Here is a 271,798-nt window from a genome sequence, read left to right as displayed (position 1 = left end):
GATAAACTCAGGAGCAATGTCTGGAAATATTTCTTCACAAAAGAGTGGTGAATGCAAGGACTGCTTTCCTGGAAGAGGTAGTGAAGACAAGAACAGTAATGGAATTCAAAAGGGCATGGAATAAACTTGAGTATCCCTTGTGACAAAAGGATGAAAATGAAGAAAAGAGGTAACCTGCATGGAGTAGCAGTTGTATCCAAAACAAAATAAATAAAAACTTGCAGAGCAGACTAAATGGAGTATTTGGGTCTTTTTTGCTAACATTTACTGTGTTACAATGTTACCTAGTTAATAATTATTTATGGATCTTTCCTCCAGGAAACTATCCAAGCACCTTTTAAACCCAGCTGTGCTAGATGCCTTGACCACATCTTCTGGCAACAAATTCCAAAGCTTAATGGTACACTGAGTGAAATACCTCTGATTTATTTTAAATATGTTAACTCTTACTTTCAGGACTGGAGGTGTAGCCTTGTGGTAAGAACAGTGCACTGTGAACCCAGGAAGCCAGCGTTCAAATCCTGCTGCTTCTCCTTGTGACCTTGGGCAAGTCACTTCACTGTCCATTACCTAAGGTCCAAACTTAAGGGTCATTCACAAAGCCTTGGCTTTGTGACTCCCAATCAATGTGCGATGGTGGCCCTGGGACAGTGGGGCTCTCATCCCTTAAAGGGGCCAACAGCCCTAAGTAAGCCCTATCAGACGTAGTGCCAAACCCTGGGGTCTGCAAAGACTGCCTGTCCCACTCTCCACCCCTGCCTGGAGCAACGTAGGAGGTGGCCGTTGTGTACATTAAAAAAAAAAGTATGCCAAAATGGTGCTGCCCGACCTTTGTCCCTATCACCCCTTGTAGGCTCCCATTCTGACCTCAGCCTGCCAGTATTCTCTGTCTCCAATAGATGGCAGGAGAGCATATCTTGTGCTGTGAACTTAGGCCTGCTGAAGAAGAAAAATCTGTGATTTCTGGATGGGCAGTTCCTGAGGTGGAAATTATGTACTCTCTTCCTTTATTGAGTAGGGCATGGTACATTCATACTGCTCCTGGAAGCTTACTCAGATAATTTTAAAATTAACCAGATATAGTCAGAATGTAGCCTGTCACCAATGTGAGCCCTTGACCTGTGGCATGGTTGACACATCCTAGAAGGTACACCCCCTAGGTCCATGCCGACAGCTGATGGACTCGCTCTTACTGGTTCTGGAGCTGGAGCTTCACCTATACCAGCCCTGTTCCCTGCAGATTAAGCCCATGGGTTCCATGGGCTGGCAGGGATTAGGTGAAGTCAAAATTCAGGCAGTGGTCAGGGCTGGCAGCAAGCAGATAGGAACTAGAGATGTGAATCGGGTGCCAGAATCTGTTCCGGTTTCAGGATCGTGGACCCGCGGGAAATTCCGTTTCCCGCAGATCCGGACGGTTTTTGTTTTCGGCTGTCCCGAGCTGGAAAAAAAACCACCACCCCGACCCTTTAAATCTAATTATTTAGAATCCCCTACCCTTCCGACCCCTCCCCCCAAAAAAAACTTTCCTAAAGTACCTGGTGGTCCAGCGGGGGTCCCAGGAGCGATCTCCCACTCTCGGGACATCTGCTGCCAATAAACAAAATAGTGTGGGCCATCCCTTGCTCCTACCATGTGATAGGGGCCAGCCAATGGCACCGATAGCCCCTGTCACATGGTAAGGGCAAAGGGCCATCGGCGCCATTTTGATTAGTGGCAAAAAAATGATGCACATCCCTAATGGGAACCAGGTCCAGACCAAGGTTGGGGCAGGCAGCAAGCAGACAGTATCTGGGTCAGGGCAGGTGGCAATCCAGAAGAATAGTCAGTGTCTGTAGCAGAGGTCAGAACAGAGAATCAGGCCAAGACAGACAAAAGAAGGCAAGACAGGACACTGGGGAACAAGACAAGGCAGGAATAAAGCAAGGAGGCAAAGCACAAGGAGACAGCAACACGCACTGCAAGGCAGGAGCCAGAAGGGCCTGTTGGCTGAGTTTGCGGCAGGGATTTAAATACCCCACCACACTGATGTCATTGGCAATCGCCCATTCCAGGGCCTCTATAGTTGGTGAGGATGTGTGTGCATGCACCTAAGGGAGAAATCGTTGCCGCCAGCAGAAGCCGAGGCGTTTTGGGGTGAGAGAGGCTGGTCGCGGGGCCATCCCACAGCCAGCCAAACATTACAGTAGCCAGTTAGATTTAAAGTTATCTGGATAACTTTATCCAGGTATATTCAGTAGGAGACCTGGCCTGCTGAATATAACCTTATTATTCTGAAGCATTAGAGCAGGAATAAGGATCATTTTTTAATTGTAGTTTAATGAGCTCAATTGTCAGTGAGCACACGCACAGAGTGAGGTTTACAGTATACTAGGGACAAATAGCGGAAGATTAGTGCTTCTTTATTTATTATCCATACTTGATTTTTCATCTCTTCATTCTTGGTGAATTACAAGGTTAAAAAACAAAAGATAATACAGGCAACAAAGTTACAATCCTTATAATAATACAAGTGAACATTAACAGGGAGGCGGAGAGGTGAGAGCTTTTGCCTTACTAAGATCGCGGGGGTCAGTGGATACCGGCCACGAGGGCGTTTCAGCTGCATATTACCTTCCTTAATGAAGTGACGTCATTGCCTGGAGACAGGAAGGCTTTAAAAACTGCCTTCCGTGCGATGCGCAGCCTTTGGCGCTCCCAGCCTTCTCTCACCCGGCTTCGTCTCATCTGGTTTTGGCTTATATGGAACTAGCCGTTAAGCCCGTTAAAACGGGCGAGATTCCATCGTTCAGACCGGCACGGTTAGAGCCGCTCTGTTCTCCACAACTTCCCTTTTCCTTCCTTCCCCTCCCACCACCTCCACAACCCCTTCCCTCTCCCAGCCCTCCTCCACTCCCTTTTTCTCTTCTCCAGAACTTCTTACCCTTCTCACTTGTTCAGTCAAATCCTCTTCCCTTTTCCTTCCCCACTTACCTTCCCTTTCCTTCCCCTTCTCCCCTCTCCCTCAGCCCTCCTCCACTCCCTCTTTTTCTCTACTCCACTTTACCCTTCTCACTTACATCCTCTTCCTTCCATCCCTTCTCATCTTCCCTATCCCTCCCACCTCCTCCACAACCCATTCCCTCTCCCTCAGCCCTCCTCCACTCCCTTTTTCTGTATTCCACATCTTTACCCTCCCCACTTACATCCTCTTCCTTCCCTTCCCCCTTCCTCCACCACCCTGTCCCTCTCAGCCCTCCTCCACTCCCTCTTCTTCTCTCTGGCCCGCCTGACACTTAACCGCCACCGCTGCTCCTCCATTGGAGGTCTCGGGGGGGTCCCTCTCTCTCGCACGGGAAGAAGCAGTGGCGGCGGCACAGACACAGAAATGGGAGGTCTCCGGGGATCTCTCTCTCGCGCGCATGCCACTCCACCGGGTTCGGTGATGAGGCGCGCAAGAGAGAGAGACTCCCAGCGACCTCCCATTTCTGTGTCTGTGCCACCGCCACTGCTTCTCCCCACGCGCGAGAGAGAGAGACACACCCCCCCCCCCCCCCGGAGGCCTTCTGTGCTGCTGCTGCCGCCGCCGCTCCTCCTCGCCGCTTCCAAGACAGCCGTCCGCTGGGCTCCCCTCTGACCGACATGCTCTCACGCATGCGCAGTAGAGCTGCTCTCTACTGCGCATTTGCTGCACGTCGGTCAAGCTTCATTTATCTAGTTAGATAAGTTATAAGTTATTTAATTCATTATAATTGTAAGTTTTGAAGTTGAATCTCCCATTTTTGCCTCCATTAGTGTTTCAAATAAAATCTGCAAATCGTGGATAGGGAAGAACCTAAATATCCTCTGATAACATTATAATGTCACATACTAAGCGCAAGGGGAGGATACGAGCAGATGCCTCGGCTGCTCCAAATCTAACTCCCTTGCAGCCTACGATATCAGGTTTCCCCCCAGCGAACATAAATACTCCGAGTGGGCATTCCGGCCTATTACTAGAGCACACGTCAATAATTTCAGAGCTACAAACATCGTTAAGCTCCAGAAATTCCTTCTCATCCAATCAGTGAACAACTTCAGCCATCAGGTGTACTCAGCATCTGAAGTTGATGACTGAGATAGAAGTTATCGAGGCGATTACTGAAGTTAAGAACGCTGAAATTAAGTCTGATGGTGGCGCCAGAGAATCACCTCAGCTGCCACGACAGATGTTAGAGACAACTGGTGAGGAGCACACGGAGAGGAACCTAACGACTTCTACACATTTAAAGCGAGAAGGTTTGACCATGAAAGATCCTGGTCAAGAACCTACGTTGAAGATACAAACCCTAAGATTGGACTTGGTTAATAAACAAGAAATAACATTAGGAAATGTTTGGAAAGCCCCAATCTCTTTAGAAACTACGGTCGCTGCGTTAGCGAATATAATGTCAGAAACTAAAACCCATATTCAACACATAGATCCAGTAGTAAATGTTCATACGAGTAAAATTAGCGATATGGAAAAACGGATTTCTCTTGTAGGGGAAGTTCAGAATACCGTAATTCAAGGGGAAACATAACTCAAGGAAAACTGAAAATCTTGAAAATGAATTACGGTATAAACATTTACGAATTGTGACTTTCCCCTGTGTAAAATTACATCTACCATTAGACATATCTAAGAAGCATGTCTTGGAGGTTTTATTATTGCCGCAGGACATTATTCCCCCTATAGCAAAGATATATTTCTTAAACGAGGGAAGGAAAGAAAAAGGGAAACCGCAAAATTAATATTAGAGTACAGCAAGGAGAATTTGGTAATATTTCTGAATTATTAGAACAATCTCTAGAAGATCAGGTTCAATTTAGAGGAACCCTGTTCGTTTCATTTATATTCCCTTCAGATTGGGATTTAATTTTGAAACATTTTTTTTAGAAATAGAATAAAAACCTTTTTGGGACACAAATTGTGGATTTACCCTGATACAGCTAGAGAAACGCAGCTTCGTAGAAAGAAATTTCTTTCAATGCCTCAAGAAGTTAGAGATATGGGGGCTAAACTTGTTGTAAGATATCCAGGTAAATGCATTGTCTAATGGAATAATAACAGACATATGTTTTTTGACCCAGTCCAGTTAAGATCCTTTCTAAATGCTAAGGTACCTAGAGATTCTATAGTCTTAACATAGCAAAAGGAGAGTAATAGATAAGGATAATTCGCTGATATTTTCAAATTATAATATTCTTCCTTTTTAGTGCTCTAGAAATTATTTGAATCACTTAAATTTCTTTTTATGGTCATGATAAAATGTTTTCATATTTCCTATATTGTTTAAAAATATAAAAGTTTCTGTTTAAATATATATGATTTGAAGTATAAGTGAATGTGAAGTAATCTGACCTTTTCATGGACAAATGTTTGTTTTGTCTAAATATTATAAAACATAAATAAATAAGAAGAAAAAAGAAAAAAAAACATGACACTTCAGTACAATCATGCACATTAGCATCCTCCTCCTACAAGATCAGTATAGTCAAGGTTATTTTTATTTATTTGTATTAAAGGGTAAGTAGCCCATGATGCAGCGAGAGTCAAGACAGACTGGGTGGCCCATGCTTCGGAGCCATTCTACTAAGCAGACTGGATGATGAGCATCTGGATCAGCACCGGAAGCAAAACAGTGACACCTGAGCTCACCTACATAGCTTGTTTTAAACCAAACATCTGATCATAGAGGGTTTAATTACATTTTTTAAATGTTTGCACTTGGACAATAATTTGTAAACTAATTTTTAGGACTTCTAATTTTCCGCACAGAAATGGTGAGCGCATTTGCTGTAGATGTATGACGACTACCTCGGCCTTCCCTGTAAACAGTAAAGGAAAGGATGAGGTATACAGCAGGCACCTTCCCCTCCCTCTTAAGCAGCCTTGGCAGCCTTCGTGCAGCAGTGTCATTCTCGGGCCACTAGTGAATTGCAAAGAAAGTGCACACGTTTTCTTTATTCTGCCAAAAAAAGAATCTAACTCCCAGTGCGGTAAACTAATGCATCAGAGGTCTTAAAAAATCGGCACATGAAAACGCTTAGGAGTTACTTTTCAAAGGAGTTGTGCGTGTAAAGGTAACATACTGTCGTAGCAATTCTCAAAAGCCCGTTTACCTGCTTAAAGGTGGATTTTCAAAAGTTGCATGCGTAAATTAGCAGATATGTGAATACACTCCAGGAGAGAGGGGGTGCCAGCACGGCCATTTGGCTGGGGCCTACAATGTCCAAGGGGCCTACTTTTGTTGGGCAAAATTTAAAAAAAAGCTAAATCTATCTATTTCTAACATGTATAAATAAATATTTCAATTGTAATTGAAGAATTTGCTAACAAAAAACCTCGTAAAGCCTTCTTAAATAAATAAAAATTATTGGGGAAATTTAGAAGACGATTTCTCACATCAGAACCTTACATAGGGGGCCTACTTTTCTTAGCTGGCACAGGCCTAATTCCTGCTCTCCCCAGCCCCAGGTGAATATGCGCTATTTTAAAAACTGCAACATACTCGCAAAAATCAGGGTCTCCACGTGAATTTACACGCAAGAAAGGAGCGGGCCAGGACATTCTGGAAAGCGGCTAACATTTATGCAAGTAAGTTGCTATTTTATAAGCAATTTACAGATGTAAATGTGGCACCTTACTTGCGTATATTTACTCCCGCTCAGTATCAGGAGTAAGCGATCGTAAACATCTTTAAAAATAGGAAAAATGACGGGAATTCAGGCTGACGAGCCAGGAGGGGCTTCGCAAGCTGCTGATGGACTGGGTGAACTGGTAGACTAATTGGTAAAACTGGTTATTTCATTGTCATGTTAGAAAATGTCCTGACTTACACATGTAAAAGCCAACTTATGGAGGGCAAATGCATCTAAATAACGTGCAAAAAACCTGCTCCCATATCCCTTTAAAATTTGAAGTCCAAATACGAGGTTATATTGTTTGCACACACTTATCCGGCTAAGTAGTGCCTGTGCCTCTGCTGAGACAAATTTGCAAGCTTGTTGCAAGCTTCCAAGTTCTCTCCCCTTGTTGATTGTAATTTTTGACTTATTCCTACTTATTGTTATCTTTCGTTTACGTGGATTTGTTACTCTTGTTGTTTTTCCCTTTTGTTAATCTGTAAACCGATCCGATATGGTAATTTACTATGAAGGTCGGTATAAAAAAAAAACTGTTAAATAAATAAATAAATAAATAAAATTTGAACTTATCTGGATAAGTAGCACTTTTTTTAGACTTATCTGGCTATCTTACATTCTCGAATAAGTCCAAAAAATGCTACTTAGATAGACAAGAAGGCTTTTCAGACTTATCCAGCTAAGTGCCATTACTTAGCCAGATAAATCAGAACTTACCCTTTCCTGCTGGGCACAAGCACCTGGAGACACATGCTCAGTGCAAGAGGGTCTTTAGAATATTGACCTCAGAAGGGATACTCCTGCTGTAGTAGACAAAATGAAGCACTATCTAAGAAAGTTTAATGAGTGGTCAATTCTTTGGCAGCTAAGTTTCAGTACCTGCAAAACAAGTGTAGTGTCATGCATTTTGCCCTGGCCCTGAGTCCAGAAATTATGGACAGGTGTTGAAGTGGATTCTTGGGTACCGCGGAGATGGCCACTCCCACAGGGAAGAGCCCCGTGAGGAACCGCAGTACTAGGCTAGACTCAAGACACGCAGACACAGAGAAGTTGTATTTATTGTACAGCTCGATGGTTCTGCCCTGGGTGGACAGTAGTAAGGCAACCCAGTAGAAGCAGTCCAGGGGTCCTCGGCAGAGGAGACCAGTCCCACTCTTGAGTAGATGAAAGGCAGTGCAGGGTAGCAGAGGCAGGACCTGGATGTAGACTCCAAGCGCTGAAGCTGAAGGTGGAACAGACTGAGAGAATTAGCACTCACTGAGTAGTTAGCTGCATTGATGGAGATCCTGGCAGGCAGAAGCAAAGCAGTTGCAGGCACCAGAATAGGGAGCGCAGGCCCTCGAGGAGCGAGTACCCGGTTTCCCAGATAGGTACCTGAAAGAGAGAAGAAGGGCCCCTGAGGAGTGGGTACCCAGGTTAGAGAGAATACCCCGAAGGGAAGAGAGAGAGAGAGAGCTTCCAGCGGCTGCTGGGAAGCGGCAGAGCAGCTTAGACCAGAGCAAATCCAATCCTTGCTAACTCAGGGGGTCATTTATCAAAATGCGCTAAGGCGTTTTCGCATGCGTTAAGGGCTTATCACATGCGAAAAGCCCCGTTAAGGCATGTGAAAATGCCTTATCGTATGGTGCAATGCAAATCCGAAAAAGAGGAGGAGTTAGGGGCGGGAGTGGGCTTACCAGTTTGCGAAGTCCTATCGCATGGACTTAATGCCGATTTTAGCTACACCTTTTTCAGTAGCGTTAAGCCATGCGATAGCTTGTGTTACAGGGCGGCAAGGTGTTAGCGCATTTTGCGATGTCTCCTGACAGGCCTGTTTTAGGAGGGAGAGAGACCCTCGACAGGTATTTGTATCCCTATGGGAGGCCCACCTAGTAACTCGAGGTGAGGTTTAGGTGTTAGTGTAGGGGGTTAGGGGCCACTTTGACATTCAACGTGAGACGTACGAACAGAAGTCTCTTGTGAAGATTTGATGACCTACGGAGAGAGGAAGCTCACCCAAAGATGAGATTGGTGCAATGTTCTCTCCACCTAGCTTGATGTTACCCAGGTAGAGAGTCCATCAAGTTAGGTGGAGAGAACATTGCACCAATCCCATCTTTGGGTGAGTTTCCTCTCTCCGTAGGTCATCAAATCTTCACAAGAGACCACTGTTCTGTTCATACGTCTCATGTTGAATGTCAAAGTGGCCCCTAACACCTAAACCTCACCTTGAGTTACTAGGTGGGCCTCCCATAGGGAGGGCATTATGGCTAGTCTCTCTCTCTCTCTCTCTCTCTCTCTCTCTCTCTCTCCTCCTCTCCTCTCCTCTCCTCTCCTCTCCTCTCCTCTCTGGGACCATTAAAAATGGTCCCCCAGTGGTTGTATGCAGGAAATACAACAAGTCTGGCACGTATCACAAAGTGTGAAAACATCGCAATTTACGCTTAGTTCTTCGCATAGGTATTAGCGCAAATTGCAATAAACTATCTATTTACATAAAACACGCCCCTTTTGCTATCGCATGCGATACTTATCGCATTTTGATAAATCCAGGCCTCAGTTTGTTAGCAAACGAAGGGCATGCTAAATACCAGGATGTGCTGACGTCATTTGGAGGTGACGCCCCCAAGGTTCCTGCCATGACATGAATAAAGAAGAGGGTGGCGTGGGTGTGCACACCCTAGGAGGACCTTAGGAGAAACATGATGACCACTGTTGCCGATCCGGGGACGCTGGGGAGAGCAGCATGAAGACGCGGTGGCAGCCAACCTCCCAAGGCTTGAGGAGAGAGAAGGAAGAAAGGTGAGGCACAAAGGTCGAAGCCGTCTGAGACCGACAGACGCAACATTTAGGATGCAGAATTCCAGTTTGGGAACTGAGATACTGATAATGCACTAAACAAGAAAGTGATATTGGGGTGATCATGTCTGATGACCTAAGTTTGAAAAACAAGGCAGAACCCAGGGCCAGAGGGATGCTATGGTGCATGGAGAAATATGTTATTATGAAAGGCATAATCTAGGAAAATGCTCAGAAGGGGCATACAAGTGTGACTGACTAACATTTTCAGTGTTATTCCCATATAGAGAGTACTGCTGTCAATTACAACTGAAGGGAAGTCACTTGATTTTGTAAGAAAAAGTATACAATTATTTTTGATTTGCATAAAAAAGTGTTAAGTTGCTCACAATAAAACATTTGGGACTAGGGTGTGGTTTCCTCCATAGGCAGAGTCCATGGAGTTTTTTTCCACATATGACTGTCCTGCAGATAGAGAGCCATGTCATTTAAAATTGCTTAACTAGTTTTTGTGGTAGCGTTATGAAAGGCATAACCAGTAAAAAAAAAAAAAAAAAAAAGGGGGGGGAGATAATAATATTTCTGTACTGTATAAGGGGTCACCTTCTAAAAAACATAAACTGAATGGGATCAGTCCACAGGATGGCGACTATAAGAGTCCGGAGTGTTCATTATAAAGCATATGGGGGAGGGACTGAGTGTTGGAAGGAGTAAGGAGTCCTGACCTGTTAAAGAGCCGTTGCCCTGCTACCTGAACATTTACCATCAGTTTCGGAGACCCAAGTACCCAATTGGACTATCGTTGAGGTCACTTCTGGTTGACGCCGGGGAGGAGCCATAAATATTGGCCTGCAGTACCGCACAGCCGCCGCTGGCGCGCGGCTTTGCCCGAGATATTTTGCACTCTAACAACAATTTCTTCAAGTTTCTGTTATGACCGTCACTGCCTGACGTCTCCACTCCGCCCTCCTTACCTCTCTGGCGACTCCTCCTGCGGTTGACGGACATTTGGCTGCTGCAGCATCTGCCTGCCGTCCTCTCCGGCATCCCCGGACCGGCTTGGGCGCTGCCTCTTGCCATGCTGTTCAGCTGCCTTAGGGTGCGTGCGCCGCATGGCCCTGCTTCAAGTACCTTCAGTGGGGTGAACCTCAGGGGCGTCCCCCTGTGATGACATCATGCATCCAGGATATAAAAGGCCTACGCGATTGCCAGCTAATCAAATTAGCAAAGGTTAGATTGGATTCCAATGGATGGGATTCGCTCTCCGTACCTTGCAACTCTGCCTCCTTCGGACCTACTCTATTTGGGGTACCCGCTCATCGGGGGCCTCTTTCTCTTTTTATCTTTCAGGTCGCAGTCCGGAACCGGTACTCGCTCCTCGAGGGCCCATGTTCCTGGGCTCGCTACTTGGACTCCACTTCTGCCAGGAAGACACTGCTGCCTATAACATCTGTGAGTTACCATCTCTACCTCTCAGAGCTATTCCCTGGAACCAGGTACTCGCTCCTCGAGGGCCTGCCTTTACTCCAGCTCCTGTGCTCCATACTGTGAAACCGCTGTGTGAGTACATTACCAACGAGGCTCTATTCCTGAACCCTGCATATCCTGCTACTACTCACAATCTCAGTTTCTCTCTATTACAGCACAGCCATTGGGATCGCTGTTCCAGAGCCTGAGGGACTACAAGCCCAACCGGGCTACTTCCAGCTCACTACTGCCACCTCTGGTGGTTCACCAATCCTGTTTAATAAAAAAACTAGTGTGTGTGTGTCTCCTACGCTGAGCCTGACCTGTGGCCCCTCACGGGACTTCCCCCCATGGATGTGGTCATCTGCCACCGGTCCAGAGATCCACCCAAAACCCTTACAAATAATAACAGTTTCTCCTACCTCCATCAGCCTTGGTGCTCAACAAGGGATAAGAATTATATTGGTTATATAAACGACAACTCCATTGGTCTACCTCCGAGACTGTACTGCTTAATTAAATTGTATAATAAATAAATGTCTCATAAAAGGAAGGGCAGGATGAGGGTTTTTCCTTTGGGAACCCCCCCCCCCCCCCCCCCCGTCGCCAGACCAAAGAGTCATCATGGAATTTGCCGTTTCTACTCCCGATCCATTGCGGGTAAGCCTCATTGGTGATAAAAGTGAAGGAGGAGTATCTTTTTCACCAGGAGATATATCACTTACACCGCCAGATCCTAAGACACTGATGCTAACATCCCCTAGTATTGACTCAACTGCCTCGAGGGAGCAATCAATTCTGCTAACCCCCCCCCCCCCCCCCCCCCCCCCAGTGGAAGGAGGTGGAGAGATAATCCAGGAGGATGAGACTGATGCTGCAGAAAATATACATCCATCAGTCACACCTAGAGAAGAAGTAGTTCATCACATGGGAAGGGTCTTCCCTGAATCTGCAGTCTATTTACCTTCTCCTCAGATATTGGAAAGACCAGCTACAGTGACGTTAGACTCTCTCTGGGAAATGTCTGCTGGGCTAATGAAGCTTTTCAAGGAGCAATCTCAGCAGTTTATTTATTTATTTATTTATTTTAAGTTTTTTTATACCGATTTTCCTGCATAAAATGCATATCAAACCGGTTTACAATGAAACAGAATGAGCAGGAAGTAAAATTCCTTAGTCTAATATATTTAAACATCAATAATGAAATAATTAGTTAGAGGGTTTATCATCCAAAATAGATTTAGTTGCTAGAGATCATCAGAAAATTTTGGTTGAACATTCCATCACTATGGAAGCATTACAGTCTAATATAAAAAGTGCAAAATGTAAATTCCTTGATTATTCGAGAGCTTATGAGTATTACTAGGAGAATGTACTTCCTGTTAGGAGAATGCCTCACCTCAGTCACACATGCAGAACATAAAACAGACCCTCATCAAATACAGAATAGAGCAACCATAAAGTAGAAATAAAACATGCAGATAAAAACTGAACTAGAAACCGCACGAAGCCAGACACTTTATGCAGTGCAACAATGAAAAAACAGAACCATCATCATTTCTCAAACAGCAACAAAAAAATAAATCAAGAAATAAAATATATAATCATAATACTAAAAACATACTAATAATATTTTTTTAAAAAGCTGATGAATAAAAGATCAAATAATTAAAAACACATACAAGTTTTTTTTTTTAAATGTTCCAAACACCAATAAAATATTTCAAAATAGTAGACACAGCAAATAATACCTGAAAAATAAAACTAAAAAGGATTTTAAAAATTCATGCTGGGAACTTTTGATTTCCAGTCACCCTGGGATTATTGTGGAGTAGTGGGAGTGGGATGCACAAACTTTCTCCTCTCTTTCTTTTATATATATATATATATATATATACATACACACATATATATATATATATATATATATACATACACACATATATATATATATATATATATATATATATATACATACACACATATATATATATTCACATATACACACACACACAAACTTATACACACATACATTCCCTCTCAGACAAACCTGTATGTATCTACAGCTCTTCTTTGGTTGGGATCTTCCAGCATCCCCAGGCCATCTTCATTTCAGCTGCTGACAGATTGGAATCCACCTGCAGCCCCCATTTTCTCTGTCTCTCTCTCACACACACACACCAGACAAACTCCCATTCACATCCACCCAAATCCCAGGCAGGCTCCCATTCTCACATACACCCTGCTTATCCTGGGAAGACTCCCATGCATGAATGTACACACACACACACACACATCCCAGGCAGCTCCTCCCCCCCCCATCCCAGGCCGCCTCCCATACATGCACACGCACACACACCCATCCATCCCAGGTAGCCTCCCATACATGCACACCCACACACGCCCATCCATCCCAGGTAGCCTCCCATACACTCACCCACTCATTCCAGGCAGCCTCCCATTCTCACACACTGTTACGGTTTTGGGCTGTAGCCTGGTGAGGTGAACACCACCTGCAGGAGTGACACAGGACAGGAGGATGGGAGGAATAGCAGGTGATCTGGTGAGGCTGGGTAGACTCTCCGGAGCTGGGTGCAGCATAATAAGGATTCCTGGAGCTGGGTCTCAGCTGAGAAGGCCCTCTGGAACTGGATGCTGGCCGAGAAGAGTCTCTGGAGCTAAGAGCATGGTGGTAAGGGTGAACTTCAGGAAACACTGGAACAGCATGTAGGAACGTGTGAATGCAGGTAAGCGTGAACTGTTACACTGGAACTGAGTGCAGGTATGGGTGAAATCAGAATAGCATACAGGTAAGCATGAGACTGCAGGCAGGTAAGCAGGGCAAGTTAGACTAGACAAACCTTCGGTGTTTACTGAAGAGGATGTTGGGGAGGTACCCGTAATGGAGAAGGTTTTCATGGGTAATGATTCAGATGGACTGAATCAAATCACGGTGAACCTAGAAGATGTGGTAGGCCTGATTGACAAACTGAAGAGTAGTAAATCACCTGGACCGGATGGTATACACCCCAGAGTTCTGAAGGAACTAAAAAATGAAATTTCAGACCTATTAGTAAAAATTTGTAACTTATCATTGAAATCATCCATTGTACCTGAAGACTGGAGGATAGCAAATGTAACCCCAATATTTAAAAAGGGCTCCAGGGGCGATCCGGGAAACTACAGACCGGTTAGCCTGACTTCAGTGCCAGGAAAAATAGTGGAAAGTGTTCTAAACATCAAAATCACAGAACATATAGAAAGACATGGTTTAATGGAACAAAGTCAGCATGGCTTTACCCAGGGCAAGTCTTGCCTCACAAATCTGCTTCACTTTTTTGAAGGAGTTAATAAACATGTGGATAAAGGTGAACCGGTAGATATAGTATACTTGGATTTTCAGAAGGCGTTTGACAAAGTTCCTCATGAGAGGCTTCTAGGAAAAGTAAAAAGTCATGGGATAGGTGGCGATGTCCTTTCTTGGATTGCAAACTGGCTAAAAGACAGGAAACAGAGAGTAGGATTAAATGGGCAATTTTCTCAGTGGAAGGGAGTGGACAGTGGAGTGCCTCAGGGATCTGTATTGGGACCCTTACTGTTCAATATATTTATAAATGATCTGGAAAGAAATACGACGAGTGAGATAATCAAATTTGCAGATGACACAAAATTGTTCAGAGTAGTTAAATCACAAGCAGATTGTGATAAATTGCAGGAAGACCTTGTGAGACTGGAAAATTGGGCATCCAAATGGCAGATGAAATTTAATGTGGATAAGTGCAAGGTGATGCATATAGGGAAAAATAACCCATGCTATAATTATACAATGTTGGGTTCCATATTAGGTGCTACAACCCAAGAAAGAAATCTAGGTGTCATAGTGGATAACACATTGAAATCGTCGGTGCAGTGTGCTGCGGCAGTCAAAAAAGCAAACAGAATGTTGGGAATTATTAGAAAAGGAATGGTGAATAAAACGGAAAATGTCATAATGCCTCTGTATCGCTCCATGGTGAGACCGCACCTTGAATACTGTGTACAATTCTGGTCGCCGCATCTCAAAAAAGATATAATTGCGATGGAGAAGGTACAGAGAAGGGCTACCAAAATGATAAAGGGAATGGAACAACTCCCCTATGAGGAAAGACTAAAGAGGTTCGGACTTTTCAGCTTGGAGAAGAGACGACTGAGGGGGGATATGATAGAGGTGTTTAAAATCATGAGAGGTCTAGAACGGGTAGATGTGAATCGGTTATTTACTCTTTCGGATAGTAGAAAGACTAGGGGGCACTCCATGAAGTTAGCATGGGGCACATTTAAAACTAATCGGAGAAAGTTCTTTTTTACTCAACGCACAATTAAACTCTGGAATTTGTTGCCAGAGAATGTGGTTCGTGCAGTTAGTATAGCTGTGTTTAAAAAAGGATTGGATAAGTTCTTGGAGGAGAAGTCCATTACCTGCTATTAAGTTCACTTAGAGAATAGCCACTGCCATTAGCAATGGTTACATGGAATAGACTTAGTTTTTGGGTACTTGCCAGGTTCTTATGGCCTGGATTGGCCACTGTTGGAAACAGGATGCTGGGCTTGATGGACCCTTGGTCTGACCCAGTATGGCATTTTCTTATGTTCTTAACCAGGACAAGGACTACACTGATCATGAAACCACAAAATGCCCGAAAGCAGCAAGGCAAGGAAGTCCAAGGGAGCAGGAGAGTAATAGGGCAGAAACAGAAAGGGATTCAGGGGGGAGCCCAGGAGAGAAGGAGAGCGTGGGGCACCAAGCTCCTACCTGCATTCGGAAAAGAATCCCCCCGGAACAACTTAGACGCCCGAGTAACATCTTGGAGGCGTGGACTGACCATTTGGGAGTGTGAGAAGGAGGGCCAGATGACGTCAGAGGAGAGCGTCTGCCCATAAATCGAAGGGCAGACGATATTTCTTGGGAGCCCGGGAGAGGAGGAGAGCGTGGGGCACCAAGCTCCTACCTGCATTTGGAAAAGAATCCCCCCAGAACAACTTAGACGCCCGAGTAACATCTTGGAGGCGTGGACTGACCATTTTGGGAGTGTGAGAAGGAGGACTGGATGACGTCAGAGGAGAGCTTCTGCCCATAAAATTGAAGGGCAGAGGGCGCACCGCCGCCGTCGGCGTGCTGCCTAAGCCGCGTACTCCATATGGGGTGCATGGCTTGGCCCAGCTTAGGCCGGCAAAGGCCGAAAAGGCCAACCCTCCTCTTGGTTGTGGAACTGGTCCACCAACTGGATCTCTCTCCTCACTATAATTACGAAATTTCTACAGAACTGTGAGTAAAGGTTACAACTTGTTTATTGATTAGTCAATTTCTTATTATATTTTCTAAGTGACGCACACCAAGCAGAAGGGCAAGGTGCAACAGGAAGCCTCGACCCCTGTCAGACCCACCAGCAGATTGTTCAACCCCGGAGAGTCCCATTACTCTGGTTGAAGGGGAGCAAGCTTCATCACTGTTGGGAGAAGTTAGTCTAAGTCCAACTATACCTGCACCACCTAAGAGTCCAACTATACCTGCTCCACCTAAGAGCAACACATTCATAACTGTTCCTGACTCTAATGTGAGACGGTCTCCATTATCACATTCAAGTCCGAGCGAGGAGGACTGAGATGTAAGAGTGCTGCATAAAGGGGAAAGGGATCAGGAGTTACCCCCCTCAGATGGTGCCCTTGGTCGGCGAAGGTATGAGTTCAGCCGATGGAAGATCGATTTTACCATCAGGAACGGTACTAACTCCTTCAATAGGATTCAATGCTATACAAGAACAAATAAAATTTGAACCTCTTCCTTCAATGCCTGAAGTTTTATTAGGAAATCCAAGTAATGTAACAATGGAAATGTTATGGCAAGCTTTAATTATGTTACAAAATAATATAGTGAAACTGAATGTCAATATAAAAGAAATGAAAATGTGTTACTGAATTTGAATCCGATGGTAACTAATTGTGGTACAGTATTGACAAAAGTACAAGATGATATAAGTTCTATTAAAAATGTTCAAGCCTCAATAATACAGGGAGAGTTATCTCTCTCTAAAAAGGTTGAGACTTTGGAAAATACTGTTAGGTATACAAATTTAAGAATTGTTAACTTTCCGAAGTGCTAGATGGTTTCTCCCAAGGAACAACTAAAAAATTATTTCCTTGAAATATTACTATAATTTTCCAGTGATTGTAAATGCGTATTTCATAAATGAAAGAAAACAAAGTGAAAGAACAGACATCATTAAATGTTACTGAGTTAATTGAATCTTCTTTTAGTTCCCAGGTAGAGAAGAGAGGTACCCTTATGGTCAAATTTGCTCTGCCTTTTGACAGAGATAAAGTTTTAAAAGCATTTATGTTTAAACGGACCTTCCTCTACCTGGGACAACAAATTTGGATTTATCCAGATGTGTCTAAAGAAACACAAGAAAGAAGGAAAAGATTTATAGCTTTAGCTAAATTGGCAAGAACATTTGGAATTCAAATATTGATCAGATTCCCTTGTAAATGTGTAATGCGAATTGAAGGAGCGAGGTATGTGTACTATGATCCAGATCACTTAGAAAAATTCTTGGAAGAGCGGAGGAACCAAAGGGAAGTGAGTGCTACCTAATCCATGTATATAATTGGAATTAAATAATATCTGCATTTCTGTAGTATATGTTTTCTATTTTTTATTTCTTATAATAACTTGCTTAAGTGAGCTCCCACTTTAGTTTGGTAACTGGAAATCAGGTGAATTATTAATGTTAATTTTAACTAATTGTTTTAGTTAACTATTGTGTTAGGTTCTGTTATAAAACCTGTTTCCTTTAAAAATATTCAATGGAAATTGGATAATGTAATTAAGAATTTGATTGTAATTAAAAATTCATAAAGAAAGAATTTAAAAAAAAAAAAAAGAAAGGGATTCAGGGACAGAGGGGACAAGAAGGCAGGCAAGGCTAGAATGCCCACAGAGCAAAGCGGGAAGCCCGAAGGTGAGCAAAGCAAGGATCAGGGAGCCCAAAGGAACTCGATGCCAAAGCACAGGCGAGGTTAGAGAGTCCTGGATATGGGGCGGGTAGGGAAGGACGGCCGGGCCAGCCAAGGGAGCGTGCTCATGGGGGGCCTCTGGTGGTGAGGAGGCTGCACAGCAACCAGTTGTATCAGTACCCCCCCCCCCCCCTTGGATCCCATCTCCGCAGGGGGTACTGACTGAAGGAGGATGCTATGGGCTGGCATGGAGGGATTTCTTTCATTAAATAGACTTGTTGGAAACGGGTGCCTCTTGCAGGGTAAAGTTGTCTAGACTTGCTCTGGGATGGTGCGACTGGTTTAAGCCCATGCTGGAACTGCTGGAGCCGCTGAGAGGCCAGCCCAGACCTGTCCTGGGAAGGTGCACCAAGCTCAGACCCCTCCTGCGGTGGCCATGCAAGCTCAGACCATTCTTGGGGTGGTGCGGAAAATTCAGACCCCTCCTGGGGAGGCAATACCAGTTCAGACCCCTCCTGGGGTGGCAATGCAAAGTCAGACCCCTCTTGGGGTAACACTGCAAGCTCAAACCGCTCCTGAGGTAATGCAGCAATGCAAAGTCAGACCCCCTCCTGGGGTGGTGCAGCAGGGCAAGCTCAGATCCCTCCTGGGGTAGTGAGGCAAATTCAAACCCCTGCTGGGGTGGTGCAGCAGGCTCAGACCCCTCCTGGGGAGGTGAGGCACAACTGGAGCAGATGTCCCTTTCAGGACTGGCTGGCTGCGAATAAATACACCCTGTAGGCTGGACTGGCTGGCAGTGAATGCTGTCTGCTGGAAGAATTTGCTGAATGCAGGTGCCTCCTGCTGGTCGTGGTGCTGGTTTGCAGGCATCTCGTGCAAGCTCAACTGGCTGGATGTAGGAGCCTGCTGCTAACTGGCCGCAAGGTGCAGGATTTTCCATGACTGAACTGTCCATGTTAGACTGAGAAGAGTGTATAGACCTGGCTACAGAGCACTTGATGGATAGAGACAGGCTGCCAGTCCTCTGATCACTGGTCCCTGGTTCTGATGTGTGGGGTTGCAGATTAGTAAAAGCACAGGCAGTTCTTGAACGTTTCGGGAAGCAGCTCGTCAGCCGTGACTGACCTGCAGCTGTGGGAGGCAGAGCTCTGCTTGGCTTAATTAGTGTTCTGTGCTTTAGAGAATCGTGTTTCTGAGGACAGAGCATGGAAGTCACAGGAACATTATTTATTTTATTTATTTATTTATAACTTTTCTATACCAAAGTTCAAATAACAGAGTTAATTATCACTCCGGTTTACATTGCAACCATAAAAAACAGTGACAAAGTTGTCTTGCATAGAACATTACTGACCAGATGAGTGTCAGGCCTTTCTGGTAGAGATTTTAATTTTTTCTGAGAGCTTTTCTCCAAGGTGCAATGAGAAGGTGTGCTGAGATTTTCTATCAATGTAGTGCCGGTTGTAACTACATAGTTTGCCTGGCTAGGAGCAGAACACAGGCTAATTAAACAGGCTGATGTTTCTTGTGTTCAGCTGGTCTGGTAGCTGTGCAGGGGGGGCAAGCTTTGTCTGGGAGTAGTAAGCTAGGGATACAAGAACATTTCCACCATCCTGGCTTAGGAGTGTTATAGTTCAAGCATTCTTGGTAGACTGAAACATTTTCTGACAGCTACGGCATGCCCAGAATGAAAATACAAACAAAAAACTAACGATGATGCCCAGTATGATGGTCATTTAAAATCTCTGAATAAAAGATATAATTGAAGTGTGATAGTTATTTATTTTTGTGGATTTCTGAGTGACTACCACCCACTTTTCAATAAATAGAGCCACTTTTTTTTTTTAGTATTAGCACAGATATTCAGTGGCATTACCGTGTTGCTGAATATCCCTTCTAAGTTAGGGCCTCATTTTCCAAGCACTTTACCGCGTGCGATAAATTCGCAAATCGCGTTAACAGCTGTTAACGCGATTTGCGAATGCAAATTAGTCATTTGGTAGTCAGGGGGCGGAGCATATGTAAAGTGGGAACCTGTGTATCGTGTGCGGCGAAACAGCCGCAGTGTTAGCGGGGCTGCTATCGCGGCTAATAACTACAACTCCAACCTCGCGTTATGGACTGCGTTACGGGCCTGAAAAGGATTACCGCCATCCACAATAGTCCCAGACAGCCTGTTGGGGGGGGGGAGAGAGAGGGAGGGAGGGAGAGAGAGAGAGAGAGAGAGAGACTTACTATAGTGCCTATGCCCTACATAGGTATTTTAACCCCTATGGGAGGGCCACCTACTAACTCGGGGTGGGGATTAGGTATGAGCGTCGGGGGTTGGGGGCCACTTTCGCATTCCACATGAGACCTACGGACAGAACAGTGGTCTCTAGTGCAGATTTGCTGGCCGTCGGAGTGAGGACGCTCACTCCAAGCGGAGATTTGGCCAACATTCTCTCCACCTAGCATGTTGTTGCCCAGGTAGAGTGTCCATCAAGCTAGGTAGAGAGAACGTTGCCCAAACCACTTCTTGGAGTGAGCGTCCTCACTCCGACAGCCAGCAAATCTGCACTAGAGACCACTGTTCTGTCCGTAGGTCTCATGTGGAATGCGAAAGTGGCCCCCAACCCCCGACGCTCATACCTAATCCCCACCCCGAGTTAGTAGGTGGCCCTCCTATAGGGGTTAAAATACCTATGTAGGGCATAGGCCTCTCTCTCTCTCTCTCTTTCTCCCCCCCCCCCCCCCCCCAGGAGCCTGAAACAGGCTGTCTGGGACTATCGAAATATCGTGCACCGCGATAAGAGAAACCGGCAATTATCGTGCACCGCGATAAAAGACTGAAAGAATCATTGTGCAGTGGGAAAACATCGCGTGCGGCGCTAATGTTTTCGCGAATGGCGAAAACATCGCCGCACACGATGTTTCCCCACTGCACGAAAGAAGCCTCATTTGCATTGGTAACGCCCCCTAATGCGTTACCAATGCGATATTGGAAAATAAGGCCCTTAGCCAGTTAAGTGATATCCGGATAATTTTGATAACCATATATCTTTAAATATTGAGCCCTACATGACTTGTTGCATCAGTTTGGTGGTTATAGCTTTATAACAAGTTGGAATAGAATCATAATTCAAAGGGAAAAAAAAGCACAATTATTTTTCAACAAAACACCCAGCTCTAAACACTTCCAAGTTTGAATGGTTTTATGACTGAATGATTCTTACCAGACTTGAGTTAAAGATTCTTTTGTGATGTCAACTTCAAAGAATCCTGAAGTGATAATGTCATAGAAGCCTTCTATAGCCCAGGTAACGGAAGTATTCAGAATCTGCTACGAAAGCTCACAAACCAAGAAGTTTGATCACGCCAAGAAAAACATGTCCTCGATTTCTCGGGATCAGAATCCACCATGTTTTACAACTCTGGAGCACAATCAAGGTACAGAACTGAGGAGTCTGGTAATATAGTGCAAAATGTCTTATGATTTTAAAAGTAAAAATAACAGAACTTGCTATTTTTCATATAAAAACAAGTATTTTATTCTGTTTCAAATAGTTTGGCTGCCATATTAGTTTATTGTTCCAAGCAGCAATACTAGAGATAAATACCAGGATGCGTTCAGCCAAATTACTTAATCTGTGTACAGCATTAATTGGTGGGTAAACTTTTTTCAAAATAAATTTTGGGGTAAGCATTGCTAGATTCCTTTCATTTTTCTCCCCCATACTGCTCTCACCCTCCTCCTCACTGTAAATTTCAGTTTTGCAGTGAGTAGAAGGCACTGCTTTTTTTTAAGATAAAAGATGTACTGTATTATATCAAGAAAAGGCAAACAGTAACTATTTAAAAAATCAATGGACATAAAGAATGATTACTATAAAAAAAAAGGTCCAGAGATCATTTTTCTGTCTCAGCTGAAATATTCTAATCTAGATGGACTTTTCTATTCCTCACTCTACTACACCCCTTAAAAATGTCATATGAAAGCAAGTGGAACACAAGTGAAAAAGTACATTCATAAACCCATCAACCCTTAACATAAAAGTCTGAAGACTTCTGGAGAGGTGGAATTCCTGCTGGCTCCCCGTCAGCTCCTGGGCTTGGCTTAACCTGCACTGAGATCACCAGTGTGGAGGGTCAGGAGCCAGCGGAGGACACTGCTCTGGAACCTCAGTTCCCCTGTTTGCCTCCGCTCCCTCGGTCAGCGGGGCTCTCTTCCACTCTCGCCCCCAGTGAGCGAGGATCAGCTCTGGCTTTGCCTGCCTGTCTAATCCTGCTGGCTTGGCCCCCGCACCCACCTCTGTCACCGGTGCCACCGGAGGTGCTGCGTGCCAGAGGGGCACACATTCTGTCATATACATGATGGGGCGTAACAAAGGAGCTTCTTTGTGCGCTCCCTTATGTGCGACGAGGGCCAACAAGGCCCACGTCTTCAGCTTGGATCCCCTTCTGGCTGAGACTCAAAGACCTGCATCGATTTTAGTGATTATGGGAGTTATTTCATATGCACCGAAGGAGTCTAAAATCAAGGACCTCCTGTATTCAGTCTGCGTCACATGATGTTATGTCTGGTGTTTCTTTTTTAATTATCAATGCACAGGCCATGAAGCAGAAAGTTCCTGTTTTGTCAGATTTAATTATTAAGGAACAACTGGATTTTATCTGTCTAACTGAAAGTTGGTATTGAGCTCAGATCAGGTCCTGCTGAATCAGCTTTGCCCTCCTGACTACACAGTAGTTTCTCACACTTACAGGAAAGGATGAGGGAGGGGCTGGTCTCCCACTGATGTTTAAAAATCACTGGAGGATGAATGTTGACAATCTCAGGGGTGATTCCCCATGTGAGATGTTAATGCTTTATTCTGAAATCAGATCCCCCTTTTATGTTGTCATCAAACTGATTTCTTCAAAGGCAAATTTAAACAACACACTAATTCTTGGGGATTTGATCTCCATAATGTCCCCTACCCCCTGTCGGCCCCATGCAGTTTATTTTTGGACACTATGGCGTCCTTAGGATGGGCCCAGATTCTACAGAAGTCCACTTTATAAACCAGGGCATGCACTTGACTTAGTGTTTGTTACTTCCTCCATTGATTTGGTGCATTAAACAGAAGTGGCAGCATTCGTGATCCTATGGTGTGATCATGGTTTTTGCTCTCTGTCACATACCCGTGTGTTAGGAATCGTGACCTGGCGATTTCTTCGCCTGAAATGGGCCTAAGGAAAGGCCATACTGACAGTGGTAAGTCCAGTGAATGTTTACATTCAGATTTAATGTCATTCACCCCTAATGGTGTTCTATCAGCAGGCACAATGTGGGATACTACTTTTCCCAAAATTGTTGATGAATGTGCACCTCTTAGACCTGTTTGTAAGCATGCTAACACGCGACTGGGCTGGATGACTCTGGGTGAATTTTGATTTTTGTTGTGAAAGAGTTGGATGTGCCTGGCACCGCCTACATACAGCAAGTTTATCAGCTGATGGCTGAGTTCAGGACTAAAGTTAATGAAGCTAAGAGCAAATTCATGCTGTTGCTGGGAACTCAGGGGAATTATTTAGCACAGTAAAAAGATTAACTGCGGCTCCAGATACCTTTGCTGAGACTTCTCATGGCCCAAGCTGTGCCAGTTTTTGGGATTTTTTTTTTTGCTGTTTGCACCTGTGCCTGCTTGCTGCCTTGACTCTCTGTAGCTTTGTGAGCCACGATGGTCATCATTCAAGGTTGTTACATCATTTGAGATGTCTAAAGCTATTGTTTTTTTAAAATTCGTCTTTTTATCCCATTAAATGTTTACCACATTGCACTGCTGAAGACTTATTTATATACAATTATTTTTATACCCACCACTCCAAAGATTAAAACCTACATCTCAAATAAAAACAACAAACACACATTCAGGTATTATCAAAAGCTGCCTTAAAAAGCCTGGTTTTTAGGGCTTTTTTGAATGCTTTAGTGTCAGTCTAGGTCGCGCTCTATAGTCTTGGGCCAGCTTTGCAAATTGCCCTCTCTCTGACTCTGAAGGAGCTTCCAATAGACCCTACTTATTGATCTCAGGGACATTCATCGAAAAATGTTGCTCCTAGCCAGACCGTGTCATGATTAGTAATTATTTTGATACTTAAGGTTAATATTTTGTATTGAATCTGAAACTGGATTAGGAGCCAGTATAATGAGGATAAGATTGGAGTCATGAGATTGATGGTATTTTTCCTGACCAGTTAATACTCATCCTGTCGAGCTCTGTAGCATCTGTAATGATCTTAAGGCACTGGCTGGGATCCTTAAAAACAGGAGTTACAGAGGTCGATATTTGTAAAAATACAGTTCTAAAGTCATCCTGATCAAGGAGGGGTTTATTATAACCAGATTTAATTACTGCTTGGAAATGTGCCAAGTTCCAGGGCGACTGCAGCACCTGCATCTCTCTATGAGCTCTGTACGTGTTACAAAGAGAGCTTCAGTCAGGCCTCTTCTTTAAAAAAAAAGTGTAGCTCTCTCTTGTTTTGCTTCTGTAGAACAAATGTTTTGAAAACCAAATTGAAAAGGGTCTAGGATCTGGTGCTCATCAAAATAAACTATTTTTTTTTTAGAGCACCAGATCCTAGACCCGTTTCAATTTGGTTTTCGAAAATTGTTGAGTACAGAAATTCTCAGTTTCTTTACTTGACACCTTTTGAAAGGGTTTGGACACCGGTAAGAGTTTTATTCTCATGTTACTTGACGCATCATCTACAAACGACACTCTGGATCACCACATTTTTTTATATCACCTAAAGGAATGTGGTATCTAGGTGTTATGTTGAGTTAATTTAATTCATATTTCTCAGAAACTCGCAACAGATGAGATCTACTTAGTGTTTGGGTAATTGCCAGGTTCTTATGGCCTGGATTGGCCACTGTTGGAAACAGGATGCTGGGCTTGATGGACCCTTGGTCTGACCCAGGTTGGCATGTTCTTATGAGATTTGGCAACAAATATTCATGATGGTCATCTATGTCAACAAGTTTCCTCCAAGGCTGTGCCTTGCCAGTACCAGTCTGCAAGCTGTTTGCAGGGCGGTGTGAGGGATATAGGATCTATGCTTATGACATATAGTTTTTGTGTCTATTCAACCTAATTGGTCTGACACTGTGAAACTGTTTGACATTTGTTTATCCACCATTAAAAGATGATTCCTGCACAACAAAATTGCACTCAGCATCATAAAATCAGAGATTGTTATCATTCAGCATCCCTATGCTAAACCTCTACCATCTTCAATTAACATTAATAACGTGACACTACCAATTCTCTTCTGTGTTAAGAGTTTAGGGATTTTGCTGGATTCACACTTGATATTAGTTCTGCATATTAAATCAGTGGTACAATCAAGATTTTTTAAGCATAGAATCCTTCATGGACTGCGTCATCTGTTTGATCATGCCGACTTTCAGCTGGTTTTGCAAACCCTGATCCCACCGCTGAGTGATTACTATAATGCTATTTATGTTGGCCTCTCTGCATCTTCTTTAAAGGCCATTCAACTGGTATGAAATTCAGCTGCCTGGTTAATTGCCAGGAAGACAACTAGAGAGCTTTTTACTCCGGTTCTGATGGACTTTCATAGGTTACCAGTACAAACTTATTCTGATAATCCATCATTTGCTGAAACAATTATTTTCCTTGGGCAAATGCTTTATTAAAAATATGTAATCCTACATGTGCTTTCCTATCCAGTCAGAGAGGTTTGCTGGATGTTCCTTTGTCCATGGGGACCTCTAGTGGCAGGGAGGCTGCATAGCAGGCTGGATCCCAACATTTACAGAACCTATTCCTCCTTATTTTGAGTTAAAAGGGGACCTACTTTACCGAGTCACAAAGGGAAGTGTAGAGGAGAATTATTAGACCAACTCCTAGTTCCCAAACCATATCACCAGAAGGTCATGTAACTAGCCCATAGCCACCTTCTAGAAGGTCACCCTGGGGAGTTAAAAACCCAGGAGAAATTATTGGCACAGTTCTATTGGCCAGGCCTACATAAACAGGTCCAACTGAATTGCCAGTTTTTCCTATCTGCCAACTTACAAAGTCTGCCAGTGTATGGGCGGCACCTCTCATCCCCATGCCCATAATCGAAACACCTTTTGAAAGGGTGGGAATGGACCTTGTGAGACCACTTGTGAGATCTATTCAAGGACTTAATATCATGTCAATGTTGGGTCAGAGATCCCATAAGTAAAAAATAATTAAAAAAAAAAATTTAAATCAGCCTGCGCCTCGCGGGTTGAAAACCGGATGCTCAATTTTGCCGGCGTCCGGTTTCTGAACCCGTGGCTGTCGGCAGGTTTGAGAACCGACACCAGCAAAATTGAGCGTCGGCTGTCAAACCCACTGACAGCTGCCGCTCCTGTCAAAAGAGAGGTGCTGGGGACGCGCTAGTGTCCCTAACACCTCTTTTTACCGCGGGCCCTCATTTGAATACTAAATCGCTCGCACAGGAGAGTGTCCTGTGCGCTCGCCTGCTCTCCCGCGACTTTTACTGTATCGGCCTATTTGTGCACAATTTTCTAGTAATAAGGCAAGTAATACCAGGTTTTTTTTTTTAATAAATAGTTGTATAGAAGGACAAAGATGAAAATTTTACTCTGTGTATCCAAGTATTCAGAATTTTCACAGTTGGAAGTTAGCAACCCTAGTGGAGGAGTACATGAGCCACTCAGTAAAGATACTCTGTTGCTAAGATCATCTGAAATGGCGAGGATCCTGTGGCGGATGCTGGGTGCGAATTCAAGGCGAATTCAGCCCAGGGTAGTAACTCTGCTCAATCATTTTGCCTAGAGTTGACATAGACGCAGCTGAATTGCTTAAGAGTCCTGTTCATTCTCTCAGTTTGTCCATTGGATTGAGGGTGGTATGCAGATGTCAAATCCAGAGAAATATTGAACTTTCGACACAGTGCCCTCCAGAACTTGGTAGTGAACTGGACTCCTCTGTCCGATACAATATGTTTCAGCATCCCATGTAAGCAAAACTTATGCTGCACAAAGAACTTGGCTAACTCTGGAGCAGATGGCAGTCCCGGTAGAGCAACAAAGTGCATCATTTTCGAGAACCGGTTCACGGTAACCCATATCGTATTGTTGCCACTAGAAAGAGGCAGATTGACCACGAAGTTGGTTGCAAAATGCATCCAGGGCTCATCAGAAATGGGCAAAGGTTGGAGCAGACCCCAAGGGTGACCGGCAGGAGGCTTTTGCCTGGTGCAGGAGGTGCAGGATTGTACGTACACTTGTACGTCTTTTCTCATAGACGGCCACCAATAGTATCACTGTAGGGTAGCAAGGATACATCCTGGGTGGCCTGCTAACTTAGTCATGAGCCCAATTCAACAGCTTCTTCATTAGAGACAGGGGAACCACCGTTTTACTTGCAGGAACTGAATGGGTAGCGGCCAGCATTAACTTCTCATGGTCAATGATGTGACATGGTTCGTCTGGGGCATCATCAGGAGTGAAGGACTGGGAGAGAGCACCTGCTCAAACATTCTTCTCAGCAGGATGATATTTGAACAGGAAGTTGAACCTGTTAAAAACAGTGACCATCTAGCTTGGCGATGATTGAGCCTCTGAGCATGTCTAAGATATTCCAGGTTCTTGTGGTCAGTGAACACAGTTATCTGATGTTGGGCACCTTCTAACCAGGAACGCCACTCTTCAAATGCTAGCTTGATGGCAAGCAGTTCCTTATCGCCGATGCCGTAGTTCCTCTCTGCTGGTGTGTCTCGAGAAGAATGAGCAGGGATGTAGAACGAGTGTATCGCTGTGCTGGCTAGGTACGGCCCCAACGCCGATGTCTGAGGCATCCACCTTGACAATGAATGGCTTGTGAGAATCAGGGTGGCGTAAACATGGTTTCTGGAGAAAGGCCCTTTTGAGCAGTTGGAATGTGGAGATGGCCTCTGGAGACCAGTTAGTAGGGTTAGCTCCTTTTTTTGTCATAGCGGTGAGGGGAGCAGTCAAGGTAGAGTAGTCCATGAAAAAGGAGCGATAATTTGTAAAGCCAAGAAAGCGGCATAGAGCCTTGATACCGGTAGGTTGAGGTCAGTCTTGTATGCTTCTCATCTTCTGGGGATCCATCTGAAATCCCTTACTGGACACGATATACCCAAGGAATGGAACAGACTATTGATGAAAGGCACACTTTTCGAGCTTGGCGTACAGGCGGTTATCATGAAGCCGCTGTAAAACAGTAATGACATCCGCTTTGTGGGTTTGCACATCACAGGAAAAAATGAGGATGTCATCTAGGTAAACGACCACACATTGATTCAGTAGATCACGCAAAATGTCGTTCATCATATTTTGAAATATGGCCGGGATATTACAGAGGCCAAAAGGCATTACTAAATATTCAAAGTGGCCATCGTAAGTATTAAAGGCCGTTTTCCACTCATCACCATGGCGGTTATGAATGAGATTGTCGGTGCCTTTTAGATCCAATTTTGTGAAAATATTTGCCCCCTGGAGCTGATCAAATAATTCTGAAATTAACAGTAAGGGATACCGGTCTTTGATGGTGAGCTTGTTCAGATCTCTGTAGTCAGTGCAAGGGCGAAGGGATCCATCCTTCTTGCTGACAAAAAAGAATCATCTCCTGCCAGAGATTTGGAGGGTCTAATAAACCTTTTCTGCAGATTTTCTTGGATATAAACTGACATGGCCTCAGTTTCAACTAGGGAGAGTGGATACACTCTTCCTCTAGGTGGCTTGGAATTTGGCTTTAAATTGATTGCACAGTCAAAGGGTCTGTGTGGTGGAAGCACATCTGCAGCTTGCTTTGAGAATATATCTTGAAAGGAAGTGTACTGTGGTGGTAAACAAGGAGGAGTGGACGTAGTAGCCATACATGGCAGTGGAGTTATTTTTTTTAGACATCTGTTATGGCAGTCAGGGCCCCATTGAGATGGGGCCCTGGCTACAAGAAGAGAGTGCTCTTGTAGCCAGGGTATGCCAAGCACCACAGGGTGGATGGCTTTTTCGAGAACCAGGAACGTGATGGTTTCTGTATGCAAGGATCCCGTGCGGAAGCACATAGGCTGTGTGGTGATCGTAACTTCTCCAGGCAAGGGTTCACCATGAATGGACGAAAGGCGAAGCGGTGTGGGTACTCGCTCAGTAGGAAGTCGTAGATGTTCAACTAACCTTTTGAGAATAAAGTTCCCACCTGCACCTGAGTCGACCAAGGCTTGAGTGACGAATTCGAGAGGCCCAGAGATGATGGAAACAGGAAGAGTCAGTAGAGGAGAAGGAGCAGTTAGACCTAGGAAGAGTCCTCCAGCGGATCCTAGATCTGTGTGTTTCCCGGACAGATAGGGCTGGTTTGAACTGCATGGCCGGTCTTCCCACAAAAGACAGCAAGGCAGGCGATCTAACAAAGCTGTGAGGAAACACCAAAGAAATAGATGCCCAAAAAAATCTTTGCCAAATCTTTATTGGGTGGAAATGTATTAATTAAAATTGCCCAATTGATATTGATATTGAAGTTGTTATAAAAGAGTATGGTGAAAGAAGATAAATACTGTTAGATAGAGAGCTAGAAAATAGAATTTCTAGGGTTGTAAGTGGTATTATAAGCCACAGGGATGATAAACACGTGCTCTGTAGTGTTATGAAAATTCACTTTGGGGTAGATTTTAAAAGAAGCGCGATCAGCCTACTTTTGCTTGCGCATCAGACTCAAGCAAAAGTACGCTGGATTTTAGTAGATACGCGCGGAGCCGCGCGTATCCACTAAAATCCCTGGATCGGCGCGCACAAGGCTATTGATTTTGTATAGCCGGCGCGCGCCGAGCCGCGCTGCCTAACCCGTTCCCTCCAAGGCCGCTCCGAAATCGGAGCGGCCTCGGAGGGAACTTTCCTTTGCCCTCCCCTCACCTTCCCCTCCCTTCCCCTACCTAACCCACCCGCCCGGCCCTGTCTAAACCATCCCCTTACCTTTGTCGGGGGATTTACGCCTCCCGGAGGGAGACGTAAATCCCCGCGCGCCAGCGGGCCTCCTGCGCGCCGGGCCGCGACCTGGGGGCGGGTACGGAGGGCGCGGCCACGCCCCCGGACCGCCCCGGGCCGTAGCCACGCCCCCCGCGCCCGCCCCCAAAACGCTCCCGACACGCCCCCGAAACGCCGCGACGACCGGGCCCGCCCCCCGACACGCCCCCCTCCGAAAACCCCGGGACGTACGCGAGTCCCGGGGTCTGCGCGCGCCGGTAGGCCTATGTAAAATAGGCTTACCGGCGCGCAGGGCCCTGCTCGCGTAAATCCGGGCGGATTTACGCGAGCAGGGCTCTTAAAATCCGCCCCTTTGAGCCTGTCTATCACTGTTGTGTTTAAGTTTTAAATGTATTAATGTGTGAATGAGTGAGTGTTTAGTTTTTGACACACTTTTAATGTGATTCAGTGAGAATTTTTGCTAATAAAAATTTGTGACCTCTCTTACATTTGTGTGTAGATTACGCTATGGTTGAGAGGGTGGTGAAATATCACCCGATGTGTGTACCTTATACGGTTTCCCATTTCTTAAAGACTGTATTGTAAGTTGTGTTATTTTGACCAATATAAAGTTTGCAGAATTTTGCAGAATTTTAAGTTTTTGTGCGCAGAATTCCCCCAGGAGTATGGTATATACATTGTGACCAATGTCCATTCCAACTGATAATGTGTAAAGTATCTAAATGGTTTATCAAATCTGCAGAGACACGAATGCATGAAGGAATCTTAGGCATCACTTGTGTTCCACTTGCTTCCAGATGAAATTTTCTAGGGTTTTTTTTCATTCTTGTGTGGTAGAGTGAGGGAATAGAAAAGTCCATCAAGATCAGGATATTTCAACTGAGATATAAAAATGGTCTCTGGACTTTTATGTATAATAGTAAAGATACAAGTAGCAAGGGAGGAAAGGTGTAGCCTTGGACAGAGGGGGCGTGACCTGATGGTGAAGGAGAACAGGTAAATAACAGGAAGGTCTGATATTAAGGGCTGCTTTCTGGCATTCGTACCCTGTAGATTACCTTTGACAAGTCATGTTACAGACAGGTTTCAAAGCCATATGCCACGGGGTCTGTAGCAATTTACCTCGATAAATTGGCCTGTCTGAAAATTGCTTTATTCAGTTCAGAAAAAAGCACATGCAGGCTTCCACAGCATATTATTATGTACTTTAAACTGGACTGAAGAGAGGCGTTCCCTGGGGCAGCGGAACAATATGTGCAGATCTGCTTTTCAAACATACACACATTGTTTTCCAGCAAAGATTTGCCCACAGAAGAAGCTGTGGGTGTTTTTGTATTTGGAAGCAACTTTCAAAGAAAAAGTACCCATATGGCTTCCATTTGAGAATTAGCTGCAAGATGTGGACCTATGTGGGCTTTGTGAAAATGGCCCCTTTATCTACCGGTACCGCAGTTCTAATGCCCAGACCTGCCAGTAACTCTGAGTGACCTTGACCTTGTGTCTCTGTACACCAGGGGTGGCCAATTCTAGTCCTCAAAAAACATCAACAGACCTGGTTTTCAGGATATCCACAATAAATATGCATGAGATAGATTTATATGCACTGAATCCATTGTATGCAAATGTATCTCATGTTTATTCAATTTGGATATCCTGAGAACCAGGCCTGTTTGTGGATCTTGAGGACCGGAGTTGGCCATGCCCGCTATACACAGTTTTGGACAGAAATTAATTAGACTGTTAAACTAAAATAAATACAATTGTAAGAAAACAGAGATAAGACAAGCTTTGGAAGGAATAAGACCAAATCTATGATTTGGGCACGATTTTGATGGCTGGGTTTTCCTTACTGGGCTGTTTTATTGACTCTTGACTCTCAGGTGATGGAGGAAGCCTACACCCTGGTCATCTCACAGCTTCTACGCCACCCCCACCACCACAGCAGCCGCCTGCAAACCGCGCATTCCCCTCCACATCCTTCCCCACTCTCGTGCAGAGCCAGCCAGCCCCCTCCAATGTGGGAAGCACCCCAGCTTACATCTACAGCTTAGTGGAGGGGCCCTCCGTGCAGGGCGTGGCTCCGCCGCCCTCCCCCGTGCTCTTCCAGAACTTCGGCGGCTCTGCCTCCTTTCCAGACATCTACGAAGGGGACATCAAGAAATGGGAGGAGCACTTCCGCACCATACAACGCGCCTACAAGGAGTTTGGAAAAGATGCTGACTTCGCCATCCGCGTGCTAACAGAGGACTTCACTCTACCTTTCCCATACGCCTGGCCACCAGAAGATGAACAATCAGACAGAACATCCTTCTACAATGCATCTGACAAGGAGAACTTTGATTTCTTCCTGCACCCAGGCAGACCAGTTCCCAAGCTCCTCCAGCCGCTGCACGCTACCACACAGGCATATTTCAAGAAGCGACGGCTGGAGCAGCTAGCACTGAGCTATGCCTCCAGAACTGCCTCCCTTGCCAGCGCCCTGAAGATGGCGCCAAGCTCTGCTTCCCAGGAGGCAGTGGGAGGGCACAAAGCCCCACCGCCTGGGTTTGTCCTAATTGCCGGGGCACCTCCTGTGCCTGTCTCCACTCCTGTTGCTTCGTTTCTTCTGCAGGAGGGGAAGGAGATCAGAACTGTCCAGTTGCCATCTAGCCCCACACCTCCACAGCCGCAGGGGGGGAATCTGAGCGACATGAGCTCTGGGCACACGTGTTAAGTGTTTTATAATGCGCAGGGTCTACAGATTTATTCTAGGCTCGTCTGTCCCATCAATACTGCCCATGCTAGGATAACATATTTGATGAGGCACGTGTTCAAAACCAGGGGTGCCGAAACTTGGTCCTCAAGGCAACCCAGTTTTGATTTTCAGGATTTCCACAATGAATATGCATGAGATCCATTTGCATACAATAGAAGCAGTGCATGCAAATAGATCTCATGCATATTTATTATGGAAATCCTGAAAACCCGACAAGATTGCAACCCTCAAGGAGTGAGTTTGGGCACCCCTGCTCTATACCCACTGTGCATTCTCAGGTTCAACAGACATTTTTGGGTCACATAGTTTCTAAAGATCTATTTACACTATTGTCACAAGAGAGTTTAGTAACACAAGGGTATTACAGGCTTCAGCCAGACATGAGCTTCCAGCAGCAGAATCCCTAATTCGGCTTTGCCTTTTAGCATAACTTGACCATGTGTTGGACTCCTTCCATCGAGGTCACATAGAAGGATGTTAATGGAAGGGAATAGTGGAGTAAAACATGTCCCAAGTTCTTTGTAAGTTCCATGTCTCAATATTGTTGTGCTGAAGGTAGAACATTTGTAAAAAGTGTATTCTTAAAAAAAAAAACAAAAACGTTTGATAACCAGCTTTGCTTTATACATTTTTAATTGGATGCACTTGCTACATTGCTCTATAAATGCATTCTGTTGGCAAATTAAAATCATAATTATCCCATTCTAGTAAGATACCAATATGATTCAAGTTATCAAGAATCAGATGAATCAGCATGGTTTAATATGCTACATTGACAGTTTAGCTTTAGTATGGTGAATTCTGGATTTGCAGCTCTGAAACAAACAAAAAAAACCAACAAAAAAACAGTTCTGCCTATACTCCAGCATGCAACTTAATAAAAAGAATCAAAATCAAAACTGACCTGGAATCATCTCATTGGAATAGAGATTCTATCAGCCAAAGACTTGGGAATCCTGAGGTTTCTCCCACCCCAAAACAGGTGAGATTTCCTCAGAAAATTAAAGGTCATGGGATAGGAGGTGCTGTCTTTGTCAGGATTAGTAACTGGTTAAAAGATGTGAAGCAAACAGTAGGACTATATGGTCAATTTTCCCAATGAGGAAAAGTGAATGGTGAAGTGCCCCAGGGATCTGTCCTTGGACTGATATTAACTTACCATTAATGATCTAGAAAAGGGAGCGACAAGTGAAGTGGTCAAATTTACAGATGACACGACAATATTCAAAATAGTTAAACCACAAACATACAGGGCCCAATGCAATAAGCTGCTCCCAGCTTAGCACATGGATTTACTCATGATTGGGCACACAAGAATAGCGTCCAATGCAGTATGGAGAGTAGCACGTCCAAAACACGTGTCCTAACACACGGTTACCCAATAGCACCCAACACATGTAAATTCTATGTAGATGAAGACATTAACTATTACCCTCTGATTCAGCAAAGCACACCAAATGGCTGGGCATCCAACGCACATTTTTTAACACAGGGAATTTAACTCCAGCTCCGGAGGTGGAGTAAATTTAACTCGCAGTCTAGGGCTCATGAAAACATTAAAAATAAGGTCCTCTCTCTTGTGATAAATGTGTCCTCCTCCTTAGTATCATTCTGACTCTTAAATTTACTGTTATGCTGGAGAAACATATAGCTCTCTGCTTCAACGGCAGGGGAGAAAGTCTGATACTTTACTTTCAATGCATATCCAGCATAACTCTCTGCTTCAATGGCAGGGGGAATGAAGAAAAGTGGATCTATATACAGGCAACAACCAACAAGGACTGAATTACATAGACTGGGAAAACAAATAAGCATGGGTGTAGTTTGCTTAAGCTTTGCTTAAGCTAGATATTTCACTTAGATGCAGTTCCAACACTGCTCTCTACATTAATGGTGGGGGTGGAAGGGAAATAGAACCAAAAGGTTACTAAGAGCCAAGAGTAACAGATAAGTATGAGAAAAAAAAAAAGTGCGAAGCTTGCTGGGCAGACTGGATGGGCTGTTTGGTCTTCTTCTGCCGTCATTTCTATGTTTCTATACTGATTTGATCAAAAGGAAGCGCACCTTTCTTCTTACTGCACAATTTAGACACCTGTAGCAAAGGGCACCTCATATAATAAAACTTCAGCATTGAAATCAGCTCCTCAGCAATATAATAAAAAAGAAGCCCGATCAAAATGGTTGCTCGTACTGAATGCCCATTGCAGTTATGGGCACCCGATGCAATAAACATTTGAGCACCAAAGACGCACAATTCTGCCTTTGTGTGCTCTTTTTAACACTGTACAGATTTCCCTCTCATTTAAATACTGCATCGGGTGCACAGGGGATGAGGCTGCACACACATTAGGACAACAGGCGCTCAATGCAAGTGCTCGTTTTGAACGCACGTCTCATTGCATCAGCTGGACAGTGAAGACCTGCAGAAACACCTCCCAAGACTGGGGAACTGGGTACCTAAATGGCAGATGAAATTTAACGTGGGCAAGTTCAAAGTGATGCGCATAGGGAAAAATAATCCCAACCACATGCTCATAATGCAGTAAGAGTAACCACCAAGGAAAAGGATCTTGGTGTCATAAATGATCCTCAGCTCAGCGAGTGATGACAGTCAAACAGCAAACAGAATGCTAAGAATTATTCAGAAAGGCATGGAGAGTATCTCTGAGGCATACACACCACCCGTTTTGTGTGCAGTTCTTGTCTGCCATCTCAAAAAAAAAAAAAATAGTTGAATTAAAAAAGTTACAGAGAAGGGCAACAAAAATGGTAAGAAAAGCTAAACAGGTTAAGGATCTCCAGCTTGGAGAAGAGAAGACTGAGAGGGTTTATGAAATCATGAATAAGAGGAACAGGTAGAGTAGGAATGGTTATTTAACATTTCAAATAAGACTAGGGGACACTCCATGAAACTAACAGGTAGCAGATTTACAGCAAACCAGAGAGAGAGGATTTTCTTCACTCGGTGCACAGTCCAGCTGTGGAATTTGCTGCTGGAAGATGCAGTCATGGAAACTTGCATAGCTGGGTTTTAAAAAGAGAGTTTAGACAAGTTCGTGGAGGGAAAGTTATTCACCAGGTGGCTCCAGGAAATCCACCGCTTATGTCTGGGAGTGAGCAAAAAGGAATTGAACCTACGTGAATCTGGGGGAAAGGCCACAATAGGAGACAAGATGCTGGGCTTGATGGACTTTTGGTCTTACCCAGCAAGGTGCTTCTTATTTCTTTTTCTAAAGATTGTTGTATCTGTTGTTCCTATGGTAAAATGGTCAACTGGGAAGTTGCGAAGTCCCTGTAAGAGGCAATGATATATTTGTATGATGTCATTAAATTCTCACGTGTTTAATTCTAAGAAAAACTGAACCAGCATACCCTGCAAAGTCTGGTTATCCTTGGTGGCTCAGAAGTCAGCTAGGGCGGAGATCATTACAGTACAGGACGCACCTCGCTGCATGTTTATCACACACCTACGGCTTCAGGGGTGGAGATGCGTCACACATGGCACTGACTGCTGCTTGCAGTCCTCTGTATTTGCTGAAAAAATAAATACCATCAGTAATTACCTTGCTGATCAAAGAAACCAAGGTCTTGCATGCTGAATGCACAAAGTAGTTTCAGCGTGGCTATTTGTATAGAGAGAATTCACATTTTAAACCAGGGGTGGCCAACTCCAGTCCTCAAACAGACCAGGTTTTCCGGATGTCCACAATGAACATGCATGAGATAGATTTGCATGCACTGCCTCCATTGTATGCAGATCTACCTCATGCCCTGTGTAACCCTTACCTGTTTGTGGCTCTCGAGGACCAGTGAGTTAGCCACCCTTGCTTTAAACAGAAAATAGAACCCCAAGCTGGTCATTAAAATTAGGCCTTAGGACAGAAGCAAAATAGAAACTTAAAAAGTTATTACAAAGCTGGTTTTCGGCAGCCTGCACTGACACACACGCTCGTTAAACTGCCAAAGCAACATTTACTTTGGGGACCTTGTCTTCTATCAGAACTTTAGGGGAAGGACAGGTTCATGCGTTCAGTAATACAACAGCACTTGTTTTCCCTTATTATTGTTTTGCTACTCTCCCAAAGAGGGCTCAAAGTGGAATCTTTACAGGCATTGTGTCAAAGCATTACCTAACATCACCTTATCATGTTCTGTTGAGTTCTGCATCCTGTTCCTGTCTCTGGTGATCATGCTGTGCTCTAAACTAGTCATGTTTGAGCAAGCATGTCATGTTGTGCCTCGCAACTCAGCTCACCTCAACTGCCATTGCATTATTAACTTACAACACTAGTTTAAATCTTTTCAATACTGTATTTTAATCTTCTTCTTGCTATTCTTCTGAACTTCTTTGGCTATAATAAAATGAGGAAATTTGATAGAAAAAAAAAAATGAAAGGAGCAATCCACATTCCATTATTAACCTAGAACAGGAAGAAAAATTATTGAAATGAAAAACCTACCTGCTCTCGGTAGCATTTATAGATACCCTGTTTAAATCTGTTCAGTTCTGTATTTTAAACTTCTTGTTGCAATTTCTCTAAACTGGGTGGAATAAACGACTGCTTCATGGAACAATTGGTTCATGAACCAACAAGAGAGGAGACTATTTTAGATTTAATTCTTAGTGGAACAAAGAATTTGGTGAGAGAGGTAACGGTGGTGGGACCACTTGGCAATACTGATCATAAAATAATCAAATTTGAACTAATAACTGGAAGGGGGACAATATGTAAATCTACAGCTCTAACACTAAATTTTCAAAAGGGAAACTGATAAAATGAGGAAAATACTTAGGAAAAACTGAAAGGTGCAGCTGCAAAGGTTAAAAGTGTTCAACAGGCATGGACTTTGTTTAAAAATACAATCCTAGAGGTGCAGTCCATATGTATTCCACGCATTAAGAAAGGTGGAAGGAAGGCAAAATGATTATCAGCATGGTTAAAAGGTAAGGTGAAAGAGGCTATTTTAGCCTAAAAAAACATCCTTCAAAAATTGGAAGAAGGATCCACCTGAAGAAAATAGGAAAAAGCATAAGAATTGTCAAGTTAAGTGTTAAACATTGATAAGGCAGGGTAAGAGAGAATTTGAAATGAAGTTGGCTGCAGAGGCAAAAACTCATAATAAAAACTTAAAAAAATATATCCGAAGCAAGAAACCTGTGAAGGAGTCGGTTGGACTGTTAGATGAACAAGGGGTTAAAGGGACTCTTAGGGAAGATAAGGCAATTGCAGAAAGACTAAATTAATTCTTTGCTTCTGTGTTTACTAATGAGGATGTTGGGGAGATACCAGTTCCATAGATGGTTTTCAAGGGTGATGATTCAGATGACTGAACCAAATCACTGTGAAACCTGGAAGATGTAGTAGGCCAGATTGACAAACTAAAGAGTAGCAAATCACCTGGACCAGATGGTATGCATCCTAGGGTACTGAAGGAACTCAAAAATAAAATTTCTGATCTATTAGTTAAAATTTGTAACCTATCATTAAAATCATCCAATATACCTGAAGACTGGAGGGTGGCCAACGTAACCCCAATATTTAAAAAGGGCTCCAGGGGCGATCCAAGAAACTATAGACCAATGAGTCTGACTGCAGTGCCAGGAAAAATAGTGGAAACTATTCTACAGATCAAAATCACAGAACATAGAGAAAGACATGGTTTAATGGAACACAGTCAGCATGGATTTACCCAAGGCAAGTCTTGCCTCACAAATCTTCATTTTTTTGAAGGGGTTAATAAACATGTGGTTAAAGGTGAGCCAGTAGATGTAGTGTATTTGGATTTTTAGAAGGCGTTTGACAAAGTCCTTCATGAGAGGCTTCTAAGGAAACTAAAAAGGGTTAGAAGGTGATGTCCTTTCGTGGATTACAAACTGGTTAAAAGACAGGAAACAGAGAGTAGGATTAAATGGTTAATTTTCTCAGTGGAAAAGGGTAAACAGTGGAGTGCCTCAGGGATCTGTACTTGGTCTGGTACTTTTCAATATATTTATAAATGATCTGGAAAGGAATAAGATGAATGAGGTAATCAAATTTGCAGATGATACAACATTATTCAAAGCTGTTAAATCACAAGCAGATTGTGATAAATTGTAGGAAGATCTTGCAAGACTGGAAGATTGGGCATCCAAATGGCAGATGAAATTTAATGTGGATAAGTGCAAGGTGATGCATATAGGGAAAAATAATCCATGCTATAGTTACACAATGTTAGGTTCCATATTAGGAGCTACCACCCAAGAAAGAGATCTAGGTGTCATAGTGGATAACACATTGAAATAGTCGGTTCAGTGTGCTGCAGCAGTCAAAAAAGCAAACAGAATGTTGGGAATTATTAGAAAGGGAATGGTGAATAAAATGGAAAATGTCATAATGCCTCTGTATCGCTCAATAGTGAGAATGCACCTTGAGTACTTTGTAAAATTCTGGTCACAGCATCTCAAAAAAGATATAATTGCGATGGAGAAGGTACAAAGAAGGGCAACCAAAATGATAAAGGGGATGGAACAGCTCCCCTATGAGGAAAGGTTAAAGAGGTTAGGGCTGTTCAGCTTCGAGAAGAGATGGCTGAGGGGGAATATGATAGAGGTCTTTAAAATCATGAGAGGTCTAGAATAGGTAAATATGAATCGGTTATTTACTCTTTTGGATAATAGATGGACTAGGGGGCACTCCATGAAGTTAACAAGTAACACATTTAAAACTAATCGGAGAATTTTTTTTTCACTCAATGCACAGTTAAGCTCTGGAATTTGTTGCCAGAGGATGTGGTTAGTGCAGTTAGTGTAGCTGGGTTCAAAAAAAGGTTTGGATAAGTTCTTGAAGGAGAAGTCCATTAACTGCTATTAATACAGTTATCTTAGAGAATAGCCACTGCTATTACTGGCATGGGATCTACTTAAGTCTTTTGGTACTTGCTGCCTGGATTGACCACTGTTGGAAACAGGATGGCAATTTCTTATGTATTTAGATTTTTTTATATTCTGCTTTTTCAGCACTTTAAGTTTAAGTTGGATTACATTCAGGTACTGTAGGTATTTCCCTATCCCAATAGGGCTTACAATCTAAGTTTGTACCTGCAGGAATGAAGGATAAAGTAACTTGCCCAAGGTCACAAGGAGAGACAGTGGGACTTCAACACTGGTCTCCTGGTTCATAGCCACTGCTCTAACCACTAGGCTACTCCTCCACTCCACTTATGTTCTTAAGTAGTGTTAGGAATGCTCTTTTTTTGACCTCCACCTGCATTTTTGCGCCGTTGTGATTTGTCACTCATTTGAATACTGTATCGCGCGCCCAGGAGAGGTGGCTGTGCATGCGTTGAAACAGCGGGCACCCAAAATGGACGCACATTTTTAGCACATTTAGTCCTGCTCTAAAGCAATCCTAAATTTATCCAGCTAACCTAGCTGCTTATACCCGATATTTGGCTAAGTTAGCCAGCTATTTCAGCTCCTCTTCAGAATGCCTCTTTTTTATCCAGCTAAATTATAGCCAGATAAGCAGTTATCCGACTAACATTTTGCCAGATAAGTGGCTGAATATGCCACATTTGCTATTTGGACGGATAACGTTTGAATTATCCACCTAAAATAAATAAATAAATAAATAAATAAATAAATAAATAAATAAATAAATACATGGTTTTTTAATATGGACCTCTATATTGACAGATTTTTAAATTTGTTTTTACCTTCACAATAATGTTACTAGAACATCAGGAGTCTTTTGTATTACTGTAAATATCACCGATAATCAAGTTTCTCGCCAAACAAATCATTTTAACAACCAGCATCATAAGTAAAAAAGAAAAAGCACCCATCATTCTAAGGCGCAAACATAAAACACCTCTACCCCTCCTGAATAAAGGGCCCAGCTATCCAGCTGCATTGGGGAACTGTAACATTTCACAGGAAACAGTACTTACCTTTGCACTCACAGAGTTTAGACCAGATGGAAGGTATTTGGGATTTGAATGGTAATTTTTTAAGGCACTCTACAGAGAATGTGTAATGTATTTACTCAGAGCAATCAATAACCTCTCACAGCACCCAGTACTCAAAGACAAACAAAAGATCCACTTGAAATACCGTTTCTCTATATACTAACCTGACACGGTCTACAATCCAAATGTCACTGGTGGGCTGTACAGAGATCAGCAAACAATGGAAGCTAACAACAAATGCCATTCAATTTATTCACATATAAAGTTATGTGCACAAGGAAACAATTATTGCTTTTATTTTGTCTTTCACATTTCAGGTGAAAACGTGGATTATGGACAGCCATATGAACACTTTACACAAGGTTGACTGGAATTTTTGGTCTGAAATCAGTAGGCTATATTAAAAAACTAAAGTGAGCTATTTTACAACAGATTAAACAGTATCCAGAAAGGAATGATTAATTTAACAATAGATTCAGAGGTTCCAGGAATTAAGGAATCTTCTTCCAACAGAAAAAAACAGTCTTCATGTACAGAAAATTAATCTCCCGGGGAGGGAGTTACGTCACGGACAAGGATGAAAGCCTAACCCGCGAGCTCCCGCCGCCACCTCGATAATCCATCCAAATCTGAGCCTTGTTTACCTCCTTTTATATCAAGCTATCCCTGTTCACGTGATTCAACATTCAGATATGGCATCTAAGAAGAAAACCGTGAACTTTATGCACTTTTCCTACAGCAAAGAGGGGAGAGGCCCATCCGAGGATCGGGAAGACGATGAGGGGACAGCTGACTCAAACACACAGAGCACCGGAGCAGACCTACCAATCCTGGAACATCTGAACCAGCCCAATACTGACCACCCAACGCGAGCAGAATTCCATGAGTGGTTCTCTGGCTTAAGAGCCGATATAAAATCTTGTCGGCAGGAGATGTTAAACCAAATGGAGGAGATGAGGGAAGTATTGACCACGATGAGCCACAGAATCGATGAGCTCGATAAGAGACTCGAGTGCCAAGCTGAAGTAACAAAAAATAACAAATCCATGTGCGAAGAACTACAAACCGACAACCTTACAATTAAAAATAAAACTCGCAGATTTAGAAAACAGATTGAGATGGAGCAATCTTCGCTTCTGCAGCTTCTCCAAGGGCCAAGGTAAAGAAAACTGCCATGATCTGGTTGCTCGATTTTGCCAGAAACGTATTAACAACGGCCCACGCAGCAGAGGAATTCGTCCCCCGCAATGTAAAATTGGACAGAGCCCATAGAGCATTCCGGGCACCCACGCCTAATTGGAGCCGGGACATAGTGGCCTGTTTCCATGATTTACACCATCAAAGAACAGACTGCACAGGCGGCAAAAGCACAGAACATACGGAGGTGGGAAGAGCAAGATATTTCTATCTATGCAGACTTATCTCAAGCAACGCTACAAAATAGGTACACCCTGAGAGAAATAACAGCTTTTCTCAGGAAAGATAATATAAAATATCGCTGGCTTCATCCCTTTGGTCTTTCATTTCATCTGGAGGGAACAATGCATAAAATCAATTATCCAGCTGAAGCGCTCCCCATATTAACACCACGGGGATTTACCAGTGCTCTGAGCCACACCAAACTGTCAAAACCTTCCTCCACAAATCAAGCTTAGCCAGCATGGCAAAGAGTTGGAAAGAGGACCAGCAGGCTGCGTAGGCATTCAGAAGGATCGCGACATAGCCAAGGATCGACGTGATTACTGTGCATAGAGGACAGAAGTGAATAACCATACTGGGACCACAAAAAATGCTAGCTGATGTTTAGGAGCGCCATAAGAGTCACCCTATTTTATTGGCTCCAGACTTCTTGTCCATTACCCAAGGAGTTTTAATTTTAAACTTTACTGATTATATTGTATTAATACAAGGTTTTTCTTCCCTTTTATAAGGGGCAGTGGAGGGACCTCTTCCACTTCATCTCTGATGGGACCCCCCCCAGGAAGGGAGAGGTCTCTGCCTGCATGGAGGATAATGCAGACATTCAATCAGTAAGGGGGGAAGAGGGAAGCTTTTGGGGATATCGTGCTGCATATTGGTTAAATAACATATTGTTCTTGTATTACATTGCATTTCGGTCTAGGCGTCATCAAGAAGTGTTTTTTTCCTCAGGCATTTTGCAGTATACTATTTGCTCTTGAGTACCTCTATCTCCAGTGCTATGGCTTCCCATGAGAATTATTCTTATTATAATATGATAGCCCAGGCAGAATTTGATGCCCAGTCTCATTATTTTATCACTTTTTGGGACCTGACCCCACAATGACTAAACTACGGATTTTGTCGCTGAATGTTAAGGGCTTAAATTCCCCACATAACAGGAGCCTTTTATTTAGAGAATTGGACCATGACAACCCGGAGATAGTGTTTATTCAAGAGACACATCTTTCAAGGAGATATGAATATCTTATGCGTTCACCTAAATTTAGCTGACAATACTATGCTCCCAATAACAAATCAGCAAAATACACTGGGGTTGGTATTTTGTTCTCAAATACTTTTTTATTTGAATGCCCTTTTAGCCTTACTGACCCCATGGGAAGGTACCTTTGCTACATATCAAAGTGAATGGGATCCCTTATACATTGGTTAATATCTATGCTCCTAATAGGGACCAAGCCACCTTTAAAAAAAATCTTTGTTCTATCATACAACAGAAATGCATAGGGTCACTAATCATGGGGGGGTGATTTCATTATTGCTTTATCCCAGTTGCTAGATACCTCAAGAGGTCATTCACACATGGCAGGCTCGCATGGCCATGCCCTTAAAGACCTCATGAATGATTTATTACTAGCTGACCCATGGCGACTAACCTATCCACACTCCCGATCCTACACTTTATATTTCAAGGCCCTCGACTCATACTTAAGAATAGACTATCTCTTGGTGGATAAATCACTATACCATCGTACCCAGAAACCTGAAGCGGGAATTATATCCTGGTCGGACCATGCACCTATACAAGGTGCTGAAGGGGGTAAACAATTTTGGAGCCTTAATGATTCCATATTACAGGACCCTTCCTACATTAAGGACACCTCTCAGATTATTCAAGATTTCTTTTACACCAACTGATTCTGATAGACTCCCCTGTCGTGATTTGGGATTGCTTTAAGGCTTTTATTAGAGGCTTATTTATCTCCTGGTCTGCATTTCTTAAGAAGAGGGAGAAAAGAGCCAGCTCTCAATTAAGACAAGAAATACTTTCTTTATCTAGACAACATCTCCACAGTCGGTCCCCACTTATCCTCACTCATCTTATTAAAGCCAGGGAGGAGCTGCTTAGGTTGGAAGCAGAGCACATAGCTCACTTGATGGACTTAACCCACCAAGAATACTTTGAGGGAGGTGATAAAGCAGGGAAACTACTGGCCAATAAGCTAAAGAAAGTTACTCACCAAAATCATATCTTAAAAATAAAAAATGAGCTAGGTCAGTTTTTGACCACTAATTCGGCAATTGGGCAGCAATTCCTTAAATTCTATCAAGCTTTATACAAAGCGGAATCACAAATTACTTCAGAGGAGATTCACACTTACTTAGGACCTGTTCCCCTTCCTCAGTTATCTAACAGCATGCGAGAATTACTCAACACTGAAATATCTATCCCAGAGCTACTATTGGCCATTAAAAATCTAAAGATGTGCAAGGCCCCTGGTCTGGATGGGCTCACAGCAAAATTTTATGTCATTTGCCACCCAATTGGTAATACACCTACAAAAGCTATTTAACTATTTATGGCAGGTGGATTATTTACTCCAAGATTTCAATCTGGTGGGTATAACAATTATTGCCAAACCAGGTAGAGACCCCCACCTATTGTGGATCATACAGACCCATCTCTTTGATTAATCTAGATTTGATATTATTGGCCAAAGTTCTTTCCGACCGATTAAATTGTTTTATTGCTCAAATTATAAACCAGGACCAGGCTGGCTTTAACCCGGGCAGAATGGCCAGCGACAATGTTTGCAGAATTTTAAATATAAGTTGGGGGACACACAAAGAGCAGATATCAGCTCGCCTTCTGGCCATAGATGCCAAAAAGGCTTTTGATATGGTTCATTGGCGATTTCTATTTGCAGTTTTGAAGGCTATGAACTTTGGCCACTTTTTTCAAAATTGGATACATGCCCTATATTGCAATCCCAAAGCATGCTTGAAAATTAATGGAGGATACACCGACACCTTTGAGGTACAACTGGGCACCAGGCAGGGGTCCTTTATCGTCTATTCTATTTGAAATATTTCTAGAACCCTTAGCCATTATTATATGTAACAAACAACATATTAATGGCTTTAACCTTGAGTCTGAGACCTATAATGTTTTGAAGGCGGCCTCGAAAGGCCTTGCATACTGTCGAGATCGGGGGCGCTAAGGAGCGACCCCCGCCGGGGTTTTAGTGTGCCCTTGGGCCTCAGCCCGACCGCAGATGGATCCAGGACCGGACCGAAGGTTGACGGCGTGTTCCACCATGGCTGACGGTCTTACCCTCTGCCAGGCAGGCAAGCTCCCATGGCCAACAATAGATGATGTTGGAATGTGAATGGTGCTCCGACCATTCTGAGCCCTTTTGGACCTGCTGCATGGAACAGCATGGAGCAGCAGGCCTGGCTTGAGGTCGAGGGCAGATGGGCCTTGACACGAAGACATGACAGCAGGATCAATGCAACGGCATCGCGGATGAAGACATGACAGCAGGATCGAAGCAACGGCATCGCAGAAGAAGACTTGACACCACAGCTGATGCGAAGACATCATGGAACAGTGGTCGATGCGACGGTATCCCGGACCTGACTTTCCTGACGACATCAGGAACGTCTTGTTCCTGATGTCGTCATGTCTTGTTCCTGATGACATCAGGAACATCCTGACGACATCAGGAGCAAGACATGATACCAAGAATGATGCAACGGCATCCATGACGAGACAAGGAACTTGACAAAGTCCAGACAAGACGAGAAGCTGGGCGGAAGGACATTGGCACTGTCTCTCAGGGCGCCCTACTCAGCCCACCCGCGGGACTGAGTTGCGGACCAGGGATGTGAATCGTTTTAGGACGATTAAAATTATCGTCCGATAATTTTAATATCGTCTTAAACCGTTATGGAACACAATACAATACAGATTCTAACGATTTATCGTTATAAATCGTTAGAATCGTGAGCCGGCACACTAAAACCCCCTAAAACCCACCCCCGACCCTTTAAATTAAATCCCCCACCCTCCCGAACCCCCCCCCAATAACTTAAATAACCTGCGGGTCCAGCGGCGGTCCGGAACGGCAGCGGTCCGGAACGGGCTCCTGCTCCTGAATCTTGTCGTCTTCAGCCGGCGCCATTTTCCAAAATGGCGCCGAAAAATGGCGGCGGCCATAGACGAAAAAGATTGGACGGCAGGAGGTCCTTCCGGACCCCCGCTGGACTTTTGGCAAGTCTCGTGGGGGTCAGGAGGCCCCCCACAAGCTGGCCAAAAGTTCCTGGAGGTCCAGCGGGGGTCAGGGAGCGATTTCCCGCCGCGAATCGTTTTCGTACGGAAAATGGCGCCGGCAGGAGATCGACTGCAGGAGGTCGTTCAGCGAGGCGCCGGAACCCTCGCTGAACGACCTCCTGCAGTCGATCTCCTGCCGGCGCCATTTTCCGTACGAAAACGATTCGCGGCAGGAAATCGCTCCCTGACCCCCGCTGGACCTCCAGGAACTTTTGGCCAGCTTGTGGGGGGCCTCCTGACCCCCACGAGACTTGCCAAAAGTCCAGCGGGGGTCCGGAAGGACCTCCTGCCGTCCAATCTTTTTCGTCTATGGCCGCCGCCATTTTTCGGCGCCATTTTGGAAAATGGCGCCGGCTGAAGACGACAAGATTCAGGAGCAGGAGCCCGTTCCGGACCGCTGCCGTTCCGGACCGCCGCTGGACCCGCAGGTTATTTAAGTTATTTGGGGGGGGGTTCGGGAGGGTGGGGGATTTAATTTAAAGGGTCGGGGGTGGGTTTTAGGGGGTTTTAATGTGCCGGTTTTTCGATTTTTCGATTTTTCGATTTTTAACGATTTTTAACGATTTTTCACGATATTTTACCCCCCCAAACGGCAACAATACGATTCCCTCCCCCTCCCAGCCGAAATCGATCGTTAAGACGATCGAGGACACGATTCACATCCCTATTGCGGACCACCCTGTCCCACTGCGCGCCCTACACAGCCCGAGGAGGCTGGTCATGGACCACACTGGGAGTGGGACAAGCGCAGGGAAGGATCCAGTTGAAGCAGAACTCCAAAGACGGAGCCAATGTCGTCCGAAGCTCCACCTACGGCTGGTAGGACATGACGGCTCAGGAGCACAGGACACCAGTCCACCTGGTAGGCTAGTCCACGCTCGGGCACACATCATCCGAGGGACCCCCGGCCTAACAGGTACCAGAAGGCTCAAGAGCGCTGAAGACGAAGACACAGGAGCAGGACATCAAGGAACCTGGAACATCAGGAAACAGAAGACCAAGACGAGACACCAGGACACCTGGACGGGGACCTCAGGCAAGAACATGACTTGGCATGACGAGACGAAGCAACAAGAACTCCATGGAGAAGACAAGAAGACCTGACGGAGCTCTGGCAGGCAGAAGCCTCCAGAGTGAAGCAACTCCGATGCAAGGCGAAGACTGAATGACGGAGCAGCCCTTTTATAGGGCTGGGCAGGAAGTCCACTCTCTAGGTGGGGTCAGCCACACTTCCTGTGGCTGGCCCTTTAAATCCTGAAGAGAGGCACGCGCCGGCGCCTAAGGAGCGAGAAGCAGGGCTGTGCAGGACCATGTACAGCGGCCTGCACAGTGCCTGTGCGAAGAGACGCAGGGCTGGGCCTGAGGAGCAGGCCCAATGACGGCAGTGGCTCCAGCCACTGCAGGATGCTCCGGGGGCGGCTCCAGCCGCCACTCCAGCCCAGGGATGCGGCCCTCACGCCGCGAAGATGTGCAAGACATTGGCGGCGTTTCCGTGCCGCAGAAAGATGCTAAGAAGTCCGGGGCGGCCTCTGGGCCACGAGAGAAGACACAGTCCGCGGCTCCGGCTGCATGGTGAAGGCCCGACGGCGGCGTCCTGCCGCGTCGGTGAAGGAAGCAGCAAATGGTGAGTGAGCCTGCTCGCGGGGAGACCTGCGGGCAGCGTTCATAACATATAAGTTGTCCCTATTTGCGGACAATATCCTTTTCACTGTCAGCAACCCCCATGCATCTTTGTAAGCCATTAAGTCCGATTTGGCCTCCTTCAGCGCATTCTCTGGCTTCAAAATTAATTGGGAAAAGTCAGAGATTTTAAATATCTCTTGTGACTCTAGACTTGAATTATCTTTGAAAATCCAACATCCCTTTAAATGGGCGTCGACCAAGATCAAATATCTCGGGTGAATATAGGTAAACACCTATCCGACCTCTTTCAACTGAATTATGTCCCTCTCTTTCAAAAAATTGAACAAGATTTAGATAAATGGGATCGCCTTTCTTTTACATGGCTTGGCAGGGTTGCCATTATAAAAATGAATATACTCCCTTGGCTACACTATCTTTTCCAAACACTCACAATCCCACTGAATAATTCCATTCTCAAAAGATGGCAGAGAAAACTGCTTCATTTTATTTGGAGACATAGGCCCCCAAGAGTGGCCAGGCATGTCCTATATCAGTCTAAAATAGATAGGGGATTGGGGCTTCCGAATCTCATTTGGTATTATACATCAGCTGAGATACGCCCAATTATAGATTGGCACCACACCTCATCAGCAAAACCATGGGTGCAAATCGAGCAGGCCTGGATAAGTGATATGCCTACGAGCGATGGCATGGCAACCTCGTCGCTCCTGGCGGTCTTGTCCAAACATACCCCCCCACTACTAGGCACACTCTAAATGTGTGGTCCCTCTGGAAACATAAGCTGGCAGGACCTGCGTCCTGTTTTTATTCAACTCTTCTTTTTCATAATGTAACTTTTTTTCCATGCATATCTGCACATTCTTTTTCAGAATGGAAAACTAGGGGAATATCTCAGGTAGATCAAGTTTTCATAAATGGTAAAATGATACCATTTGATATACTCCATGTTAAATACAGACTCTCTTGTACTGAATCCTTTTCATACCTTCAGATCGAACACTTTTTGGCAACTATAAGGAAGCCTCTTATCTCCTGAGAGATTCCTCTTTGAGGGCTACTGTTCTCATCCCCATGCTACAAAAGGCTGGATCTCAAAAATCTATAAACTATTAAATATTCGTGTAAAGAATAAGCCATCACATGTAATTGCCTGAGAACAGGATCTTGGGTTACAGTTATCCGATGAACAATGGTCCTTGATATTTTTGAGAATCAAGACTGCCTCAATTTCATCTTCCTTAATCGAGAACAGCTATAAACTATTGCTCTGGTGGCATCTCACACCCATTCGCTTAAACAAGTACTATCCCAGGGTCAGCAGGTTATGTTGGCGCAAGTGCTCTTTACCAGGATCCTACATCCACATGTGGTGGGACTGTATCTACATCCAGACCATTTGGCAGAATTTGGCTGATCTGCTTTCACGAATACTGAAAACGTCGGTTTACTTGACTAAGGAACGGGCTCTCCTTAACTTATATGATGATGGGCATTCCCTCAGTGCTCAAATCTTAATTCAGCAATCCTGTATTCCTATGAGGATGGAGATTGCCACTGCATGGAAAAAACCTAGCTCTCCAACTATACATGAGGTGATGAGGTGTATCGACAAAACTTGTACTATGTGTAAAATCACTGCGGCAAAGTACCACAACCTGGACGTTCAACTCTATTTGGTCACCGTATCTGCTTTGGAGGCAAGCCCATCATGCTTAATATACTCCGTAACTGTTACACCAGGACTTTTAATTATGGCCTCCATTGATTGCCAAGCTCAGTTTTGATATCACTAACCTGATTTAACCTATTATGCGTGAACGCCTTTGTCCATAAATGTTGAACATGGTAGCTATACCAAGATGTTGAATCTGCAGCACGATGGGGGGAGGGGAGAGGGGGATTTGTTTGTAATATTGAAATACTGTCCTTGGACTTCCTTTGTTCATATTGTGAGGTGCACTGTTGCACCATTTGTTTGTATTTTGATTTTGGACTGCAATAGAGATTTAGGTATAACCCTTGACAGTGAATTAAGTTTAAAAAAACATATAGCCTTAAAACTTAAAGATGGATATTTCAAATTCCTTACCCTTAGAAGACTGAAACCCCTTTTGGAACCAAAAGACTTTAGGACTGTCTTACAATCCCTTATTTTTTCGAATCTCGATTACTGTAATGCCTTCTTGCTTGGCCTCCCTCAAAGTACACTAAGGCCACTCCAAGTATTACAGAACTCGGCAGCGAGGATTTTTTTTAACAGGAGTAAGAAGATGTGACCACATCACTCCTATTTTGATCTCCTTATGTTGGCTTCCCCTATCATCTCGGGTACTCTACAAAACTGCCTGTATACTCCACAATCTTATATATGGACGCAATACAGAATGGGGCGGATTTTCAGAGCCCTGCTCGCCTAAATCCGCCCAAAACCGGGCGGATTTAGGCGAGCAGGGCCCTGCGCGCCGGTGAGCCTATTTTACATAGGCCTACCGGCGCGCGCAGAGCCCCGGGACTCGCGTAAGTCCCGGGGTTCTCCGAGGGGGGCGTGTCGGGGGTGTGTCAGGGGCGGGCCCGGTCGTTGCGGCGTTTAGGGGGCGTGTCGGCAGCGTTTTGGGGGCGTGGCTATGACCCGGGGCGGTCCGGGGGCGTGGCTGCGCCCTCCGTACCCGCCCCCAGGTTGCGTCCCGGCGCGCAACAGGCCCGCTGGCGCGCGGGGATTTACTTCTCCCTCCGGGAGGCATAAATCCCCGGAGAAAGGTAAGGGGGGGTGTAGACAGGGCCGGGCGGGTGGGTTAGGTAGAGGAAGGGAGGGGAAGGTGAGGGGAGGGCGTTAGAGGATTCCCTCCAAGGCCGCTCCGATTTCGGAGCGGCCTTGGAGGGAACGGGGGTAGGCTGCGCGGCTCGGCGCACGCCGGCTATACAGAATTCATAGCCTTGCGCGCGCCCATCCAGGATTTTAGTGGATACGCGCGGCTCCGCGCGTATCTACTAAAATCCAGCGTACTTTTGTTTGCGCCTGATGCGCCAGCAAAAGTACGCCTATTCGCGTTTTTTGAAAATCTACCCCAATGGCTTAATGCAGCAATCAGGCTTCATGTCCCCCAAAGAAATCTGAGATCAGCCAACAAAGGTTTATTATCAATACCCACAATAAAAACAGCAAGGCTATGTGAAGTAAGAGAAAGGGTAATCTCCATCGCAGGACCCAAATTTTGGAATACCATTCCCCCTCAATTACGGCTACAATCCGACATGAAGAAATTTAAAGCAGATTTAAAAACATGGCTTTTCACCTGCGCCTATGTTGACAATGAGTAACAAATAGCAGAATTTTATCTTATGTTTTAACTTATTTATGCATCCTGTGCTTCCACTCTCTTTTAGTAGATTGTTTATTGGTGTTTTATTGTTATATTTTATGACTTTTATGCTTTTAAACTATTTTAACAGCTATACAATTATTTTGCTTTGTAATTTTAGCTGTTATGTACTTTTATTGCTATCAATTTTATTTTCTCTATTTTTAAATTTTGTGCACTGTTGTGATGGTTTTACTGATACGACGGTTTAAAAAACCTTAATAAACCATAAACAAACAAAAAAAAAGAAAAGAAAATTAATCTCCCACATAATGAATCTACTGAAATAGTAATAAACACATTAACATAATCAATGATGCAGAAAAAGACCCCACTGGCCCGTCTAGTCTGCACAGTTATTCTTGTCTACACAGCAAAGACATATCCCAGTTGCCAGCCATAAAGTTGACCACTTATAGGATATCGTTCTTTATCCAAGTCAGTTTTTGTTTGTTTCCTCATGGGTTCTGTACTATCCTAGACCAAACAAGATTGCATACTTAATTCAATAGCCATTCCTAATCCTCCCCACCACATGTGCCATTATCTTACCACCATGTTCTGTAATAATCTAGGCAGCTACCAAACTAGTGAGGCTGTTGCCCAAACATCTGGCCTCCTAGGTCCCCATTGCCTTCCTGGAAATGCCTGGCCACAACGAACCTACTGGCACCGTTTCAGCAGGTCTCTGGGGAGATGCAGCCTGCCAGAACCAACCCAACTATCCCATGGCCTACAGTATCACTAGGTCATCCTTTCTTTCTCTGCCTTTTATTTTGTCTCCTTGCTTCTGCTTGCAAAAGAGCAATGGGTGGTTTATTTGCAATATTGCAACCACATAACCCTTAAAGGCGATGCTACGACGGTGCATCCAGGGCAATGGGGGTACTGGGACCAGATAGTTCCTCTCATACTTTTCACAGTGCGGGAGGTACCTCAGATCTCTACAGGGTTCTCAACCTTTGAATTAATGTATAGAAGACAACCAAGATGGGTATTGGATATGGTTAAAGAGATGTGGGCAGGGAAAGGGTTGCAGGAAGTAAACGTAATCAGTTATGCTAATGAATTAAGCGCCATTTGCAGAAGATAGCACAGACGGCTCAAGCTAATTTACTGCAAGTGCAGGAAAAAGAGAGACTGTATTATGATAAGGGGGCCAGGGAAAGGGACTTCCAACCTGGGGAGAAAGTGCTAGTCTTAGTGCCCACCTCACCAAATAAGCTATTGGCTAAATGGAAAGGGCCGTTTGTAATAAGGCGACGGCTTGGGAAGGTGGATTATGAGGTCTGGCAGGGACGAGGGTGGACCCAAGTTTATCATGTCAGCATTTTAAACCCTGGGAAAGAAAGGGATTCTTTATTAGTCACGCAGGGGGAGGAACTAGGATCCGAGTTGGGGAACCTGCAGAACTCAGAGCAGATTAGGATGGGAGAAAACCTGTCCAAAAAAATAAAAAGAAGAATTGGAGGATCTGGTGAACAGGGCTGATGATGTGTTTTCCTCCATACCCCGCTACTACTACTGTCATAGAAAATAACAGCAGAAAAGGTCCATTAGGCCTACAGACTCCAGCTGTTCTCTGACTCTCCCTTCATTTCTTCACCACTAGGGATCCTTTGTGCATATCTTATGCTTTTTAAAAATTTCATTTCCATGTTTTTCTCCACTGTCTCTACTACCTTCCATGCATCCATCAACCTTTCAATAAAAAAATATTTCCTGACGTTGTTCTGGAGTCTATCCCCTTTTAAGCCTCATACCATAACCTCTTGTTCAAGTGCACTCGTTTTTCAAAAAAAATTGTACCTTGTGTCTACTTTATATCTCTGAGGTACTTAAATGTCTCTAGTATATCTCCCTTATCTTTCCTCTCCTCTACTGTATACATACTTAAGGTCCTTATGTCTCTTTTCATATTGAGCCGGATTTTAAAAGCTCTGCGCACGTAAATCAGGCTGGATTTACGCGCGCAGGGCACTCGCGTGCCGGCGCGCCTATTTTGCATAGGCTGCCAGTGCGCGCACAGCCCCGGGAAGTGCGTAAGTCCCAGGGCTTCGTAAAAGGGGCGGGACCGGGGGCGTGGTCGATTTACACCTGCTTTCGGCTTTCAGCAGGCGTAAATCTGCCAACAAAGGTAAGGGGGGGTTTAGATAGGGCCAGGGGGGTGGGTTAGGTTGGGGAAGGGAGGGGAAGGTGCGGGGGGGTGGAAAGAAAGTTCCCTCCGAGGCCGCTCCGATTTCGGAGCAGCCTCGGAGGGAACAGGCAGCGCGCGCCGGGCTCGGCGCACGCAAGTTACACAAATGTGCACCCCCTTGCGCGCGCCGACCCCGGATTTTATAAGATACGCACGGCTACGCGCGTATCTTATAAAATCCAGCGTACTTTTGTTCGCGCCTGGTGTGCGAACAAAAGTACGCCCTCGCGCAAATTTATAAAATCTACCCCATTGCTTTTAGTGCACACCCTGCACCATTTTGATTGTCTTTTTCTAGAATGCCTCCAGCCTGCCTATATCCTTTCAGAGGTACAACCTCCAGAATTAGACACAATATTTTAGCTGTGGTCTCACCAAGGCATTACCACCTTGTTTCTTCTACTGGTTTTACCTCTCCCTTTGCACCTAGCATCCCTCTAACTCTAACCATTGTCTTACACTGTTTTGTTACGTTGAGATTAGCAGCCATTATCACCCACAGGCCTTTCTCCTGGTTGGTATACATCAGTGTTTCTCCCTGTTTAAAAATACAATCCTAGAGGCACAGTCCATATGTATTCCATGCATTAAGAAAGGTGGAAGGAAGGCAAAACGATTACCGTCATGCTTAAAAGGTGAGGTGAAAGAGGCTATTTTAGCCAAAAAAAATCCTTCAAAAATTGGAAGAAGGATCCATCTGAAGAAAATAGGATAAAACATAAGCATTGTCAAGTTAAGTGTAAAACATTGATAAGACAGATGAAGAGAGAATTTGAAATGAAGTTGGCCATAGAGGCAAAAACGCATAATAAAAACTTTTAAAAATATATCCAAAGCAAGAAACCTGTGAGGGAGTCGATTGGACCATTAGATGACCGAGGGGTTAAAGGGGCTCTTAGGGAAGATAAGGCCATTGCAGAAAGACTTAATTCTTTGCTTCCATGTTTACTAATAAAGATGTTGGGGAGATACCAGTTCCGGAGATGGTTTTCAGCGGTGATGAATCAGACTAACTGAACGAAATCACTGTGAACCTGGAAGATGTAGTAGGCCAGATTGACAAACTAAAGAGTAGCAAATCACCTGGACTGGATGGTATGCATCCTAGGGTACTGAAAGAACTAAAAAATGAAATTTCTGATCTATTAGTTAAAATTTGTAACCTATCATTAAAATCATCCATTGTACCTGAAGACTGGAGGGTGGCCAATGTAACCCCAATATTTAAAAAGGGCTCCAGGGGCGATCCGGGTAACTATAGACCAGTGAGCCTGACTTCAGTGCCTGGAAAAATAGTGGAAACTATTCTCAAGAACAAAATCGTAGAGCATATAGAAAGACATGATTTAATGGAACACAGTCAACATGGATTTACCCAAGGGAAGTCTTGCCTAACAAATCTGCTTCATTTTTTTGAAGGGGTTAATAAACATGTGATAAAGGTGAACCGGTAGATGTAGTGTATTTGGATTTTCAGAAGGCGTTTGACAAAGTCCCTCATGAGAAGCTTCTAAGAAAACTAAAAAGTCATGGGATAGGAGGCGGTGCCCTTTCATGGATTACAAACTGGTTAAAAGACAGGAAACAGAGAGTAGGATTAAATGGACAATTTTCTCAGTGGAAAAGGGTAAACAGTGGAGTGCCTCAGGATCTGTACTTGGACTGGTACTTTTCAATATATATATAAATGATCTGGAAAGGAATACGACGAGTAAGTTATCAAATTTGTGGATGATACAAAATTATTCAGAGAAGTTAAATCACAAGCAGACTGTGATACATTACAGGATGACCTTGCAAGACTGGAAGATTGGGCATCCAAATGGCAGTTGAAATTTAATGTGGACAAGTGCAAGGTGTTGCATATAGGGAAAAATAACCCTTGCTGTAGTTACACGATGTTAGTTTCCATATTAGGAGCTACCACCTAGGAAAAAGATCTAGGCGTCATAGTGGATAATACTTTAAAATTGTCGGCTCAGTGTGCTGCAGCAGTCAAAAAAGCAAACAGAATGTTAAGAATTATTAGGAAGGGAATGGTTAATAGAATGGATAATGCTTCTATATCGCTCCATGGTGAGACTGCACCTTGAATACTGTGTACAATTCTGGTTGCCGCATTTAAAAAAATATATAGTTGCGATGGAGAAGGTACAGAGAAGGGCAACCAAAATGATAAAGGGGATGGAACAGCTGAGGAAAGGCTGAAGAGATTAGGACAGTCAGCTTGGAGAAGAGACAGCTGAGGGTGGATATGATAGAGGTCTTTAAGATCATGAGAGGTCTTGAACGAGTAGATGTAAATCAGTTATTTACACTTTCAAATAATAGAAGGACTAGGGGGCATTCCATGAAGTTAGCAAGTAGCACATTTAAGACTAATCGGAGAAAATTCTTTTTCACTCAACGTACAATAAAGCTCTGGAATTTGTTGCCAGAGGATGTGGTTAGTGTAGCTTGGTTTAAAAAAGGTTTTGATAAGTTCTTGGAGGAGTAGTCCATTACCTGCTATTAATCTAGTTGACTTAGGGAATAGCCACTGCTATTAATTGAATCAGTAGCCTGGGATCTTCTTAGTGTTTGGGTAATTGCCAGGTTCTTGTGGCCTGGTTTGGCCTCTGTTGGAAACAGGATGCTGGGCTTGGTCTGACCCAGCATGGCAATTTCTTATGTTCTTATGTATTTTAGCTGCCAAGCATGTGACCACATTTCAGCCTTTTCTAAATCACGTCTCCGCGTCTGTTATTCCATTAGGCATGTCCATTCTGTTGTGGATCTTAGTGTCATCCACAAAAAGGTAAACATTTCCTTGTAACCTCTCTGCATTAACGCTCACAAAGACATTAAACAGAACCAGCCCCAGGACTGATCCTTCAAGCACTATGCTAATCACCTTTCTTTCCTCAGAATGAACGGTTTTCATCTGTTATTATGTGCTGCTTATCACTCCAAATCAAAATACACTATTTAATTATAAACTTGATAGCTCTTACCCTAATCTACACGGCTCGCTAACCTTCTTCCTGTTTTCTCCAGCTTTCATTCTCTCACATGACTCTTCCCTTCCATAGTGCTCTCCCTTCCTGCCTCACTTTTTGCCCTCATTCCTACTGTCCTTTTTTTCCAGTCACCACTGAAAATGCTGAAATCTACATCATAGTATTCAGTTATTTTTATTTTGACAGCAGAACTATGCAGACATTTTTTTCCCTCTGGGAAGCAGCAGTTGTCCATAAACAGAGCAATCAATAATTAAAAAAACAAAAACAAGTAGGGAAAGCATGCAGAGTCATGACTGGGGATGTTTTCCAATATAGATTTGTAGAAGGGTGTGTGTGGTGAGTGAGGGATATGTGTGTGTATGCATGGATAGATCTGTAGAAGGGTGTGTGTGGTGAGTGAGCGTGGGTGTGTGTGGGAGGGATGTGTGTGTGCATGGATAGATTTGTAGAAGGGTGTGTGTGGAGAGTGAGGGATATGTGTGTGCATGGATAGATTTGTAGAAGGGTGTGTGTGTGGTGAGTGAGTGTGGGTGTGTGTGGTGAGTGAGCGTGGGTGTGTGTGGGAGGGATGTGTGTGTGCATGGATAGATTTGTAGAAGGGTGTGTGTGGTGAGTGAGCGTGGGTGTGTGTGGGAGGGATGTGTGTGTGCATGGATAGATTTGTAGAAGGGTGTGTGTGGTGAGTGAGGGATATGTGTGTGAATGGATAGATTTGTAGAAGGGTGTGTGTGGTGAGTGAGCGTGGGTATGTGTGGGAGGGATGTGTGTGTGCATGGATAGATTTGTAGAAGGGTGTGTGTGGTGAGTGAGGGATATGTGTGTGAATGGATAGATTTGTAGAAGGGTGTGTGTGGTGACTGAGCGTGGGTGTGTGTGGGAGGGATATGTGTGTGCATGGGTGTCACTGTCTGCATTTCTGGATGAGGTATGTGTATGGGGGTATAGGGTAATGTGTAGAGTGGGTATATGGGGATGGATATGTCTAAGGTGTGTGAATGTTTGGGAAGAAAGGGAGTTGTGGAATTGTGGAGGAGTTGTGGGGGACTTTTGAGAGTATGGCTGTGCTTTTAGGTTGTGAAAAAGTGTGTGTATAGGGTGTGCTTGAATGGTTGTATGTGCGTGGGTATGTATGGAAAAGGTTGTATGTATGTGGAGGCATTATCTGGCATATCTGCATGAGTGTGTATATACGTGGAGAATTTTAAGTGGGGGTATGCAGGTGTGGGGGAAAGAAATACAAGCATTTTGGTGAGTTTAATTGTGTATGGGGGGAGTAAAGCATGGCAGGGTTGTGAATGTAAGGGGGCTGTGGAGTTTTTGGAATAGGACTGTGAGGATATGAGGTTGGGGACAGGTGTGTGTTTTTGTGTGTGTATGCAGCAGTGTGAATGGAGAAGCTGCATCAGTTATTTTGCCCATCTCTGTGGGGAGGACAGATACGAGTGAATGTGGATGTGTGTTGAGGGTCAGTTTTGGGGGTGGAGTATATAGGAGTTGCATCCATTACCAGCTGTTTCAGTTATTTTTCTATGTCTGTCTGCCTGTGTTGCTCTGTGGCAAAGTGCTGGAGGGGGGGGGGGGGCATTGGGAATGGAGCGCTGGTCAGATTTCTAACAGTTCAAACCACATGTATCTCTTTCCCATAAAAAGCAATGGGACTTTTTTTTTTTTTTGAATGCTCGGTTCTCAGAAAATACTGACCCGACGTTTCTGATTTATGAAGTCATGCATGATATTTTCCTCCTGCATCCCAATTTCTGTCCCTTTTGTGATTCGTTGGTATGCCTATGGACAAAAGGACATCGATTCCTTTTATATAATTCATTCCAACACTCCTTATGTTGGATATCATAAAAAAGGAATCAACAAATGTAATAGAAATGTGTTTAGATAGTTTAACTTCCATGAAAAATCTGCTAATAGGAAGATTAAAAGCCATATAGGACACACTTGGTTTGGTTTTGCAGCAAAGCATGTCAGAAAGATCCCCAGCCAAGTACTAACTTAAAAATATTTACCTCCCTGTGCTGGAAAACATCCAGTCCTAGGGCTCTGCTGCAGAAACTTGTGTTTTAACAGTACTGTTTATACAACAAAGGCACGGTGTTACGAAATGAAGTGTCTGGTTTTCTTTTCATGCTTTACAACATTCAGGATGTTGGAAAGAATTACATAAAAGGAATCAATGTCTGTCCATCTGTAGACACAAATGGGCCAGATTTTCGAATCTACGCCTGATTTTATAAAATGCGCCCACATGTTGTAAAATCCAGGGTCGGCGAAAGCAAGGGGGTGCACACTTGTGCACCTTGCGTGCACCGAGCCCTAGGGGAGCCCCGAAGGCTTTCCCCGTTCCCTCCTCCCCTCCCCCCATCTAACCCACCCCCCAGCCCTACCTAAATCCCCCCTACCTTTATTATTTAAGTTGCACCTGATCCCCCGGCCTAGCGGGCCTTTGGAGGCCTCTGGCCACGCCCCCCTCCCTGCCCCTTTTTTCAAGCCCCAGGACCTACGCACGTCCCCGGGCTTGCGCACGTCACCGAGCCCATGCAAAATAGACTCGGCGGGCACAGGAGGGGTTTTAAAGGGTTACGCGCATAACCCTTTTAAAATTCGCCCCAATAACTGTAAAAAAAAAAATGCATTTTAAAGGAGATAGAAATTCACCAAATCTGGAATGCAGGAAACAATATGAATTATCTCATGTGTGTTTGAAAATCAGAAACATCAGATTAATATTTTCAGAGAATCAAGCATTCAAAACAAAAATCCCCATTGCTTTCTATGGGTAACTGTTAGGATTTGTTAGAGCTGTTACAATGTTCTCGGGTGGATCACTTTATTTCCCTGTACCTCAGCCAGAGCTGTTTGGGTGCCAATGGCCCATATGGCCACAGCCTGATCACCAACTCTAGTACTGACTCTATGTTGTTTTTTTAAGCTAACAGACTTGAAATATTCAGGTGATTTTCAGCAAGAAAGAAAGAAACAACAAATATTTATTTATTTATTTATTTAGAATTTTTTTTTATATGCCGACAACCGTTTGCACATCGTATCGGTTTACAAATAACTTGGAACTTTTCGGCAATGCCTTTACAGGGAACAATAATTATGTAACATGGAACTAAAAACTAATAAAGAAACGGAGTAACAATTTACAAGGTTCAATGGCATATAGTCGATAAACTGATTGGAGAGCTGGGTAGGCAAAGGAAATTTACAGGATTTTCTATTTAAATACATAAATAATGCCTCTTTTATTAAGAATTCTATATTATTGCACAAGTCTGGGTTGGGAAAAATCCTTGAGATCGTATTGTATCCTTGGCGAAGCCTTACTAAGACAATGGAAACACTTATGTCTTTTGGGTATTTAGTGCATTTTATGAAACAAAACAGCGCTTATGGTTTCCCTTTTTCCATCTGTTTGTGACACTAACAACGCAGGCCAACAAACCAAAACCATAAGTGTTGGTGAGGGAGCTGCCAGTGATGGAAGCAGCTGGCACAATGGGGCTGACTGGGATCCTCAGGCCTCGCCAGCCGAAGATAAGGCAGAGCTTGTGGCTGAGGAGGGAGGAGAGGTGTGTGGTGGAGAGTTTGAATGCAGGGTGTGTATGAATGGGGAGATGTTTGGCTCGGTGGGGTGAATGTGCCCCTCACCCAGTCACATGTCCAACACCCCATGCCCCTGGAGGAACTGCAAGGCTCACATCCTCTTCCATCCATAAACAAGGGGGAGATGTGTCGGCAAAAGGAAGGCAGCTCTGCTGGGAAATGCACTTCTGGAGAGACACGAGACCGGCTGCAAGGGTAAGAGGAAAGGACACGTGTAAAGCAACACCATTCCATCTACTGTGTGTGCCCCAAGGGAATACTCCTTTTATCCTTATTATTCTGTCCTTCACACTATTTGTTTTCTTTGTTTGGCCAGGTAGTACCGCCTTTCTTTTTCCTTCCAACTCAACTACCTGGGAACTTTTTTCTCCTAATTTAATAGACCAACCCTCCTGCATTTCCTAATCTGATCACTGCGGCAACAGACATGAGGCTGAGAACTTAGCCAAGGTTCCTTTCAAAACCAAGGGCCAGCCTCCAGCTCAGCCCCACAGCCCTCTGGTGGTGACGACCTCTGCCCCCTCATGACAGGGAGTGGGGATTTACTGGTTACAAGGCCCTGCATGAGCCCCTGGGAGGTTTATTCCTTGGATCAAGCAGGATTTTATTTATGGAAGAATGATGTGGAACATTTCTCTACGATAAAGATATTGAGTGGCCAGGGAAGAAATGGAGTGGGTAATAATAGACAGTTAAATACATTAAAAATAAGAATACTTGTAACCTGTGGTATAAATTCAGGGAGGGTGGATAAATGGTCAGAACCCTCATTATTTAATCTAAGGCTGGGTTTATTAAATGTAAATTCTGTTAATGGTAAAACTGGGTTGAGTTATACTCTGTGTGAAACTTGAGTTTACAATGAACGATAAGAACATAAGAACATAAGAAATTGCCATGCTGGGTCAGACCAAGGGTCCATCAAGCCCAGCATCCTGTTTCCAACAGAGGCCAAACCCAGGCCACAAGAACCTGGCAATTATCCAAACACTAAGAAGATCCCATGCTACTGATGCAATTAATAGCAGTGGCTATTCCCTAAGTCAACTTGATTAATAGCCGTTAATGGACTTCTTCTCCAAGAACTTATCCAAACCTTTCTTGAACCCAGGTACACTAACTGCACTAACCACATCCTCTGTGACGTTACTGTATTTGTACTATCCTGATCTATATCCAGTATCAACCATGATTGTCAGGTCGTGGTGGAAGAATGTCTGTCATCCACCATGGGTGTATTTCTTTGAAAATGATACCAATACAACATGGGGAGAACACAGAATGTTTATTCCTTAAAGAGGCTAATAGGCTAGATTTAGACTTGACTCTATGGAGCCCCTCAGTGCTAGGTTATATCTATTAATGAGATATTAGAAATCATTGGGAATCCCTTCATTTAGAGATATTGGGTGATTTTAATCTGCACATTGATTCTACAATTCCAGGGGTGGTATTTGGTCTGCAACTGAGGCGTTTGGCTTGGTTCAAGTTGTTAAGCGACCCCACACATTCAGCAACCTTTTTTTTTCACTCTGAAGCAGGATTGAATCTATTCAAGATGTTAAAACTGACCTGTATTGTGGACAGGCCATTTCGTAATCAGTTTAAAAAGTTTGGAGGGCAGGGAAATCAAATCTGTTCTTTTCAGGAATAGTATTGATCCCATGCAATTTGGTGAGAAGTTGGGAAATGTATGTAAAAAATTGGCTACTGAGCCATTTTATGAATAGGTGAGCTGCTGGAACTAATTTGAGCATAGCGGCTAATCTATTGGCTCCTAGAAAACCACAAGACAAAAAAATAGCAAAAAAAAAAATCCCTTGTTCAAATTGAAGTGAATTACATTGCAGGGGGAAACATTAAATTAAAATTACTCATTTAAATAAATATATACAACATTTTATCCGCAATTTAATTTACTTCAATTTGAATGAGAAGTTATTATGGTTTTTTTGATATTTTTTTTGGTTTATTTGCGTAACACACCCTTTTTAGGTTTCCATTTGCAAATTCCTATAAAATCACCTGTTACCTTTAATAAAAGCTTTCCTTGGTTTATGGAAGAGCTAAGGTCTCTTAACTGTAAGCTCAGACAATGTGAAAGGAAATGGTGAAAGGGCCATGTCTTGAAGAATAAGGACGATTGTAAAGTTATGATTGAACAATAACCCTCAGCTAATATGGATGTAAAAAGGTATTTTACAGGAGTAAGACTGATACCTCATGGAATAGGTCTAGAGCAGGGGTAGGCAACCTCAGTCCTGGAGTACCACAAACAAGTTTGGTTTTCAGGACATCCATAATGAATATGCCTATTTGCATACAATGTAAATATCTCATACATAATCATTAAGACCTGTTTGTGGCACTCTGGGACCAGAGTTGAATACCCCAGGTTTAGAGAATTATTTCAGACTCTAGGGCTGCTTACAGGTGGACTTTAACCAAGGAAATGGGACTGAAGAGATTGATCCGAAAAATGTATGTAAAGTATTTAGAGATAAAATTATTACTATTAGGGAGTCATTGAATCCCTGTGTACTGTAATCCTGATCGTGGTAAAAGCAAGGGCTCTGATATTAACAGTTTGATTGAATTTAAAGAGCTAGGCCTAGAAGACACAAAAGTTCTTCTACAAGGTATCAGATCAACAACTTGCATCTCTGATCCCTCCTCCTCCTCCTTCCTAAGGCATTATTTCCCAACCCTCTCCTGGAGGCACAAATAGCCAGTCAGGTTTTCAGGATATCCTTAATGAATATGCAGGAAATGATTTCCATACACATATAAATCTCTCTCATGCACATTCCCTGTTGTAATCCTGAAAACCTGACTGGACAGGTGTGCTTCCAGGAGAGGGATTGCCATAGTAAAACATTTAGATATTCAGAGGGATAACCGTGTTAGTCTAGTGTAGCAAAAATGGCATGAAGCGGGTGGCACTTTATAGACTAATCAATTTATTGAGGCATAAGCTTTCGAGGACAGAGTCCACGTCATCTGATAAAGTGGACTAATAAATTATTTAGTCTATAAGGGACGACCCTCCTCGTGTCATTTTTGCTACACTAGACTAACACTTCTATGTAATCTCATTAATTTAATACAAAACTAATGAGTCTTTACTAAAATAACCATCTAAAAGAACCTACATGATAATATACTAAAAAATTATAATGCAATAAATACATACAAGAAAAATGACCTCATCAAGCTCCCTCCATGCCACCACATACAACTACAAAACAGGGTCACTTAAAAAGTAACAAATGTCCCCACATCTTGCACACTAAAGGCTATATTATACAGCAGTAAGAATAACTGATAACTAAAAGGAAAACTGAAAAGAAAGTAAGAAAGAAAGAAACTGAGAAACACCCCTCATGCCATAGAATGATGTAAACGTGAGCAAGATGTGGGGACATCTGTTACTTTTTAAGTGTCCCCGTTTTGTAGTTATGTGATGAATCTCTTAAAATTCTGATACTTACTTTGTTTTTGTATTTACACCTCCAACTGGTTTATTTAGCCTTGCGACAATTTAAACTTCGTTATACTTTCAGCTCCCCCTGTGGTGGCATGGAGGGAGCTTGATGAGGTCATTTTTCTTGTATTTATTTCATCATAATCTTTTAGTATATCATCATGTAGGTTCTTTTAGATGGTTATTTTAGGAAAGACTAGTTAGTTTTGTATTAAATATTGCTTTTCTGAATTTCCTCTGACTAAACATTGTCACGATATTAAGTCGGAAGAACAAAAAGGACAAGAATGGTTTTTTTTTTTTTAAAAAGTGTGCCGGCGGTCAGGTTAGGAAAAGGGACGCTCGTAAAATTGAGCGTCCCTTTTCCTAACCCGCTGACAGCCACCGCTGCCAAGGAGGTGCTAGGGGTGCACATTTGTCCCTAGCGCCTCCTTTTTAACGCGACCCCTCATTTAAATATTCCATCACGTGCCCAGGAGAGGTGGCTGGGTCGGCGTTAGGAGAGTGGGCGCCGTTTTCCACACAGATTTATTGACTTGGCCTGCTTGCGAATGTCTCCCACATCATTATGCGTGAGACATTATTAATTTTGCTTGCTGCCAGCCCTTCCCCAGCCTGCAAAATCCCTTTCCCTTTTGTACCCCGTGTCTGCACCCTGTCTCTCCAGGAGAGCAAGCCCAGAGCTTAGCCGAGCCACCTGAGACTGAATTCTCACTAACAATGCAAGGCATTTCCTTCTGGCTCACCTCTTCCCTTTCTGTGACTGTAGCTTGCCTCCACTTTCCTGGTCCCCTCACCAGTGCATTCATATTAACCGTGTGCTACAGAGTCTTCTGCTTTTACAGTTATGATTTTCCAGGCTCTGCTCCACCTACCTATTTTAGGGGAAGGAGGACCAGAAGTGATCCATGCCGCTGGCTTCTGAGCTTAAAAAACGAAAATTTGGCCATGACGGAGACTGCACACATCACTGCTGCAGCTAAGACTGGGGGACATCCACTGACCCAAAGCAGCACAGTTTGAGATGGAATCCTGCTTTTCCACATGAAGCCAGTGCAGCCAGGGCCAGTGCATGAGTTTAAGGCACCCTTGGTGAACCTTACAGCCTTACACCCTCCCCACACACAATTATGTTTATTACATTTACATGCACTGCAGTGGTGCCAACTAGAAAACCCTGCCAAAAAAAAAAGAAGACACTTAGATCCCATATGGTATTAGGCCTATTGTTATGCATGTTGGGTGGGGTCTTGGCCTTTGGAAAGCCTTGAGTATACTGAATTACAATTACAATATAATGAACTTCCCATACCAAAATAGCACTAACTGCCAGCACTCAAACAGAAACAACCTTACCTATGAATTGAAAATATTTCACCAGGCACTAAACCACCAATATACCTCCAATTAGGAAAACAGAACATAAGAATCTATAGCTATCTACACAGAAACTACATGCTAGCAGAATACCTCATATCGGGCACATGTGCAGAACACAGACAGACCATCAGCAAACACAGAATAAAGACACCATAAAGTATAAATAGAAATGTATAGACCTAAACTGAACTGGAAATTGCAACAAGCCATACTCTGTATGCAATGCAACAGTGCAACAGATTAGCCACCATTCCTCATACATCAAACATTAAAATCAAGAAATATAAATCAATCATAATAGTAAAACCATACTAATAAAAAGAATACATATCCCAAAACAGAATAAAATATTTCAAAACAGCAGACACATCCAACACCCAATAATTACAACTAATAAGGACAAAAAAAATCCCCAGTTCTCCCCTGGAAACTTTTGATTCCAAACACTTTGAGATTGTTAGGGGTTGCATAGACTCTCTTTTTGCTTTCCTATACATGTACTATCTAACCCACACACTCACATGCTCACTGACACACAGTCACACATAGGGGTATAGGGAAGTTCCCTCCCAGTCCACTCCTTATTTAGATCGAACTGGGAGGGAACACACACGATCACACATATACTCCCAGATGCTGACACACATATGATCAGTCACACATACACTCTCACATGCTCATTCACACACACACACACACACACACACAAATAATCAGTCACACATACAAAACTTAAACAGAGTAACTGCTCACACAAATGTCCAGTCATTCACACACGCTCTCTTCTCCCTCCTCCAGAGTTTAAAAGCTGCAGCAGCTCCTGTGAACAATCAAAAACTTTATACTTACTTATGGGTGGCTAGGGAGTCCAGGCAAAGCGCTGGGATAAAGGGGTCTCTCTACAGGCTGCCTGTTGCTACAGGTGACTGTGCCCCTTGCCATGGGAATCGTGACCCGCAAGACCCTAGGACTCTATTTTTTTTATTTTGCCAAGGCCCGCAGCAGAAGTTGAGCCAGCAGAGACATGAAGCACAGTTCCCTATCCTCTCGCGGGTCTCCTGGATCCTCTCTCCCACCTTCAGCCACCTCTTCTCCCCGGCTCTGCCTCCTGGCCATCTCCTGCTGAAAGACAGAACTGGGGAGGAGAGGTGGCTGAAGGTGGGGGAGAGGATCCACGAGACCCGCGAGAGGATAGGGAACTATGTGAAAAATGCACAGGCAGCGGAGGGGGACCAAGTGCCGCTGTAATCAAGTTTCTGGCTGTCAAGTTTCCTGCTGGCTCTGGGAGGCCACAGCACCCGCTGAAAATGAAGTGGAACAGGCCTTGATTACCAGCCAGATCCAGGCTCTCATCGACGCAAACTGCATGATAATTTTCAGCAAAATCTCGTGCGTCTCGTAGTATAAGAAAGTGAAAGACCTTTTTGATAGCCTAAATATAAATATATAGGGGGTCAATTTTAAAAGGAACACATGCGTGTCTATGTGCGCGCAGTTCCTGGCGCACCGATGTTATGAAATCTGATGGTCGCACGCATGTGTGGGTGGCCCCCGACTCTCACAAGTAGGGGTGGTGAATTTTAAAAGGCCACAGGCGGTGACAGGAGTAGCGCTTCCCCAGTTCCCTCCCAGTCTAAGGAGCAGACTGGGAGGGAATTTCCCTATACTCCTACCTAAACTTCCTACCCTTTCCCCTCTCCTCTCCGACCACTAACCCTTTCCTAGCTACTTACTTTATTTTTGTGCGATTATTTACTGCTCCTTGGGAGCAGTAGTAATCTCTGTGCGCCGGCCGGCTGCCAGTGGGCGCTTCAGTGGGACAGCATTGAATGGCACTGTCCTGGCTCACCCCCGCCCTGCCCAGACCATGCCCACCCAGCCCACCCCTTTGGAGAGGCCGGCACTTCGGCGCGTAACGGGGTTTATGTGCGTGGCCGGGCCTTTCTGAAAATGCGTGCGGCATGCGCAAGGTCCGACCACTCGCGTACCCCCCATTTTTACACGCGTGGCCCTTTTGAAATCGGGCCGATAGTGAGCAAGAGGCTCCTACTGTGCAATAAGTGCTGGGGACCTGGTGTTGGTTGCAGAGGCTACGCAGCGTTGGGGCCGCTATGACCAAGACCAACCACGTGATTGGGTGGCCCAGCCCACTGGGACATGCCCGAAGCCCCGAAAGGCCAATCCGCCCCTGTTCCCATCCCTTCAAGGAGTTCAAGAAAGTGAATTCCTGAGTGTGTTGTAGAAGCTGAGAAATGTCAAAGACAAGAGGTCTAAGCCACTATTGGAGGAAAAAGAGGAATGTCTTTGGTGGGAATTCAGAAAGTAAACTGCCCAGCTAAGGAAGGTCCAAGAGCGTTGCTGGTTGAAGAAAGGAATACGTGCAGAGTTGCTGACTGACAAAAGAAATCAGCCAGAGGCTCATCTGAGAACAAAATTACATAGAGGGAGAAGAAAAGCTGCATCCATAGAAACATAGAAATGACGGCAGAAGAAGACCAAATGGCCCATCCAGTCTGCCCAGCAAGCTTTCGCACTTTTTTTTTTCCTCTCTCTCTCTCATACTTATCTGTTACTCTTGGCCTTTAGTAACCTTTTAGTTTTATTTCCCTTCCACCCCCGCTATTGGTGTAACCTTTTGGTTCTATTTCCCTTCCACCCCTGCCATTAATATAGAGAGCAGTGCTGGAACTGCTTCTAAGTGAAGTATCTAGCTTAATTGGTTCGGGGTAGTAACCGCTGCAATAAGCAAACTACACCCACGCTTATTTGTTTACCCAGCCTTTGCAATTCAGTCCTTGTTGGTTGTTATCTGAATATAAATCCACTTTTCTTCATTTCCCCCTGCTGTTGAAGCAGAGAGCTTCTCTGGATATGTATTGAAAGTGAAGTATCAGGCTTAATTGATTCGGGGTAGTAACCGCCGTAGCAAGCAAGCTACACCCATGTTTATTTGTTTACCCAGACTGTGGAATTCAGTCCTTGTTGGTTGTTGTCGGAATATAAAAATCATCTTTTCTTCATTCCCCCTGCCGTTGAAGCAACACTGGATATGCATTGAAAGTGAAGTATCAGGCTTGTTTGGTTTGGGGTAGTAACTACCGTAACAAGCAAGCTACTCCCCATTTTATGTGAATGCAAATCCTTTTTTTCACATTTCCCCTTGCCGTTGAAGCATAGAGCACTGTCTGAGTCGCATTTACCATGTGTATGTCTATTGAATAAGGATATTATCTCCAGGTAGTAGCAGTCTTTCTCGCAAGCCTCCCTTCTCTTCCTTCACATCCTCTAGACTTTATGGATTCACAGTGTTTATCCATGTGTATGTCTATTGAATAAAGATATTATATCCAGACCCAAGTGCTTGGGGAGAGTCGAGAGGAGGGTACCTTCCCGAGAGTTTACCTGCTAAGGTTGTGCAGCATTGGAATACTGGGAGAAACAGATATTTTTTCTTGTGATTTGGATGTTATTTGCTGAACTGTTTGGTGCACTGGACAATAGTGTGCTATTTTGTCTACCACCAGAGGCCAGTAAAATGATTGTATTTTTGAACAGCCTTTATGTGCAGGTGGTTTTTGGCTGACTGGTGGACGGTGTGCAGAAAAACACCAAAGAAAAGAGAAAACCCTAAGAGCCTTGAAAAAGTGATATTTTTGCCACTGTGTGGGAAGGACCTAGAGGCATGGATGATGCCATGACCCTCTCAGTGAGCCCTTGTTCCTGTAGCCAGATCAGGGCAAGGGCTACATACAGAAATAATGAAAAAGAAAGATTAGGACTCTGAAGTCCTGCAGACAGAAAGCCCAAATTTCTATCTACTAGAACCACTTCCTGGGTTAGTGAAAGGGACAGTCCGGGGGCAGGGCAGGGCGGGGCTAGAGGCGCCCAGCACGGCGGCCATTTGCCGCCGTGATGGCAGGATGCTGGCGCGCGCAACTTTCTCCTCAGAAGCAGGCGCAAAAGGCAAGTTAATGTTTTGGGGGGGATTAGGCTAGGGATAGGGGGAGGGCAGGATAGGGGAAGGGGAAGGGAGGTAAGGCTAGGGGGATGGGAAGTTCCCTCCCAGTCCACTCCTTAATTGGAGTGGACTGGGAGGAAACTGGGGAAGGCCCTGATGCGTTGCTGTGCATAAATGCAAAAATCTCCCCCTTGTGCGTGCCGACCCAGTATTTTATAACATGTGCGCGTTATAAAATCACGCGTCCATGTGTGCACGCCGGGTAGCGTGTGCACATGGACGCGCATGCGCTATGTTTTAAAATCTACCCCTTATTGGACTGGGGGATGTGCCTGGAGGCAGAACAACTCTGTGTAAGAACATCAAGGAACTCCATACCTGCAAAGATGCATCAAGGAACATCAAGGAGCTCCATACCTGCAAAGATACATCAAGGAGCTCCATACCTGCAAAGATGCATCAAGGAACTCCATACCTGCAAAGATGCATCAAGGAACATCAAGGAACTCCATACCTGCAAAGATACATCAAGGAACTCCATACCTGCAAAGATGCATCAAGGAACTCCATACCTGCAAAGATGCATCAAGGAACTCCATACCTGCAAAGATGCATCAGGGAACATCAAGGAACTCCATACCTGCAAAGATACATCAAGGAACTCCATACCTGCAAAGATGCATCAAGGAACTCCATACCTGCAAAGATGCATCAAGGAGCTCCATACCTGCAAAGATGCATCAAGGAACATCAAGGAGCTCCATACCTGCAAAGATGCATCAAGGAACATCAAGGAGCTCCATACCTGCAAAGATGCATCAAGGAACTCCATACCTGCAAAGATGCATCAAGGAACATCAAGGAACTCCATACCTGCAAAGATGCATCAAGGAACATCAAGGAACTCCATACCTGCAAAGATGCATCAAGGAACTCCATACCTGCAAAGATGCATCAAGGAACATCCATACCTGCAAAGATGCATCAAGGAACATCCATACCTGCAAAGATGCATCAAGGAACATCAAGGAACTCCATACCAGCAAAGATGCATCAAGGAACATCAAGGAACTCCATACCTGCAAAGATGCATCAAGGAACATCCATACCTGCAAAGATGCATCAAGGAACTCCATACCTGCAAAGATGGTCTTCAGCCATTTTTCTGTAACAGCTCTATGTCTGCTTCTTCCACTGCTGAAAGGCATATATTATTTCTTAACTGAGTCTAGGTCATCAGTTTTTGCACTTCTGCTTCTCTTAGTTCTTGTACTTTATACAGCTTTTTTCAAGCATTTCCAGTTTATCTTCCAGCTTACCTCCTCCATATTTTTTCATATCATGTTTCATAAATATTTCCACAGCCAACCCATTCAATCACCCCTAGAGCCGTCACTCTTTTATTGCTTTTAAAATTGGATCAGGCTCACTGTTTTCATTTTCAGTGTTTTCAGCAGCCATCCCTTCATTTTCCTGTGACTGTTCAGCTTGCTTTAACAATAGCTTCTGCACAAAGTCTTTTGGCCTATTTTTCCATCTTTTGCTATGACTCAGGATGTGATATCTACAGCATTTTTCTTCTCATATTGTTGCCAACCAACAGAGCTCTTAACAGGAGTAGCAGGAATTGTAGAAACAAGTGGACTAGATAGGCCATATGTTTCTTTTCTGCTGTCATGTTTGGGTTTTTTTTTTTTTTTAGCAATTTGAGCCACTCAATCTTACAGCCCCAAGACACTGTATCTGTTCACTCAAATAATTATTATAATTTGATTGACCACTAATCAATGCAATATAATCAAGGCAGTTTACAATGTTAAAAAAAAATATGACAAAATCAAAATTTAAAAAACAAACGTAAAGCAAATATTAAAAAAAATTAAGGAACCAAAACAACTTAAAAACTTAAGATGTGTTTGTTTGAGACTTCAAGGTAATTAGGCATAGAGATACTTATTATTCTAGGTTTTCTGGCTGTAAAGAGAAGCACTTGCTGAGAGGTCAACTGACATTGCAACAAGTGTATTATTCAATACTACTAAGAGATTCCATAATAAGAATTACAACCCAAGAAAAGGATCTGGGCATCATCATGGACAACACTTTGAATACTTTGCTCAGTGCATGGCGGCAGGAAAAAAAAAGCAAAGTTAGGAATTCATTGTATCGCCCATGAGCGAATTTTGCGTTACATTGTAAACCGATGTGATTTGTATCTGTTAAAGGAACGTCGGTATAGAAAAGTTAAAAATAAATAAATCAATAAATAAATCATTACGCAAGGAATGGAATGGAAAATGGAGAATGTCATAATACCGCTGTATCACTCCATGGTGAGAATGCCCCTAGAGCATTGTATGTAATTTTGGTCAACATAACTCAAGAAAAGATATAGTTGAACTGGAAAAGGTACAGAGGACGACAAACAAAATGCTTTATTTATTTATAAATACTTATATTCCACATATAGCGGACTCTTTAAAGGAAATGGAACAGCTTCCCTATGAAGAAAGGCTAAAGAGGTTGGGGCTGTTCAGTTTGGAGAGGAGACGGCTGAAGGAGGATATAATAGAAGTCCCTAAACAGTTATTAACTAGATAGACGTGGGGAAAGCCACTACTTATCCCTGAACGTTAGCATTGGATCTGTCTACTGTTTGGGATCCTGCTGGGGTATCTGTGAGTTGGATTGGCCACTTTGGAAACAGGATACTGGGATTGAAGGATCCTTAGTCTAACCCAATATGACAATTCTTATGTTCTTATGGATGAATTTTTTTCCAGACCTCAATAATCTGTTCTCATTAATACAGCATCAGTTCTGGAGTATGATTAATAATTACCACAGCAAAATATGTAATATCTAACCCCCTGGTTCTGAAGCCACAATACATCTGCTATGCTGAATTCTATTAGACTCAATTTCATTTCTTTGTTGTGCATTTGGGATGCTTGGGTCCTCATTACTCTTCTGTCTATGGCATTGGTGGTACAGTTAAGGCCACGTCTTCAAATTAGGAGACCCACTGCTGTAATTCTGATGTTTAGTATATGGACTTTCAAGGGCATTATTTATGTACTTTTTTAAAAAAGTACATAAGTACTTTTTAAAAAAAGTACATATGTACTTTTTTTAAGTACATATGTACTTTTTTTAATGTACTTTAATGTACTTTAATGTACATATGTACTTTAATGTACTTTAATGTACATTAAAGTACATTTAAAGTACTTTAATGTACATATGTACTTTTTTTTTTTAAGTACATATGTACTTTTTTTAAAAGTACATATTTATATTGTACTTTTGTATATAATTAACCTCCTCTATCTCTTTCTATTTCTTACATTCCCAGTTCATTAGCCCTTGTTAATTGTAACTGCTTCTCTTCATCACGTTATTTATGTTTGGTTGTATTATTCGCACCCCTGTTATCTGTAAACCGACATGATGTGAACGAGTTCATGAATGCCGGTATAAAAAAACCTTAAATAAATAAATAAATTAAGAGTGTAAAGATTCCTTAGAGAGATCACGCTATGTTCTATTCAACTATCGCTAGATATCATGGGACCTGTCTTATCTTTCCCTGTATCACTGTTGCGTCCATTGCTGCTCGACGCCCTCACTCCGCCCTTTTTACCACTGTGGAGACTCCCTCCGGGTCTGATGGATGGTTAGCTGCCGCGGCCTCTTCTTGCCATCTCTCTCCGGCGTTCCCGGACCGGCACGATGCTGTGGATCCGCCATGTTCCTGATGATGTAGGGTGTGCACGCACGCTCCGATTGATGTACCAGCAAGGGCTCGAACCTCGGGGGTGTTCCCCTGTGATGACGTCATCCGCTTCCAATATAAAAGGTCTCAGTATTTGCTAACACATCTAGTTAGCAAGGGTTTCGCTACCTAAGCTACTCTGCCTCCTCGGACTTACCAGGGGTACCCGCTCCTCAGGGGCCTCACTCTCTTATCTTTATTTCAGATTGCCAATAGGAACCGGTACTCGCTCCTCGAGGGCCCATGTTCCTGAACACTCTGAAGATTCTCTATTGCCTGGAAGCTATCACATATACAGACACTGTGAGTTACCATTGCTCTCTCAGAGCTTTCCCTGGAATCAGGTACTCGCTCCTCGAGGGCCTAACCCTTTCCAGCTACTGAGCTTTCTAAAGACCTTATGTGAGTTGTCATCTAGTTCTGGCTATGAACACTGCATACCCTGTCTACTCACTATCTATAGTTTCTCTACAGCTCAGCAACCCTGGGATCGTTGTTCCAGTACCTGAGGGACTTCAGCCCTGCTGGGCATAGCAGCTCCCTACTGCCACCTCTGGTGGTTCTACTAACCTGTCTAATAAAAGAACTATCTGTGTCTGTCTCCATACTCTAGCCTAGCCGGTGGTCCCTCTCGGGATATTCTCCTGGGGGCGCAGTCATCTGCCATCGGCCCAAGGACCCACCTATCTACATTCCTCTACAGTTGAGTGTCCTCTCCAAGCGCACCGCTGATAACAGATTGCTACTCTCTCCATCAGGAGTCTTCAGCAACAGTTTCATACAGATTGCTACTTCGCAGTCTTAACCCTAACAGATTGTTTACTACTCCCTCTACAGGAGCTGAGCATATCAGATTATCTCCTAGTTCATAACTAGATAGCAATCTAGTTATGAACTAGCTCCTTCCACAGGAGCTAGTTCATAACTAGATTGCTAACTCCTCACGGAGTTTCTAACAGACTGCAATTACTCCTCCCTTCAACAGGAGTCACTCTACTACAGATTGCTAACTCCCTAGCAAGTCTACAACAGATTGCTACTCCTTCCCTCTGGAGGGGAATCGCTAACAGACTGCTATGTCCTTAGCAGATCCATAACAGATTGCTCCGCCCACCAGGCATCAGATATACGACAGATTGCTAACTCCTCCCTCCTAACAATCACATAGCATAAGAGTTTTATTTATTTATTAGGATTGCTATGCTCGTCTGTAGTTTTTCATGTGCTTTTGAAATTGTATTTCCTGAATTGGAACTTTGTTTCTTGAGGTAATTCAGGATGTTCTCCCCTTTGATTGGATTTACAAGACCCCCAGCGTGAAGTGTGACATCTTTGCTTAAAATTTCCCATCGGTGGGCAATGAGGTGCAGGCCAGACTGTGCCAAACGTCGTCTTTAGTGAGTGTGTGGAAGCTCTTTTGTGAGGGCAGCTCTGGAAACTATCAGGGCTACCAATAAAAAACTATCACCTGCACTGCCTTTCTTGTACAGAGAAAATGTCCTTTTTAAAGGGAATATAATTCATCATTGTGGTGCTAGGTATTCTCAGTCTTCTTACGGCTGTTTAATAAACCAGAAAATAAATCTCCACAGGGGGCATGAGATCACTACTAATAAAAAAAAAGTCATTCCCGTAAATATGAATCTGCCCAAAACAAATGCGAGCGAAATCTGCTGCAAGACAAATTATTATAATTTCCTACAGATATAGGGGTCCTTACCTTCCCGATGTGGTTCAAGCACCTGAGAGGAGAGGATCATCTTGCTGGTGGCTGAAGACGATCGGTAAGTATTGCTTTGCGAAATTTTAGAATTTAAAGTTTTGGGGAGTGGTAAACTATTGGGGTATATTCTTTAGTGTGTGTCTGTGTTTGTTAAAAAAAAAACAAAACAAAGCTAGCCAAAAGTTAGGGAAAAGCTTACAGGTAGATTTTAAAAGCGTTTCTCGCACAAAAACAGACCCATACACGTGTGCGTGGGCCGTGCGTGAGCCATGCAAATTTTAAGAAGCTGGGACGTACATACCTGTGCAGGCGACAAGAATAAGGAGGCAGAAAAAGGGCATTCTGTGGTGGGGCCAAGACTTACGAAGGTAATCCCTGAATTCTGCAAGGCTGGACATGGCAGTGCGTAACTTTTCTACTGGTCCTGATGAGACACAAGGCTGGAGATTTTGGGGCCAGAGGGATCCTGAACATGAGAGAGAGAATCTGATACTATATATCTCCCATATAAGAGGGGCACTTTCAACTCAGGGGGAGTTCTGGGGGGGGAGGGGGGGGCAGTGTTACATTGCTCTGCCTAGGGTGCAAGGATCTTTAAGAGGCTCTCTCTCTCTCTCTCTCTCCCTTCCCCATCACTTGTGAGTACGCGCGTAAAAGCTCCAACACATGCACGCGGTAGGGATATTTTAAATGGTACAAGTGTACTTGCACGTGCAATATAAAATTGAGCGTATTCTTGCTCACGTGCCCAAGGCACAAAGGTGCATGTGCACTCCTTTTAAAATGTACTTGTTAGTTTGTGTATGAATGGTTTTCTCTCCCACCCATCCCTAACTCATCCTTTCATTTATTGGCAGGAGAAAGTTTCACATTTAAAATCAAGCAGCCTTTTATCTAAAACACAGGATTGCCCCTGGCCTTACCAAGAGTTTAATTATCCCATTGCAGGTCGTTACCAGATTAATACATGTAAAGGACTCTTATTTACGCAAATTGGATTTAAACAGCAACCATTGAGGCACCCGACTTTTACAGTATCTGGAACTGATGAGCTGATGGGGGTAACCAGCACAGAGCAGAACTGATGGGGGTAACCAGCACAGAACTGATGGGGGTAACCAGCACAGAGCAGCAGTTACTACACTTAATAGAAGCATGGAATTACTACCCTTAATAAACAAACCTTGCTGCTTTTGAATCAACAAACAATATTAATCTCTGCTTCGAAGGAGGAGGGTGAGGACTAAAAGGAAAGAGAAATTTGGAATCAGGGACAAGCAACACAAGCCATGACTGGGGTACTGGAGTTAAAAAAAACCACAGGACTGCTTCTACAGCCAAATCCACAAGCAAACCATATCAAGCAAAACTGACTGATATGTGGGGTAAACCTGCACGGCATGGCAGACACTACCATGGGAAGCTTGCTGGGCAGACTGGATGGTACAACAGGCATGGACATTGTTAAAAAATATCATCTTAGAAGTGCAGTCCAGATGTATTCCACGCATTAAGAAAGGTAGAAGGAAGGCCAAATGATTGTTGATATGGTTAAAAAGTAAGGTGAAAGAAGCTATTTTAGCCAAAAGATCTTCCTTCAAAAATTGGAAGAAGGATCCAAGTGAAGAAAATAGGAAACAGCTTGAGCATTGGCAAGTTAAATGTAAAACACTGATAAGATAGGCTAAAGGAGAATTTGAAAAGAAAATCAGAAAAACGTTTCTAAATATATCCGAAGCAGGAAGCCTGTGAGGGATTCAGTTTGACTGTTAGAAGATCGAGCGGTTAAAGGGGCACTTAGGGAAGATAAGGCCATCGCGGACAGACTAAATTAATTCTTTGCTTTGGTGTTTACCGAGGAGGTGTTGGGGAGATACCTGTTCCTGAGACAGGTTAGGGTACTGATCCAGATGAACTGACCCAAATCATGGTAAACCTGGAAATTGCAGTAGGCCAGATTGACAAACTGAAGAGTAACAAATCACTTGGACCGGATGGTATACATCCCAGGATTCTGAAAGAACGCAAAAATGAAATTTCAGACCTATAGTAAGAGAGTAGCTCATCTCCTCCACTCATGTTTCCAGCTCATCCATGTCTGACTTTGTCTCACTTACCATGGAAACGAGCTATGCTACCTTGGTCCACCACTATCCTCATTCTAGTATCAAGGCAGGTGTGAATGTATCTCTTTCATCACTGCTATTTTAGTTGGTAAGGGATAAGAAATATCAATTTCCTCCATCACTATCTTGCTTTCTAGAACAGCTTTACTCTGGTTTTATTAATCTTCTCAGACCACAAAGATGGTATGGAGTTGCTTGCAAGATTTTTAGCAGATGCTTTAGCCACATTGTAAATATTATGGTGCAAAAAATTAAGAATATTTTGAAAAGATCCACAGGAGACCAGCCTGCTCATATTTCTCCTACAAAGGCATCACATGACTCCCCTTTTTCTGATATATCTGAAAAATGTTTTGTCATATCACTTTACCTTATTGGTGATACTCTCTTCCAGTTGATTTTGCTATCCTGATCGGTGTTGCCAGGTTATGCTATTTCATGCCAAATTGGGCTAGTTTTTTGCTGTTGTGTGGGAAAAAATTATTTCTGCAGGTTGGGCTACTTTTCGATTGGGCAACTAGATGGCTGACTTGCTATAGCAAATAATAATAATAGGTGATGGTTGGACTATCAAAGATGAATCACCGATAAGAGGAGGAGGGACATCAAATACTCTATAATGTCCATAAAATTCCAAGAATAGTTTTTATTATATATAAGGAAGCAGAAAAGTTCAAACTGTCAGCGTCAAGCCAATAGTTTACATTAACAAATCAATGGTCCCCTGTCACAAGCCATGTTTCAAAAAGACTGCGTCGGGAGGGAGCCCCCAAAAAGCCCAAAGGGGTCAGGATAATCAATAAATTTATAGATAACTACTTGGGTCAGAAATCTTTGTAAAGTGATTACTTAAAGGACCCGACGCAGTCTTTTTGGAACATGGCTTGTGTCAGGGGACCATTGATTTGTTCAATAAACTATTGGCTTGACGCTGACAGTTTGAACTTTTCTGCTTGCTTCTATATAATAAAACCCGTTCTTGGAACTTTATGGACATTGTAGAGTATTTGATGCCCCTCCTCCTCTTTCGGTAAATTGGTATACCAACCACACCAGTTTTCTTTGTCTGAGCAGGATGCCCCTCCAGCATGCTACCTGACTCATCAGGTAGCAGCCAGAGATGACACAACAAGGTCGGCCGCATCAGAATGTGGCTGTTGCTGGTCTCTACCTACTTGCCTTCAGGCACTCAGCCCAGCACACACAGATCTGCAATTTATGGTGGGAAGATGGCACCAGGCATCTTGTCACATAGAGAAAACTGTGGAACTGTGTCTGTGTGTTTCTTCTTGCTGCATCATGCTCGTAAAGCAATTATTTTTTTAAACAAAACTCAAACCTGGAAAGTATTTCTTTTTTTTACAGCTTATTCTTGTATTATTATTATTTAATTTTTCAAATATATTAAATCGCAGTCTTGCCCGGAGCAACAAACTGGGCACATATAAAGAAAACATAATATAGTAAGAAAAAGAATCAAAGTGTAACCATTACAAGTCCACATATGGGGGATGGGGGGAGATAGCATAGAACGAGAACATTTGTGTTTAACTCATACCAATAATATGGCTTTTAATCACTGAACCTGAGATTTCCGGAAATTTCTGTAAACTGTAATTTTACTTTATTGTTATTTTGTAACTTTATTCCTTTCTTTTCATATCCTTTTAATTATTCTGTATATTACTTTTGCAAACTCATGTAAAATTGCCATGCCAACAAAGTGATCTGAATCTGTTTGCTGCCTGATTGGTGGCTGCTTGTGAAAAAACAGAGCAGCCAGCTTGCACAGCTCAGCTTGTCTGCCCATCCCTCTAAATTCATTGTCCCTGCTGAATTCTTCCATCATCTTGGCCTTAAACCGGAAGCTGCTGAAAACTCCACTTCACCCTGCTGACGCTCAGCTGGAGAGTTCTGCGCACCACCACAGGAGGTGAGGCAAGATTAGGGAAAAAGACTTTCTTTGGCCTGCTGGTAACTGAGGATTAGGCTTCTGGGGGGGCGAGGGGGGGGGGGGGGCAGAATGGTACTGTGAGATAGGTAGGGGAAGAAAGGGGGTTGGGGAAAAGATGTTGAGCATCATGGGAAAGGGCAAAGACAGAAGGGGTTGGATGGAGGGATACTGGTGCTGAACAGAGGGATAGAGAGGAGATTGAGTGGAGAAGAGAAGGGGAGTATGGGGGCAAGAGTGAAAGGAGTGGGGGTCAGGGGAGACAGAATTGGAGGGGTGGGAAGGGACACTGGTGGTGGTGGTCTTGTAGAGGGAGGGAGGTGTTTATATTGAGGCCATCAAGCCCCCGTTGTGTTTTTTTTTTGGGTTACTTTCTCTCACCTTCTCTCTCGCTTCTTCGCCTCTCTCAAAAGAATGGTAAAGAATTGAGGTGTGGTTGGAGTTGTCTAGCTCCTGGGCAGGAAGCATCAACCTGCTCAAGGTACATACATTGTCTAGACTTGCATTTATTCTAAACATATGTCATGCAATATTCTGCTTAAAATATTTGCAGAACTGCATGGCACAATGAGCATCTTTATTTGGAATAACTAGTTAAGAGCATAAGATGTGCCATATTGGGTTAGATCAAAGGCCATCAAGCCCACCATCCTGTCTTTGACAGTTGCCAGTCCAGGTCACCAAGCAGATTCCAAAGAGTAGTTCATTTCTTATTGCTTATTCACAGGAATAAGTAGTGGCATTCCCAGGTCTACCTGGCTAATGGTTTATGGACTTTTCCTTCAGAAACTTGTAAACACCATTATGTTAGCTGCCTTGGATACATCCTCTGGCAACAAATTCCACAGCTTGATTGAACACTGAGTGAAAAAATACTCTGATTTGTTTTAATTTCTTTTCAGTTTTGCTTGATGCAGGTTTGTACATCCACCTGTACCCATACTGTTAATACATTACAAATGTATATGTTTTAATACATCAGAAATAATTATTGAAAATACCATTTATATTAGCTTTCATTTCATCTTTTGAAGACTGAACTATTTTTGGATTTGGGACCTAGGATACTTGGGTGAGCTCTGATGTCTCACTTTGGGCTATAAACCTGCTTAAAACCTGGCAACACTGATCCTGATTTCTTTCTTTCTCTTTATAAGGTTCTTCAGATATTCTTCCCTGTGTTCCTCTTTCTAAGCTCTTTTGTACTTTTTGAATGCTGATTTTTTTTGCCTTTATTTTTTCACACAGTCAAAAGAGAAGGCGTGAGCAAATAACATCGATTTTCCACAGAGTTAAATTGAAAAGCTGATTACTTTATTATAAACATGGAAGCAATCCTAGAAATATGTTCAGAAAATGATGCCAGTTGTCAAGCAGGCAACATGTCCCAGCCCTGACACGAGCCGTGTTTCGCAAAATTTCTTATTCAAGCGGAGGGAGACATCTAATGCAATGACAGCAACACTAAAGGGTAAACAGAATCTAAATAGCAAATGGACAAAAAAATGGAATTTGTAAAGTATATACAATAAATTTAAGGAAAACTTAACAACATTGCATAATACTTACATTAGCAGTGAGCAACAAACGGCCAACACAGTGTTCTAAGTCTAATAAAAATCAGACACTATATGACAGGCATTTAAACACTGAAAAAGAGTGCCAAAGAATCACATGACCATGAAAGACCAATCAAAGAACAAGAAGAAATAGCCACTCAGAATTGTCAGATACCATTACAGGCAAACAGTCCATTCAATCTCAGAGTTTAGACTGGAAGGGGACAGAATATTAAGTAAAAAATCCAGCATTGTTCATGATGCAGGAAGAACAAAAAAAAAGTTCCCACCATGAGATCACAGTATACATTGTTCCAAAATAAAAAAAACATCTGATCAGCAAGAGAATGATGAAATTGAAGCCACCTCTTTGGAGAACCACATCAGTTTCCTTTTATTTCCTTTTCTTACATAATGATTTGTTGCTGTTATTATAGCCTACATTGGCTTCCCATTAAACAAAGGATACTCTATAAGGTACTCACAATCATCCACAAAGCGACAAACAAAATAGCTCCCATCACGTTAAGCTTTCAACTCCAACCGCACACATCTTCCAGACCTATCAGAAGCGCTTACAAAGGATCACTGCATGCCCAACAAGTAAAATCATCTCTGAGCAAAAGAGCGCTATCCTTAGCAGGCCCCCACCAGTGGAACATGCTCCCCCCAAATCTAAGACTTGAACCCAATCATCAAGAGTTCAAAAAAAGGCTAAAGACTCTTCTTTTCCAACAAGCCTTCCCAGACTCACAATCCTACCAAGACGGAAAGTCTTCCAAATAAGAAGTATCCCCTAATTATGGTCACCATACCAAGTCCTACCTTCAGGTCTCTGCAACTGGACAACAATCTTTGAGTTCTAAAAATTAATCTTATTTATATTTTCCTCTGCAACTGGACTACAATTTCTAAGTTCAAAATTCATTTTATCTTATTATTTATATTTGGCATGGTTAATATGTCACTATATCCAAGTTAAATATTTAAATTATACAGTTTATATTACATAATTTTATTAATTACAAGTAAAACTATTCTATATTATTTATTATCATTATGTTAAATTGTCATCCAGTTATAATGTTCCATATGTACCACTGTTCTATGTAAAGCCCCCTTATCTCTGTTGGGCAGTTTATCGTTATATGTAAACCGGAGTGATTTATAGTCTCTAAGAACCTCGGTATATAAAAATTAAAAATAAATAAATAAATAAAATAGCCCCTTTCAATTTGGTCCACTGTTTGTCCCATCTTCTTCCAGCCTTCTAGCTCCTTTTCCAGGTACGCTCCCATTCTACCAGACTTTGATCTTCGTGTGACTTCTCTGTGACTTGGCTATTATATCAAACCATACCAATCTTATGATCACTGGTGATCAGGCGTACCAGGTCCAGTATTATTGTTCCTCTCACCATTTGTCTTGAAAGGCATCCACAATTTATTTTTTTACTTCTTGCAGATTCTGCAGAAAGGATACTTCAGGCTATATCCGGCAATGTCTCACCTTTCCTTCCCCCCCCTTCTTGAGGTCTTCAGCCAGATCTCCATCCAGTTCCTCTGAGTCAGAGGCCTAAGAACTAAAACAGTTGGGTGGATGTGCTGCCATCTCTTTTAACGAAAGCTTACTTCACTTTCTCCTTTCTCTACATATTTCAAAAATGCTTGGATATTGTTTTTGACATAGACTTCTCCCCCTTTTCTGTCATCTCTGTTCTTCCTCAATGGGTTGTAGCCAGTAAGATCATAATCTCAATTATGACACACGCTGAACCATGTCTGTAACAGCAACAATATCCAAGTTTGCCTTCAACATTAGAGCCTGCATATCTGGAACTGTATTATCCAAACAAGCATTTGTGATTATAGTTTTCTAGCATTTTTCTTTTGGCTTGCTGCTTTTCCCGGTGTCCTTTTTGGCCCTTTTGCTTAGGAGTGGATTGAGCAGATTAATTTTAATTTCTTCATTCACTTCCTGTATTCGTCAGGGACAATATTCCAAGTCCATTGTCTTCCTTCTGCCACCCCTGTCCTCTAATTTAAACACTTGATGACAAAGGATCCTTTTTCCTGCCACAGACTGTTGCCTTTACCATATTGCCTTCTATTGTTCCATATTTATTTATTTATTTATTTTAAGCATTTTATATACCGAGATACGTTGGGAACATTATCTCAGTTTACAGGTAACTCAACGTAGCAACAAGCTTCACAGAGGAACAGTCAAAGATAAAAAAAGGGTATAAACAAGAAACCGTTCAAATGGGATGACAACGATAAATAGGATAGTGGAAGGGTAGATGAGGGGGAAGTAATTACAGAATCATAAAGTTGGGTGGAGGGAGTGGAAACAGGGTGAAGGGGAGACTTTACAAGTAATTACAGGCAATTTACAATATATTCACTGGGGGAGGGAGAGGCAGTTTACATACATGGCCCCAGCCCCCTATATATCTAAAACTTTTTTCTTTACCCCAAGTTTTGAGCTACATATTAAAGTTGTCTGTATGGCTTAGCCTTTCCCTTTCTATGAACAATAGTCTTCACTATATGACTGCTTCCCCAGAATCTGTAAATCTCTCTGTACTGTATGAATGCTGTTTCTAGCAAGGTCATTTATTCCCGGATGGATAACATCGATTTTACAGTCCTTACTTGCTTCTTTATTTGCACTGATAGTCTAGTTTGCATTTCTGCCAGCTGAGGATCTTGGAAAATATTTAACTATTGTGTATCCCTCAAAAAACAGTACTAATCAACCAAATCAATAACTCTATCTACAGAACTTTTTCAATACCCAGACCTAAAAAGAAAGGCAGAGGCCTTATGCTAATCATAAAAAAAACCTATAGATGAAATTACTCCCAACAAGTAATTGCTCCTCACTGGAAATTGCACTATTTGATTCTCCACATCTACAAATTTATCTGGTATACTGCCCCCCTAATACTCTCAATCAGAACTGCTCACCACTTATTGAATTCTTCCTGACCAGAATATCAATCAACAAACCCATAATTATTCTAGGTGACTTCAACTTACACATAGACACTGCCCCCTACTCTCCCACCTGCACCTCAATCATTGACGCGCTCTCATCACTGGGACTCAGTCAAATCATCAATGGCCCAATGCACAAAGCAGGTCACACACTAGACTTAGTCTTCATCAACACTAACATATGGTCTAACCACCAAACTAAGATAACGAAAATACCATGGTAAGACCACTCTATCATCCCCGCAAACGTATATTCAAATTGTAAACTCACAACAAGAAAAAACACAATTAAATCCTTCTCATACCATCCACCTTTTTGCATTGAAACTCTTCAAGCAAATCTACAAATTGAACTAACAAACATAGACCTATCAAATACAGAAAATGCAACATCATCCTGGATTACCATAACTAGAACTATAAAGACAAGATAAATCCCATGATAAAGAAAACAATAAACGAACCAAAAAATCAGAACCTTTGGTACAACGACAACATCAAAGCAGCCAAACGGAAACTCAGAAAAAAAGAGAAATCATGGAGAAACAACAAAACAACCACACTACTCAACGCATACAAGCACAACTAGCAGAATACAAAAAACTCATCCATAAAACAAAAAAAGACTTTTACACTAAAAAAATAAACAAATACCAACATAATCCTAAAATGCTCTTCAACTTAGTAAAAAGCCTAACCAAATCATTTATGATGATCAGTCACAATCAACACCAAAGATCACTAGTAATGACTTCGCAGATTTCTTTAATGAAAAAATCAAAATCCTCATAAAGAACAACCTAAAAAATGACTCACAAAACCAGAAAATACCGAACATTAAACAAAAAGCTGGCCCAACTTTGAGACAGCATCTTCTTTGGAAGCCAAATGATCATTAAAAAAATGAACCCAGCCAAACACCCCATTGACGCCATACCCATTACAACGATGAAAAATCTTGAACCATCAATAACTAAGACGATAACTGACATCGTAAACCTTTCCCTCATGGAAGGAAACTACCCAGAATGCCCAAAATTGGCAATCATCAAACCCATTATAAAAAAGAATAATCTTGATCCAGAAAACCCCCTGAACTACCGACCCATATCAAACCTACCATTCATTGCCAAAATCATTGAGAAAGTCGTCCACACACGGCTCAGTGACCACCTGGAAGAAAACAACATCCTGCTACCCTAGCAATTTGGCTTCAGAAAGCAAATGAACACGGAGACTCTACTACTAGCAATGAATGGAAACTCCGTCGAGGCATGTAGCCCTGCAGAAAGTTGTTGCGGCTCAGCAATTCAATCTTGGGGCTGGCGAAATACCCACCAGAGTGGCAGGACCGGGGCCTGGAGAGAGCACAGCTGTTTTTCCTTCTCTGCAATTCAAAACTTTGGTAAGACCACAAACTTTCACATTGGGGCTTATCTGGGAAGCAATTAATGATTTAAATAAGAATCTGGAGGTACAAATGGAAGTTTTGTTGAATTCAGTGAAAGATACAAAAATTAGAGTTGATAAAATTGAAGAAGAAAATGCTCAAATTAAAAGTGAACTGTAACAGTTAAAACGGATCTGGGAAAGGTAAACGATCTACAATATTTATTTATTTATTTTTATTTATTTAAATCTTTTCTATACCGTCATTAAGGTGGGTACTGTCACAACGGTTTACAGTAAGGTACAAAAAATGTTGTTAAAATTTATCAATTTACACAGGTGCCATTAGGTTCGGTAACATAGTTTTTTAAACAAAGCTAGATGTTAAATGAGTGTGATCACTATTCTGTCCAGGTCAATTCTATAGCAGTTTGAGTTCAGGACTCATTCTATAAATGTAACTTATCCTTTAGTGATGAATTCCATTAAAAACGAACACCCTTATTGATTCCTGTTTGTGTGGGTGTTTTGTCTCTTGCACTTCCCTGGTATGAACCTTGCAAGTCCTTGGAATCTATTCTCCCTTCTCTTTTTGAAAGGCTTGTTTAAATAGCCAAGTTTTTAGATTTTTTCTGAATGTTTTGTTTTCTCGTTGTAGTCTTAATTCCAAGGGCATGGAGTTCCATAGTATGGGTCTCGCTAAGGATAACGCTCTCTCTCTTAGTTAAGGAAAATCAGACTCTACAACTTAAAACTGAGAATATGGAAAACAGTTCAAGGAGCAAAAATATTCGCCTTATCAATTTTCATAGGCTTCCGATGTCACACCAACTCAATTCTGGCGGAGATATTTAATGAAGGTGCTTAAACTACCAGAGGCCACACTATCTATTATTTCCAAGATATATTACCTCCCACCATTGAAGAAAGCCACCAGGGGAAATAATAATGACAATATCCCAATGCAGGAATTACAACCAGTACAAGCACCAAGTATTGATGTTTCCACGATATTAGATGATTCTGAAAGCAACCTGGCGAGACCATCTACTCTGCTCGTGACTTTTCTGTTAGAGTCTGGTAAAGACTGGGTATTTAAAATGTATTTCCTAAATAGATCAGATGAGTTCCTGGGTTGCAGAGTTCAGATGTTTCCAGATCCCAAAAACGTAGACGACAATTTTTATTGCTAAAACCTCAAGCAGTACAACTAGGGATGTATTTTATATTGAAGTTCCCATGTAAGAGCCTAATAAAGCATAGAGGTAATTCATTTATATTTTTTCAACCATCTCAGTTAACAGAATTCTTAGTAAATAAAGGTAGACCATTGTTTAGCTCTTCACCAGGCCCTGAATAAGGGCACTCTTATGGTGGACTTGGATATAATTGGGGGCTTGTTAGACAGGTATGACAATTAGCAATTTCTTGTAATATGTTTTCTTGAAAATTTTCTTTTGTTCTTGATGATTATGCTTGCAAAAGGTATAAACAGATAATAATAAAAAAAAAAAAAAAGAACTTGGCGAAAAAAACAAAACACAACAGGGAAAAAGGTGATGTATCATTCCGTGCAGGTAGACACTAAGATATACCACAAATGCCCTAGCTATTTTTCCCCTCCCCCCAACATTCTGACGAAGTCAGAAGGAGCGAAGAACACAAGGAGGCATACCGCTGGGCTGCAGGAGTAAGAAAAAGCCACTAAGCTGTATATCTGAACCCCCAACCGAATAACACTGCTGAATCCAGTAGGGAGTTGGCCCCCCCTCCCCAGGTAGATCTCTCAGCCTGATAAGAACAGCTGAAACTGAGAGTGAAGCCCCCAAGGAAGAAATCCCGAAACACTCCACCAAGAGACGGGAAGCAGGGACGCTGCAAATGCAAACCCCTGCAGAACAGGATTTCTTCACCAGCCTGGAAACCCTCAAGATACCAGGGCAGGGTCAGTCTGATCTTGGAACAGGCTGCCCACCAACTTGGCCTAGATATCAATATCTCAGCCATGATTACATATATTTCCCTCAAGGAAGCATGTGGTCCAGTAAATGAAAATCATTGCGTGAGCCAGGACTCTCTTGTCCACAGACAGGGTTATCCCTAAGATGAGGCAGTATAGCTCACAAGCCACTGCAACAAAAAGGTAGCACCTCTGTTGCAGGGTCCCTTGTCTCCCAACTCCTTAAGCCATGGATGTAGCGAGAGGTTGTAAGGCATACCTGCCAATTAAATGGACTAGAACCCTCCTCACTGAGGTAGGGTCCCACAGATGAGAATGACTGGCAAGAGTGGTCATCCAAGAAAAACACACACTGAGCTCAGCAGGTATCAAAAGGTGACTCCTGCATGGGAGAAATCCCAATCTTCACTGGGGAGCTACCCCGAAGAGGAGACAGCGAGTTTGATGTGGAGACTGAGTCTGGATTAACTCCCTCACGAAACAGACCTTCTGTGCCTTAGGATGACCTAAGAAGAGCACAATCACCCAAGCTGCTCTGAGATCCTGTGGGGAACAGAGAGCGACTGACAGTCAGTAGTGAAATCCTCTCTCTGAGAAACGGAGAATGAGGGCCATCCATTGTAGGGGGTGGCGGTAGACCCATAAGGGTCACCTCTGGAAACCCAGTCTTATCTCCCTTTCCTGAAGGCACAAGAAAGCAATGGGAATCGGGGCCGCCCATTCCCAAAAGATCTTCCAACTCTCCAGGTGAGAGTTAGATTACAGTCTGCCACTTGGAGCCACCAGCAGATGGGGAAGGCCACTATGGTAATAAATGGAGGGATCCCAGCAAAAACAGTCTAATGACCACCACTGCCATTCCCCAATGTCCACCAGTCCTGGACTACAAGGAGATGCACCAATTCAAAAGAATCAAGGCTCCAGTTCGGTGATAGACCTGCAAGGGACAAAGCCCCAGGGGCTTCCCCACGAAGGGGATTCAAGAGTGAGCTAGCATGGGAGGGGCTGAAAGATATACTCTTCTTCTGAGGGAGGGGAAGACTCCTGACACGACCCTCCTGGTATCCACTGCCATAGGGGTTTGATCAGGAACGCAGTCTTAGGCTGGTCATGTGGCTGTGGCGTACAATCTATTGTGCTCACCACGAGGAAAGAACACACACACACAAACCCTAGAGGACAACTGGAAGAATAGTGCCATCCACTTTAAAAGTGTGATGACCAGTACTCATACAGTGGTGCCCATCCTGCCGATCGTAGCACACCTACAAAGTCACTCGCCATGCTTATGGGTAGAATCCCACGGCACAGCAAGGACCGAGCACCACCTATTAGAGTTGGTGGTGGCACCCTCCTCACCAGTGGCCCCTAGCACCCTATGGTGCAGAACAGACGAGAAAGCTGATACCTGGACATGACAATGGCAGAACTCTGGCATGGCTGTGTACTGTGCCAACAGAGAGAATGTCCAAGGCATTTGGAATAGACCCTCGCCGTACACGACCGCACATGCTGTGCTTCACTGTCACACTAACTCCTAATGGAGTCAATAGAACAGTGTGACGACAGCCTCCCCAGTACCACTGGGCTCTGATTATGGTGTGGGGGAGGGCAGCATTCTGTGGCATCGCCCATGTGGTGTCCCCAGTAATAATAATGCTTCAAGAGGCTGAATAAAACCCTTTCCATTATGAAACGGCAGCAGCAAAATCCATGATGACCGACAGTGCCCAAGGTGCTCTACAGTAGTGTCCTGTGGCATCCGAACGCGTCCACTGCTACCCACCACGGTGATGGCACACATAGCACTCTCCAACGAAGAATCGCATCAATAGCACCAAACGATGCCGTGCCCAGGGCTTAGACGGCACTTAACTGTGTTGCAGGCTTGAGCAGTGTGAAAATATACAGCACCATCATTGGTGCCCCAGGTGCCTGCAGATGTTGACAGCCCAGCGGTATCCATGGCCTTCGGTGCCCAAAGCCACTGATGACTCTCTAATACCAAAGTCCGAAAAACTTTCTTGGGTCAATGGCACCGATGGAGACTCCTGGCACCTGAAGGCATCGTTAGACTGGCAGTACAGAGGTCACCAATGGTGTCTGAAGGCAGAGGCTCTGCAAACTCAACACACCGCATCGATGCCCAAAGGGCATACACCCGAGGACGTTGATGCTGCAAGCTTGATGGCATCACTCGCTAGCGCCGCCCATGGCTGATGATAGCCTTGCCAGCAACCCTAGTGCTCATCAGCACTGATGGTGGTCAAAGCCCGAAGGGGCCCCTGATGCCTCACGATCCCAGTGACTCAGAGCCCCTGAGATCATCGGCATCAATGTTGCCTGACAGCTGTAGGCAAGTGATGGGACACCACGATGCCCCTTGGTGCCCTGTCTGGACACTGCAAAGGGGCCTTGAGGGCACCGTACCACTGTGCATCCTGGATGCCTTGTGATGATGGCAACCCCAGCGTTTGACAACACCAAGATCATCTAAGGCCCGAAGCACCTGTTGCCAGAGGGCTTCAGTGGCACTCGAGTGCTTTCAGGAGACCCAATGGTCAATGGCGAATCGAGTGCTCAATGACAATCCCAGTGCCTTGTCTATGGTGCTCGACATCATCGAGAGTGGCAACGAATGGCATCGCTGGCAAACACACCCGATAGTCTCCATGGTGGCACTGCACCTAGATGGCATCAAGGGCGATTCGCCTCCTCAATAGCATCAAGGAGACCATGGCGCTCAATGGTAGTCCTGGTCCCTGATGTCCTGACATCATCAGTAAGGAATAGTAGCTTGAAATCTATTTAATGTTTGGGTACTTACCAGGTACATGTGACTCGGATTGGCCACTGTTAAAAATAGGATGCTAGGCTTGATGGACCCTTGGTCTGACCTAGTATGGCATATCTTGTGTTATGCGTCAGACCACTGGTGCACTGGCATGCGTGTGCATGGATAACCGATACTGGGCATGGCACCGAAGGTGCAGCAGCAATGCAGCTTGTCCAGGCTCCTGCTCACACTCTCTCACAAGGAGACTGCACTGTCATCACAAGCAAGCAGGAGGGGAGGCTACATAGTCCAGGGCTCCTGCTCATGGAGACTAGTTCCTTAGAATATGGGGAGGATGAGCTCTCCCCACCTCACAGGAACAGTGTGGTCCTCTCTGCACTGTCCAAACCTCTATCAATGCTGATCGATCGGTGAAACAACATGGAACTCCTGCTTGGGTAGAATTCAGGCTAGTCCACAGGCTGAGTAGCCTACAAGATTCACCCACGGACTGCATTCTGTCAGTCCTGACAGCACACGACAAAGGTACAAAATCAGACAAAGCAATGAGAGGACATAAAAACTAAACTACAGGTGCAGTATTTATTTAATAAAGGATATAAGAAAATAAGAAATGCCATGCTGGGCAGACCAAGGGTCCATCAAGCCCAGTATCCTGTTTCCAAGAGTGGCCAATCCAAGTCATAAGTACCTGGCAAGTACCCAAACATTTGATAGATCATAAGCTACTACTGCTTATTAATTATCATAATAGCAGTTTATGGATTTATTCTCTAGGAACCTACCCAATCCTTTTTTTAAACCCAGTTACACCAACTGCTTTAACCACATCCTCTGGCAATGAATTCCAGAGCTGAGTGAAAAACATTTTCTTCGATTTGTTTTAAATGAGCTACTTGATAACTTCATGGAGTGCCCCCTGGTCCTTCTATTATCTGAGAGAGTAAATAAATGATTTACATTAACTTGTTCCAAGTCCTTTCAAGGTGGACTTCTATCATATCACCCTTCAGTCGTCTCTTCTCCAAACTGAACAGCCCTAACTTCTTTAGCCTTTCCTCATAGGGCAGCCGTTCCATGCCCCTTATCAAGTAAGGGTCATTTTTCTCTATATGCATCACTTTGCACTTGTCCACATTAAATTTCATCTGCCATTTGGAAGCCCAATCTTCCAATCTCACAAGATCTTCCTGCAATTCATCACAATCCGCTTGAGATTTAACTATTCTGCATAATTTTGTATCATCCAAAATTTGATCACCTCATCATCGTACCCCTTTCCAGATCATTTATAAATATATTAAAAAGCACCAGTCCAAGTGCAGATCCCTGAGGCACTCCACTATTTAACTTTTTCCACTGTGAAAATTAACCATTTAATCCTACTCTCTGTTTCCTGTCTTTTAACCAGTTTGTAATCCATAAAAGGACATCGCCTCCTATCCCATGACACTTTAGTTTTCTTAGAAGCCTCTCATGAGGGACTGTTAAAAGCCTTCTGAAAATCCAAATACACCACATCTACTGGTTCACTTTGTCCACGATTATTCATCCCTTCAAAAAAATGTAGGAGATTTGTGAGGCAAGACTTCCCATGGGTAAATCCATGGTGGCTGTGTCCCATCAAACCATGTCTATCTAAATGTTTTGTGATTTTATTCTTTATAACAGTTTCCACAATTTTTCCCAGCACTGAAGTCAGGCTCACCAGTCTATAGTTTCCCGGATCACTCCTGGATCCCTTTTTAAATATAGGGGTTACATTGGCCATCTTCCAATCTTCAGGGTCATCAGATGATTTTAATAATATAGAAACATAGAAACATAGAAATGACGGCAGAAGACGACCAAACGGCCCATCCAGTCTGCCCAGCAAGCTTCACATTTTTTTCTCATACTTATCTGTTTCTCTTAGCTCTTTGGTTCTATTTCCCTTCCACCCCCACCATTAATGTAGAGAGCAGTGATGGAGCTGCAACCAAGTGAAATATCAAGCTTGATTAGTTATGGGTAGTAGGGGAAGTAACCGCCGCAATAAGCAAGCTACACCCATGCTTATTTGTTTTACCCAGACTGTGTTGTTCAGCCCTTATTGGTTGTTTTTCTTCTCCCCTGCTGTTGAAGCAGGGAGCTATGCTGGATATGCTTGTAGTATCAGTTTTTCTTCTCCCCTGCCGTTGAAGCAGAGAGCTATGCTGGATATGCGTGAAGTATCAGTTTTTCTTCTCCCCTGCCGTTGAAGCAGGATATGCATTGAAAGTGAAGTATCAGGCTTATTTGGTTTGGGGTAGTAACCGCCGTAACAAGCCAGCTACTCCCCGCTTTGTGAGTGCGAATCCTTTTTTCTTCTCCCCTGCTGTTGAAGCAGAGAGCTATGCTGGATATGCGTGAAGTATCAGTTTTTCTTCTCCCCTGCCGTTGAAGCAGAGAGCTATGCTGGATATGCGTGAAGTATCAGTTTTTCTTCTCCCCTGCCGTTGAAGCAGAGAGCTATGCTGGATATGCGTGAAGTATCAGTTTTTCTTCTCCCCTGCCGTTGAAGCAGGGAGCTATGCTGGATATGCGTGAAGTATCAGTTTTTCTTCTCCCCTGCCGTTGAAGCAGAGAGCTATGCTGGATATGCGTGAAGTATCAGTTTTTCTTCTCCCCTGCCGTTGAAGCAGAGAGCTATGCTGGATATGCGTGAAGTATCAGTTTTTCTTCTCCCCTGCCGTTGAAGCAGAGAGCTATGCTGGATATGCATTGAAAGTGAAGTATCAGGCTTATTTGGTTTGGGGTAGTAACCGCCGTAACAAGCCAGCTACTCCCCACTTTGTGAGTGCAAATCCTTTTTTCCACATTTCCTCTTGCTGTTGTAGCTTAGAGCGATGTTGGAGTCACAGTAACCATGTGTATGTTTATTGAATAAGGGTATTGTCTCCAGGCAGTAGCCGTCATTCTGGCTAGCCACCCACTCTTTATTGACGGCCTCTTGATTTTATGGATCCACAGTGTTTATCCCACGCCCCTTTGAAGTCCTTCACAGTTCTGGTCTTCACCACTTCCTCCGGAAGGGCATTCCAGGCATCCACCACCCTCTCCGTGAAGAAATACTTCCTGACATTGGTTCTGAATCTTCCTCCCTGGAGCTTCAAATCGTGACCCCTGGTTCTGCTGATTTTTTTCCTATGGAAAAGGTTTGTCGTTGTCTTTGGATCATTAAAACCTTTCAAGTATCTGAAAGTCTGTATCATATCACCTCTGCTCCTCCTTTCCTCCAGGGTGTACATATTTAGATTCTTCAATCTCTCCTCATAAGTCATTTGATGAAGACCTTCCACCTTTTTGGTCACCCTTCTCTGGACCGCCTCCATCTTGTCTCTGTCTCTTCGGAGATACGGTCTCCAGAACTGAACACAATACTCCAGGTGAGGTCTCACCAAGGACCTGTACAAGGGGATAATCACTTCCCTTTTCTTACTCGATATTCCTCTCTCTATGCAGCCCAGCATTCTTCTGGCTTTAGCTATCGCCTTGTCACATTGTTTCGCCGACTTCAGATCATTAGACACCATCACCCCAAGGTCTCTCTCCTGCTCCGTGCACATCAGCCTTTCTCCCCCCATCGAATACAGTTCATTCGGATTTCCATTCCCCATATGCATGACTTTGCACTTCTTGGCATTGAATGTCAGCTGCCATGTCTTCGACCACTCTTCCATCTTCCTTAAATCCCGTCTCATTCTCTCCACTCCTTCCGGTGAGTCCACTCTGTTGCAGATCTTAGTGTCATCCGCAAAAAGACATACCTTACCTTCTATCCCTTCCGCAATGTCGCTCACAAAGATATTGAAAAGGACCGGTCCCAACACCGATCCCTGCGGTACACCGCTTAAAACCGCTCTCTCTTCAGAGAGAGTTCCATTTACCATCACACATTGTCTTCTGTCCCTCAACCAGTTTGCAATCCAGGCCACCACCTCGGCACTCACTCCTAAGCTTTTCATTTTATTCACCAGTCTCCTGTGCGGGACAGTGTCAAAAGCTTTGCTGAAATCCAAGTAGATGACATCGAGTGCTCTTCCTCGATCCAATTCCTTGGTTACCCAGTCAAAAAAGTCAATCAGATTTGTCTGACAGGATCTTCCAGTGGTGAATCCATGCTGCCTCTGGTCCAGCAATTCTCCCGACTGTAGATAGTTCACTATTCTCTCTTTCAACAGTGACTCCATTACTTTTCCCACCACTGAAGTGAGGCTAACCGGTCTGTAGTTACCAGCCTCTTCTCTGTTCCCACTCTTGTGAAGCGGGACCACCACCGCTCTCCTCCAATCATTTGGCACCACTCCCGTTTCTAGGGATCTATTGAATAGGTCACACAGCGGACCCGCCAGCACATCTCTGAGCTCCCTCAGTATTCTGGGATGAACTTCATCAGGCCCCATGGCTTTGTCCACTTTCAGTTTCACCAGCTCTTCCCATACATTTTCTACTGTGAATGGAGTTACATCTACTCCATTCCCCTCCAGTTTCTTGTTAACTAGTGTCGGTCCTTCTCCAGGGTCCTCTTTAGTGAACACAGAACTGAAGTATTCATTTAATATTTCTGCCATTTCTTCGTCTCTCTCCACACATTGATCCTTTCCACCTTTCAATTTCACTATACCACTTTGAACTTTTCTCTTTTCACTGATGTATCTGAAAAATGTTTTGTTACCACTCTTTACCTCTTTGGCAATCCTCTCTTCCGCTTGACTTTTTGCCATCTTGATTAATTTCTTCGTCTCCCTCAGTTCTACCAGATATTCTTCTTTGTGTTCCTCCTTTTGGGATCTTTTATATTTCTTGAACGCTGTTCTTTTAGCCTTTATTTTGTCAGCCACCTCCTTTGAGAACCAGATAGGTTTCATTTTTCTTTTGCTTTTCTTTACTTTTCTAACATATAGATTAGTTGCCTTGGTGATTGCTCCTTTTAGATTGGTCCACTGTTGATCCACATCTCTCTCGTTTTCCCAGCCTTTTAGTTCTTCCTCCAGGTACTTCCCCATTTCATCAAAGTCTGTGTTTTTGAACATCAAAACTTGGGTTTTTGTGCTTCTTTTCCGTGTCCTTTTTGTGATATTAAACCATACCGTTTGATGATCACTGGTGCTGAGGTGGGCACCCACCTGGACGTCTGAGACATTATCTCCATTAGTGAGCACTAAGTCGAGTATAGCTCCTTCTCTCGTTCGTTCCATTACCATTTGTTTGAACAAAGCTAATTGCAGGGCATCTACTATTTCTCTACTATTATTAGATTCTGCAGATGGGATTCTCCAGTCTACATCTGGCATATTAAAGTCTCCAACGATCACCACTTCTCCTTTCTTTGCTATCCTGTGGATGTCTTCAATCAGATCTCTGTCCAGCTCTTCCTTTTGGTTTGGAGGCCTGTAAACCACTCCAATAAAAATGGATGCCCCATCTTTTTTTAAGTCGGCCCATAGTGCTTCTTCTTTGCCCCATGTTCCTTGCAGCTCAGATGCTTGGATATTGTTTCTGACATATAGAGCCACTCCTCCCCCTTTCCTATCCTCTCTGTCCTTCCTTAACAAGTTATAGCCTGGTATTGCCGTATCCCAGTCATGATATTCTGTAAACCATGTTTCCGTGACAGCAACAACGTCCAAGTCTGCCTCCACCATTAGGGCTTGCAGCTCTGGGATTTTATTACCCAAACTACGAGCATTTGTGCTCATAGCTTTCCAGCTTTCTTTGCTCAGGTTACTGCTGTTCCTGGACTCCTTTTGTGACCTATTTAGTTGAGTTTAATAGGTTATAAATTTTTACTAATAGTTCTGAAATTTCATTTTTCAGTTCTTTCAGAACCCTGGGGTGTATACCATCCGGTCCAGGTGATTTACAACTCTTCAGTTTGTCAATCAGGCCTACCACATTTTCCAGCTTCACCATGATTTGCTTCAGTTGATCTGAATCACCACCCATGAAAAACCTTCTCTGGAACGGGTATTTCTCCAATAAGCTCTTCATTATACACTGAAGCAAAGAAATCTTTTAATCTTTCCACGATGGCCTTATCTTTAAGTGTCCTTTTAACCCCTTCATCATCCAACGGTCCACCGACTCCCTTGCAGGCTTTCTGCTTTAGATATATTTTAAAAAGTTTTTATTGTGAGTTTTTGCCCCTATGGTCAACTTCTTTTCAAATGTTCTCTTAGCTTGTCTTATTAATGTCTTACATTTATTTTTTCAATGCTTATGCTGTATCCTATTTTCTTTTGATGGATCCTTCTTCCAATTTTTGAATGAAGATCTTTTGGCTAAAATAGCCTCTTTGACCTCACCTTTAAAGCATGCCGGTAATCGTTTTGTCTTCCTTCCACCTTTCTTAATGCATGGAATATATCTGTTCTATGCTTCTAGGATGGTATTTTTAAACAATGTCTTCGCCTATTGCACACCTTTTACTTTTGTACCTGCACCTCTCAGTTTTTTTCTATTTTTCTCATTTTATCAAAGTTTCCCTTTTGAAAGTTTAGCACTAGAGTCGTGGATTTACATACTGTCCCCCTTCCAGTCATTAATTCAAATTTGATCATATTATGATCACTATTGCCAAGCGGCCCCACCACCGTTAACTTTCTCACTAAATCCTGCACTGAGAATTAGATCTAAAATTGCTCCCTCTCGTCAGTTCCTGAACTGCTCCATAAAACTGTCTTTTAGTCCATCCAGGAACTTTATCTCTCTAGCATGCCCTGATGTTTCACTTACCCAGTCAATATTGGGGTAACTGAAATATCCAATTATTACTGCACTACTAGTTTGGTTAGCTTCCATAATTTATCTTAGCATTTCACTGTCCATCTCACCATTTTGGCCAGGTGGATGGTAGTATAATCCTTCCCCAACACACAAGGGCTTTCTACCCATAAAGATTAGATTGTACATTTAGTCTCATGCAGGATCTTTATCTTGTTGGACTCTATGCCATCCCAGACATAAAGCGCCACCCCGCCACCAAAATGCTCCTCTGTCACTGCAATATAATTTGTACCCCGGTATAGCATTATCCCATTGGTTATCCTCTTTCCACCATGTTTCTGATATGCCAATTAAGTCTATGTCATCATTCACTGTTATACACTCTAATTCTCCCATCTTAGACTTTTGGCATTAGCATACAAACATTTCAAAGTGTGTTTTTTGCTTGTATTTACATTCTGCTTTTCAGTTCACAGGGATAAATTGGAATCTTTTAGCTCAGTGAGTTTTTAATTATAGGCACTTGGACTATTTTTATTATTAGTGGAACTCTCTGTTGGGATGCCCCAACTCTAATGCTTCATTAGTATCCTTTGAAGATACCTCCCACTGAACCAAGCACTGCTGAGTGACTTTCAGCTTCCCCATTGTTCTGTTTTAAAAGCTGCTCTATCTCCTTTTTAAAGGTTAGCGCCAGCAGCCTGGTTCCACCCCGGTTAAGGTGGAGCCCATCCCTTTGGAAAAGCCTCCCTCTTCCCCAAAAGGTTCCCGGTTCCCCAGTTACTTACAAAACTGAATCCCTCTTCCTTGCACCATCGTCTCATCCACGCATTGAGACTCCGGAGCTCTGCCTGCCTCTGGTGACCTGCGCGTGTCACAGGGAGCATTTCAGAGAATGCCACCCTGGAGGTTCTGGATTTAGGATTTCTACCTAAGAGCCTAAATTTGGCTTCCAGAACCTCCCTCCCACATTTTCCTATGTCATTGGTGCCCACATGTACCACGACAGCCGGCTCTTCCCCAGCACTGTCTAAAATCCTATCTAGGTGACGCGTGAGGTCCGCCACCTTCGCACCAGGTAGGCATGTTACCAGGCGATCCTCACGCCCACCAGCTACCCAAGCTGTCTACATTACTAATATTCAAATCACCTACTATGATGGCTGACCTGACCCTTCCCTCCTTGGCAGAAGCCCTGGGAGACACATTCTTGGTGCGAGAGGACAATGTATCACCTGAAGAGCAGGTCCTTGCTACAGGATCATTTCCTGCTGCACAGCGACTAAGGGCCTGCCATGCATCTGGCAGAGAGTGGAAAGAAGAGGAAAAAAGAAAATAAAACTACAGTAAGGTAAAGGAAAAGAAAAACAGCTGCAGCTCTAGAAAACAAAAATCAGATTACAAAAACTGAGGAGAAAGCAAAGCTGAATATTATGATAAACATGACTCCTGACCACACAACTCCGCGGGAAAAAAAGAGCCTGAGGGACTACCTAGAGCGCAGGGTGATAACTACAGCTGCACATGTTCAGTAGGGCATGTTTAAAAGGTTTGGAATATTTGAGATCAAAGTTCCAGGCCGAGCTCCATCCAATGTGTGAGGACCCATGTGTGAGGACTGCCATCCTGCTTGTCCTTGGAGAAAATGCAATATATTTTTTTTTTAGTCTATTGGGACCACACCTACTGCTGGTCCAATAGGGAGCTTCCAGGAACGGTTCTCCCCCATCTTTTCTTCTCTTGAACTTTAGCAAGAGATCTTTGCTGTTTCAGAGTTCCTGTTGCTCTGTTGTCAAATTCCCTAGCTCTGAACACCTGGGGCTATGGGTTTGAATCTGCACCCCCTGACAGGAGGGCACTAATTCAGAATGTATGAGGAAGCAGACCTGCAGCAGTTTCCATGATTATACTCAGGGAATTAGAGGCTTTGAAGGTTCTTATTTTAAATGCATAACTCTTGTAGCATTTCAATTCTCTCTTTGATGCTGCTCGAGTTCAGTTTGGTCCTTTCTGCGCATATCTTCTAGTGCTCCAATTTGTTTTTCGGACACCTCTGTTTTTATTTTATGAAGAGTCTATTTTCCTTTTGACCGGTTCTACTCTTCATGTTATTTATATAGTAGATCCATTTATCTCAAATATAACTGCTAGGATGAGTTGTGCTTCTATTCTTTTTTTTCTTACATGGCCGTGGGGGTGGTGTCAATGTCTGAGCAGGCATCATCCACACTCTGCTGATTGTGGATGATTTTAGGTTTATTATGGGACTGAACAAATAGCATGTCTTACCATTATGCAGCCATCACCAGAAGTCAACACACGTTCATATGCTTTAAGTATGTACAATCCAAATGCAAAAGTCTTCTAAGTCCCTTATGTTTACTCTGAATAATTTTGGAACATAATATCTGACCGGCACAACTGCAACAAAATTTTGGTTTAAGGACATAAGATATGTCGTACTAGGTCAGACCAAGGGACCATCAAGATTAGCATCCTGTTTCCAACAGTGGCCAATCCAATTCACATGTACCTGACAAGTACCCAAACATTAAATAGATTTCAAGCTACTATTCCTTACTGATTAATAGTAGTTTATGGATTTTTTCCTCTAGAAAGTTATCCAAACCTTTTTTTAAACCCAGTTACACTAACTTCCGTAATCACATCCTCTGGCAATGAATTCCAGAGCTTAACTAGGCGCTGAGTGAAAAAGAATTTTCTTCAATTTGTTTTAAATGACCTTCATGGAGTGCCCCCTAGTCCTTCTATTATCTGAGAGAGTAAATAACCGATTTACATTAACCTGTTCAAGTCCTTTCATGATTTTGTAGACCTCTTATCATATCCCCCCTCAGTTGTTACTTCTCAAAACTGAACAGCCCTAATTTCTTTAGCCTTTCCTCATAAAGGAGCCATTCCATGTCCCTTATTTTGATCACCCTTCTCTGTACCTTCTCCATCACAATTATATCTTTTTTGAGATGCGGCGACAAGAATTGTACACAGTATTCAAAGTGCGGATACAGAGACATTATGACATTTTCTGTTTTATTCACCATTCCCTTTCTAATAATTCCAAACATTCTGTTTGCTTTTTTGAGCGTCACAGCAACTGAGCTGACGATTTCAATGTGTTATCCACTGACGCCTAGATCTCTTTCCTGGGTGGCAACTCCTAAGTTAGAAGCTAACATTGTGTAACTATAGCATGGGTTATTTTTCCCTGTATGCATCACCTTGCACTTGTCCATTACTGTCATTATTTTCAAACCAAGCAATGGCAGTTCCTGACCTGAGGAACTGAAGAGGCTAAGATATCAGTTGAAAAATATTTTATTTTCAAAACTAAAATCTGAATTTACAACCATACTGAATCAATTATTTTTTTTGCTCATTCTGTTTCCCAGTCACAAAAATGTATTTAATATGTAATCACTAGAGAGATGATGTATTGGATATTAAACTGATAAAAACAAAATACAAACAAAATACACCTTATTGATTTAAAAAAAATAATTTTATAGTGATTAACAATACATCAGATGAAGATGTAAGATAATTCATAAATGCAAGCCCCTAGAACAAAGAGTTTACACATCAAAAATGATCACAAGGAGATTAAGGGATTAACTGAAAGGTTTCACAGAGACTGAAAACTGGGTCTCCATGTTCAGAGCTCTCCATTCTAAACACTACAGCCACACTGCCAGCCCAATTACAAACAAAACTGAAGCATTTAAAAAGAGAAACAAACAATGAAATATAAAGTTGGGCTTTATCATTTGTTTATTTTATTTACATTAATTTCTATTCCACGTCATTACCAAAAAATTGTTTGAAGCGGATTACAACAATATCAAATACAATAAGTACAAATAATACAATTAAATTAAACACTAAAAAAAAAAAGCATAAAATATCTCAATTAAAAGCAAGCCTAAACAAGTATGTCTTCAATGTTTCCCTAAAGCATCTGTAATCTGTGATTTTACGCAACTCCCGCAGGAGGGCATTCCAGAGCAAAGAGGTGGCAAAAGGGAAAGCACATCTGGTCTATTGCAGCCGTGTTGCTTTGACGGAAGGGGTCACCAACAATAGCTGGTTTTCTGAACGCAATGCTTATGTCAGGCAATATGGGCAGATTTTATAAATCTGCGCACACGCGTACTTTGGTTCGCGCACCAGGCGCGAACAAGAGTACGCGGGATTTCAATGGATATGCATAGCCGCGAGTATCCATTAAAATCCGGGGTCGGCGCGCGCAAGGCTGCCCAAAATCGGCAGCCTGCGCGCGCCGAGCCACGCAGCCTGCCTCTATTCCCTCCGAGGCCGCTCCGAAATCGGAGCGGCCTCGGAGGGAACTTTCCTTCACCCTCCCCCCGCCTTCCCCTCTCTAACCCACCCCCCGGCCCTATCTAAACCTCCCCCTACCTCTATCACGAAAGTTACGCCTGCTCGAAGCAGGTGTAACTTTGTGCGCGCCGGGCCGGCTGCCCCGCTCCATGTTCCGGTCTAGGGGCTGATCCAGGGGCCGCTGTCACGCCCCCAGACCGGAACCACGCCCCCGAAACGCTGCGTCACTCCCGACACGCCTCTGACATGCCCCTCCATGCAAGCCCCGGGACTTACGCGCATCCCGGGGCTTGCGCGCGCCGCCGAGCCTATGCAAAATAGGCTCGGCGCGCGCAGGGGGGGTTTGGGATAGGTTTTCGGGGGGTACGCGCGTACCCCTTTGAAAATCTACCCCTATGGTTTTAATACATTTCTAATATACAATGGGCCTTCTCACCATAGAGCATGATAAATTAGAATAATTTTAAACCTAATTCATGACTCCACAGGCAACCAATGTAGGTAGCTCCTTTAAAATAGGCGTAATCATGATCCACCTACAAACCTGACATTTAAATTTCCCAAGGACCAACTCCTTAAATTTGCAGTCTTAATGCTCAGCCACTTCTGATCCAAACATGAAGTTAAGTATATATATGAAATATACTCGCCACTTTAGGCCAGTTTTTTCTCAACCTAATCCTCGGGACACACCTTGTCAGGTTTTCAAGAAATTCACAATGAATATGCAGGAGGTAGATTTGCATTCTCTGCCTCCATTGTATGCAAATCTATCTCCTGCATATTCATTGTGTGTCCTGAGGACTGGATTGAGAACCCCTATTTTAGACAGATTTTTTTTAAGATAACTGATTCATGAATGTATATGAAAGTCATGCGAATGCCCAGTAGCCTGACAACTGGCACTGCCACTCACAAGTTTCAAACTTGGTTTAATTCAACCCCTTTTTGTGCCTTTGATCATTTTGGAAAACAATGAAAGTAGACCAAGAGTTGGCAACTCTAGTCCTGGAGTGCCACAAACAAGTTTTCAGGACATCTACATGACTATACATAAGACATATTTGCATACAATGAAGGCAGTATATCAAAAATACCTCTTGCATATTTATTGTAGATACCCTGAAAACTAGACCTGTTTGTGGCACTCCAGAACCGAAGTTACCTACCCCTAAAACATAAAAGATGTGGTTAGGTTTTCCCTAATTGAATATTCATGAACAATACTGCACGCATGTGATCCAAAAATTAAATTAATTTGAATACTTTAGATATCCTGATAACCAGACCAGGCCAAGGCTCCTGAAGCAGTAAAGGTTTATAAATCCCATCTCTCTATTTTCTAACAGGAGGTTTAATATTCTTGCTTTGCCAATGAACATAAGAACATAACCATGGAGTCTTTCTCCAGGCCATGATCCAGCATGAACCATGGAATACAAATTTTTGTAAAATAAATAATAAATAAATATATCTGCATGTTCAACAGCGAATAGTTGCAGGTCATTAAAACCCCACCAGCATTCAGTCTCACCCAAAAGACCGAGAAGGGACTGTCCTCAACTCAACATTATCGTTTTTGACCCTACATTTGACCTTTAGCCAAAGGCCGAGAAGAGATTGCCCTCGGCCAGGTACCTCCAAACCAAGACTTCGTCAGTCCTAGTTTTTGCACCATTGCATCGGATGTGTATTTTTTTTTTTTTTAACCACTAAGTTAACCCATCCTCCTAACAGCCTCAAGATCTGGGTCTTTCAGGGCACGCTCGCCAAACCAGACTACTGACAACACAATTTCCTTCTCGGCACCGCATACGGGTACCCTACTGTCACAGGGGGTGCGTGCGCGCGCGCGCGATGACTCGCTGCACGTTCTAAATTCCATCCACCATAGTCTCTATATAGGCTCGAGCCGACACCACCCCTTTCTCGCCTCCTACGCGTAGACGCAGCTCTTCCATCCACTCGCATGCGCAAAAGACCCGTCTAGCTCCCAGCTCGCTACCAGGCCACAGGCTATCTGGTCGCTGCTCGCTCTTGTGCGGCTACACCCGTTCTCCATCTTGGAACCGTAGCTGCAGTCCTGGCACTCAGACTACTCTAAGCAAAAAAACAAATAATAATAATAATAAAAAATATATATAAAAAGAAAATAATAATGTGCGGGGGCGAACAACATGGATGAAAACAGTACCTCCCCCTCCAGTTAAATAAAAATAAACACAATCAATCATGCTCTCCTCTTACTTCGAGTAGCCGCTGGGGGCGCACGCGTGCCCCCGAGAAAGCCTCCGCCATCCCCCACCCAGAGCCAAGGCGGAGGAAAAAGAGAAAAAAAAAAAAAAAGGCCGTTACTGACAACGCGGCTCGCGCTCGGTTCTTTTCCTTGCTAGCTGGCCGATCGCCGCCCCGCTTCCTCCTCCCACTGCCACACACACATACACGAAGACTTTCTCAGTCTGCGGCGCCGCGGGCTTGCCGGTTTCCTTGTTTCCCACAAGTCGGTGACCTCCGCTGCCCAGATACTTACAAAAAACCCCCAAAACCCGAATAAAACTCCGTCTCGCGTTCGCTCGCTCCCACTTGTCTTCCTCCGCCTTGCTCCCAGCCGCCGCCGCCGCCGCCTGTCCCCCCCCCCCCGTCGACTCGCGTGCACCCAGGCTCGGCCGTGTGGCAGTCTCGCGCCCCAGCTCCCGCTCGAGCACCTTGGCCGCCTCGCGCTCCTGCCCCGCGCTCAGGCCTCCCCGTCGCAGGCCGGGGGGAGGGAAGGAAGCGCTTGGCGCCCGTTTGGCCTCGCCGGAGCGCGTCCCTCTCCCGTCTCCTCGCTGCGTCTGTCTGTGTCTCCTCACGTGTCCCGGCTGAGGCGGCGGGAGGTGGGGAAGGAGTCTCCTCACATGACCCGTGTGTTTGTCCCCGTGATCAGCAGCGCTCCCGTGTCTCCCGCGGCCTTCGGCCTCGCAGCGGCGGCGGCTCGCCTGCCCGGGGAGGAGCCGGCTCGGGGGTGACGGAGCCGAAGAGAGAGTCCGGGCCAGGAGCGCCGCCGCCGCCTTCCTCTTTCCCTTCCCCCACCCCCTTCCCTCCGTCCCGTCCCTTCCCTTCCTCCTTCCCCGATGGACATGCTGGATCCCGGCCTGGACGCCGACACCAGGTAAGCGGCCGCTGCATTGGCAGCACCGACCGGGGGGGGAGGCTCCGGCAGGTACTGGACCGGGGGGGGCATCATTCGCGCAGAACCGGGGACTCGGATAGGGAGGCAGCACAAAATGGAGGACGGAGGGAGGGAAACCGAAGGCTGACAGGAAAAGGGCCGGTGAGAGAGAGAGAGAGGGGAAAATAACGGGACCCAATCTGTGGAAGAAGGAGCTGGGGGCACGGGGGCTGGGCTATCTATATGGGAAGCGTGTTAAGGACATAGGCACTGCAAGTGGACAAACGGCTGAGAGGTGATAGAGACAGAAATGACAAGAGGTGCAATTATGGGGATGCAGAGCACAGGAGTACAAAACAAAAAGTTAACATGTCCCCCACATGTTAACTTTTTGTTTTGTAATGCTGCAGAAACGCAGCTCAAAGGTAACGGGGGGCTAGGGTAAGAGAACTTTTTAAACCATTGCCAGAATGCAGGAGAGGAGGCAGCTCCTCTGGGGGAGGAGGGATACAGGATCGCCCAGGGAGGTAGAGATGTTGATTTTCTTTAAAGGAAAAAAAAGGTTGGCCGGGTGGTATAGGAATCTGGATCCACAAGGTTGCGCCTAGCGGTATTATTGTAATTTAAGGTATCCTGTGGCTGTCAGCATAAGCTTAACTCGGGGTTGCCCGACCTATCGGTAAAAAAATAAGTAAACCCCCGCCATGCCTTCCGATGTGATAAAACTGCCATATGTGACAGAGCTCGCTCTGGTGCTGTACTCTCAGACTCTGAACTGTACTATTTTGGAGTTGAGGACTACACATCCTGGTGCTTAAAGGGACACATCTCAGCCTAATAAGGGAAGCTGTAAGTATAACAACTATGATGAAGCGTGCATCTTTAAAAAAAAAAAAAAAGTTAGGTGGTTAGTGAAAACCTGGCAAACTCTCAGTTAAAACAAAAACAATTCATGGCAAACGGCTTAACTTCACTGACAGCAGAAATACACCAAATAGGCCATCCAGTCTGCCCTGCTAGTTTATTATGGTAGTAACTGCTGCTCTATGCAGGTTATCCTCAAAGGGTAGTAATATTTACAATCAAAAGCAAGCAGCCCATAACAGAATTTCTACTAGCAACATTTTTTTTTACAGGGTGAGCAGCCTTCTTGATAAATCATGCAGTGCTGCTTGAATGCACTTTGCTTTTGGACTTGGTCGTCGAAGCAGTCCTGCGCTTTTTCCCCTAATATCTGCGTATCGGTACCCTGCACTGTAAAAGGTCAGGGCCCAACATTGGCTGTAATCTGAACCCAGTTCCCCTTTTTCACTCCCCGCTGTCGAAGTGGAGAGTGATATTACAGTTGCATCAAAGTCATGTAAGCTAATTGGTTAAGGGTACACCTGGGGGAATTCTGTGCTACTGCAGAACGCAGAGTTTCTGCTGAATTTCCAAATTCTCTGCAGAAAATAGCAGAAGAGACCCCGGCATGCCGCGAACAGAGCACGTCCCGTGGCACACGCTCCGTTCGCGGCAAAGATGAAGACCCAGTGCGCCGTCCGTGGCGAAAAGGGAAGGCCCTTGTGTGCCGTGGGACGTGCTCCGTTCGCGGCGAAGATGAAGGCTCGGTGCGCCTTCCCTTTTTGTTGCGAACGGCGTGCCGGGCCTCCATCTTTGCCGCGAACGGAGCGCGTCCCACGGCATGCTGGTGAGAGAGAATGTGTCTCGGGGAGGGGAGGGTGTGAGAGGGAGCATGGTGGGGGGATGCCGGTGAGAGAGAATGTGTGTGTGTGAGAGAGGGGAGGGTGACAGAGAGCATGGTTGGTAAGAGGGGGTGGGGAGGGTGAGAGAGAGCATGGGAGGTAAGAGAGGGTGGGTGGGGGGATTGTGGGTTTCAGAGAGAGGGAGCCTATATGAGGGAAGGGGGATGCTGGTGAGAGAATGTGTGTGTGAAAGAGGAGAGGGGGTGTGGGGGAGGGTGAGAGACAGCTTGGTTGGTAAGAGGAGGAGTGGGGGGATGCTTGTGTGGTTTTCAGAGAGGGAGCCTATATGTGGGGAGGGTGACAAAGCAGGAGGGTGTGAGAGAGAGCATGGGAGGTAAGAGGGGGGCTGGGGGGATGCTTGAGTGTGGGTTTCAGAGAGAGGGAGCCTATATGAGGAGATTGTGAAGGAGTGTGTATGTGTGTGAGAGATTGGGAGCTCGTGTGTATGAAAAAGATTGTGTGTTTGTGAGGGTGCTAGCCTGTGTGAAGGGATTGTGTATGTGTGAGACAGAGCCTGTGTGAAGGGCTGCGTGAGAGAGAGACATAGGTAGCCTGTGTGAGGATGTATGTGTGAAAGAGAAAGGGAGCTTGTGTGGGTGTGTATGCAAGAGCGGGCCCTATATGAGGGGATGTATGTGTGCGAGAGAGTGAGGGAGCCTGTATGAGGGTGTATATATGTGGAAGGGACACTCTTACAGTGAATTTATAGGGAAATTCTGCTCAAAATATTTAAAATTCTGCAACTCTAAGTAATAACTTTTTTCTGTAATAATTTAAAATGTAATTACTTAAAGACTGTCATGTAAATTGTGTTATTTTGACCAATATAAAGTTTGCAGAATTTGCAGAATTTTCAGTTTTTGTTCGCAGAATTTCAAATTTTTTGCGCAGAATTCCCCTAGAGGTAGTTAAGGGTAGTAATCCCTATACCTTCTGTTAGGGATAGAAGCTACTGCTCCATGCTGGTTACCCCCATGCACCTTTTTCTTAATTTCCAACTCTAACTTTTAAAGATTCACAGTGTTTATCCCATTCCTTTTTTAATTTATTTACTGTTTTTATCTTCATCACTTCTTCTGAAAGGGCATTTCAGGCAGCCACCATCCTCTCCGCAGAGAAATATTTCCTGATTGTTCTGAGTCACCCCCCTGAAATTTCATATCATTATTTCCTAGTTCTACTGTTTGCTTTCCAGTGAAAAAGGTTTGAGGAACATGCATCATTAAAACCTTTCAGGTATCTGAAGTTCTATATCATATCTCCCCTGCACCTCTTCTCTTCTAGGTTATACATATTCAGATCCTTCATCCTTTCCTCATAAATCTTCTGACATAGATCCCACACTGTTTTGGTCTCCCTTCTCTGGACCGCCTCCGCCCTGTCTCTATTCTTTTTTTGTTTGAGATATTTATTTATTTGAATGTTTTATATATCGTCATTCCATGTGAGAATCTCTAGATCAAAACAGTGTACAGGTTTAACACTTACAGGCAAAGGATGAGTTACAAAGGCAGGCATATATACAGGTAAACGTTCAAGGTAAACATTCCAGATCTAAGGGTGTACTTCTAAGACAGACATATAAGATGCATTTGTAATTATTTGGGGGGGGGGGGGAGAGTATGGGGTAATGTGCAGGACATAGTTGGTTATCAGAGTGAGGGGGAATTGGTTATCCCAGTTTGAGAGTAGTATTTATTTGAGTGTTTTTATGTACCGTGATGTATAAGGTCTACAGAACTGAAAACTGAACTCCAGGTGAGGACTCACCAAGGACCTGTACAGGGGCATTATTGCCTCCTTTTTCTTACTGGTTATTCCTCTCTCTGTCAGCCCAGCATTATTCTGGATTTAGCTATCGCTTTGTCACATTTCTTTTCCAGCTTCAGATCGCCAGACACTATCACTTCAAGGTCCTTCTCCCAATCCGTGCACTTTAGTCTTTTATCCCCTATCATGTACATCTCTTTTGGAGTACGGCATCCTAGATGCATGCCTCTGCACTTCTTGTCATTGAATTCCAGCTGCCATGTCTTCGACCTCTTTTCAAGCTTTCTTAAATCACTTTTCATTCTCTCTTCTCCTTTACGCATGTCCACTCTGTTGCAGGTCTTAGTATCACCCGCAAATAGACAAATTTTCACAATGTCGCTCATAAAGATATTGAACAGAACCAGTCCTGTGGCACTCCACTTAACATTGTTCTCGCTTCAGAGTAGGTTCCATTTACCATTACATACAGTCTCCTTGGCGCCGAGTCCCAAGCCTCTCATTTTATTGACAGGTTTCCTGTGTGGGACCATATCAAAAGCTTTGCTGAAATCCAAGTAAATATCGAGCGTTTTTCCTTGATCCAATTCTGTAGTTACCCAATCAAAAAAAATCAATTAGATTTGTCTGACAGGACTTTCCCTGGTGAATCCATACTGCCTCGGATCCAGCAATCAACCCCATTGTAGATAGTTCATTATTCTTTCCTTCAGCAGCGTCTATATTAATTTTCACACCACCAAGGTGAGGCTAACCGACCTGTAGTTTGTAGCCTCCTCTCTGCTACCACTTTTGTGAAGTGGGACCACCACAGCTCTTCTCCAGTCACATGGCACCACTCCCGTTTGAAGGAATCTCTTGTGCTGGCAGGTCCACTGAAAGACCTGTTCAACTCTGAGCTGGTATGTACGTCATCCAGTCCCATGACTGTGTCCACTTTGTTTTCCTAGCTTATCCCATAAGAACATAAGACTTGCCATACTGGGTCAGACCATGGGTCCATCAAGCCCAGTATCCTGTTTCCAACAGTGACCAAGCCAGGTCACAAATACCTGGCAGGATCCCAAGGGATAGATAGATTCCAAGTTGCTTATGTCAAGAGTAAGTGGGGGATATCTGCAACTCACCTTTAATATAATATTTTATAGGCTTTTTCTCCAGGTATTTGTCCAAACTGTTTTTAAATGCAGCTACACTTAATAGCTTTCACCACATCCTCTGGCAACGAAGTTCAGAGCTTAATTATGCTTTGACTAAAAAATATTTCCTCATACTAGTTTTAAATATATTTCCTAGTAACTTCATTGTGTCCCTTAGTCTTAGTAATTTTTTTTAATTGTTTTTACAATAATTCCAAGAAAAAATTCTTATACAGAAACAGAAACCAGAATAACTTTCAAGTTATATAGGAAATTTTCCAATCTTTAACCCACAAATAGGGGAGAGTGCTGAAAAACAGAAAATAAATACATTTTAACAATAAAAAAAGGAAAAAAAAATGGCCACTTATAGCAAAGCTCAGCAAAAACATACCCGTTAGCCATCATGCCGAGGAGCTGATATCCTAGGAGAAGACAAATTCAAAGAGGAAATAGAGGACTGTGTCTGAATTATAAAATTAGACAGCTGTTGGGGCTCAAAAAAGATAGATTTTATCCCTCTGCAACTTACACATTTGGAAGGAAAATTTAACTAAAACTGCCCGAAGTTGTAACACTCAAGGGTGCAACAGAAAGGAATTAATCCTGTAACGGAAAAAATATCTCATCACCAAGTCCCGGGCAGTGTCCACTACAAACGTAGCTATCAAAGTTGCACCAATAGTCTCAGTAGCACCAGAATTTTCCAATAAATCAGTAATATTCAGACCATCAAAGAATGGTTGCAGTTCTGAAATCTGATGAAGATTCTTCTTTGCTGATGGTAAATAGTAAGTTTTAGCCAAAGGTGGTAATATATTTTCAGGAGTTTTTAAGATCTCTGTAAAGTGTCTTCTTAACATCTGAGATGGTGAAACAGCTTTCTGTCTGGGGAAATTTATTAATCTGATAATTCTAGATCTAACCAAATTTTCTAAAAATTCCATTTTATATTGCAGAGCCAGATAGCCCTTTGATATAGTCTCAACATTATCCTTAAGAGAGGAGATCTGAGGTTGAAACTCTGAAACCTGAATAGAGAGCTTTTACAAATCTTTTTGAGAAGTTTGTAGTAGATCAGAGAGGGACTGCTGAGAGATTACATAGTGTCCAAATTGGGAAAAAAGACCAGTAATTGCCTCCCAGATAGAATCCAAGGTAATACCGGGTTAGAGTAAAATCTTCTATCCCCTTGGTAATTACCTGAGGTACAGGCAATGTTTTTCCCCCAAATCAGCAGCAAAAGAAGTAGAGGGTAGAGCCATCTTGACCCTTACCTTCTCCTCCAAGTTCTCCAACTCCCTCCACCACAGGCTACAGCGAGCCAGCTGACATGCTCAGTATTGATCCCAAAAGACCTTCTGGTCTTGAATTCACCACAGCACCGGAAATAGCCTTAGCCCCGAGACCTGGCGAAGGCTGTTTGGGGGGAGGACCCCAGTCTGGGGAGACTGACACTGAGCCTTCGTGCACCGTTCTACCCAAGTGAACTCCCACTTCTCCGGATTTTGGGTGCTGAGCCAAATCCCCGCTGCTGACGATGACAAACTTGTCAATCGGGCTGTTTCCCCATCAAAATAAGAAGAGGAAAATAGTTGAGAGGAAAATTCTTTCAAAGTCAACTGGTCTCAGCGGGAGAAAACGCTAGCTGTGGCCATCTTGAATCCACTCCCCGGAATATGGTCTTTGTATTTTTTTTGAAAGGATAAACATCTGATTAACGTTTACTCGTTTCATTCCACTCATTATTTTATAAACCTCTATCATATCTCCCCTCAGCCGTCTCTTCTGTAAGCTTTGAATCCTAACCTCTTTAGCCTTTCCTCATAGGGGACTCGATCCATCCCCTTTATCATGTTGGTCACCCTTCTCTGTACCTTTTGTAGTTCTGCTATAGTGGCTTGCAAAAGTATTTGACTCCCCTAAAAAGTCAGCAGATTCGTCTGTATTACAAATGGCAAATAAACAGATTATACCAGACAGTATGTTTATAGCAAACTAATATGCTCTTAAGGTAAATTTTCATAGTCACAATTCATTATTTCTCTGCATTTTTGGTAAAATAAAATTAAAAACTGAAAAATGCTGCTTGCATAAGTATTCAACCCCTGTTCTGTGCATGCTCCAAGTTTACACAGATTAAATTATTGCTCTAACAATTGGCTTACAATTGGCCTCTACCTGTGAATCATTTAAAAAAATAAAAAAATAAATAAATAAAATCAGCTTTTCTGGATAAAAGACTCCCTAATTCCAGTACCATTGGTCAAACAGTGAATCTGAAAGAAAGCTTTGGAAATTAATTTCCTTATAATGTTCTTTGGTCTTTAAGATAAGTTATAAACATGCACATGCACAAGATAGGAAAAGGCTACAAAAGTGCTTGGATATCCCAGTGTGCACTGTTGGATCAATTGTGAGGAAATGGAAGCTGCATCATACCACCCAGACATAGCCTAGACAAGGTCTTCCCTCAAAACTTAGCAGGAGAGCAAGAAGGAGACTTGTGAGGGAAGTCACAGAGAGGCCAACAATCATTTTGAAGGGGTTAATAAACATGTGGATAAAGGTGAACCGGTAGATATAGTGTATTTGGATTTTCAGAAGGCGTTTGACAAAGTCCCTCATGAGAGGCTTCTAAGAAAACTAAAAAGTCATGGGATAGGAGGCGATGTCCTTTCGTGGATTACAAACTGGCTAAAAGACAGGAAACAGAGAGTAGGATTAAATGGTCAATTTTCTCAGTGGAAAAGGGTAAACAGTGGAGTGCCTCAGGGATCTGTACTTGGACCGGTGCTTTTCAATATATATATAAATGATCTGGAAAGGAATACGATGAGTGAGGTTATCAAATTTGTGGACGATACAAAATTATCCAGAGTAGTTAAATCACAAGCGGATTGTGATACATTACAGGAAGACCTTGCAAGACTGGAAGATTGGGCATACAAATGGCAGATGAAATTTAATGTGGACAAGTGCAAGGTGTTGCATATAGGGAAAAATAACCCTTGCTGTAGTTATACGATGTTAGTTTCCATATTAGGAGCTACCACCCAGGAAAAAGATCTAGGCATCATAGTGGATAATACTTTAAAATCGTCAGCTCAGTGTGCTGCAGCAGTCAAAAAAGAAAATAGAATGTTAGGAATTAATAGGAAGGGAATGGTTAATAAAACGGAAAATGTCATAATGCCTCTATATCGCTCCATGGTGAAACCGCACCTGGAATACTGTGTACAATTCTGGTCGCCACATCTCAAAAAAGATATAGTTGCAATGGAGAAGGTACAAAGAAGAGCAACCAAAATGATAAAAGGGATGGAACAGCTCCCCTATGAGGAAAGGCTGAAGAGGTTAGGGCTGTTCAGCTTGGAGAAGAGACGGCTGAGGGGGGGATATGATGGAGGTCTTTAAGATCATGAGAGGTCTTGAACGAGTAGATGTGACTAGGGGGCATTCCTTGAAGTTAGCAAGTAGCACATTTAAGACTAATTGGAGAAAATTCTTTTTCACTTAACGCACAATAAAGCTCTGGAATTTGTTGGCAGAGGATGTGGTTAGTGCAGTTAGTGTAGCTGGGTTCAAAAAGGTTTGGATAAGTTCTTGGAGGAGAAGTCCATTAATGGCTATTAATCAAATTTACTTAGGGAATAGCCACTGCTATTAATTGCATCAGTAGCATGGAATCTTCTTAGTGTTTGGGTAATTGCCAGGTTCTTGTGGCCTGGTTTGGCCTCTGTTGGAAACAGGATGCTGGGCTTGATGGACCCTTGGTCTGACCCAGCATGGCATTTTCTTATGTAGGAGCTACAGAGTTCAGTGTCTGAGAGGTGCTCCAGTCAATCATATCAAGAGCTCTGTTTACAACTGGCCTGCATGGGAGGGTGGCTACAAAGAAACAATTAATGAAGAAAAACACATCGCAGCATATCTGAAGTTTGCCATAAAACATCAGCAGGACCCATTTAAAATGTAGGATAAGGTTTTGTGGCCAGATGAGACAAAAATTGAGCTTTTTGGCCAAAACTCAAAACGCGATGTGTGGCACAAATCTAACATTGCTCATGTCTGAACAAAGTAAAGTAAGAGAGTGGCAACATCATGTTGTGAGGATGCTTTTCCTCAGCAAGGACTGGGCATCTTGTTGACATTGAAGAATGGATGGATGGTGCAACATACAGGGAGATACTGCAAGACAACCTATTTCATTCTGCTAAAAAACTAAAACTTGGGAGAAAGTTCCCTTTTCATCAGGACAATGATCCCAAGCACAAGGCCAAAGCAACACAGGAGTAGTTAAACAACAGAAAGGTGAATGTTCTACAATGGCCAAGTCAAAGTAAAGATCTCGATCCAATCGAGAACCTGTGGCATTGTTTGGAAATTGCAGTCCATAAGTTTCATCCAACCAACCTGGAGCAAATCTTCCAGGAAGAATGGGCAAAAATCATTCCCAAATAATGTGCAAAGCTGGTAGAAACTTAGCTGAATAGTTTGAAAGTTCTTATTGCATCAAAAGGTGGTTCTGCCAAATACGAGTCTGAAGGGGTTGAATACTTATACAAACAGCATTTTTCAGTTTTTAATTTTATTTTACCAAAAATGCAGAGAAATAATGAATTGTGACTATGAAAATTTACTTTAAGAGCATGCTAGTTTGCTATAAACATACTGTCTGAAACAATCTGCAGAAGTGTCATTTGTAATCCACACACATCTGCTGACCTTTTAGGGAGTTGAATACTTTTGCAAGCCACTGTATATCTTTTTTTTTGAGATATGGTGACCAGAACTGCACATGATTCTCAAGAAGAGGTTGCATCATGGAACGATACAGAAGCATTATGATATTCTCTGCTTTATTCCTTTCCTAATAATCCCTAGCATTCTATTTGCTTTCTTGGCTGCTGCTGCATCACTTTGCACTTGTCCACATTAAATATCATTTGGCATTTGCATGCTCAGTCTCCTAGTTTTGCAAGGTCCCTTTGCAAGTTCTCACAACCCTTTTGTGATTTAACAACTTTGAATAATTTTGTGTCATTGGCAAACTTGATCACCTCACTTGTTGTTCCCATTTCCAGGTTACTTATTAATATATTAAAAAGGATTAGTCCCAGAACAGATCTCTAGAGCACTCCACTATGACCAAAAGGACCAATAGGAAGTGACTGGGAATAGAAAACAGCTAAAATGAGGGAAGATCTTTTGGTCATGTGACATCCATTGCCTTTGATCATTTTTGTGCCCTTTTCAGGCTTTTATTCCCCTTGCATTAGCTGCCCCACTGCCAGCCAGTGCATGCCTGTTACGGTGTCTTTCTTAAGTAAGTTTTTGTCCATGCTCTCACTCTTTCAGGTTTCGTTCTCTCTGATCGCCGAATACTCCTCCCCTTCTTTTTTAGATTAAGGCTTCTTTCTCGCTGTACGGGCTCTTGTTCGGGTTCATGGAACTATTTCATATATACTTTTAAGGTACTCTCTCCTTTTCTATTCGCTGTCACAAAGTGTATGTTTTAGAGAATAATTTTAGTTTATTTCGAGCAACTCGCCCATACTCCTTTTGCCTTCAGATATTTGACTGTACTTATTTATTTAAAATCTTTTCTATACCGTCGTTAAGTATATACCATCACAGTGGTTTACAGATAGGCACGTATAGTAAAGTTAGAATTAAATTAGGTAATACTAATTAACAAAGTGCCAGTAAATTCCGGTTACATAGTTACAAAATAAAGAATATTTGAATGTCATGAATCTTGTCCATTTATACGTGGAAAGATTTACCTTACATGTATATTACTTTTGTACTGTATATTTCTTTAAAATTAGCGGTGAAATAATAAAATAACGTGCACATATTTTAACTACGTGAGCTGATGTTCTGCTGCCGGCTTTATTTATTTTCCTATTCTCCATTTTCTTTGTAAAACGCTTGTTTGAAAAGCCAGGTTTTTAAACTTTTTTTTAAAAAGTTTTAAATTTTTCTGCAATCTAATCTAATCTTCACTGAGCTGGCTGATCCTCTGCGAGTCCACAGACTCCCGACGGACCATTTCTTCATATAGTTCCTTGCCTTTATTGAGATATGTTTAAGTTCTGTTTTCCTGTATGGCTCTTTCCCTCCTGGTTCACATATTAACAAATATTCCCTTTTCAGATTTCTGATTCATGGTCTCTCTCCATTCTTGACAATCAGCGACTACCAGATTTCGGCAGTGAGGTGTTTAAACTGGTTCATGTTCCTGTCCCTCTTATGTGCATGACTCTTGTATGGGTTGGTCTGACCCATTGTGCCTCCCTGATTCAAGGTCCCCTCTCTGACCCACTGTATATCTAGCCTTCCGACTATAGGTTCTCGCCCCAAATTTTCTGCAGGTGAATCCCTCTCTCAATTTCTTCTCAGACCTGCTTGGTCCCGTCCAGAGTACTTGTAGTTAGTACAATTTTAAAAATTATTTACTATTGTTTGAGTTTTGAACCTTGTGTCTGTAATCAACTTTCTATTTAATTTCTTTGTGTAGTTATTGTGTTTTCAGTTTAACCCTGCTGTTTTTGCAACCTTGTGAATCAAGCTTATCTGTTCTTTTGTGTGTTTGTGTATATTTCTTCTTGATCAATTTTTTGCCCTGCAATTATAAACTTTGTCTTCTATTATTGGTTTTTTAGCTATACCTCTACATTCCTGTTTTTTGATTTCAGTTTATATTTTATTTTCAGATAGTGGTTTGGATCCCTCCCAACGCAGCCCCTCTGGCGAAACACAGCCATGTTGTGGGACTATACTGTTTGGTGTTCATTATATCTATGTGGCAATTAAACCTTTTTAAAGGCTTTTGAATTTTGTGAATGACTCACCATTCAAAAAGATAACAGGTTTAACTGATTTTGCATATTCTCCTTTGTCTTAGTCTGGTGACACCTGGGATTTCTACGTTCTCTTCTGTAAATGTTTTGTCTATCCCACCCCCATCTATGATCTTCCCATCAAGCAACGGGTCTATTCCAGGCTCTTCTTTAGTGAAAACCGAACTGAAGTATCTGTTTAATATTTCTGCCATTTTGTTTTATTTTTATTTAGATTTATATTTTGTTTTTTGGCACTTCAAAGCAGATTACATTCAGGTACTTAGGTATTTCTTCGTCTCTACACAATGCTCCTTTGTCACCTTTCAATTTCACTGTACCACTTCGGGCCTCCCTTCTTTCTCTGATATATCTGAAAAAAGGTTTTGTCACCTTGCTTTTTACCTCTTTGGCAGTCCTTTCTTCTGCTTATCTTTTGCATTCCTGATTTTTCTGTCTCCCTCAGTTTCATCAGGTATTCTTCCCTCTTCGTCTTTTTGGGATCCTTTATACTTCTTGAATGTTGTTCATTTGCATTTAGTTTTTCAGCCACCTCCTTTGAGAACCAGATCGGTTTCTTTTTCTCTTACTTTTATTTACTTTTCTAACGTATAGATTTGATGCCTTTGTAATAGCTCCTTTTAATTTGGCTCACTGTTGTTCCATCTCACCCATTTTCTCCCAATCTTCTAGTTCTTTCTCCAGGAATATCCCCATTTTGACTAAGTCCATATTTTTGAAATTCAGAACTTTGGACTTCATGACTTCTCTGTATCTTATTTGCGATATCCAACCATGCTGTCTGATGATCACTGGTGCTCAGGTGGGCACCTCCGTGGACATTTGTGATCATTAGGTCAACTATTATACCCTTTCTTGTAGGTTCCATTACCGTTTGTTAGTGGAGACCCTTCAAGGGGCTCTGCTCAGTCTCTTTTTCTTTCTTGTAGATTCTGCAGAAGGGATACTTACATCTACGTCCAGTAGATTAAAATCTCCAATGAGCAATACATCTCCCTTCTTTCCCACCTTTTGGATGTTTTCAGCTCTTCTGTCTGAATTAGACCACATTGATGTAATGGAAGCTGCATCATCTTTTTTAGGATAGCCCACAATGTTCCTTGCTTGGGTATTGTTTTTGACATAAAGAGCTACTCCTCTCCCTTTCCTGTTCTCTCTGGTAGCCCAGGATGGCCGTATCCTAATCATGAGACTCCGTGAACCATGCCTATATAACAGCAGCGATGGCCAAGTCCATTTTTACCATTAGGACCAGCAGGTCTGGGATTTTTTTGCCCAGACTATGAGCATTTGTGGTCATAGCTTTCCACTTTTCTCCCTTGGTTTGCTGCTCTTCCTGGTCACCTTTTCTGCTTTTTTTGAGCTGGTTGATTTTATTTTCTCCTCCCATTTCCTGAATCTCTTGGGGGTGACACGCCAATTCACTGGCCACCCCTACTCTCTAGTTTAAATGCCTGGTAATGTATGATTGGAATTTCTCACGTAGCATCCTCTTTCCTGCAAAGGATTAATGTAGACCATCCTTACCATATAACCTTCTATTGATCCATACACGATCCCAGTCTGCAATATATCCAAAACCACTTTCTTTATACAACTTTTTGAGCCAGAAATTGAAGTTGTTTATATGGCAGAGACTTTCCTTCCCCTTTCCATAAACAGATAATTACATGTGTCTAATCTTCCCTAGATTGTTAGGATTTGTAAATATGTGGACCCTTTGACCGAGGCCAAGGGGGAGCAGCCCCACTGAGCCTCACCGTCGGGAGGTGGAGTCTCGGTTGCGGGACGGGATACAGCAGCGGGTAGAATAAGAGAGAGAGTGACCCCTGGAGGCAGGCCACGGAGCAGCAGTGCAGCTGCTGACGTCAGACTCAGCTCGGGAACTGGAGTAGACAAATAGTTGCGGCACTGCCCGAAGAGCGGGAGTGCTGGTAGAAGTACAGTCACTAAAGTACACTGGGGTCCGTAGAGATGGTATATGAGAGGGTCCTTTGATGTTAGGTCAAGGTAGTGGTCCGCAGAGCAGGATACACTGGTGAGGGTTCCTCTTCAGGTGTCACGGCAATGGTCCGCAGAGCGGGGTACACCGGAGAGAGTTCCCACGTAGAGAAAGCACAGGAACCGCAGCATAGTACTCACAGCGACTGAAGGCAGTAGAAGGTCCGGAGAAGCCTCGGGGAGCGAGGCAGACAGGAATCCGTGTGAAGGCTCTCCGAGGAGCAGATAGCCAAGAGACGAGATAGGGCCCCCGAGGAGCGGGTACCTGATAGTCTCCAACATGGAAGCTGGAACCGGAACAGCGTTGCAGAGAGAGATAGTTGTAGCAAGTGAACTCATTGCCAAGTCGCTGTCCGTCCGGACTGGTGAGCTTAAGTATCTAGGTTGAGTGACGTCATCTGGTGGGGACGCCCCAAGGTTCCCTCCATGACGTGGTTAAAGCAGATCGGGGAGCACGTGTGCCTAGGGAACCCCGCAGGTAAGATGGCGGTCGGCAGCGTCCATGCCGCTTGAGGAGGCCCGAGAACGGAGGGTGGAAGGCTGGTGGTAGCTGGCAGAGGCCGCGAGTTCCCCTAACAGAGCAGCAAACAGAAGTGAGCAGCAGCGGCCACAAATTTCCAACAGCGGCAAAGATTTCCAAAGATTTTGGAAATCTTTCTGTGCTTGAAGGATACCATTTCTTTTGTCCCCAGATAGATGACTATCACCCACCCTTCTCCTACTTTTTCCTATATACTTACTGTGCTATGGATTTCTCCCCACTGTCAACTTGTATATGCTTGACTACCTGCTGGATATCACGTTTCCTTAGCTGAGAGCCATAGCCAAGTCAGCCTGCGACCCATGCTAAGAAACGTGTCACGTTCTTCCAACTGTGTATCAAAGCCTTGTTGCTGTTTCATGTTGGGTGTCCTTGCCTCCTCTTGGTAGTTTGGTGCAGCCTTACCACTGTTCTGTGTAAATTGACTTCCTTTTATTGGTCCTGTACTGGTTCATGTGATTGAGCACATATTTTTCTAGTTTTCCATAACTGATCAAATCCCAGCCATCTCCCTTTTTTCCTACCCACTGCACCCCATATGCTCTTTCTTCTACCCTCTGTATCTTTCCCAGCTATATTTAAATTTTGTCACAGGTTGGGTTACTGCTACAGTTGCTATTAAACTATTCCAAGCATCTGTAGCCCTCTTAGTAAAGTAGGGAATTTCTCAGAGAGAGGGAGAATTATAACAATTATACAGGTAACAAGGAAGTGTAAAGCTTTAGTAATCCAGGCCTTTTAGAGAGGCAACAGGGAGAAAGAAGGATAATTTGTTAAACATATAAGAACAGTTTGGACTGGAAGCTTCAGAATCTCAACTAATAAACTGAAGAGACTATGTTGAGCAGAGATGAAGAAAAGGTAACAAATATTAACAAAATGTCTAATATAGGGTGCGTATATTCAATTAGCATATATTCATAGATCTAATAAGGGAGAGAGATGGAAAATCCCAAAATGGATAACTTTTTTGTGCATAAAAATATTTCAAGTTGACATGTTTGTTCTAGTTTTATAGTTAGAGGGATATTTTTCAGAATTTATTATGATAAAATATATTTTGGGATATAAGATGTTTCAGCTGTAGGAAAATAACTTGAGAATTCCTATGACTTAAATAGAGCTTGGTGAACAGGTTTATAGAATCTTTGATTATTAGGCTGGGTATTGTTACGATATTAATTACTTGCTGACTGCACGTAGCAATGATATGCTTTTGTCATTCTGTGAAAAGATATGATATGGGTTTAGATTTTGTTTTCCTGGTAGCTCAAATGTATATAATGTAGGTCTCAATTGAAAAATAACTGTCTTCTATCATGAGAAAGACTGTTTGTTTCACATTTATTTGATAATCTGCCGTCCTACCATATGCCTAAATCTGGTTCGAATTGCACACATTATAGCAAGTAAAAGCAGTAGTCAAGTATAGGCTAATCTTGTTGTTTGCAGTGATGCAGTTGCAAATATTCCTTGCTGTGAAAGCCTCAGTATCCACCTTGGCTGGTATTGTATGAGGTGATATGTCAAATATTGCAGTCTTGCAAAATGCAGACTTCTTTAATCACTAGGTCCAAAGCCGTAAAGCTGGTTTTCTTGATAACAGGGAATCTTTGTAGGTCATGCAATACTGGGTAGTATGGCCTCTTGGTTTTACCAACCAATAACTTGGCTGTAGTGTTCTGCAGAACATGAAGATGTCAGACTACAGCTAGGCAGCCCCTCATACATTGCATCGCAATTATCTATCTAGTTCATGTATGATAAATGTTAAATCCTTTTTTCCCCAAGAATGCCCCATATTGCTGTGGATGTTTGGCCTGACATAGATAACTAGATATTATCTATATTGACTGGGTGAATGTTAAATCAGGACATTCTATAGAAGTTCCTAGATGAAATAAATGAGTGCTTCATGGATCATCTGGTACAAGAACCAACACAAGGGGAAACTATTTTAGACTTAGTCCTTGTTGGAACCCAGGATTTGGTGCGAGAGGTGGTCACAACATTATCAAATTTGACTTAATAACTGGAGGGAGTGCAAAATATAAATCTACTGCAATAGCATTTAACTTTAAAAAAAAAAGGTGACTATGATAAAATGAGGAAAATGGTTAGGAAAAATTGAAAGGAGCAACTGCAAAGTTTAGCTCAGGCATGGATGTTTAAAAATACCATCTTGAAAGCCAAGACCAGATGTATTCTATGCATTAGAAAAGGTGGAAGTAAGGCTAAATGATTACCGGCATGGTTAAGAGGTGAGAGGCTATGATATCTAAAAGAGCATCTTTCAAAAAATGGAAAAGGGATATGAATGAAGAAAACAGGAAACAGCATAAACACTGGAAAAGAAGCTTGCCATGGAAGCAAAAACTTATAATAAAAATGTTTTCAGGTACATTCGAGATAAAAAGCCTGCAAGGGCAATTGGTTGGACCATTAGATGATCAAGGGGTAAAAGGGGCACATAGGGCTGACAAAGCCATAGCACAGAGACTAAATTAATTCTTTGCTTCAGTGTTCACTAAGGAAGATGAAAGATATACCAATGCTCGAAATGATATTCAAAGGTGATGATTCAGAAAAACTGAAACAAATCTCAGTGAACCTGGAAGATGGACAAGGGCAAACTGACAAACTAAAGAGTAGCAAATCAGCTGGACCAGATTGTGTACATCCCAGAGTGCTGAAAGAACTGAAAACTGAAATTGCGGCCCTGCTACTGGTTTACAAATTTCTATCAGTAACATCATCTATGGCACCTGAAGACTGGAGGGTTGCCAATGAAATACCAATTTTTAAAAAGGGATCAAAGGGTGATCCAGGAAACTACAGATCAGCGAGTCTGATGTCTGCACCAGGCAAAATGGTAGAAACTATCATAAAGAACAAAATTACTGAACATATAGATAAGCATAATTTAATGGGACAAAGCCAACATGGATTTAGCCAAGGGAAGTCTTGCCTCACAAATTTGCTGTTTTTTTAAGGGTGTAAATAAACATGTGGATAAAGGCGAGCCAGTTGAGAGAGTGCATCTGGATTTACAGAAGGCATTTGACAAAGTCCCTCACAATAGACTTCTTAGTAAACTAAAGGGATAGGGGCAGTGTCCTATTGTGGATTGCCAACTGGTTAAAAGTAAACAGAGAGGAGGGCTAAATGGTAAATTTTCCCAATGGAAAAAGGTGAATAGTGGAATGCTCCAGGGATCTGATCTGAGCCCACCGTCTCTTTTTTAATACATTTATAATCAACCTGGAAATAGGAACAATGAGTGAGGTGATCCAATTTGCCGAGGACACAAAATTATTCAAAGTTGTTAAATCACAAGAGGATTGTGAAAAATTGCAAGAAGACCTTGCAAAACTGGGAGACTGGACATGCAAATGAAAATGAAATTTAATGTGGACAAGTGCAAAGTGATGCATCTAATTAGAGAAGAGTAACCCAAATTATAGCTACAAAATGCAAAGTTCTACATTAGTAGTCACCACTCAGGAAAAGGATCTAGGTGTCATTGTTGAAAGTACATTGAATGTACAGCAGCAGCAGCCAAGAAAATAAATTGAATGCTAGGGATTATTAGGAAAGGAATGGAGAATAAAACAGAGAATACCATAATGCCTCTGTATCACTCCATGATGCAATCTCATCTTGAATATAGTGTGCAGTTCTGATAACCGCATCTCAAAAAAGGTACAGAGAAGGGTGACCAAAACGATAAAGGGGATAGAACATAACATAAAATATGCTCTACTGGGTCAGACCAAGGGTCCATCAAGCCCACTATCTTGTCTCCAACAGTGACCAATCCAAGTCACAAGTACCCAAACAATAAATAAATCCCATGCTACTAACGCCTGCAACAATCATTGGCTATTCCCTATTGATTGATAGCACTTTATGGACTTCTCCAGGAATTTATCCAACTCTTTTTTTAAACCCAGGTACCCTAGCTGCCTTAACCATATCCTTTGGCAACAAATTTGAGTGCTTAATTGTGCATTGAGTGAAAAAGAATTTTCTCCGATTTGTTATAAATTCTCTGATTTCTCCTATGAAGAAAGGCTAAAGAGGTTAGGACTCTTCAGCTTGGAGAAGAGATATGATAGAGGACTGTAAAATGAATGGAATGAGTAAACAATCAGCTTACTCTTTGAAAAAGTACAAAGACCAGAGGAGAGACAATGAAGTTACTAGATAATACATTTAATACTATTAAGAGAGAGTTATTTTTTTTTACTCAACGCATAATTAAGCTCTGGAATTCGTTGCCAGAGGATGTGTTGAAAGCTATTAGTGTAGCTGCATTTAAAAAAGGTTTGGACAAGTTCCATTATTAAGGTAGAGTTGCAGAAATCCACTGCTTATTTTTGGGATAAGCAGCTTAAAATATATGTACCCTACTACTGTTACTACTAAACATTTCTATAGTGCTACATGACATATGCAGTGCTGTACAAACATACAAAAAGGCAGTTTCTGCTCAATAGAGCTTCAAATGTAATAAGACAAACATATAGGACAAGAGATTTGGGGTATTTCATAAAGCAAGACAATGGTTAGAAAGAAAATTAAAGCATAAGATTTAAAAGCGATTTCAAAAAGGTGGGTCTTTAGATGGGATTTAAACATGGCAAGAGAGGGAGCATAATGCACCAATTCAGGAAGACTATTCTAAGCACATGGCGCAGTCAGGTGGGGAAAGCACAGAGTCGGGAATTAGCAGTAGAGGTCAATGATCTACTTATCTCCCATTGCAACAGAGGGGTACCACAGGTATCTGTTTTGTCACTGGTCCTATTAATAGGAATCTAGCACCACCTGCAGCATTTATTCAAAGCCATGGGCTAAACTGTCACATTCCCTCATGTGCTTTTGACTCCCCAGGAATGATCAAAACCTTTGCTGCACTTCCCCTCCAGGCTGATCACCTGTGGACAGTTCATCTTCCCAGACAGGTGACCTGGGGAGATTAAGAACCTGCCCAATATTCTCTGCACGATTTCACCTTCTCTGTAGTTTCCATGATCAAAATTGACCCACATGTTTCCTGAAGTAGCATGTGAATGAAGGCTTATAATACCCAAGAGGGTTGTCTAACTCTAAACAGGATGCTATGGAGCAGTAAATAAAATAAAAATCTATGAAGGTTATCCTGTACTTTGCACTGGGATGGGATGCTAGTGAAGTGGAAGACGATTTGTCTAACTTTTTAAATAGTTGAAGACTATATTTAAGCTTTTTTTTTTCCCTGCCATCAGTGACTGTTGTCCATTTTACATCGGTGTGGTCTTCAGGCATCTGAAACAGACAGAAGAACTGAACAGAGATCTAGCTGAAGACATCCAAGAGGTGGGAAGGAAGGATGAAATGTTGTTTCTTGGAGGTTTTAATCTACCAGATTTTGTCTGGAGTATCTCTGCTGCTAAATCTATAAGAAGAAGAGCGATTGTGGATGCCCTTCAAATTGTTCTGCTTAGACAAATGATGATAGAAACCATGAGGGGAGAAGCAATACTAGATGTGCTCACAAATGAAGTTGGTGAGCACCGGTGTCAGACGGTATCGTTTGATATAGCAGCTAAGACCGAGAGAAGTCACATGAAGATAATAGTCTTAGATTTCCAAAAACACAAACTTTGATGAACTGGGGAAGTACCTTGAGGAGGAACTAGAAGACTGGGTGAACATAAGTGAAGTGAAACAACAGTGGACCAAATTAAAAGGAGCCATAATAAAGGCAGCAAATCTTTATGGAAGAAAACTGAATAGATGTAAGAGGAAAAGAAAACTGATATGGTTCTCCAGAGAGGGGGCTGAAAAAGATAAAGGCAAAAAGATTGGCATTCAAAAATTACAAAGGAACGCGAAAAGAGAAAAAAAGGGGAGAATATCTGATGAAGCTGAAAGAAACAAGGAAAGAAATCAGAATGACAAAAACTTGCGTGGAAGAAAGGATTGGTAAAGAGAAATGGCAAGATATTTTTCAGATATATCAGAGAAAGAAGAAAGACTAAAGGTGGTATTGTAAGATTGAAAGGAGACAAGGATCATTGTCTAGATAAAGAAAAAGCAGAAATATTAAACCAAACCTTCAGCTCTGTGTTCATCAAGAACTTGGAGTAGGATGGTTGATGGTAGGTAAGAGTATGGATGGGAATGAAGTAGCAAAACTGAAAGTGGACAAGGCCATAGCACCTGATGAAATACATCCAAGGATACTAAGGGAGCTCAGAGAGATTCTAGTGGGTCCACTGAAAGACTTGTTCAGTAAATCCTTAAAAATGGGAGTGATGCAGCAAGACCAGATGAGGATGGTGGTGGTGGTAGTCCCGCTTCACAAAAGTGGTAGCAAAGAAGAAGCTGGAAATTACAGGTTGGTAAGCCTTACCTTGGTGGTAGGAAAATTAATGGAAACACTGCTGAAGGAAAGGATAGTCAATGGCTAACAGGATCCGAGGCAATATGTTCACCAGAGGAAGGTCATGTTAAATGAAATTGATTTTTTTTTTTTTAAACCATGTTTTATTGGGTTTTCGTGAAATAAAAAATACAATAACAGTGAAAACACGGAAGGTAAACAATGTACAATTCCGATGGTACAAGATACAGACATATGATGAGATCATCAATACTGTCCCGTTATAGTAAACAGCTATGGTAGGGTTACCATCATGTTACAGAATAAATCATATCAAACAAGTCCCTCCTTGTAGTCCTTGTAGCCTTTACTGCTCTTTACTTAGTTACGTATTCACTTAGGTATGCCCCTCCCCCCTCCCCCCCCCTTTCCTAGTTCCATTTCAGTTAGTTGCAGATAACAATATGCACATGAATGTCTGCTATATCAACATCAAGATCTAAATCAAAATCATAGCATATAGACGATAATGTTAGAATTGGCAAAGTGAATAATAAAGTTAAACATGTCTGCTGTTATTATTACAGTATGGTATGAGTGGCCTGGATTGTAGGTGACAGGTAATCCGTTAACGGAGACCAAGTAAGCGCTATTAGAGCCGAATTCTTTGCAGATGAGGATCTTGCTACTGCCAATTCAATCGCACAGAGATGCACCAGCTGTTTGAACCACATGTCCTTGGTCGGCGCAAGATGGGTGGTCCACGTCTGCAGTATAGATTTTTTTCCCAACAGGCCCGCCTTTTTTAAGAATAGCTGGTTGGGAGCACTCAAGGAGCCGGCCGTATTTGGCAGCGTTCCAAAAAGCCAAAGAATAGGATCCAGGTGTAAAGTTATATGTAGCAATTGCGAGCAGAAACGAGAAAGCTGTGCCCAGAAAGATAGGATTTCCCGGCAGTCCCAGAAACAATGGTAATAATCGCCATCTTCAATCGTGCATTTGGGACATTTGTTGGTGGGAACAAGCCGCATGTGGTAGGCTCGGTTAGGTGGAATGTAAAATTGCCACATAAATTTGTAATGAGTTTCCCGAAGTAGTACATTGACAGATATTTCAGGCGTAGTTACGACACTGCGTTTAAAGTCTTCTATTGTAATTGTACATTTAGCCCACTGCACCCATTTATGATAGAGCTTATCTAGGGATGGCAAGGATGCTGATGCTAGTAAGGACTTCGTAATTTTGGAGACGGACAGTTTTTTTGCTGGTCCCGGTTGTAGTTGGTCCTGTATCCGCTGGGCAGTTTGTAAGACCTGCGTTGAGAAGTTTAAACTACGAATAAAATGTCTTACTTGTTGATAAGCAAAGTGATCTGAGTTTGGGAACTTATAAACCGCCTGCAGTTCTGGAAACGTGAGGAAGTGACCCGTAGTCGCCTCGAAAAGTTGGTAGACGTAGGTGAGCCCCGCGCTTTGCCATTTGTGAAAGGTACCCCTACAATATCCAGGTTCAAAAAGCGGGTTGCCCACTATCTGTATTAAGGGGGTCATGCGTGTGGACAGATGATGCTTGGTGCAAAGCATAATCCAGGCTTTCCGACAAGAGCATAGTAGTATGTAGTTTTTGAGGTGGTGTGGGAGCATTGTAGTTGGCAAATGCAGTAATGGGTTCAAAGACGTAACTCCATACCACTCTAGGAGGTGGGTATAAGGGACAAACCTGGACGTTGAGAATAGCCAATCATTTACATAGCGAAGAGTACACGCTAAGTTGTAGGTTAGTAGGTCTGGGCAACCCATGCCTCCCGCCTCCACCGGAGCAGTCAGAACCGCCATGGGCAAACGCGCTTTTTTGCCCCTCCAAAGAAAAATTCGCAGTGCCTTTGAAAAAATTTTGTAGTCCTTTTTGGTGAGCCACAAAGGGGCCATTTGCAGAAGATAAAGCCACTTGGGGAGCAATATCATTTTGACCAGTTGAATTCGGCCAGAGAGTGAGAGAGGCAAGGACGCCCACTGATGTAGCTTGATGGTGGTTTGATTTAATAGTGGTTGTATGTTCACTTGATATAGCAGATTGATGTGGGTGGGAATGCGAATTCCCAAGTACTTGAGTTCCTTAGAGACCCAGCGCAAAGGGAAGTCGCCAGTCCAAATGTTATGTACCGAACCCGTAACGGCAATGACCTCGGACTTATCCAGGTTTATTTTTAGACCTGCGAATTGACCGTACTGATACTGCAACCGTAGTACTTCAGGCAAAGATTGTGTGGGTTGGGTAATAAAAACCAATACGTCATCTGCGAAGGCCGCTATCTTGAAGTCGTGACGCGGCCCCCCAAACCCGTGAATGGTCGACGTTTGGTCTAATTTGCGTAGCAAGGGGTCGATAGCCAGGATATAAAGTAGTGAGGATAAAGGGCATCCCTGTCGGACTCCACGCCCTAGGTGAACATCGTTGGACAGAGATCCATTGGCCAGAATCCGGGAGAGGGGATGGTGGTACAAAAGTTGGAGGTATTGCAAAAACTCCCCGCAAATTCCAAAACGTTGGAGGGTGGAAAAAAGATATGACCAGGCTACCCTGTCGAACGCCTTTTCAGAGTCAAATCCGATGGCAAGTGCAGGGATTTGTTGAGATTGGCAGATTTCCATGGCAGACACAAGCTTTAAGATGTTGGCATGCGGGGACCGTCCCTTTACAAACCCTACCTGGTGGTGAGAGATTAAGAAGGGCAGTAGAACGTTCAAGCGTTCTGTGAGTACCTTCGCTAGGAGCTTTAAGTCGCAGTTGAGTAGAGATATTGGGCGGTAAGACGAGGGTTGTAGAGGGTCCTTGCCAGGCTTCGGTAAGACCGTGATGTGAGCTGTGTTAAAGGAGGAAGGAAAGTGCCCCACAGCCAGTCCAGCGGTATAAAAACTGGTAAGGGGGACAGCCAAATGAGGTTGAAGTATTTTATAGAAGTCGTATGACAGGCCGTCTGGTCCGGGCGACTTCCCTGCATGAGTGGAAGATATGGCTTGAGAGACCTCATAAGGTTGGATCGGTCTGTTGAGAAAGTCCTGTTGAGGGGCATTGAGCCGTGGCAGCGTCAAAGTTTGAAAAAAGTCCTTTTCCTCTGCTTCCCCCTTCCCATGGTCTGGGGTATATAGGTGTTCATAAAAGGTACGGAATGATTCGCAGATGTCCCGTGGATTTGTGGTGATGGGCCCAGTGATGGAATACATGCTATTTATAAAGGTTTTTCGTCTGGTAGCCCGGACCAAGTTCGCCATTAATTTGCCAGATTTGTTTCCAAATCGGAATAGGTTCTGTTCTCCTTTCTGAATAAAGGCTTGCGCTCTCATATGTAGGAGTGCATTCAGGCTCCCTAGTATGCTATAGTATTCTTTTCTGTGTTGGTGTGAGGGAGACATGTTAAGTTCACGCTTACTTCTAGCAAGCTGTTGTTCATGATGCAAAATGTTCTTATTAAGTTGCTTATTTCGCCGGTGGACATAAGCTATGATGTCTCCTCTTAGGACCGCCTTCCCTGCCTCCCAGAGAAGCTGGGGGTCTGAAGCATGTTGTTGGTTGTTGTCCATATAGTCTTTCCATTTAAGCTGTAAGTAGTCCTTAAATTTATTATCATCTTTAAGATAACTGGGGAATCTCCATATGCGGTCACCTTGCTGAGCATGAAGAGGAGATAAGCAAAGAGATATTGGAGCATGATCCGAAATCACTTGTGTTTCAATGGACGCCTTCTGTATCTGGAAGAAGAGAGCCTGTGAGATGAGAATATAATCGATCCGAGACAAAGACAAATGGGAACGTGACACATGAGTATAGTCTAATTCGCCTGGATGGAGCACACACCATACATCCATGAGTTGCAGTTTGTGACAGAGGAATGCGATGCCTTTCTTAGTCTTGGTGGAATGTCTCAGTTGCGGCGGGCTCTTATCAATGGAGATATCGTGCACACAATTGAAGTCTCCTAATAGGACTATTTGCCCCTGTGCATGAATGTGAATTAAGTTACTGATGGATGTAAAAAATGAGTGTGAGTACTCGTTGGGAGCATAGATGTTACAGAGCGTGACTAATAAGTTGTTCCAATGGCCAATCAGCAAAATGAATCGGCCTTCCGGGTCCGCGATGCTTTTAACCGTGTGGAAGTTCGCCGTTTTGTTGATTAGTATTGCGACCCCCGCCTTTCTGTTGACTGCTGCTGAAAAGACACAGGAGCCAACCCAATCTCTTTGCAGTTTTTGGCTTTCCTCTGTAGTGAGGTGTGTTTCTTGCAATCCGGCAATGTCTGTATGAAGGCGCTTGAGGTGATCAAGCACTTTACGACGTTTGACTGGCGAGCCCAACCCGTTGACGTTCCAGGATATCAGGTTAGGCATGTAACAGGCTAAGCAATTGCTGAGACAGTTGTGAAAATGACCACGTGGAGGCAGAGGTGGGGGCTCCCAGCCTGGCCCCCCCTCCATTCAAAGAGAACTGGATTCCCAACCGGGCCTGTACTGTTTGTCTGTGGTGTTGTTGCATAGCAACTAATTGCAGATGGTGATAAGAGTGCAGATTTGAGAGATAATTGAGTACAGAAATGGAACTAGTGCTAACTAACATATCCCTCCCCTCCCCCCCCATACCGTTCCCCCCCCTGTTGAGTCCAGATAACAGAAAGCCTCAATCCTGGAGGCATAGAGGTCATTTGATTTGTGTACGAGCGCTGTAGCTCTATATCATTGCCAGCAGGACCCCAAGAGGGAATACACCGAGTAAAGCCAGTGTTCATGGAGACATATGATTGAGATTGTTGTGGCAATTAAGTAGAGATCTCTAGATGGTTGGAGAACTGGTAAAAGCAGAAAGGCGTGAACGCAGAGGATGGTCTGATCCCTTCTGAGCTGAACAAGGCGGAATGGGGTGAAGCCTCCCCCAAATCCACCATGATGGTGTCACAGGAAACATAGAGAACGTAGAGAAGCGGCGACGTCCGCAGAGTTGTAATCTCAGCCCTGCTCCACTGACGCTGCAGTGGTCGGGACGGATTTCAAAAAGTCCGCCGCTGATTCAGGTGTTTGGAAAAGGAGTTGTTGATCCTTGTGCCAAATCCGGAGTTTCGCTGGATACTGAAGGGCAAATTTAATTTTTTGCTGGAAAAGCTGGGAACAGATAGGTGAAAATCCCTTACGTAGTTCAGACACCCTTGCGGAGTAGTCCTGGAAAATCCTGATATTATGCTTCCCATAAGAAATGGTTGGTTTGCGCCGGTAAGCTTTCCAAATTTCGTTCTTATGAGTGAAGCTAAGAAACTTTGCTATGACTAGCCGTGGCCTAGTGAGGTTTGTTTTTTTTACTCCCAAGCGGTGCGCTCGTTCCACTTTAAGGGATCCCTTGAACTGCTGTAAATCTAAAACCTCAGGGAGCCATTGCTCTAATAACTCTCCCATAGCTGCGTCCTCCAGTTCTTCAGGAAACCCCAAAAAACGAAGATTGGTTCTCCTTTCCCTATTTTCTAAATCGTCGACCTTGTCGAGGAGCTGGGTTAACAATTTCCCCTGCTTTTCAACTTTAGTCTCAGCACTGCGAGCATCATCCTCCAATACAGAAATTCTGCCTTCGGCATGGTCAATACGAGGGGAGAGCTCAGCTATTGCCACGTGCACCTCTTCTATCTGTGCCTTCAGCCCTGCTAGTTTTTCATCCAGAGCAGCTTTTATAACTTGCTCAATAGCAGGCAGCGTGAGCCCTGCTGAAACGGGATCCCCGGCGGTTTCGCCCGCGGCGGCCATTTTGGCTTCGGAGCCCCGCGATTTTTCTTTGTCTTTTTTAGTCGCTCTGGATGCCATCGGGGGTGGCGTTTTATTCATATATTTGGCGATGGACATATGAACTCACAGTTTCTCCAGTGGGATGAAGTTTGGAGCCTTAATTGCTGTTTGAAATCGCGCTGAGAGAGCTAGGCACTCGGAGCTCAAGGGTTTTCCGTCTTCCCCGGCTCACCACATCACGTGACCTCCTGAAATTGATTTTTTTTTGATTGGGCAACTTGAGAATTGGATCAAGGAAGAGCATTTGATGTAATTTATCTGGATTTCAGGAAAGCTTTTGATACTGTCCCACACAGAAGGCTCATGAACAAAATGAGAAATCTGGGAGTGGGTCACAAAGAAAATAAATGGCGCAAAGCCCCTTCCACCACTACGCTATCGTCATACAAAGGAACCTTACATCTCTACAGGACATCAATTCTAAAATCAAAAAGAGAATACTACGGTAAAAAAATCCATGATCTCCAATTCGATGCAAAGACTCTCTTTACATATGTCTCTCAAATAACAAAGTCACTACCACCGTCGATACCTGACGAACAAGCTCAATCCAAGGCAAATGAACTAGCCTTATTCTTTCAGCAGAAGATTTCAAACACACTTGCACTCCTTCCAACCAAGACTGACCACATCACCTCATTCGCTAACACCCACATGCTTAAGGGAGTCAAATTTGACAAATTCGAATTAACATCTACCAAAGAGATCGAATCCATCCTTAAAAGGCAGAAACCATCCAGCCACCCATCAGACAACATACCTTCCAAACTACTGCTACTTATCCCAAACATAATCTCCGGACCCTTAACCAACATCATATACTGCTGCTTAACACAAGGATTATACCCAGATAGTCTAAAAAATGCATCCCTTAAACCACTCCTCAAGAAACATAATTTAGACCCTGGCGTACTTGCTAATTTCCGCCCCATCTCGAATCTACCATTTTTAGCCAAACTCACAGAGAAATTGGTCAACATCCAGCTTTCGGATTATTTAGAAGATCACAATTTACTTTTCCCTTCCCAATATGGGTTTCACAAATCTCGCAGCACAGAAACCCTGCTCATATCACTAACAGACCATATTATTATGGGTCTAGACAAGGGACACTCCTTTCTCTTAATCCTCCTAGACATCTCGGCGGCCTTCGACACAGTCAACCACTCCATCCTCCTGAATCGTCTTTCAGACATAGGCATCTCTGGAACAGTCCACAATTGGTTCAAGTCTTTCCTCAGTAACAGAAGTTTTAAAGTCAAAATCAACAATAAAGAATCACCATCTACAAATTCCTCTCTTGGCGTACCACAAGGATCATCCCTATCACCCACTCTTTTCAATATCTACCTCCTCCCCCTTTGCCAACTGTTAACAAGTCTTAACCTCATTCACTACATCTATGCTGACGATGTTCAGATTCTGATTCCCATAACAGAATCTATTAACAAATCCCTCTCACTCTGGAACAACAGCCTACAAGCCATCACTAATTTCCTCAACAATCTAAATTTGGTCCTCAATGCTGCTAAGACTGAACTCCTCTTCATTTCCTCCAACCAGTATATAAAAACATTTCCTCCACCGGTATATAAAAATCTAAAATAAATAAATAAATAAATATTGTACATTTTGTAAATAGGCTATATGCCACAACTCTATACTCACATTTATATATACAACTGTTGCAATGTTTCTTATGGTATTTTATTTTATTGTTTAAATTAATTTAATTGTTATCTTGTTACAATGTAAAAATAGGGCAGTTCTCGCCCTATTCAACCTGTTATCTGGAAACCGATGTGATATCTCGATCGAATGTCGGTATACAAAATAAATAAATAAATAAATAAACCAAGATAACCTCCTGTCTCAGACTCATCACAACCACCTTCTCACCCACACTCACGTAAGAGACCTTGGAGTAATTATCGACAACCGCCTTAACCTAAAGAATATGATCAACACCACAACCAAAGATTGCTTCCACAGACTACAGGTGTTAAAAAGACTCAAACCTCTCCTATATTTCCATGACTTTAGGACTGTCCTTCAATCCTTGATATTTGCCAAAATAGACTACTGCAGTGCTCTCCTCACAGGCCTACCCAGCTCAACAGCCAAGCCCTTACAGATGATACAGAACGCCGCAGCTAGAATTCTGACAAGCACCAACCGGAGAGACCATATTACGCCCATCCTCCGAAACCTACACTGGTTACCAGTCAACCACAGGGTCCTACACAAATCTCTAACTTTAATCCACAAATCTATTCATAATCTCCTTCATCTCGACCTCGAATTCCCATTCAAACTCCATACTTCCAACAGACCAATGAGAGAAACCTACAAAGGAGCACTACAAGCCCCGCCAACTAAAGCCACACGACTCATCTCGACCAGGGACCGAGCTTTTTCTACAGCAGGACCAGCCATCTGGAACAACCTCCCCGCAGAACTCAGACTGGAACCTTGCCTACTATCATTTAAAAAAAAACTCAAAACTTGGCTGTTCATACAAGCCTTCCCTGATCCATCAGACTCTCATTAGATGACTAATCCGCTCATGAATACGGAACTTCGCTCCTCCACTAATCACTTCATTTACTGGTTATCTCCCCTAATAATTTAACTGGTACTAGACCAGACTAGGACATGACTCATTGTATTTAATTTAATACCCTCTTAAGGCCTTTCTTCTTCCAGCTGAATCAGCTTCCAAGTTTTACGGTCCTTGTTATATGTAACTTTTTGCTTCCTCTGATTATAAAAAGTTGTTCCTTATGTTATAGTTATCTACCCCCTGTTCGATGTAAACCGACCTGATTTGGTATTCAACCTTGAAGATCGGTATAAAAAAAATGTTAAATAAAAATAAATAAATAAAGTGGTAGAATGGATTACAAACTGACTGACAGACAGTGAATGGTGATAAATGGAACCTTTTCTGAGGAGAGAAGAGTGATAAGTGGAGTGCCTCAAAGATCAGTTCTGGGGCTGGTTTTGTTCAATATCTGTGTGAGCGACATAGCGGAAGGGTTAGAAGGAAAAGTTTGTCTTTTTTTTCTGATGACACTTAGATTTGCAACAGAGTGGATATGCGTGAAGGAGTGGAGAGAATGAAAAATGATCTAAGAAAGCTTGACAAGTGGTCAAATGTTTGACAGCTGGGATTCAATGCCAAGAAATGCAGAGTCATTCAACTGGGGTGCAGAAATCCAAATATATTGTAACAATCCTCACCTTTGGTATGAAGTGCCTTCAGCGTAGCCTCCAGCATCATTCTGCAGCCAAGGAACATGGCTGAATGTTCTGCAGCTCTTGAGCCCTTTTATAGGTCCTGCTGGCAGGACTTCCTGTGATACGCTTTGATAACATCGCATTCTGCCTTTGTGTAAAGGGAGGCTCAAAACTGGTCTGCTTTCTTAGCAGCACTAGTTGCTCAGCTTGTTCTTATGCCTTGCCATTGTTCCTGCTTTCTGCCTTGCTCCCATTGTCGTCCTTGTGCGTCCTGTGATTCCCTGTTCCACCTTCTGTTGTCCTTGTTGGCCTGGTGTTTGTTCCTCTGTTTCTTGTTTTGATCTCGAACTAGTCTCTGATGTTGCTCAGCTTGCCCAGCTGTCTAGCCTCTGTCACCACCTTTGGATCATGAAGGAAAGTCCTGCTGAATGCCACAACCTGAGAGTGCAATCCAAGAAGGGAGGTGGTTGGATAGGCAGAAGACTTACTGCTATGGGTCTGTCAGCCACTCCCTGTTAAGTCCTATTTTGTGCTTGCACAAGATTGGCAGTGCAATCTTATTAGCAGCACAAGGGCTCAATAGCCTTCGGCATGACATACATGATGGATGAAAGATTGATGTGCATGGACCAGGAAAGAGACCTCGGGGTGATAATGTAGGAAGATCTGAAAACAGCAAAGCAATGTGACAAGGTGGTGGCTAAGGCCAGAAGAATGCTGGGCTGCACTGAAAGAGGCATAACCAGCAGGAAAAAGGAGGTGATGATTGGAGACTGTATCTTAAAAAGGATAGAGATAGGATCGAGGTGGTGCAAAGAAAGACAACCAAAATGGAGTGGGGTCTGCATCAAAAGCATATGAGATGAGGCTGAAGGGCCTATGTATACCCTGGATAAGAAATAGAAGGGGTGGGGGGGATATGATGCAGACATTCAAATACTTAAAAGGTATAAATAATGCATAGGAATCGAGCCTCTTCCATTGGAAAGAAAACTGTAGAACTAGGGGTCGTAATATGAAGCTCCAAGGATGTAGACTTGGTCCTTGTTCTGATAGATATTTCTAAGGGGAGAGATGTCAGTAACTGATTACCTGTTAAGTTACTCTCCTGGCATTAGAAAAATCATGTCACATAAGTTAACACATTAGAGCTCCTAAGAGTTAATGCATTTATTGAGCTCAGTTAATTATTATGAAATCAGAACCACCCAGATTTACTCAGACATATTCTCAAAAGAAGAATATATTTTTATTTTACATGAGAAAAGTGTACAATTCACTTGATAAATTTAATTGTCAGATGAATTCAGATAAGTTCAGACTGTTTAAATCACATTAATTCAGATCAAGTCATATGATACAAAAAGATGACATTCAAAGTGATTGCTTACCAAAGAATTAAAATTATTTTTGTGAAAGCCCCGGGCATGCTGTGATCAGAACAGGACAGCAGCAGCCCTGAATATCTTGAACATATGTTATATATATACCTTCTTTGAGTTCTTTTAACAGTTTGCAATTAGCTGTAATTGGCTAACTTAGCAATCCTTTAACCCACTAAACGTACAAGAAAATGATGCTTATAAAATACTGTGTGCTTTGATCTAATACAGTAATTCCATCTAATTGATAAAAGAAACACTTGATTTTACTTCTCTAATTTTATGTATATATATGTATCAAGCTTCTAATGTTTTTATATATATATATATAGTAATAAATGCAATACTAAAATACAGCATATATTCTTCTTAGGTGCAAAAGGTTATAAGGAATTATTTATTTATGTAGGTCCGGTGTTAATCGTAAAGCAATGTCTGAAAACTCTGCCATGCCTGGGACATAAATCACTCCTAAAGCAGCGCTGGCTGGCCTCCCAGACCTAACTGCAGAAAAAAAGCAATGTTCATTTTAAACTATTACATTTAAGAACACCAGTGCTGCCCTGAGCAGTGCTGCACTAGTCGTTTTTAGATAAAAAATGATTCAGAAAAATTTAAAATAATTCTGAATGGGTCTGAGTTTATTGGTTTTAATTTTTAAAGGTAAAGGGGAACTCAAGAACAACATCAGGAAATATTTCTTCATGGAAAGGCTGGTGGATGTATGGAATGCCCTCCTGGAAGAGGTAGTCAAGACAACTGCAATGGAATTCAAAAGAGCTTGGGATAAACAGAGAGGATTCTTGGTGGCTAAAGGATGGAAATGAAGATAAGGGGTGACCTTCGTCTAGTGAAAGTTACTACCATTAACAGGAGGCATGGTGGTAACCTGCCTGGAGCGGCAGTTGCTACCCTTACCAGACTAAAATACATCATTTAAAAGAATAAATAAAGCTTGTTGGGCAGAATGGATGGACCACTTGGTTCTTTTTCTGTCATCATTTACTATGTTACTATAGACATAGGTTATTGATGCCCATAGGAACTGTTGGTTGTGCTGCTGCCTCCCTCTTTCCTAGGACATGGATTGAGGTGGGAGCCTGTGGTAGCATCTTGACAGACTAGGTCTTACGTTGCAACCTCTGCCATGCGATGAGAGCTGCAGAGGTGGTAGGCAAACTGATACTGCCAAGAATCTCCTTTCTGTTTGGGCTGGGAAACCTTGCTCCCTTCAGTGGGACATGTAACACCATTGTCTTACTAGGTCAGGCGATAGAGTACTCTGGTCTGTATCTGAAGTGCTGAATTTGACCCTCAGAACTTTGCTGGTGCCAAACTTTTGCTGCCAGTACTTACATCCAAACCTGCTTACCATCAGAGCTGAACTGCCTCATTTCTGTCAGAGACCTGCAGAATATGCAGAAGGACTGTGTGCAGAGGCTGGAGGATGGACATCTCTTTTTTTAAATTTTCATTCAAAAGTAGTTTTCAATACATTTTTTATTTGGAGAATTGATTTTGTGCTTTTTCTCTTTAAGTTCTTTTCCATTTTTTGCTTTTCTTTCCATTCTTCTTTTTTCTCTCTTATCCAGTTCTCTCACAGTTGTCTGTTTCTTTTTTCAAGAGGTGTTCCTCTCCTTCTCTCCCCTCTTGACTCCTTATCTGCTTATCTTTCTCCCTTTATTCATTGTTTCTTTCTTTTCTCTGAGGATAAGCAGGATGGTAGACTTCTCACATGGGTGACATTATCAGATGGAGCTCCCATGCAGAAAACTTATGTCAGAGTTTCTAGAACTTTGACTAGGCACACTGAGCATGCCCTATACCATGCGTCCACACAGTGTCCCTCTCCAGTCTCTCTCTTTCCACGGAGCTGTAAGCCTCACGACCTAAGTGATCTTATTGTTGGTTATTATTGGCCTTGTGGAAAACTTCCTTTTTCTCGCATTTTTCATGGTTTTTCTCTCGTGGTTCCATTGCTGCGTCCCTTTCGATGCCTCCCTGTAGTGTTACTAGTCAGGGTTTTCGGCAATTCTGGTAAGTTTCCTTTTGCGGTCAATTCCCCGCGGCAGCAATGCCTCAGTGTCCACCGGCCATCAACGGCCGCCACCATCGTTTTCGTTTGCACCCCTTTTGTTTCATCCTGACATGGCCACATCCGGTTTTCGGTTATGCCCTTGTGCCCGATGACATTGTCAATCACTGATCCACATGAGATATGTCCCCTCTGCCTGGGGGCATCGCATGATGTCCAGGGTTGCTGCTGATGCTCCCAGGTGTTGCTTCGACTTGACAAGATGGAGCAGGTCTTCGGCTTGAAGAAGTCTGAGCCAATGGCATTATCAGCATCGATGGACCTGTGAACCGCACCGATGGACACTGTGCCATCGATATCAGCAGGGCCGTCTGTTCCATCTATGCTGTTGGCGGATAGGGGCACCGGAGACTGACCACTGTCAATCTCCTTCAGGCTGAGGACGTCTGGTCATTCGTCACCGACCTCTGGACCAGAGCCGAACATCGCAGGAAGCTGAAGAAGCATAGACACAGGTTCAGGGGTTTGTGACGGTCTCCACTGTTCCTGATGCCTGCCCATGGTGGCGGTGCACCTCCGTAGACTGGGAGTGCATGTTTTCCCCTATCTGGATGATTGGCTCGTCAAAAGTACATCTCAGTCAGGGGCCACCAGGTCCATTCGCTTGAACATCCAGGTGTCTAAGTTGCTAGGGTTTGTCATCAACCACCCGAAGTCCTATGGACTGAAGTATCTTGGCCCATCACTTCAATTGGATGTCAAAGGAGCCCTGCTAGACACGACTCAGGCCAAGGCCTTCCTGCCTTGTCAAAGGGCCGTCACCATGATGATAATCATGGCAGAGATTCAGCAGAGCCGGCAGGTATCAGCCTGGCACATGTTGAGTCTGTTGGGTCACATGGCCGCAACCGTCTGTCACTCCCTTGCCACGTTTACACATGCACAGAGCCCTATGGACACTGAGATTGCAGTGGCGCCCATCCATTCCAAGCCTCTAGGATTGCATCCGAGTCACCCCATTTCTCCGGGATTCATTGGTCCTGGTGGTGGGTACTGTCAAATCTGCAATGGGGGATCTCTTTTGAAAGTCCTCCTACCCAAATTGCCCTAACCACAGAGCTTATGTAGATGGGCTCCGCACCCAGCACTGAGGAATGCTCTTTTCAAATCAATTTCCTGAAGCTTTAGGTGATCAGGTATGCACTATGGGTTTCAGAGATTGACTGTCCAACAAAGTTGTCCTGATCCAACAGACAACTAGGTAGCCATGTGGTGTGTCAACAAGCAGGGAGGCATGGGATCATACCTCCTGTGTCAGGAAGCAGTTCAGATTCGGTCATGGGCCCTGTTCCACGGGATGGTGCTCAGGGCCATGTACTTGGCCGGGACGGAGAACTTGATAGTGGAGAGGCTGAGTCGAGCCTTCAGATCCCACAAGTGGTCCCTGGACCAGGGAATAGCGAATTGGATATTGCGCCTCTGGGGGAGCTGGATGTAGATCTGTTCGCGTCCCCCAGCAACAGGAAGGTTCCTCGGTTCTGCTCCCTGTACAGGTCAGACGGCAAACCAGCCTCAGATGCCCTTTCCTGTCATTGGGGCAAGGGTCTTCTATACGCATATCTTCAGATTCCCTTAGAGGTGAAGACTCTCTTTTGAAGCTTTGCAAGGACAAGGGGATTATGATCCTCATAGCTCCTTACTGGCCGAGACATGTCTGGTTTCCGATCCTACGAGAGTTGTCCATCTGGAGACCGATCAGTCTGGGGACTTCCCCAGATCTCATCACACAAGATTGAGGCAGGTGGTAGCATCCCAACTTCCAGGCCCTGTCGCTCACAGCCTGGATTTTGAGAGGTTAATTCTTCAACCACTCTATTTCTGAGGATGTGTCTCGGGTCCTGGTAGCTTGCAGAAAGCCTACCACTAGGAAGTCCTATGGACTGAAGTGGAGGATGTTTACCATGTGGTGTGAGTAGAAGGCACTAGATACATTTTCCTGCCCCACACAAAAACTGCTTGATTACCTTCTACACCTGTCGGAAGCTGGTTTAATCACGAACTGCGATGGAGTTCATCTCAGTGCAATTGGCGCATTCCACCATGGTGTAGATGGTATACCCATCTCTGTACAGCCTATAGTTGTATGATTCATGCAGGGTCTGCTTCAATTGAAGCCTTCCCTAAGGCCTCCCTCTATGTCTTGAGACCTCAGTGTACTGTTAGCTCAGCTGATGAAAGCTCCTTTTGTGCCACTGCGCTTCTGTGACCTGTAGTACCTGACCTAGAAAGTCATATTTTTTGTAGCGGTCACCTCAGTGCACAGGATTAGCAAGCTCCAGACCTTAGTGACTTATCCACCTTACAGTAAGTCTTATGAAAGTGGTCTTGCATATGCACCCCAAGTTCCCTCCTAAGGTGGTGACAGACTTCCATCTTAACCCTCCATCATCCTGCAAACATTCTTTCCCAGGCCCCATTTCCACCAAGGTGAACAAGCACTGCACAGTTTGGACTGCAAGCGAGTCTTAGCCTTCTGTCTGGAGTGGATAGAAGCCCATAGACAATTCACCCAACTTCTTGTTTCTTTTGATAGGACTAGGTTGGGCATTGCCGTTGCCAAACACGCTGTCCAGTTGGCTAGCAGATTGCATTTCCTTCTGTTATGCCCATGACTGCATCGTGGAGGTCAGGTCAAGGCTTATTCTGTCAGAGCCATGGCAGCGTCAGTGGCCCACTTGTAAGCAGTTCCTGTGGAGGAGATCTGCAAGGCTACGATGTGGAGTTCTCTCCACACATGTACATCGCAGTTTTGTCTGGATGTGGTTGGCCGACGCCACAGTAGGTTCAGCCAGTCTGTCCTTCGGAACCTGTGTGAGGTGTTGAACCTAACTTTACCTGCCTAGGGCCCGATGTTTGGGTTTAGGCTGTCTCCCCTCTGTGTTACCAACAGCATTGTTGTTGTTGGCATCTGTTGGCACCTGGTTGGGTGTCTGGTCCCCTTTTTGTTTCGGGGAACAGCCTGTAGCTAGAGATTCACCCATGTGTTAGGACTATCATACTGCTTGTCCTTTGAGAAAGCAGAGTTGCTTACCTGTAACAGGTGTTCTCCGAGGATAGCAGGATATTAGTTCTCATGAAACCTGCCTGCCACCCAGCTGAGTTGGGTTTCTTCTAATTTTTTTTTTAACTCTTTATTTAGAGACAGAGTCAGAACATACACATAGCATTGTGGATAAGCACAAAGTAAGCAAGAAGGACAGGGCCACAGATAACCTCCCCATAATTCACAGGAAACTTTAAAGCAAATGATAAAATTTCCAATACAGGTCCTACAATAAGGGGATTAGCGCCTGTACAACACACGTCCAACTCGGAGTGAAACTAATAGCGCTCATCACAAGAAGGACAGCCTTCTGAAAGATGATTTGTTCTTTCACTGACATGTGACAGTAAAGGGACCAATCGGCAATAAGTGAAGGAGTGAATAAATTAATATTAAGTGCCCGACACTTTAATATTGATTTATTAACTCTTTCTGGTGCCCATAATCAGGTTCAGAGAATGGATGCTGAATTTATCAATGTCCATTTTCCTAACCCCTGCATGTGTGCTGGTTAGGAAAATGGGACGCTGATAAATTCAGCGTTCGTTTTCTTAACTGGAGAACAGCCACTGACAGCGGACTTCTCTCCGGCTGGCGCTGTCAAGGAGGTGCTAAGGGTGTGCAATCGCCCCTAGCGCCTCCTCGACAGCGCGAGCCTTAATTTAAATATTGCATCGAGCCCCCAGGAGAGTTGCCTGGGGGCGCGTTATGAAAGCTGGCGCTGAACACTCAGCGCCTGCTTTCAGTGCAACTTTTTTGCATCGGCCCTATTGTTTGGCAGTCTGACTAAATGAGTGGATAGTTAGGGCAGATTTCTTCCAGAGAGGGGAGAAAGCACATAGCCCTTTGCTTATGATACCAAACCCTCTACAAAGTGCTCTCCACATCTTGATAATGCATGCGATAAGAGGGCAGTTATGACATGCTTGGCGCCCCCTTGGCGATAAAGGGGACGATAACAGCAGTGACATGAGCTCTATTTCCTCAATTGCAAGACAAGGTGAGGCACGATCCCTATAAAGCCAAGTAAAAACTCCCAAGAGGTGTGCTGCCCAAAAGTATGCCTGAAGGCAAGGAAATGCCATCCTCCCCCTCCTTTGTCCTGAACAACCTGCAAAGACCAAACCTTGCAGGTTTCCCCTCTCATAGGAAATCCAATAGTGTAGAGTTAATGGAAGAGAAAAACCACTAGGTAAGAAGCAGGGGACATGTTGAAACAAATAAGACAGACGAGGTAAAACGTTCATTTTAATTACATTGATCCTCCCTCCCCAGGAAGGATAATGCCCTCGCCACCCCTGAAGATCCCGTTAATAGCTGTGACAACCGGGGCATAGTTTAGCCCAGTGGTTTTCAACCTTTTTTTCTGTCGGAACACACCTGACTGATGGTTCTCATATGCGTGACATACTGAACACTAAATGTAAACATATACTCTGCATCTACAGGAACTGCCTGACTTCCCCCCCCAACAATAGGTACCGAACAAGGACATTCCCCATTCAAATTACCATACAAAAAAAATATTTCTGGTGTCATCTCAGTAACAGGAACATAAACACTCTCTCCTACCAGGCGCAATAGCCCTCCTTATGAAAAGAGTAATTTACCACCAATGCATGTCCTATTGAGAAAACGTAACAAATAAGATTGATACAAATGCCTACATGCTAGTAAAATACTTCATCTCTGTCACACACACAGAATTGATCTTCACCAAGTACAAAAAGACCATAAAGTACAAATATGGAGACAGAAACTGGAATGGAAACCTAAAAAAGTCACTCTGCATTCAGTGCAAATCAGAAATATATCACCTAACAGACTAATGTGCAAAAAGTTACACCTGCATTATGGAACTCACTCAAATAGTAACAACCTTACCTATGAAAAGGCAACACTACAAAAATTTAACCAGGCCCTAAACACCAGTACACCCCCTATTACAGCGGTTCTCAACCTATGGGTCGCGACCCCGGCGGGGGTCGAACGCCCAAAACGCAGGGGTCGCGCACTCCCAGTCTCTCCCGCTGCCGTTGCCGCCGGGCTGTCAGCACGTTCAAGCCCAGCGGGAACGGCAGCGGCGCTAGAAGAAGCCCTGCACCCGCAGCTGGGCCTTTTCTTCTTCCTGCGCCTGCCCCTCCCGTGACCCGGAACAGGAAGTGAATCGTGGTGCGCGGGAAGGAGAGAGAGCCGCGCGAAAAAGTAGCAGCGGCGGCTGCAGCATCGGCCCCCGAGCAGTTGAAGCAGCCGGTAATGGAGAAAGGAGAGAGACGAGCCTCCCGCGGCCGATGGGATTCTTCTTTCTTGGCCAGTGGAGGCTGCTGCAGCTCCCATTTGTGCTCGGGGGAGAAGAGGAAGTGAGTGAGAGAAAGAGAGAGAAGCAGCCAGCCAGCCTGTGTGTGATTGACTGGTCAGAGAGCTGATGTGTGTGTGTATGTGAGAGACAATGAAAGTGATTGCTCAGGGAGATGACTGATGTGTATGTGAGAGTGTGAGACATCAGTCAGGGAGGTGACTGATGTGTGTGTGTGAGAGAGAGAAAAAGCATGGAAGGGAGAAGTCTGGGTATGTGAGAAAGCATGGGCGTAAGAAGCCTGGTGTTGTGGGGGTGAAAGAAAGCATGGGAGTGAGAAACCAGGGTGAGTGTGCATGCATGAGAGAGAGAGACTGCTTGGTAAGGTGATGGTGTGTGTGAGAGAAAAAGACTGGTGTGTGTGTGTGAATGAGAGAAAATGTGATTCAGGGAATGAGAAGCCTGTGCACGTGGAGAGTGAGCATGGAAATGAGAGAGACTGGTGTGTGTGTAACAGAGAGAAAGTGATTATGGGAATGAGAAGCCTGTGCATGTGGAGAGAACAAGCATGGGAGTGAGAGACTGGTGAGTGAGTGTGTGTGAGAGAGAGAGAGAGAGACAGAGAAAGTGATTATGAGAGTGAGAAGCCCATATATGTAAGTAGAACACGGGAGTGGGAAGCCTGTGTGTGTGTGTGTGTATGGCATGAGAGAAACTGTTCAGGAAGGTGACTGGTGTGTGTGTGTGTGTGTGTGTGTGTGAGAAAGTGATTATGAGAGTGAGAAGCCCGTATATGTAAGTAGAACACGGGAGTGGGAAGCCTGTGTGTGTGTGTGTGTGTGTATGGCATGAGAGAAACTGTTCAGGAAGGTGACTGGTGTGTGTGTGCCAAAGACTGTTTGGGAGATGATTGGTGTGTGAGAGACAGAAACTGGTCATGGGGGCATGACTGGTATGGTGTGTGTGTGTGAGAGACATGGGCACTAAGGAAGAGGACCATAAGTATAGAGCTTAGCTTCTACTGCTGCTTCTGGTGAGTGCCACGGCCTGCAGGGAAGGGGAGTAGGAGAGCTGCTGGAGGGGGTAAGTAAAGGTGGCTTTTTAAGTTTATTTTTCTTGACTGCCATTTTAATTGTGTGATGTCTGCTTTTTTGAAATATTTTATTGGTGTTTGGAGAATGTTTAATAGTTTTTATGCGTTTTTAATTGTTGGATGTTCATAGCTGTTTTGAAACATTTATTCTGCTTATTAGTATAGTTTTACAATTATTTCTGTGTGGGGATCTATAGCTGCTTGCTAGTTCTGTTTTCCTAATAAGAGGTGTATTGGTTTTTAGGACCTGATTTAATATTTGTAGTGTTGCCTTTTCATAGATAGGGTTGCTCCTGTTTGAGTGTATTCCATAATACAGGTGTAACTGTGGGTGGATTAGTTTATGTGCATTACTACAGATCCTGGGAGTATGTTAGGTCGGTTCTGTGTCTGTTACCGAGATGAGATATTTTGCTAGCATGTAAGCGTTTGTATCGGTCTTATTTGTTGTGTTTTCTCAAGAGGACATGCATTGGTGGTAAACTGCTGTATTTTCATAAGTAGGGCTATTGAGCCTGGAAATAGAAGGAGTTTGAGTTGCTGTTACTGAGATGTCACTAGAACCAGAATATCTTTTTTGTAGGGTGAGTTGTATGGGGAATGTCATAATTCTGCTTTACATCCATTATTGTGGGTCAGGGGGGTTCCTGTGGATACAAACTGTACTTTTACATCTAGCCCCGTGACGATCATGGGTCAGTGTGCCATGCATGTGAGAACCTATGGTGAGTTGAGTTACATTCACATTATAAATGTCATAATTAAATGATAAGTGTGCACTAAAATCCAACCCCATCCATAACCCCGCCCCCATATGACCAAAGCCCCGCCCTCACCCCACCCTCACGGGGCGAGGGCGGGGCGAGGGGTCACCGCAACATGAGGAACTGTATTGCGGGGTCACGGCATTAGAAAGGTTGAGAACCACTGCCCTATTAGGAAAACAGAACAAGCCAAGCTGCTATAGATCCCTACACAGAAACTACAAGCTTGCAGAATCCCCTTGCCTGGGTCACACAAACAGAACACAGACAGACCCTTACTAAATACTGAATAAAGTGACCATCAAGTTAATGCATACACTGTCTGGCTTCTTGCTGTTTCCAGTTCAGTTTTTATTTCCACATTTCTATTTATACGTTTCTCAAGTAATATAAAATAATTCTAAAAGTAGACTAATAAATATAAATGTTTCAAAACAACTGATAGAATAACATTCAATCATTAAAAACTTACAAAATTATTAAAATTTCTGTAAACACTAATAAAATATTTAAAATAGCAGACACATCACATAATATCCAATAATTAAAATGTCAGTCACTCAAGAAAGATAAACTTAAAAAGCCACCTTTACTTACCCTCTCCAGCAACTCTCCTATTCCTTTCCCTTGTAGGCCAATAGCACACACCCTAAACAGCAATGACTGCTGAACCTCTGTCCTCATGCTCCTCTTCCTTAGGGCTCATGACTAGTCTAACACACACACATGGCAACATTTTTGGTTCTCATGCAGGTCCAACTAAGTAAATTTTAGTATTTACTTATAGTATTTATGATCTTATGTTTATATCTATTTTATTCTTTTATTATACTTTTATAAGGATTGTTTAATTTTTGTACTATTATCTTAATTATGTATTTGATATTTGTGATTTGTAATTGATCTATTTTATTTCCTCGCTTCCATGCTACTTTTAAACCATTGTGAAGGTTCGTCTAAGACAACGGTATATAAAACTTAATAAACATAAACAAACATAATCACACCAGTCGCCTCCCTGACCAATGTCTTTCTCTCTCTCACACACATACACACACACCCACACACACATACCAGTCACCTCCCTGACCAGTCTCTTGCTCTCACACGATTTTCTCTCTTACTTACACACACAGTCTCAATCACACACATTCTCTCATACACTTATACACATGCTGGCTCACTCTCTCTGTCTCACTCACTCACTCCCACCCCCCAGCACACTTGGCAGCTACAGCTGCCCTCAGCGTGCTCTGGAATGCCTATAATACGGAGGCTGTTACGGCGACTCCGATTCTCGAGGTCGTCCTGTTTTTCAACTGCTGATTTGTGTCCTCATTCCAGAACCTCGAGTCTCTGCTGTGTCGTGGTGAAGTATTCACTTAACAACCAAACCTCGTTCCCTTTTCTTCAAGAATCAATAACAACCAACCATTAAAGGAACTTTCCAATGAGTGGTGATGTGCGGTGGTTACATCTAAGACAACCACTGTTGATTGTCTCAATGTGTAGCTCCCGTATTTATTCTTCAAAAACTTTTATTTACAATATCAAATTCCGTGGGACACCTTTTGATGTTAGATCACGGGAGGTGCATAATCAATCAAACATGAGGCACTCTAGGGTGCTCTCAGCCTCTATCTGGTGAGGTTAGGAGAGATTGGCCTAAGGTAGTTTAAAAGCAGATCGAGTACAGAGAGATGCCGGATTACACCATGAAGGCGCCAACTCACGAAAATTATCTTTAATGAGAAGTTGTAAGTAAAACAAAACTCCATTAGTGGTATAACTTATATGATAAATGAGTATAAAAATTGATTTTATGGTATGTCTCTCAAAAGATATGTGCTTTAGTAATTTTGAAACCATCTGGTGAACTGAAAGAAAAATCCTCCCGAGGTCCCTGAAGCAGGCAGACAACTGCCGAAACATGGCCAATGTCGGGCAGGCGGCTCCAACCACACAGAAGTGACGGGACACCGTTTGGGAGCAAAGGAAATGGATAAGTACCAACAGAAAAGCGGAAACGCTTAGGGAGGGTCAGGCTATCCACCAGGGAGAGGATATAAACTAAGCACATGAAAGAAAAAAAATAAATACGGGAGCTACACATTGAGACAATCACACAGTGGTTGTCTTATACGTAGCTACCACACATCACTACACATTGGGGAGTTCCCTTAATGGTTGGTGGTTGTTGTGTCATGGTGAAGGACATCTCCAGTTCTTCCACTCGCTCCGTTCGATTATCTAGACGTACCATGGTTTCCCCCACGGTGGCAGCCACTTGTTATACTTTATCCACGACTGACTCGAGCTTAGCGTCCAGGCTAGAGTGGATTTTATCGCCAAGCTGGCTGATGGCGGCCCTCACCAGACATCGACTCCTCTGTATAGGTTGCCTGATTCGCCGCAGATTTGCTGCAGGATCACTTCACGTGGACAACTTGCTCCCCCCACATCAGCGATAGGGACTTCTTAGCCAACATCTCTGCCTTTCCTAGCGTGTAGCAGATGGACTCAGGACCAATGGGTATAGTGTACTCCTGATAGCAGTTGGAGATTGATCAGATTTCAGACATCAGCCCTAGTACATATACCCCTGCAGGAAGTGCAGCTCTTCAGTATTTTCCGTCTCCATAGCAGTTAGGGACTACCTGCACGCTCTCACAGCGTTAGAGTAAATTTAACGGAGAAAACCCGAAACAAGAAATCTTACCTCTACAGACGAGCCCCGCTTTCCTGCGGTGATACCCTCGGGTCTCTCCCTTAGTTGAGAATTCCCAAGGTGATTTCCGCGATCCCTCTGAGGTGAGCCTCGGTCTGGCGGCCAACCCTCGGCGGGGACCTAGCCCCCGATTTCGGGCGTGGCTGAGAGGCAGCGGGTGCAACCTCGAGCACTGCGGTGAATGTATATCCCCTCTCCTCCCGCAGCTGGAGACGCCCGGAACGAAACCGGGAAGCACCGAAACAAGGTAAGGTAAAAATCTTCATTAAAGACTCCGGTTTCCGAAGCTCGAGGAGTCGCACAGGTCGCCGGCCGGGACCAGTGCCACCGGGTTGATCGGCCCTCAAGATGCTTTTGCCTTGCAGTGGGGTGAGGCTCTTCTTTACACATCCTCTGATTCCGCTGGTAGTGAGGGCTTTGTTAAAACTGAAAGAAGACAAGGGGACCATGATCTTCATAGTCTCTAACTAGAGAGTGGAAATGAAGAAAAGGGGTAACCTGTTGCTAACTTGAGATGTAACATTTCTGATTGGGGGTAATCTGCACAGAGTGGTAGTTACTACCATTAATAGAAGGTTGGAGGGAGGGGACAACTTGTATTGAGCAGCAGTTACCACCCAAGCAACTTGCTGGACAGGCTGGATGGACCATTTTGGTCTTTGCCATCATTTACTGTGTTACTATGTAATACAGCATAATTTAGCTTTTTGTATTTTTTACAATATTTCTTCCAAAGCATTGAGGTAATAAAACAAATATTCCCCGACACATGCTGTAGACAAAGGTTGGTTTTTAAATAGTTTCTGATTTTGAAAACAAAGTTTAAACAGAAGCCTACAGTTCAAGTATTTAAATAAAAATGTGAATGCTAGCAAATAGGGATTTCTACCAATTGTATTAGTTTTGTTTGCCATGCATATGTAAAGTATGATTATATGAGGGTAAAACTGGTTACACGTGTAAACTAATGAAAAAGTAAAAAAAAAATGACAAAAAGGAATGAAATTATCTGAAGATAATTTTGCCTGTGCACTGTTCTTCTACTAGCAAATTTCCTGTTTAAGATAACATTATGCACAGAAACATGCAACAAAATAAAACGTAGGAAAGACAGAGAAATTCCTTGAAGTTTGGGTTTAAATCAGATTAATTCTGGAATTTTGTTTCCTAAATGTGAGTTTCCCCACATGAGATCTGTCTTGATCTAGTAAGTCTGAAAGCTTTTCTAGGTTGATTAATTGAGGTCACAGTGAAAACTTTTTAGCAGGAGTTAGTCTTGTTTGATTTTATTTATTTATTTAACAATTTACAGACTACTTAGATGGAGTTCAAGGCAGTTTACGTTATGAGCATAAAATCTAAGATAATACAACACAAAAATCAAAAGAATAACATCAAATAGCTGTGTACTACGTGTCCAGGTGGAAGGGCTATAGCAGTAAGACTTGGCCTGTGAAAGAAGATGTAGCAAGAAAACTGGCAAAATAGAATCACAAAGGCTAGCTTGACAAGGTTTTTTGCTTTTTTAAAATCTCATATTTTCAGAAGACAAACTTGATATGCATATAGTCAATGATTTCTGAATTTGCTTAAGAAAATATTGGTTTCCTGTATTTTATATACTGGCTGTTGATTTCACTGTCATGAATAACTATACTTGTAAAACTGGAAGAACAGGATGTTTGCAATCCAATTTGTTTACTCATGACTTTGTAGGTATCCTTAATCACCAAGATTTGTGGATTGGTGGAATATAAGTTGTTTTAAATCAATAAGTGCTTCGTGATTCTTGATAGTAAAATCTCAGTCATGGTTTTTATACATAGTACTGAGTATATAAAACACAGGAACCCAGCATTTTCATAAGAAAGAAAATGAATTGTCTTTCTGTAGACAGAAGGCAAAACAGATGGCAGTTCTATGGATGACACCCAAGTAAGCATTAGGTTTTGTTTAAAATTGTAGATGCTTGGTTGTCTTAATGTACGAAAGTGTTCCCAAACAAAGTGAGCCAATTAAAAAATCTTGGAAAGTTTCTGGATAGAATGTGCATGTATTAGTGATTATGCTGTACTATAACAAACTCGTTTTCAAAGATTAAGCGCTAGCCAAGATAATAAAGTTACTGCCATTCAATGCAAATGATTTTGAAAATTAATTGCAGGTACCGGTGACTAAACTATTGTGGCCTTTCCGCTTATTTTAAGGTGCATTTGATGTGTGTGCATTAAAGAGCCCTTCAGCAAAACCAACCAAATGTGAGAGTCTCTTGGTGTGTTTTTAATGTTAACCTTAAGGAAATTTAGAGCATTACATAACCATACTGAGCACTGCACATAGCTGGTTCTTTGGCTGTCTGAAACAATGCCGTATTAGGATCACTGTTTGCCCTGGTACTTCGTCAGTTCTTTTCCTTGTATCTCTACCTCTGTACCACAGAAATCTGTTACATGTAGTTCGTGTAGAGTATTTTTTTTTTATTTAGAAAGTATCTAGCTGCTCAAGACTATGCATACAATCTTTATCTATCTTCCATATTTTATATTCTGTGTATAATAATATGCTTAAGTGCCTGGAAGTGGTGATGTCTGAGGACATGCTATTGTGGCACTGGCTGCGTGGGGGTACCATCTGCTGCCAAACACACATACTTAGCAAAGAGCTAGAGTGTCCTTTGCAAAGCTGTAAGACTAGAAGCAGGTCAAGATCTGGTAGCAGAAAGGAGGTGATGGCAGGGGCCACTCACTTTTATCCAATGGCTGTGTTCCACTTTGCTGGGAGGGCAAAGGAAGCAGCTGTGAGAGCAGAATGCACCCACACTGAAATGGAGGTTAGGGGGTCGGGTTGGGAAGCAGAGTGAAAGCATCCTCTAGTGAATTTTGTCTGGTCACAGCTAGTGGTGAAATATCTGCAGTAACAGAAGATGACGAGTTTATAATGTGGATCGTGTAGTTTTTTATTTATAGTGAGTTTCTAAAAAATCCTGTTTTCTTTTGAGGTGCTGGGCAGATCTGCTTGGCAAGTCCACCTGTTCTGCGAATTAATGAGATTTTGTCCCCAGTGAGGACTATTGGTGAGAAGCAAATTGCATTCATTAATGTAAATAAATTAATAAAATCAATTAAGGGAGCCAGTTGTTGATGGATAAGTGCAGTTGAATCTCCAGTGAGGAAGCCATCCATGTCAAAATATGCTTGGTGCACTGTTGTCTATCAGGCAGGTTAAATGACTTGTTGAATGTCATTATTTTATTTATTTATTTATTTATTTAATTAACACTTTTCTATACCGACCTTCATGAAAAGGATTCATATCAAATCGGTTTACATAGAACATGGGGACTAAATAAATAACCATATAACAAGGATTCAAGAAGCAATAGGCAAAGTTACATATAACAGGGGGAGAGAACTTGGAGGGCTAGAATCCAGGAAGAAAAGAGGACAGCATAACTGGAAGTAGATATATGCTACGACTAGGCTAAGCGTCTAGTCAAGTGAGCGAAGTCTGAGTGGTAAGGTGACGTTTTAGAAATTAAGGGAAGGCTTGAAGGAAAAGCCAAGTCTTAAGTTTTTTTCGAAAGGTTATAAGGCAGGGTTCCAATCTGAGGTCAGTGGGCAAGTTATTCCAAATGGTGGGGGCAGCTGTGGAGAAAGCTCGTTCTTTGGTAGATGACAGATGTGTGACTTTGGGACTTGTTGGGTCCCTTTAAACGCTTCTCTGATGGGTCTTGTGGATGAGTAAAGTTTGAGCGGGATCTGAAGGTCTAGTGGTAGCTGATTGTGGATAGTTTTGTGGATCGTGGTGAGTGCCTTGTACAAGATTCTGTATTTTATAGGCAGCCAGTGCAAGTGTCGGAGTATGGGAGAGATGTGAACGCCCCGGTTAGTGTTGGTTATGATTCTAGCCGCTGCATTCTGGAGAATCTGTAGTGGTCTGGTGGCGGAGATGAGGAGTCCCAGGAGGAGAGCGTTGCAGTAATCAGTCTTAGAGAACAACGTTGACTGGAGGACTGTTCTGAAGTCTTGGCAATGAAGGGGTTTGAGCCTCTTTAGAACCTGAAGCCTATAGAAACATTCCTTAGTGGTGGTGTTGATGGATTTCTTTAGATTCAGATGATTGTCAAGGTTTACTCCTAGGTCTCTTACTTGTGTGATCTGGGAGTTGGGGGGTGTCTGGTTGGTGGAGACCGAGTAGTCAGGGGAGATGAGAAAGAGTTCTGTCTTGGCCGTATTGAGAACCAGGTTCAGGCTGGTGAGGAGGCGGTTAACGGAATTGAGGCAGTTTTCCCATTAGTTGAGTGTTTTTGGAAGTGATTCTGTTATGGGGATCAAGATCTGAACATCATCTGCGTAGAGGTAGTGTATTAAGTTTAGGTTTGTGAGCAACTGACAGAGGGGGAGGAGGTAGATGTTAAAGAGGGTAGGTGATAGGGAGGAGCCTTGGGGTACCCCTAGTGATGATTTGAAGTTTGGGGATTCTTTGTTATTGATTCTGACTTTGAAGCTTCTGTTGTTGAGGAAGGAGTTGAACCATCTGTGGGCTTGTCCTGATGTCTGACAGGAGATTTAGAAGGATGGCATAGTTCACGGTGTCAAACGCAGCAGAGATGTCTAGGAGGACTAGAAGGAAAGAGAGCCCTTTATCTAGGCCCATGAGGATTTGGTCTGATAGGGAGATGAGGAGGGCTTCTGTGCTGGATGATTTACGGAAGCCGTATTGTGAAGGGTATAGGATTTTGTGTTCCTCCAGGTAGTCTGAGAGTTGTGTGTTAACCACTTTCTCTGTGAGTTTAGCGAGGAAAGGGAGGTTGGAGATAGGGCGGAAGTTGGAGAGCTCTTTTGTGTCCAGGTTGGGTTTCTTCAGTAGGGGTTTGAGGGAAGCCATTTTTAGCTCATCAGGGTAGATTCCATGGGCTAGGGAGCAGTTTATGATGTTAGCCAGTGACCTGGAGATAGTGCCCGGTATGAGAAGCAGAAGTTTTGTTGGGATGTGGTCTGACTGATGGCTGGATGGTTTCAACTTCTTGAGTGTGGACTCAATCTCCAGGGGGGTTGTGTGCTCGAAGGAGTCGAGAGTGGCTCCAGGGTGAGATATGGTGTTGGGGTTAGGGGAGGAGGGGATTAGGTTGGTAGGGAGGAGAGCCAGTGTGTTTGCAATTTTTTTCTGAAAGAAGAGTGCTAGCTCATTTGCTTTGGATTGAGCCTGGTTGTCTGGGATAGTGGGGGCAGAGGGTTTTGTGAGTTGGGTTACATAGGAGAATAGGGCCCTAGCATTATATTGTACATCGTGAATTCTGCTGGCGTAAAAGTCTGTTTAGAACATAAGAACATAAGAAATTGCCATGCTGGGTCAGACCAAGGGTCCATCAAGCCCAGCATCCTGTTTCCAACAGAGGCCAAAACCAGGCCACAAGAACCTGGCAATTACCCAAACACTAAGAAGATCCTATGCTACTGATGCAATTAATAGCAGTGGCTATTCCCTAAGTAAAATTGATTAATAGCCATTAATGGACTTCTCTTCCAAGAACTTATCCAAACCTTTTTTGAACCCAGCTACACTAACTGCACTAACCACATCCTCTGGCAACAAATTCCAGAGCTTTATTGTGCGTTGAGTGAAAAAGAATTTTCTCTTTTTGTCTTTAGAATGGAGTTTTTGTAGAAATGGATAGTGCGTTTATAGTTGGATAATGTTTTGGTGTTGGGGTCCTTCCGCCATAAGCCTTCCTTGTGTCTGAGGTCTTGCTTCAGCTGCTTAAGTTCTTGTGAGAACCAGGGTTGTTTTCTTTTTTTGTCGTTTTGGGGCATAGTTTGTTGGCTATTGACTCTGAGATATTGCGCCAGGATAGAAGGGCTGAGTGAGGGGTGAAGTCATGATTGGGATGAGTGATCTAGTGGTATGGATCGGGGGTCATAGTGGAAACTCCGGGTGGCGGAGGTGGCGATGATGGATGATAGGGATGGGAAAGGTTTGCATAGTGCCTTCTCAGGGGGAGTACAAGAGAAAGGTTTGTTGGACAAAATGAGCTGTTATTCATGGACTATGAGTCTTCTGTCTTTGAACTGGTCTTAGAGATGACTGTTGGTAAGTTGGATGAGCGTGTTATTTTATTTTTATTTTATTTAAAGATTTTTATATACCGCGGTTCGTTAGCAAACATCACCTCGGTTTACAGAGAACATTAAATTAGCAACAGGCTTTACAATAAAATTAAATTATAGCAAAATAAGATTATGAACATTAATACTGTAACTAAAAAACATTAGATTAATACACGATAAAACTCAACAATACTTCCAAAGGAGGGGAAGAGGACTGGAGGATCTAGAATATCAAAAACAAAAATAGCAGTGTTGATGAACTGGTCTTAGAGATGACTGCTGGTGAGTTGGAAGAGCGTGCTGGGAACTGCTTGCGTGTGGAGGAGCTGCTTGGGAGAGTTGAGTTAGCGTACGCGTGCATCTGTTGTGGTTGGTTAGAGCGTGAGCGTGGAGGAGCTGGAGCTCTGGGAGTGGGGTGTGTATTGGGAGAGGGGAAGAAGAGTGCTTATTCGAATAAGTTAAAATTTGACTGTCTAAGTCAGTGATGGCTAACCTATGACACGCCGAGCCGTTTTTGCTGACACGCGTAGCATTTTGGGACTATCGAATTTTTTATTTTTTTTTTTATCGGCTGTGCCGAGCCTTTTTTTTATCGGCTGTGCCAACCCTTTAAAATTAGTTTTTCAGTATCTCCCCAATGCCCCCGGGCGCAGCGACAGGCAGATAGGCAGGGCTGTGGTGAGGCTCACGTTACCACAGCCCAAAGAAAAAGATCGTGTTTGAACGCGCTGATGCTCCTCCTCCTTCCTGCCTGTGTGGCCCCGGAAGTAAACGTTGCCGGAGCCGTGTGGGCAGGAAGGAGGAGAAGCATCAGTGAGTGCAGAAGAGGAGCATTGCTTGCGCTTACGGGCCGCCGCGAATCCCAAGTCACAGCGGCCCGAGAAGAGGAAGAGGCCCAATAGCAGAGCCGCAGCGGCCCGAGAAGAGGAAGAGGCCCGGTAGCAGGGCCGCTGCAGAGCCCATCCTGCGGCGACCCGCGAAGAGGAGGCCCAGAGGTGAGAGAGAGGCTGAGGGTCTGTAGAGGGTGTGTGCGTGCGTGTGTGCGTGCGTGTATGAGATGAGTTGAGAGATTGTGTGTGAGGACCTGAATGTTTGCAGAGACTGCATGTGCTTGAGCAAGACAGCATGTGGGAGTGAGAGAGAGCCTGTGTGTGTGAGTCAGACAGCATGTGCCAGTGAGAGCCTGTGTGTATGAATGATTGTATGAGAGAGAGCATGTGCCAGTGAGAGCCTGTGTGTATGAATGATTGTATGAGAGAGAGCATGTGCCAGTGAGAGCCTGTGTGTATGAATGATTGTATGAGAGAGAGCATGTGCCAGTGAGAGCCTGTGTGTATGAATGACTGTATGAGAGAGAGCATGTGCCAGTGAGAGCCTGTGTGCATGAATGATTGTATGAGAGAGAGTATGTAACAGTGAGAGCCTGTGTGCATGAATGATTGTATGAGAGAGAGCATGTGCCAGTGAGAGCCTGTGTGCATGAATGATTGTATGAGAGAGCATGTGCCAGTGAGAGCCTGTGTGTATGAATGATTGTATGAGAGAGAGCATGTGCCAGTGAGAGCCTGTGTGTATGAATGATTGTATGAGAGAGCATGTGCCAGTGAGAGCCTGTGTGTATGAATGATTGTATGAGAGAGAGCATGTGCCAGTGAGAGCCTGTGTGTATGAATGATTGTATGAGAGAGAGCATGTGACAGTGAGAGCCTGTGTGTGTGTGAGAGAGAGAAATGCATGTGAGAATGAGAACCTGACTGTGTGTTTGAGGGAAGAAGATGGAGAGAAAAGAAACAGAAAAAAAGACAATATAAAAGGAATTGGCAAAAAAAAAAAAAGAAAGGGAAGGTGGGGAAAAAAAAGCCTGTGACCAACCAATTAGAAAACTTAAGATCAGACAGCAAAGTAAAAAAAAAAAATTCTTTTTAGTGATTGGCACCTGTAATCTTTGGGAATGTGCAAGAATAGCAACATCCCCAATAGCCACATGGCAGCAGTGACAGTGGCAGCAGAGGAATGAGAGAGGCTCCGAGGTTGCTGGCAAAAGAGAGGGGGGATCTGCCTTTAGTGTGTGCATGTGTATGAATGGGACTCTGCCTGGGGGTTGTATGTGTGTGAATGCATGGGTGTCTGCCTGGGGGTCTGTGTGTGTGAGAATGAATTGGTGCCTGCCTGGAGGATGGAGCGGGAGTGGTGTGAAAATGAATGGGAGCCTGCCTGGGTGTGTGTGTTTGTGTGTATGTGAGGGAGCCAGTGAGTGTGAGAGCATGAGTATGTATGAGAAAATCCAGGGAGTAAGAGTTTTTGTGGGAGGGGGGTGGGTGGAGGGGGAGAGAGTGTTTTAATTGAAGATTTAGCCGATGAAATTCAGCAACAAAAAAGTCACTAAGCAGGTAAGGTAAAGAATTATTTGTTTTTGCTTTATTAGTAAATACAGTACATATATTAAAATTATAACTTTGTTATTAATTAGAGCTGCAAATATCACAAATATGGATTTTTCTAGAAGTGACACACCATCCGAGTTATGCTCGGTTTTTTAATGAATTTTGACACACTGAGCTCAAAAGGTTGGCCATCACTGGTCTAAGTAGTGGCAAAGGTGCTACTTATTCGACTAAGTTGTAATGTAGCTGTAAGCTGCGTAACTGTACTTCCAATTTTAAAGGGATACTCACAATATTTACTCATTTACCCCCATAAGTCAACTTTTACATGCGCAAGTCGGGGAATTTTATGACATGCATGCGCCAATGAAATCAGATTTACCTTTTAGTCTACCAGTTCACCCAGTCCATCTGCAGCTCGTGAAGCAGGCCCCCCCCCCCCCCCCCCATTTCACCCAGTCCCCATCCAGTCATTTGTTCACTTTTAAGATAGTTACAGTCACTCCAGATAGTGACCAGGTATAAATATCCACAAGAAAGATTTCCATGCGTCTCTTTGGCAGGTTGTAAAATAGCAACTTACTCGTGTAAATGTTAGCCCCTCCCCCGTATGCCCCTATCCCGCCCCTTTTTTGCATGTGCAACTTTACTCGTGGACCCTGGTTTTCTGTATATGCTTTTTTCATGAACAAGTACCTTTTTTTAAGCACCCAACTTCTTGAAAATGTACCTTTATGTGAATTACAGGATTTGGTTTCTTATTTACTATACCTGCAGTTCTTTCATAACAGAGAGAGGCGTAACCAGCAGGAAAAAAGAGGTGATAATGTCCCTAGAGAAGAGGAGAGAGAGGGGGAGTTATGATACAGATTTTAAAGTACCTGAAAGGAATTAAAGATGCACAAAAACTTCCTTTTTGATGGAAAGGAATTTGTAGAACTAAGGGTCATGATGAAATTCTAAGAGGGGAGACTCTGGAGCAGTGTCAGGAAATATTTCTTCACAGAAAGGTTGGTAGTTGATAGAATGCTTTCCTGGAAGAGGTGTTGAATACAGAAATGGTAATGGATTTCAAAAGGGAGTGGATTAAATACAGAGGATCTCTAGTAGCTATAGAATGGAATAGTATACAGAGGCTACCCCATTTCTTCATGTGTAAAATTTCTGCTTGGGAGGAATCTATATAGAACAGCAATGTACTAGACAGACTGGATGGTCCATTTGGGTCTTTATCTGCTATTATTAGCTATATTACTGTATTATTCAAACTCACCCTAAATTTTGCGTTCCACGTTAGCTAAGCTATTGTGCTGCCTAAGACCTCATGCACACAAAGGCGAATGGGTTCTTCATTCCTTGGACTGCAAGAGAAACCAAACATATTACGTAGAGCAGCGGTTCTCAACCGGTGAGTCGCGACACACCAGTTTGTCGCCAAGAACACGCAGGTGTGTTGCCACATTCCCGGTCCCCTGCTGACCCAGCTGCTCCCCCTACCCCAGCAAAATAGGTCCTCCGCCCGGGCTTAAAATGCTGGTAGCCTGGGTGGAACGCAGCAGGAGAGCTGGAGTCAGCGGCACCGGCATGCTCTCTTCTTCCTGCCCCCCTGTGGCCTGGAAGAGGAAGTGGTGAGCAGCAGGTGCGAACGCGGGAAGAAGAGACCATGCTAGTGCATGCAGCATCGGCCCAAAGAAAAGAAGAGAGGCACGGCCTGAAGGATAAGCAGCGCAGCTCGGAGTAAATGAGGAACGACGTCAACCCTCGCGGCAGATGGGACTCCTTTCTCCGCGAGGGCTGAAAATGAAGGAGGTTGCTGCTGCCTTTAAGGTTGGGAGGAGACTGCTGCTGCCGCTAGTTTGGGGGAGAGAGAGTGAATGAGCAAGCATATGTGTTTGAGATCCTATGTGTGAGTGAGATAGCATGCATGTGAATGATAGAGAGCCTGTGTGTGAGTGAGCATGAATGTATGATTGAGAACTTGTATGTGTGAAAGAGTATGTGTGTGTGATTGAAGTCCTTTGTGTGTGAGAGAGATCATGTGTATGTATGATTACGAGCCTGTGTGTATAAGTAAGAGAGAGAGCGTGTGTGATTGAGACCCAGTGTTGGTGAGGGAGCATGTGAATATGTGATTGAGAGCCTGTGTGTAAATGAGAGAAAGAGAGAAAGAGAGAGAGAGCATGTTTGTAAGCATGTGAATGAGAGTCTGTGTGTGAGAGAAAAAACAGCATGCATGTGTGTGATTGAAAGCTTGTGTGTGTAAGCGTGAAAAGATAAGACAGCATGTGTGTAAATGCGTAATTAAGAGCCTATATAAGTGAGAGAGAAAAGCATGTGTATAAGTGAGCGATTGAGAGCCAGTGTGAGAGAGAGCACTGGTGTGTGATAGAGAGAGGAGAAAGTTCCAAGCAAACCATCCCTCCTCCTGCTAATTCAAAACAATCTCAGGGCACCTGGATATCAAATGTTCCCAGGAATGCAGGGCAAAACAGTTTTTGTATCCTTATTATTTTTCATTATTGGGCTTTTGTGTCTGCTATTTTGAAATATGTTATTGGTATCTAGAAATTTTTGATATGTCTTTAATTATTGGATATTCCATTCATCTGCTGTTTTGAAATAATCTGTTCTTTTTGTTAGCATGATTTTGTTGCTATTGATTTTATATTTCTTGATTTGTTTTATAAGGACTGGTGGTGTTTCTTTTTTTCCTTTGTTACACTGCATACAGAGATTCTGGCTTGTTGCAGTTTCCAGTTCAGTTTTTTCTGCAAGCTTCTAGTTATGCGTTTTGGTCTCTTTATTCTTTGTTCAGTTAGGGTCAGCACATGTGACTGAGGTGAGATATTCTGCTTGCGTGTAGTTTCTGTGTAGGGCTCTATAGCAGCCTGACTTGGTCCATTTTCCTAATAGGAGGTGTATTGGTGTCTTAAGGCCTGGTGTAATATTTTCAGTGTTGCCTTTTCTTAGGTTTACCTTTTGAGTACTAGAAATTGGTGCTGTTTTGGTGTGGGATGCTTACTATTTATGCAATTTCTGTTCAGACAGAATACGTATCTTTTCCTTGTGTCATTCTTAACAATAAAAATAATACTGGACCTTTATTTTTTTATTTCTGCCGTGAATTGTATTGAGCAGTGTGTGACACATGTGAGCGTGGTCTGTCAAGTGCGTCACGATGGGAAAAAGGTTGAGAACCACTGACTTAGAGGATTCAGCTCAGTCTCACTGTCGCATTCTTTGATCCCAATGATGAGCAGTTGTCAAAAGAATGCTTTCTTATTGGCTAGTGGACAGTATAGCAAACTGTTTAAGGGAGGCGATCCCGGCCGGTCCGGGGTCGCCGACAGTAACAAGGGGGAGAGCACGGGCCGGCAGTGAGCTGGGGCGGGACTAGGGGTGGGGCGGAGTAGAGCAGGGCGGTACACCTATGGGAGGCAGCGAATTTGAACGCTGCTCTCCCATTGGTAGTAAGACAGGGTTAGGGAAGGGAAGCGCAACGACCTGGGCAGTTGAGAACCAGGCAGCGAGGCAAGCAGAGGGAGGAGCGAGTTGGACGGGCCGAATGTCTCGAGTCCCTGTGTTACAGATTACAGACACTGTCAAGGCTCATCAGTAGTCAAGGGCACTCAGTTGGGTGCATTGCAGAGCAATTATTTAACACTGAGCTTGGGACTGCCCACAAATTATGGCTTATTCTGTCCTGCTTGTTGAAAGAGAAAACCAATTTAATTACCTGTAGGTAGTAGGTTATGTCAGCCATACATTTAATACCTGCCTCCCTCTCTGGAGAGTTGACTGTCTTGCTTAAGCTCCAGAAGAGGCTGAGGGGCTCACAAGGCAGTGACTGCGTACTGGAACCATACATGCTCAGAAAGACTTTGTGAACTTTGAAAGCTGGGTCCATGCTAGTGCCATTGCATGACGTCCTCCTATTTTTGCATAAGCAAACATGCTTTCCCTCTTAAATGGGTACATGTTCCACATTAGAATCCTATCTTCATTAGAATCTTAAAAGTTTGGGCAGTATTGAATGAGCATGGAAACTATTTGGAGACATAGCTTCTTCAAAATAGAGTAGTTTCTGTGTAGGGGGATGGGATAAAAAAACAAACAAACAAAAAACCCAAAACTTGCACTGCTTCTGCCAGTGCTGTACTTGTTCTGTTTTGGGTAGGCTGTGCACTAGTGGAGTTGTACCTGTTTTAGAGTGCTACACAGTGCATGGGGAATTTTATGCTGTATGTACTCTAGTTTTGGGCATGAGCTAAGGACATCAGTTTCAATTGTTCATCCAAAATATCTCATTTATTAGCAATAACAAAAGCAAAGGTCTAGTCCTGTTTCTTTTCTTGAATTTAAATAGATTTTTTTTTTTTTCGTCCTGTGCCACAGGACAAAATGTTTATCTGTCATAATCTGTTCAACAACACAATTAATTTATCCTAGTGTATAAGATCTTAATATTTTCAGAGCTGGAAAATACCAAAATTTGTAACATTTATTTTTATTTTTTTTCAGCCACGAGAAAGGACAAGAAACAGAAGAGGGAGTAGAGCTACAGGAAGGTGAGAACACACTGTCATAGTGGACTGTATTGTAACTTTCCATAAGAAAAGTAATTTCTCCTTTCCCCACTGTAAGAAAGCAGACAGGCTGAGATTTTGGAATTTGTAGCATATCTTCTGGCAAGCATAAATTCAACAGCATTCATGTCAAAAAGATGGCAGTAGTTGCAGTTAATTATTTAGGCTTTGTCCATTGATAAACAGGTTGAATTAGCCATGATATATGGGTGAAGTTATCCAGTGGCACCGAACGGACCTATCTTAGCTCTGTAGAGCAAAAGCTCTATTGAGCATGTGTAGGAATTTGTGACTGAACGTTTCTAGTATGTCTCTTTCATCTGAGCTGCAGCACAGATATGTATCTTTTTTTCTCTGGTTTGTGATTAATATCTTGTATTTCTATTAAAATAGCATTTTTCAATGCTGCTCTTCTTTGTCTTTTCTATCTCACTGATTTAGCAGCCCTCTTTTTCACGTTGTGCTTTGGTGGAAAGGCTGTTGGCCTTCATGGACTCCTTCTATGTTAGGACTCTCAAGTCCTCTATCACTTTGGGGTTGAGGAACTTGTAGAATAACAGGCCTCGTTCCCTGCATGGGGCTCCAAGGTTTTTAAGAAGACAAACAGGCTTCCAGTTCCGGTTCTCCCGGAGCTGTTACAGAAACAATGCCGCAATGCTAATACAGCACACAGGCATCATCAAGGCCGATATGATGCTGCTTCGATGTCCTGGATGCTGCACCAAGGCCAGTGGGGTCAGCAATGCAGGCATGGAGTGCACACACCTCATCTGCAAGTCTGCTGTTGATGTAAGTGGGACGCATGTCAGTTGAAGTGCGCACAATGCTGTCAAGTCAATGAGGCACATCGGTGACACCAACGCAAGTATGGCCTAGCACTCTCAAGTACGGTCTGCTACCTGGGCACAGGATAAAATTCTACTTTGCCCAGGCATGGACAAAGTTCAATGCCGCTTGGGCAAGGAAGAGGTCCTGTATGCTACTTTGTAACAAAATTAAAGCAGTTTACTGCAGGCCTACGTCCCCTAGCTCTGTCATCTCAGTATAGCTTTCTGTTCTTGGCATGTACTCTCCCCTAAACTAATCTAGTGGAAGGGTCAGGGACTCTAGGTAAGATCGTCCCTAGGGAAGGAGTTTCCCCTCCAAGACAATCAATATATGATTGGATTCTGCAGTACTTCTATGGTATGTTTGGTAGACTGATAATAACTAAAGAAAAGGAGACCAACTTTTCCTTTTCAGCATACCACAGTTATTTCCACAGAAAGGAATCCCAGTTGCTTACAGGACAAGCAGGATGGTAGTCCTCACATATGGGTGACATCACAGGATGGAGCCCAATCACGGAACACTTTTGTCAAAGTTTCTAGAACTTTGACTGGCCCCTACTGGGCATGCCCAGCATGGCACTAACCCTGTAGCCAGCAGGGGTCCCTCTTCAGTCTTCTTTTTTCCACGCAGCAGTAGCCACGCGGTTAAGGAGCTCTACAAGGATTCCTGACAGAAATTTTCCTCAGAATTATTTAAAGTTAAATTGCCCCACAGGGGTCCCTCCATTAACTTTTTTTTTTCAGTCTGCGGTACTCTGGTAAGTTTTTACCTGTTTTCTGTCAATTACCGTTGAGTTTGGCCCTTGTCGACCGTACTGCGGCTCGAGATTTCTCTGGCCATGGCGTCGGGGTTCCATCGATGCCCGGACTGTACTCGTACCATGTCCATTACAGACCCGCATAAAGTCTGTGTAATGTGTCTTGGATGAGAGCACGATGTCTTGACCTGCACCAAATGTGCCCTAATGACACCAAAAGGTCACAAGGCCAGAATGGAGAAGATGGGACTTCTCTTCCGTGCTCAAACCCCGACTCCGTCCATTGCATCGACGTCATCTGAACCAGCACCATCAACGTCTCGTCAGCATCGACCGATGACCGCCTGGCGTCGATCACTTCCTGGCCTTCGACACCCTCTTCTCCCCCTCAGGACCGAGGGGATCGTAAGGAGAAACATCGCCATTGGGCACCGAAAGTCTTGGACCATCGAGGCATCGAAACCATCGACCTCTCTATCGTCCGAGTTGCCGCCAAAGAAACCCCGTCCAGAAAAGGCACCAACCTTTTCGGTGACCGGATCACTGAGGCAGTCCTCACCCGACAGGGCGTCGGGAGCCACGATTAACGATGGTCCCTCCGGCTATGCCTCTGCCTCCTTCTGTTCCGGAACCAGGGCTGCTTGCTCCAGGTCTCTGAGAAGAATTGGACCGGATGGTTCAGGAGGCCATCGACAAGGCGATGCATCTACTCCAGGTTCCTCTGGCACCGATTTCGGTACCGATAGTGGAACCGAGCACCGACCCGATTCCAGCAGCATTGGCACCGCTGCTATCGAGGATGGAAGCGCTTATTGCCGCTTTTCCACCGGTGGACCCCGGGTCACCGATGGCTCCGGTGCCCTCCCCGCTGACTTTATCATCGGGAGGAGAAACATACCGTTCCGCATCCCTCCTTTGGGAGTTCTGCCTCAGCCAGCAAGATCGATACTGATACCTCCATCGGCGCCATCGAGCCATCCACCGATGCCATCAATGCATGTGCCAGGGCCTTCATTACTTTCATCGGTGCCTCCGGTTATTCCTCCGATGCCTTCAGAGCCTAAACCGGGACATTCAGGTATCCAACTACCCCGTCCCTCTACAGTTTCTAGAGCGACAGGTGCTGATCCTTATGATACCTGGACTGATGATTCTTCACCAGACACCTATGATTTGCCTTCACCACCTTCACCCACTGAAAATAGAAAGCGTTCACCTCCAGAGGACCTTTCTTTCATAAATTTTGTGAAGGACATGTCTGAATTGGTCCCTTTCCAGTTACTGACGAAACAGGATGACAGACATCAAATGATGGAGTTGCTTCAATTCCTGGACGCGCCCAAGGAAATCACCTCCATCTCCATCCATCAAGTTCTTTTTGACCTTCTCAAAAAGAACTGGGAACATCCTGGCTCCATTGCACCAGTCCACAGGAAAACTGACTCTACCTATTTGGTACAGTCAGCTCCAGGCTTTCAAAAGCCTCAGTTGGATCACCAGTCTGTGGTGGTTGAATCTGCGCAAAAGAAAGCAAAAAGATCGAAAACTCATACCTCCTTTCCCCCTGGCAAGGAACAGAAGTTTTTTGATACCATTGGTCGCCGAGTCTTTCAAGGATCAATGCTGATCCTCCGAATTGCTGCTTACCAACTATATATGACCCAATATAATAGGGCCATTTTTAAGCAACTACAAGACTTGACAACCTCCATGCCTCAGTCACCTCCAGAAAACTTCTACACCCTACTTAATAAAGGTTTGGAGGCAGGCAGACATGAGATTAGATCATGTTACAATATCTTTGACACTGCAACCAGAGTGTCTGCAGTTGCTATTTCAGCAAGACGATGTGCTTGGCTCAAGTCTTCAGACCTTCATCCAGAAGTGCAAGAACGTTTTTCTGACCTCCCCTGCATAGGAGACAATCTCTTTGGCGAGCAAATTCAAAAGACAGTGGCTGAACTAAAGGACCATCATGAGACTCTGACAGTTCTCCCTGATTCCTTCGGATTATCCTTCTAAACAGCCTTTCTGGAAGGACTCTAAAAAGTCTTTTTATAGACCAAAGAAATCCATCCATTGTACCTGAAGACTGGAGGATAGCAAATGTAACCCCAATATTTAAAAAGGGCTCCAGGGGCAATCCGGGAAACTACAGACCGGTTAGCCTGACTTCAGTGCCAGGAAAAATAGTGGAAAGTGTTCTAAACATCAAAATCACAGAACATATAGAAAGACATGGTTTAATGGAACAAAGTCAGCATGGCTTTACCCAGGGCAAGTCTTGCCTCACAAATCTGCTTCACTTTTTTGAAGGAGTTAATAAACATGTGGATAAAGGTGAACCGGTAGATATAGTATACTTGGATTTTCAGAAGGCGTTTGACAAAGTTCCTCATGAGAAGCTTCTAGGAAAAGTAAAAAGTCATGGGATAGGTGGCGATGTCCTTTCGTGGATTGCAAACTGGCTAAAAGACAGGAAACAGAGAGTAGGATTAAATGGGCAATTTTCTCAGTGGAAGGGAGTGGACAGTGGAGTGCCTCAGGGATCTGTATTGGGACCCTTACTGTTCAATATATTTATAAATGATCTGGAAAGAAATACGACAAGTGAGATAATCAAATTTGCAGATGACACAAAATTGTGCAGAGTAGTTAAATCACAAGCAGATTGTGATAAATTGCAGGAAGACCTTGTGAGACTGGAAAATTGGGCATCCAAATGGCAGATGAAATTTAATGTGGATAAGTGCAAGGTGATGCATATAGGGAAAAATAACCCATGCTATAATTACACGATGTTGGGTTCCATATTAGGTGCTACAACCCAAGAAAGAGATCTAGGTGTCATAGTGGATAACACATTGAAATCATCGGTTCAGTGTGCTGCGGCAGTCAAAAAAGCAAACAGAATGTTGGGAATTATTAGAAAAGGAATGATGAATAAAACGGAAAATGTCATAATGCCTCTGTATCGCTCCATGGTGAGACCGCACCTTGAATACTGTGTACAATTCTGGTCGCCGCATCTCAAAAAAAATATAATTGCGATGGAGAAGGTACAGAGAAGGGCTACCAAAATGATAAGGGGAATGGAACAACTCCTCTATGAGGAAAGACTAAAGAGGTTAGGACTTTTCAGCTTTGAGAAGAGACGACTGAGAGGGGATATGATAGAGGTGTTTAAAATCATGAGAGGTCTAGAACGGGTAGATGTGAATCGGTTATTTAGTCTTTCGGATAGTAGAAGGACTAGGGGACACTCCATGAAGTTAGCATGGGGCACATTTAAAACTAATCGGAGAAAGTTCTTTTTTACTCAACGCACAATTAAACTCTGGAATTTGTTGCCAGAGGATGTGGTTAGTGCAGTTGGTATAGCTGTGTTTAAAAAAGGATTGGATAAGTTCTTGGAGGAGAAGTCCATTACCTGCTATTATGTTCACTTAGAGAATAGCCACTGCCATTAGCAATGGTTACATGGAATAGACTTAGTTTTTGGGTACTTGCCAGGTTCTTATGGCCTGGATTGGCCACTGTTGGAAACAGGATGCTGGGCTTGATGGACCCTTGGTCTGACCCAGTATGGCATTTTCTTATGTTCTTATGTTCTTACCCGCCAGCAGCCAGATGCCGACCATTCCTCAGATTAGTTTTGTCAAACCCGAAAGCAAAAGCCACAGACAGCCCCCCAACTGGGCCCTGCTTCTGGTTTTTGACTCTCGCATAGAGAGCAGCAGCCAGATTACATTACCAAATGTCCCAGTTGGAGGCCGCTTGTGCCATTTCAACAACATATAGCAATCAATCACCTCGGACCACTGGGTCCTAGCAATAATTGCTCAAGGCTATCATCTCAATTTTCTCTCCATTCCTCCGGATTCCCCACCTCTAATGACGTGGAAAACATCCGACCATTCATTGCTCCTGGAGCAGGAAGCCTCCCTCCTACTCCAGTCCAGAGCAATAGAACCAGTACCATTGCCTCAGCAAGGCCTCGGGTTCTGTTCCCGGTACTTTCTAATCCCCAAAAGATTGGGAGACGTCCATCCAATTTTGGACCTATGAGCCCTCAACAAGTACCTTCAGAGAGAAAAGTTCAAGATGGTAACCTTAAGCTCCTTGCTTCCTCTTCTTCAAAGAGGAGACTGGCTCTGCTCTCTCGACCTCCAGAATGCATACACTCATATTGCGATAACTCCATCTCATCGCAAATTCCTGAGGTTTCTCGTAGGCCCCAAGCACTATCAATACAGAGTGCTTCCATTCGGCCTAGCATCTGCACCACGAGTCTTTACAAAATGCCTTGTCGTGATTGCCGCCTTCCTCAGGACTCAAGGTGTTCACGTCTACTCCTATCTGGACGACTGGTTAATCAGGGCTCCGACTCGGCAATCCGCTCTGTCATCCCTACATCTCACCTTAAACACTCTACTTTCACTAGGATTTCTCGTCAACTATGACAAATCCTCCTTAGTCCCTTCTCAAACCTTATCGTTCATTGGGGCAGACTTGGACACCTTACAGGCAAAGGCTTTCCTGCCTCGACAACGAGCCCTCACTGTCGTGTCTCTGGCGCATCAGCTGCAGTCTCAACGCTCGACGACTGCTCATCATTTTCTCATTCTTCTAGGACACATGGCGTCCTCAGTTCAGGTCACACCGATGGCCCGCCTGGCCATGAGAATCATGCAGTGGACTCTAAGGTCGCAATGGACACAGTCCCTTCAGCCCCTGTTGACCATTGTCCGTGTCACCGACTCACTCCGTCTGTCTCTCGCCTGGTGGACGAATCACATCAATCTTGTACAGGGCTTGCCCTTTCAGGCGCCAAACCTTCTAACCACCGAAGCTTCCAACTTCAGGTAGGGAGCCCATGTGGCCGATCTCCAGACACAAGGTTCCTGGTCTCCAGAGGAAGCCAAACACCAAATAAATTTCCAGGAGTTATGAGCAATTCAATACACTTTCAGAGTATTCCAGGATCGCCTGTCCAATCATGTCATCCTGATCCAGATGGACAACCAGGTGGCCATGTGGTACATCAACAAGCAGGGAGGGACAGGATGCTACCTTCTGTGTCAGGAAGCTGCACAGATATGGGCGGAGGCCCTCTCCCACTCAATGTACCTCAGGGCCACCTACTTGCCGGGAGTGGACAACGTGTTGGCAGACAAGTTGAGTTGTAACTTCCAACCGCACACGTGGTCTCTAAACCCCTCAGTAGCGAACTCCATCTTCCAACAATGGAGTTATCCTCTCTCACTCGCAGCCAACATTATCCACCAAGAGATGCGTTCTCCCTATCATGGTCAACCACTCTCCTGTACGCATTCCCTCCACTTCCACTTCTCTCGAAGACTCTTGTGAAGTTACGTCAGGACAAGGGAACCATGACCCTGATAGCACCCCACTGGCCCCGCCAAGTGTGGTTTCCAATTCTTCAGGATCTTTCCATTCGCAGGCACATTCCTCTGGGAACAGACCTGCTTCTAATCACTTAAAACGACGGGTGCATTCGCCTCCCCAATCTTCAGGCCCTGTCCCTGACAGCATGGATGTTGAAAGGTTAATCCTTCAGCCGCTTAACCTTTCTGATCCAGTTTCTAGTGTCTTGATTGCTTCACGGAAGCCTTCCACGAGAAAATCGTATTCCTACAAATGGAACAGGTTCACGTCATGGTGCTCTTCTCAGGCCCTTGATCCCTTTACCTGTCCAGTCGCGAAGTTTCTAGACTACCTCTGGCACTTGTCAGAGTCAGGTCTTAAAACTTCCTCCATTAGAATGCATGTCAGTGTGGTAGCCGCCTTCCATAAAGGTATCGGGGATGTCCCTATCTCAGTACAACCCCTTGTTACACGATTTCTGAAAGGCTTGCTTCACCTCAAGCCTCCACTGCGTCCTTCGACCCCTTCTTGGGACCTCAACCTGGTTTTGGGTCGGCTCATGAAACCACCATTTGAGCCTCTCCAATCCTGTGAACTTCGCTTTCTCACATGGAAAGTAATTTTCCTTTTGGCAATCACTTTGGCTCGCAGAGTTAGTGAGTTACAGGCCCTAGTTACCTATCCGCCTTACACTAAACTTCTGCAAGAACGGGCGGTACTTCGCACTCACCCTAAATTCTTACCTAAGGTAGTATCAGAGTTTCATCTCAATCAATCCATTATACTACCTACCTTCTTTCCCAGGCCCCATTCCAATCCAGGAGAGCAGGCTCTGCATATCCTTGACTGCAAATGGGCTCTAGCGTTCTACCTAGACAGTACAGCTGCCCAATGTTAATTGACTGATTTTTGGAAATGGAACTATGCATAGAAATGTGTGCGTCGTCATGATCTTATAGATCTGTGTAGACGTTTTACTCTGTTAACCGTCTTGATTTCTTTTTGAGGAAAATATGTAAAATAAATAAAATATTTGTCTCTTTCCATCCTAACAAATTGGGGCAGCCTGTGGGTAAGCAGACTCTCTCCTCCTGGCTAGCGGACTGCATATCCTTTTGCTTATCAGCAAGCGGGCATTCCACTCCAAGACCGTGTTAAAGCACACTCTGTGAGGGCCATGGCGACTTCAGTAGCACACCTACGATCGGTGCCGCTTCCTGACATTTGCAGGGCTGCCACTTGGAGTTCTTGCCATACTTTTACAGCCCACTATTGCTTAGACAAAGCCGGAAGACAAGATTCCATCTTCAGCCAGTCTGTCTTGCATATTTACAACATGACGTACCAACACCCTTCCGCCTGCCTGGTGGGGTTCAGGATGCCCTCTACCAAATTCCGCCCCAGTTGTACCTGTTGCACGCCTTTGGCTACATTTGGTGCATGTTCAGACATCCTCAGCTCGGTACTCGCCCATATGTGAGGACTACCATCCTGCTTGTCCTGTGAGAAAGCAAATGTTGCTTACCTGTAACAGGTGTTCTCACAGGACAGCAGGATGTTAGTCCTCACAAAACCCACCCGCCACCCCGCGGTGTTGGGTTTGTTTTATTATTTTATTTTTCGGCACTACCTGTAGCTGTTAAATAAGACTGAAGAGGGACCTCTGCTCCCTGCAGGGTTAGTGCCATGCTGGGCATGCCCAGTAGGGGCCAGTCAAAGTTCTAGAAACTTTGACAAAAGTGTTCCGTGATTGGGCTCCATCCTGTGATGTCACCCATATGTGAGGACTAACATCCTGCTGTCCTTTGAGAACACCTGTTACAGGTAAGCAACATTTGCTATACCTGGGTTTATATAGATATTCTTTCAGAACCCTAGTAGGTAGTTCAAGTGTAAAGGTGCCCCCAAAACAAGTCCAGGGGGTCCATTTGCAGCAGAGTTTAGCAAGTCATTAGATGTCCACTAGGGATGTATCCCTCCAAGTTGACCAAGGACCCCTCTTCTGTTGCCTTCTGCAATATTGAGATCCTAGATTAGGGTTTCCTCCATCTCCAGATTCTTAAGGCCAGTTAATGGAGACAAACTTAAAAAAAAACAAAACCCCCCAAAAAACCCTATTTTATTGTTGTTGTTCCTATGAGCAAAGATTCTCAAGCAAATGTCTTTGACCTCCTTCATTCATGGGACACACCGGCAGACACTGATTTCCATGTGTGCACGGAACCCGAGGACAGTTTTGAACCATTATTTATTTTATTTATTTATTTAACAGTTTTTCTATACCGACATTAAAATACACATCATATCGGTTTACATTATAACAGCAGGTAGAAAATACATAGAACGGGGAGGTGGGAGTGGATAACCAGCAAAAACAAGAGTTAGAGAGGGCTCTAACAGGGAGCCCGAGGCAATAGTTAAAAAAGGAGGGCGTGATAAGAGGAGCGAAAGTCCTGTCTGTGTCTCAGTTGCATGGAACTTAGACTTCAAATACAAAGTGCTAAATCTTTGGAGGATCAATTAGCGGGGGGGAGACTCCAGGATAAGTTTGGTCACACAGTGATCTGCACCAATTCCACTTGGTCCAGTTCTTCCCACAGCCACCGAAGGCAGAATCGCCTCCTCTCAGCCAGTTTTCATCAATGAGTGTATTTGCCATTTTATTTGATTTGTTTGTTTATTTAAAAACTTTTCTATACCGTCGTTCAGTAAATTAACCATCACAACGGTTCACATAAAGGCACATATAGTAATAGAAATTAATTAGGATAGCTAAAACATTATAGACGTGCCAAAAATATGTGGTAACAGGATTCTTTCAATATAAAACTTAATTATTGATTTTATTAGGCTGAGGTTACTATTGCAGTTCATCTATAAAGAGAATAATCTTAAGTGTATTTAAAAGTGGGAAAGAAAAGGAAATTAAAAAACTACGTAATCGGTGCCGGGTTTTGCTTTTATTTGCTCTCTTCATTCTCTTTGTAAAAAGCCTGTTTAAAGAGCCAGGTTTTAAGGCTTACTCAGAAAAGTTTGAAGTTTTTCTGCAGTCTTATCTCCAGAGACATTGAATTCCATAATGTGGGTCCTGCCAACGATAGTGCTCGCTCCCTTACTTGTGTGAGTCTAGCAGATTTAACCGAGGGGATAGTTAGTAGTGCTTTGTTAGCTGATCTTAGATTTCTGTGTGGAACATGTACATGTAATGCTGTGTTCAGCCATTCCGCTTTTTCGTCATGAATTAATTTATGTATAATGCATAGTGCTTTACATTGTACTCTTTGTTCAATAGGTAGCCAATGAAGTTCTGCAAGTGTTCCTGTAATATGGTCTCTTTCTTTTACCTGTCAATATTCTTGCGGCTGAATTTTGCAAAATTTGAAGAGGTCGTGTTGTCACCTGTGGGAGTCCTAGGAACAGGGCATTGCAATAGTCAGTGCTTGCGAAAATTAGTGCTTGTAAAACTATTCGGAAATTTGATAGTGTAAGTAAAGGTTTTAACTTCCTGAGTACCATTAGTTTAGCGTATCCCTCTTTTATTTTCAGTGATATGTGTTTTTTCAGGTTTAGTTCAGAGTCTATTATGATACCTAGGTTACATACCTTTTCTGCTAATTCTACTCTTTGGTTATTGTTAATCGTTATAGTTGAATGGATTGGGTTTGTTTTTTCATTCTAAGCGCAGGAATTCAGTTTTATCAGTGTTTATCACTAGCTCCATTTGGTTTAATAGCTGTTTGACTATATCTAGATACATAATGGCTAGTTTGATTGTTTTTTCAATTGTGTCTGTGGGTAGGATTAGCTGTATGTCATCAGCATATATATAGTGTCTGATTCCAAGGCCTGCTAGCAGGTGTCATAACGGGAGGAGGTAAATGTTAGTGTTGCGGACAATGCTGATCCTTGTGATACTCCTGTTTGTAAATTTACGTTCTCTGACATTATTTATTTATTGGTTTTTATATACCGCCGCTCATCAGAGATATCACGTCTGTGTACAGAGAAAGAAAAATACGCAATTGTGTTGTACATAAAACAGTATGGTAACAATTAAGGATTGATTTTTACCTGAAAAAATCTGTTATTTTAATATGACTTAAACCAGGCTAGTGTGTTATTTTGCAGCCCTATTTCTTCGAGTCTTTTAATCAATATTTCCCGTATGCGAGGAGCTCCAATCCACAACATGCTCCTCATTAGCGTCAAAACATCAAATATCTTGGTAGAGTCCAGAACCTTATGCCATTTTTGTCAGGGACAAGTTAGCAGAAATCCCGAATTTGTGTTCACCTGTTCAAAGAGCTTAGGGAAGCAATATCTCTAGTAGGGATGTGCATTCATTTCAGAATTAACATAAGAACATGCCATACTGGGTCAGACCAAGGGTCAATCAAGCCCAGCATCCTGTTTCCAACAGTGGCCAATCCAGGCCATAAGAACCTGGCAAGTACCCAAAAACTAAGTCTATCCCATGCTGCTGATGCTAGTAAAAGCAGTGCCTATTTTCTAAGTCAGCTTAATAGCAGGAAATGGACTTCTCCTCCAAGAACTTATCCAATCCTTTTTTAAAACCCAGCTACACTAACTGCACTAACCACATCCCCTGGCAACAAATTCCAGAGTTTAATTGTGCCACTGCCAGGAGCTAACCGCCCAAGGGCAATGGAACGAAGAAGAGGCGGGATGGAACATCAATCGCCTAGAAGCACGGGCAGTCAGACTAGCCTGCCTAAGTTTCGTTCACAGACTCCGAGGCAAAGCGGTCAGAGTAATGTCGGACAACGCCACAACAGTGGCCTACATCAACCGTCTGGGAGGAACCAGAAGCCAACAGGTGTCTCTGGAAATAGACCTCCTAATGTCATGGGCGGAGGTGAATCTTCAAGAGATCTCGGCTGTCCACATTGCTGGGAAGGACAATGTCGCGGCGGACTACCTCAGCAGAGAAAGTCTAGATCCAGGAGAATGGAAACTGTCAACCACAGCATTCCAATTGATAGTAAACCGTTGGGGAACACCAACCATGGACCTCCTGGCAAACTGATCCAACGTCCAGGTACCCAGTTTCTTCAGCCGCAGGCGGGAACCCCAGTCCCAGAGAATCGATTCCCTGGTACAGACCTGGCCACAGGAGACTCTGTTATACGCCTTCCCGCCGTGGCCCCTATTGGTCGCGATCATCCACAAGATAGAACACCACAGGGGACCAGTACTTCTAGTGGCCCCGGATTGGCCAAGAAGACCGTGGTACGCAGACATGCAAAGACTGGCAGGGAACCCCCTGCCACTACCTCCACACAGAGACCTGCTCCAACAGGGACCAATCCTCTACGAGGATCCAGCTCGATTCTCTTACGGTCTGGCCTAAGGAGGAGAGGATACTCGGGGGGCAGTAATTGACACCCTACTCCGAGCACGCAAGTTCTCCACATCTCTAATATACATAAGGATTTGGAGAGTATTCAAAGCCTGGTGCGAGGACCACGACATCATACCACGCTCAGTCAAAATTCCTGCAATTTTGGAATTCCAACAGATCTGCCTACAGAAGGGATTGTCCCTCAACTCCATCAAGGTACAGATGGCCGCATTGTCATGCTACGGAACCAAGAGCGAGAGCGGCAGCATAGCCTCTCACCCAGATGTCTCCTTCTTCCTGAAAGGAGTCAAGCACATCCGACCACCCCTAAAGTGGCCAGTGCCTCTTTGGAATCTCAACCTGGTCCTAGATTTCCTAGCAGGAACCTCCTTCAGACCTTTCCTCAGCCTGTCTCTCCAACTATTAACATTGAAGGCAGCCTTCCTGCTGGCAGTCTGTTCAGCCCGTCGTATATCCGAGCTACAAGCACTGTCCTGCCGGGAGCCGTTCCTCAGACTCACCCCGGGAACCATCCAGTTACGTACAGTTCCGCCGTTCCTCCCCAAAGTGGTGTCTCACTTCCATCTCAACCAAACCATCTCGCTACCATCGCCAGATGAGCATAAGAATTCGGAAGAGGCTCGAAGTCTACGCCATCTCAATGTCGGCAGACTCCTAGTCCGATACCTGGAAAGGTTGGAATCCATACGAAAGACGTCCCATCTATTCGTCCTTCATAGTGGGAGGAAGCAAGGGTAAGCGGCCTCGCGAGCAACCATAGCGCGCTGGATCAAAGAAATCATCAAGGCGGCCTATGTAGAAGCAGGCAAACCACCGCCTTTACAAGCCAAGGCCCATTCTACTAGAGCCCAGGCAGTGTCCTGGATGGAAACAAAGATGCTGTCACCCGCCGAGATCTGCAGAGCGACGACATGGTCCTCCATCCACACCTTCTCCAGATTTTACCGCTTGGATGATCATGCTCGGGAGGACACAGCATTTGCAAGGGCAGTACTAAGTGGGTCATGGGCAGCCTCCCACCCGGTTCGGGAGTAGCTTTTATACATAGAAACATAGAAATGATGGCAGAAGAAGACCAAACGGCCCATCCAGTCTGCTGAGCAAGCTTCGCACTTTTTTTTTTTTTTTTCAACTTATGTTACTCTTGGCTCTTAGTAACCTTTTGGTTCTATTTCCCTTCCACCCCCATCATTAATGTAGAGAGCAGTGTTTGGAACTGCATCTAAGTGAAATATCTAGCTTAATTAGTTAGGGGTAGTAACCGCTGCAATAAGCAAGCTATACCCATGCTTATTTGTTTACCCAGACTATGTAATTCAGTCCTTGTTGGTTGTTGTCTGTATATAGATCCACTTTTCTTCATTCCCCCATCCCATTGGTACTGAGTCTATCTGCTACATGCTAGGAAATGGAGAAATTATTTACCTGATAATTTCATTTTCCTTAGTATAGACAGATGAACTCACCATCCCACCCAAGGCTGCCGTTACTCATGGAATTCTCGGGGGATATCCCCGGGAGCGAGTGATTCACAGGTAAGCCATGCTTTCCTTCATCTAGGACATCCACCCTACCGGGTGTCGATGTTTCTCGGTTTAGAGCGCTGGCGGTCTCCAGCTATAGCCAATTCAACCAGTTCAAATTAATCAAGTTAATCAAGTTATAAAGTTAATCAAGTTATTAAAATTATTCAGTCATACATATATCCACAATTCTTTTTGAGGAGAATACTGAAGAGCTGCACTTCCTGCAGGGGTATATGTACTAGGGCTGACGTCAGATTGAAATCTGATAGCAGTTGGAGATGAATCCAGGAGTACACTATACCCATTGGTCCTGAGTCCATCTGTCTACACTAAGGAAAATGAAATTATCAGGTAAGTAATTTCTCCATTAATCCTACTCTCTGGTTCCTGTCTTTTAGTCAGTTTGTACTTCATGAAAGGACATCGCCACCTATCCCATGACTTTTTACTTTTCTGAGAAGCCTCTCATGAGGAACTTTGTCAAATGCCTTCTGAAAATCCAAATACACTACATCTACCGGTTCACCTTTATCTACATGTTTATTAACCCCTTTCAAAAAAGTGAAGCAGATTTGTGAGGCAAGACTTGCCTTGGGTAAAGCCCTGCTGACTTTGTTCCATTAAACCACGTCTTTCTATATGTTCTGTGATTTTAATCTTTAGAACATTTTCCACTATTTTTCCTGGCACTGAAGTCAGGCTAACTGGTCTGTAGTTTCCAGGATCGCCCCTGGAGCCCTTTTTAAATATTGGAGTTACATTAGCTACCCTCCAGTCTTTCAGGTACAATTGATGATTTTAATGATGGGTTACAAATTTGTACTAATAGATCTGAAATTTCATTTTTTAGTTCCTTCAGAACCCTGGGGTGTACACCATATGGTCCAGATAATTTACTACTGTTCAGTTTGTCAATCAGGCCTACCACATCTTCTAGGTTCACCATGATTTGGTTCAGTCCATCTGAATCATTACCCATGAAAACCTTCTCCGGAACAGGTATCTCCCCAACAATCCTCTTCAGTAAACACCTAAGCAAAGAAATAATTTAATCTTTTCACAATGGCCGTATCTTCTCTAAGTGCCCCTTTAACCCCTTGATCATCCAACGGTCCAACTGACTCCCTCGCAGGCTTTTCTGCTTCGGATATATTTTTTAAAGTTTTTATTGTGAGTTTTTGCCTCTGCGGCCAACTTCTTTTCAAATTCTCTCTTAGCCTGTCTTATCAATGTCTTACATTTAACTTGCCAACGCTTATGTTTTATCCTATTTTCTTCTGTTGGATCCTTCTTCTAATTCTTGAACCAAGATCTTTTGGCTAAAATAGCTTCCTTCACCTCCCCTTTTAACCATGCCTGTAATCGTTTTGCCTTCCTTCCACCTTTCTTAATGTGTGGAATACATCTGGACTGTGCTTCTAGGATGGTATTTTTTAACAATGTCCACGCTTCTTGCACACTTTTTACCTTTGTAGCTTCTCCTTTCAGTTTTTTTCTATTTGTTACGCACGTAAATCCCGGACTTTATAGTACACATATAACTGATAGTATGTGTGTACTTGAAATAGAATTCCACTTGATTTCTCTATCTGCCTTCTGTTGAAATCCCGAGGGCGGCTGTCTCTGTTACTTCCAAGTTCCTTACCTACCTCACACCCAGGGCAGGGACCTCTTAGTTGTTACCTTTCTTACTTAACAAGAGTTCTCAGTTTAGTGTCTGAGGCCTGTAGCACTCAGGGATTTCGCTGCACGGGCTGGCTTGTTATAGAAAAACACTCATAGCTTTTATATTACTCAATAATACTCTTTATTATGGAAAGCAAAGAAAAGCCAGGAGAAGAATACAAGAAAGATACAAGCTTCTTGAGAGTGGCTTGGAGTGTCTAACCGTGACGTACTACCAAAGCCTGCTCAGATTCTAAGCTACACATTACATCCTTATATACCAATATTGCTGACAACGTTTGTTCTTTTTTTTTTTTCATACTCAGAAGCCTCCCTTATTTGGAATAGAGAACTACTGAACCTTTACCTAAACTAATGTCAAAGTACCATTATCTGGTATACTCCCCCCATTCCGTGTTCATTAGCTAGGCCTTGAGCTGGAGACAGTTCTCTACACAAACTGCTGCTGTTCCTCACCCAGGGTTTCCTTGCCTGCTCATAAAGACAAAATGCATTCTTTTCTCTTGTGCAAAACTGTTCCATTAATTTTCATTATTTAATTATTTAATCCAGGTTATTATCACTTCACATAATATCCCTTTATGGGATCTTCATTTCCATTGGGATTTTTAGCAGACAAAGTGGATATTTTGGAAGAAATTATACAGAAATTAAGTTGATGATGAGCCCCCTTCCAGCTTCAGAAATGAGTGTTGCTTCCTATGTCTCCTTGTCAGTTTACTTGGGCAACGGATATCTCCACAACGGTTAGAGAGACTCTCAGTTCCTCGGGGAACTTGTGCATGCAAAAGAATAAAACCCAACAAATTCTTCACTCACCGTTTCCTATTTGAACAGCAGCCAAGTCACAACCTTCTGCGTGAACACACGTGAAAGTGCAGACTTATTAACTCTTCACCAGTGGGTATTAATGATAGAACAGGCATGCAGACATTCAGCTGTATTACAAGTAACTTACCTTTTGGGGATCCTCAAAATGTTACTGATTTACCTTGGTGTGTAATCTTTTGACCACACAAATGATCTCTGCGGCAAGCAAAAACTGTTTAATCTATGAGATCATACAACAGTTGCCTTCTTGCATCTGTTTAAAACAGAAAACTAGATCAGTTTTGTTCCAGTCTTCCCAGCAGATTCAGATTTATTGGGACCTTTCTCTGTTAGACTGGAATGTAGATTGCATATCTGTTTTTCCACCTGCCCCACTAATCGCCTGTGCAGTGTGAAAAATACCCTAAGATCATAACAGTATAATCATCACAGTTCAGGCATAGCCCATACATGTTGTATTTATGTACCTGGTATAGCTGTCCTGCAGTTCTCCATTCCCTCTTGGATTTGTTGATTATCTCAACAAATGGGACATCTGCTTCATCTGAACCATCCCTCCTTCAACCTTGTGGCTTGGAAGTTGACTGCACAGCAGTTGCCTAACTGTTCTTACCCTATAAGGGTGTGAACGTAATCATGTCTACCAGAATGCTGCCAACTGCCAAAGGCTTATTGAGCTGATTAATTTCTGTTTCTGCTTCAAGACTTCTAACCTCCTCAGTCAAGGTACATCTTTATGCTATAGCCACTTACTATCCTTGAATTGAGGGTGAATATGCCTCCATTCATCCATTATTGTTCATATTCACAAGATACTTTTTAAACTTTGGACGTCCACTAGTACTCTCACCTTTTCCATGGCTTCCAAATATGGTTTGGATACATCTGTTAAAACAATTGTTCTAAACATTATAAAGTTTCTCTCAAGTTTCTAATGTGAAAAGAGGTATACTTTCAGCCAAAATAGTTTGTAGTCTTTGGGCTTTAATTCATCAACCTCCTTTTATAACTCCTTCCAGGATAGATGGCACACATCACAAGTTTCTACCAACAGTGCTATTTTTTTTTTTTTTATTTATTTAGTATTTTTTATATACCGAGGTATAGCAGAGTTGCCTTCACTCCGGTTTACATATACAAACAACATGTTACATTGAACGGTGTATAAATATAAAATTAACACTAATGAGAGAAGACTTAGCAATGAGAGTTAATATAACAAAAAACACAGGGTGGATACCCTGAATAGGTAAACAGAGATATCTACTAACATCATAAGAAAGGGGGCATCTGTATCATGAAACAGGGGGATTTACCAAGGTGGATATTGAAAGATAGCAGGCATTGTTAGAGTGCTTTAAAGTCATTGAGTGCTGTCTTTGAAAGATTGGCGGAGTAGCCAGGATTTTAGGTCTTTTTTGAAGGATTTAGCGTTTTCTTGAATGGAGAGGAAATGAGGTAACTCATTCCATAGCTTTGGGCCAATAATGGAAAAGGCTCTGTTTCTGGTGGATGATAATTTGGCCTGTGGAAGTGAGGGAATCTCTAGTTGAATATTACTAGTAGTTCTTGTTGTTCGTTGAGGGCAATGTATGTGAATGATGTCATCAAAGGCAGTGAAGTCGGCTTTATATATTGCTTTGTGGAGTAGAGAGAGAACTTTGTATTCTACTCTTTTTTTCAATAGGGAGCCACTGTAATTGGTTGAGAACAGGCGTAATGTGATCAACTTTTCTTTTACCTGTTAGTACTCTGGCTGCAAGGGTCTCAAAGAAGACTTTGGAAGGCCAATCAATAGGGAATTGCAGTAATCCAAGCCGGAAAATATTTATTTATTTATTTATTTAACAGTTTTTTATACCGACCTTCATAGTAAATAACCATATCGGATCGGTTTACAGTTTAACAAAGGGAAAACTAGAGTAATAATTCAAGTAAACGAAAGATAACAATAGGTAGGAATAAGTCAAAGTTACAATCAACAGGGGGAGAGAACTTGGAAGCTTACAACAAGCTGGAAAGAAGAAAGGCCGGTAAATATGAGGGCTTACAACAAATATGGAAGCTTACAACAAGCTGGAAAGAAGAAAGGCCGGTAAATATGAGGGCTTGTAGGACGATTTTGAAATCCTGGGGGTGAAGCAGTGGTTTTAGGTGTTTTAAAATTTGAAGTTTATGAAAGCCTTCTTTAATTTTTGTAGAGATGTGTTTTTTGTAATTTAGGTCAAAGTCTAACCAAAAACCCAGGTCTTTAACGCTCTCTTTAAGATGGATGAGGGACTTGTCAAATTGGAAGGGTGGAATTGTTGTATGTCCAGGATTTTTTTTGGCGATTAGCATACATTCGGTTTTGCTTGTATTTAGACATAATTTAAGATGAATTAGCATGTTTCTGATTGCGTCCAGGTGTGAGGCTGCTTTTGACATAGCATCTTCTATCGAGGAGGAAATTGGAATGAGGATTTGTATGTCATCGGCATACACGTAATACGTTATGTCAAGTCTTGTTAAGAGATGGCATAGAGGGGTAAGGTATATGTTGAATAAAATGGGTGAAAGTGCAGATCCTTGTGGCACACCTGTTTCAAGAGGGATGGGGTTCGATGAAATCTTGTTGTGAGAAACTTTGAAGTGTCTGTTATTGAGGAAGGATGTGAACCAACTAAGAGTTTTGCCAGCTAGCCCAATGGATTCTAGACAGGAGATAAGAATTTTATGATCCACTGTGTCGAAGGCTGCAGAGAGGTCTAAAAGAATCAAAAGGTATCCTTTTTTGTTGTCAAATCCTCTTAGGATGGTGTTGGAAAGGTTAAGTAGGAGAGTTTCAGTGCTGTGGTTTTTTCTGAAGCCGAATTGAGATATATATATATATATATATATATATATATATATATATATATATATATATACATATAGCATATATATGCTATATGCTTTTATGCAAACTATTGTGTTATCTCTAGTATTCCTGAGGCCACATATGCATGTATGAAGTGAATCTCTTCCTTCTCGCCTTGTGCGTACAGAAGAAAATCATCCCTGCATGCTTTAGGCTCTAAAACAACTTTTCCTTCATGCAAAGGAAAGCATCAGCTGATTTGTCAGTTTTTGTATCTATTTACCTGTTACGTACGTACCTCTGTGAGCATAGTATTTATCTATATAATATTTATCTACATGTACATTGCCCAAATTGCTGCTGTATTTTAGCTGTCCAACGAATACCAGGCACTATGGAAAAATGGAACAAACTCAGCTCAAACTTATCCCATTTACTATCTCAATTATCACTATGTCTCAACCAAGCCAAAACAGAAATCATTCACATCCACGATGACCATCCCTCCTATCCACTCAAGTGCACCCCCTCTGACCACCCAGGAAACTCAATCAACCCGGGAGTGCCACAAATCTCACAAACCTCACTCACGCCGTCCACAAGAAACCTAGGCGTAACAATTGACAGCCAACTCAACTTTAAACGACACATCTCCAATACAATCAAAGATGGATTCTTCAAACTGCAGACATTAAAAAAACTCAAACCCCTTCTCCAAGAGCACGATTTCAGAACAGTCCTCCAATCAATTATCTTGTCAAGACTCGACTACTGCAACTCCCTCCTCCTCGGACTACCAGAAATACACATCAAACCCCTCCAAGTTCTACAGAACGCTGCCGCCAGAATCATCTCTAACAACAAAAAATCCCCTCACATCACACCCACGCTCAAAGAACTCCACTGGCTACCCATTACACAAAGAATCCAGTATAAAACCCTCACCCTCATGCACAAAAAAATAAACAACAACAAAATGGACTGGCTAAACAACGGAATACAACCTTACCCTACTCAAAGAACTCTCAGATCCACCAACACTGGACTCCTAGCCGTCCCCAATCTCAAAGCTGCACACCTCAACGTCACCCGCAAACGAGCCATAACAATAGCGGGCCCCACCTTATGGAACACCCTCCCCACCTGTCTCAGAAACGAACCTTCACTGCAAGTCTTCAAAAAACACCTCAAAACATGGCTATTTTTAAAAGCTTTCCCACCCGACACATAACCCGCCCAATTCGCACCATCCACTCCATGCCCCCTCCACAAGCATCTCGCCCCACACCTTTCCCTCCCTACACAAGCATCTCCCACCACCCTTTCCCTCCCTATCACTACCTTCCTCCCACTCATCCCTTCCTCTCCCCTACCCCCTCTACACTCCCTGCTCTCCTTACCATAATTTATCCTCATCAACAAGCCAGTTATGTATATATGTTATATACTATAGTCTAATGTTCCATGTACTCCTGTTAGTTCTGTTACAACTTGTTATATTTATTACCATGTTATAATGTAAAATATTCTTGTTATATTTATTACCATGTTATAATGTAAAATATTCTTATATCTATTTAATACCATGTTATAATGTAAAATAGGGCTGTTACCACCCTATTCCTTTAGTTATCTGGAAACCGATGTGATATCTCGATCGAATGTCGGTATACAAAAGAAATAAATAAATAAAATAAATAAATGATGGCAGCTCACTAAGGTAGTGCTATGCCTTGGTAAAAGCTCATCTACGAACAGATATATGCTTCTTAATATCTGCAAAGCTGTTTCTTGGTCATTTTCTTCACCTCATTTCCTCCTCTACTGTCTGGTCAACCAGTCAAGAATAGGGACAGATTTTGGACAGGCAGTTTTGCGTTTTCTATTATCCTAGTAGTTTTCTCTTCACAATGGAGTCCGGGTTGCTTTTAAGTAATCACAATGCCTCGGCTTGGGACTCCCCACAAGCTTGTTTTCTGTAAATAGTAGGATGAATTAACCATAGGGTACCTGCCTGCGTCCTTGGAGGGTTGACTGAGATGGCTTACTAGGCGGGAATTCTTGCATATGCTCAGTAGAGCAAAAGCTCTATTGAGCTGAGAGAGAGGTGTGTTTGGTGCCACTGGATGACATCACCCACATGTCCTGGCTAATTCATCCTGCTGTTTACAGAAAACACTGTTTACATTAAGCAAACTTGTTTTGTTTACATCAAGCTTTTTATCCTCCTTTAGAAGCTGAATCATGTAGGGTTGCGCATGTAATAGTATCATTTATCATAGCAGTTTTCAAAAGCCCTTTTATGCATGTAAATCCTTTTGAAAATTACCTTCAGTAATTATCATCTTTCTGTTGCATAATAATGTTAATTATGTTATTACCCCCATATATCTTAATCCAAGTTAATTCGACCTGTTCATTGTAAGACATTTACTTGTCATTGTTGTTATTGTTTAAAATGTAAACCGAATTGATCAATAATTTTGTTATTGGAAAGTCGGTATAGAAAAAAGCTAAATAAATAAATAAATAATAAACACCCATGAATGTAAGAAACCCTTACTGTAATCTTCATTTCTTTAAGGGGCAAGTAGGATATAGTAGCCCAAAGCTTCTAGAAGTTTTTGATATGCTCCACTGAGCATGTGTTTCATGAATGTTGCACTGGGTCCCCCTCGGTTTTAGATTTTTCTGCAGAGTCAAACGGTAGGGATGTGTATTCGTTTGAAATGATTGAGTAGTCCATTTTCATTTCATTTGTGGATCCATGATATGAATGAAGAAGACCCACAAATTTGAATTAAAATTTTTGTTTAATTCATTTGTTTCCCATTCAAGTCTATGGCTATGCACTGCTGATCTAACAAACAACTGGTAACTATTGCCTGTTTGACATCATAACCTCCTGGGATCTGAGGCAGAACAAGGTGGCAAAGAGATCCGATGGAGGATAAATCATGGTGAAGCATCTTTTTATAACTAGCCTATAGTTGCCATCTAGATCAAGTGACACTGATGTCCTCCCACTAAAAGGTCTGAGAATGTGCAAGAAACTATTTCCTCTCTAGTAGTTGATAGAGAAGGATTTGTTTTTCAGAAGCTCTTTGAGAGTTCAAAAAAGATTTTAAAAGTTTGCTTTCCTAGCGTGTAGCCAGATGGATTCAAGACCAATGGGTATAGTATACTCCTGATAGCAGATGGGAAATGGAGTCAGATTTCAAAGCTGACGTCAGCCTACATATACCCGTGCAGGAAGCTTAGCTCTTCAGTATTTCTCCGTCTCCTAAGCAGATAAGGAAACTACACACACTAGAATAGTGTTAGAAATTTTAATCCAAAGAAGAAAGAAAACTTACCTCTAGAAGACGAGCCCCACTCTCCTGCAATTATACCTTATAATCCCTCCCCCAGTTGAGAATTCCTGAGGTGATTTCCGAGATCCCTCAGAGGCAAGCCTCGGTCTGGTAGCCGGCTCCCGGCATGGACTTAGCCCCCAGGGCAGCTGAGAGACAGCGGATGCAGAATAGAGCGCGGCAGTGAAGGGAATTCCCTCTCCCCCCCCTCTCCCCCCCGACCTCATCCATGGCATCGACGAAGTCAGTGTCGGAACACCGACCGAAACATCGACATCCATCGATTCCGGAATCTCTGCTATCCCCGAAGAAGTCGACTGCCAAGCGGCCTTGCCTGCAGGAAACACCGAGGCCTTTGACACCGAGGCGTTCACCTTCTATTGGGGTGCCATCCATCGAACCTCCACAGGGCCCTGTGGTAGGACCGATAACGCCCCCACCGCCACCACGTGCATCAGCTATCACGGAGGAATTGAGCGGATTTATCCGCCAAGCGGTGCTACAAGCGCTACAGGAGCAGCGGGGATAGCAGAGATTCCGGAATCAATGGATGTCGATGTTTCGGTTGGTATTCCGATGCTGACTTCGTCGATGCCATGGATGGGGTCGGGGGGAGAGGGAATTACCTTCACCGCCTCGCTCGATTCTGCACCCGCTGCCTCTCTCAAAAGCATTCCAGAAAATAATAGCCCAGTGGGGACATCTAACGATGGACTTAATGGCAACATGGACAAATGCCAAGACAGGCAGGTTTTTCAGTCATTGGAAGGATCCAGGCTCCAGCGGGATAGATGCCCTGATAAGACCCTGGCTGAAGGCGTGATAATATCTGCCAGGAAGTCCTCAAGCAGAAGGGTAATGGAAACAGTTTTCATCCTGGACCCGTTTGCTTTCGACCTGCAGGAGATACTTCAGTACTTATTCTCTTTTTTTTTGTTGTTGAGCCTCAGTACCTCTCCTGTCAAGATGCATCTCCGTACCATAGTGGCCTACCACATTCAATATCCACTCATCTACCAATATCCACTCACCCTTTAGTATCAAAGTTTGAGAAGTTAATGGCATACCAAACCACCTGTATTGTGGGACTTTAATGTGATTCTCACACAGCTTATGAAGCCTCCCTTCGAACTATTGGAATTGGCTTCTTTGAAGTTGCTCACATGGAAATTGTCTATTCCTTGTTGCAATTGTGTCTCCTAAGAGAGTCGGTGAGCTTCAGCCATTGGTGCATTATTTTCCATATATGAAGTTCTCCCAAAATAGGGTGGTGCCCCGCATCCACTCCAAATTTCTACCAAAAGTGGTGTCAGTTTTTCATATAAATCCAAACCATCATCTTACCCATGTTCTTTCCATGATCACATGCTCATGAAGGGGAAAAGCCCTTCATTCATTGGACTGTGAGAGATCCTTGGCAGACTACTGAAACAGATCTTGGCCACATCATCATGCCTCACAACTAGTCATTTCTTATGATCCTGAGCATAGCAATTGCCAAGTGTACTTTATCCAGCTGGCTAGCAGACTGTATTGTGCAATATTATGCTCTTGCTGTTCTCCAGATTAGACTCCATTATAGCTCATCAAATGAGAGCCATCAGTGCACACCTTCACATGGATAAGCAGTTTTGCGTAGCTCGTTTACCAATAGTCTACTCTCCACAATGAGGTCCGGGTTGCTTTTTCGGTAAGTGCTCTGCTGCAACCCTCAGCTTGGGACTCCCTGCATGTCATGGCTAATTCAGCCCTGCTTATCAACAAAGAAAACTGTGTTCTCCGTAGACAGCAGGATGAAATAGCCATGCTAATACCTTTCTGCCTACTTCCCTGGAGAGTCGACCACGTAGGTTATCTCTAATATTGACTGAGGGGTTCATGAGGCAACTCCTGCACAGGAACTTCTGTGTATGTTGAGTAGAGCAAAGGTTGTGTGTGGTTGTCTTACAGTGAGTTTTTGCTTCTACGGCTACGGTTTGGTGTGTTTGCATGACGTCGCCCACATGTCATGGCTAATTCATCCTGCTGTCTCTGGACAATGCTGTTTATAGTAAGAAAACTTGCATTATCAACATGTTACATGGAAATTGTGTGGGAAAACCCAGCCAGTCCTCTCTTCTTAGCTTTATTTTTCTATCCTCTCCCTTGAACAGATAGTAGGAGGTGTGGTCTGGCCAACCTATCCCTGGTAGTTGATTGTTTAATTTTTGTTTTCAGGAGACGGGCCAAGCACAGAGGAGCAGGCAGCAGTGGCTATTGCCAGTGTCCAGCAAGCTGCTTTTGCTGACCACAACATCCAGTACCAGTTCCGCACAGAAAACAATGGAGGGCAGGTGAGGGGAAGGAAGGACTTTGTATGTAATTCCTCCTCATTCTTTAGAGTCAGCTAGGAGCACATGAGAGATATACAGTAGCTGCCTCTCTTCATAGGTTCTTCATTTTTGTTCTCTGAAATAGAAATATGTGAGTAGTGTGACAGAAGTAACTGTAAGAGATGCTTTGTGTACTTTTCCTTGTGGTACAACTGTCAAGACCTTCCTGTAAAACCACTCAGACACCAGATAACCCAGCAGACATTGTGACATTTAGACTTTTCACAATGCCGGTTTAAAACACAACTATTAAAAAAGATATCTTTTTAAAATCCATTATCTAAAAGCATTAGTACCCCCTGTTTGGCAGACTTAACTACAAAGATAATTGCCTTTGTTTTGACATTGCATATCCTTACTTTAGACCAGTGGTTCCCAAACCTGTCCTGGAGGACTCCCAGACAGTCAGGTTTTCAGGATACCTGCAATGAATATGCATGAGGGAGATTTGCATGCACTGCCTCCATTGCATGCAAATGTTTCTCATACATATTCATTGTAGATATCCTGAAAACCTGACTGGCTGACCGTCTCCAGGACAGGTTTGGGAATCACTTCAGCTCTGGGGATAGAGCCTCCACCTCTCATTTGGTGTGAGTAACCCTTCAAAAAAAAAAAAAAAAAATAAGCATTACTTTGAAGTTGAGTATTGCCAGGACGCCATTTTTCTTTGCTTATTGACTAGGTATTTGCATAGCGTTTTTGTTCTGTTACTTTCGCATGTAACTATTTCCTAATTCCTTTTACTGGTCATTTCAGAAAAATGTGATGAATATTTATTTATTTAAATTCTTTTAATATACCGATGCTCAAGACGAGGTCTTATCGTACCGGTTTACATTGGAACTAGGGGAAAACCAATTAACAACAATATAGAAGGTAAAGTTACATTGAACAGGGAGCATAAACATGGGCATTGGAAGAAAAGACAGATTCAAACTAAAACAACTGGAGAGAACTAAAATAGTAGCCACCAGGCAACCAACAGAGTTATCTCTCTTCTGGAAAGCCTAGGATGGGTAGTAAACTTGAACAAGAGTTCCCTACAGCCTTCTCAGTCGCTGGAATACCTCGCGGTCCGATTCGACACCCAGGAAGACAAGGTCAGTCTGACCTCCAAGAGGAGATCAAAGCTTTGGAATCATCTGCTGACCCTGCTGAGCGCCACCCGGCCCACAGCTTGGGATTACCTACAGGTCCTTGGCCTTATGGCATCCACTCTGGAGGTGATCCCATGGGCGTGGGCTCATATGAGACACCGTACACCTACCTCTACCAGCCAGAGTGTGGAATCAGCTACGGTGGTGGTTGCAGCCCGGCCACATGAGCTGGGGGTCAAGAACGTCCTCCCCAACCTGGACCCTGCTCACTACGGATGCCAGCCTGAACGGATGGGGAGCACACTGCGAGGAACTCACCGCCCAAGGGCGGTGGAACAGAGAAGAGTCGGAGTGGAACATCAACCGACAGTCAGGCTAGCATGCCTGCAATTTGCCCACAGACTTCGAAACAGAGCGGTCAGAGTGATGTCGGACAACGCCACCACGGTGGCATACAACAACCGACAGGGCGGAACCAGAAGCCGACAGGTATCCCTAGAAATAGCCCCCCTGATGACTTGGGCGGAAGCAAATCTCCAGGACATCTCCGCCGTCTACATCACCGGGAAGCACAACACCACGGCAGACTTCCTCAGCAGAGAAAGCCTAAACCCGGGGAAATGGCAGCTGTTGCCCACAGCTTTCAAGATGATTGTGGATCAGTGGGGGACGCTGGGCATGGACCTACTAGCAGACAGGTCCAACGCTCAAGTACCCAGATACTTCAGTCGCAGGCGAGATCCTCTATCCCACGGATCGACGCCCTGGTACAGCCATGGCCTCGGGGGATCCTGCTATATGCCTTTCCGCCATGGCCCCTGCTGGGCGCCATTATACACAAGATTCAGCGGCACAGAGGCCTAGTCCTTCTAGTGGCCCCGGACTGGCCAAAAAGACCCTGGTACGCAGACATGAGAAGACTACTGGCAGGGAGTCCACTACCCCTGCCTCCACACATGGACCTGCTGCGGCAAGGTCCCATCCTCCACGAGGATACAGCTCAATTCTCTCTTACGGTCTGGCCCTTGAAAGGGCTAGACTGAAGAAAAGAGGATATTCGGGGCCGGTAATAGATATACTCCTCCGAGCACGCAAGTTCTCCACATCACTAACTTATATACGGATCTGGAGAGTATTTGAAGCCTGGTGCGAATCTCACGGCACCAATCCACATGCTGCTAAAATCCCTATCATTTTGGATTTCCTGCAAGATGGACTTCAGAAGGGTCTGTCCCTCAATTCAATCAAGGTTCAGGTGGCAGTGCTATCCTGCTACGGCCCCAGGTGTGACGGTAACAGCATTGCCACACACCCAGACGTTTCACGTTTCCTGAAAGGAGTCAAACACATTCGCCCGCCACTGAAGTGGCCGGTGCCCCTGTGGAACCTCAACCTAGTTTTGGAATTTCTAGCGGGACCCGCCTTCAGACCCCTTCGAGGCCTGTCCCTCCGTTTGTTAACCTTGAAGATGGTGTTCCTGCTGGCCGTATGCTCAGCACGCCGCATCTCAGAGCTACAAGCACTGTCCTGCCGTGATCCGTTTCTCAGAATCACTTCAGAGGCTATCCATCTTCGCACGGTTCCTTCCTTCTTACCCAAAGTAGTCTCACACTTCCACCTCAACCAAACCATATCCTTGCCTACCACGGACGGTTTGAAGAAGTCGGAAGAAGGTCGAATACTACGCCATCTCGACATCGGCAGGCTACTGTCCAGATACCTGGAAATGTCAGAAGCAGTACGAAAGACGGACCACCTGTTCGTCCTTCACAGCGGGAAGAAGCAAGGGGAAGCGGCCTCACGGGCAACCATCGCCCGCTGGATCAAAGAAGTTATCAAGGCAGCCTACGTAGAAGCGGGGAAACCACCACCTCTACGGGTCAAGGCCCACTCTACCAGAGCACAAGCGGCCTCTTGGGCAGAAACTAGGATGCTGTCGCCTGCGGAGATATGTAAAGCGGCGACGTGGTCCTCCCTCCATACCTTTTCCAGATTCTATCGTCTGGACGTCCAGGCCAGGAAGGACACAGCATTTGCAAGGGCAATCCTGAACAGACCTCGGGCAGCCTCCCACCCAGTCCGGGAGTAGCTTTTGTACATCCCACTTGTTTTGAGTCCATCTGCTACACGCTAGGAAATGTAGAGATTACTTACCTGATAATCTCGTTTTCCTTAGTGTATGCAGATGGACTCAGCATCCCGCCCGGCTGCCGGCATACATGGGGATTCACCGTCTCACGGTAAGCCATGTTTTCTTATATAGGGCATCCACCCTGCCGGGGGTCGACGCCTTCTGGTTGAGAACACTGGCGGTCTCCAGCTACCATCAATTGGTCAGGGTAATCCTGTTCATTTAATCGCTCGGTCAGTTACACATATATCCATAAAAGCTTTTGCAAGGAAGATTACTGAATTGCTTCACTTCCTGTGGGGGTATATGTACCCGTGCTGACGTCAGATCCGTCTCCAACTGCTAGCACGAGCACGCTATACCCACTTGTTTTGAGTCCATCTGCATACACTAAGGAAAACAAGATTATCAGGTAAGTAATCTCTACATTCTTTTTACAGATTAAGGGAATTCCCATGGTTTCTCCCATGGCTCCCAAAGTCACTTGTTTATATGTGGGACAATTTGAAGAACATTTTATATATCCTTCCATGTTGTTCAAGAACATTGGTTTTTTGGTAGAGATATATTGATTTATTTTGGATTTGGATAGGGCAGGAGGATTCGCTTATTGAATTCATTAAGTGGCTGAATACAGTACATACAAATTTAACATAAGAAATTGCCATGCTGGGTCAGACCGAGTCCATCAAGCCCAGCATCCTGTTTCCAACATAGACCAAACCAGGCCACAAGAACCTGGCAAGTACCCAAACACCAAGAAGATCCCATGCTACTGATGCAATTAATAGCAGTGGCTATTACCTAATTAAACTTGATTAATAGCAGTTAATGCATTTCTCCTCCAAGAACTTACCCAAACCTTTTTTGAACCCAGCTACACTAACTGCACTAACCACATCCTCTGGCAACAAATTCCAGAGCTTAATTGTGCATTGAGTGAAAAAGAATTTTCTCCGACTAGTCTTAAATGTGCTACTTGCTAACTTCATGGAATGCCCCCTAGTCCTTCTATTATCTGAAAGTGTAAATAACCAATTCACATCTACTCATTCAAGACCTCTCATGATCTTAAAGACCTCTATCATATCCCCCCTCAGCCATCTCTTCTCAAAGCTGAACAGCCCTAACCTCTTCAGCCTTTCCTCATAGGGGAGCTGTTCCATCCCCTTTATCATCGCAACTATATCTTATTTGAGATGCAGCGACCAGAATTGTACACAGTATTCAAGGTGTGCGGTCTCACCATGGAGCGATCCAGAGGCATTATAACATTTTCCTTTTTATTAACCATTCCCTTCCTAATAATTCCTAACATTCTGTTTGCTTTTTTGACTGCCGCAGCACACTGAGCTAATGATTTCAAAGTGTTATCCACTATGATGTCTAGATCTTTTTCCTGGGTGGTAGCTCCTAATATGGAACCTAACATCGTGTAACTACAGCAAGGGTTATTTTTCCCTATAAGCAACACTTTGCACTTGTCCACATTAAATTTCATTTGCCATTTGTATGCCCAATCTTCCAGTCTTGCAAGGTTCTTCTGTAATGTATCACAATCCACTTGTGATTTAACTACTCTGAATAATTTTGTATCATCTGCAAATTTGATAACCTCGCTCATCATATTCCTTTCCAGATCATTTATAAATATGTTGAAAAGCACCGGTCCAATTACAGATCCCTGAGGCACTCCACTGCTTACCCTTTTCCACTGAGAAAATTGACCATTTAATCCTACTCTATTTCCTGTCTTAACCAGTTTGTAATCTGCAAAAGGACATCGCCTCCTATCCCATGACTTTTTAGTTTTCTTAGAAGTCTCTATGAGGGAATTTGTCAAACTCCTTCTGAAAATCCAAATATACTACATCTACCAGTTCACCTTTATCCACATGTTTATTAACCCCTTCAAAAAAGTGAAGCAGATATGTTAGGCAAGACTTCCCTTGGGTAAATCCATGTTGATTGTGTTCTATTAAACCAGGTCTTTCTATATGCTCTACGATTTTGATCTTGAAAATAGTTTCCACTATTTTTCCCGGCACTGAAGTTAGGCTCACTGGTCTATAGTTTCCCAGATCGCCCCTGGAGCCCTTTTTAAATATTGGGGTTACATTGGCCACTCTCCAGTCCTCAGGTACAGTGGATGGTTTTAATGATAGGTTTAATGATTTCATTTTCAGTCACATACCATCGGGGATCGGTATCTCTCTTAGATATTGGTATATATAAACAAGAGGGTAAGTTTCTCACTTCTGTTTATCGAAAACCGGCAGGCAAAAATACACTTCTTCATTATTCAAGTTTTCATCCACAGAGTTTGAGAGATTATATTCCGGTAGGACAATTTTTGAGGCTCTGGCCATTATGCTCTTCTGCAGCTGCCAAAATGAAGACCATTTATCATCCATTTTTCTCCATAACATTAATCACTGGGTTGGGATTAGCATTAACTCGAGAGTTAACCTTATTAAGCTTCTCTTCAAAATAGTCTGCAATTTTATCACGTACTCATTTAAGCTGGACTTTTGGTTTCCTGTCAGTTCCATAGGATGTTTTGTGGATACCTCAGTCTTATGGGCAAAATAATCACCTCTAACTTTTTTTTACTATGTATCCTGTATTCCTGTAATTATAATGTATAGTGGGCTGATTTGACCACTTCTCAACTCTAAGAATTTGACATTACATGGAACAAATTACGTATAAACCATGGAGCATCCTTCCTATTCTCCCTTACCAGTACTATACATGGCTTAGATACCTTAATGTACATGTCTGTTAGGCTTTCGTTCAAAGATTAAAAATATTAAACTTTCCCCAGTAACCCATTACACTTTCCCCACATCCCCCTCACAATTTTGCATACTCTGTCAACAGTTCTTTGCTGCATAGCAGCTGAATACAATAAGCCTTGTTCTCCAGGTGAAAAACTAGGAGATGGGATGCGTTAGCTATTGAGAACAAAAAGCAATTTTATGATATAGGGAGATCTTTAAGTTTGCAGCACTGACATCTTGTGGAGGCCTTCCCTTTTTTCTCTGATTAGTTGGGTTTTTTTCTTATCTGACATGTTCACAGTGGAGAATGTCATGAGATGTTGGCAGATTTTAGGTTGGAACATGTTAAGGATCTTGGGCCCATTGCATGTCTTCATAAAAGACATGCACAATGGATATTAATGTCCAGTGAAGTCAAACTACTCAGAAATGCATTAGTGTACCAAGAAAAGTTAGACATACTCTGTCTTGGTGGCTCTCTTGGTCCAATTTGGCCAATGGCATGCTCTTTAAAATTCAACCTTACTTCATTATTCTACCTGCAGATGTGCCCAACCAGGGTTTGGGAGCCCATCTATCTGTTTGTACAGACTTGATTGACTGTCTTTCACTGTTCATTGTAAGGTGGTTAACAAAAATAAAAACATACATTAAAAGCAATATATAATGTAGTGTGAGAACTGCCACCTTTTGCAGTTCAGACTTTAGAGGGAAGTTGGCAAATAAGGAGGCAGCAGCAGATAAGATGCGTTGCTCACGGATTCCTCCTGCTGGCAGGAAGGATAGCACAAGGTACAGGGAGAAGAGAGAGATCAGACTTCACTGCCAGCAGCAGCAACTATGACCCTCTCTGTTTTCTCTCTGTACATAGCAAACGTATTTTGCAGTTCTGCAGCATACTGGTTGGGGAAACTCTGATTTAAAATAGTAATATACATTCCATTCACTGAAGTTTCCTCTGACTGGTGCTTTGCCACCATATGGAAGAGACTATGAAAAAAGAGAATATAGACTCAAGAAGTGCAGTATCCTGAAAATATCTGAATTGAAAATGCAACAAAATACCTGTTTAAGGATGGAAAGCACATGATTGGATCAGACCTTGGCACTGAACTAGAAGATATATATACCTTTTGTCTTTGAAGAATACTGGACTAGTTTGCTTGCATTATATCAGACAGATTGCAATGCAAGTTCCAGTGGTAGCACACTGCACCGCCATATGGGAGATCCATGTTCAATTCCTGGGCCTGTCTTCTGCTGGTCAAGGCTGGGGATGCTGGATTCTAGAGGGAACTATGTCTCTTGCTACTTAGCTGGAGCACTCTGACTGGGAGCATAGAAGATGGATAAATGGGTAAAATCAAAACCACCTAAGTAATTGCGACTGAAAACTTATGATGCCTTAGACCTGTTAAGGCAATTTTTGATTGAATTTGACCAATAAATAAAACTAGAGATAGAATTAATACAAACTCAGCTAGTACATTTTTCAAAACTAGCACTGTAGACTAATTAATTTTAGTTTGTTTGCACAAATTAAATGTATTGCAAGAAAACAAGGTTCTCAGCCTGCAGTGCCTCACACCCAACCAGGCAAGCTACTGGCACTCACAGCTTACATAGCCTCAGGCTTACCCAGCAAGTTAGTGACCCAGCCTGCAATGTGTCAGGCTTAGATCAACAGGTTTATCACTGAATTGAAGTTCTGGACATCAGCTTTTTTCAGTCTTTCCATTTTCAAAATAGGAACAAATGTGCCAATAAATGTTTTTTTTGTGTCTGCAGTGAATGGCTAATATTTCTTTATATTATCTTCTCTGTAGGTGACATACAGAGTGGTCCAGGTGACGGACGGTCAGCTGGATGGGCAGGGGGATGCGGCAGGAGCAGTCAGTGTGGTCTCCACTGCAGCCTTCGGAGGAGCACAGCAGGCTGTCGCTCAGGTGGTAATGAAGAGCTTCATTTGTTTTCTGTTTTAGGAAGGAGCTAAACAATTACTACCCATTCCCTTCTGGCTCCACCATCCTTTTTTAAAATAAGAGTTTAGATTCTCTCACTATTTTTTTTTTCATCCTCCTAGAATAGCTCTCACAGAGATGGCTTCACTGACTCTAGGGATCTGCCCATGGAAAGGAAAAGGCACCCAAAATGTCCTACCCTTTGCCAGTAAATGTATTACAAGTCCAGTTTTGTGATACACTGCTTCGGCACTCCTTACATTTGCTGTTTTATCTCTCTCTGAATTTGTTACCCTCCTGTATGCATTGCTAATTAGCAGCCTGTAATGACTGGGTTTGCTGGCAGGACCAGTGGAGTTGTATCTCTGAAGACGAGCCTGAGCTTTGCATGCCTTGTCATCCTCAGTTTATGACACTTGTGTGATGGCTTAAGTGATAAAAGCTAAGTGGCCCTGTTTTTCCTGCATGTCTTTTCCAGAGCAGAGGCTTGAAGTGATACGTTTTACATATTCACAGCTTCCTACTGTTGCAGAGCTGAAATTTGGTTTTCAGAGCCTGTTGTAATTGCAGAGAGAAATTGCTTTGGAAATGTATCGGGAACTATTCTTTAGGAAACAAAATCTCAAGTGTCCCCAAACTGATAAGAAAACAAATTAAAGTTAAATTTTCAGGTGAGGTAGTATGCTTAGGCCAGAGGGATAAGTTTGCACTGTGTTACAGAACAGCATTAAAAAATATTTTTAAAAAAAGATATGTAAAATAGATGCAGTTTCTGAAGCCATAGTTTCCTGTGATAAGTAATAATGTTCAGATATAATAATTAAAAACAGTGATAATGCATGACTATGTGAGTGAATGATTTGAAGGCCTTTTGTGTCTCTATTGAGAAACTGGGATAGTGCATCAAATCTAATTTGCCTTCTCTTTTCAGGCAGTGATCCAAAATCCTTTCAGCAATGGTGGCAGCCCATCGGCAGATGCGGTTAGTGGGGAAGCCCGGTTTGCATATTTTCCTGCTTCCACTGTTGGGGATGCAACAGCAGTATCGGTACAGACAGCAGATCCATCTCTGGCACAGGCGGGAGGTACGACTCTTATGCGTGATGGGGAAACAAAAAGAAAAACGCTTTTTTTTTTTTTTTAACTTGTTTCCTCTGAATTTATTTCTCTGTTTCCCAGCATATATCCAGAGCCCTAAACATGCAAGCAGCTAACAGCTGTTATGGGGATGTCTAATTCCCTTCTTGGACAGCTTTTCTTACACCTCTTCAGGAAGCCATCATGCACAATCTATCTGCCTTACTTTTTCCCACCTGGCTCTTATCTGAGCACCATCGTGCACAGTCCTCTCTCCTTACTCTTCCAATTGCGGTTTTGCAAGAGATTACTTGTTCCCAGGACTCGGAAGTAAAGTACTTTTCTCTGAAATTTTAAAAAAAATTTTATTTATATTTATAGCACCCTTCCCTCAGGCCCTTCGTTTGTGGTTTCGGAGAGGTTCCTGATTAAGTGCTGCCCACCACCACCACTACCACCTTTTTTCTATTCTGTTGTCTTTACTGAAAGGGAGCATTTTTTTTTTTTTTTTTGCATAATTGATTTTTAACTGATTGTAGAGAAGAAAGACAGCAGCTTCAAAATTTGCTTGGACAACATGGAAACATGACAGCAGAAAAAGACGATATGGCTCAATTTAACTTTATAATTCCCATCACTTCCTTAGAGATTCCCTGTATTTATCCCATGCTTTCTTTAATTCAGATGCGGTTTTTGTCTCTATCACCTCCACTGGGAGGCTGTTCATGCATCTCCCCAGACAGAAGGTGTCAATCAGTTATCAGACCCACTGCAAGTGTCTTTGTGAGGATCACAATGTGTCCCAGTGCTATATCTGCTCTAGGATGTTGCCAAAAGCCATCAAGATCCATAAGATGATGAGACTATTTTTTCATCCTGAAGGAACATCTGGGTCCACCAAACCAGTGCCAAAGATGGCATTGAAGTATAAGAACTGTGGAGCTGTGCTTGACCACAGGAGGCAAGGAGTTGCCAAAGGGAGAATCAACCCTTTCAGCTATGAAGTTCGAAGACTGAAAGGGATCTTAATCTTCTACATCAGGCTTCAAGTGCTGAAGCATGAAGCCAAGGAGAATTAAGACCATCAACAATTCTCCTTCACATAATTATGAGTGCAAAGTGGTATTGAAGCTCTTCCACCCCCAAAGTGTCTGTGCTTGTAGGAAAGCTCTACCTTCTGTCCCGGGCACCATGTTAGTGGTCCAGCTTCAAGATTTCAGTGTGAAGGCATTGGTGCCGGTGGTTGCTAACCCCCAAAGCAGAGCTGGACCCAGGACAAGCATTATCGCTTGAATGCCCTGCTGGTGGCTATGTTTCTTGCACTGCCAAGGATAAAAGCCTGCCTCAGCTTGAGTCTTAACTGTGTTCCTTGTTGTAGACCTCTGTTATTCCACCTTGCTCTAGTCTGTTTAGCCCTAGTGTCAGGGCCTTCTGTTCAGTGGACCCAGGACAGGACAGGATTTGACTGGCCTACATGGACTGGCCATCTACCCCTCAGGTTGAGACCTCAGGTTCTGGTAGCTAGCAGGACTTAGCAGAAGTTGCACACACAAGAACTAAAAGGCACCCATAAGGCAGACAGGGCTGAGCTATGACCGAGGCAGAGTGCGCACTAAACAAGACAGACAAGAATGATACAGAGCAAACAGGTACCAGGAAACCACAGACAAGACTGCCACAAAACCAGAAGGCCACAAACTTGGGCCAATTCCAGGGCCAAACAGGACAGGAGAGTCCAGATAGCCTGCAATAAGGCAGAGTAACAGAAAACCACAAGGAACATGACTAGAACTGAAACTGAGGCATAATAATCCCGTGAGATAGGCTTTTATCCAGTGGCAGTGCAAGGAATATGGCCACCAGCAGGCCCTCTAAGCCATAGGGCTTGCAGGACTGAGCAGCAGGTAATATGGCCCACTGAGGGCCTCTGCTGGCAGTTGCGAAGCACTGTACATAGATCCTCTCATAACACCTTCCTCTAAAAATTGCAAATTCCAGATGCCCCTAGGGGAGTGCCCCTCTCCTCTGGGCCCAGCTGAAATTGGGGTCTGAAGCATCTGGAACAGAGACTAACTGAAGCAAGGGCAAAGATAGAAAAAGTTTGTGAATAGAGCCTGCAGAGTAGAGTCAGAGCTTACAAAGCAGCAACATCTGGAGCAGAGTCAGAACCTGACTGGAGTGGACCTGGCAGAGCAAAGTCTAAAGCAGCTGGCTGGAATGGAGTCTGCAGAGCAAACTGTGGAATAATTGGTGTAGGTACTGGATTCTCTGGAGCGAAGCCTCGAATTGCTGGTGCTGGTACTAGATTTTCCAGGGTGGAGCCTCAAACAGCTGCTGCTTCTGGAAATAGACTGTGCAGCAACATGGACTGGATTCTCATAAGCGGAGCCTGGAGCCGACGTTACCAGAAAGACAGGCCCAGAGGCTGTACAAACAGCAGGGGCTGCCTTTTCTTGTACTAGGCTAGGGCTGGAGTCACTAAAGCAGGGCTTGAAACAGTCACTGAAGCAGGAAGCTGGCAAGCCTCACCGAGGAATTTGTTAGAGAAACATAGGCAACAAATCCAGTCTCCCGATTTTGTACTACTAGGGAAACAGGTTTTTGGGGGTTTTTTTGCACAGAAACAGAATTTTTATGAGGTACATACCTGGCTAGTTGCAGGCCTGGGTCTGAAAAAATGAGCCTGGTTTGAGAGTGGTCCTGGGGGGTTCTGTGAGTTCAGCGTGATGTGATGGCATTGGTGTCAGTGATTGCTAATTCCCAGAGGAGGGCTGGACCCAAGAAGAGCAGACTGTTCTGGCTAGAACTGGCCTGACACCTGGGATCTTCTGACTGGTCCAGCCACTACCACCTTGGGTTGAGCCCTTGGGTTCTGGTGGCTGCTAAGACTTAGCTGAAGGTCCGCACCCACAAGGCAGACAGGAACTAGAGTGCCCACTAAACAAGACAAACACTGGTATAGGACAGACAAACCAGGTACCAGGAGACCACAAACAAGGAAGGAAGGAAGAAAACCAGGCCACCACAAACTTGGGCGAATTACAGGGCCAAACGGAACAAAAACAACCAGGCAGGACAAGACAAATACACTGAACAGAAGGCCCCGACACTAGGGCTAAACAGACAAGAGCAAGGTGGAATAACAGAGGTCTACAACGAGGAACACAGTTAAGACTCAAGCTGAGGCAGGCTTTTATCCTTGGCAGTGCAAGAAACATAGCCACCAGCAGGGCATTTAAGCGATAATGCTTGGAGGACTGAACAGCAGGTAACATGGCCCACAGAGGACCCCTGCTTGCGAGAGGAAAGCCTTATACTCCTGAGGGAATTCTGTGCAAAAAAATTTAAATTCCTTGTACGTATCCAGATCAGTCCAGACTCCTGGGTTTTGCCTCCCTTCCAGCAGATGGAGTCAGAGAAATTTTTACTGACACTTAAGATGAGGTGCCACCTGCAGTCCCTCAATATTTCTCTGACTCCAGCAGATGGTGGAGGTGCAAAGCCTGCAGTCTAACAAAAAAAAAAAAATCAGAAAGGGCATATAGGCTTCTGTCTGCGCATTCCAGGTCTGCGCCTCCCTGGATGACCCCACCAGGGTTGTTGGACCCTGGTGGGGTCATCCCTTCTGGTGTGTGAGGCTTGAGAGCAGGGGGTCAGGGACCCTATGTTGCTTGGATCCCTGGCTGGACAGGGCTGATACCCGGAGGTCCCGGATCACTCTCCCTGTGGGATCTTCACAGCCTGTTGCCACCTTCAGGAGCCTGCTGCTGCTTTTTTTTTTTTTAAAGAAAGTGCCCCTTTTTTCCTTTTATTTGTTAACGTTTGTTAAAGTTTTGAAACAAAAAAAACCCCAAAAAACCCCAGCATCTATAGTGAGAGGTTTGTTTCTTTCCTTTGTGGGCAGTGCGTTTTCGCCTTTCTTCAGTCCCGTCATCTGGCAGCCAATGATTGAACTTTTATTTTCTTCTCTCCCGTGCAGCGCTCAACCAGGGGGGGGGTCCCCCGGTCTCGCTTGCGGATGCTGCGTGGGTTGGCCTGTTCTTCCTGTGGGGACGCACAGTCGCGTCTTTCCCGCACCAGCCTTTGCTCCCGATGCCTCCCTGGGGAGGAGGGGCCGTCGAGCTCCATGGGTGACACAGGCAGTGTCTCCCATGTCTTGGGGAAGCGTCCTTCAGTGCTTCTGGCTGAGGAGACCTGTTCCCCCTTAAGCATGGGAATGGCGGCCATACTGTCTTCATTTCGGTCGGCAGCACAGGCCGCGGAGGGGAGTTCGGATCTCCCTCCCCCGTTGTCTCCGGAGCCCCAGACCTCTGGGGAAGGTTGTCAGCGGTCTGGGCATCCTCCTGGCAGCAGTGAGGACCCGGGGATCCTTCAGATTCGTCATCTTCATTTTCTTCTGAGTTTGCACTCCTGCTCCATAAGGTCTTTAAGGCCAGGAAGGCTGCGCATCGGGGTGTATCCAAGGAGGCCCCTTTTGGCCCACCAAAAAGTCCAGGACCCCTGCAGCTGTCATGGATTCTTCCTCAACCGCCTCTGATACTGAAGGAGCCCAGGGAGCGGATTCCCAGGAGTCCGGGCCTGGGGTCATAAGAACATAAGAAAATGCTATACTGGGTCAGACCAAGGGTCCATCAAGCCCAGCATCCTGTTTCCAACAGTGGCCAATCCAGGCCATAAGAACCTGGCAAGTACCCAAAAACTAAGTCTATCCCATGTTACCATTGCTAATGGCAGTGGCTATTCTCTAAGTCAACTCAATTAATAGCAGGTAATGGACTTCTCCTCCAAGAACTTATCCAATCCTTTTTTAAACGCAGCTATACTAACTGCACTAACCACATCCTCTGGCAACAAATTCCAGAGTTTAATTGTGCGTTGAGTAAAAAAGAACTTTCTCCGATTAGTTTTAAATGTGCCCCATGCTAACTTCATGAAGTGCCCCCTAGTCTTTCTACTATTCGAAAGAGTAAATAACCGATTCACATCTACCCGTTCTAGACCTCTCATGATTTTAAACACCTTTATCATATCCCCCCTCAGTCGTCTCTTCTCCAAGCTGAAAAGTCCTAACCTCTTTAGTCTTTCCTCATAGGGGAGTTGTTCCATTCCCCTTATCATTATGGTAGCCCTTCTCTGTACCTTCTCCATCGCAATTATATCTTTTTTGAGATGCGACGACCAGAATTGTACACAGTATTCAAGGTGCGGTCTCACCATGGAGCGATACAGAGGCATTATGACATTTTCCGTTTTATTCACCATTCCCTTTCTAATAATTTCCAACATTCTGTTTGCTTTTTTGACTGCCGCAGCACACTAAACCGATTTCAGTGTGTTATCCACTATGACACCTAGATCTCTTTCTTGGGTTGTAGCACCTAATATGTCCAGTTAGAGCACCAGAGGTGTTACAGGTAAGAAAATCTCTTAAATTGGGTAAATCTCCAGGCCTCGATGACTTTTCTAGTACATATTATAAGAAGAATGCCCATATTTTAGTGGCTCAGTTATCTGAGTTTTTAAATTATATATGGGATAGGGGATCTATCTCGAGGGCCTCCAATGTGGTGGGCATATTGGTCCTGGTAAAACCTGGCCGGGATCCAACTTTGTGGATCCTATCGGCCAATTTTGCTAATTCATTTGGACCTTAAGATTTTGGTGGGGGTCTTGACAGAATGATTGAACCAGGTTATACCAGAATTGGTTCATACTGAGCCATGACAGCGGTAGCACGAGGTTCAGAATTGATAGCATTGAGTCCAATAGGAGTTAGATTCACAAATTGCATAAATTGATAACAGATGGTTTGAATCCATTTGGCATTTGTAGCAGCTTGGACACCAGTTGTCAGCCAAGAAGCAAAGATCATTTCAGTTTGACTAAACAATTTAAATTCATCAGGTACATCAGTTGGGGTAGAAAGATAAGCAGAGCGATGGGCGCGAGTTGAAAAAACAGAAGGTGAAAATACAGAAAGGGGAGAAATAAACACAGGAGCAGACAAGATCACCATAGCAACGTGCCACGCCATCAAAATGGAAGGAACTGATAAACAGAAATACCACACTGCCAGAAAACATCCAGAAGAGGTTGTGAACCAAACTCTATAGATAGCGTGATAGGTAGTGTTACAAGAAGAAATACCCAAAAAAGGTCCAGTGCCATTTTGTGAAAAACAAAAAGAGAAATGAGTAGGAGCAGTATGAAACAGAGGGCCAGAAAATGGTGGCCAAGAACTAATGTGAGAAGCAAAATGAGGGAAACATAGAAACATAGAAATGACGGCAGAAGAAGACCAAATGGCCCATCCAGTCTGCCCAGCAAGCTTCCCTCATTTTTTCTCTCATACTTATCTGTTTCTCTTAGCTCTTGGTTCTAATTCCCTTCCACCCCCGCCATTAATGTAGAGAGCGGTGATGGAGCTGCATCCAAGTGAAATATCTAGCTTGATTAGTTAGAGGTAGTAGGGGTAGTAACCGCTGCAATAAGCAAGCTACACCCATGCTTATTTGTTTTTACCCAGATTATGTTATACAGCCCTTATTGGTTGTTTATCTTCTCCCCTGCCGTTGAAGCAGGGAGCTATGCTGGATATGCGTGAGGTATCAGTTTTTTTCTTCTCCCCTGCCGTTGAAGCAGGGAGCTATGCTGGATATGCGTGAGGTATCAGTTTTTTTCTTCTCCCCTGCCGTTGAAGCAGAGAGCTATGCTGGATATGCATCGAAAGTGAAGTATCAGGCACATTTGGTTTGGGGTAGTAACCGCCGTAACAAGCCAGCTACTCCCCGCTTTGTGAGTGTGAATCCTTTTTTCTTCTCCCCTGCCGTTGAAGTTATGCTGGATATGCGTGAAGTATCAGTTTTTCTTCTCCCCTGCCGTTTAAGCAGAGAGCTCTGCTGGATGTGTGAAGTAACAGTTTTTCTTCTCCCCTGCTGTTGAAGCAGAGAACTATGCTGGATATGCATTGAAAGTGAAGTATAAGAATGGAGTGATCAAGCTAGTTGAAAGGCATCAGGAATAGAGGAAGGTGGAGGTAGTAATTTGGATATTTGGTTTGGGGTAGTAACCGCCGTAACAAGCCAGCTACTCCCCTCTTTGTGAGTGCAAATCCTTTTTTCCACATTTCCTCTTGCTGTTGAAGCTTAGAGTGATGTTGGAGTCACAGTAAGCATGTGTATGTTTATTGAATAAGGGTATTGTCTCCAGGCAGTAGCCATCATTCTGGCGAGTCACCTACTCTTCATTGGCGGCCTCTTGACTTTATGGATCCACAGTGTTTATCCCACGCCCCTTTGAAGTCCTTCACAGTTCTGGTCTTCACCACTTCCTCCGGAAGGGCATTCCAGGCATCCACCACCCTCTCCGTGAAGAAATACTTCCTGACATTGGTTCTGAATCTTCCTCCCTGGAGCTTCAAATCGTGACCCCTGGTTCTGCTGATTTTTTTCTTATGGTAAAGGTTTGTCGTTGCCTTTGGATCATTAAAACCTTTCAAGTATCTGAAAGTCTGTATCATATCACCTCTGCTCCTCCTTTCCTCCAGGGTGTACATATTTAGATTCTTCAGTCTCTCCTCGTACGTCATGCGATGAAGATCCTCCACCTAAGGAGAAATACAAAGTGTAGGTGAAGAAGCTGAATCACAAATGGTTCATTTTTCTCGCTGACGACAAGAATAAGAAAGATAAGTAATCTGTCGGAGTAAATGCTGAGGACAAGGAGGGGAAGTCTCATTAAGAACAGATGCATTCCATAAAGAAATCAGAAGAGAAGGGGAAGACCCAAATTTGGTATGTTGGTTAGGATTAGAAACAAGGGGAATGGAATATGGAGGGCCAGCAGTGTGATTACCATAAAAACAAGTTGTAGAAGAAGAAATAAGAGAAGAGACTTGTGCTGGAGTACCAGCAATAGGGCAGGCAAGAGTATGATAGAAACAGGAAGCATTTGAAGGGGATAATGGTATAGTAAGAATAAAACCTGCCACCTGAGTAGTATGAAAATGCTGAGAACAAGCAATACAAGGAGTGTTGGGATATGATGCAATAGATTGTTTATACATTAACTGCTACATACCCAGAGGGATCTTTAAAGATTTTCTAGAAAGCTCTGGAAAATGTTTGTCTTGTCACTAATAAGATAACATTGCCTCTATAAGTGACTAGTGAACTGCTGTTTTTCAGAGAACATCTGTCACAAGTAAGCAACTTTGCTGACTTGCCACCCAAGATTTTAACCTCTGTGGTTATGTTGCGCTCAGGGGTGGATCCTTGTCCTGGGACAGTGAAGGAAGGTCTCCTGAAAGGGAACAGGAGGTAACTGCCCCCAGGGGGCAGAGCACTGGAGGAGACAGAGGCTGTGAAGAGCTTCACCACTGGAAGCCCGAGGTCCCCCCGGGAGGAGCCCGTAGGGACCTGGGCCGCTTGGACTTAGGTGGGCCTCGCAGGGTCTCCTGAGAGAATGAAAGTCCGGCGTGCCCACGGACTCAGGGGGAGCGCGATCGGGTTCGAAGTTGGAGGCTGGTTGGAACAAGGAGAACCAGAACAGAGTTGGTGATGACAAGGCAAGGAACAGAGCCAGAATCTGGAGACAAGGTCAGGCAGGCAAAGGTCAAGATCCAGAGGTCAGTCCGAGGAATGGTCAGTAAAGCAGGGGTCAGGTACCGGAGGTCAGACGAGGTCAAAGGCAGGCTGAGGTCTTCAGGCGGCAGGTAGGCAGGTCAGGAGCAAGCTGAGGTCAGTACCAGTAAGACAGTCCGAGGGTACTACCTGGGTAGACAGACAGATGACACAGGAACAAGCAGGACGCAGGACCTAGGATGCAGGAACAAATCAGGAACAGAAGGATCCTGGAACGAGACTAGGAACAGGCAAGAGCAGGAACAAACGCAGAAGCAATCTTAGAACAAACTGACCCAATTGCCAAGACAAGGAAGCATAGGCAGGAACTTCCTTATCGAGGGATCAATCAGGGTGTGCCGCAGAGCTAAGACCCGCCCCTGGCCCTATATGAGTCCAGGCGGTCCACACACGCAGGTGCATGGCCATCATGGCAGAGGACGCTAAGCCTCGGCATGAGGCCTGGCGCACAGTGGAAGGCCCGGCAACCGCCGCTGCGGGATGCCGGGGCCTGGCAGGGCTGGCAACTACTGCGAGGGAGGTCGTCCCGGGACTCGCTGTGGAACCATGAAGGTGAGCATGCCCATGCGCGGGACGGCCGCTGGCGGGGCGCGTAACAGGTTATGATGATGATGAAAGATTTCAGGAACAGGACCATGCTAAATTTCGGAATCTCTCCTAGGTGCATTTTCCCAGCTCCCTTATTAAAAACACGTTTTCCTAAAATCATGATCAGAAAACCATTACAAGCCCTGCTAGTGTATAATAATGCTTCTGAGGCACTAAACCTTGATTGTAAAGCCCCCCCCACCCCCCCCGTCCTCTATTATATTTAGCATTTTAAAGTGTATTTTTTGTCTGATTTATTATGTATATAAATATTTGTGAATTGTTTTGAGCAACGTGTGTTGTAAAGGCGGTATATAAACATGTTTAAATAAATAAAATGTGCTCAATATAAATCACGGTCTGCCTTTTGTAATGAGAGAATTTACTGAAGCCCTTTCCTCATAGGACAGTTCTATGTAATGATGACGCCTCAAGATGTGCTGCCTGCTGGGACACAGAGAACCATCGCTCCTCGGACTCACCCTTACTCTCCGTATGTAGCGACTTACATGCAAAATAACCGAACACCGTATAGTCTATGTAGTTCATTGTATCACTGCCTTGGAATCACTCAAAAGGGAAGCAGTTAGGGACCTTTTATAGTGATTAGCTTAGTGGCAAGTGTATGTCAATGGAGAAGAAACCCCATGACAAGGAGCAGTAATAAGAAACTGGAAGGGATAGATTCAAACTAACCTAAGTAGTTTTTCACAGACAAGGGTGTTGAATGTATGAAAGAGGTTCTGGGGGCAAAAAATGGTATTGGAACTCAAAGTAGCATGGGATAAGCACAGATTTCAGCAACACATAGCTTGCACAGTGCATGCAACAAAATAGTTTGATTGCTGACACCAGTAGCCATGCCGTTAACAAAATACTCATTACCCAAGCTGTGCTGCATCTTTTTAAGATCCTCCTCTGGTGCTGTCACTGTGTAAAACTCACTTTATGCCCAATACATGTGATTTCCAGCTCCTAATTCTTCTTTTACTAAGTAAAACACACATGGAGCTTTGGAACTGGTGTTATTACACAACAGATGGCTGTAGAGAGGGCAGTTTTCATAAGCCATTTACGCAGATAAATTGGCTATCTGAGCATTGATCACCCTTTTTGCAGGTGAAAGTTCATGTATAGATCAATAAGGCATGCAAAAAAGTAGGTAGACTCAGAGGCAGTGAGCATAGTTTGCATTTTCAAAACTACATGTGATGTTTTGCAGGAAAAAAAAATACCTGCAGAAAAAGTAAGTGCAAATTTGTGCAGGTATTTTTTTCCCCTTGGCAGTTTTCAAAAGGAAACTATGCTTGTGTTTTCATTTTTGAGCCCTGGTGCAAAGTCCATGGGTAAAAGAACCCACAGAGTTTGCAACTATGTAGGCTATTTTGAAAATCCCCCCCTATTTAATGACTCCACTTAAAGACATCACCTTAGCTTTCCATTCGATCATCACAGTGCAAACAGAGGGTGTAAAAATTCTGTTGTCTCCATTAAACTGAGGCAGCTGTGAGCAGAGACATAGATCAGGCAAACACAGCTTCATGTATAAGCAGAGGCTCTTACTCGAGGAACACTGGAAGGGAAAGGTTGATTAATGTCTCACTTTTCTTCTTGATTTTCTGAGCATGCGCATGTAACCCCTAAAATAGGGTAGCATTAAATTTTTCATTACTGAGGGTTGTACCACCAGTTAAGTCTCTCATCTTTCTCATATCATAAAATTAGGAAAATGGATGGAAATAGAACTCCACGTGATGAGAGAAGAAGAGCACAACACAATGAAGGTATGTGTATGAAGCTTTCAGTTTTGGAATAGCAGAGGGTGCTGCAAGGCAGCCATGAGGTGCATTGGTAGAGCTCTGTGGGGCAGGGTCTGCGTGCTGCAAAATTCATTGACCGAATGGTAAAGGGAGGTATATCCGTGCTGGAATAACAGGAGGTATGCATGACAGGATCAATGTGGAGAAGCTTATATGGGACATGCTTGAAGATTGGTTGTCTGTAGTAAGTGCTTTTTATTTTACCACTTTAGCCCTAGCGTTTTATAAACTATGACACCAATCATAAAGGCATATAAAGAGGGTGTTTTAAAAATTTCTTTTATTTTCCTTAATTATGTAGTGGAGCGACGAAGACGAGACAAAATCAATAACTGGATAGTCCAACTGTCTAAAATCATTCCAGATTGCAATACAGACAACAGCAAGACAGGAGCGGTAAGGCACTGTGGGCGTGAGGGGCTTGGTTAGCTCTGAGTTTTGTGACTGACCAAACATTGTATTGCAGCTGCTACACAACACTTTAACTGGGGAGGTATCTTCTTTTTAAATCTACTGAAATCGTTTTGTACAATAACATGAAATTTAAAACCACAAGTTCTCTGGAAATGTAAATGAGTGTTATATATCACTAGAGAGCTCAAATTCTACATCGACAAGAAGGCATGAATTAGCCATTATGCGTGGGATGACATCATCCAATGGTGCCAACATAGACCCAGCTGTCAGAGCTCAGTACAGACTTACTGAGCATGTGGAGGAGTTCCTGAACCAGCACGCTACCTTGTGAGTCTCTCAGTCTTTCTTCGTCCCAGTCTCATAATAACTTTTTCCTGTTTTTTGGGGGGTCTAGTGCCCCTATTTGTCTTGTTGTTTTAAAGATATTTTCTGCTGATGCCTTGGCAGTCCCTCAAATAGAAATTGTATTCTGCAGTGAAGATGTCAAAGAATACAGAGAAGCCCAAAGCCAAGAAGCCTAGCTTTAGTGGTTTTAAGACCTGTATCAGTGGAAACCCAATGTTTATCACAGCTATCCACGCCATCTGCTATCACTACTTGAGCCTGGACCACGAATCCTAGGGATGTGCATTCATTTGAAATGAAATAGGAAATGTCAACGACCATTCCCTGTACGTACTCGGATCAGTCCAGATTCCTGGGTTCATTTCCCCCTGCCAGCACATGGAGACAGAGAAAAAGCTTCGCTGACACTGTATTATAACCAACAGTGCCCCCTGAAGTTCCTCGGTATTTCTCTGTCTCCAGCAGATAGCAGAGGGTGTGAATCCTGCAGTTTTGATAACTTTTTTTCAGCTAAGTTTTTTTTTCTTTTGAGCCTTCCTCTCGGGGAGGGGTTTGTAAATGGTATTTTATTGAATCAACTGTCAACATGGTAACATCACCATGTGTATACATGAAAATAAACTCTACACATTCAGAAACAGTCTGATGACCATGATTGCTTCATTTTCAGCAATTAACGTTATGGGCAATACAAAGACTACATAAGATTACATAATGTGTACCTCTATCAGATTCTATCTGCGCTGGGGATCACCTAGTTGATGGCAACATTCGGTCTTGCGTGTCTTATGTTAGGATGTCGCCGTCCATTGTAAATAGGGGTTCCATACCTGTGAAAATCTAGGGAGCGTATTGTTTTTATGGGCTGTCAGTTTGTATAACTTGCACATCTTATCTAGCTTTGAGAGGACCGTAGTAAGTGGGGGCGCTGTGGGCATTTTCCAAGTAGCTGCTATTACACATCTAGTTCCCAGGATAACTTGATTAACCAATATCCCCTCACTTTTGGAGCAGTCAACTGGCACATTCACTAATGCCCTTTCAGGAGTTATGGGGCGGATTTTAAGAGCCCTGCTCGCCGGTGAGCCTATTTTACATAGGCTCACCGGCGCGCGCAGACCCCGGGACTCGCGTAAGTCCCGGGGTTCTCCCAGGGGGGCGTGTCAGGGGCGTGTCGGGGGGCGGGCCCGAACCGCGCGGCGTTTAGGGGGCGAGCCGGGAGCGTTTCGGGGGCGGACCCGGAGGCGTGGTTACGGCCCGGGGCGGCCCGGGGGCGTGGCCGCGCCCTCCGGATCCGCCCCCAGGTCGCGTCCCGGTGCGCAGGAGGCCCGCTGACGCGCGGGGATTTACGCCTCCCTCTGGGAGGCGTAAATCCCCCGACAAAGGTAAGGGGGGGCTTAGACAGGGCTGGGTGGGTGGGTTAGGTAGGGGAAGGGAGGGGAAGGTGAGGGGAGGGCAAAAGGAAGTTCCCTCCAAGGCCGCTCCGATTTCGGAGCGGCCTTGGAGGGAACGGGGGTAGGCTGCGCGGCTCGGCGCGCGCCGGCTATACAGAATTGATAGCCTTGCGCGCGCCGATCCAGGATTTTAGTGGATACGCGCGGCTCCGCGCGTATCTACTAAAATCCAGCGTACTTTTGCTTGCGCCTGATGCGCCAGCAAAAGTAGGCCTATTCACATAGTTTGGAAATCTACCCCTATCTGTATAGTGAGATGGGTGACTTGCTGGATAAGAAGAGCTTCCTCGGTCCATAATCTCCTAATACTGGGGCATTCCCACCACATATGAATATATGACCCCTTTTGGCCACAACCCTTCCAACATAAGTCATCTCTGCTAAGGCGGGCCTTATGGAGCCTAGAGGGGGTGAGGTGCCATCGGAATAATACCTTACAGCTGTTTTCCCATAGTAGGCAGAAATTGAACTTCGTTTAGTATTAACAAATATCTGATCCCATTCCTCCTCCGTCAGTATTCTGCCCAGGTCCCGTTCCCAAGCTGAAATGAAAGCTGATTTCTGACCGGGATCTTTCTGGAGAAGACTCTAAATCTTAGAAAGATCCCCTTTGAACTGGACAGCCCACCCCTCAGTTTATGTCTATACATAACACTGCTCGCTATCAATTTCCTTTCCTTTCTCAGTTACTTGTAAACCGACATGATGTGTCCTACGAATGCCGGTATAAAAAAGTTTTTAAATAAATAAATACCCTAGGTGGCTTCCTTTTCCAAATAAATGCAAAAAGCCGATTCTGCCAGCTTTTCAAAACAGCAGTGGGTATGTGTATCGGCAAAGATTGAAAAAGGTAGTTAAATTTTGGAAGAACATTCATTTTTATGGATGCTGCTATTCCTGTCCATGCTAATGAAAATTTAGCCCAATTGTCCAGGTCCCTGAAGACCTTGGAGACCAAGGGGGTATAGTTCAAGCTGAATAGGTCTTCTAAATGGTTACTGATAAAAAAAAATGCCTACATAACTTTATTTTCTGGGCGGCCCATTTAAAGGGATACCGCTGCTTCAGAGGTGCTAATTGATCTGCTGGGACCGCTATATTGAGGACCTCAGACTTGTCAAGATTAAGGCGGAATCCGGATACAGAACTGAACTCGGTTAGCAGCTCCACAACTCCGGCTAGGGATTTTTGTGGCTGGGACAGGGTAAACAGGATGTCATCTGCGAAAAGTGACATCTTGTAATCAGTTCCCCCTACCTCTATGCCTGTGATTGAGGTCTGGCTTCTAATCTTAATGGCTAATGGCTCTAAAAAAAAAAAAAAAAAAAAGTGCAAATAGTAGCGGGGATAATGGGCATCCTTGTCTAGTCCCTCTCTGAATTGGGGACTCGTATAGCTTATATAGCCAATTCAGAAACAGGGGACTAAAATTCATACGCTCTAGGGTTGTAAATAAGTATGGCCAATGGACCATGACGAATGCTTTCTCCGCGTCCACAGAGAGCAGCACCACAGGAATCTGTTGCTGTTTTGCCCATAAGATGAGATCTAATATCTTTCGTACATTGTCTGCCGCCTTTCTACCTGGAATGAAGCCTGCCTGATCGGGGGTGTATCAATTTTACCATTACTCTGTTCAAACGATTGGCTAAGATTTTGGTCAGAATTTTCAGATCAATGTTGATCAATGATATGGGTCTGTAAGAACCGCACTCCAAGGGGTCTTTGCACGGCTTCGCCAGTATAGTGAACCCGGTTACATAAGAGGGATTCCCTGACAAAGATCATTAAACATCTCAATTAGATGTGGGGCCAAGTGATTAGCAAACTTCTTATAAAAGTGACCTGTAAATCCGTCGAGCCCCCCAGGACTTTATTGATTTTAAGCTCTTTTATCACCTGCATAATTTCCACCTGGGATATTTCTTTTTCAAAGAACTGCCTTTCCTCATCTGATATTTGGGGGAACACCACCTGAGTCAAGTATGACACAATCCTTTCCTTCTGTATGCTGGATTCCACCCTATACAGATCCCCATAAAATTGTTGAAATCTTCGCTGGATTTCATTAGGAGAGGACAGCAGTGAACCATCTGCAGCTCGTATCCTCGTGGGTTATCTGCTGTTTCAGCTTGCGGGCCAAAAGCTGACTGGCCTTATTGCCCCATTCAAAGTGCTCTTGCTTCACCTGCAATAATTGCAATGAGATAGCGTCTAAATGTAATGCACTAAGTGCTTGCCGGGCCCTCTGCAGTTTTAGATATACAGATTGGGACTGGGATCTTTTGTGAAGGGCTTCTAAATGGATAATCTCAGCAGTTATTAGGGTTTTACGAGCTAATTTCTCCTTTTTCTTATAAGAAGCTTGTGCTATAAATTCCCCCCTGAGGACCGCCTTCAAACACTCCCAATACATAGGCCGATACAGTTAGCTGGCATTTGGATGCGCGTTTTGGACCCGCTAACTTTACCCCTTATTCAGTAAGGGGTAATAGCGCGTCCAAAACTCGCGTCCAACCCCCCCGAACCTAATAGCGCCCGCAACATGCAAATGCATGTTGATGGCCCTATTAGGTATTCCCGCGCGATTCAGAAAGCAAAATGTGCAGCCAACCCAAAGGTAGGCGCTAATTTTTCCGGGCACTGGGAAAGTGCACAGAAAAGCAGTAAAAACTGCTTTTCTGTGCACCCTCTGACTTAATATCATGGTGATATTAAGTCAGAGGTCCCGAAAGTTTAAAAAAAGTAAGAAAATTTAAAACATTTAAATGGACCCACAGCTGGTGGGTCGAAAACCGGACACTCAATTTTGCCAGCGTCCGGTTTCTGAACCCATGGCTGTCAGTGGGCTCGAGAACCGACGCCGGCAAAATTTAGCATCGGCTGTCAAACCCGCTGACAACCGCCGCTTCCATCAAAAAAAGAGGCGCTAGGGACGCTGTAGTGTCCCTAGCGCCTCTTTTTACCAACGGGCCTAATTTTAATAAATTAAAATACTGAATCGCGCGCACAGGAGAGGTGGCTTGCCCGCTCTCCCGCGTTTTTACTGTATCGGCCCAATTGTGATTTATTTGGCATCTGATCCCCATTGTGCTGCTTGTAGTCCTCTGTTGTCTCTGGCACTGCTAAACAAAATGGTTCATCGTGTAGCAAGGTATCATTTAGCTTCCAATATCGCTTCCAGGGGGTCAATTCCCTTAGGTTGTAAACCTATCCACGTGGAAGCATGGTCTGTCCATGTAATTTGGCCTATATCTACCTCTTCGACCCTCGAGCTCAGAGTTTTATCCACTAAAAAAAAATCTATCCTGGAATAGGAGTCATGGGGATGCGAGTAGTACGTGTAGTTCCCCTGTGTGGGATTTCTATGCCTCCATGTATCCAACAAATCTTTTCCCTGAATGAAATTTTTAAGATATTTGTGACTAGATTTTGCTACCAGGCCCTCCCCGAGGAATTATCTAACAGAGGTTGTAGCGTTAAATTGAAGTCACCCGCTATGATTAGGTGCCCCCTCCCCAATTCCATACAAAAATGTCTGGTGGTCCGTATTTGGGGCATAGATGTTAAGTAAAGAGTACACCTCACTTGCTATTTCCAGTTGCAAAATTTGGAAGTGCCCTAAGGGGTCCTCAAGGGAACTTAAAACATGCACTGTAAATCTTTATGAATCAGTATTCCCACTCCAGCATAGCGTGCTGCCTTAGAGGCCACCACGAAATATTGACGGGTGAATAGTGGCCATTAGAGTAACTGCCCATAGCAGCATTTCAGATGAGTTTCTTGTAGCAAAATGATAGCCGCTTCCGAGCTTTGGGCTTCGGACCTGAGTAGTTGCCGTTTCATAGGCTGTTTAGTCCCTTTACGATAAGGGATAGTATTTTAATCGACGTCATCCTGCCCATTACATTGTGGTGAGTGCACACTTGCCCACACTGATTCCCACTCCTCGTATTCATTATTTAATACCGTTCCTGCCCCTCCGCCAAACTGCCCCAAAATAGATAGTGCCACTTCTAGTGAGGTGCAGACACCTTTGGAAATGAAGCTACTTCCCATCACTTCCATAGAATATGTAGAGCCAACATGCATGCTGACCATTAATACTCTTTCCCTCCCCCCCCCCCCCCCCTTCGTGGCTGTGCCTGCTGCTATTCTCCCATAGCAGATCTGCTAGTGCAGATGGAGGCGGGGACATTCGTGGAACATGCCCCAGCACTCCCCGAGCTGCTCTGGTAATGTATAACCAACCTTGGGACCCAACAATCATTGGGCCTTCTCCAGTTCCACCTCGGGTGCTCCGTCCTCCCCATCAGAGCCATTTTATTGGCTCAGCAGGAAACTGCAAGAGGGGGGCTTCCCAGTCTTTTGCATAGAGTGTCACATGTATGATTTTTTACCCACTGGTGAGAAGTTGTACATGTGCATGCGATGCAAAGAGCTCCTGGCTGTCAGAGAACGAGTTCGATCTCTGGAGGCTAGAGTGGCAGACAGAGAGGTATAAAGATGAGACCTTCAGGGACATAGTAGTCAAGTCCCAACTTCAGACTGGCAGCCCTGGTGCTGCCTTGGAGGAAGAAGGTCTCATGATGGGAGAGCACCAACCAGGTGCAGCAGGAAAGGATCCTGTAGCAAGGACCTGTCTCCAGGTGATGCATTGTCCTTTCGCACTGAGGATATCTCCCCAAGGCCTACTGCCCAGGAGGGGAAGGGTTAGGTCGGCCGTCATAGTTGGTGATTCAGTTATTAGGAATGTAGATAGCTGGGTGGCTGGTGGGCGTGAGGATCGCCTAGTAACATGCCTACCTGGTGCGAAGGTGGCGGACCACTCGCGTCACCTAGATAGGATTTTAGACAGTGCTGGGGAGGAGCCGGCTGTCGTGGTACATGTGGGCACCACGACATAGGAAAATGTGGGAGGGAGGTTCTGGAAGCGAAATTTAGGCTCTTAGGTAGAAAGCTTAAATCCAGAACCTCCAGCGTAGCATTCTCTGAAATGCTCCCTGTTCCACGCACAGGTCACCAGAGGCAGGCAGAGCTCCGGAGTCTCAATGCGTGGATGAGACGATGGTGCAAGGAAGAGGGATTTAGTTTTGTTAGGATACTAATGATGCATTAGAAATAGGGCATCCAGACAGTGAGGTTCCAATAATTAGAAAAATAGTCCAAGCGCCTGTAACTAAAAACTCACCTGAGCTAAAAAATTCTAACTTATCCCTATCAATTAAAAAGCAGAATGAAAATACAAACAAAAAACAAACTTTGAAATGTTTGTATGCTAATGCCAGAAGTCTAAGAAGTAAGATGGGGGAATTAGAATGTATAGCAGTGAATGATGACATAGACTTAACTGGCATCTCAGAGACATGGTGGAAAGAGGATAACCAATGGGACAGTGCTATACCGGGATACAAATTATATTGCAGTGACAGAGAGGAGCACCCGGGAGGAGGTGTGGTGCTTTATGTCTGGGATGGCATAGAGTCCAACAGGATAAACATCCTGCATGAGACTAAATACAAAATTGAATCTTTATGGGTAGAAATCCCTTGTGTGTCAGGGAAGACTATAGTGATAGGGGTATACTACCGTCCACCTGGTCAAGATGGTGAGACGGACAGTGAAATGCTAAGAGAAATTAGGGAAGCTAACCAAATTGGTAGTGCAGTAATAATGGGAAACTTCAATTACCCCAATATTGACTAGGTAAATGTATCATCGGGACACGCTAGAGAGATAACGTTCCTAGATGGAATAAATGATAGCTTTATGGAGCAATTGGTTCAGGAACCGACGAGAGAGGGAGCAAATATAGATCTAATTCTCAGTGGAGCACAGGACTTGGTGAGAGAGGTAACGGTGGTGGGGCCGCTTGGCAATAGTGATCATAATATGATCAAATTTGATCTAATGACTGGAAGAGGAACAGTGTGCCAAATCCAAGGCTCTCGTGCTAAACTTTCAAAAGGGAAACTTTGATAAAATGAGAAAAATTGTTAGAAAAAAACTGAAATGAGCAGCTACAAAAGTAAAAAAAATGTTCAAGAGGCGTGGTCATTGTTAAAAAAAATACCATTCTAGAAGCACAGTCCAGATGTATTCCAAACATTAAGAAAGGTGGAAAGAAGGCGAAACGATTACCGGCAAGGTTAAAAGGGGAGGTGAAAGAAGCTATTTTAGCCAAAAGATCTTCATTCAAAAATTGGAAGAAGGATCCAACAGAAGAAAATAGGATAAAGCATAAACGTTGGCAAGTTAAATGTAAGACATTGATAAGACAGGCTGAGAGAATTTGAAAAGAAGTTGGCTATAGAGGCAAAAGCTCACAGTAAAAACTTTTAAAAATATATCCGAAGCAGAAAGCCTGTGAGGGAGTCAGTTGGACCGTTAGATGATCGAGGGGTTAAAGGGGCACTTAGAGAAGATAAGGCCATCGCAGAAAGATTAAATGATTTCTTTGCTTCGGTGTTTACTGAAGAGGATGTTGGGGAGGTACCCGTAATGGAGAAGGTTTTCATGGGTAATGATTCAGATGGACTGAATCAAATCACGGAGAACCTAGAAGATGTGGTAGGCCTGATTGACAAACTGAAGAATAGTAAATCACCTGGACTGGATGGTATACACCCCAGAGTTCTGAAGGAACTAAAAAATGAAATTTCAGACCTATTAGTAAAAATTTGTAACCTATCATTAAAATCATCCATTGTACCTGAAGACTGGAGGATAGCAAATGTAACCCCAATATTTAAAAAGGGCTCCAGAGGCGATCCGGGAAACTACAAACCGGTTAGCCTGACTTCAGTGCCAGGAAAAATAGTGGAAAGTGTTCTAAACATCAAAATCACAGAACATATAGAAAGACATGGTTTAATGGAACAAAGTCAGCATGGCTTTACCCAGGGCAAATCTTGCCTCACAAATCTTCACTTTTTTGAAGGAGTTAATAAACATGTGGATAAAGGTGAACCAGTAGATGTAGTATACTTGGATTTTCAGAAGGCATTTGACAAAGTTCCTCATGAGAGGCTTCTAGGAAAAGTAAAAAGTCATGGGATAGGTGGCGATGTCCTTTCGTGGATTGCAAACTGGTTAAAAGACAGGAAACAGAGAGTAGGATTAAATGGACAATTTTCTCAGTGGAAGGGAGTGGACAGTGGAGTGCCTCAGGGATCTGTATTGGGACCCTTACTTTTCAATATATTTATAAATGATCCGGAAAGAAATACGACGAGTGAGATAATCAAATTTGCAGATGACACAAAATTGTTCAGAGTAGTTAAATCACAAGCAGATTGTGATAAATTGCAGGAAGACCTTGTGAGACTGGAAAATTGGGCATCCAAATGGCAGATGAAATTTAATGTGGATAAGTGCAAGGTGATGCATATAGGGAAAAATAACCCATGCTATAATTACACAATGTTGGGTCCATATTAGGTGCTACAACCCAAGAAAGAGATCTAGGTGTCATAGTGGATAACACATTGAAATCGTCGGTTCAGTGTGCTGCGGCAGTCAAAGCAAACAGAATGTTGGGAATTATTAGAAAGGGAATGGTGAATAAAACGGAAAATGTCATAATGCCTCTGTATCGCTCCATGGTGAGTCCGCACCTTGAATACTGTGTACAATTCTGGTCGCCGCATCTCAAAAAAGATATAATTGCGATGGAGAAGGTACAGAGAGGGGTTACCAAAATGATAAGGGGAATGGAACAACTCCCCTATGAGGAAAGACTAAAGAGGTTAGGACTTTTCAGCTTGGAGAAGAGATGACTGAGGGGGGATATGATGGAGGTGTTTAAAATCATGAGAGGTCTAGAACGGGTAGATGTGAATTGGTTATTTACTCTTTCAGATAGTAGAAGGACTAGGGGACACTCCATGAAGTTAGCATGGGGCACATTTAAAACTAATCGGAGAAAGTTCTTTTTTAATCAACGCACAATTAAACTCTGGAATTTGTTGCCAGAGGATGTGGTTAGTGCAGTTAGTGTAGCTGTGTTTAAAAAAGGATTGGATAAGTTCTTGGAGGAGAAGTCCATTACCTGCTATTAAGTTCACTTAGAGAATAGCCACTGCCATTAGTAATGGTAACATGGAATAGACTTAAGTTTTTGGGTACTTGCCAGGTTCTTGTGGCCTGGATTGGCCACTGTTGGAAACAGGATGCTGGGCTTGAATGGACCCTTGGTCTGACCCAGTATGGCATTTTCTTATGTTCTTATGTTCTTAATCGTTGCTGTACAGTCGGGAAAACTCCTCGGTTTCAGAATTCCGCGGAACCTCAGATTATTTCTCCTGCTCCGATTTTCCAGGTCTTCAATTTTAGCTTGAAGTTCCCCATTATCACTGGTGATTTGAGTATAATTTTTTTGTAGAGTCTCAATTTTTACTGCTTGTGCATCCAGCCTTGTGTCGCAGTCATCCACTCTCTCCTCCCAATCTCTGACATTTCCTCTCTCATATCCGACATTGTGAATAGTAGTTCTTGTTTGTTATCCTTCATTTCTTTTCTCAAATCGCTGAACCAGTGCCTGAACTTGTCCCTGGTTGGCAGTTCAGTGAGGCTCGCCGCAGTTCCGCTGAAGTCGCCATCTACCTCCATCTCGTTCATACCCAAGGGCGAGGTTTCACGGTCTCCCATATGCCCATCGTCATTGCCTGTGTTTTTGGAATACAAGAATTGTTTGAAATTTGGGCCTTTTTTCTTCTGTGCCATTCTGGGTCGTTTGCCCACCGAGGGGGAAGTCCGGCTGTAGGTCTATAAAGCTTTTTTTGTGCGCAATTTCTGAATTTGTGGTTCAGGGGTTGCCGGAGCTCGGATTCAAGTGTCCATCTTGTTCGGCAGTGCTAGCGCCCCCCCGGGGGTTTTCTTTGGTGTTTTAGAACCCTTGTGGTTTCTGCCCTGTCCGATTGAGGCGGCCGAGCCGAGGGTTGGTACTCTTTTGTGTGCTTGGGCTGTGCGCCCATGAGGTGTAAATCTGGTTGTCCAGATCCCTCCCTTCATGAGGCCACTGAGACGGCTGCAGGCTCTTTTTATACTATTTTTTTACTCTATTTTTTAGACTACCTTTTATTGTGTTTGCCTATATTTCAGGGCAGATTTTTTTGTCAGTAAAGCTAATTAAAAAAAAAAAAGTGTTTGTACTAGAGCACAGCTTTACAGGCGGGCGACTTCCTCCTTTTAGGTAGGAGCTTTTTCTGGGGCTCTGGCAGCTTTTTGGGGGATCCTTTCTGCTGTCGCGGTGAGTACCTTTTTTAGTTGGGGAAAGGATTTTATCTTTACTTATGGCTCGCAGCAGGGCATACCATTCGTGCGGCACAGATACTTCCCGTCTTAATAGGTCCGGCCTGTGCGTGGACTGTGCCAATGGTGGGGAGGGCTTGTCTGTTGCTCCTTCTCCCGCTAAGCAGCTCCGAGTTTCGGTAGCGTTAGGGCCGACTGCAACTTCTTTTCCTACTTTTTACCTCACTTGGCCGGCATGGGAAATGTGGCCATTTTGGATTTTGCTGTAGCAGTTCCCGCATTGTCAGGGGGGTGGGTGGGGGAGGGTCTTCCATGTTCCCAACCGGTCCGTTCCAGGTTGGGAAACGGGCTGGAAGGGGAGGAAAGATCTGGGCTGCCTGTTTTTCAACCAGACCTTGCTGGTTTTGGTGCAGGGAAGGCTGTTTTCCACAGACTTTGTTTTGTTACTTCATGATGCTTATTTGGCCAGACAGAAGGCAGCTTGGGGAGCGCCACAGACTCCGCCAGTCCAGCCCACTGAGGGACCTTTGGGGGGGCGCCAGGAGGTCTGCTATGCCCGGTAGTAGGGTTTCCTCAGTGCAGGGCTCGATTCTTCGCCCGTAGGGTGATGCGGCTGGGGCTGTTGAACCGGAGGACTCTAGCGTAGCTCCTGGGGGTACTGGTTCGGGGTCTGGCCAAGGACAACTGGTGATTCCGGTTATTCCGGCTACCAAGGATGCGGGTCAAGGGGGATGACCCTGTCTTTTTTTATTCATGAGGCGAAGGATCCTAAGGTAGTCTGCCTTTTCAAAAGGGAAGAGCTTGAGGGTTTGCTTCCCTTAGCTTTCCAGGTCCTTGGGGTGAAGATGCCTTAGGAGGACCAGGTTCTGGAGGGAGAAGATCCAGTCCTGGATGGCATACAAGTTCCTCCGACTTCTTTCCCATGCCACAAGTCGGTTAGGAAGCGAGTGGAAGCAGCGTGGGGGACTTCTGATTCGGTTGGAAGGTTGGCAGAGCCATAGGAAAACTTTACCCTCTACCGGAACAGGATTTCGAATTTTTTTCTCTCCCGAAGGTAGACGCAGCGGTTTCAGCTGTGACTAAGCGGACCACGATTCCGGTGGTTGGTTCAGCCGTGTTAAAAGATGTACAAGATCGTAAGATGGAGTTGCACCTTAAAAGGATTTTTAAGGTGGTGTCCCTGGGTTTGCATGTAGAGGTTTGTTCCAGTTTCTTGCAGCATGCTTGTCTTCGATGGGTACAGCAGCTTCAAGGTAATTTGTCACAGTTAGGTGTGGAAGCGGCCATGGCTGAGCGGGTGGAAGCAGCTACGGCTTACGGTGCAGATGCCCTCTATGATTTGGTGCATACCTCCTCCAGGGTGATGATAGCAGTGGTTACTCGAAGGTTGCTCTGGCTCTGCAATTGGGCGGCGGATGTTTCCTCTAAAGCACAACTGGCATTCTTACCTTTTAAAGGTAAGTTCTTATTTGGCAAGGTTCTAGAGCAGTTGATGTCTCTTGGAGACAATAAAATCCCCAGGTTACCCGAGGATAAGCCTAAGCCTAAGAGATTTTTTCAATCAAGGTCTCGTTTTCGGTCCGACAGAAAATCGTGGCCTACATGGGGTACGCTGGGGCTGCAGAGACAATATTTTTCGCATGGGCAGGCTTGGGGACAATTCTTTTGTGGAGCCAGAAGGTCCAGAGGATCCTCTGATGGCTCCTCGGCAGGATTCAAGTCTGCCCAGTGATGCCAGGCTGGCCCATTCCATCGTACCTACTAGGGGAGGTCGCTTACGGCAGTTTTATGACAAGTGGGCCAAGATCACTCAGGACAAGTGGGTTCTCAGTGTGGTAAGAAACGGCTACGTTTTAGAATTTGCTAGTCCCATGCGAGAACGATTTCTAATTTTCCCTTGCAGCTATCTGGACAAGCGGTCGGTGGTTCAAGTGACTCTAGATCGGTTATGTCGTTTAGGTGCAGTGGTACCGGTTCCCCAGGCGGAGTTCCATCAGGGGAGATCTCCCTTTCTGGGGACCAGAAAATAAATGAGTGACACGTTTTGGCCGATACTCGATTTAAAGAAGGTCAATGCAAAGCTCAAGGTGCCATGCTTCAGGATGGAGACCCTCAGGTTGGTCATAGCGGCTGTGTGGAAAGGAGAATTCCTGGCTTCCTTGGATCTCATGGAGGCTTATCTACATATTCCCATTCATCAGGACTTTCAGCGTTTTCTCTGCTTCATGATTCTGGGACATTTTCAGTTTCAGGCCCTTCCGTTTGGTCTCACCAAGGTGATGGTGGTGGTGGCAGCTTTCCTTCGAAAAGGAAGGTATTCTGGTGCACCATATTTAGACGATTGGTTGATCAGAGCCAAGTCAGAGTTTCTGTGCTGTAAATCAGTTCATCGAGTTCTCGAAGTCCTCCAGTCTCCAATTGGGGCATAAAGACTGTTTTTTAAAACAATTGACCTAAAAGCAAAGAGCCGTTCAGAAGTGACGTAATCTAACTGAATTGGGTGTGACTCAGACCTTGAGGAAGGTAATCAGCAGGAGAGCCATTGTGGTCCCGTGCACACGCTAGAGTGATTTCTCTTGGTGGAAGTGTATATTGCATTGAGGCTAAGTATTTCTGCTTATTGCTTAGAAGTTGTGTAGAAAGCTTCTGTTCTTAATTCCTGTCTGTGTTTTAATTTTATTTATAGTGTGTGTTTCAGTTCTTTATAGTAAGATATTATTGTAGTAAGTTAATTGTGCTGTTTGCTGCATAAGTTGAAAAAACAAAAAAAAAACCCCACCCCCCCAAACAAAATCGCTCTCCAGCTTGTAAACTGTTTAAGTCTCTCTGTTTTGGAATTAGCTGGCACAAATAAGCTGTTCAAACTAAAAATTGGGGCATAAAGACTGTTTTTTAAAACAATTGACCTAAAAGCAAAGAGAGCCATCCAGAAGTGCCCTGCTCTACCCAGCTTGTCCCAGGCTTAACTGTTTGACTCCCACCCACCCCTGGGGCTTGTTTTCTAATAAAGTCTGCCTAACTTACCATTGGCAGCGAGATAAATTAGTACATTGGTAACAGCCAAGGAAATACAAATCACAAATTACCAAGATGAGGACTATCCAATGTAACTGCTGTGGAGCCTTTATTCTGAGGGAAAGCATCTGGAAACTTAGAGCTTGCCCAATTTGTGCACAACTCTCTTCCTTGAAAAAGGAGCTGACTGAGATTAAAGATCAATTAGCTTCAATTAAAAGTAATACACCCACATTGCATTACTCAGAAAATAATTCCCCAACATCACAAAAAAACCAGGAGTCAAGAAAAGGAGATTCATTAGGCTCAGGCAGGACACACAGTCACCCATTCTTGCAGATGGGCAGCCAACAGGTATACCCCCCCACTCAAACAGGTCATTAAGAAGTTCTTTAAAATCCAGGAATACAGTGGGCTCAGGTAGAATTAGACCTGTGATGAGGAGACACACAATGTACCAAATGCAAAAAGAACAACAAGCCTTCTCTATATTAAAAACTGAAGAAGTTCTTGAGAAAAACATTGAAGTGTTACCAGAAATGAGAGAAACACAATGCATGCAGTATTTCAAGATCCATAACCAAAAGAAAAATCTAATTCATATGAATAACTCTGTCAACAGTGGCACAACTACAAAAAGAGAGAGTGAAATGAATAGCAAATCTCAACTAATATCTTATAAGGAGTCCAGGAAAAGCAATAACCTTAAAGAGAGTACCTGGAAGGCTATGACCACAAATGCTCATAGTTTGGGAAATAAAATCCCAGATCTGCAGGCCCTAATAGCTGAGGCAGAATTGGACATTGTTGCTATCACAGAGACATGGTTCACAGAATCTCATGATTGGGATACAACAATACCAGGCTATAACTTGTTAAGGAAGGACAGAGAGGATAGAAAAGGGGGAGGTGTGGCTCTTTATGTCAGAAACAACATCCAAGCATCTGAGCTACAAGGAAGTTGGGGTAAAGAAGAAGCTCTATGGCTCGACCTAAAAAAAGATGATGGAGCGTCCATTTATATTGGAGTGGTTTACAGGCCTCCAAACCAAAAGGAAGAGCTGGACAGAGACCTGGTTGAAGACATCCATAAGATAGGTAAGAAGGGAGAAGTGGTGATCGTGGGTGACTTTAATATGCCAGATGTAGACTGGAAAATCCCATCTGCAGAAACTAAAAATAGCAGAGCGATAGTGGATGCCATGCAAGTATCTTTGTTCAAACAAATGGTGTTGGAACCCACCAGAGAAGGAGCTATACTCGACTTAGTGCTCACTAATGCAGATAATGTCTCGGATGTCCAGGTGGGCGCCCACCTCAGCAGCAGTGATCATCAAACGGTATGGTTTAATATCATTAAAAGAATAGGGAAAAGAACCACAAAGACCCGAGTTTTACAGTTCAAAAACACAGACTTTGAGGAAATGGGGAAGTACCTGGAGGAAGAACTTAAAGGATGGGAGAACGAGAGAGATGTGGATCAGCAGTGGACCAATCTAAAAGGAGCAATCACCGAGGCAACTGCTCTATATGTTAGAAATGTAAAGAAAAGCAAAAGAAAACTGAAACCTATCTGGTTCTCAAAGGAGGTGGCTGACAAAATTAAAGCTAAAAGAACAGCATTCAAGACATATAAAAGATCCCAAAGGGAGGAACACAAAGAAGAATATTTGTATCAACTGAGGGAGACGAAGAAATTAATCAAGTTGGCAAAAAGTCAAGCGGAAGAGAGGATTGCCAAGGAGATAAAAAATGGTGACAAAACATTTTTCAGATACATCAGCGAAAAGAGAAAGGTCCAAAGTGGTATAGTGAAATTGAAAGGTGGTAATGATCAATGTGTGGAGGGAGACGAAGAAATGGCAGAAATATTAAACGAATACTTCAGCTCTGTGTTCACAAAAGAAGTCCCTGGAGAAGGACCATCTCTACACAACAAGAAACTGGAGGGAAGTGGAATAGATGAAAATCCTTTTACAGTAGAAAATGTGTGGGAAGAGCTAAAGAACCTGAAAGTGGACAAAGCCATGGGGCCTGATGGGATTCATCCAAGGATATTGAGGGAGCTCAGAGATGTTCTGGCAGCTCCGCTGTGTGACCTGTTCAATAGATCCCTAGAAACGGGAGTGGTGCCGAGTGATTGGAGAAGAGCGGTGGTGGTCCCGCTTCACAAGAGTGGGAACAGGGAGGAGGCTGGCAACTACAGACCGGTTAGCCTCACTTCGGTGGTGGGAAAAGTAATGGAGTCACTGCTGAAAGAGAGAATAGTGAACTATCTACAGTCCGGAGAATTGATGGACCAGAGGCAACATGGATTCACCAGGGGAAGATCCTGTCAGGCAAATCTGATTGACTTTTTTGACTGGGTAACCAAGGAATTGGATCAAGGAAGAGCGCTCGATATCATATACTTGGATTTCAGCAAAGCTTTTGACACGGTTCCGCACAGGAGACTGGTGAATAAAACGAGAAGCTTAGGAGTGAGTGCCGAGGTGGTGACCTGGATTGCAAATTGGTTGACTGAGAGAAGACAATGTGTGATGGTAAATGGAACCTTCTCTGAAGAGAGAGCGGTTTTAAGTGGTGTACCGCAAGGATCGGTGTTGGGACCTGTCCTGTTCAATATCTTTGTGAGCGACATTGCGGACAGGATAGAAGGCAAGGTTTGTCTTTTTGCAGATGACACTAAGATCTGCAACAGAGTGGACACGCCGGAAGGAGTGGAGAGAATGAGACGGGATCTAAGGAAACTGGAAGAGTGGTCGAAGATATGGCAGCTGAGATTCAATGCCAAGAAGTGCAAAGTCATGCATATGGGGAGTGGAAATCCGAATGAACTGTATTCGATGGGGGGGGGGGGAAAGGCTGACGTGCACGGAGCAGGAGAGGGACCTTGGGGTGGTAGTGTCTAATGATATGAAGTCTGCGAAACAATGCGACAAGGCTATAGCAAAAGCCAGAAGAATGCTGGGCTGCATAGAGAGAGGAATATCGAGTAAGAAAAGGGAAGTGATTATTCCCTTGTACAGGTCCTTGGTGAGGCCTCACCTGGAGTACTGTGTTCAGTTCTGGAGACCGTATCTACAAAAAGACAAAGACAAGATGGAAGCGGTACAGAGAAGGGCGACCAGGAAGGTGGAGGATCTTCATCGGATGACGTACGAGGAGAGATTGAAGAATCTAAATATGTACACCCTGGAGGAAAGGAGGAGCAGAGGCGATATGATACAGACTTTCAGATACTTGAAAGGTTTTAATGATCCAAAGACAACGACAAACCTTTTCCGTAGGAAAAAAATCAGCAGAACCAAGGGTCACGATTTGAAGCTCCAGGTAGGAAGATTCAGAACCAATGTCAGGAAGTATTTCTTCACGGAGAGGGTGGTGGATGCCTGGAATGCCCTTCCGGAGGATGTGGTGAAGACCAGAACTGTGAAGGACTTCAAAGAGGCGTGGGATAAACACTGTGGATCCATAAAGTCAAGAGGCCGCCAATGAAGAGTGGGTGACTCGCCAGAATGATGGCTACTGCCTGGAGACAATACCCTTATTCAATAAACGTACACATGCTTACTGTGACTCCAACATCGTTCTAGCTTCAACAGCAAGAGGAAATGTGGAATAAAGGATTTGCACTCACAAAGAGGGGAGTAGCTGGCTTGTTACGGCGGTTACTACCCCAAGCCTAATGTGCCTGATACTTCAATTTCAATGCATATCCAGCATGGCTCTCTGCTTCAACAGCATGGGAGAAGAAAAAACTGATACTTCAAGCATATCCAGCATAGCTCCCTGCTTCAACGGCAGGGGAAAAGAAAAACAACCAATAAGGGCTGTATAACATAGTCTGGGTAAAACAAATAAGCATGGGTGTAGCTTGCTTATTGCGGCGGTTACTACCCCTACTACCCCTAACTAATCAAGCTAGATATTTCACTTGGATGCAGCTCCATCACTGCTCTCTACATTAATGGTGGGGGAGGAAGGGAAATAGAACCAAGAGCTAAGAGAAACAGATAAGTATGAGAGAAAAAATGTGTGAAGCTTGCTGGGCAGACTGGATGGGCCTTTTGGTCTTCTTCTGCCGTCATTTCTATGTTTCTATGTCTCTAGTTTGGATTGTGAATCATGCCAAGAGTCAGCTGTTGCCAATACAAACTTTGGAGTATTTAGGGGCCCGATTCGACGCTCTGATCGGCAGGGCTTTCCTCTCCCAGGACCAAGTCCTGAAACTTCAGATCCAGATCTGCCGGTTTTTGCAGTTGCAGGTGCCCAAGGTCTGGGACTACTTACAAGTTCTCGGCTTCATAGCCTTCATGCTGGACTTGGTTCCATGGGCGTTTTCCCATATGAGACCTCTACAGAGGACATTGTTGTCCTGCTGGAAGCCAGTATCGGAAGAGTATCATATTCGGTTGCCTCTCGAGGGTTTTGCGAGAGAAAGTCTGTCGTGGTGGCTTCAGATTTCCAATCTCATTCGGGGAGTGGACGGTGATCACTACTGATGCCAGTCTCTCTGGATGGGGAGCAGTTTGTCAGTCTCATTCCATTCAGGGATCCTGGTTCACGAGAGAGTCTACGTGGTCTATCAACCGGCTAGAGACCAGAGCGGTTCGTTTGGCCTTGAAAGAGTTTCTGCCGCTGCTACGGAATCGTCCAGTTAGAATGCTGTCAGACAACGCGACAATTGTAGCGTATATAAATTGACAGGACGGAACCAAGAGCCAGGCAGTGGCTCTGGAGGTGCAGAAGTTGGTGATCTGGGTGGAGCGTCATCTGGAGCGATTAGCGACATGCCACATCGCAGGAACAGAGAATTTTCAGGCTGACTTCTTGAGCCTGACTCACTTGGATCCAGGTGGCTGGGAATTGTCAGAGACAGCCATGCAGTTGATTCAAGATCGTTGGGGAGTGCCGCATGTGGACCTTATGGCGACCTCTCAGAATGCCAAGGCATTCCAGATCTTCAGTCGCCGAAGGCAGTACAGCGCCGAAGGGGTCGATGCTCTGGTTCTGCCGTGGTCTCGGGGTTCTACTGTATGTGTTACCTCCTTGGCCGCTGGTGGGCAAGGTTCTGTGTCGCATAGAAAAGCATTGTGGCGAGGTGATTCTGGTGGCACCGGAGTGGCCTCTGTGCCTGTGGTTTGCAGTGGACGGCCCGCTTCACTTCGGCCACCTGACGCGACTTCTTCGACAGGGTCCCATATTTTTCGACCAGGCTGCTCGCTTTTGTCTAGTGCAGTGGTTCTCAACCCTGTCCTGGGGACCCCCCAGCCAGTCGGGTTTTCAGGATATCCACAATGAATATGCATGAGAGAACATTTGCATGCACTGCCTCCATAACATGCAAATGTTCTCTCATGCATATTCATTGTGGATATCCTGAAAACCCGATTGGCTGGGGGGTCCCCAGGACAGGGTTGAAAACCACTGGTCTAGTGGCATGGCATTTGAGAGGAAGCGTTTCAAAAGGAAAGCTTACCCGGACTCGGTAGTCAGCACGTTGTTACATTCTAGAAGGAAGTCTACTAACCTGTCTTATGTCCATGTATGGAAGATTTTTGAGTCCTGGTGTTCCATCAGGGGCATTCACCCACTTAAGGCCATAATTCCTGAAATTTTATCTTTTTTGCAGGATGGCTTTGTCAAGAGCTTATCTCTCAGTTCTCTTAAGGTGCAGGTAGCAGCACTGGGCTCTCTCCATGCCAAGACTGGCTCCTCTATTTCAACTTATCCGGATGTGGTTCGTTTTCTTAGGAGGGACTTTGAATCTTCGCCCTCCAGTTCGGAAATCTTGTCCGTTCTGGAATCTTAATCTTGTCCTTTCGAGCCTACACTGAAGAATTTGGTGCTTAAGGTAATTTTTCTGGTGGCCATTTGTTTGGCTAGAAGGATTTCTGAGTTACAGGCGCTATCTTGTCGAGATCCTTTCCTTCAGATTTCGGAATTCGGAGTTTCCTTCTGGACAGTACCTTTTTACCAAAGGTGGTTTCAGCGTTTCATGTCCATCTGTCGGTGGAACATCTGGCCTTTCCTACTTTACTGGCGTCGGATCCTCATGCGAGGGAGCTCAGACGTCTGGATGTACAGAGAGCCTTATTGCGTTACTTGAAGGTTACAAATTACTTTAGGAAGTCTGATCACCTTTTTGTGCTGTGGATTGGTGCAAACAAAAGTTCCAAGTCTTCTAAAGCCTCAATTGCACGTTGGTTGAAGGAGGCTATTTCTTCCGTGTATATCACACAGGGTCGTCCAGTTCCGGAAGGTTTGCGTGCTCATTCCACACATTCACATGCGGCCTCGTGGGCAGAATCTCAACTTGTTTCTCCACAGGAAATTTGCAGGGCGGCGATATGGAAGTTGCTGCATACTTTCATAAGGCACTGTTGCTTAGATGTGGGGGCTCTGACAACTCCTTCCTTTGGCGAGAATGTTCTCCGAGCAGCACTCTCCAGGTCCCTCCCTGGATAAGGGCTTTGGGTACATCCCAGGAGTCTGGACTGATCTGGGAAAGTACAGGGAAAGGAAAATTGGTTCTTACCTGCTAATTTTCGTTCCTGTAGTACCATGGATCAGTCCAGAGCCCGCCCAATTAGAGGATAGGTATAAGAACATAAGAAATTGCCTTGCTGGGTCAGACCAAGGGTCCATCAAGCCCAGCATCCTGTTTCCAACAGAGGCCAAACCAGGCCACAAGAACCTGGCAAGTATCCAAACACTAAGAAGATCCCATGCTACTGATGCAATTAATAGCAGTGGCTATTCCCTAAGTAAATTTGATTAATAGCCGTTAATGGACTTCTCCTCCAAGAACTTATCCAAACCTTCTGTTTGCTTTTTTGACTGCTGCAGCACACTGAGCCGACGGTTTTAAAGTATTATCCACTATGATGCCTAGATCTTTTTCCTGGGTGGTAGCTCCTAATATGGAACCTAACATCGTGTAACTACAGCACGGGTTATTTTTCTCTATATGCAACACCTTGCACTTGTCCACATTAAATTTCATCTGCCATTTGGATGCCCAATCTTCCAGTCTTGCAAGGTCCTCCTGTAATGTATCACAGTCTGCTTGTGATTTAACCACTCTGAATAATTTTGTATCATCCTCAAATTTAATAATCTCACTCGTCGTATTCCTTTCCAAATCATTTATATATATATTGAAAAGCACTGGTCCAAGTACAGATCCCTAAGGCACGCCACTGTTTACCCTTTTCCACTGAGAAAATTGACCATTTAATCCTACTCTCTGTTTCCTGTCTTTTAACTAGTTTGTAATCCATGAAAGGACATCACCTCCTATCCCATGACTTTTTAGTTTTCGTAGAAGCCTTTCATGAGGGACTTTGTTAAACACCAAATAAACTACATCTACTGGTTCACCTTTATCTACATGTTTATTAACCCATTCAAAAAAATGACGCAGGTTTGTTAGTCAAGACTTCCCTTGGGTAAATCCATGTTGACTGTGTTCCATGTCTTTCTATATGCTCTACAATTTTGATCTTGAGAATAGTTTCCACTATTTTTCCCGGCACTGAAGTCAGGCTCACTGGTCTATAGTTACCTGGATTGCCCCTAGAGCCGTTTTTAAATATTGGGGTTACATTGGCTACCCTCCAGTCTTCAGGAACAATGGATCATTTTAATGAAAGGTTACAAATTGTAACTAATAGATCAGAAATTTCATTTTTGAGTTCCTTCAGTACCCTAGGATGCTTACCATCCGGTACAGGTGATTTGTTACTCTTTAGTTTGTCAATCTGGCCTACTACATCTTCCAGGTTCACAGTGATTTCGTTCAGTTCGTCTGACTCATCACCCCTGAAAACCATCTCCGGAACTGGTATCTCCCCAACATCCTCATTAGTAAACATGGAAGCAAAGAATTCATTTAGTCTTTCTGCAATGGCCTTATCTTCCCTAAGAGCCCCTTTAACCCCTTGGTCATCTAATGGTCCAACCGACTCCCTCACAGGTTTCTTGCTTCGGATATATTTTAAAAATTTATTATGAGTTTTTGCCTCTATGGCCAACTTCTTTTCAAATTCTCTCTTCGCCTATATATTAGGGGGAGAGTCGTCTGCTCAGTTGTAAGATTGTTGTTGATTATCGTTTAATGGTTGGATGTTTGTTGCTATTATCTGCTTTGATATAGATATACTGAGGAACTGCAGGAGGCACTATTGGTTATAATACGGTGTCAGCAAAACTTTTTCTCTGTCTCCATCTGCTGGCAGGGGAAAATGAACCCAGGATTCTGGACTGATCCGTGGTACTACAGGAACAAAAATTAGCAGGTAAGAACCAATTTTCCTTTCCTGTTTTATTTCATGTCATTTTCAAAACAAAATGAAAGGAAAAACAAGAATTTACTGATTTTACTTTTTTTTTTTGTTTTGAAAGAAAAAAATCCAGGGCCCAGATTCAGGTCCAATGCTGGGCCCGGGCCTCAAGCTGAGCCCTGGTATCGGGACCAGGCCTTTGGTCGGGCCTCGGCATTGGGCCTAGGTGTAGGCGATGGGACCAGGCAGTGGCAGACCCCCATAGATCAGGCGAAGGTTCGGAACCAGGCGAAAGTTCGGAAGGTTCGGAACCAACTACAATGGTGGCTATAAGAAGACCACTTGAGCGAGGGAACAAGCCTATCCCCATCGGAATGGACCTTGCTCACCACTGATGCAAGCCTGCGGGGATGGGGAGCCCCTGCCAGGAACTAACGGCTCAAGGGCAATGGGACGAAGAAGAGTCGGCATGGAACATAAACCGACTGGAAGCCCGAGCAGTCAGTCTAGCCTGCCTACAGTTCATCCACAGACTGCGGGGCAAATCTGTCATAATCATGTCGGACAACACCACAAAGTGGCCTACATCAACCGCCAGGGGGGAACCAGGAGCCAGCAGGTGTCCCTGGAAATAGAACCCCTAATGACATGGGCAGAATCAAACCTACAAGGGATATCAGCTGCCCACATCACGGGAAAAAACAAGGTCACAGCAGAATACCTCAGCAGAGAGTGTCTGGATCCAGGGGAATGGACACTGTCAACAACAGCCTTCCAGTGGATAGTAAACCACTAGGGAACACCAGCATGGATCTTCTGGCAACCCGGGTTCCCAAGTTCTTCAGCCGAAGACAGGAACCGCTGTCCCAGGGAATCGACGCCCTCGTCCAGACCTGGCCTCAGGAGGACCTACTGTACGCCTTCCCTCCATGGCCACTATTGGGTGGAATCATCTGCAAGATAGAACACCACAGAGGGCTGGTACTTCTAGTGGCCCCAGACTGGCCAAGAAGGCCGTGTTATGCGGACATGAGAAGACTTCTGGCGGGAAACCCTCCACACAGGGATCTATTCCAGCAAGGACCGATCCTCCACGAAGACCCAACGAGATTCTCGCTTACGGTTTGGCCATTGAGAGGTCTCTCCTGAAAAAGAGTGGATACTCAGGACCAGTGATAGACACACTGCTCCAAGCGCGCAAGTTCTCCACCTCCTTAACATATATACGAGTATGGAGAATATTCGAAGTCTGGTGCGAGGACCGCGACATCCTTCCATGCAGACAGTCAAAATCCCCATGATCCTAGTATTTCTGCAGGACGGCGTGAGCAAAGGGTTGTCTCTCAACTCCATCAAGGTACAACTGGCTGCCCTGGCCAGCTTCAAACCCAGGGTGGACGGCAGCAGCCTAGCAGCCCACCCAGACGTCTCCCGCTTCTTAAAAGGGGTCAAGCACATTCGACCACCTCTAAAGTGGCCGATACTCCTATGGAATCTCAATCTAGTGTTAGACTTCCTAGCGGGAGCCTCGTTCAGACCAACTCGCGGTCTGTCCCTACGGCTCCTGACTTTGAAGACGGCGTTCCTCGTTGCGATCTGCTCAGCCCATCGAATCTCCGAACTTCACGCCGTTCCTCAGATTCACGCCGGGATCCATACAGCTGCGCACTGTACCCTCCTTTCTGCCAAAGGTGGTTTCTCACTTCCATCTAAACCAAACCATCTCCAGACGAGCATAAGGACTTGGAAGACTCACACTTTCTTCACCACCTGAACGTCGGAAGACTCCTAGTCCGATACCTGGAAAGATCGGAACCTGTACAAAAGACTGACCATCTGTTCGTTCTTCACAGCGGGAAGAAGCAAGGGGAAGTGGCCTCGCGGGCAACCATTGCCCACTGGATCAAAGAAGTAATCAAGGCGGCCTACATAGAGGCAGGCAAGCCCCCACCTCTACAAGTCAAGGCCCATTCCACAAAGGCCCAGGCAGTGTCCTGGGCAGAAACCAAGATGCTGTCACCCGCCGAGATCTATCGGGCGGCAACGTGGTCCTCCATCCACACCTTCTCGAGATTCTATTGCCTGGATGTTCAGGCCTAGGAGGACACAGCATTTGCAAAGGCAGTACTAAATGGGCCACGGGCAGCCTCCTGCCCGGTTCAGGAGTAGCTTCTGTATATCCCATTGGTCCTGAGTCCATCTGCTACACGCTAGGAAATGGAGAAATTACTTACCTGATAATTTCATTTTCCTTAGAGTAGACAGATGGACTCAGCACCCCGCCCACGGCTGACTCGCAATCAAAAAGCTCCGGGGGAACCTCCCCCCCCCCCCCCCCCCCCCGAGTGCAACACAAGCACGGATAAGCCAACCCTTATTTCTAGTTCAGACACCCATATTATCAGGTGTCGGCGCTTCTCAGTTGAATGCCCTAGTGGTCTCCAGCTAGAAACCTCGTCATCCAATCCAAGTAATCAAGTTTCAGTTTAACCAAATTAATCAAAATTATCCAAACACACATATATCCATAATTGCTTTTCGAGGAGAAAACTGAGGAACAGAGCTTTGTGCACGGGTATGTGCAGTACTGACGTCAGATTGAAATCTGACTCTGTCTCCAACTGCTATTAGGAGCACACTATACCCGTTGGTCCTGAGTCCATCTGTCTACACTAAGGAAAATGAAATTATCAGGTAAGTAATTTCTCCAGTTTTTGTGTTAAAAAAATAAACAACAAACAAATCCAGCTCCAAGTTCCCTGTTCACTGTGGCTCCTGGGGTAAACTAGTCTGCCTGGTGGTGCAGAGCCAGGCAGACCCCTGAAGAGGAGGAGAGAGTGTTTCAGCCCTGGTAAGAACCTTCAAGGACATTTTTAGGCTCCCTGCCTCGTTTTTACTGTCTGCTCCGGAGCTATTTTTACCAAGGTGGCCATTTTGTTTTTTCTTTTTTGACCTCCCATGCAGCTCCCCAACATTCCTGGGGCCGATTTTTGCAGCGTTTTTGGTGGGAGTCACCAGGACTGGGTGGCAGCACCTGTTTTCTTCCGGGGGGAGGGGGGTTATATGCCCCTTTTTGCAGGAGGTACATGGTAGAAACTCCTCTGGTGGAAGCCTGTAAGTCTTGTGGGGTATGGTCAGCTTATTTAGACCACCCTATTACTGTGCATCGCGATGCATTTCCCACAGTGAGCGAGCCGCGGTAGAAGACAATCTACAAAGATTGCCGCCCCTGAAGGCGATTGTCCCCGTGCCGTCCGAGGAACGGGGGAGGGGACTGTACTCCATTTATTTCATGCTTCCCAATAAAGAGGGCACTTTCCAATCTATCCTGGACCTACAGAAGGTGAATCGCTGCTTGAAGGTGCCCCGTTTTCGAATGGAAATACTTCAAACAGTCATCGCAACGGTTCGAAAGGGAGAGTTCCTTGCCTCCTTGGATCTCACTGAGGCTTAACTACACATCCCGATTTGCAGCGCTCACCAGAGATTCCTACGATTCAAGATCCTGGGTCAGCATTTTCAGTTCCGGGTGCTGCCGTTCGGACTGACGACGGCCCTGCGCACCTTTCCCAAGGTGATGGTCATGGTGGCAGTGACCCTCCGGAAGGAAGGGATATAATGGTCCATCCTTATCTCGATGATTGGCTGATTCGAGCCAAGTCGGAAAAGGAAGGTGAGTGGACAGTTCTTCATGTGATCCATTGTCTCCAGTCGCTAAGCTGGCTAATCAAGGAAGCGAAAAGTCATCTGACTCCATCACAGTGTCTGGAGTATTTGGGAGCTCGTTTGACACCCTCCAGGGCAGGGTGGTTCTCACGAACGACAGAATATACAAATTGCAGCAACAGGTGCGTCTCTTGTTTCAGCTTCCAATCCCCAGAGTGTGGGATTACCTACAAGTTCTGGGGTTCATGGCTTCGACGTTGGAATTGGTGCCTTGGGCCTTCGCTCACCTGAGACTGTTGCAGAGAGATCTACTGTTGTGGTGGGACCCAGTGTCGGAGTAATACCAGTTGCCCCTTCCTTTGTCACAGCAAATCATGTCCAGACTGCAATGGTGGCTGTCAGAAGACAATTTACAGAATGGGATGCCCCTCGAAGGCCCGGATTGGGTGATCGTGACAACGGATGCGAGCCTTCAAGGCTGGGGAGCAGTGTGTCTCGGTCATGAGGCGCAGGGAACCTGGTCCTTACCCGAATGGTCGTGATCTATCAATTGCCTAGAGATAAGGGCAGTCCACAAAGCGTTGTTGGCGTTCCAGCCCTGGTGCAGGGGAGAATGATTAGAATCTTCTTGGACAACGCCACCACGGTTGCATATCTCTATCACCAGGGAAGAACCAGGAGGCCAGCCATGGCACAGGAAGCACACCTCATTTTCGCTTGGGCCGAGCTTCATCTGGAAGGCATCACAGCCTCTCACGTGGCAGGCGTGGACAAATGTGCATGTGGACTTCCTCAGTCATCAACAGCTGGATCCCGGGGAGTGGGAACTATCCCGGGAGGGTTCGAATCACATTTGTGCCCGATGGGGAGTTCCCCAACTGGACCTCATGGCGACCCGTGTCAATGCCAAGACGGACGAGTTCTTCAGCCAAAAGAAGGAAATTGGGGTGGTAGGAGTAGATGTGCTAGTCTGCAAATGGCCCATCGGAATCCTCCTGTATGCCTTTCCTCCATGGCCCCTGATCGGGCGTATTCTCCGGCGCATAGAGGACCATCCTGGTTCTGTAATTCTGGTGGCACCAGAGTGGCTGCGGTGGCCGTGGTTTGCGGACCTGGTACAGTTGGCGACAGACGGCCCGTTATGCCTAGCTCATCTGCCAAATCTCCTGCGACAAAGGCTCATATTTTCAGATCAGGAGGATTACTTCTTTCTCGCAGCCTGGTGTTTGAGAGGCAGCAGTTACGGATGAAAGGTTATTTGGAACAGGTGATTTCCATCCTGCTTCAGTCCAGGCGGCCCTCAACATCTAAGGCATAAGCTTGAGTGTGGAAGGTGTTTGAAGTCTGGTGCCGTTGTCGGTGACCATTCCTCAGGTCTTGGGGTTTTTGAGCAGGGATTATCTAAAGGTTTGGCTTATAGTTCCCTGCGTGTTCAGGTTTCAGCCCTGGGGTATCTCCTAGGGCGGGTAGGTGGCAGGCCTCTAGCCAGCCACTCGGACATTGTCAGTTTCCTGAAAGGGGTGAAGCACCTTCGTCGTCCTCTTCGTAAGTTATGCCCGGTGTAGAATCTCAGTCTGGTGTTGAGGGCGCTTCATGAGCCCCCTTTTGAGCCTCTAGGACATGATTCCTTAAAGGACCTCACCTTGAAGACTTTGTTCTTGGTGGCCATCTGTTCTGCGAGGCATGTTTCAGAATTGCAGGCTCTTTCCTGTAGGGATTCCTTCCTTCGTATCTCGGCTGATAGGGTGTCCCTGCGCACAGTCCTTTCCTTTTGCTGAAAGTGGTGTCTGCCTTTCATGTTAATCAGTCCGTGGAGTTACCCGGATTCACTGATTGAGCTCGTGACCCCGCTATGGGAAGAGATCTTAATCTGTTAGATGTCCTCCGGGTTCTTCTTCGGTATTTGAAGGTCAGTAACTCTTTTCAAAAATCGGATCACCTTTTTGTGCTCTTTGGAGGTCCGAAGAAGGGTGAAAAGGCATCCTTGGCTCGCTGGCTGAAGGAAACAATTTGCTTGGCCTACATCAGGAAGGGTCGCCCCGTCCCGACTGGTTTGAAAGCTCACTCGAGAGCACAAGCGGCTTCTTGGGCAGAGTGTCGGTTGTCTCCTGAGGAGATTTGTAGAGCCGCAGTCTGGCCTTCCCTGCATACCTTCACAAGGCATTATCGTCTGGATGTCAGGGATCCGGACCAAGCTCTTTTTGGGTAGAGCATCTTGCAAGCGGGTCTTTTGGGTTCCCACTCGGTGTAATGTGGCTTTGGTACATCCCACTGGTCTGGACTGATCTTGGTATGTACAGGAAAGGAAAATTGGTTCTTACCTGCTAATTTTCGTTCCTGTAATACCACAGATCAGTCCAGGATCCCGCCCGGGTGCTACTGCCAAAAGACTGAATCGGTTATTTAGCTGCTGTACATAGGGAATCTATCAGAATGATTCTACAGTATTTTGGTTTTTGTTATGAACCGTGGTTCAAACCTGAATTTCAGGTATTGGGGTTGTTTGTTTCGGACCCTTGAGGGAGTTTTTTCTTGTTTGCTCTTGTTTCGGGAATTAGATGTGTTTTTGTCAATTACACTTCACTTGGGTATCGATAAATATTGATGAGCTGCAGGTGGCACACTTGGGATACCAGTGCCTCGAAACTTTGTTCTCTGACTCCATCTGTTGGTGGGAGTGCATAACCCACTGGTCTGGACTGATCTGTGGTATTACAGGAACGAAAATTAGCAGGTAAGAACCAATTTTCCATTTGTGTAAAGCCTCCAAAACAGCTCCACTCGGGGCTGAAGAGGATGGACTGAGGGAAGTCTGCAGGTGTTAAATCTCCACCGTCTGCCCCTCCCCTGATGGCAGCGTCATGTGCTCCTGGGCATCACCTGGATGACATCACCGTTCCCGATACCAGGCCAACCTGGAGGAGCGACAACAGCAGTGCCACTGTGACAAACCCCGCGGTACTGGCAGCACGATGCTGGTGCCATTACAGACCCACGCAGAGGGGTGGGGAATGGACACCCCCCCCCCTCCTGTCCACTCCGAGTGGAGCACAGTGGGGGGCGGCTGTCACTATGGGTGCATCAGGTATCTGGCTATTCCTGGCCCCTGTACATCTGTGCTGGGGGCTGCTCATTAGGAGCTACCACCCTGGGAAAAGATCTAGGTATCATAGTGGATAATACATTGAAATTGTCAGCCCAGTGTGCTGTGGCAGTCAAAAAAGCAAACAGAATGTTAGGAATTATTAGGAAGGGAATGGTGAATAAAACAGAAAATCTCCCCAATATCGCTCCATGGTGAGAAGGCACTTTGAGTACTGTGTACAATTCTGGTTGCCGCATCTCAAAAAAAGATATAATTGTGATGGAGAAGGTACAGAGAAGGGCGACCAAAATGATAAAGGGGATGGAATAGCTCCCCTATGAGGAAAAACTAAAGAGGTTAGGACTTTTTAGCTTGGAGAAGAGACGGCTGAGGGGGGATATGATAGAGGTCTATAAAATCATGAGAAGTCTAGAATGGGTAAATGTGAACCGGTTATTTACTTTTTCAGATAATAGAAGAACTAGGGGGCACTCATGAAGTTAGCAAATAGCACATTTAAAACTAATTGAAGAAAAAAAAATTTTCACTCGGTGCACAATTAAGCTTTGTAATTTGTTGCCAGAGGATGTGGTTAGGGCAGTTAGTTTAGTTGGGTTTAAAAAAATTTTGGATAAATCAATTAACTGTTCCCTGTACCTGGATCAGTCCAGACCTTGGGTTGAGCCTCCTTTCCAGCAGGTGGAGACAAACTAAAACTGAAAAGGTGCCCTATATGAGGACAGAGCCCATCCTGTAACCCTTCAGTATTTGTCTGAAGGGTTACAGCAGGTGGATCAGCTCACCCTTCGGTCTCCTGATTCGGCTTCTTAGCCGGCTATCCTTATCTTTTTCCTTTCATAGAAATAATAAAGTAGATCCGTTAGGATTCTTTTTCTTGTACAGGAGACGGTACCATCTCCTAGCTCTTGCTGGACTCGGGGGTGGGGCTTAGCCCCTTGTGTGCTGCATAGCCTGAGACTGTCTGTGCTTCCCGGTGTGGGGACCGAGACTGGTGGTCCAGTTCTCGTCTCCCCCTCCTCTGGCTGCCGCGGGGGCTTAGAGCCCAGTGCTGTGCTCAGTTTAAAAAAAAAAAAAAAGTTTTCCCTGTACGTACCAGGATCAGTCCAGGACACCTGGGTTGTGACTCCGCACCAGTAGATGGAGACAGACTAAAACTTGTGGGCGGAGCATATATGCCCCTGTGCCAGTCACAGCCCCTCAGTCTTACTCTGTCTCCAGTAGGTGGTGCAGGTCCGGTCACAGCCCTGTCGGGCCTGATTCTGTGTGGTTAGTCAGGTTCGCTTTTTGGGTTTTATTTTCTATTAGGCCTATTTGGTTTTTTTCTGCAAATTGGGTTTTTTGTTTAATTTGGTTAATTTTAGTCCCGGTTGCCCTGCCTCCCAGGGGAGTTGAGAGGTCCTGAGGGGACTACCCTCCCCAGGTTGAGGCCGCTGCTAGGGTTGAGGACCCGGCTGGACTAGTAGCAGCGTCAGGGGTGACACCGGGGAGCCCGGTTCACTCACCCCTGCAGGACAGAGGGCTTTTTCAGTACCAGGGACAGCGTTTTTTTCTGTTAAAAAAAAAAAAAAAAAGTGTTTTGACTTTTGTTTCTGTCGGCTCTCCGTTGCCTGGCGTTGCGCTCCGTCCCGCTCGGGGGGGGGGGGGGCGTCGTCGGCAGGGGGGAGGTCGCCGATTTCGCCGCGGTGATTTTTTTTCTTTTTCCTCAGCGCCCCTCAGTGTTTTTCGGCGCGTCCTTTGGTTTCCTGCGATTTTCTCGATGCCGCGCGGCTCGCAGTGCAGGGCCTGCGGCTCGGCGCGCGCACGTCTCTCCCGGGACGGCCTTTGCTCGGCCTGCGTCCCGGGAGACGAGGGATCATCGGGGGCACCTCGGGGGACCCGTTCCCGGGTGGTACGATCGCCGTCGCAGGGGGGAGGGGCCCCTGACAGGCCTCCTGATTCTTTCCCGGTTTCCGCGGGAGTGGCGGCCATTTTGTCCACCGGCCGGGTAGTCTCACGTGAAACGGTGGAGGCCTCGGTTTTGCCCCCTGAGCTCTCCCCGCAGCGGGGTGCGGCGGGGGAGGCCCCCTCGGAGGGGCCCCGGTCCCGGGGGACTTCGGAAATCGATTCTTCGGATTCGGGCGAGCTCTCAGAGGATTTGGCGCTTTTGCTGCGCAAGGTGCTCCGATATAGGCGAAGCAAGCGCAGTCGGGGGGACGCCTCGCGCGCTCGGGTCCACCGGTCCCCGCCGAAGAAAAAGCCGGCCAGGAGGACGGCGAAGGTCGCCCAGGCCGCGGGCCGGAGCAAGCGGCTTCCGCGAGGGGTGCCGCAGGACTCGGAGTCCGAAGAATCCGCCGAGGCGGACACGGAGGCCTCTGAGGAGCCCCTGCCGGGGGCCGGGAAGGCAGCGTCAGATGGCTCCGCGCAGCTCGCTCCGGGGAAAGGAGCACAGGCTGTCGATGGGGATGACCCCAAGGTGGTGCGTTTGTTCCATAGGGAGGAGCTGTCGCCGCTTATCCCGGCCATTCTCCAGGAGCTGGGGATTGATGCCCCTCCGGTGGTGGTCCGCCAGGAGGCAAATATGGATCCTGTCCTGCTCGGGCTCACAGGGCCGGCGGTTGCTTTTCCTTTTCATTTTTCGTCCACGGATATCCTCTTCAAGGAATGGGATACTCCGGAGTTGGGTTTGAAGGTCAGCAAGGCCATGGACAAGCTTTACCCTTTGCCGGAGGACGCGCTGGAGCTCCTCCGGCTCCCAAAAGTGGATTCGGCGGTGTCCGCTGTCACGAAGAGGTCTACCATCCCGGTCACGGGAGCAACAGCCCTCCGGGATATTCAAGACCGGAAGTTGGAGGTTCAACTCAAAAAGATTTTCGAGGTCTCTGCCCTAGGAGTGCGGGCCGCCATGTGCACGAATTTTGCTATGCGGGCTAGTCTGCGCTGGGTTCAAGTCCTTCAGGCGAATGCGGGTCTCTCTGCAGAGGAGGCTTCTCAAGCAGACAGGTTGGAGGCGGCCGTTGCCTATGGGGCCGATGCGCTCCATGATCTGCTGCGCACCTCAGCTCGCTCCATGGTGGCAGCGGTGTCGGCGTGTCGTCTTCTTTGGCTGCGCACCTGGGCAGCGGATGGCTCTTCCAAGGCTCACCTCGGGGCATTGCCATTTAAAGGGAAATTGCTATTCGGCAAGGAATTAGATGATTTGTTGGTTTCCCTGGGTGAGAATTGAGCGTTTAAGCTGCCGGAGGATAGGGTCCGTCCGCGATCTTCCTTCTCAGGCAGAGCCCGGTTCTGGGGGCCCAGGAAGTCCAGACCGCAAAGATCCTCTGGATCCTCATATAGGTCGTCCTCCTCGCTGAACGCTCAGTGGCAGCAGTCCTTTCGGGGCAAGCGTTTTGGCCGGCAAGGAGGGGCTCCGTCGGGTGCGGGGTCCAAGCCTTCACAATGAAGTTCGGCCGGCCCATCCCTCCTCGCGGCTTCGGCACGTTGTCCCAAACGTGGGGGCGTGTCTCTCCTTCTTTCTCGAGGAATGGGCCAGCATGACGTCGGATTGGGTCCTCGACGTGATAAGACACGGCTACGAGTTAGATTTTGCTCGCATCCCAGCGGACAAGTTCCTGGTCTCTCCCTGCCAGGATCCCAAGAAGAAGGCGGCGGTGCTAGACACCATCCAAAGACTAGAAAGCTTGGGAGCCATCTCTCCGGTTCCAGCCGATCAGTACGGCAAGGGCCGTTACTCCATTTACTTCATAGTCCCCAAGAAAGACGGCTCTTTCCGCCCCATTCTGGATCTGAAGGGAGTCAACAGATGCCTTCGGGTTCCTCATTTCAAGATGGAAACCATTCGTTCCGTGATCGCGTCAGTGCGCCCCGGCGAATTCCTGGCGTCCCTAGACCTCACAGAAGCATTCCTTCATGTGGGCATCCATCCAGCGTTTCAGCGGTTCCTGCGGTTTGCATTATGCGCAGGCACTTCCAGTTCCGGGCGCTCCCGTTCGGCCTGGCGACAGCGCCTCGGACATTCACGAAAGTGATGGTGGTCGTGGCGGCGCAGTTGCGACGGGAAGGCCTGCTGGTTCACCCTTACCTCGACGATTGGCTAATCCGAGCGAAGTCTCAGAGTCTGTGTCGGCAGGCGGTGACCAGGGTGTTACAGCTCTTGCAGTCCCTGGGCTGGGTGGTCAACTACAACAAGAGTCATCTCGAACCTTCTCAGTCCTTGGAGTATCTTGGAGCCCTTTTCGACACGAAGCGAGGCAAAGTGATTCTCTCTCAGGAACGGATATGCAAACTGCAGTCTCAGGTGCTACGTCTTCTGTCGCTACACCGGCCACGAGTCTGCGATTACCTGACGGTTCTGGGGTCTATGGCGTCCACTCTGGCGTTAGTCCCTTGGGCGTTCGCTCATCTACGACCGCTGCAGTCCTCATTGCTTTCCCGCTGGAAACCGGTTTCCGAGGTTTTTTTTATCTACCTCTCCCTCTCGAGCGTCAGGCGCAAGCCGGCCTGAGCTGGTGGTTGGATTCCAAGCATCTCTCCTGTGGAGTGTCCCTTCTGGTGCCCGACTGGACGGTGGTGACCACGGATGCCAGTCTTTCCGGCTGGGGGGGGCAGTGTGCCAAGGGAAGTCGGTTCAGGGTCTGTGGTCAGAGTCGCAGACCCGGTGGTCTATCAACCGGCTGGAGACCAGAGCGGTCCGTCTGGCGCCGCATGCTTTTCTACCCCTAGTACGCGGACAGGCGGTCCGGGTATTGTCGGACAACGCTACTACCGTGGCTTACATCAATCGCCAGGGCGGGACAAGAAGTCCTCTAGTGGCGGAGGAGGCGCGGCTCTTGATGCTCTGGGCAGAGCGGCATCTCAGCCATCTCGCTGCATCCCACATTGCAGGAGTCGACAACGTCCAGGCGGATTTTCTCAGCCGTCACAGTCTGGATCCCGGAGAGTGGGAGCTGGCGGACGAGGCGTTTCTCTTCATCTGCAAGACTTGGGGAACGCCCCACATGGATCTGATGGCCACGTGGCACAGCGCAAAGGCTCCGAGATTTTACAGTCGACGTCGCGAAAGGGGCGCAGAGGGAGTCGACGCGTTGGTGCTTCCCTGGCCGATGGATGTGCTTCTGTATGTGTTCCCACCGTGGCCCATGATTGGCAAGATTCTGCGGCGCATAGAATTGCACCCGTCCAACGTGATCATGGTGGCGCCGGCCCCGTCTGTTTGGAGGATGCGGATCACTTCTGTCTCGCGGCATAGCTTTTGAGAGGTACCGGTTGAAAAGAAAAGGCTACTCGGATGCGGTCGTTACTACGTTGCTGAGATCCCGAAAACAGTCTACTTCCCTGGCTTATGTTCGGGTCTGGGTAGTTTTTGAGGAATGGTGCGTGGAGCGGGGTCTGAATCCCACTTCCGCTTCTATTTCTGATATTTTGGCGTTTCTCCAGGCGGGGCTCGCCAAAGGTTTATCGTGCAATTCCCTTCGGGTCCAAGTGGCGGCGCTTGGTTGTTTGCGAGGTAAGGTCCGGAGAGTCTCTCTGGCTCTCCACCCAGATATCTTCCGCTTTCTTAGGGGAGCTAAGCACCTCCGTCCTCCGTTGCGGCCCCCTTGCCCGTCTTGGAACCTCAACTGGGTACTCTCAGCCTTATGCTCAGCGCCATTTGAGCCCCTGAAACGTTCTACGCTCAAGGATCTCACGTTGAAGACCGTATTCCTGGTGGCGATTGCATCGGCCCGTCGTGTTTCAGAATTACAGGCGTTGTCCTGTAGGGAGCTCTTCTTGCGCATCTCCGATTCGGGGGTTTCCTTGCGGACGGTTCCCTCCTTCCTTCCTAAGGTCGTGTCGTCGTTCCATTTGAATCAGTCGATTGAACTTCCCGCTTTCATGGTTGGGGAGTCTTCGGACCCGAAAACGAAAGACTTGAGAAAACTAGATGTGCGGAGGTCCCTTCTTCGCTATCTAGAGGTTACTAATCCGTTTCGGGTGACGGATCATCTGTTTGTGTTGACTTCGGGTCCAAAGAAAGGTGCTGCGGCGTCCCGCACGACAATTGCCCGTTGGCTCAAGAAAGCCATTGGTTCTGCGTATCTTCTGCGTGGAAAATCGCCGCCGGTGGGTCTTCGGGCTCATTCGACGCGGTCTCACGCTGCGTCTTGGGCGGAATCTTCTCAGGTGTCGCCTCAAGAGATTTGCAGGGCGGCTACCTGGAAGTCGTTACATACCTTCATTACACATTACCGGTTGGATGTTCAGGCTACTGAAGCTGGGGGTTTTGGAGAGAGGGTACTCTGAGCGGGACTCTCTGCTTCCCACCCTCGGTAAGTTAGCTCTGGTACATCCCAGGTGTCCTGGACTGATCCTGGTACGTACAGGGAAAGGAAAATTAGTTTCTTACCTGATAACTTTCGTTCCTGTAGTACCAAGGATCAGTCCAGGATCCCGCCCACAGTGCTGCGCTATAGTAATGGAGAGTCCGCTCTTTATTGTTTCTTTCACTACGCTGACCCTTGTTGATTCGCTCTCCCGGTTTGGGAGTCTGGTTCCTGTAGGGGTGTTGGATTTCTTTCGTTTCCCTACCAAGTTTGTATGGTTAGTTATGGTTGCCTTTTGGCTTTTGTCTACTTTGACATTACGTATGACTGAGGGGCTGTGACTGGCACAGGGGCATATATGCTCCGCCCACAAGTTTTAGTCTGTCTCCATCTACTGGTGCGGAGTCACAACCCAGGTGTCCTGGACTGATCCTTGGTACTACAGGAACGAAAATTATCAGGTAAGAAACTAATTTTCCTTTAACAGTTATATTGTAAACTTTTCCAGCACTAGTAAATTATTTTTTATATTTTTAATTTTGGGTGTTCAGGGGGCTCGAACCGGCAGCCAGACAGGCAGGAGTCAGCAGGTTCCTCCCTTGCTTCACTCCTGCCGGCGGGCTGCCAAACATTTTTATTTTTAGACTTTTTTTTTTTTCTCTCAGTGCAGTTTCTGCAATGCCGCGGCAGGCAGCCTGCCTTTCTTGTGGGCTGCCCTCTTCGCATTTTCGCGGGAGGGACTTTGCTCTGCCTGCCTGCCTGCCGGATGGGAAAGGCCCCTCCTCGGCAGGGCAGGCAAATTCAGCCCGGGGATCAAATCCTTAACGCATGGCCAGGCCGTTCCCGGGTCGGCAAAGCCTGGGAACGGTGGCCATCTTGGATTTTTCGGCAGCTCCCATTTAAGCCCCGAGGCCCCTCAGGATGTGGTCCCTGACACCCCTCGCTCCCCCAGGAGTTCCAAGACCTGTTTTCTCTGGAATTTGTTTTGCTTATGCATAAATCCTACCTAGCTAGCCTGCAGGAGGAGGAGGAACCCCCCCCCCCCGGCAAAAATTCCTAGATCTGTGCCGTTGACTTGTGGCCCGGCTGCGGAGCCTCAGGGGTCCCTTCAGGTGCGGGTGGTCCCGGGTGTGCCCCCCCTCTTGATCCCCCGGTAGACCCAGTCCTCCGATCCAGACCCCTTTCCTGATTCTGCGGCTATCCTCCCTCCCCTGGAAGGGGATGACCCCAGCGCCCTCTGTATGTTCCAAAGGGAGGAGTTGGAGCCCCTCATCCCCTTTGTCCTCCAGGAACTGGGGTTGGAGGGGCCCTCTGCGGATACCCTCACGACTCCTTGCCTAAAAATATGGACCTGGTCCTGGCGGGACTCAGGGCTCCAGCAAGTGCTTTTCCATTTCATCCCATGCACAAGCTATTGCTCCTGCGGGAATGGGAGGCTCCTGAAGCGGGACTCCGGGTGGGGCATGCTATGGACAAGCTATACCCCCTCCCGGAGGACAGTTTGGAAATCTTGAGAAATCCCTCTGTGGATTCCTACGTTTCTGCGGTCACCAAACACACTACCATCCCGATGGAGGGATCTACAGCCCTGAAGGACGGGCAGGACCGCAAGCTTGAAGCGCACATGAAAAGCGTTTTCGAGGTCCTGGCCCTGGGGGTCCGCGCGACTGCCTGCAGCAGTCTCATGTTGTAGGCGGGTCTTAGATGGTCCCAACAGCTACTCTGGGCCCAGGATCTTCCGTCGGCAGAAGCGAAGCAGGCCGAGCGTTAAGAAGCTGTCATCGCCTATGGGGCTGATGTGCTCTACGTCCACCTCCGCGTCCAGGCAAAAGCGATGGCCTTGGCGGTGTCAGCTAGGCAACTCCTTTGGCTACACAATTGGTCGGCTGACCCGTCCTCCAAGGCCCGGTTGGGCTCGCTGCCCTTCAAAGGTAAGTTGCTGTTTGAGGACCTGGAGAAGCTTATGGATTCCTTGGGGAAAATAAGGTCCATAAGCTCCCGTAGGATCGGCTGAGACCAGCACGCTCCTTCACACCCTCCCGTCCTCGTTTCCGGGGACAGAGACGGTATACCCCACGTGGATGGGGTGGTGCCACGAGGGGTTATTCTTCCCGGTCTCAGTCTTGGTCGCAGCCCTTTCGTGGACATTGGCCCTTTCACGAGGGCCAGCCCGCGCGCACCACTCCTAAGCCTACCACTCAATGAAGGTCAGCCGGCCCATTCCTCGATCCCATTTCTGAGCGGTCGCCTCTCCCTTTTTTTTCAAAGAATGGGTCAAGATCACATCGGACCAGTGGGTCCTCAACATTGGACAAGATGGGAATGCCTTCGAGCTTGTCCGCGACCTACCGGATCTTTTCCTATTCTCCCCTTGCGGGCGCTCCAAACAAGAAGCGGTGGAGCAAACCATCGCCAGACTACTGAGCCTGGGCGCAGAGGTCCCAGTCCCGGAAAGAGAGCTTGGCGTAGGCCAGTATTCCATCTACTTTGTCGTTCCCAAGAAGGACGGGGCTTTTCGGCCGATCCTGGACCTCAAACTGGTCAACAAAGCCCTCAAAATCCCGCGTTTTCTCATGGAAACCCTGCGAACTGTCATCGCGGCAGTTCGCCCCGGAGAGTTCCTCGCCTCGCTCGATCTGATGGAGGCGTACTTCCATATCCCGATCCACCGCGATTATCAAAAGTATCTTCGCTTCCACATTCTCAATTGGGACTTCCAGTTTCGGGCCCTACCATTCGGTCTCACGACCGCGCCTCGCACCTTCACCAAGATCATGGTAGTGGTGGCGGCAGCCCTTCGTCGGGAAGGTGTTCTAGTTCATCCCTATCTGGACGACTGGCTTGTGCAGGCCAAGTCGGAGGTTCTCTGCAAACAGGCGGTAGATCGGGTATTGGCCCTCCTCACATCTCTAGGGTGGATAGTGAATTATTCCAAAAGCAACCTTCAGCCCTCCCAGGAATTATTCCTGGGAGCCCACTTTGACACCAGACTCGGCAAAGTCTTCTTGCCCTGTGCGTGGGCCTTAAAGTTGATCAACCAGATCCAGGACTTGATCTCGCTGCCTCTTCCAATGGCCTGGGGCTACTTGCAGGTTCTAGGGTCCATGGCTTCCACCATCGATCTAGTCCCCTGGGCCTTTGCTCATATGCGACCGTTGCTATCACGTTGGCAGCCGGTGTCTGAACAGTATCAGATGGTCCTCCCTCTTTCGGCCTCTACCATTGCCGACTTGCAGTGGTGGCTTTCGCTCCCCCATCTTCTCCAGGGGATTCCCCTCAGTCTCCACAGTGGACGATAGTGACCACGGACGCCAGACTCTCGGGCTGGGGTGCGGTCTGCCTGTCCCGGTCCACTCAGGGGATATGGTCACCCATTCAATCTCGCTGGTACATCAATCGGCTGGAGGCCAGGGCGCTGCATCTGGCTCTGCAGGAGTTTTTGCCCCTCATACGCGGCAAAGCGTTAAGAGTGCTGTCCAACAACTCCACCACCGTGTCATACATCAATCGTCAGGGGGGCACCCGCAGTCGCCTGGTAGCCCTAGAAGCCAGCCGTCTCTTTGCCTGGGCGGAACGACACCTGGATTGCCTGGCGGCCTCTCACATTGCGGGCAAGGAAAATGTTCAAGCGGATTTTCTCACTCGCCAATCGCTCAATCCGGGAGAGTGGGAACTCTCGGAAGCAGCCATGGACCTGATCGTCAGAAGGTGGGGTCAGCCCCACCTGGACTTAATGGCGACCATGCACAATGCCAAGGCTGATCGGTTCTTCAGCCGCTGGAGGGACCACGGCTCAGAGGGAGTGGATGCTCTGGCTCTTCCCTGGCCCGCAGACATCCTTCTGTACGTGTTTCCTCCGTGGCCCCTAGTGGGAAAGATTCTCAGGAGAATAGAACTCCACAGGGGACCAGTGGTTCTGGTAGCACCCAAGTGGCCTCGCAGGCCATGGTTCGCAGATCTTGTCAACCTGGCGACGGACGGTCCTCTGCGGCTGGGCCATCTTCCTCGTCTACTGCGGCAGGGGCCCTTACGTCTGAGACGTAAGGGCTACAAGGAAGAGGTCATCTCCACCTTGCTTCGAGCCCGAAAGCAGTCGACTTCTCTAGCCTACATGCGTGTGTCTTCAAGACTGTTTGTGAGAAGTCGGGGGTCTCAGCTTGCTCCGCCCCAGTCTCAGTGGTTCTTTCTTTTCTGCAGGAGGGTCTCTCCAAGGGCCTCTCCTTCAGTTCTCTCTGCGTGCAAGTCTCCACTCTTGGCTCTCTTCTCGAACAGGTCGATGGTCATCCTTTAGCGGCTCACCCGGACGTTGTTCGGTTCTTGAGGGGAGTCAAAACATCTCAATCTGGTCCTCCGAGCCCTCTGCTCTGCTCCGTTCGAACCTCTCCGTCGGGCTACAGTAAAGGACCTTACGCTCAAGACTATTTTCCTTGTTTTGATCGCCTCCGCTCGACGGGTCTCTGAGCTTCAAGCTTTGTCCTGTCGGGAACCCTTTTTGCGAATCTCCCACTCCGGTGTCTCTCTCAAAACGGTGCCCTCTTTTCTTCCGAAAGTGGTGTCCGCCTTCCATGTCAACCAATCGGTAGAGCTTCCTGCCTTTTCTCCGGACGAGATTGCGGGTACCGCTGGAGGCGACCTTCGTAAACTGGATGTCAAACGCGTCCTACTCAGGTATCTTCAGGTTACCAATGACTTTCGGGTCTCGGACCATCTTTTTGTCCTCTGGAGTGGTCCCAATCGGGGCAAGCCGGCTTCTAAGACCACTATTGCACGATGGTTGAAGGAAGCCATTTCCTCGGCTTATCTCTGCCAAGGTCGGTCAATTCCGGAGGGCTTAAAGGCTCACTCGCTGCTTTCTCAAGCTACTTCCTGGGCGGAGAGCCAATCAGTCTCTCCGCAAGAGATTTGCAGGTCCGCCACCTGGGCTTCCCTGCATACCTTTGCTCGACACTACCGTCTGGATGTGCAAGCGCCAGTTTTTGGTTCCTTTGGACAAGTGTTTCAAGCGGGACTGTGTCGGTCCCTCCCGGTATAGGGAAGCTTTGGTACATCCCAAGGTCTGGACTGATCCGGGCACGTACAGGGAAAGGAAAATGAGTTCTTACCTGTTAATTTTCATTCCTGTAGTACCACGGATCAGTCCAGTCGCCCTTCCCTGTCTGTTTTTTCTTTTCTTGTCCTCTCGAAGCTTGTTCCTTAGATTCACAGGTTTTGATGCCTAATTCTATACAATTACACCGGAAGCCTTGGTTGTTCAAGTACCAAGTATATGCAAGAGTGTATAGTTCTACCATGTTTCTCTTACTCTGTTTTACATTTGCTCAATTGAGCTTTATGGTTACTTGCTTGATCCTATTCTGGGTTTGTTGTTTTTCTGCTTTGACAATGGTTATACTGAAGGGTTACAGGATGGGCTCTGTCCTCATATAGGGCACCTGTTCAGTTTTAGTCTGTCTCCACCTGCTGGAAAGGAGGCTCAACCCAAGGTCTGGACTGATCCATGGTACTACAGGAACAAAAATTAACAGGTAAGAACTAATTTTCCTCTATTAATCAAGTTGACTTAGGGAATAGCTACTGCTATTACCGGCATTAGTAGCATGGGATCTACTTAATGTTTTGCGTACTTGTAACCTGGATTGGCCACTGTTGGAACAGGATGATGGGCTTGATGAACCCTTGGTCTCTCCGAGTATGGCTACTTCTTGTTTTCTTATGTTCCGTTTGCACTCCATGGTGGAGGAAAACAAGGTGAAACAGCTCCATGGGCAACTATAGCCCATTGGGTGAAAGAAGTCGTCATGGTTGCCTATCTGGATGCAGATCTCCCTTTACCTAGACAGGTGAGGGCACATTCCACTAGGGCTCAGGCAGTTTCATGGGCAGAGCTTCGGTTATTGTCTTCTGTTAAGATTTGTCAAGCAGCAATGTTGTTCTCCTTACACACTTTCTCAAGGGCTCAGGAGGACGTGGCTTTCGTGCATGTGGTGTTGTGGGGACTCTGAGCAGCCCCCGCTCTTTTTATAAGTAGCTTTGGTACATTCCACTGGTGTGGATTGGCTTGCGTGAGTGCAGAGGAGGGAGAAATTACTACTTACCTGATAATTTCCTTTTTTCTAAGGAAGGCAGGTCAATCCACAACCCACCCTGGGCCGCCTACTTGCGTTTAGTTTGTTCTCTGGATGACAAAAAGTGTTATTTCTGTTAATTTATTTGAAGGACTGATAAGTAACATCATCAGCCCTAAGTTTAAAGAATGTTAACTTTTCAGCTGAGCTCAGTGTTGCCCAGTTGGCTGGAAGCATGAGTGGTTGACTGTTAATAGTCATGTTCAAGTCTAATCAGTTTGTCTACAGTTTGGTTTTTCTATAAATCCTGGCGGGCTGATGCAGGGGCAGGGCTATATGTCAGTGACTTCAGCGAGCTTTACTACGTCTCAGTCTGCTGGTTAGGTGTGTATAACCCACTGGTGTGGATTGGCCTGCCTTCCTTAGAGGAAAGAAAATTATTAGGTAAGTAAAGATTTCTCCATGTTCTGTGATCAAACTCAGCTTGAGGGCTTTTTAACAGTTCATTTGTTAGTGCTGTTCAGTGGGTCAAATGGCTTTAAAGGCCACCATCACTATATGGATTAAAGAGGCTAATATCATCTGTGCACATTATTTATTTATTTGTTTGTTTGTTCATTTTTATATACCGAAGTTTAGCTTGCGGCCTTCACTCCGGTTTATATTTGAAACAACGAATTACATGTGCAGAAACCATTGGTAAAGCAGAACAGTAAACTTATAGAGCCATGAGTTACATATAACGAGATACCTGGTAATACAACATTTATTTGATTTATATTCCGCCTTTCGGCATTTCAAAACAATTACATTCAGGTACATAGGTATTTCCCTATCCCCAGAGGGCTTACAATCTAACAGGTGATTTTTCAAACATTATGGGGCGGATTTTCAGAGCCCTGCTCGCGTAAATCCGCCCAAAACCGGGCGGATTTACGCGAGCAGGGCCCTGCGCGCCGGGAAGCCTATTTTACATAGGCCTCCCGGCGCGCGCAGAGCCCCGGGACTCGCGTACGTCCCGGGGTTCTCGGAGGGGGGCGTGTCGGGGGGCGGGGCCGGAGCGCGCGGCGTTGCGGGGGCGTGTCGGCAGCGTTTTGGGGGCGGGTACGGGGCGTGGCCACGGCCCGGGGGCGTGGCCGCGCCCGCCGTACCCGCCCCCAGGTCGCGGCCCGGCGCGCAGCAGGCCCGCTGGCGCGCGGGGATTTACGTCTCCCTCCGGGAGGCGTAAATCCCCCGACAAAGGTAAGGGGGGGGTGTAGACAGGGCCGGGTGGGTGGGTTAGGTAGGGGAAGGGAGGGTAAGGTGAGGGGAGGGCAAAGGAAAGTTCCCTCCGAGGCCGCTCCGATTTCGGAGCAGCCTTGGAGGGAACGGGGGGAGGCAGCGCGGCTCGGCGCGCGCAGGCTATACAAAATCGATAGCCTTGCGCGCGCCGATCCAGGATTTTAGTGGATACGCGCGCCTCCGCGTGTATCTACTAAAATCCAGCGTACTTTTGCTTGAGTCTGATGCGCAAGCAAAAGTAGGCTGTTCGCGCGCCTCTTAAAATCTACCCCTATGCATGTAAAAAATAATATTTGTGTGCATAAAATAGCACATACACAAATGCATGCTATTTTTCAAAACTGCAGCTTAGACATGTAAATCAGGGTCTGCAAGTAACCTTACGTGTGTAAGAAATGGGTGTGCAGAGGCATTCCGGGGTGCAGCCAACATTTATGCAAATAAGTTGCTATTTTAAAAGCTACCAAAAGGATGCGCATACATCTTTTACTTGCATATATTTACTTCTGGTCAGTATCTGATGTAAGTGATCATAAACATCACTTTACTCCCTTAATTCTGACTGGCTTGATGAACCCCTCCTCCTCACTCACTCTGATCGGCCCACTAGAACCGTCAATAAGGGTACCCTCACAATACCTTCCCTTAAAAAAGCCCACCTCTCTTCTACAAGGGATAGAGCAATCTCTATCGCAGGCCCCAGGCACTGGAACTTCCTTCCAACCCCCCTTAGACTCGAATCATGTTACACAAAATTTAGAAAGAAACTAAAGACCTGGCTCTTCCGAATAGCCTACTCCGAATAGACCTTTCTCTTTCACCGCATTACTCAATCCTGCACCCACGCCCCTAGTCCCCTTATCACACACAATTGATCTTTGGCCCTGTATATAGTGTATATATATTTTTTACTCCATACTGTACATAGTTCTCCACCGTTAACTGTTTCTGCATCCTTGCCTTATCTCCTCTGCAGCCTTACGCTATGTCCCCTCCCCACACCCCTGTTCTTTGTATTTCCTTTCCTTCCTTTTAGTTCCAACGTAAACCGACATGATGTTTGCACACTAATGCCGGTATATAAAAGCCTTAAATAAATAAATAAATAAATAAACAAACATCATCAATGTGACAAAATGACTGAATAGAGGATCTGGGTGCAATGGGGGATTTCAGGCTAAAGAGCCAAGAGGGTCTTCATGAGCTGCAGATGGACTGGGCGAATTGGTAAAAATAATTATTTCATTGCTGGGCGCATGTTATAAAATACCTGACTTACGAATGTAAAACCCGAGTTACAGGGATAAAAGCATCAAATTAACGCAATTAAAATCTACATGCATAACCTTTTAAAATTGGAAGTGCAAATATGCAGGTATGTGTTTGTTTTGCGCATACTTATCTGACTAATTTACAACTTATTTGGCTAAGTAGCATCTTCTTTGCTGCTTGGACAATTTTTAACGTATCCAGATAAGTAACAGCACTTATCTGGCTATATTCCGATTTATCCAGCTGAGTAACGCAGGCCTACATAGCCTAATAAGTCTGAAAATCGCTTCTTATCTGTTTAAGTAGTGCTTTTCAGATTTATCCTGCTTCTGCAGCTATTTAGCCAATTGAATCTTCAAACTCATGTGGCTTGTGGCTTTTACATACATAAGCATTTGTTTGTGCATATGCACTTGTATTTTATAACCTGTGCATATCCTTTCTGCGCAGGTTATAAAATACAGTAGCAACTTTGTGCCCGTATACATGCATATATGGACACCTCACAGTTTTGAAAGTTAGCCTTTAATTTTGTACCTGAGGCAGTGGAGGGTGAAGTGACTTGGACAAGATCATGTGGAGTAGCAGTGAGATTTGAACCCTGGGCTTCTCTGGTTCACAGCCCATTGCTCTAATCACTAGGCTACTCCACCACGCCAAAGATTTCTACTAGGGCCCAGAGGTTTCTGTGAGCAGTTTATTGACCTAGGAGATTTGTAGGGGCCAATATGTGGTCCGCTTCGCACTTCTCCAGGCATTATTGACTGAATATGCAGGCTCGGGATGCTGCTGCCTTTGGGGCAAGCATCCTGACAGCCAGACTTTCAGGATCCCTCCCAATCTAGGGTTGGCTTGATTATTTATTTATTTGTTTATTTAAAAGCTTTTATATACCGATGAACATTGGGAACATCTCATTGGTTCACATTAAACAAAAATGTAGCTAAACAAGCTTTACAGAGAAACAAGGAACAATGCACATAATATTGATAAACAGCAAGCAATGTCACATAACATACAAGGGGGGAACCAACTACCGCATAAGGGAGAATAGGCAATTTACAAGGGACATGGAGTCAAAAAATTATTATTTACAGGTAGAATGTCTAATTACATAGCTAACTAAATAATTACATCCCATGCATCTGGACTGGTCTGGTAAGGGCGATCAGGAAGGTAAAATTAGGTTTTTTACCTGCTAATTTCATTCTTGGATTCCTACCAGACCAGTCCAAAGTCTCACCCATAATCTTTACTCTCCTTGATTTTCGTCAGAGTATTATATGTTTGAGTCCTTTCGGTAGGGGGGGCTCAACAGTTTAAAAGGTTCACTGATTGTTATGTTTATTGTTTACCCCTGCTTGCAGGGAGGGGTTGCTTTGTAAAGTTCATTCTGAGAGACTGCAGGTGGCACATTTCCTTTCCTTTGCAGCAAAGCTTTCATTCTCTGTCTCCATTTGCTGGTAGGGGAGAAAAACCCATGCACTTGTACTGGTCTGGTAGGTTTCAGGAAAGAAATTTAGCAGGTAAGAAACCTAATTTTACCCTGTATTTTGTATATGCGTACCTTTATAAGTACGGTAGTTTTCAAAGGAAAACTACCTGGGTAAGTTTCCTGTTGAAAATTATTTATTTATTTTTAACTTTTATATACCAATGCTCCTGTATGACATACAAATCACCCCGGTTTACATAAAACTGCAACTTTGCACAAAGGCAGTACATAAAACAAGTGATACGAGAACTGGTACAAAGTAACTCAAACTGAATATTCTATAATATGAATCGGTCCAGGAGACCGCCAAAATGAATTACTGAGAGAGTATATACAATCAAAAAGAAAACGGGTATAATAGGCGGGTAGTAGTTACCTACGTTGAGCTATAGGATGAGTAAATACTTTGGGTAAAAGTAGTCCAAGGAGCAACATAAAAGAACATAAGAAGCAACAAAAGATACCAATCATGAGTGAGAGAACATGAGTGAACTTTGATAATGGGAGTCCGTGAGGAGCTTTGGCAACCCCTATATATGTGACAGCATGGGCTATTTGAAATCTTTTGGCTCTGTCACTGAGATTATTTACAAGTCAGGTCTCCTCTTTGGATGCATTTTAGTTGTCATTTCAGTGTTTTTGGAATAAAAGCTGCATGCCTTTTATTATAGACACAACTAACATTTTATTTTTTTTTTTTAAATCCTTCCTGAGTTCTGCGCTTCAGTTGTCCTTGCTGTATTTCTTCTGTATTTGTATGATTCTCCATAGGGCTCTGATGAAGAGCTGCTCTTAATTTATTTAATGGAAGATGTTTTACCTGCAGAAATGGTCATTTTGAAAATCGCTCATCCTCAATGTGGGTAAAAGTATTAATGTTAGGTGTTCCCGGCAGGGGAATTAGGTCAGGGTGGGGGAGCAACAATGCATGCAGATTTGCATTTTCAAAACTACACTCATGTTTCATGGAAAAGTACCCACAGAAAAAGCAGGCACAAAATCTCTATGGGTACTTTTTATCTGTAGCAGGTACTTTTGCTTTGATTTGTGCAAACCCCGAAGATAAAAAGTATCTGCAGGGTTTGCACCAGTGTGGGCAGTTTAATTATTTCCCTCTTAATTTCTAAACCACTTAATTATAAAAATGCTGCAGGCAGTATACCCAATAAAAATGTACATGTCCATTTTGTATTATTGCTTTGTGTGTTGATGTGACATTTCATGGATTCTGATAATCTGTTCAGCGGTAGCCCTTGACTTACTTAGCAGTTTTCCTCATTAGGAGTCTAGGAAGAATTTTCAAAAGTTTGGGATTCATAAAATTTACTTTTGGAATGAAAAACTAAAGAAAATGATTAGATCTTAATGGTTTTATATATATTATCTAAAAAAATATGAGCACACAATTATCTTTTTAAAATCCATTCATTTTCTTTAGTTTTTCTATTCCTTTTTCTATTTTTGTTCCTAGCACTGCACTAACAGGCCTTCTTGTTCTTCTGTAGTGTACTGACCTCTGGTGGAGATTTGCAGGAAAATAAACTATTTTTATTAAGTTGGTAAGCTTGCTGCTGGAAAGCTAATATCCTTCCATTTCTTAACCATATCCTTGTGTCTGATTACTTTATAGTCCTTCCCTGCAAGGCCTTCTCCGTTCATCTTCCATTAGCAGTCTATCTCCTATAGGCTTGCTTTTTTATTTCCTCATGGAGTACTGAACTAAAATAGCTTATATACTTGTAAGAATTACTTCCATCATTGTTGATCTGGCATTGTCCACTAGCTGTGCCCATAAGCAGCACCTGGAATGAGTTCTGGCCTGTTATGATGGAAGTGAGACAGAGTACATATGGCTTCACTATCTGGCAGTATGACTCCTACAATGTCTGTTGGAGTGGTTAATAAAATCAAGCATATAGCCTTGAAAACTAAAGAAGAGTTGTTTCTGTTCGTATCCCAGATCAATCCAGACCTCCTGGGTTTTGCCTCCCTTCCAGCAAATGGAGACAAGAGAAGAAAAAATTTACTGACACTGCTACTTAACCTAGAGTGCCACCTGCAGCCTCTCAGTATTTCTCTGTCTCCAGCAGATGGTAGAGGTGTAAAACGTAGTCTAGAGTGTTTATAAAAATATGTATGAAAGAATATTGGGCAGAAGGAATTAATGCCCTGATTCTATCATGGCCGTCTAGAATCCTTCTGTACATGTTACCTCCATGGCCCTTAGTGTGGGAAGAGTGAAATGGTGAATAGTGAAACTGGCGGTCTGTGTCTTCCAAGGATATGCAATAATAAATTAATCTTTGCTTCAACTAAATTACTTGTGATATCCTTGTGTGAGTCCTGTAGCAGAGAAGCGCCGTTTGCACAGTCAGGTAATATATACAATAGAGAAGCACCCAAGCAATGTGATTCTTGTGGCTCCAGAGTGGCCACATCGCCCATGATGCACTGATATGATAAATTTGGCTTTGGACAGACCCATTAGAGTTTGGACATCTTCAGAGGTTGCTTCGGCAAGGTCCAGTCTTTTGGGATCAGGCAGATCGCTTCTGTCTCGTGGCCTGGCTTTTGAAAGGACTCGGTTGAGTAAGGGATATTCCGAGGATGTCATTACCACCTTGCTGTAAGTTAGTCAACCTTTCACATCTCTGGCCTATATTAGGGTGTGGAGGATGTTTGAAGCATACAACCTACTCTGGCTTCGGTGTCTCATGTCTTGACATTTTTACAGAGGGCTCCGATCAATGGATTGATGTTTAATTCCCTTCGAGTGCAAGGGGGGCAGCATTAGGATTTTCAGGGCAAGGTGCAGGGAATATCTCTTGCTTCACATCCAGATGTGGTTTTCTTCAAGGAGTGAAGCATTTGCTTCCCTTGATGAAAAGGATGTATCCATCATGAAACCTTAATTTGGTTCCACAGGTTCTTTGTGGAGTGCCATTCAAACCCTTGAAGAAGGCATCTCTAAAAGATTTAACTCTGCAGGTAGTCTTTTTGATGACTGTTGAGCCAGAAGGATTTTGGAGCTTCAGGCATTGTCATGTTGAGACCCTTTTCTGCAAATTTTGGAAGCGGGTGTTTTGCACATGGTGCGTTCCTTTCTTCCGAAGGTTGTATTTGCCTTCCATCTCCATCAGTGGAGCTTCTGGTTTTTCCAAATTTGGATATGGCAATGCCTCATGTGATGCAGCTTCATCTGTTAGACGTACGTCGACATTGTTGAGGTATCTCAAGGGTATTAACAGTTTTCAGACATCAAATCGCTTCTTTATGCTATGGAACGAGAAGGGGACTGAGGTCTCCAAGACTATTATTGCATGGTGGTTGAAGAAGGCAATTCGATTGGCTTATATTTGCAGAAGGCAAAATATAAGTACCTGAGGGACTGAGGGCCCACTCAACTTGAGTACAGGCAACCTCATGGACAGTGTCATTTGGTATCTCTGCAGGAAATTTGTTGCGCGGCTACTTGGACATCTTTGCACACTTTTGCGAGACATTGGCTGGATAACTGGGTGTCAGAACCAGCTAGTTTTGGAGAGTGTGTACTATTAGCAGGACTTTGACGTTCATGCCCAGTTTAGGGGTGCTTGGGTTCATCTCAGGAGTCTGAACTATCTGGGATATGAACAGTAAAGGAAAATTGGTTCTTATCTGCTAATTTTCGTTCCTGAAGTACCACAATTGGTCCAGAGCCCCGCCTGCTCTAGAGAACCTGCTCTTGTATTCAGTTGTAAATACTGCAAAGTTGTTTGTTGGTTGGAGAGTTCAATCATCTGTATTGCCCAGAGGAGCTTCAGTTTAGAGGGTTCTGCCATCCTCCTGCTCTGATGTAGAAAGGGGTGGAAATTGTTTTGTTTACAGTTTCTCATCTTGGCTTAGGTACAAGTCAATACTGAAGGACTGCAAGTGGCACACTAGGTTATGTAGCCGTGTCAGTAAAGCTTTTCTCTTCTGTCTCCATCTGCTGGTAGAGAGGCAAAACCCAGGAGTCTGGACTGACTTGTGGTACTTCAGGAATGAAAATTAGCAGGTAAGAAGCAATTTTCCTTTAGTGCTATACAAGGTCAATTATAATGTTTCATTCTTCCTGAAGAGCTTCCAGTAGGATTCTGGAAATATTAGGGGCATATTCAGTAATACAGTTAGGTGAGATTGGAACCCTTGCCTCTGAGTCAGTCAATTGATATGAGCACCAGTGGAAAAGGGACCAGTTCATCAGACTTTTTTTGATCCTCTGTTTCTGTTGCAGAGTAAAGGTGGAATCCTCTCTAAAGCTTGCGACTACATCCGGGAGCTGCGTCAGACGAATCAGCGAATGCAAGAAACCTTTAAGGAAGCTGAACGACTGCAGATGGACAATGAGCTGTTACGGCAACAGGTAAGAGAAACAGTATGCCTTGCATATGTACGTATAAAGAGAAGCTTGCCACTACTATTGATTATGCTGTATTTGCTCTGTTTTATTTCCCCCTCTTCCAGATCGAGGAGCTAAAAAATGAAAACGCCCTGCTCCGTGCGCAATTGCAGCAGCATGGCATCGAGATCGTGGGTGATGCACCTGGCCAGTAGCCCCTTCCTCCCTTGACTTCTTTGCTTTGAACCTGGGATATAAAATTTCTAAAGACCCTCACCTTCCCTACTCTCAGCAGTGCGAGGAGACCACCTGAGACCCTCTTCTGTGAACTCTTGTACTAAGTGCAAACATTGAGAGCTTGGGGGAGAACACGTGTATACCTTCCTTTGGAAACTTGCAGCTAATAGCCATGCTTGTTCGCTCTAGCCAACAGCCGGGCTACTCGCCATGTGTGATTATATTAAGGAACTGAAGATTTTTTATAGAAGATTTTTAGCAAGATGGGTTATTTACATTCTCCTTCCTTCCCCCTTTCCCCTAAACTTAGTGGAAATAACCAGTTACTTTGTTCCATGCTGGCTAAAGCAGCAGTTTGAGTGGTATGCATGGCTCGATCTCTTACCACATAAGATACATTCAGTCTGGCCTTTTGCTTGGTGATGAATGGCCAATCTCTTTAATTCCCCTGCCTCTTCATTTTTGTTTGGTTTTAAAGAAGGAGAATGAAGTCCTATATTTTTTTTTCTTTTTTTGTAATTAAGCTATAATTTTAAACTGAACTCTGGCTGTGCTGGTATAAAGATATGTCAGTATCTATGTATTATAGCAAGCAGCAGGCTACTGTGAGGGGCCTTTTTTCACCATGCAAGTTTTTATTTACTTTTTTAAACCAAGAAAAGAAACTCGACCCTGTTTGGAGGCGTAGACATCGGTGCAGCATGACAGCAGCCTCGTATCTTCTTGGCCCAAATTGTGCAGGACCATAGAGGCAGGATGCAAGAAAACAAATTTCAGGATCTCTCTGTATCCAGTGGCTGACCAGTACTCACATGCTTAATATGTTCATTCAATCGGGGTTAAAACAAAAATCTAAATAGGAAGTTATCGCTTGTATCACCTTTCGTTTACCCTGAGTTTGACTTCCACACAGGGACACTCTGCTGGGATTCCAGCTTTCTAAAGTCGTTGTTAGAAAACTTTCATAACCCAAAGCAAAGAGGTGCTTTTATTTTTTTTTTGTCTGGTTTCATAGTAACTTTGCAGGCAGCGAATCTTTTGCCCATCTAGTCAGTTCAGTCCCCCACTGCCTGCTGTGTCACAGCACACGTTGTTCATTCCCTGGTTGTCTCCTTCCCTTGCCCTTCCCACCACTGTTTGTATATGTCCGAAGCAGAATGCCGTGCTCTCCTAATCGTGTTGTCAGCTGCATTGACACCGAGGTGCATGACCTCGCCAGTAACATTGTGTAATTATTTATTTTGTATATTTTATGTAGATTGGGAAGGAACATCACTGTAACGGATGGATTCCACCATTCTTGTTGCTTGAGATGGCCCTTTAAAAACCTATCATGTTTTTGTTTGCTTTTTTAAATAATATATTTGTATTTCTTTGAGGCAGTTTTAAAATCCTTTAAATGGGAATTTAATGATAAAACTGCATTTCCCAGTTTCTCCTCCAGGGAGAGGATCAGATTGTTTCAAAGCTGGTGACATATGGAGTTTGCTTTGGCATGTGTGAGAAACCTGCAGAATTGGAACAGACCAAATGAAAAAAAATGTATCCCATTATGGTAGTTGATTTTTAACCAAACACAACACTGTCTTTTCCAGTCATTGTGCCATTGATTGAAACAGTTATGACATCACTGTGTGATGTCAGTTTAGAGAAGAACCATCTCACGCTTTCTTAACTTAGTTTAAGAACATAATAATTCTGTCTCTTTTAAAGAAACACAGCTGTCACATTTCACTTGGATCCCCTCAGCTGTGTTCTGCCAAAGGGGAGGATGGGAAGGAAGCCCAGAAGTCTTAGATCCACATAGTGTAAGAAGAAATTGTCATTTTAAAGAGCTCCCTGCAGGCCTCTGTCTCTTTAATTGTTATTAGGTTATCCTATTTTTAGGGTTTAATCTAAGCAACATAGTTTAAAAGAAATGTGGATTCTGAATTATGTTGTACATTTTATATACTATACAGAAGAATGTCTTCTGTCACATACCACCCAGTTTAATCCAGAGCTGTTCACAATTTTGTATAAATTTGCTTGCAACGCTTTTGACCTTTTTTCCCAACTTGAATTTTGAAAACATGTAAACGCTAAAATTACGTAGTCTTGTTGGTGGCCTCTGCAGAAATATCTGGTTGGAATTAATCTGCTGGCATTTCTCTGTTATCTATGGTCATGTACTCTAAGGTACTTTAGAGACAAAGTATCCCCCTGACTTACTAGCATAATCTTTAACAAGTGCTAGACAACAGTAAAGGTTTCCACCCTTGTAATGTCAGATGGTTATTGTTGATGAAATAATCCACTTTTGTTTTGCAAATGGTAAGGATGCATAATCAAAGTGGGTAATATTGAGTCACAGGAAAACTCTTTAACTGCAAGGATCTTCACTTGTTTGTATCATTTTAAGTGTGTGTGTGTGTGTGTGTGTGTTAATCGGGGGATGTCCTATCTACTCTTATAGTTCATCTGGCTGGTTCTGCTTGTTTCTGTTTTTTCAGTGTATCAAAATCCAGGATTTTGCAAATGAATGGCATCTGTATCCTCACTAAAGGTCTTTCCTCTACCAATTTCTGCAATAATGTAATCCGCCTCTGATGCACTTAAAATATAATCTTTCTCATGCTTTCAACCTGCAGAGGTATCGTAATCCTCATTCCGATATAGTGTTTGATAGCAGAGATTAGAGCATGAAAAGGTCAGGGCCTTTTGAAGCTATGAGAAAGATCTGTGTTGCCATTCTCAAACTACTGACTAGACCTATTCAGACAGCCCAGTGAGTACTGCTAAGTGGGTGCAACTTACATGTGTGACTTGTTCTCAAGGAGGCATTGAACCATAGCAGACCTCATATTGAAATCCTGCCCAGTTCTTTCTTTTCATACTTGTATATTTTGAACAGGGTGTGACCAGAGAGGAGCCTCCTAAGATTTAAATTAACAGAGTAGTGGACACTTAGAGTAGCATACTTTCAGCAGATGAGAACCTGTTAGGTTGCCACCACAGACCTTCCTCTTTCTCCAGTCAGTTCCATACCTTGCTATTATCCCCCTCTGTATCTGTCCCAGGCTTGCTTGAATTGTGCCTTTGTTTTGATTGCTAGCATTTCTGCTGGTAAAAGATGGCAGATATCCATGCTTCTCTTGATAAAAGAAAGAAAAAAAAGCATTTCCTTTGAGCCCCTCTCTCCTTGGCTATGAAGACCACCCCATCCCCTTATTAAACATATTTCCAGCAAATGCTGTGTATAAGGACTTGAATAGTGACAGGTGACTTGAGAGCAGTTCCAAGAAATTTGGGTGACATGGAGGGTGGCGCTTTCTTTAGTAAACAAGCAGATATATATTCTAATATTAGAGTTTTAAAGCCTCTTAATTTAAGCTTCAGATTTAAACCTCAGCAGGTAGTCTGTTAAATATCATTAAAATCTCTGCTGAGATTGGAATCTGGACTTCATAGTTGGGATTTTTAAACTGTCACTGTAGCACTTACCTTTTTTTTTTTTTTTTTTTTTTTATTGATTTCTGACCTTGTTATCCTCTACATAATTTTTATAACGTGTGTGTTAGCAGAGATGGGCTTCCATTTCCCACATGGGTCTTAAAACAGCTCCACCTTTACTTGCCCTCAGATTTTGGTCTCATTCAAGTGAGGCATTTAATAACCTTACAGCCCCTCTAGCTAATTAATCCAGCTAATTCTTTTACTGCCAGGTTTCTCAGAATTAAGAAAAAAAAGTATCTGTGTATATATATTTTGAGAATAATTGAGAATCCAGTTTAAATATGGCTACCACTAAATACCTGATTTGTAACCTTTGGTGTTAAGAATGTGAGCTGCAGATGACTGAACAATAGTGATGGGGAATTAGTGATACCAACCAAGTAGACACCAATATTTAATATCTTTTTCAGCTCTGGTCAACTCAAATCAAAGAAAAAAGGTCATAAGTATTTTTGGAACTTGATGTGAAATCTTGAATTTGGATACGATGAGGGCCACTGAAGCTTGCAGGCCAGCTTTGTAAGCACTTTCTTGTGCGAAAAATGTAGAGGTTCTTCACAGTGTGAGAAGGGAAATCACCTACGCATTTGGGATTTTTAAAGGGGGGTGGAGATTTGGCCAGGAAAAAAGTCAAATTATTTTCAAAAGAATGCACTTTTCAGCCATTAAGGGGATGGAATGGGTGGACTTTGTGATCTAGAAATATGTAAGAGAAATACATGTATGAATAAGGCCTCATCTGAAACATTGTAACCATGTTATAACAGCAGCAGCTGAAATCCATCTGGGTTTGTATAAATTAGTAAATATTGATTGAGGAGAGAATAAAAAGCTAATGTGCTATAAAATTACTGTTTTTTTTTAAGAGAAAATAAATGGAATTTAAAAAGATAAAATGTTTTTTTTAATATATACACATACTTTGGTTGGTTGCTTTTGTTACGCAGCTGGTAAAAAAAAAAAAAAAAAAAAAGTTTGATTTTCCTCTTCTGCTTTATCAGGTTTGAATCCTTTTCTCAGAGGACAAAGCAGATGTTAGAGGCCTCTCATGTGGGTGACATCATCAGACAGAGCCCTGGTCAGCAGCATGACTTCACAGCTTCTAGAGCTTTCAAGAGCTCTTCTGTGCTTGGGATTATCCAGCAGGGCCCCTCTGTTTCATGTTTTCCAGGAAGCCATTTGGTTGCATTGCTCTGAGGTGATGTTTCCTCACAACTGAATTTTTCTTCCAAGGACAAGCAGGATGGCAGTCCTCACACATGGGTGACATCATCCGATAGAGCCCAGCACAGAAAACATGTCCAAGTTTCTAGAACTTTGACTGAACCTCATTGAGCATGCCTACAGCATGCATTGTACCACACATCCACTTGGGGACCCTTCAGTCTTTCTTTTTCCACGGATCCCGATGATCGCAGTTAGAGTTCTCACTATCGTCTGGATTTTTGTATTTTTTTCTTTTTCCAGTTCCCATAGTTTTCACTTCGCTCTAGATAGGCTTTTTGGTGTTTCTCTTTCGCAGACTGTTCCCTTTCTAATAGTGCTGCCATCTGCATCCATCGACTACTGCCATCATAGAGTTTGTTTCACATCATGTCTTTGGTGTTCCAGCGAAGCCCTCAATGCTCGAGGACTATGTCGTTCATGGATCCCTGTGATGTGTCCTCTGCTTGAGAGCATCACATGACATCCGGGGTTGCTGCAAGTGTTCAAAAATGACCCCCAGAAGATGCTGGTCCTGTTTGGATTTGATGGGACATCTGTTCAGGCACCAGAAGGACAGATCCAATGGCATCAGAGATATCAACATCGAAGGATCATGGAGCCATCAATATCGGGAATTCATTGGCAACCTCTGTCTCAGCGGCCAGTAAGGATCCCAAAGAAAGGCCATCACTCAGCTCCTCCTGGTCAAAGGCGGCTTCGGGTTCATTCTCTTCAACTTCTGCATCGGGGAAGGTCCATGTCGAGCATCGAGGAAAGCAGAAAAAGCATCGGCATCGGTCCCCATCAATGTATAGGGATGGTCCGGCACCTGCCAAGAAACCCCTGAAGCGAGCACCCAGTGAGGAGAGCTCATCCTCAGATTGTTGGTTGTTTGCCCCAGTTTCCACAAGTCCTGGCATCAGCCACTGATCCTCTTCTCAGTTCCGAAAAAGATGTGGCCACTTCTCCTGCTTCTGTCAGCGATCTTTGAGGAGGAATTGGAGAGACGTGTGCATGGAAAAGGTGCTGCCAGACCTAATGTTGGTGTATAGATTCCCTCCAGGCATTCAGCATGTTCTCTGAGGACAAGCAAGATGGCAATTCTCACACAAGGGTGACGACATCCAATGGAGCCCAGCATGGAAAACTTATGTCAAAGATTTTAGACTTTGACTGAGCCTCAGTGAGCATGTGTTCACAAGGGGTCCCCTCAGTCTCTGCTTTTCCACAGAGCCTTGCATCTCACGGGCAGGTGAGCCTCAATTTTTTCTTAACTTTTAGTTTCATCTTAAAGTGCTTTTTTCGCAATAAATGTTTTGCATTTTCTTGCGTGTTCACGGGGTCCTCCTTGGTTCTCCCATTAGCATTTTAAATAGGTTTTTCGATGTTTTGGGGTAAGTTTATTTTTGTTGCCTATCCCCGGGGGGGAGGGGGGTGCACTGAGTTGCCTGCTGGCTATTGACAATCATTGCCATCAATTTCCATCTTGCATCCCTTTTGTTTCGGGTTTTAAGCAGTGTCCCTGGTGGGCGAGGACAATGTCTATCATGGACCCACATGATAGATGTATCCTCTGCCTTGAGGCACCTTACGACGTCCAAGGTTACAGCAAGGGCAACAAAATGATCCCAAAGGGATGTAAGATCTGGCTTGACAAGATGGAGTGCCTCTTCGGGCTGGAGAAGACTGATCCATCAGCATCGAGGGACAGCAGGAAGTTCACCGATGGACACTGAACCATAGACCTCATTGGGACCGCTGGTTCCATCAAGGTCATCGGCTGCCAGGGATGTCAGAGACAGGCCATTGTCTGACTCCTCCAGGTTGAGGAGTTGGGTTTGTTGACCTTGGCACTGGAGAAGGATCAATCTGAGCATCAAGGGAAGCCGAAGAAGCATCAGTCCCTTTTCATGTATAGTGCTGGGCATGGGGATGCACCAGCTTCTGCTGTGATTCCCCCGGAGTAACCCCATGGTGAGGAGAGCCGAAACTCCATCAGTGCCAGGGGTGCACCATGGTCTCCAGTGGTCCCAATACCAGCTACCTATCATCCTCTCAGTTCCAAAGAGGATGTAGTTACCTGTCCTGGCATTGGTCATTTTTGAGGAGAAACTGGAGAGTTGCATGCAGCTGGCTGTGGAGAAGATGATGAACGGCATTGGCTTTGGAGTACTGACACAGACACCATTGTTCCTAAAGCCGCTTCTAGAATTCATGAACGCACTCCTCGGCATATTACTGACCTATCTCCGGTGTTGGTTCCTGGGGCAGCATTGACAACCTAGGGATCTTGAAATGAAAATCCAGGGAGAAAGACTCAAAACCAATGTCAGGAAATATTTCTTCACGGAGAGGGTGGTGAATGCCTGAAATGCCCTTCCGGAAGAGGTGGTGAAGATGAAAACAGTCAAGGAATTCAAAGGGGCATGGGAATAAACACTGTGGATCCCTAAGGGCAAGAGATTGGAAATAAGAGTGCATGGGGGTAAACTTGTTGGTGTGGCAGTTGCTACCCTTAACAATTAAGCCTTGATACTGTTAATGTAACTCCATCATTGCTCTCTGCTTCAACAGCAGTGAGAAAAGGGGAATTGGATTCAGACAGCAACCAACAAGGGCCCCAACTTTTATGGTTTGGGGAACAAATAAACATGGGGGTAACTAGCTGATGCGGTAACTAGCTGATGCTCTCTGCTTTCACAGCAACGGTTAGAACATAAGAATATAAGTGATGCCATACTGGGTCAGACCAAGGGTCCATCAAGCCCAGTATCATGTCTCCAAGAATGGCCAATCCAAGTCACAAGTACCTAGCAAGTACCCAAACATTAAATAAATCACCAAGCTACTATTGCTTATTAATTACCATAATAGGAACCTCTAGGAACTTATCCAAACCTTTTTTAAACCCAGTTACACTAACTGCTGTAACCACATCCACTGGCAAAGAATTCCAGAGCTTAACTATGAGTGAAAAAGAGTTTTCTTCCATTTGTTTGAAATGAGCTACTTGTTAACTTGCTCCCTGGTCCTTCTATTTATCTGAGAGAGTAAATAACTGATTTACATTAACTTGTTCAAGTCCTTTCATGATTTTCTAGACTTCTATCATATCCCCCCTCAGTCGTCTCTTCTCCAAACTAAACAGCTGTGACTTATTTAGCCTTTCCTTATAGTGGCAGCCGTTCCATGCCCCTTATTTTGGTTGCTCTTCTTCACTTTCTCCAGTGCAGCTATATCCTTTTTGAGATGTGGTGACCAGAATTGCACACAGTATTCAAGGTGTAGTCTCACCATGGAGCGATACAGAGGCATTATGACATCCTCCATTTTATTTGCCATTTCCTTCCTAATAATTCCTAACATTCTGGTTGCACTTTCAGAAGATGTGTCTAGGTTCCTGGTGGCTTCCAGAAAGCCTTCCACTAGAAAGTCCTATGGACTGAAGTGGAGGAGGTTTTCCATGTGTTGTGAGAAGGAAGGCCCTTGCTCCCCACAAACTGCTTGACTACCACTTTCACTTTTTGGAAGCTGGTTTGAAGACCATTTCTGTTAGGGTTCATGTGAGTGAGATTGGAGCATATCACCGTGGTGTAGATGGTAAGCCTGTCTCTGTACAGCCTGTAGTTGCATTTTTCATGCAGGGCCTGCTTCAGTTGAAGCCTTCCCTAAGGACTCCCACTGTGTCTTTGGACCTCAAATTGGTGTTGGCTCAGCTGATGAAAATTCCCTTTGAGCGTCTGCCCTCCTGTGACCCGAAGTACCTGACCTGGAAGGTCATATTTTTGATGGTGGTCACTTCAGCATGCAGAGTCATAACAGGGTGGTCCTAAGTACACTGCCTAAGGTGGTGTCTGACTTCCAACATAACCAGTTCATCGTCCTGCCATTATTTTTTCCCAGGCCCCATTTGCACCAAGGTGAACAAACCCTGCACAGTAGAGTGCAAAAGAACCTTAGTCTTCTATCTGGAGCGGACAGAAGCCCATGGACAGTCCATCCAACTTTTTGTTTCTTTTCATCAGAACAAGTTGGGCATCACTGTTGCCAACAGACACTCTCGAATTGGCTAGCAGACTGCAACTCCTTCTGTTTTGCCCAGGTGGAACTGCATTTTGGGGGCCAGTCACAGCTTATTCTGTTCGATGGTCCACTTTTGAGCAGTCCATCCACTCATTCACAACCCTTGATAGGGTTTCCCCATGCAACAGTAGGTTTGGCCAATATGGTGTAGAACCGAGCTCCATTCCCACCTAAGGCCAATTCTTTATTTTCAGGCTGCCTCCCCCCCCCTCCCTTATCACCCATGTGTGAGGATGCTATTCTGCTTGTCGCCAGAGAAAGCAGAGTTGCTTACCTGTAACAGGTGTTCTTCCAGGCCAACAGGATGTCAGTCCTCTCGAAACCCACCTTTCACCCCGCGGAGTTGGGTTTCTACTATTTTCTTATTTTTATTTTACTCTCTTAATTCTATGATATAAGACCGCATGGACATGTGCAATATTGCATGAGTGAGCATGCTCACTGAGGCTGTCAGATTTCTAGAAACTTTGACGTAAGTCTTCCATGCTGGGCTCCATTGGATGATGTCATCTATTTGTTAGGACTGACATCCTGCTGTCTTTGAAGAACACCTATTATAGGTAAGCAACTCTACGGACACCAGTATCTGTGTTAGTGCCTGTTGCCTCACTGATGCGCAGAGAGGTATCTGAGTCGGTGCTGGCCAACCCAATGGTTATCCTAGTCTCTTTTGAAAGCTCCCCCAAAGGGGCAGGGGTCCTCTGATCCAGACCCCAGTAGCCAGCCACACTGGTCACTGACCCGCTGGCCAGGTACAGTGCCCAGAGATCCCTCCACTGTGAGTCACAGTAAGTCAGAATCCGTATACTGCTGGGGGTGTGGTTTGGGTGACAGCATCAGGGGTTTCCTCTCCAATCCTTCGCCTTCCCCAGATAGAAGGAAGTCCCCGCTTGAGGATCTCTCCTTCACAGGGTGCATGCAGTTGATGGCAGGAGCCCATCCCCTTTACTTTACAGATGGAGGAAGACTCCAGGCAAAAGATACTGGATATTCTCAAATACACGGAACCTCCTAAGGAGATAGTGGCAGTCCCAGTGCATGAGATCCTTCAAGAGTTGCTATTGAATATGTGGGAGGAACCCCCTTTCAGTGGCTCCCATAATGTGAACACTGTTTATCTTGTCCAAAAGGCTCCCAGATTCAACAAACTCCAGCTAGCACATCAATCTGTGGTGGTCGAATCCGCTCACAAGAGGGCCAAGCATTCTAGGACCCACTCCTCAATGCCCCCAGGAAGGGATCCTAGAGCCATGGACACACTTGGGAGGAAAGTGTTTCAGGGTGCCATGCTCATTGCTCACATAGCAGCCTACCAGGTCTTCATGAGCCAGTATATATGGGACATTCTGAAGCAGGTGCAGGAAGTGGCCAAGCAGCTTCTCAGAAGCAGCAAGATTCCCTCCAGTCACTGATGACTAAGGGTCTGGAGTGTGGAGAAAATGGGGTCCGATCAATCTGTGATATTTTCAAGGCGACATTGAGTCTCTGCCGTTGAGAGAGGCGTGCACAGACTCGCCTGGCTGCATGCCTCTGATCTCCTTCCAGAAGTATAAAAATGACTCACTGATGTGTCTTGTAGGAGAAAGAATCTCTTCAGAGATCATATTAGAAACAGCACAGATATGTAATCACTGTACAATGCTCCAGCAGTTCTCCACTCCCACTATGGACTCAACCTCTGAGGTACCCGAGATTTGGGCAGAGTAAGCATTTCTTCCACCTGAGGAGACACTATCCTCTGCCCCTTCGGTCCCATACTCAGCAGGCCCCTTGCAACCATCCCTAGACAGCATCCCAGCCAACTCCTGGGCTGGGGTTTTGACTGGACCACTGTTGTGGGTTCTTTTGGGGTGAGGTCACAGACAAACTCAGAAAATAACAAGTCTCACTATATGTTTTTTGTGAAATAATGAAAAGCTATATTTTCAGTATAATATATGTACAAAACAGGTGCTTATGAGAACACCTGAGACATTACAAAACAAAATGTATACAATATAGCAGCACAATAAGCAAAAGTAATTATCTTAATCTCCTAACTAATAGGGAATATTTATATACAAAAACTTAGTGGAAGCTTTTTCTCTTTCCTGGTAAAAAGTGTATCTCTGAGACCCCTCCAGACAGTGAATCAGTAAGCAAGTTCTCGGTTGGAGGCAGTCAGTGCTGGAGACCCCTAACTTTGGGTCTCAGCAGGGTCTCTGCCTGGGGTATGATGGGCTGATGTTTTATACCTTTTGTAATAGGACATGTGCAGTCTGGATCTCTTTGTGTAGCTTTTCCTGAAATATTGCCAACCTACTGATAAGGAAACTTTACTGCATATGTTCAGGACCACTTATAAATGGTAAAATTCTTATGTTTTGTGCAAATTTTTTATTTCTCATATTCTTTAAATTTATAATCTATAATCAACATATCTAGAATATCTGCATTAGTATAAATGAAAACAATCATAATTCAGATAGAAACATTACTAGTAAATCACTATAAAAGCATTTGTAAATACTGTATGCAATTCTATAATATATATTTCTCAGTAAAAGGTTTTACTGAAACTAATCTGGGTATATGCCAGGTGTTTCAATGCAGCATTACTGAAGCTTGGGCACAAAACGTTTTAACTCTCTATCTCTTTAAGTGGTGTTCTTATACTTTTAATTAAGTCAAGTTTCCATTTTCTGCCCAGCATCTATCTATGAGCTTGGAGAAAGGGAAGGCAGCATGTAGGCGGTAAAATGTGCCATGCAGCTTCTAGCAAAGGGAGAAAAGGGAGGGGGGAGAAAGAGCAGAAGGGCTACTCACAGCCCACAAGCTAGTGTGTTATCTTAGCAAAAATATGCAGCACTACTGAGGGAAAAGTGAGGGCCGTGAAGAATGAAGCAAGAGCTGGTTCTTAGTGACACAAAAGTATATGCAATTATAACTATATAACAGTAATTTTTTTCTCAGAAAAGACAAAACAATACACACTAATACAACCACAGAGAGCATAGCCAAGGTCCCAGTACTTATGCAGGGGACCTTTGAGTTGGGGACAGGCTGTAATTCTGTGCAAATAGATTGCCCAGTATAATCTCGGCTGAGTGGGTCCTCTGCATTATTCAGAAAGGGTACAAATTAAACCTATTAGGTGTCCCACCAAATTGACTTCTGAACCTGTCATAGAGCTGTCCTTAATAGCCAGAATGGTCAAGCTTGTTCCACCAGGGCAAAAGAGGGTGGGGATTTTACTACAAGAATTTCCTGTTCTCCCTGTACGTACCCGGATCAGTCCGGACCGTGGGTTGAGCCTCCTTTCCAGCAGGTGGAGACAGACTAAAACTGAAAGGGTGTCCTACATGAGGACAGAGCCTATCCTGTAACCCTTCAGTATTTGTCTGTCTCCAGCAGGTGCATCAGCTCACCCTTCGGTCCTAACAAATCAAGCTAGATATTTCACTTGGATGCAGCTCCATCACTGCTCTCTACATTAAAGGTGGGGGTGGAAGGGAAATAGAACCAAGAGCTAAGAGAAACAGATAAGTATGAGAGAAAATATGTGTGAAGCTTGCTGGGCAGACTAGATGGGCCATTTGGTCTTCTTCTGCCGTCATTTCATTTCATTTCTATGTTTCCTGATTTCGGCTAATTAGCCGACTATCCTTCTTCTTTCTTTGGCTCAAGCAAGTACTTTTTAGTGTTGGATTGGCTCTTCTTTCTTAAAAAAAAAAAAAGTTTAGTCAGGCTTTTTTCTTGTGCAGGAGACGTACCGTCTCCTGGCTTTTGCCGGACTCAGGGGGGGCTTAGCCCCTTGTGCGCTGCATAGCCTGAGTCAGTCTGTGCTTCCCGGTGTGGGGACCGAGACTGGTGATCCAGTTCTCGTCTCCCCCCTCCTCTGGCTGCCGTGGGGGCTTAGTGCCTAGTGCTGTGCTCAGTTTAAAAAAAAAAAAAAAAGATTTAAAGATTTAAAAGTTTAAAATTTATTCTTGTAACTTTTTTACTGCACTTTGTTATATTTTTTTGCCTTTGGTTCTTTGGGGGCTTGAACCGGCAGCCAGACAGGCAGGCGTCAGCAGGTTTTTCTCCCCTGCTTCACTCCTGCCGGCGGGCTGCCAATCAAAGCTATTTTTAACTTTTTTTTCTCAGAGTGGCTCCCTCATGTCACGGCCGGCAGCCTGCCTTGCCTGTGGGCTGCCCTCTTCGCGATTTTCGTGAGAGAGACTTTGCTCTTCCTGCCTGCCGGGTGGGGAAGGCCCTTCCTTGGCAGGGCAGGCAAATTTAGCCCGGGAATCTCATCCCCACCACATGGCCAGGCTGTTCCCGGATCGGCAAAGCCCGGGAACGGCAGCCATCTTGGATTTTTCAGCAGCTCCCATTTCAGAGCTGCCTGGGGCTGGGGGCCTGAATTTTTTCGATTTACCCCCCAATTTAAGCCCCGAGGCCTCCCAGGACGTGGTCCCCTTCCCCCCCCCGGGAAATCCAGGGCTCATTTTTCGACGGAATTTGTCCTCATGCATAGATCTTATTAGCTAGCCTGCAGTAGGAGGGGGAAGCCCCCCTTGGACCCCCCCCCCCCCCCCGGTAAAACTTCCATGCTCCATGCCGTTGACTGCCCGGCTGCGGAGCCTCTGGGGTCTCTCCGGGTGCGGGTGGTCCCGGGTGTGCCCCCGACCCCCCAGTGGATCCGGTCCTTCCGGATCCCGATCCCTTTTCCGATTCAGCGGCTACCCTCCCCCCTCTGGAGGGGGATGATCCCAGGGTCCTCCGTATGTTCCAAAGGGAGGAGTTTGAGCCCCTCATCCCCTTTGTACTCCAGGAATTGGGGCTGGAGGGGCCCCCCGCGGATACCCTTACGGCCTCCTTGCCAAAAAATATGGACCCGGTCCTGGCGGGACTCAGGGCTCAGGCAAGCGCTTTTCCGTTTCATCCCATGCACAAGATTTTGCTCCTGCGGGAATGGGAGGCTCCCGGGGCAGGCTATGGACAAGCTCTACCCCCTCCCGGAAGAATGTTTGGACATGTTGAAAAATCCCTCCGTGGACTCCTACGTCTCCGCGGTCACCAAGCACACCACCATCCATGTAGAGGGATCAACTGCCCTGAAGGACGGACAGGACCGCAAGCTCGAGGTGCATATGAAACGCATCTTTGAAGTCCTGGCTCTGGGGGTCTGCGCGACTGCCTGCAGCAGTCTCATGCTGCGCGCAGGTCTTAGGTGGACCCAACAGCGCCCAGGACCTCCCGTCGGCAGAGCAGGCCGAACATCTGAAAGCCGTCATTGCTATGGGGCTGATGCGCGCTAAGACCTCCTCCGTGTTCAGGCGAAGGCAATGGCCTCGGCGGTGTCCACTAGGAGACTCCTCTGGCTGCGCAATTGGTCTGCTGACCCGTCCTCCAAAGCACGGCTGGGCTCGCTGCCCTTCAAAGGTAAGTTGCTGTTTGGAGAGGACCTTGAGAAACTTATGGATTCTTTGGGAGAAAATAAGGTCCATAATCTCCCGGAGGATCGTCCGAAGCAGTCGCGCGCTCCTTTACACCTTCCCGCCTCGTTTTCGGGGACAGAGACAGTATACCCCACGTGGAAGGGATGGCTCCTCAAGGGGCTATTCTTCTCGGTCTTGGTCGCAGCCCTTTCGTGGGCGTCGGTCCTTTCGTGAGGGCCAGCCTGCGTGCTCCACCCCTAAGCCTGCCACTCAATGAAGGTCAGTTGGCCCATTCCTTGGTCCCATTTCTGGCGGCCATCTCTCTCTTTTTTTTTTCGAGGAATGGGTCAAAATCACGACGGACCAGTGGGTCCTCGACATTGTACGAGACGGGTACGCCTTCGAACTTGTTCGCGACCTACCGGATCTCTTTCTATTCTCCCCTTGCGGGCGTTCCAAACGGGAAGCGGTAGAGCAAACCTTCGCCAGACTCCTGAGTCTGGGTGCAGTTGTCCCGGTCCCAGAAAAGGAGCTCGGTGCAGGCCAGTATTCCATTTACTTCGTGGTGCCCAAGAAGGACGGGGCTTTTTGACCGATCCTAGACCTCAAACGGGTCAACCGAGCTCTCAAGATACCACGTTTTCGCATGGAAACCTTGTGTGCGGTCATCGCGGCGGTTCACCCCGGAGAGTTCCTCGCCTCACTCGATTTGACAGAGGCGTACTTCCATATCCCGATTCACCGCGATTACCAGAAGTATCTTCGTTTCCACATCCTCAACCGGGATTTCCAGTTTCGGGCCCTTCCCTTCGGCCTTGCGACCGCAACTCACACCTTCACCAAGATCATGGTGGTGGTGGTGGCGGCCCTTCGTCGGGAAGGCATTCTAGTTTACCCCTATCTGGACGACTGGCTTGTGCGGGCCAAGTCGGAGTCTCTCTGCAATCAGGCAGTGAATCGTGTATTAGCCCTCCTAGCGTCTCTCGGGTGGATAGTGAATTTTTCCAAGAGCAACCTTCAGTCCTCCCAGGAGTTAAAGTTCCTGGGAGCCCGCTTCAACACTTGGTTGGGCAAGGTCTTCTTGCCTCGTGCACAGGCCCTCAAGTTGATCGGCCAGATTCGGAATCTGCTTTCGTTGCCGTTGCCAATGGCCTGGGACTACTTGCAGGTCCTCAGGTCTAGGGCTTCCACCATATATCTAGTTCCCTGGGCTTTTGCTCATATGTGACCGTTACAGAAAGCTTTGCTATCCTGTTGGCAGCCGGTGTCGGAACAGTTCCACATAGTCTTCCCGCTCTTGGCCTCTACCGTTGCCGACTTGCAATGGTGGCTTTTGCTCTCCCATCTTCTACGGGGCATGCCCCTTCAGTCTCCACAGTGGACGATAGTAACCACGGACGCCAGTCTCTCGAGCTGGGGTGCGGTCTGCCTGTCCCGGTCCACTCAAGGTGTCTGGTTGCCCATTCAGACTCGCTGGCACATCAATCAGTTGGAGGCCCGGGCAGTGCGTCTGGCTCTGCAGGAGTTTCTGCCCCTCATACGCGGCAAAGCGGTGCGAGTACTGTCCGATAACTCCACCACTGTGTCTTACATCAATCGTCAGGGGGGCCTCCGCAGTCGCCTGGTGGCCCTGGAAGCCAGCCGTCTCTTCGCCTGGGCAAAGCAACACCTGGATTGCCTGGCGGCCTCCCACATTGCGGGCAAAGAGAAGGTTCAAGCTGATTTTCTCAGTCGCTAATCGCTCGATCCGGGAGAGTGGGAACTCTCGGATGCAACCATGGATCTGATCGTCAGCAGGTGGGCCCCCCCCCCCCCCCCCCTGCTACCTGGACTTAATGGCGACCATGTGCATTGCCAAGGCCAATCGGTTCTTCAGCCGCTGGAGGGAGCACGGCTCGGAGGGAGTGGATGCTTTGGCTCTTCCCTGGCCCGCAGACGTCCTTCTTCTGTACGAGTTTCCTCTGTGGCCCCTAGTGGGAAAGATTCTCAGGAGAATAGAACTCCACAGGGGCCTGTGGTTCTAGTAGCACCCGAGTGACCTCGCAGGCCATGGTTCGCAGATCTTGTCAACCTGGCGACGGATGGACCTCTGCGGCTGGGCCATCTTCCTCGTCTACTGCGGCAGGGGCCCGTATATTTCGAACAGGCCGATCGCTTTTGTCTAGGGGCCTGGCTTTTGAACGGTGGCGTCTGAGACGTAAGGGCTACAAGGAAGAGGTCATCTCCATCTTGCTTCGAGCCCAAAAGCAGTCGACTTCTCTAGCCTACATGCGCGTTTGGAAAGTCTTCGAGACTGTGAGGAGTCGGGTTTCTCAGCTCGCTCCGCCCCGGTCTCGTTAGTTCTTTCTTTTCTACAGAAGGGTCACTCCAAGGGCCTCTCCTTCAGTTTTCTCCACGTACAAGTTTCCGCTCTTGGCTCTCTTCTCGGACGGGTCGAGGGTCATCCTTTAGTGGCTCACCCGGATGTAGTTCGGTTCTTGAGGAGAGTTAAACACCTGCGTCCGCCCGCTCAGGCTATTTGTCCTTCGTGGAGTCTCAATCTGGTCCTCCGGGCCTTCTGTTCTGTTCCGTTCGAACCTCTCCATAGGGCTACGGTAAAGGACCTTACGCTCAAGACAATTTTCCTTGTTTTGATCGCTTCCGCTCGGCGGGTCTCTGAGATTCAAGCGTTGTCCTGTCGGGAACCCTTTTTGCGATTCTCTGACTCCGGTGTCTCTCTCAAAACGGTGCCCTCTTTTCTTCCGAAAGTGGTG

At 44.6% G+C, this 271,798-nt stretch overlaps 2 protein-coding genes across 4 annotated transcripts; both read left to right on the top strand.

The window, feature by feature from the left end:
• The first annotated feature begins 21,218 nt into the window (after positions 1–21,218).
• Positions 21,219–33,345, top strand: LOC115076017. The gene is made up of 2 exons (XM_029577063.1): positions 21,219–21,309; positions 31,747–33,345. The coding sequence occupies exons 1-2, from the start codon at positions 21,249–21,251 to the stop codon at positions 32,577–32,579; spliced, it is 894 nt and encodes a 297-aa protein (XP_029432923.1). The 5' UTR covers positions 21,219–21,248; the 3' UTR covers positions 32,580–33,345.
• A 68,731-nt stretch (positions 33,346–102,076) lies between these two features.
• Positions 102,077–259,242, top strand: USF2 (upstream transcription factor 2, c-fos interacting). Of its 3 annotated transcripts, none has more exons than XR_003852586.1 (10): positions 102,077–103,279; positions 159,190–159,236; positions 184,066–184,181; positions 192,061–192,183; positions 193,127–193,280; positions 202,908–202,995; positions 204,228–204,286; positions 204,624–204,718; positions 204,916–205,066; positions 254,515–254,639. XR_003852586.1 is itself a non-coding variant. In XM_029576385.1 (10 exons), exons 1-10 carry the CDS (start codon positions 103,242–103,244, stop codon positions 254,832–254,834), a joined length of 939 nt encoding a protein of 312 aa, XP_029432245.1. In that variant the 5' UTR covers positions 102,077–103,241; the 3' UTR covers positions 254,835–259,242. The 3 variants fall into 3 exon arrangements, 2 of the variants coding, with proteins under 2 accessions (XP_029432245.1, XP_029432246.1); XM_029576385.1 differs by lacking the exon at positions 204,916–205,066 and adding an exon at positions 254,745–259,242 and having other exon boundaries at positions 254,515–254,643; XM_029576386.1 differs by lacking the exon at positions 204,916–205,066 and adding an exon at positions 254,745–259,242 and having other exon boundaries at positions 102,079–103,279; positions 192,061–192,180; positions 254,515–254,643.
• The last annotated feature ends 12,556 nt before the right edge of the window (positions 259,243–271,798 follow it).

The sequence above is a fragment of the Rhinatrema bivittatum genome, chromosome 14 (genome assembly GCF_901001135.1).
Source record: "Rhinatrema bivittatum chromosome 14, aRhiBiv1.1, whole genome shotgun sequence".
Lineage (NCBI taxonomy): Eukaryota > Metazoa > Chordata > Amphibia > Gymnophiona > Rhinatrematidae > Rhinatrema > Rhinatrema bivittatum.
The sequence above is the reverse complement of the archived record's forward strand: the minus strand, read 5'-3'. Positions and strand labels throughout refer to the sequence as shown.

Bases quoted from the DNA above. Each gene is read 5' to 3' on its own strand.
- LOC115076017 (XM_029577063.1), top strand. From the start codon at position 21,249: ATGTCCTCGATTTCTCGGGATCAGAATCCACCATGTTTTACAACTCTG. The intron at 21,310-31,746 runs GTACAGAACTGA...CTTGACTCTCAG, and splicing joins AACTCTGGAGCACAATCAAG to GTGATGGAGGAAGCCTACAC.
- USF2 (XM_029576385.1), top strand. From the start codon at position 103,242: ATGGACATGCTGGATCCCGGCCTGGACGCCGACACCAG. The intron at 192,184-193,126 runs GTAATGAAGAGC...TTCTCTTTTCAG, and splicing joins AGCAGGCTGTCGCTCAGGTG to GCAGTGATCCAAAATCCTTT. The intron at 204,287-204,623 runs GTATGTGTATGA...TTAATTATGTAG, and splicing joins AAGAGCACAACACAATGAAG to TGGAGCGACGAAGACGAGAC.